Below are 227,704 nucleotides of genomic sequence, written 5' to 3'. Positions count from 1 at the left end.
AGGCCCCGCCTCCCGAGGCCGCAGGAAACGAGACGGCGGGGGGAGGCCGTGTGCTGACGCAGCCAATGGGGAGAAGGCGTGGCGAGGGCGGAGGCGATTGTGATGCGCCGGGCCGACGGACGGCGGCCAATCAGCGGCGAGAGCGAGGGCGGGCTATGACGCGGACAGCGCTCCTCGTGCGGCGGCAGTATAGGAGCGAGCGCTACGGCCAGTAGGACCAGCCGAGCGCCGCCGCTACCCGCCGCTTGCCGCCTCCACGCCGCCGCCGCCCCGTGCCCGCCCGCCGCACCCCCAACCGCCGCCGCCCCCGGCCTGCCCGTCAGCGAGCGGGCAAGCGGCCTCCGCGCCCGCTCTCCGTGAGGGGGGCATCCAGCCGGATCCTGAGCCTCGAGCTCTCGCGTTGCGGTCGACCGCGCCTCCTCGGCCGCCTGCCCGGCATGAAGACCAAGTTCTGCAACGGGGGCGAGGCGGAGCCCTCGCCGCTCGGGCTGTTGCTGAGCTGCGGCAGCGGCAGCGCGACCCCGGCGCCCGGCGTGGGGCAGCAGCGCGACGCCGCCAGTGACCTCGAGCCCAAGCAGCTGGGCGGGCGGCAGCCGCAGCTCGCGCTGCCCCCGCCGCCGCCGCTGCCTCTGCCCCCGCCGCCGCCGGCCGACGATCAGCCCGAGCCCAGGACGCGGCGCAGGGCCTATCTGTGGTGCAAGGAGTTCCTGTCCGGCGCCTGGCGGGGCCTTCGCGAGGACCAGTTCCACATCAGTGTCATCAGGTCGGTGTCGGCGGCGCGCCGGGGTGGGCGGGAGGGAGGGCTGCGCGGACGCGGTCGGGTGACGCTGGCCGGGGGCGGAGTCTGAGGTCGGGGGCGGGGCCGGGGGGCTCTGCGGCCCGCGAAGCCACCTTTCAGGAGCCTTTGTGAAATCCAGGCCAAATCCCGTGAAACGGGCCCCCGAAGACCCTCCAGAAGGCAGGCTGTTGAAAACATGCCGCTTTCGTGGGAAAACAGGTCTCTTCTAAGGAGAACAGTACTGTTCAGTCACAAAGTACATTTTGTCCAGAAGCTTAAACTGTGTCTAGCAAGTCCCTTTGGGTTTAGGGCCTTGAATGAAGGAGGGATGTTTTGGCTGGCTTAAAAAAATCACTTGGTGACTTACTTTTAGTTCTTCAAGTCCACGATTAGGTTTTTCCCACTGAAAGAGACATTTGTTAGCGGTGAGGGGGTGACGTTTGTTAGTTCTCCACTAACCACTCAGACATGTAGGTGTGTGACCAGCCAAAGTTAGCATGTGTGGCTCAAAAGATAACTAAGAGTAAAGTAGAAAGAATTTCTCCCCCTTTTTTAAGCTTAAAAAAACTAATCATAAGTTTAAATTACGAAAAAAGTAAGTTTGTATGTATTCAGACTTAACAGCAAAACATAAACTCGGTTTTTGTCCATCCTGCTCCCCTGAGATGATCACTTAACATTTAGTGGGTTTACTTCTATTGAGACCTTTAAAAATGTGTTTTCTTTTTCTGCTAATTTTCTTGTAACTGGTTGACCAGGTTGAGTGCAGTATCTAGAAACTGGCTGGCTGGCTGCCACCGATAAGCCCCAAATCCAGTTTTAGTCATTTGATTCCTTTTCTGTGCCCAGTGCTTCGCCAGAGCCGCAAATGCAGCAAAATTAACTGAGCTTCACTTTCTTTTTGTGCCTGTGGCCTCCCTGACAGATATGCCTAGGAGCAGTGAGAATCATAAAGGTAGAAAGAGAAAAGAAAACCAAAGAATTGCTTAATGAAACCTTTTTTTTTTTTTTTTCCTGAAATGAAACTGTCTCCCAAACTATCACATTTAGTTAGGCCTGAAAATTCTCAGTGAGAAGATCATCCTAGGCCATGTGATCTTCAGGTCATCCAGCTGTAAAATGGAAAACGTAGAGGTGCAGTGACTTGCCTGAGGTCAGTGGCTCTGTGCTGACATCAGAGTGAGCTGCCAGGTCTCTTGAACCCATCTCCTACTCCAGTGCTCTTGCCTGTTGCCTATGAAAGCGTTTTGGACACCCTGGATCCAGCTGTAAGATGTTTTCGAGGTGCTTTTCTGGGGAGTGTCACTCATTAGATAAACCTTTGTGTTTTTGCTCAAACCTGACATTCTAAAAGCGTTGAGGATGCCGATGAAAAAACTAATTGATGGTCAATCTAAGAAAGAAATGGAAAATTTTATTCAAGTCAGACTGAGGATTATAACCCGGAGACAGCCTTTCAGAGAGCTCAGAGAACTGTTCTGAAGAGGTAAAGGGGGAGACCCAAATATATGTGATTGTTGCAAAGGGGGTGCGTGCAGTCAGGCACACATCTCAGCAGAAGGTCGCTGACAGTTGTGAGGAATGACTTCTTAGTTAATGCTCTTAGTGCCTTTCTAAGTGTGGGAAGGTGCAAGAATAAAATATTTCTACAGAAAATATAATATCTCTCTGAGGGTCAGTTCTGTCATTTTTCTGAGGGCACAAAGTACTTCATCCTGATCTTTGCCCTGAATTCCTTTCAGGGTGTATTGTAAGTCAGCGACTACAGTGGCTAATGATTTGATTCTTGTTGAACTGGGTAGTGGGCAGGATTCTTTATTCTACAGTCCCTTCCCTTTCTGTTGTAATTTCAACCAAGGTTTGGGAGGCATTTCGTGACCAATCTGTCCCACTGCGTTAAGGATGCTCATTCCCAGGTCAGGCGAAGATTTCGTTGATAGGCCACTCAATGTGCTGTTAGTGGACTAGGTCCTGTTAACAGTAGCGAAAAGCCTCTGGACCACCTATCTTAGTAGTCTGTTATGCTCCAGGAAAAGTTTCCTTCTTTTTAAAAAAAAAAAAAAATTTTTTTTATTATTTATTTTTGGCTGTGTTGGGTCTTTGTTGCTGTGCGCAGGCTTTCTCTAGTTGTGGTGAGCGGGGGCTACTCTTCGTTGCGGTGCACGGGCTTCTCATTGCGGTGGCTTCTCATTGCGAAGCACGGGCTCTAGGCACGCAGGCTTCAGTAGTTGTGGCACACGGACTCAGTAGTTGTGGTGAGTGGGCTCTAGAGCACAGGCTCAGTAGTTGTGGCGCATGGGCTTACTTGCTCCGCGGCATGTGGGATCTTCCCGGACCAGGGCTCGAACCGGTGTCCCCTGCATTGGCGGGTGGCTTCTTAACTACTGCGCCACCAGGGAAACCCCAAAGGTTCCTTCTTGTTGCTTCTTCCCATATCTAGAGCTATACTATTATAATCGTTGGTCTTATAGAACTCGAAGTTCGGTCAATCATTTCAACTTGGCTAATTATCATTAATTTTATTGGAGGCTTAGTCACACACTTGGTAATGCAAGAAACAGTAATCTTGTAAAATAGGCAGAATACTGGTAATATAGCTAGTGACATTAATAAGATCATAAGTAAGTATTTAAGCTAAGAACTTCCATTAGGTTTGGCCCAGTATCACCCCAGGTCGTCTGACCAGTCTGTTCTGGGCCAGTTGCTGTCTTTAAGGGAAATAATATACTGGCATTGTATGTGAAGTTCACCAAAGATGTCTTCAAGTGCAAGGTGAGTGAGTGGTGGGTCATTGTGACCCCTAACAGGATTGGGAAAGGAGTTACATGGTTGGCTCCAGAAGAAGAAAAATTGATCTTTATGGTTGAGCAGGTATTTCCGCTATCGGGGAGGTCTGGTAAACGCATAATGCAGATGCGCGATGCACAGCAGAGGGGAGGGAGGAGGCCAAATGGGCAGAGAAAAATTTTATGTTTAAATTTTTCTTGTCTTGCCTTAAAATATGAATTTTTATTTCATCAAGGATGTTTTGTTTGTTTTCTCCAGGAATCAGTGGTCTTGGAAGACACAGCTTTCCTTTTGGTTTGGTGGACCTTTTAAAATAATGTTGTATGGTGTGATACACTGCCTCTCAGTCCTGTTTTCTGGAATAAAATGTAGTTATGGAATGAGTTTAACAAGGAGAAAAGAGGTGATTTAGGATATGGGAAAGTGGGTGATGCCTAGCTTTAAAAAAAAGGCAAAAGAGGTGGTTCAAGTGGGGAAAGATATACACTTGATTGAAATTCAGTGGCCCTCCATAACCAGTCCATGTACAGGTTCTGGCTGTCACATGTTCCTGATCCGTCTCTCCAGCCCCAGCTTTTTGCTGAGTGCTGGTCCATCTGGGGTGGATGAGACCTCACTGCCTCAGCGCAGTCCATCCAGTCTGTCCCACACTTGACCCTTCTGCTCCTCCCCACCCTGGAATATGCTTCTCCTGCTTCTTTTCTTTGAGTTATTAACAGCAGCTGGCTGGTGCCTCAGGATTATTTCTCACCCTTTGCATTGGCTCAGAAAGCCCTCCTCAGCACTCGGTGGCAACTAAACCCTAGTGAACTGCTTTTGTGCCCACACCTCCGGTCTGCTCCAGGCCCGCTGTCCTTGCTTAGACCCTGTAACAGGAGGCACCTGTGGATATCCTTGTGCTTTGGGTGACCCCCCCCACTCCATTCTATATCCCATTGCCAGGGATTTCTCAAATATCCTGACTCCTTTGTTTCAAAGTTTACTGTGGCGTCCTGTAGCTGGAGAATAAAATCCAAACTTGTTTGCATGGTTTATACTTGGGCCCCAGCCTTAATTTTTCAGGGTGCTTCTTTTTTTGTTGCTGTTTTAAAATCATTCCCTTCCCCTAACCAGCAGCAACTAACAGTGAGCTAGTTACACTTGTCCTTGCACTTCTGGAATGAGCTTTGTGTTTTGTCTCCAGACTTGTCTTTGCTCCTATACTCTGCTTGGCAGCCTGGTGTCTGCCCTTTTTTTTTTTTAAAATAAATTTATTTATGTGTTTAATTTTTGGCTGCGTTGGGTCCTTGTTGCTGCACATGGGCTTTCTTTTAGTTGCAGTGACCAGGGGCTACTCTTGGTTGCAGTGTGTGGGCTTCTCATTGCGGTGGCTTCTCTTGCTGCAGAGCACGGGCTCTAGGCGCACAGGCTTCAGTAGTTGTGGCACACAGGCTTAGTTGCTCCGTGGCATGTGGGATCTTCCTGGACCAGGGCTCCAACCTGCGTCCCCTGCACCAACAGGCGGATTCTTAACCACTGCGCCACCAGGGAAACCTCCTGGTGTCTGCTTTTTTTTTTTTTTTTTTTTGCGGTACGCGGGCCTCTCAGTATTGTGGCCTGTCCCGCTGCGGAGCAAAGGCTCCGGACATGCAGGCCCAGCGGCCATGGCTCACCGGCCCAGCTGCTCCGCGGCACGTGGGATCCTTCTGGACCGGGGCACGAACCCGCGTCCCCCGCATCAGCAGGCGGACTCCCAACCACTGCGCCACCAGGGAAGCCCTGGTGTCTGCTTTTAAAATACCTCCTTCAAGGCCTAACTTAGAGAGCCAGACAGAATTAGTTTCTTCCTCGTTTAGGTTTCTTCCATAGCACTTCATGCATACACACCTTTATGTCACAGCACTTACCACATTGTGTGTGTTTATTCGTTCAAGTCTGTTAGATTGAATTCCTAGAGGGCATGTCGTGTTCATCTTTGTATCTCCAGTAGTAGAAGAGTGCCTGACTTTAGCCCCTGGATTTTAGCTTAAATTGGCTTCTTTGCTGTCCTCCTAATGTGATTACAGGGCTCTTTGTAATCAGGCTACTGGTTGCCTGAGTCCCTCCAGCTACGAGTGGTATAGGGAAAGATAAAAATTACCGTAACATGAAAATTGTCATTAATGTACTGACCACTTGGAAATTTTGTCCATGCCTGGACATCACAGCTGAACACTAGCTTCTGTCTCTGCCCATCAAATCAGCGTTTGTTATCATCACTCTTATTGCTGGTGGATAAAACAGTCACGGTGAGTTGTGAAATGAAATTGTAAATCTTGCAAAAGATGCAAGATATCATGAAGTTTGATGAAAGGTATGTTTGTGGACTATTGAAGTTTTACACACATCTCCCCACAGACCCACTACCAGTTGAGAAATGATAGGATAGATGGTACCATGGGCCCTTCAAAACCAGATCATTTAAATATCAAAAAGACAGAGAGGGCCTTGAAAAGACTGGCGAAGTCCTCAGCTGTATTTGCAAAAGTATACAGTAAAAGTCAGAGGAGGAGTGAATTGTGCTTTATGGTGCTATCTTAAAGGGTTATGAAAAAATTATGCCAAAACTCCCTACTTGATTTCCTTTATATGTACATAGTTACTTTGATAATCTAAATTATATTACATGTAAAGACATAAATAATTCTGTTTCATTTTTCTTTTTTTTTTTTTTTTTTTTTTTTTTTTGCGTTATGCGGGCCTCTCACTGTTGTGGCCTCTCCCCCCGCGGAGCGCAGGCTCCGGACGCACAGGCTCAGCGGCCATGGCTCACGGGCCCAGCCGCTCTGCGGCATGTGGGATCTTCCCAGACCGGGGCACGAACCCGTGTCCCCTGCATCGGCAGGCGGACTCTCAACCACCGCGCCACCAGGGAAGCCCTGTTTCATTTTTCAAGATAAAGTTTCATTTACACTTTGTTTTTACTACACACTGTGAAAATTTGGTCCCTTAAGGGGCCTTACTTCTTTTTTAAAAAAAGTTAATAAACTTAACTTTTTTTTAGAGCAGTTTTAGATTCACAGCCAAATTGGGCAGAAAGTACAGAGAGTTCCCATTATACCCCCCCTCCCCCCACAGCCTCTCTCACTGTTGACATCATTCTTCTCCTGCAGTGGTACATTTGTTGCAGTCCACGAACCTACCCTGACACATCATTATCACCCAAAGTCCACAGTTTACATTAGGGTTCACTCTGGGCGGTGTACCTTGTACAGGTTTGGACAAATGTATAATGGTGTATACTATAATCCACCATTGTAGGATCCTATAGAATAGCCTCATGGCCCAAAAAGTCCTCTGTCCTCTGCCGATTTATCCCTCCCTCCCCTCAATCCCTGACCTTTTTAGTGTCTCCATAGTTTTGCCTTTTCTAGAATGTCATATGGTTGGAATCATACAGTGTAGCCTTTTCAGATTGTCTTCTTTCATTTAATAATACGCATGTAAGTTTGCTCCGTGTCTTTTCATGGCTTGATAGCATATTTTGTTTTAGTGCTGAATCATATTCTGTTGTATGGGCGTACCACAGTTTATCCATTTGCCTGCTGAAGGATATCTTTTTTTTTTTAAGTCTTTATTGAATTTGTTACAATATTGCTTCTGTTTTATGTTTTGGTTTTTTGGCCCCAAGGCATGTGGGATCTTAGCTCCCTGACAATGGATCAAACACGTACCCCTTGCATTGGAAGGTGAAGTCTTAACCACTGGACCTCCAGGGAAGTCCCGGAAGGATGTCTTGATTGCTTCCAAGTTTTGACAGATACGAATACAGCTGTTACGAACATCTGTGTGCAGGTTTTTCTCTGGACATCTTTTCAGTTCATTTGGGTAAATACCAACAAGCCCAGGTGCTGGATTATATGGTAAGAGTATGTTTAGTTTGGTAAGAAACTGCCAAACCATCTTCCAAAGTGGCTGCACCATTTTGCATCGCCACCACCAATGAATGAGAGTTCCTGTTGTTCCACATCCTCACCAGCATTTGGTGTTGTCAGTATTCTGGATTTTGGCCATTCTAGTAGGTGTGTAGTGGTGGCTTGTTTTAATTTGTGATTCTCTAAAGGCAAATGATGTTGAGCATCTTTTCCTATGCTTACTTGCCATCTGTGTATCTTCCTTGCTCAGGTGGTTGCTTGGATCTTCCGCCCTTTTTTTTTTTTTTTTTCCTTGCAGTACGTGGGCCTCTCACTGTTGTGGCCTCTCCCGTTGTGGAGCACAGGCTCCGGACTCACAGGCTCAGTGGCCACGGCTCACGGGCCCAGCCGCTCTGCGGCATGTGGGATCTTCCCGGACCGGGGCACAAACCCGCGTCCCCTGCATCGGCAGGCGGACTCCCAACCACTGCGCCACCAGGGAAGCCCCCACCCATTTTTAATCAGGTTGTTTCCTTATTGTTGAATTTCAAGAGTTCTTTGAATATTTTGGATAATAGTCCTTTATCAGATGTCTGTTGCAAATATTTCCTTCCAATTTGTGGCTTGCTTTACATTCTCTTGATAGTGTCTTTTGCAGAGGAGAATTTTTTAATGTTAATGAAGTCCAGCTTATCAGTTATTTCTTTCAGGGATCATGTCTCTGGAGTTGTATCTAAAACATCATCACCATACCCAAGGTCAACTAGATTTTCTTTAATGTTATGTTCTAGTTTTATAGTTTTGCATCTTACATTTAGGTCAGTGATCCATTTTGAGTTAATTTTTGTGAAGGTGTAAGGTCTGTGTCTAGATTTCGTTTTTTTGGCTGGGGCTGTCCAGTCCTTCCAGCACCATTTGTTGAAAAGACTATCCTTTCTCCACAGTATTGTTTTTGCTCTTTGTCAAGATCAGTTGGCTGTATTGATGTGGGTCTGTTTCTGGCCTCTGCATTCTGTTCCATTGATTTATTTGTCTTTTCTTTTTCTTTTGGCCAGTATCACGCTATCTTGATTCCTGTAGCTTTATAGTAAGTCTTGAAATCTGTACGATCAGTCCTCAGACTTGGTTCTTCTTCAGTATGGAGTTGGCTATTCTAGGTCTTTTGCTTCTCCATGTAACTTCAGAATCAGTTTGTTGATATGCACAAAATAACTTGCTGGGATTTTTTATTGGGATTGCATTGAATCTATAAATCCAGTAGGGAAGAACTGACATCTTGACAATATTGAGTCTTCCTGTTCACAAACATGGAGTATCTCTCCATTTATTTAGTTCTTTGATATCTTTCGTTAGAATTTTGTAGTTTTCCTCATATAGATCTTGTACATATTTTGTTAGATTTATACCTCAGTACTTAATTTGGGGGGGGGCGCTAATGTAAATGGTAACACATCTTTAATTTCATTGTCTACTTGTTCATTGCTGGTATACAGGAAAGCAACTGATTTTTGTATATTGACCTTGTGTCGCATAACCTTGCTATAATTGCTTATTAACTCCAGGAGTTTTTTTCTTCAGTCTAGTCTCTTGGCTTGCTCATCTCTGACCCTTATGCCCACGGTCTCCTTCCTGGTTTTCCTCTCTGGCGGAGCCTGGCAGTCAGCCTAGACTCCCTCCATGATCTCACCATCCTCTGTCCACTGGCAGGGAATCTTGTACCGCCCTAGGACAGCCCTCATCTTCAGCTTTGCATTAGCCCATCTTGCATCCAAGCCAGACTGCCACCTCCCTGTAAATCAGCATTCACTCATCTCATTGTGCCTAGTACGTTTTTTGTTGAATATCACAGTAGTCCAGGGCCTGGTGATGAAACAATAAAAACATAAGGCCCAGGAGGTCCATGTGGGCTAGAAGAGCTGTGGGGCACTTTGTGGAGAAAGTGGGAGCGTCCCTGAACTCTGAAAGGTGGAAGGACCTTTCAGGTGGGAAGAGGAGGTAGAGGTGTGCTGTGTCCCTAGGATGCTAAGGTTGGTGGCTTGAAATGGGTATTTTAGAAATACTTTCTGAGGGACATTTGGTAATGTCCGGACACATTTTTGATTGTCACGATTTCGTGGTGGTTGTGGTGGTGGTGGTGGTATTACTGGCATCTAGTGGGTAGAGGGCAGGGATACTGCTCGACATCCTACAGTGCGCAGGACAGCGCTTTCCTCTCCGTGCCCTGAATGTGGACAGTGCTGAGGTTGAGCAGCCTGGAGCAGAGGACTGAAGACCGAGCTTTTCTCTGTCCCGCACACTCTTTTTTTTAAAAAATAAATTTATTTATTTTATTTATTTATTTTTGGCTGTGTTGGGTCTTCGTTGCTGCACGTGGGCTTTCTCTAGTTGTGGCGAGTGGGGGCTACTCTTTGTTGCGGTTCGCGGGCTTCTCATTGTGGGGACTTCTCTTGTTGCAGAGCACGGGCTCTAGGCACATGGGCTTCAGCAGTTGCAGCATGTGGGCTTCAGTAGTTGTGGCATGTGGGCTTCAGTAGCTGTGGCTCACAGGCTCAGTAGTTGTGGCTCACGGGCTTAGTTGCTCCGTGGCGTGTGGGGTCTTCCTGGACCAGGGCTCGAACCTGTGCCCCCTGCATTGGCAGGTGGATTCTTAACCACTGCACCACCAGGGAAGCTCTGTCCCACACACTCTTAAAGATTGATAATAAGCAACTGACATTATCTCCTGTAATCTTCACAGACCCCTAGTAGATACTCTTACACCATCTTACAGAGTAATTTGCCCAAGACCATGCAGCTGTCTGCAGAGCCAGCAGCCCACCTGGGACAAAGCCTGTTCTCATAACTGTGCCTGCAGACTTGGTGTTGAGAGAGCTGGGAGTTAAGACACCTGTTCCTGATTACTGTGTATTGCGCTGTCATTTTACTGAAGTGCTTTCTTCCCCCTGAGCTGTGGTCGTTTCAAGTTGAATTTTAGATGGTTAGAAGAAATTTTGCAAAGATCTCCTTTTTTCTTGTTTGTGCTGTAAATTCAGTAGCTCTTTTGATATTATGCTGTCTTCTATTTTCCGTGCAGGCCCTGAACCTTAGGGGGACTGAGTCCTTTGTGTGCTGGGCTTTTCGCCATGTTACTTGTGGACAGTTTGCAGAGGTTTCAGTGGCCTTTTTGGTTTTCAGCAAAGTACAGTTGGTTAGGTGCAGACGAGAAATTTCCCATCTCAGTTTAGCAGGTGAAAACCTTTGTGTTAGAGGCTTCTCTGGAGCAGGCAGTGTCTCAGGTTTCTCGTTGTCTGAGCTGACTCACCTAGATGGACTCCTTTTCCAAATGGTTAAAAATACATAGATGTTTTTGATGAATGAATGGACGAGCAGAGTGTGGCATATACCTGCAATCAGATATTATTCAGCTTTGATAAAAAGGAGATTCTGACACGTTACAACATGGCTGAACCTGGAGGACGTTCTGCTAAGTGAAGTAAGCCAGTCACAAAAAGACAAATATTGTATGATGTCACTGCTGTGAGGTCCCTAGAGAAGTCAAATTCATAGGGACACAGTATCCTGGTGGGTGCCCGGGGCTGGAGGATGGGGAACGGGGAGTTAGCGTTTAAAGGGCACAGAGTGTCAGCTTTATGGGATGAACAGTTCTGGAGGTAGAAGATGGTGATGGTTGCACAAGAATGTGAATGTACTTAATGCCACTGAACTGTACACTTACCAGTGTTTAAGATGGCAAATTGTATGTTATGTGTGTTCCACCTCAACTTAAATACTGGGAAAAAAGTAATCTAGGTGTTTGACGTGAGGAATGGCATATTTCAAGACCTTGGGCTCTTCACCAACTTGTTGTATCACTACAGCATGCATTTTCCCCACGGAGAATGCTGTAGAATAAAACAGAAATAACCTTGTTAAGACCTGGTAAGTCTACAAATAAAGGATACAAGCCATTTGTAAAGCTACTTGTATTAAATACATGTTGCTAAAATAAAAACTATGTTATACAGTAGACCACTATGTAGTGAAGTGATTTTACTCCAAAACTTAAAAACTTGTTTCTGTGGGGCAAAGAGAGTCCACACAGTAGTGCAGAGGCCCTCTCCCCTGCATTCACTTTATCACTTGTAGTTAAAATTGCCAACTACTTCCTGTCACACACTGAGTACTTGAAGCACAGGGTGTGACATTCCCAAGTGCCTGGGACCTGCCCCGTGTAGACCAGCTTCCTGCTGCCGTGTTAAAGTGACACACAACACAGCACGAATGGACCACGTCTACTGGACTGTTCGGCCTTATCATTGACTCGGATTTGACCTCCTTTCTACACATGGAGTATATTTTCAATCTATGAGAACTTTTCAGAGCAAGCAAACTTGAATGATAGCTTTTATAGCCAACACCTGCCAGTAGCATTCAGTGTTTTTCGCAAGGTGGGTGAACAGCCTGGGGAGGATTTGTGAAGCGGCCAGGAGCCAAGATGCCATCTTGCCCTGCGGCTTCGTGGCTGGAGAGGGAGTCATGAGGGAAGGGCCATGCCGTGGTCCCACCCTGAGGACTGAGCTTTAGAAGGTGGGGAGCTGGAAGGGTAGTTTTTACAGTTGCTGTGGCCCAGCCACCTTCCTTTGCTTCCCCACGTTACGACTGAGTACTCTGTGTGTTTGAGTGGGGAGCCCCCTTGCCGCCTCTGGCCTCCTGGGTAGAGTACAGCTGTGCCATAAATGGTGAGCTGATAATGGTGAGACCTTTAAGTCAGGGGTGTGTCCTCATTTGCCTCGTGGCGGGGAAATGTTCATTTTCTTCCCCCTCCTTGAAAATCTCCACTGCCATTAAGTCTGGAAATGGACTGTACTTTATCCCAAATGTGAGAGTAACCTGTTTGAATTGTAGTGACCTGTTAGCAAGTTAAGAGGATCTGGATGATTCTGTGCCTTACCGGGGTTTGGGGGTTTGTCCTGTGTTTCGGCAACATGTAAATTTCCCCGAGATGCTTCACTGTCTAACACAGTTGACTTCTGTTGGAAAGGATTGCGCTTCAGGTTCTGGAACAGTGGGGCTACCGTAGAAAAAGATGAGTTGGGGGAGGAGAGAATCAACTTGCCTAAACCTAGAACTGCCTCTAAAGTTGCAGGTTGGAAAAGTCACCAAGAAACAAATTGATCATTACTATTATAGATGGATATCAGTGAAAAACATTTTGGCTTTTTAAAGGGCTCAGTCAGGCAGTTCAGGGCTGAAAATGAGGCCCGGGCCTAAAAATCCTGAAACATACACGGGGTATTATCTGTTATGTGACTAGAGGAAAGAAATTAGCAGGAAAGATTCAATTAACTGGAGCCCAAGTTACTAAACATTTTCCTTAATTTTTTTTTAAGAGAAAGTGTGAAAATAAGAAATAGCAATATTACTTTAAGCATTAAGAACATTCCCTGGCCTGCCTTGGAAGCCGTTCACATCTGAGTTCCTCTGTGTGTGTCTTAACCTCCCTAGCACTCTGTAGTGATATTTCATGTTCAGAATATGGGCCCCAGGCCAGTGAGGGGCTTGAAACATGAACAGGTACATCACATTTGCCACCCTATATTTAAGGCGGGAACGGAGGGAGGTACAAAGAGTTTTTAGATTTTCCACAGGAGTGTTTTATGTGTTAGCCTCTAATTATCTTGTGGTTAGGATGGTACTTCATAGGGACCTGATGATTAACCAGGAAATCAGTTGACTGGGATAGCTCCCTCCTTGAGCATTCATTCCTTTTATTTGTGAAGGGATTACAGAGGACAGTTGGAAAAAAACAAGGGTTATTTTTGCTCACTTTGTTAAAGAAAAGAAATCTTTGAGTAGATAATCAGTGTACTGGCTTTAAGATTCAAACATTACGAAAGGGCGTCTTTCTCCCACCTCTGACCCCGGTGCCTCTCCCTAGAAGCAAGCACTTCCAGAGAGATGTCATGCATACATTAGTATATGTGGGTGTATTCATCTCTTCAGCAAACTCTGAGAGCTGCAATGTGCTAGGTCCTGTGCGAGGGGCTGAGAATGTGTAGCTTCCCCTTCCTCTTTAATACTTAACAGTAGATCACTTTTTTTGCACTAAAAGCAGCACTGTGTCTTGGAGGTTGTTTTGTATTGGTATTTACTGAGCTACCTTATTCTTTTGAATAGCCATATAGTGTTATATTTTAATTGAAATAGCGTTTTGATCTTTTCAGGACAGTTTGAATGCTAGAACTTCTGCTTTGTTAAGTTAATCATGGTAATAAAAGATTCCATTCATTAAGTGCTTGCTCTTGCCAGGTACTACCTGTTGTGCTTATCTCATTTAATCCGGGCAGTGAGCCTCAGGGAGAGGAATTCTTTTTTTTAAGATAAAAGTTACTTTATTTTTATTTATTTGTTTATTTTTGGCTGTGTTGGGTCTTTGTTTCTGCACGAGGGCTTTCTCTAGTTGGGGCGAGCGGGGGCCACTCTTCATTGCAGTGCGCGGGCCTTTCACTGTCGCTCCAGATGTGCAAGCTCAGTAGTTGTGGCTCACGGGCCTAGTTGTTCCGCGGCATGTGGGATCTTCCCAGACCAGGGCTTGAACCCATGTCCCCTGCATTGGCAGGCAGATTCTCAACCACTGTGCCACCAGGGAAGCCCCAAGGGAGAGGAATTCTTAACCCCAGGGGCTCAGAGAGGCTGAGTAGCTTGCCAGGAGTTAAAGTGTTAATAAGTGGTGACTTCTGTCTAGTTCTAACACAGTATGATGGTTATTTCAGCTAGTCACTCAGGTATGCATTTCAGTTTAGGCAGAGATAACATACACCTGTCTTTATTTTTGCCCAGATTTTTTGTGATAAGCAATTCTCTACAATAGTACCTATTGCTTGCGAGTTATGTGCAAAAGTATCCTGAGAGTATGATGTCTGGCAAGGACTTCAAATGACCTTGAGCGTGTTGACGAGTCCTGTATTTTAGGTGAGTAATAAAGTCAAGTGGCATATCTCCCCTGAGTTCCAGTCAGTGCTCGCATGGGTTAGAAACCTCTGCAGGCATGCATCCTGTCACAGTCCAGGGCCAAGTGACATTCATATAGACGAGTCATGTGGAGAAGGCAGGGGTCCCCCCAGGTGTCTGACCTTTTCAGGGACCCTGTTTCACTGATGAGAAGTTCAAACAGACCTGGTTTGTGAATCACCCTTTGTCTGTTTTGGACTGTGAATAAGGGTGAGTAGGATTCTGTAGGGTGTACACATGATGGCAGGTAATTAATGCCTGAAGTTACGGTTGTGGCCTTTTACTGCTTTCCCCTGCACATAGGCTACTGGAAATTTCATCTCTTCCGAGTCTTCCTCTCTTAGTTTTCCTGCGTTGCGTTTGGCCTGCCAGCACAGGGTGGAATTCAGGATGCTGCACTAAAGAGTACTGTGGAAGCCACCCGGTTCAGAGATGTTCACAACTACTGAAGCATAATTTTAAAACTTTGAAAAATCCAGAGATTATGAACAGCACTGAAGTGAGCCAGTCGGCAGGGGGAGGGCAAAGGGCACGGGAGGCCAGCGTTGGCAAACCTCCCCTCCCCAGGCTTTATTCTGGAATCTTTTCTCTTGATGGTTTTGACAGTGGCCTGGATGCCTGGATGGTGGAAGGTGCCTGGGCTGTGGAAACCAGGTAATGGGAGAGTGGAGGAGAAGGCGGTGGGCTCTGTGTGTGTGTGGGGGGGGGCCCTCCCTGACAGGCCTCAAACTGGGGGGCTGCGGGAGTAGGCCGCAGAAAGATAGGTGGGGAGGAGAAAAAGAAGTGTATGGCCAGGACCAGAGGGAAGCACCTTTGGTCGTGCTGGTGGGGGACAGGTGCCACCTCCAAATAGAGTTACAGGTAGGTGTGGGAAGCTGGAAACCTAGTGTAACCACAGAGGTTTCCTGAAACTCGGTAACTTCTCTCATTCCAAAGTCCTTAGTAATGCTTCTTCTTTTTCCAGATCCTAAAATCAGAGGCACCTTTTTAAGGGCTTGATTTCTCCTAGGGTCTAGCAGTTTCATTGGAAGTGTTCACTACTTGGGAGCAGCTTTTAATCAAATGGTGATTGCCATGGATCATACACACGGAGCTTCATATTAAGAGGACGGTCATTCATAGGTTCAAATAAATCAATGAATGGTCGATTTAATAAACTACTTAAGGCAAGTTATCACTGGTTTAGAAAGGAAAAAAACAGCATTATTGAGATGTAATTCACGTCATATAAAATTCACCCTTTTAAATGGTACAGTTCAGTGTTTTTTAGTATTTTTACAGAGTTACACAGCGATCACTGCTGTTTTTTCAGAGCACTTTCATCACCTCCGAATGAAACCCTGTACCATTAGTATTCTCTTCCCGTTCTCCCCTCTCCCTAGCTCCTGGCAACCACTGATCTACTTAATTTTTATGGATTTGTCTTTTCTGGATATTTCATATAGATGGAATCATACAACATGCATGGCCTTTTGTGACCAGTTTCTCTCACTGAGCATCATGTTTTCTAGGTTTGTCCGTGTTGTAGCGTGTATTGGTACTTCATTCCTTTCTATGGCTGAATAATATTTCATCGCTTGATCTACCACAGTTTATTTATTCATTCATTATTGATCGACATTTGGATTCTTTCCCTTTTTGGCTATTATAAACATTTGTGTTCAGTGTTTGTGAGGACATATGTTTTCATTTCTCTTGGGTATATGTCTAGGAGTGAAATTGCTGGGTCATTTGGTAACTCAACATTTAACTTTTTGAAGATGTCACTGATCTTTTGAGCCCTCTGTCAGAGGATCTCCACAGACCCCAACAAATATCCCTATTGAGTTTGAGAGGATATTGGACAAGATTATTGTTGCTTTGACCCATCGTGATCTTTTTACCAGCGCCTTTTTTCCCCCTTGCTTCCAGTGATCTTGGTTTTATACATATACTAAATTACCAACTGATTTTTGAGAAGAGTTCATTATAGTATATGCTGGTGATTGTGTATTAGATGCCATAAAGTTTTATGTGAAACAACCTCTCTTTATTAAAAATTACAAACATTTATAAAGTAGTAAAGAATAAAATTTTGAAAATAATAAAATAGCTTTATCAAATCTGAACATTTGGCTTCGGGTTCCCTTCTTTTGCCCAGAGGTAACCACCATTTTGCACTGGTGTTAAAATTCTGTTTCATTCTGAAATAAGATTCTGATCTTTAGAACAGAATTTTGAAGTCTTTTATAACCTGTGTATTTGGTCTAAGTGCTGGAACATTAGAGCATTTTTTGTGACAGGTGTACTTGTAGTAGGGTGGTTCACGTATGGGAGGTTAATAATCCTGTGAGTCATGGAGCCTTTGGTTCCTGTTTGACCGTAGGTAACCAGTTGTCATCTAGGCTTCTATTTTAAGAAGACCTTTCACACCAGGAAGGCGTGATGATATTTCCTGCCGTGAAGAGCTTTGAGAGGAAGTAGCATCAAATGCCAGATCTTAGTTTCGTGGAGTGGTTTTTGTTTTGAAATGATTTTGTGGAATTTGTCAGGGTTCTTTTAAAATTAATTGCAATCAGGCTTCCCTGGTGGCGCAGTGGTTGGGAATCCACCTGCCAATGCAGGGGACACAGGTTCGAGCCCTGGTCCGGGAGGAATCCCACATGCCACGGAGCAACTAAGCCCGTGCGCCACAGCTACTGAGCCTGGGCTCTCGAGCCTTCGAGCCACAGCTACTGAAGCCCGCGTGCCTAGAGCCCGTGCTCCGCAACAGGAGAGGCCACTGCAGTGAGAAGCCCGCGCACAGCAACGAAGACCCAGCGCAGCCATAAGTAAATAAATTAATTAATTAAAAAATAAAAAGGGAAATCTCTTTTAAAAACATAAAAATAAATAAATAAATAAATAAATAAACAAAATTAATTACAATCAATATGATGCCAACTGTGACACAGTTTCTTTGACCCGTTTCTGGATCAACTAAAATTTTAGATTATCTGCTGTTTTACATCTTCCAGTTTTCTTTTCTCCTCTTAATGATTAGTGCAGTTAATTGTATCACTTCATTTGAGGCAGGTAATGAATTGACATTTATCAGTTTGGGGGGAAGTTACTTAGCATAGAATCACTAAGGTGTATCATCAAGAAATCCATTTAAATAAAGTTGCTAACTTTCAGTATGTTTCATAGTTTATTTTCATTAACTATTTTTCCCTTATTGATGTACTTACAAATATTCTCTTTGCAATAATTTTTTAACTTTAAAATATTTCATGCCATTTGTTAACTTTATGTATATCTTGAAGCATTAAAAAATTTCATTATCTTCACTAGCAATTTAATGTTTTAAAAAATTATATTTTTGATAATATCAAGTTTTAATTGATTAAAAAACAGGTCAAACGAGATATGAGACAGGAGTTCTGACACCACTGACAGGTGAAGAGTGAACCGGTGTGGCTCTGTTTTAGGACACTTTGGCAGTAGGCATCAAGAAATTTTAAAATGGTAGTGCCCTTTGGTCCAGAAAACCCAGCTTTAAAGGATCTCCTCAGATTGTGCATAAAGATTGACATATAGGTATACATTTTGTAGAGTTGTGTGTAGAAGTAAAAAATAATGGGAAAACTCTATCTTTAGCATTAGGCAATCGGTTAAACCATGCTGTATCTTTTTTTTTTTTTTTTTTTTTTTTGCTGTACGTGGGCCTCTTACTGTTGTGGCCTCTCCCGTCACGTAGCACAGGCTCCGGATGCGCAGGCTCAGCGGCCATGGCTCACGGGCCTAGCCGCTCCACGGCATGTGGGATCCTCCCGGACTGGGGCATGAACCCATGTCCCCTGCATTGGCAGGTGCACTCTCAACCACTGCGCCACCAGGGAAGCCCCATGATCCCAATTTTAATAAAAAAAGAAATTGGGAAAAGGAGCTTAGGAAAATGACAAGAAAAAAAAATATACTACAGTGTTCAAAGTGGTTATATTTGAATAATAGAATTTGGGGAAGTAGTTGTCTTTTTTATTTTGGGGGCGTCTTTCAGATTCATGTACACTCAACTTATTGGAACCTGGCTTTTAAAATCTGAAAGTCAAACAATTTAATACACGTTAAAGCAGCCTACTTTAGTTGCTTCAACAACTGATAAACTTAATTGAATTTGAAAAAATATGCCAGGTCACCCAGGTTCTTCATCACTTGTGGTGTGTAGGTGGTCTTGAATGTGCCAAAAGCAGCACTGCACTACCAAGCAACTGCTTTGTGGCTCTGTTTTCACAAATCCATTTTCTTTAGCATATAAACCAGTTAGCCTTTTGGTTCTTCAGTTTGGAGTTGGTTCTTTGTTTTGTTTTTGCACGGTTTCTTCTCAAATATCCTTTATGTTCTATGTGTGTTGTCATTTGATGAGTCAAATTATTCTCAACTGTAAGTTAATTCTTGATAAGCTGTGTATCAAGAGAAATTGAAATTATGATTTTCGCATCTGATCAGCATCCTGTAAAAGCAGCTCTGTATTCTGCTCGTTATTCCATTGGTACTGTTTGAGGGACCTGTTGGGTGAGGATTAGGGACGCACTCTCAGCTGGATCCCTAGGGCACTGGTTAGAATTCCTGCCAGCAGTGACTTCTCTTTTCAGTGTCCTACCTGCCATGGCTTGCTTACATATGTTGAATATGAAATAAATATGTTATTCTCATCTTATTTGATATTTTGCTTATGTGAGTATCTCTGCGCCTCCTAAATTTAATTATGACATGTATGTTTATTATAAAGATCTTCTGCCACATGATAAAAAGGTTGAAGTTTCAGACTTCTTTGGAATCCTTGAGCATTCCTGGGGTTTTACTTGGAAGGATATTCTTGACAAATCCCGTGGTAAATTGGCTGTTGTATTTCTGCTGTCGTTTCTGTGGCATACCTTCCCATCGTATCTTCTTCCTAGTTGTATTATTGAGCTCATTAGTGTCTGACTTTTTTCTAGGTGTTTTCTGACAGTTTGGGTCATCTGTGACAATGACATTGTTTCATTAATTTTGCGGTACGCGGGCCTCTCACTGTTGTGGCCTCTCCCGTTGTGGAGCACGGGCTCTGGACGCGCAGGCTCAGCGGCCATGGCTCACGGGCCCAGCCGCTCCGCAGCCTGTGGGATCCTCCCGGACCGGGGCACGAACCCGTGTCCCCTGCATCGGCAGGCGGACTCTCAACCACTGCGCCACCAGGGAAGCCCTGTTTCATTTATTTTGATCGTCACTTGAAAATCATCCACGTTTTACTTCTTCCCACTAGGGCCTATTGGGTGAGCAGCTCCAGATAATACAAGAGATGAAGGATTTCCAGGTTATGGGCTTGTTTGTGGCCAAGCCGGCCTGCTTTCCTTCTTTGGGACTCTGGGAATAAACTGAATCGAGTTACACAGCTTAGAACAGTAGCTCATCTGTTTGCTCTTGCCGTGGACTGAGCTTTCGAGAGGATGTGACGGGAAGGAAAACCAGGCCTTTTAACTGATGTCACGCCTGTCCTGTTGCTTGGTAGCCGGAAGCCCGTGCTGGCTGTGCCTGGATATGGCAGGCCCTTGCGACAAGCCATGCACTGGGGGCGCGGGCCTGAGTGGAGGGGAAGGGAGAAGCCTGCCCGTCTGCCTCTGCGCCTGCTTGCCTCCCGTGTCCTCCTGAGCCGGGGTGGACAGCTAGCTTGCCTCCCGGGAAAGGAGGTCCTTATTCTTGAAGAGGTTCTCACATGCCATGATTGCTTTCCTTTAAATAAGCTGTTGAAAAATATTCTTTAAGATGACTTTTATTTACATCTGTGAAACGTTGTTTCTGTAGAAGCACATTCAAGTTTCACTGGTGAAGAAAAATGAGATTTTTTTTTCCTTTCTAAACCATTGAGATATAGTTCACGTATCACATACTTCACCTGCTTAAATTGTAGGATTCAGTGGTTTTTGGTATATGGGTGGTTTTTTTTTTTTTTTTTTTTTTGGCCGTGCAGCATGTGGGATCTTAGATCCCCCACCAGGGATTGAACCCGCATCCCCTGCATTGGAAGCTCAGGGTCTTAACCAGTGGACTGCCAGGGAAGTCCTAGCATAGGATTTTTAATATATCCACAGGTATGTGCAGCCATCACCACAATCAGTTTTAGAACAATTTCATACCTCACAAGGAAACCCTGTCCCCTTTAGCCCCCTCCTGCCCTAGCCCTAGGCACCCACTCTGCAGATTTCCTCGTTCTAGACATTTCATACGAATGGAATCATTTAATATCTGGTCTTTTGTTCTGGCTTCTTTCACTGAGCGTGTTTTTTTTTTTGTTTTTTTTTTTTCTTTTTGCGGTATGCGGGCCTCTCACTCTTGTGGCCTCTCCCGTTGCAGAGCACAGGCTCCGGATGCGCAGGCCCAGCGGCCATGGCTCACGGGCCCAGCCGCTCCGCGGCATATGGGATCCTCCCAGACCGGGGCACGAACCCGTATCCCCTGCATCGGCAGGCGGACTCTCAACCACTGCGCCACCAGGGAGGCCCACTGAGCATGTTTTTAAGGTTCATCCATGTTGTAGCATGTGTCAGGACTTCATTCCTTTTTTTAAAATTGTGGTAAAATATGCATGGCATAAAATTTACCATTTTAACCATATTTAAGTGTATAGTTTAGTGGCATTAAGTCGGTCACGTTGTTGTTCAACCATCACCACTGTTCATCGCAAGAATGTTTTCATTTTGCTAAACGGAACTTCTGTGCCCGTTAAACCGTAATTCCTCATCACTGCTGGTAACGCCTCTTTGAATTCATTAGCTCACTCCGAATCTGTTTTAGTTATTTTGTGTGTGTTTCCTGGAATGAGGTATGTCCTTTTGAAGTCTAGCCCTGCTGACAGCTTGATTTTAGTGCTGTGAGACCTGTCTAGAGGCATCTGACCTCCAGAACTGTAAGATAATAAATGTGTGTTTGTTTGTTCGTTTAAATTTATGTTTGTTTTTTTAAATTTATTTAGTTATTTATTTTTGGCTGTGCTGGGTCTTCGTTGCTTCGCGCAGGCTTTCTCTAGTTGCGGCGAGCGGGGGCTACTCTTCCTTGTGGTGCGTGGGCTTCTCATTGCCATGGCTTCTCTTGTTGCAGAGCACGGGCTCTAGGCGCGCGGGCTTCAGTAGTTGTGGCTTGTGGGCTCTAGAGCTCAGGCTCCATAGTTGTGGCGCATGGGCCTAGTTGCTCTGCGGCATGTGGGATCTTCCCGGACCAGGGCTCGAACCTGCGTCCCCCACATTGGCGGGCGGACTCTTAACCACTGCGCCACCAGGGAAGCCCTGTGTATTTAAAGCCACGAAGTTTGTGGTCGTAAGTGACAGCAGCCACAGGAACAGAGACATTTGTCTTATGCAAGTTAGCACAGACCCGTCCTGACGTCGGGCTCCTGTGATGGATGGCGGTTCCCGCAGCACCACTGTGTGTCTGGCATGGCACGTGGTGCCCTCCTGCTTGTGTCCCATCTCTCAGCATGAGGGTTAAAAGCAAGGATTCTGGAGCCAGATGCCGTCTTCCGTTGTGGCTCTGCCACTTTCTTGCTTTGTTTCCTCCTCTGTGTGGTGGAGGCAGTACTGTCACTGCCCTGTAGGTGGTCCGGAGGATGGAATGACCCCACCCTTGTTGCATCCTCAGGACGTTGCGGCCCCAGGGCTCCATGACCCTGAGGTCTTACAGTGACTAGATTTAAGTGCTGCTCCTTTACAGAGGAGTGCATTTTTCAGGGTCTCAGAGGTTTAGCACCGTGCCCAAGATTACACAGCTAGTAAGTGCAGAGCTAGGGTTTGAATTGGCTCCCTGGCTCTGAAGCCTGTGGCTTTTCTTTTACATGATGCCCTCTCCCAGGAAGAGGGGACTGTCCCTTGGGGAGCTTACAGTCTAAATTAGAGAGCCAAGGCTGACCGCCAGCCTGTTAGAGAACAATGTAAGGTGGTCAGTTACCAAATGTAACAGGGAGGAGTTTGGAGAAGGGAGATTCTGGGAGAGTGCTGTGGGTCATTGTCATTTTCAGAAAATCTCTATTGAGCATCCACCATCTGGGGCCACTGGGCCTTGAGAATTGAAGTTAGATGTGACCCCTGTCTTCTGGAGCTAGCAGGGAAGACAGCAAAAGATTCTTGAGGAGGTTGGACTTGGAACTTGGTTTTAAACAGTAGGTAGTTTTTATTGTTTTATAAACTTATTTATTTTATTCATTTATTTTTGTCTGTGTTGGGTCTTTGTTGCTGCACGCGGGCTTTCTCTAGTTGCGACGAGTGGGGGCTACTCTTCGTTGTGGTGGGTGGGCTTCTCATTGTGGTGGCTTCTCGTTGCGGAGCATGGGCTCTAGGCACACGGGCTTCAGCAGTTGTGGCACGCGGGCTTCAGTAGTTGTGGCTCGTGGGCTCTAGAGCGCAGGCTTAGTAGTTGTGGCGCACAGCCTTAGTTGCTCCGCGGCATGTGGGATCTTCCTGGACCAGGGCTCAAACCCGTGTCCCCCTGCATTGGCAGGCAGATTCTTAACCACTGTGCTACCAGGGAAGCCCAGTAGGTAGTTTTTAGATGGCAGAGAAGAGTGAGGAGTTTCCAGACTGGAAGAACAGGAGTAAGTGGATGTGGTGACGCTGTATCAGTTACTACTAGGTTTAGCTGCTTGTAACAGAGGACCCCAGAGTCATAGTGGTTAAACAACATAGAAATTTATTTCCGTTGTGCATTAAAGAGGTCCAGGAGTAGCCAGGCTGAGCAGGTGTGGTGGCTTCACAGCTTGATGGGGATGCAGACTCCTTTCAACTAACCGCTCTGCTATTTCTAGGATGTGGCCGTTAATCTTGTGATCTAAGAAGCTGTTAAAGCTCTGGCCACATGTGCTAGTTAGGATCCTAGCAAGAAAATGGAAACACCACTAGGATTTCAGCAGCCATAGAGCATTTAATATAGGGAATTGGGTGAACAGGCGGTGGAGAACCAAAAAAGCAAAAAGGGAACAGAAGTGATTAAAATAAGGAATACGAAGTGTGCAGGAAGCAGGCTCCTGGGGCTGGGGGACAAGGGAAGAGGTTGGGGTGATCAGAACCTGGAAGCTGAGAGGAGGGGCCCACAGAGTTGGGATCCCCACCTCCAAGGAGAGGGCACTGCTTGGCTATTGCTGGGGACCCTGAGGCTGGTGCTGGGGTCGCCCAAAGCAGTGAGGATGGGAACGGGCGGGTTGCTGCCACAGCACGCGGGCAGGAACGGCAGGCAGACACGTCTGCCGCCAGAACCTGATGAATGGGAGCAGCTGATAAAGGAGGTTTGTCATCAGCAGAGTCCCGGCCCAGCATCACAGCAGAACTGGAGTGGGAATTTGGAGCCCAGAGGCAGTAGCTTAGCACTGACCCACGACTGTCTCCTCGGTCCACACAGCAGGATGGATGGGGAAGAGGGGGCAAGTGCGTGAGCATGTCTGACGTTGCTTCCCCAAAGGCCACAGACACACTTCCTTGACATTTTATTTGCCAGCACTTGGTCGCACAGGCCCGGCCAGCTGTAGAGGCAGCTGGTAAATAGAGTCCTGACGCAAGGCACGTTGCTGCCTGAGCACAGCCCAGGTTCTCTAACCCAGGAGGGTGGGGAGTGTCCGCCACAGGGGTGGAACTTTGAGCATTTTTGTGGCACCGTTAACGCAGCAACGTTAACAACCTCCAGATAAAAGGTTCTCCCTGTTATCTTTCTTCCTCACACAAAGTGAACTCTGTCTTTTGGACCATTTTTTGACGGTGCTTGTCACTGCGTGCTCAGGATCCCTGTCTGACTGGGCGTGTGATGAGGCAATTTAGGTTTGTATTTAGCCTCACTTTGGGGAACGTAGCTTCGCTAAGACTGTCAGTGGATAGAACAGGGAAAGAGGCTGCTGGCTTCTGTGATTGGGGGATGTCGTTCTAGGAAGCTGTGGACCACCTTGCTGATAACTTTTTCTCCACAAGTTGCGCCTATACTGCTGTGTGATATTGATGCCTCTGACAGGCAGGTATAGACTCAGGGTTTGCTGAAGCATCTGGTTCAGACATTGTCCCATGATTTTGAATTCTGTCTTACAGTTTTATGTCTGCCTTCTTCATTAGAGCAGAAGTTTCTCAAGGGCAGGGACCAGAGCCTGTTCCAGTGTTGTGTTACCCGAGCTTCCAGTGTGGTGCTTTGCTTATGTAATAGTTCCCTGCAGTTTACTGACTGGCTATGAATAGGATTTGGGGACTCTGAAGTCTACTACAGATGAGGTGCCTCTGGTCTCGAATTCCTAACTATACAGTATTTTGTGTTCAATTAACTCCAATCCCTGCATTAACTAACCACCCTCTGCACCTAATCATTTCCAACCCAGGCAGGTGATTTGTCCCCAAGGCTATGCTTTCCGGTTTAAACGTCCCCTGTGACTTGTTGCTTGTCTTTGGTAGTCACAGTAGAAGGTTTAGGGTATTGAGAGCTCTGAGAGCTCCAGTAATTGTTAATGTTGCAAATTTTTTGAAAAGGCTGTTAGGCAAACCTGGTTGAGAAGGGGTGGATCTTTCCACTTCAAGTGGAAAGTCCTGTAGGAGATGGTTTAAGTATTGCCCCGAGAGTTTAACCTGGCAGTGATGGGTATATGATGGGAATTTGGGGTCATACATGAATGTGGGCTGGAAGGGAGGCATCCGGGATTTCCCCCCATTCCCAGGGCTGAAGAGGAGGGTCTCCTCGCTCCTTGTCACTCTCTGAGGCAGATGCCACATGCAATTATAAAAACTCCCCCCATCGCTGTCCTAGAAGAACAGATCCGGAATTTGCCTGTTTTTACTGTGACTCGTGGAATTGATCTGAGAACTGCGGAGTTAATCATTTACGTTGCTAGTATCCTGAGAGATTAAATGAAGACTTAGATGAGGACAGTTCTTGTGGGATGGAACCTGACTTCTCATCCACAAGCGATTTAGCTTGCTTTCAAAATACAGATACTTACGGTCCTCTTGTTTCTGACAGAGGTGGCCTCAGTAACATGCTGTTCCAGTGCTCCTTACCCGACACTCTGGCCACCGTTGGTGACGAGCCTCGGAAGGTGCTCCTGCGGCTGTATGGTGCGATTCTAAAGATGGTGAGTTCCTCGGCTGCTTGGGGATGGGAGGGGCCTGGTCACAGTTCTAATCCTCTTTCCTAATTACCTGGGAAGAGACTTAAAATATGTTAGTGGTGTTGTAAGAGCTACTTAAATATATTGCTTTTGCTTTAACTGGGCTGCACAACTTGGTTTTTTGTTTATATTCTAAGTAAATTCTGTCTTTACTTACTATTTGTTAGTACAAATACGTCCAGCTTTATATCCAGAGGAAGTACAATGTTGGTTAAATCTTTAATAGTGCTGGATAATGCTTGGATTTTCCACACATTGAAATTTTCAGCTCAGACTTAAGTTGTAAAATTCGAATGTGGGGAAAGCATCATCAAAAAGGGTTTACAGGATAGTCCCAGTGGAAAAGTATGAGCTCAGTGAAGCCGAATTTATTAACTACCTCCCATTGAGATCTCTTTAGAGCTTTGAATTTGTTAGATTCCTCATCTTTCTAAATTTTTATATTACTTAAATAATTGAATCTTTCAGTTAAAGTACCTTATTTGTTGAATTGTCTTAACCAGTTATAGGATATCCCAAATATCTGGATTTAAAAAATAAAACTATACCATGAATTTATCATTTTACTGACCACACATATAAATGTGTATGTTTCTGTGGTAGAATTTTGATATCCATTTAAATCTTCCTTGGAAGGGCCCATTTTGATCTTCATGAACAGAGAATAGTTTTCTGACTCAATTTTTTTTTTTTTTTAAAGACTAGTCTCTTTCAGCTCAGTCTAAAAAGCAAGTCATGTCCATATCTGTGATGATTCGATTATATGTTTAGAAATATTAAAGTTAAAATTGGCACTCTGGATATTAACTCATTTTAAAAAATGGTCATCATGTGACTGAACCTTTTCATTGGATAATTTTCCCTTAACCCTGTCCAGCTGTGAGAGTGGTCAGGGTCTGAGGTTAGGAACAAGCTAGCGTGTCTGAGGAAACCCAAGGCCACTTTGGCATTAGGTTCACGTGCTGACTGACAGCCGACCCTGCCCCGCTGACTGACAGTGTACAGGCAGAACAGGGTCTGTGCTTACCATGCAGTCCAGTTTTTTATTTAATCAAGTTGCAGTTTCAGAGCAGTTCTTGAACTATACCCAATTAATGTCCTTTTGGGACTTTTAATGAAATCAACCTTCAGCCATTTTTTTCTCTGAGGACTTCCTGTAACAATTAAGTCCCATTTCTGCCCATTCGTTTTGTGTGCTTTCATTTAAGCAACACTTTAAAAATACTTTAATAACTAGCTGCTGGGATTGCATGCGATATGAGACTACTTAAATCTGATTTATGGAGCCTTTGTTTCTATTTCAACTTAAATAGGAGCGTTTTCAGTGTGCACGGTGAGCTCCTCCTAGGCCGAGGGCAGGCCCTGTGCCCTGAGAGCAGCAGAGCCCCGTGGAGGTGAAGGGATGCTCTGATGCATGCTGTCCAGGACGCCACTCACCAGCCACGTGTGGCCCTCATATGCCTGAAAAGTGGCAAGTGCAGCCAAGGAATGGAGTTTTAAATTTTACGTAATTTTACTTATTTAAATTGCAATGGTTACATGGAGCTGGTGGCTGCTGCATTGGCTGGCATGTGTGCCCTGTTAAGGACAGGTAACTTGGTAAGAGCCGGCTGCAATGTAGGCCGTGACCTTGCAGTTTTCTTTTCCCCTAATAAAGATTCACCATCGGTAGTTAATATTTTGTCCTTTTTGAAATTTTAGCAATCTAGAATTATTACCTGATAGTACTTAAGTGCAATAGCAATGTCTGGAAATAGAATTTGTTTGAACAGAATTCCATGTCCCTATTTATTTTTAAGGGGAAAAAAAGACTATTAGGTAACTCAGCAAAATAGAGAAGAATTGAAGCCACTTAAAGTGGCCTTAACTTTTACCAAACCAACGATCAGAGTATGTTTTACATGCAGTCAATGGGGGCGGAGGGGGCAGCACTCTGGATTTAGCTCCTCGATTCTATTTTTACCAGGCTGTTAGTTTCCATTCCTGAAACTGCATCTGCTGATGAAGAGTAGAAGCTGTGCTTGAAAGCACATGGGTAGAAAGGGAAGCAAGTAGCTCACGAGATGGATAATGAGCAAACGTCTGACAGTCTCACAACTGACTCTGACAACAAACTCATTTTTGTTAGAAAAAAGCTGTTTCTTTGCTTTATAGGTGGGACTCAGTGTTTTCAATATAATTACGCAGTTGATTGGGTCCCTAGTTCAAGTACACTTTTTTGTTGAAGTTTGAACTTGGTAAAACCATGAAACCTACAGCCTCAGGTATTTTTGGTTCCCAAGTTCTTTGGGGTTTGGCAGGGGCACCCGCTGCCAGTTAGAGTTTCGGACATTAATGGCCGTTTTAAACTGCTGGCCATTTGAATACTTTGGCAACATGAGGAGGGGAAGAAATTCAGGAACTCCGAACAGGAACTTCAGTTTAAGAGAGAAGGAAAGTAAGGGCCCGAGGCTAAGCAGTCAGTAAGACTCGAGGCCGGCGGCAGTGCCGCGCGCTTTACAAGTTGAGCTCTCACGGCATGGTGCCAGGGATTGCACCAAAAATGGCCAAAATTGATAGTAACTTGCCAGGATTTGCATTAATTAAGAGATGTGGCTGAGCAACTATGGAACCCAGATAATAAGTCACATTACTTTCATAAATGCATGGATTAAAGACAGAAATATCACGCAAATCAAATGTTACGCTTTCCTTATTTTTGACTCTACTTAGAGGAAAGCACACACGCACCCCCCCATACATGCATGTCCATTTGTACACATATAACTTGGTGTTTCCTAAATTGTCCATACGAACGCAGCCGTCATATCCTTCAAGGTGGAGTAGAATGAGCTCCTTCCCTGAAACATGTTAACTGATGACTGCACATAATGATAGACTTACGTATTTCCTCAGAACGTTTAGCTGTTTTGCTTAATTACATGGTAGACTGGGTTAGTTTAGTGTGTCCCTTCTTTCCCTTTCTCCTGCTCGTTCCAGCTTTGGAAGCTTTTGCCTCTGTGAGAATCACATATCATGTAGCAGTACTTTTTTGACTTACATTTACAATCATTTACAAGTAACTTGGTTTAAAATAACGAGATGCTTCTCGACTTTCTTGTTTTTCTTCATCTTGGTGTTGCGAGATGTCGGACTTCCCTTATTTCCATGGCAGCCCTGAAATGGCTGCTCTCTGGTGCAGTTCACTAAGGCTTAAGTAGCAGAAGGCCAAGTAAAACCTCCTGGTTGGGTTTAAGGCCCACAGTTCTGCCCCACAAACAGCTATCTCTGCCACCCCCCACCCCCATTTCTGTATAAGATGAGACATAAACAGGCTTCCCAGCTGTACCCTGGATGTTTTGTTTAGGATTGGTGTTAATTTTAGGGCGTATGGAAAGTCCTGTGTTGGACAAGGGGAAAAATGGGTCCTTTTGAGGATAAAACAAGGTAAGACACACACAGCTTCGAAAAACTGCCACACCACACGATATTATTTGCAGGAGATTATTAAACATAAAAATATTGGTGTGATCTTAAAACAATGAATGTCAGTAGAATTCAGTGTCTATTTCACATAGGCCAGCTTTAACTTTAATGACAAGGAGGTTATTCTCATTAGCTGCATAGACGATGGAAACCGAATTCAACTATAAAATTACCCGTGACTGAAGCAGGTAGGATAGCTCGGTAGAAGTTTTGAGAAGTACTGGTTTAGCCTTTGCCATTGCGGAAAGAGAGATAATTGCTAGAAGAGAGCTTGAAACGATAAAATTAGCTGTCAATGTAACTTGATTTTTTTCCTTTCTGGTACTGGGAAGGAACATGAGCTCTGCATCGTCCAGTAGCAGCCTTTTCCCAGAAGCAAGTTTGGCTGATTACAAATAACCAGTTTGCTTATTTATCATGAATTGTGGAAGACACAAATGTCAGTACGTATTGTTCTTTCAATGTAACCTGTGCCAGTTGGCGGAAGTCTCAGAGGGGGCTCTGCCCTGCCTCTTGTCAGAACAGCGACTGTGTCGAGCCAGTCCCTTCTCTGCATGAATAGAGAGATTTGGCCTCACCGTTTTGAGCGGTCTCACAGGCATGAACGTTTATAATACACCAACGATCTCTCGAGTGCTGTATGGGAAAATTTTGTTTTTGTTCTTTGAGTAGTAGAAGGCTAATATTAGTGTTTGTTGAAGTACTAACTATAATTAAATGAAAGGCATCAAGGCACAACGCAGATATGTATCAGTGACTCAAAAGAGTACCGTTTGGGACACGGTCTTTTTTGAATCCAGAAAACAAAATGTCTTCTTCCCTGTTTTCTCTTAACCCCAGTTTAATTAAAAATTCAGTCACGATAAATTGCAGAGCAGCCTACAGATAGCTGGCAGTAAACTCTTGGCTACTGAGAAGCTGCCTGCTTGCAGCACATCCCTCTGGAGCTGAGACGGCATGGCTGCCACTCCTCCATGCAGAGCCCGCTCCGTCCCGAGAGGCTGAGCACATGTCCCTGCTCACTGAACACGGTGCATTCGATTTTTTTTCTCATTGTATTAGGTCATCATGACCTAATTTACTCTGCTTTTAAAAACTCCCCTTGTATGTGTTGAGCATGGTGTAATTATACCTATTTCTAAGGCAGTCAAAACCTCCCTCTCAGAAGTGAAACATGTTTCTAGTATTGCGTGTTCCCATTTGGTCTAACCTCGTATTTCTTCCATTAATACTCTCCAAAGATAGTTGCCAAATTACAACCTACAGTGGTACCACCTTCCGTACCTGCTTTGGTGCCTTCTTTTGATAACTAAATAAACCCCAAACTCTTGTGTCTAATTTTGACATATGCAAAGTGTCTTTGTCTTGCTGGTCTTAAATGTTTGGGCTTTAGAGCATGAAGCCAATACAGATTTCTGGTCCCTGGAACGCTGGCGTGACCGCAGCCCGCCCTCTTGGGAAGGAATGTCTTTGTGCTGGGTGGCGTGAAGGGCGTTGGGGGCAATGTACCACTTTAGCTGTATGTGCATGTGTTCTCTGCTGCAGGCTTGTCCATGCGATCGTGCCTGGAGCACTCTGGTTTCCAGGTGACAGACACGATTCACGGTATAGTATGAGTCCTCTGAAGTTGGAGCATTCTCTACAGCTTTCATTTCTTTCTTTTAGTTCTTGGTTTCAAGAAATGTTTTTTAAAAACAAAGTTGTAATGCTTATGTTAAGTAGCACCAGCTACAGTTTGTGCTTGCTTAAAGAGGTACAGTAGTTAAGATTTCAGAATGTTGTATATATCACTTTGGGTTTTTTGTTTTTGGGGGGGTTTTTTTGGTCCAAAGCAGATCAGACCCTTTCTTCTGTTTCCTCAGTAGAAAATGACAAACATTTCGTAATTTTAGAAATGTATGGGCCTCAACTTGAAAATTCATGTGAAGTATTTAGCTGCTTCTTCCTTCATACCACTTTCAGCCTTAAGGAAATGCTGTGCACATATTGATATGGTGGTTAGAGTTAGAAACTTCCTTCTCTGTCCTAATCATTTAGTGTCCTTCTCCCCCACCCTGTGCCTTTATGAAGCTCAGCAGTGCTGATCTGATGTGGAAGGACACAGGCTGGAGAAGCGAAGGCGCTCTTCCTGGAAATGCGTTGCTTACACGTCAGCCCTTGGGGTGCTCGTGCCGAAGGAACTCAGAAGCCTTTGGAGTCTTGGGGCCTCAGGTTACCCTGGATCAGACCTCAATCTTGAGAAGGTCCTGAAAGGCGCCTTCTTTACCTGGACTTCCACTCACCTGTCTTTCTCCTAGTTCATGTCTGCCTAGAGCCTTTTAGACATTCTAGTCTCCTCTTGATGTTCGTCAAGGCATCCGAGTTTGTGAAGCTCAGCAGGGTCACATTGTCTTAGATTGGTCCTTGGGCAGATCGAACGTACTCTAGAAGAACGTTAGGAATCATTTGTCCAGTAAAACGTTAGGAATCATTTGTCTCTTTAAATTCTCGTAATCTATATGTGTTCACTAGGTAATCACATAAGCTATACTTTAAATCATTGCATTGTCATCTCACATTTTAACGTGTTCTATAAAATATTTTCAGAAAAGGCTGTAAGAAGCCATGAAAGCAGTAAATGCAGAATGTTTTCATAGAGATCAGGAAGCAGGAAGGTTAGGGTCCGTGATATTGAGAAGAAAACTTGAGAAGAACCACATGACTGCTGTGCATTCTAGGGAGTCAGGATTCTCACCCTCTCCTGCCCCAACTCTCCTGAGAGGTGGGACACAGCCCGATCGATCGTTTACAGGGATGGTGGCAGGTGTGGCCCCTCGTTGAGAACCTCTTCTCTCGTAGAGAGTCGACATGGTCAGATAACCAGGGTGGATCTTAGAATCTTCAGAGCCACAGGCAATATAGTCAGGAGGCCCGTGTCACTCCAGGGCCAGACGAGCATCACAGCTACTGAACATTCAGGCTAGTGCAGCCCATCCTGTTACTCTCAGGATAAACACTGATAGTCTGGAGTCCCTCGGGACTCAACTCAGGAGGTTAATCTCAGGTTAGTGGAGAGATGGATGATTTTCCTAGACCAGATCTTAGATGCCCTAGAAGTTGAGTCTAGCTAACATTTGGATTATTCTTTCTTAATCACTCATTTATAGATCCCAAAGCACTTTATCAAGGCTGCAACCAACTTACTCCTGTTTTAAAAGAGGCTTTATCTCCACACAGCCACACATACACAGACTAGGGAAAATGAAGATGCTGCTTTGTTTCATCTCACAAATGTGGTTTTATTAAAGTAGTTTAATCATAAAACTAGTTCCCTCAGCATTAGCAGACTCTTTTGTTAAGAACTGGCCAAGCGATGAGACTTTATTTGGCTTAAACAAATGTAAAGAAATAAACCTGTTATATTGTGGAATACCAGGTAACTTACTTTTTGCATAGTCTTCTTTAAAGTACAGAAACCTCTAAAAGCCTCTAAATGCGACTTTGCCAGAAAAGTAACATTTGAAACCTTGTACCAAATATATTTATTGTAAAAGTAACATATACTTTTAAACACTTTTTAAAGTATAGGCGTATGTAAAGTAATAAGTCAGAATCCTCTATGCTCTCATCTTACTGCCCTAGCTCAGGGGTCCCCAACCCCCGGGCTGCAACCGGGCCGCACAGCAGGAGGTGGGCCTTGCTGCCCCGCCCCCCCCCCCCCCCCCCGTCGCTCCCTGTCGCTCCCCGTCACTCACATTACGCCTGAACCATCCCTCCCACCCCCGGTCCGTGGAAAAATCATCTTCCGTGAAACTGGTCCCTGGTACCAAAGAGGTTGGGGACCGCTGGCCCTAGCTAATAGAGTTCAGGCTTTTAGGAAGTTAGTTAGGTTTTAAGTTTACAAGTGCTTGGCCAATCACAGGTCTGTTTCCTCTTTTGAACTCTTCTATAACTTTAAAACAAAATATCAGCCACACCCCCTTTATTATTGTTACCACTTTAGCCTATTTGCTACAGCACAGCTAATGAATACGTGGGTTATAGTGAATACTTGTAGATTCTCTTGAAAACCAAGCCCAAAATAGGAAGAAAAGAATGAGGAAGATGGGAGGAAGCCAGCGGCAGTATATTTTTATTACCATTGGCTGTCTTCTTTTTTTGTTTTTATGACATCTTTGTAGCATACGATTCACTTATTTATTTAAGTGTACCATTCAGTGGTTTTTAGTATATTCACAGAGTTGGGCGTTGTCTTAAGCATGTGGGATACATTCTGACTTCTTAGGTCTTGAAGTTTCAGCGTTTATTTTTAAAAACATTTTATTATGGAGAATTTCAGATGCACACAAAAGTAGACCAGAAGAGCATAATGAACCCCAGGTACCCAGTATCCATCTTTCTCTCTGACCAGCTTTCTTTAGTCTTTACCTTCATTCATTCTCCAGGGTTATTCCAGACATTGTACTATTTCTTCCATGACGGTTTCAGTCTGTACCTATATAAGCTGCTTTAAAAAAAACATGACTACATTAGTGTTCACATTAAAATTTTTAATAATTATTTAATATTAAATAACCAGTTAGTGTCCAAATTTCTAATGTTAAAATATTTTACCTTTATGTTATAACTTATTGAAAGCTAAGTTTTATTAATGTACAAGTTAGTTGGTGAAGAATTTGGAGTCATGTTAAATACTTGTACAATATGTTTTAATATCTGCATCAAATAAATTTGTGCCTCTGAAATAAAATCCCACAGATTCCAAGTTATACTTTACCTCCTTTCTTCCTGGACAGAACAGTCCTCTGACTCTTCTTTGGCCACTCTCTCTTGTTGGCTTGTCTCTGCAGGAGGCTGCTTCTCTCACCTTTCCGTGAAGATTCAGTCCACTTGGTTTGCGGTTTCCTGGTCTTGCCCTTCTTACCTACAGGATCGAGGGAACCTGAACATTCTGTACTGAGGAAACAGAACAGAGGGCTGGGTATGGCAGAAGTGCATCTTGCCTTCCTGATGGTGCTCTGGTGGGATAAGTAGTGCATTCACTTGGGGGTGGAATGGGGTGGGCAGGGGCGGGGAAATGATTAATAGAATTTGTTTCTACCTAACAGCGCTAATATGTTAAAAAGGAATGGCCTCGGAAGCAAGCCAATTTGTAACTTGGATGAGGTGACTTGCTGGCTTTGAGAGCACCATTAGACAAGGGAAAGGGAACTTCTGCTGGCTGAATAACCCCTTAACTGTATCTCCCTAAGAAGATACAGTTCAAGTAATAACAGCATAGGAATAACCATAGTCATCTAGAATTTTGTACAGGTCAAATCCCGTTACAACAAATTTCAGTAGGATATCCAAATTCCTTGTTTGTCTTTTCCTACAAAGTATCAAAATAAGAAAATATATATACATATATATATGCAGTATATCAGATTATAGACCTTTTTTTGTTCTTAACTGTCTTTGGGGAGAAAAAGCACAAGGATTTAATATTTGGGGGACATTTCAGCCCCATCGGGCATTCTGACTGACACTGTTGCCAGTTCCCCCACTACTGGGATCACAGATGTAGGTCTGCCCATCGCCCTTGGTGGCTCCTTGAGCTTCTCAGTGCAGGAGTGTTTATTTAGTTGTGGCAGCCACAAAGTGTAGTGAGCCACCAGGATTTGCTGGGGAGACCAACAGTAAAGAAAAGATGGAGTCCCTATTCACTAGGAGCTTGTAGGCCACTGGGGGGAGGGAGCAGCTAAGGTGTAGGTCTACGCCGGCCGCGGTGTGTTCAGGAGGGTGTTCTGGAGTTAAGGAAGGAGTGGCGCTTTCATGGTACCTAGATACTCCTCCCTAGGGTTTTTATCCCACCCTACGTCAGGCCATCAGCGAAAGTCTAAAAGTATTTCTGTAGTATTTTCATTTTGTAGCTTTCATTGTAACGGGATTTAACCTGTAGCATCTTTTCATCAGAGAAATGCAGATTACACAAATGAAAATATCATATATCCCCCATTTGTACTTTCTGTACTTTGTACAAAGTGTACTTAACTGTGTGTTAAAGGTATTATTGAGTATGTATAAGTGCAGATCTTTCGCAGATAACTTCATATGAATGTGGATATTTATTTTGTTTACTTTTACATCGAGTAAACTAGAACATGTACTGTTTATACAAAACATTAAACGTCTGTGGGATGTCATTTCCGTGTATGATGGATGGGAGCTGTCGCTTTAAACCGCTGAGGTGTTTTGAATGATGCTAGAGTAGCTGGTGGTGCTTAACGTGGCATTTTTTTCCCTGTCCACACTTTCTACCCTTGGTACAGGTGTTTTTGATAAAGCTGTGGAATGGAAAGGTATGTTTTTCATGGGATGTTCAAGAATCTTTTACCTTAACATATTTAAAGAGCTTCCTTTATGGGCTTCTGTGTCTGATGTAAGCAGACTTAGTTTAATTTTAACAAATAACATTTTTGTAGGGGCAATATTTGAGTATAAAATTTTGACAGGACACATATGAAGGTTTTTAAAGCACTTGGGGTGGGGGTTGCTTTTAAAAGATAAGATCTGCCATGAAGAAAGGATGTGGCCCGAGAGTTGCTTATGGTAGTTTGTGGTTGAGGTGTGTTATTGACTGAATCCTGGTTACCAATAATTTGCAATTTCATTGAGGAAAGTGATGAAAGTATCTCTCAATACCATTAACATACGAAATAAGTTTGGGCCTTTATTAAACCGGCACAGGCCTCTCTTGGGTGGAGGAAGACTCCACGCTGAGCCAGTGGTGCCCTGATGATCAGGCTCGGCCGCGCAGACCAGGTGCCGGGCTTCCTGCCCACACAGGGCACCCTCGTCCGCCCTGTGCTGACCTCGGCGGCCGCGAGCCCATGTGCGCCCCCTGCCCTTGCAGGACAGCACCCTCCTGGGGCTGGCGTTGCCTCAAAAGACCCACCTGGCTAAACGAGATAAGCCAGCCCAGCGCTTATCTTGAGGAGGCCTGATTGGGAGAGCAGCCTCCACTGACTTTCCTCCAGCAATGAAATTGTGAAAAGGTACTCGGGATGGTGGTGAGACTCACAGCTGTGTGGTCTCGACAGCACATCCCTTTTCTAGTAAAGAAATGAAGTGCTTCCTCAGGTGTTGGTCCTAGTGGGACACTGGTGGTGCATTTAGACTGCGCTGAGAAACCCTCGCTAAAGATCTGTGATGTTTTGTAAACCCTGACTGTTCTGATGGCTGCAGAGTTAGTGTCTGCACAGTGTTCCCCATCTCACTGGAAGTGTTTGCTTTTTCTCATTCGTAGCGGTCCTGTAATAAGGAGGGATCCGAACAAGCTCAGAAAGACAATGAATTTCAAGTAAGTAATTCAGTCCGTTCTGCATTTGTGTGAGGTGTGAGCTGGTGGTGGGCAGCCTTGCCCCCCTGCTCTGGCAGCGCCCCTTCCTGCCCTGGAGTCCTGCTGTGTGTCCCAGAGGAGGGGCTCTGGGGGTACTGGGAGCTGCCACAGTGAGACCCAACGAACAGTCTGTGTTCCATTTCCTGCTGAGGGTGTAGGGAGTGGACTTGGTGCCTTTAGGGTGATCTGAACAGCATTTGGGGTGCTAGGAGATGGCGGCTTGGGGTGACCTGCGTGCGTGATACTCTGACGTGGAGGTAGTCTGTCACTGCCCAGGTGTCTCCCCGGGGCAGGCAGGAGTGTTTTTCCCTCTGCATGGTACCCAGCTCCCGAAGGCTTCTTCCTAAAATACGGGATTTCACTCAGAAATGCGTATATTCAGAAGAGCTTGAGGTCAAGAGCACCTGCCCCCTCTTTGAGGCTCAGAGGTGGGGCGTCTGGAGTAGTGATCTCCACACTCCAGGGAGTGAAAAACTTTTGAGCACACTCCCCTGGTGTGTGGAGGTTTCTGTATAACGGGGGGAGTGTGTGGGTGTGCGTGTGTAGCATACACACCACGCACCCCGTAATATCGACACATGTAAATACACTGGTTTTACTAATTGCATACGAATTATTGAAGTGATCAAGAAATAGAAATGTAAAAGAGCTGAGATCATATAAAGGAATAAAAGCGCTGCTGTTTTTTCCTCGCGGTTCCGTGGAAGTTTTGCATGGGCCCTGCTCCGGAGACTGTGGTCTAGAGGATCTGGAATGTGTGCTCTCTGACTGAGAGACGCTGACTGAGAAGCTGTCAGTGGGAAGTGACTGACGTTCTGTCTTCAGCCTCCTGGGCCCCTTGTGTATAGCCTTTCGTCCTTCCTGGGAGTTGAAACTGTTGGGTCACTAGGACCTCCGTGACGCTAAATCTGAAGTGTGTTTCCAGCTCTCGTTTTATCTGGACTTCTTAGCAGTGAAGGTGGCCAGGACACAGGGACACGAAGTAAAGGCCCCGCGTTTCCTGCACCCCTCCTTGCCTCCTTTGTGGGCTCATTCTGCGGTTGTCCTAAGTACTCAGAGTCCCCAGGCCTGAGGCCCTATTTCCACCCCGCGCCTTACCAGGCCACCTGATCCAAAGCTGGTCCTTGCATTTCTCCTAGTGGCCAAGGGTCTGCAGCTCCTCCAGCCCACAGCCCTGCTTGGAGCTAACACTAGCTGCTCCCCGTCTCCTGGGGTGTCTAACCAGGTCCAAGACTGAACCCATACTCTCCACACCCCTCCAAACAGCAAAATCTAAATCCGGCCTTTCTGGGCAGGCCAGGAAGCAGGGAGTCACTTTCTGTACCCTTGTCCCGTCACCCCCGTGTCCCATCCACAAGTCTGTTGGTGGTTTTCCTTTGAACCGTATCTTGGGTCTGTCTGCTTTCTCTCTGTCTGGGCTGTGCACCTGCCTGGTCCAAGCTGCCACCAGCTCCTCCCTGGGCTTCCACCTCTGCTCTTATTTCCTGCAGGCCATCCCCTTCGTCTTGGCCAGAGCTGGCTTCTGAACCGCTCATCCAATCGTGTCAGCCTCTTGCTTACAATCCTTCGCTGGTGGCTCTCTGCCCTCGTCCCAGTTAGGTGGGCTTTATCCTGCCAGGTCCCGGCAGCCTGACCCCCGCCGAGCTTCCCGGTCTCATCTCACAACGCCCTCCTGCTTCCCTCCTCTCCAGCCGTGTGGCCCTAAGCTGTGTGGTTTCCTTCCTGCCGCGGGGCCTTTGCAGATGCTGCTGCTGCTGGCTGGAATGCTCTGCCCTTCAGTCCGCACCGCTCCCCCCAACTGCTGCTGACCATTGGGATCTCGGCTCCCAGGTTCCTTCCACAGGGAGCCCCTCCTGCTCTCATCTAGGGTTGCTCCTCCATTCGCGCTCCTACAGCACCGAGTGCCTCTCCTTTGCACTTTCCGTGGCTGTAAGTTTCCGTATTACGTGTTAACGTCTGCCTGTTCTTGTGAGATTCTAAACCCAGGGCGGATCCCGCTGCTTGTACACACTCTTCGTCCCTTCCTCTCATTAGTCCAGCGTGCCCTCGCCGCCGGGGACCCGCGCGTCACTGCCACACCACCTCCTCCTCCTGCACTGGCTGGATCTCTGCTCGGGGCCCCGCAGGCAACGGTAGTAGGTGCTGTGATTTTGTCTTTGATCCTCTGCGTCAGAAGGTGGGCAGTTGGCTGTCAGAATGGGGAAGGTGGTTTGTGTTCTTTGAGCCTCTTTGAATGGCTGGTCTCCTCCAGCGGGAGGCCTGGCTCCATTCCCGTTTGTGGTGCTAAGCCTCAGGAGGGGGCCAGCGAGTCTCTGGCGGGCTCACCTCCGTGGCCTGTGCTGTGTGTGTCTCACCTTCTTTGCTCTTTGGCCTCCCCTCCCCACCAGAGAAACGCTGTTACGTCTTCTCAGTCCTTGCTGGACACAGATGAAGTGAGAAGTCCGTCTAACCCTCCCCCAGCCCCCCACCCCGGGCCCTCCCCCTCCTCAGCCTGCTCTGCCCAGGTCTCCATCTGACCCTGTCCCCGTTGCTCCCGGAGCCATTCTTGGTTCTGTCACCGGCAACTTCTGTGTTGGCAAATCCAGGGCCCACTTTCCTCTGGCCCTGTTCGCTGTCTCCACAGCGTCTGACACAGGACACGCTGTCGCCCGTCCTGCCAGCAGGCGTCCTCGCCTCCCGCACTGCCGGCTGCCCCGGTTCCCCTCCTGCTGCCCCGGCGACATCCGGGGTGTTCGGTTGCCCTGTAAGATGTGTTTCTTGCTGTCGGCACGGTCGGTTGGAAACATTGCTGCAGGTGCTGGGCGTCCTCAGGCTCTGTGCTGCTTCCCCCTCTGCGGCCAGTTCGTTAGCTTTCATGCTGTCCGTACGCCGAGGACTTTGTATCTGGCCCAGACCCCGCGGCGGCCCCAGCAGCTTCTCTGGGCTGATTCGGTCCTCTTCCTCGGTTCCTCTGCTCCGCGCATCGGCCCCTCCCAGGCCTTGCTTTGCCCCCATCAGGGTCACCGTGTCCGCCTGGGGGTGGCCACCCCGTCACGCTCCGTCAGGATACCCTCTGCTCCTCCTCTGCGCTGCCCCAGTCTGCCAGTGGCCCTGCTCGGTTCCAGCCGTTCCTGTCCCTGGAACGCAGGCTCTGTCCGGGCAGCAGCCACGTGTGTCTTGTTCTTATTGTTTCCCTGGGGCTTAGCACACGCCGGGTACAGAGTACATGTCCAAGTTATATTTGGGGGGTGAATATATGAATGAGTATTTCTGAAGCCATCGTGATTCGTTTCAAGTTGAGGTATTGAGCTGCTCTCCTGAGAAAGCAGGACCAGCCGTGGGTGGATGGTGGGGGCCGAGCCCGGGTGCTGCGGGCGGTGGACCGGGTCACGCCCGTGCGCCCGTCCTTCACTGAGCTCGCTTTCCTTGAGGGTTTGGAGGCCTGAGGATACCTGCTGTCCTTCGTAACCTACCCATCTTTCTTGCTTGCAACTTGGCATTTTCTTTCTTCCTCTCCAAATCCTTCCCTCCACACACCACGCCCCCTTCTCCCCACTGTGAATAAATATTGAACTGCAGTATCACAGAAGAACAAAGGTATTTCTTGTTCACAGTGTGCAGAGCAGTGCTGAAGAGAATTGGAAAGTTCTTTAAGTCTCTTTCCATCTTCTCTCCACCATCCTGGCACCGGGTGGACCCTGCTCTGGAGGATCCTGGACAGTGTGGCTTCGGCCCCAGTACCAGTGATGGTGCCACGTGTGAAGTCAGCTCCCAGCAGACTTTGCACTGCATGGGTACCACGTGCACTTCGTGAAGTCATACTGTGGACATTTCAGACGTAAAGGGCTATTTCGGATTGGCTGCACGTGAGTGTCTTACATATGCCAACCCCAGTGCCCTCCAGCTTAGTCACTCTACACAGAAAAAGGTTGAAAAACCAAATTTTAATCCCGGCAAAATCCTGGCTACGTAGGACAGAGGAGATCCCGATCCTACTCTTTGGAAACAGTCGGGGAGTGGGTTGGAGTTTTGAGGTGGGAGACTGGACAGAGGGCAAGGGGCTGCCAAGAGCCACTGCCCGCAGACGGCCTGGTCTGGGCCAAGCCCAGAACCTCCTCGTCCACGATGCCAGCCTCCGATCGCTTGGGCAGGCGGCAGCAGAGGGTTCACTTCCTGTGGGGTGTCTCTGAGGCCGGAGTTGAGGTAAATGGGGCCAGCACTGACTGTACCTCCTGCCTATGTTTGCTGTGAGGTCAGGTGAGTGAGTGAAAACATTTTGCCAGCTCAATAGAGCTGTTAGGAATTCGTTCTCATTCTCTAAGCGTTTAAGAAATAAAACCCGTCTGGTCAAAGTCCTCCTAAAATCCATTAACTAGATAGATCAGTGCTGTGTCTGGATTGTCCTTGTCTTAGTCTGCTCGGGCTGCCAGAAAAAGCTCCCTGGGTTTATTCTTCATAGTTCTGGAGGCTGGAGGTCCAAGGGCAGGGTGCCAACACGGCCAGGTTCCGGTGACGGCCCCTTCCTGGCTCGTAGATGCCGTCTCCTGCCTGTGCCCTCACGTGGCGGAGAGGGAGACAGAGACTGAGAGAGGGGGAGAGGGCAGGCTCCCTGGGGACTCCTCTTATAGGGATACTGACCCCGTCAGGGCTCTACCCTCGTGGCTTCACCTAAATCCATCACCTCCCAAAGGCCACATCTCCAAATAGCATCGCACTGGTGGTGAGGGCTTCAACCTCTGCATTTTGGGAGGACACAGTCCAGTTCATAGCAGTCATATGTACAGAACTGCAAATTAGTGAATAGAGAGATTGGGCCTCACAAGGTGATGATGGTTAGATCATAATTGTGAAGATTATACAAAGATGGTGGATGGATTACCAACAAACCCATTCTCCCCAAAATGTAAAAGTGACTGAATTACTTTTTACTTTAATGTGGCCCCATGTCCTTTGGAAGTAGCTTTTCTTTTTTCCTTTTTGTTTTCTTCTCGCCAAGTTTAGAATCATGTCCCTGCCTGATGAGTTTGTCCTGCTAAGTCTCTCCATCCATTTTGGTAAAATGAGTATATTTTAAAGAGCTCTGTTTTATTGAGCAATGTTTCTCTGAGATCCTGTCCCCACGGCCCCTTTCTGAACAAGGGGTGACCTAGAAGCACCTGAGAGTGTTTCCAGACCACACCTGGTGCCCCTCCCAACACATCGACGTAGAAGCTCCATCTGTAGAAGCTCCTTAAGACGCTTGGGTACAGGGCTCCTTCCCGCCCTTCACCCCAACCGATGGAAACTCTTAATCTGTAATTTCCTGCTTAAGGGAAGAGGACTAAGGAGTGGATTTGAATTGAGACCAAAAGGTGGATTTTGAAGGCAGAATGGCTCGAGATCCCACTTCGTTATTAGGAGTAACTGAAGGCGGAACGTAGGAACGTCAAGGAGGTGTAGACAGAAAGACAAGCATCAAATGACAGAGGAGACTGGGGATGAGAGCAGAAAACAGAAACCTTGAGCGCCCTGTGCTAGGGTGCATTTTGGCACAGACCCTGCACCCCGTGGGGGACCCCGCAGGCCAGTTTCATGGGCAGAGGGCCCTTTGAACCATTTTCTTTCCCTGGGCACTCTTGACCGAAAAACAGATCGACCGTCACCAGAATGGATGGAATTGTTGTGACCTTTGATAAGATGCCAAGGGTGAGACTCATAGGAGTTTTAAAATAAATAGAAGCGATAAAATATTGATACTGTTCTATTTTTGGAACCAGTGACCTAAATTCAACTTGAATTTTAAATCTCATCAATATAGTGTGATGTTTGCCAGCATGGCTCCTGAAGTTTACAGATCTGTTTCTTCGTATTTAAAGTGGGGACAGTGGTAATAAAAACAACAATTGGTAAAAATAATAATGATGATGATACGCAATCAGGGTTGCTGTGGGAGTGGGTGAAATGGCTCATGTGAAAGGACTGCTGATGCCTGGCACGTGGTCCACACTCAGTAACCGGTTGATGTGTTGCCATCTGTTTCAGGGCGCCGAGGCCATGGTTCTGGAGAGCGTTATGTTTGCCATCCTCGCAGAGAGGTCGCTGGGGCCAAAGCTCTTTGGCATCTTCCCCCAAGGCCGCCTGGAGCAGTTTATCCCGGTAAGATGTGCGGAAGGCTGGTCAGGTGCTGGGAGCCACAGCGAGAAGACGGAGTCTGTCTCGTCACCGTCACTGCAGGAGCCCGAGGTGCTGTGGTCCAAAATAGTAAATGTGGCCTATGTTAGCACAGAAGTAAAGAAAATCAAAATTTCTCTTGAATTTACATCAAAACCTCTGTCTTTCCTGCAAAGATACGTTCATCCATTCAGAAACATGCAGGCAGACCTTGTTTAACTGAGCTTCGCAGATGCTGGGTTTTTACAAATAGAAGGTCTGTGGTGGCCCTGCATTGTCAGACAATGGTTAGCATTTCTGAACAATAAGATATTTTTTAATTAAGGTATGTACTTTTTTTTTTTTTTTTTTTTTTTTTTTTTTTGCGGTACGCGGGCCTCTCACTGCTGCGGCCTCTCCCGTTGCGGAGCACAGGCTCTGGATGCGGAGGCCCGGCGGCCATGGCTCACGGGCCCAGCCACTCCGCAGCATGTGGGATCCTCCCGGACCGGGGCACGAACCCGTGTCCCCTGCATCGGCAGGCGGACTCTCCACCACTGCGCCACCAGGGAAGCCCCTGTACATTGTTTTTTGAGACATAATGTTATTGCCACTTAATAGACTCCAGTATAGTGTAAACATTACTTTTGTACACGCTGGGAAACCAAAAAATTCACATGACTCGCTTTGTTGCGGTTGCTTTACTGTGCCAGTCTGGGACCGAACCCCCAGAATCTCCGAGGAGGCCTGTTTGTGAAACCTAACAACTTCCAGGCCTTGGTTATAGAACTCGCTGCAGGACGTGGCCCTGCCCACACTGTGCCACGTGTCTGGTCTTTGCCCTGCGGGTGCCACCACTGTTCTTTCCCTTGTCTCCCACTGCCCCCCCTCACTTTAGGGTCTCCCCTGCCCTCATGTGCCTGTCAAGTTCCTTCACATTTCAAGGCCTTGCTCAGATCCTCTTGTTTGCAGGAGTCAGGACTGTTTTCCCTTCCCTGCTGTCCTGAGGCATTGCTAGTGTTGCCCTAGCATCCGCCAGTGTGCCTCATTTAGAGTTCTGTGTGCATAGCCCCCGCCCTGTGCCCCGTGCCCTGAGCCCCGAGCCCCGAAGAGGGCTTTGAGCCTTAAGAGCTCCCTATAAAGTTGAGTGTGGGGCAACTCTGGGCCTGGTGACCGGCTCGTTTGGGTGGAGATGCCGAGCCTTGCTGGCCTGTGTTCCCGCTCGTGGAAGGGCTCCCCTTCTTGAGCTGTGTGAGCTTCCTAAGGGCTAGGGGCTGCTGCCTTCATGTCTTGCCTCATGTGATGTCTTGGCCACGAGAGGCTTCGGTGTGCGGGGCCGCCCGGTGCAGTTGTGCAGGCGGTGCAGGGCACAAGGACACCTGGCCAACAGGGTTCTCTGCTCGCCAGGCCTGCGTCCAGCGGGGGCTGCGGGGGGGGTGCCCTCTTCTCGTTCACATGTGGTGCCGTGTGTGCCAGCTGCCAGCCTGGGGTGTGTTTGAAGGAATGGATGTACCTCCCTATATGGAAGAGTCCTTTCAGTCTCTTCCCTGGCGCCTGGCTGTAGGTTTTTTTTTTTTTTTTAAATATAAATTTATTGGGCTTCCCTGGTGGCGCAGTGGTTGAGAGTCTGCCTGCCGATGCAGGGGACGCGGGTTCGTGCCCCCGGTCTGGGAGGATCCCACATGCCGCGGAGCGGCTGGGCCCGTGAGCCATGGCCGCTGAGCCTGCGCGTCCGGAGCCTGTGCTCCGCAAGGGGAGAGGCCACAACAGTGAGAGGCCCGCCTACCGCAAAAAAAAAAAAAATATATATATATATATATATATAAATTTATTTATTTATTTTTGGCTGCGTTAGGTCTTCATTGCTGCGCACGGGCTTTCTCTAGTCACGGTGAGCAGGGGCTACTCTTGGTTGTGGTGCGTGGGCTTCTCATTGCGGTGGCTTCTCTTGTTGTGGAGCATGGGCTCTAGGTGCATGGGCTTCAGTAGTTGTGGCACACGGGCTCAGCAGTTGTGGCTCGTGGGCTCAAGAGTGCAGGCTCAGTAGTTGTGGCGCGCAGGCTTAGTTGCTCCGCGGCATGTGGGATCTTCCCGGACCAGGGCTCCAACCCGTGTCTCCTGCATTGGCAGGTGGATTCTTAACCACTGCACCACCAGGGAAATCCCTGTAGTTTATTTATAATTTTATTTATAGTTTTCCCATTAAAGACAGTAACATCTGTCTAGCATGAGAATCAAATGAGATAGCAAAGTATTAGAAAGAATTTTAGAAATACAAAACACTTCGTATGGTTATAAGTGCCAACGTGGATCCATCTTAAAAAACATAACGTTGATAAAACCAAATTGCAGAAGACTACAAATGGTATCATACCATTCGTATAAAGCCCAATAAAAAGCAAGATACAAATTGTTTAATAAATATACATGTGATAAAATTTCCCTTTTTAGAAAAGGTAGAGGACCAGGGAACACAACTTAGAATAATGGAAATGTCTCAAGGGGAAACACAGCTCCTTGAGATCAGGGCATGTAGGTGGTTATGTCTGTGGAATAGTTACTGTTCTCCTGTTCTTTTTGTGGGTATTTTTGTTATTTATTTAGTTATTAAAAAAAAAATGTGTGTGTGTGTGTGGTATGCGGGCCTCTCACTGTTGTGGCCTCTCCCGTTGGCGGAGCACAGGCTCCGGGCGCACAGGCTCAGCAGCCATGGCTCACGGGCCTAGCTGCTCCGCAGCATGTGGGATCCTCCTGGACTGGGGCACGAACCCGTGTCCCCTGCATCGGCAGGCGGACTCTCCACCACTGCGCCACCAGGGAAGCCCCTAAACTTTTTTTTTTTTTTTTAATCTTTCTTAAATTCGTTACAATATTGCTTCTGTTTTATGTTTTGGTTTTTTGGCCCCCTATCTCCCCCACCAGGATTGAACCCACACCCCCTGCATTGGAAGGTGAAGTTTTAACCATTGGACCACCAGGGAAGTCCCTGTTCTCCTTTTAAAGTTCTGTACTCGTGTACACGTTTACTACATAACATAGTAAAGATTTTTTTTTAAATTATTTTAAAATGCTAGGTTGAACCATATGAAACTGCCAGCGTTCAACTGTTCCTGCCCGCCACAAACCGCGATTCCATTTGGCTCAGCCTGATAGCGTATGTTATTTCCAGGTTTACCCTTGACCGCTGAATGGGGTGAGATGAAGTCCATCTCACCTGTTCCCGTGGCTGTCCTCCAGCGGACACATGAGAGCAGTGACCTCTGAGAATGGTAGTCAGTCTCATATTTCTTTGTGCTGGGAAAAGAGCTTGGATTCCAAGATTTGTTCACCTTTGAGCACGTTAGCTTTAAATTATCCCTGTTGCCAGACCAGTTACGGGCATTTTTTAACAGAGCCGAATGAAAGCTGGCCAGCTGCCTCGAGGAGTCCTTGGTGTCCTGCCACTAGACACCGAGTTCCCTGTCCTTGTCGCGACTTGATAACTTGGGTGAATCTGGGGTTGAGGGGAGGATTGAGCCTGATGCTTTCGGGGAGCTCTCAGCTCCAATCACAAGGCACCTGCCATCTTTTGAGGCTTCCCTGGCTGGGTGCTGGCCCGGGGCCTTGGCCTGCAGCGTCTGCTTCAGTTCAGAGCACCCTGTCGGGGACTTGATGTCCTGGTTCCCATTTTATGGAGCCCGGAAAACGAGGCACAGAGGTATAAAAGTACACCCTTGGCCACGTAGCATTGAAATGAGTGTTAAACCCAGAATTTGAGCTGGGATTTCTCTAACTTGGGGACACTCATTCTTAACTCCTGTGCTGTATGGCTTCGGATTCTCAGAAAAATCTCTTTGGGTTTCGGTAGGGAAGTGGTTGGTTTGGAAAAGATAAGAGGTGCTCCCGTGGGTAGCCGTGAAAGCGCAGCCAGGACGAGTGTGGCCTCAGGCTGCACTAACAGAAGATGGAGGAAGCCCCCCGCCACACCTGTCCCTGGTCGGCTTTGCCCTGAGAGCCTGCTCTGGGCCAGGCTGGGTGCCGGGCTGCCCCAAGGGCAGGAGTGGGAAACCCTCGCCCCGAGCGCCTGGCGCCCCTTCTGGGAAGCTGCTCTGAGCACCACACCGCCTGCCTTGTGTCTTGGAGGAGGGCCAAGCCGATGGGGGAGCTGGACGTGGGCCACGGCATAAACGGCTGACGACCCGGCGCTTTGAGCCTGGGGAGGAGCCCCCGCAGTGTGGGGTAGAGTGACGGGAGCGCAAGACCATAGGTGCGTGAGAAGGACTTTGCCACAGCGAAATGGACCTTTGTGGCTGGCCTGCCCCTCCCTGAGAAGTGCTGTCTGCAGGTCACAGTGCCCATTCTGAAGGAATTTTGTGCCCTGGATGAGACTTAGATGCCCTGCAAAGATGCTTCTAGCCCTAGGGTTGTGTGATCTCATGCTTCAAGGTTACCTGGATGAATGCCATTTTCTAACCCCCCTTTTTAATTCCAGAGCCGGCGATTAGACACTGAAGAATTAAGTTTGCCAGATATTTCTGCAGAAATAGCTGAGAAAATGGCCAGATTTCATGGTATGAAAATGCCATTCAATAAGGAACCAAAATGGCTTTTTGGAACAATGGAAAAGTAAGTGATCAGCCGCTGGGCTCTCACCTAGCTTCCCGCCTGTGGCTCCCAGAGGCTCTGGAGCAGCTCTTGCTTGCCGTGTGGGTCGGAGGCCTTTCCCGGTCCGCCAGCGCACAGGCTGTCCGCTGGTGATGATTGTCTCATGAATAAATTGTTCTTGCATGTAAAAATCAGTTCCTGAACCAGGAAGGACTGTTTGCAGAAATGCTCCTGGACAGGCTGGATGGGCAGAAAATCCACATCCTAGAGTGTGCTGAACCCCAGGCCCTTTTCCCTCCTCTCCGTCTGGGGTCAGGGGCCCTGCGGGTTTTGCATGGTTACATTGAACTAGAGCCCCAAAAGCAAGCTAGGTGAACTGAGCACTGATCCTTTGTTCCCCTCTTTTGCAAGATACCTGAATCAAGTGCTGAGAATTAAATTTACCGGGGAATCCAAAGTTAAGCAGCTCCACAAATTCCTCAGTTACAACCTGCCTTTGGAACTAGAAAACCTGAGGTGAGTGCTTCCATTTCCTAACTTAGTAAGTACATTGGTCCAGAAATGTAAATGTTCTTAGTCACCACATCTGCTTTCAGTGAATGTTAGGAAGCATCACCTGAGGCTTGGTGTTTTACGTTGGTTTTGTGGGATGAGTTTAAACAGATTAATTCTGTCATCTGGAGTTACAGTTTTATATGAGTGGCTTCACGAAGGAAGTAAAATTCCAGAATTCTAGTCCTGGTCAGTGACTAGGGTGGTAGGTTTTTTCTGAAACAAAAACAAAAGACAAGAACCATGGGGGCAGGCCAGCGAGTGTCAGCCGATGAGGGGAACAGATCAGCCCAAGCTAGCGGGGGATGGAGTAAGAAGCTTGACACTAGTTTCTGAGTAGAGGCTACGCTGGTGTCTCCAGGGCGCGGGGGGCACGCAGGCTTCTAGCCTTCATCTGTCGCCTGAATGTCAGCATTTCCACCTTTTACTACTCACATATTTGAGTGTCTGCTGAGCCAGTATCAGCATTGGTTCTGAGGAGATGTGACCAAGACAGTCTGCAAGGAGCTTCTCCTTTGTTAGAAGAGAGAGAAAATAAGTAAATTTAAAAAGTCAGGTTGTGATGAGAGCTATGAAGGAAACCAGAGGTCAAAACAGACTGACACAGAGGGCTCTGCCTGGGGTCCGAGGTCAGAGGGCTCTGAGGAGGGCCCCCCGGAGGGGGGAGAGCGTGTGCAGAGGTCCTGCCACGGGAGGGAGCTGAAAAGGTGAGAAGTAACAGCAAAACCTTCGTTTTCCAGATCGTTACTTGAATCCACTCCATCTCCAGTCGTGTTTTGTCACAATGACTGTCAGGAAGGTAAGAATTGCTGCCTGTTATGCTGAAGATGGGGCTCGTGTGTCTACTGAGAAGATTCCTCCAGTGTGTGTGAGAAATGCCAGGTGCCCATGAAGAGAGGGTTAGGTACATGGAATTATGGCACAGCCATGCACGAAGTGTTGTGTGACTATTAAAAAGAGTGAGGTCGGGCTTCCCTGGTGGCGCAGTGGTTGAGAGTCCACCTGCCGATACAGGGGACACGGGTTCGTGCCCCGGTCCGGGAGGATCCCACATGCCGCGGAGCGGCTGGGCCTGTGAGCCATGGCTTCTGAGCCTGCGCATCCGGAGCCTGTGCTCCGCAACGGGAGAGGCCCCAACAGTGAGAGGCCCGCGTAGCGCAAAAAAAAAAAAAAAAAAAAGGTCGAGTTTTATACAAACCAACAGAAAAATCTCTGGGATACATCAAGAGGAGAAAAAGCAAGTTTTAGAAAAACGTGTAGGGTATCATCCCATTTCTGTAAGAAAAAATGTGAGGATATCCACTAAACCGAGAGCTGGGATAAACGAAGTCACATATTTGTTCAGTGTTTAACTCCTTTCGGCAAACATGTCATTTGGCTTTGTCAATCTGAAAGGCATTAAAGAGTAAGATGGCCTCCTCGACCAGTCTGGGGGCCCTTGCCTTCTGCACCCTGCAGCCCACCACACTGGCCAGAGCCCCCTTCTCTCTCAGCATTGGCTCACATGCTTCTAATGACTTCGGGTTTCTCTCCTTTAAAAAATTGCACTCCCATGTACCCCTTACTGTAAGCAGACTCTACCCAGTGTTATTTCAAACATAACAGTTTCATCAGAGGCCCCATCCGGCCGGGCACCTCCCCGTGATACTGCCGTGGCGCCTGCCTTTGCCTTACTGTCCTCTTCCTGCCCAGCGCAGCTGGCTGAGGTCCACCCTCGGGCCCTTTCCAGGCTCTACGGCTTGTTTTTAATTTTGAGAACAATTCCTGGTGAAGACTTGTCATCAGTGAGATGTTAGTTTGAGCCAGAACACCTGTTACTAATTAGCTGATGGTTGCTGGGCAAGTCAGGTCAAGCAGGGTGTCGCCAAGTCAGCTGCAGCCTCGTGTGTGTAGCGGGTGATGGTGAACGGCCCAGACGTCACCGACGGGCTGAGGGAGGCCCCTACCGGCCACAGCAACACGGGGAGAGCGTGGAGGGGGCAGGAGCTGGACACTGGGTCTGGCCCCGGTTCTCCTATTAATGGCTCCCGGAAACGGACGATGTGTGCTGAAAAGCCTTGAACCTGGCTCAGCAGAGCCCACCCACCAGCGCCACCGTGAGAGATGCAGCACGTTGGGTAGAGCGTGGGGCTCTCCGAGCATGTGCCTGGGGGGCCAGTCTGGCAGCCAAGCCCCTTCTGCCCAGAATTCAGCCTTAAGGGAAATACTGTCGTGGGAGCGCTGTCTGTGCTCTCCTCGTTGGGGGCAAAGCAGTGGGGCCTGTGTGGGCACCAGGACCCAGCTTCCCAGCTGGGGGCCAGAGCCCCACCCGCCTCGGGGCTGCTGGGGGTGCCAGAGCTCCGGGGTGCCGAGCAGACCTTTTCCTTCCTGCCCCCGTGTGGAAATGGGGGGGGAGCCCAGGGCCACTCTGCTCTTGGGCTGCTGGCAACAGGGCTCTCGGGCCAGGCCTCCCAGGTCAGTGCTACTCCTGGCACCCTGTCCCCCCGTCCCGTGACTCAGGGCCATGTCCGCTCACTGCGTGGTCAGGATGCCCTGACAGGATCAGACCACCCTGGGCCCTGCGGTTGGAGATCTGTGCCTTCGATGACAGAACCTGCCCAGAGCAAAGGTCGTGTCATACAAACCTTTTTGCAGGTAATATCTTATTGCTGGAAGGCAGGGAGAATTCTGAAAACCAGAAACTGATGCTCATCGACTTTGAATACAGCAGTTACAACTACAGGTAAAGTCAAATGTTTTTATTTCAGTATTCTGTTAGTATTTTAATATGTGTGCAAAACGAAGGAGAAAGTAGGTCACGGTACCATCCTGAGTTGGAAGTTTCCTCCCTGGAGGCCAGCACTTTCTGTCCCAGTGGCCACGATGGCCGCGTGGGGCAGCGCAGCCTGTTCTCAGCTGCGTCAGTGGGAGCAGGGGCCAGGTCCTCAGAATCCAGAACTTGGCCTTTCGTTGGCTTCACCAGAGCACCGACCGCAGGACGGCACTCCTGAGCGGTTGCTCCAGACGGCGGGCCAGGGTGCTTTGGTCTGTCCCGTCACTGAAGCAGTCATGCTTTGGGGACCCCGGGGTCCGGCGGGGGGGGGCCTTGCAGCGGGGCCGCTGCCTCATTTTCTGTGCCTCTCGCTCTTTTTCAGGGGATTCGACATTGGGAATCATTTCTGTGAATGGATGTACGATTATAATTACGAAAAGTACCCTTTTTTCAGAGCAAACATCCTGAAATATCCCACCAGGAAGCAACAGGTAGGAGACTCGTGCTTGTATTCAGTACACTTGCTGAGAAGTAAATCACATACCTCAGTTTTACCCAGTCAGAGATGATTACCGCTTCACTTTTAAAGATGCCCTTTTAAAACCATGGTGTTGGTTAAGCAGGTCCTTTTGCTTTAAAATGTTATTTTGTGTCAAGATACAGACTCAGTATTTGAGTCCAGCCTTTTAAAATCCCTGTGCCAGAGGTAACCTGCATCCAGTCAGAGAGGAGCACAGCCTCCTTCATAATTCCTTCTAGTGTTTTCCCAAAGCCCAGCCTCCGTTGTGCTCTCTGGCCTTCTTTTGGGGATCAGTGACTTTCCTCTGTTTGTTTCACTCTGTGCAGGCAGAAGTAGTCTTGTGGGCACCGTGGTTCAGTAGCTGTTGCAGTGTTCACAGTCCCCTTTCCTGTCCTGGGTTATGGGAGTCCAGTGATTGGAGAATCAGTCCTGTGGGAATCTCTCCCCAGGAAGCCCTCTATTCCATTCTTCAGCCTCTGCCGAAGGCTTGGGTTGAGGATAAGTACGTAGTGATGCAGAAGCTAGCAGGCTGGGGAGAGGGGCACTGCGCCCACCTCTGCCAGCCTTGCAGGGCAGCAGCTCCCCCCGTGCTGGGTGGCCCTGCTGCCCGACATCCCTTCTCCCGGGATCCCCGCCTGGTCAGAACGTTTCCCAGGGGCCGGGGGTGAGGACAGGGATGCAGTCAGTCTCTGCAGTAGCTCACTCAGGAGATGTTTCTCGAGCACCTGCCTGAGTTGGTCATGGGGAGAGTCTCCAGCAGGTGGCCACACTCAAGGGCAGCTGTTCAAATACAGACTTGCCGTGTGGCCAGACCTAGGCTGCTCTCTTCTGGCCTTATTTTCAGGCAGACCTGATGACCTTGAGTGTGTCCAGAGCAGAGTGACCGGGACGGTTTTGGACCTCAAGTTCAAGCTATGTGGGTAGGAAGGGTGGGAGAACGTGGGGTTGTTGACCCCAGGGAGGAGAACACACAGCAGGCTTCAGGTTCCTGCCATGCTGAAAAGAAATCAGACTTTTATAAACACTGGGCAGGCAGCTCCAGAGATGAGAACTCTCAAACCAGTAAGGGGAGATTTTCAGTAAGAAGACAGATTTCATTTTAGTGGAAGGCAGAGCTGTGTAACCCCCAACACTGCACAGCAATGGAAATGTAAAGAAGCTCCATTCCTGTTTTCTGAGAGGTTTTAAAATCACATACAGGTGTTGGTCTCTATCAGATACCCTGTCTGTACCTACTGAGGTAATCTCATGCTTTTCTGTCTTTAATCCATTGAAGTGTTTTAAAATGTTAAACGATACTGAAATTCCTGAAATAAACTATTTGAATGAGTTAACGTTCTTTTGTAATGCTCTGTTGGATCCAGTTAGGCAATTTCTTATTTTAGGAGTTTTACATCTATGCATACATGTGAAACAGGACTTTAATGTTCATTTTAAAAATTATTCATACCTGCTTTTGGAATAAAAATTATCCTAGTCTTACAAAATGAGTTGAGTGTCCCTTTTTATTTTCTGGAACAAATTTATCTAAGATGGTGTTGTTTGAAAGTTTGGTAGACTTTGCCCATAAAACCATCTGGGCCTAGAACTTTTGGGGGAGGGAGGGTCATTAAATACCACTTTCTTAGGGTTTCAATCTCTTCAAATTTTCTCTCTTCGTTTGCCACCTTCAACGTTTAGGGTCTCCAAGAAATTAAACCATTTAGGGTGGTGGTTCAAGCATGGGTTTTAAAAACTAATGGGCCTGAATTTGAATCCCAGGTATGCCACTGCTGGTTGTAACGTACTATTTCTGTGCCTCAGTTTTCTCATCTGCAAAAATTATTTTGTTGTTGTGGGGAGTGTGCCTGTTACACAGAATTTAATAGGTATCAGCAGTCATCTTTTTGTGCCAGGTTTAGTTCAGAATCTACGGCCCCCTCCCTAGGACAGTGCTTGTTCTTGAGTGATGCTTTCTGGTGGAGGAGGGGGCGTAGTGTAAGAAAGCCGATTTTAGAGCAGGAAGATGGAAGAGGCAACACGGAAAGGGTGGGGAGTGCCTTCCAGCTGGGTAACCAGGTAGCAAGGGTTCTTCCAGGGGAGAAAGACTGACGGCTGTTATCTTCTTTACAAAAGCAAACAAGCCGAGGTTGGCTGTGTTCTGTTGCCTTCTGATGTGGTATGAAATAGTGCAGAAGAAGGGCTCTCATAAGTCCTCATTCATGTATAGACTCAATGTGCAACCTGGTAGAACCTTAGGGTAAACTGTGTCTTCTCCAAACCAGAATCAGACGCTGCCAGTTTATGGACATAAGTGTGGAAATCATCACAGCATCTTAGGGGTGGAAGGCCCCTTCACAGTGCCTGGTCCGGCGCCTGCCCTGAGGCAGCATCTGCTGACGAACGTCAGGGTGCCCTGGTGCCTCATGCCAGCGCCGCGTGGAGCACCAGTCAGGCTGGGGAGGTGTGGAGTAGGCTGACCCTGCTTTGCGGTCAGTGGAAGACAGGAGTGTGAGTTAGAAAAAACAACTCTACCTAAATTACTTTCTGCAGAAGCAGAAAGTAGTGGTCTTGCCGACAGTACGGCATCAAGTCCATTAGCTCTCTGACTGTAACCCGGTGATCCCAGCCGGGTGGGTGAGCTCCCTGGACCGCGCCCCTGGGCAGAGCAGGGTGGCGGGCTTCACTGACGTCCGGAAGAGTCACGCTTGACGTGTGCGCTTCGTGACAGCATTGACATCATCTGTTTTTAACCATCATTGATCCTAATGTCATTGCTTTTTTTTTAAGCTCCATTTCATTTCCAATTACTTGGCTGCATTCCAAAATGAATTTGAAAGCCTCAGTAATGAAGAAAAGTCCGTTATAGAAGAAGAAATGTTGCTTGAAGTCAATAGGTAATTTTCTTTTCCTTTGTCGGTTTGTAACGATAGCTTCCCTCTTCATAGCGCATACTTGGGATGCCTCCTTGCAAACAGGAGTATTTTAGGAGCTCCCTCACGACCATACATCTCGAGGTCTTGTACGTTGTCAGAAACAGAACATTTGGTTCTTGTCCACGTGGCTGAGTGTGTTCGGATCCCCCAGATTTCAGCACATGGCCAGTGAGGAGAGCAGGGTCTGTGCACTGGGTCAGGGCGCGTGGGTGGCGTTCCGAACCGTCATCCGCGCCGCGGACTCTGCTGCAGCACGCCAGGGCCTGCTCACTCTTCTCCCTCGTGCTCCTGGAGAGCTGGGTGCCACCGAGTCACATGGTTCTCCTAGAAAAGAGTTAAAAATCTGTTTTCTCAACAGCTGTCAAAGCAGGGCTGAGAAAGCTCCAGATTCCGCAAAGGTCTAGATCACTGTGTACTCACACTCATCCCTTTGGTCAGGAGGCCTGAGTTATTCCTAATCTTTGGGGTCTTCCATGAGATTATTTGTTAACAGTGACGGTTTAAGTGACTGTGGCCCTCCTCCCTCAGCATAGAGCACCTCCTTGGTGTCCTCGGAACTGTCCACAGTCCTCTCATTGAGCTGAGGCCACCCTGGCGGCCCCTCGGCTCCGCCTGCAGAAGAGAGCTTCCCTCCCTGGTTCTTGATCGGATGGAAATAGGAAAGCGGAGGTGGAGGAGACCCAGACAGAAAGGGTAGCACCAGGGGATCTAGTGGGTCAGGGATGAAGAGAAGCAGAGTCAGGTCTGGTGAGGGCACTGAAGCCCTCGTTCCTGAATTAGAGCTTTATCTTCATTGTTTTGAGAAGAACTTGGATTGGCAGTGAAGAGGAGCACGGCATAGCCTAGAGGTGGGGACCTGGCCGCACCCTCCTCCTGATTCACTTCCGGGGGAGAGGGGGATGGGGAATGGTAGCAGGTTGTCTGGAGGCCCGCGTGTTCCTCCACCTGTTGCTGGTGGGGTAGGGGCCGCCGAGGCTGTGCGCTCACACGCGTGGCAGAGGGTTTCTCTCCCTGTGTGACCCACGCTTCACCAGCAGTGGCCACTGAGGCCTCCGGGTGGGTCCTGCGAGTGTCGTTCCGTGTGCCAGGGACAGGGAGTCGGGGTGTTCACACCCGCAAGGTCACTGGCCAGCGGTGGGGAGAGGACGGCTGTGGGCTCCCGCTGCTCTGTTGCTGTGGAATATCGTCCCACTGGGTCGGCCAAGGCAGACAGTTTGCACCCAGATGAGTTAGAACGTCCATCTGGCAGGAAATGACGTCATCGGTCCTCCAACTGGTCCCACACATCTCATGTGCATTTCCTGCTTTTGTAATTACAGGTTTGCCCTTGCGTCCCATTTCTTCTGGGGACTTTGGTCCATCGTACAGGCCAAGATTTCATCCATTGAATTTGGGTACATGGTATGTTTGGGGGGTGGTTTTTCTCTTCTGCTCCCAGGAAAGAAATGCTTCCCTGTACGTGAATCCTCGGCAGTAAATGCCTGTTCCTTCCAGGGCGTTACCTGTTCCCCTCCGAGTACCTGAACCAGGTGACCAGTACCAGGACCGCGGGCTCCCCCCGGGGAAGCTGAGGGAGAAAGGAAGGCTGCATAATTGAAGCCACTTTTGCTGTTGCTGTGTCTGCCTGTGGAAGTTGCCCTCACTCCCAGGGCCAGCAGGTCCTGCCTCCCCTGCTTCAGAGAAGTGCTCTGTGGTCCTGTGGTTCTGATGGGGGTTGTAGAAATCCAGACCCTTGAGGTCCAGCCCCGACCTCAGTCCCTTCTGACACAAGGGACACTGAGTGAAGGACTGGGGGTGGGGGTACCTACCGTGCCTTGTTTTATTCACCTGTTATCACCCCATCCTCTGGCCTACAGCACCCGACTTAAGAGTTGGAAGCTGGTGCTGATTGAGTTAGACCCCCTTTTGTACAGCAAGTTTGTACCAAACCAGGTTGTCTTTTTTTTCTAACCTAAGCGCTGTCCTTGGCATTTTACTTTGCTCCATAGTGAGTGGTGGGGGGCGTCCTGGGGCAGGGGTGCACACAGGTGTAGCAAGCACCTTGCTTTGGGACAGGTGGTGGGAAAGGACTGGTGCGTTTTCTTCTCCTCGGGGCTCAGTGAGGATGGTTTCTGCTTCTAGGCAGAAGGTTTGTTAATGCACAGAGGCTCTTAGGCAAAAGAAGGGGAAATTTGGATTTTTAAAGCAGATTTGGAGTCATGGTTAGATGTTATTGTAAGACAAAGTGGACTTCAGAGAAGGAAAACCACCGAAGGTAGAGAAGGGCGTTGCATCCTAGTGAAGGCATCACTTCATCTGCAGGACACAGAGAGACCCTCAGTGTGTGTGCCCCTGAATTCTTCCAAAGACACAGAGCAGGGACTTCCCTGGCGGTCCAGTGGTTAAGACTGCACGCTTCCACTGCAGCGGGCACGTGGTCCGTCCCTGGTCAGAGAACTAAGATCCCATATGCCGCACAGCACAGCCAAAACAAAACAGACTGAAACAAAAGACATAGAGCAAAAAGTGACAAAGCTGAAAGGAAAGGGGGGCATATTCACCAAGTAGATTGCACACCTCTAGGTAGCGGGTGGACCCAGGAAAGCGTGCCACAGACAGGGTGGGCACCGGAACGTCATCACCCCAGCCAGCTCAGCCTGACAAACACGTGTGGAGCCCAAACAGCTGCAGGACAGACATCCTTTTCAGAGAATGTGGAGTCTTCGTCAGGATAGGCCACAGGCTGGGCTGTGAAACAGGCCTCAAATTTACTGCAGAGTAAGTTCTCTGACCACAGTGCAATTTAATTGGAAATCAGTAACCAGCAACCACAAAAATATCTGGAGAATTCTCAATTATTTGGAAATTAAACTGTATACTTCTAAATAAACCCTGGATCAAATGAGAAATTACAAGGACAATTAGAAAATATTTGGAATTATAATAAAAACACAACATACCAGAATTTGTGGGATGCATCCTAAAGCAGCATTTGGAAACTTATGGCTTTGCAGCTTAAATGTTGTCTTGGATATGAAGAAAGTTCTCAAGCCAGTGATATAAGCTGCTACCTCGAGAAGCTAGAAAGAGGAAAACCAATTAAGCCCAAAGTAGATAGAAGTAGAATGAAGGTAAGAGCAGAAATCATTGAAATATAAAATGGACAAAAAAATAGAGAAAATTAATGATACCACAAAAGTATTTATAAACCTCTGGCTGTACTAAGCAAGAAAGAAAAGAGAAGATAAACATTACCAAAACCGGGTACAAAGAGAGGCCATCACTACAGACTCTATAGATGTTCAAGGAGAAGACGATGATGAACAACTCTGCCCACAGATTTGACAACCTGCCTGAAATGTGCCAATTTCCTGGAAGATACAGATGACCAAAACTGACGTAAGAAATGGCCATATAGCTACTAAATAAGTTGAACTCATAATCAGAAACCTATAGATTTGGGACTTCCCTGGTGGCGCAGTGGTTAAGAATTCGCCTGCCAATGCAGGGGACACGGGTTCGAGCCCTGGTCCGGGAAGATCCGACGTGCCATGGAGCAACTAAGCCTGTGCGCTGCAACTACTTAGCCTGCACTCAAGAGCTCTCGAGCCACAACTACTGAAGCCCGCGCACTAGAGCCCGTGCTCTGCAACAAGAGAAGCCACCACGATGAGAAGTGCACCACAATGAAGAGTAGCCCCCACTCACCGCAACTAGAGAAAGCCCACACGCAGCAGCGAAGACCCAATGCAGCCAGAAATAATTAATTAATTAATTTAAAAAAAAACATAAATGTTACTAGCCTCCTTAGCCACGCATTCAAGGCTACATACACCCTCTTAAAAAAAAAAAAACTATAAGTAAACTTCAGGTCCTGGTGAATATCATCCAATATTTAAGGAAGAAATAATAACAGCCCTACAGATCTGTAGAAAATAAAGGGAGAGGGATCACTTCTCAACTCATTCGATGAGGCTAGCATGACCCTGACACCAAAACTAGACAAGGACGTTTCAAGAAAACTGCAGATCACTGCTTTTCATGAACATTACCCAAAAACCATTATCAAAATACTGGGAAAAAGTAAATCCAACATATGTAAAAGGATAATATTTTATGACCAAGTGGCATTTATCCCTGGAATGCAAGGTTAACATCAACATTTGAAAAACCTATTAGTGTAATTCACCGTATTAGCAGAATAAAGGAGGAAAATCATACAATTATCTTAGTGAATGCAGGAGAAGCATTTGTTAGAATTCAGCACCTGTTCATGATAGGAAGTCTCAGCAAACTAGTAATAGAGGTAAAGGGCATATATACAGCTCTTGTACAGCTGCCGTGGTAATTGATCGTAAAGCACTGAATGCTCCTCCCACCTCTGCCCCAAATACAGTGCAAGGCAAGGGTGTTCGTGCTCACTTCTCCTCACAGGCTGCTGGGGTGCCTAGCCAGCATAGGAAGGCAAGAAAAAGAAAGAAAATGCAAAAGTACCAGAAAGGAAGAAGAAAAACTGCCTTTATCTTTATAGGTGACATGATCATGCATATGAAAAAATATAGAAGAATCAATAGAAAAGCTATTTAAACTACTGAGTGAGTTTATCAGGGTCGTAGGCTACAAGGTCAATATGCAAAGCCCACTTGCATTTCTACGTGCTAGACGCAACTGTAAATGAAAAAATTTTAATTGTGTTTACGATGGCGTAAAAAACTTGAAATACTTAGGGATAAAATTTTCCAAATATGTGCATGATCTGTACACTGACAACTATAAAACATTGCTAAAAAAAACCTAAATAAAGAGAGATACCACATCTGTGGATTTAGAAGACCTAATCTTAAGACGTCCATTCTCCCCAAACCATCTGTCGTCTCCGTGACCCCAGCAAAATCCCCACAGGCTTTTGGTAGAAATTGACAAGCGGATTCTAAAACGTATGTGAAAATGCAAAGGCCCTGGAATAACTAAAACACTAAAACTAACTAGAACCACGTTGGAAGACTTAGGCTACCTGATTTCAAGACTTACTAAAGCACAATAATTAAGATCATGTGGTGTTGGTAGTAAGATAGACATAAATCAGATGGAACAGACTAGCGTTCCCAGAAATAGACTCCTACACATACAGGTAACTGGTATTCCACAGAAAGGCCAAGGTAATGCATTGTGGAAAGGATTAGATTTTCCAAAAATGATGCGGGAACAACTGAATAAGCCATATGGAAAAAAATAATGAACTTTAAACTTGCGCTCTACACAAAAATTGACTTGAAACAGATAATAGACCTAAATGTAAAAGCTAAAACGGGAAGAGAAGCTTCGTAGCTGTGGCAAAGATTTCTTAGGTCACATAAAGCACTAACCCTCAAAGAAAAAAAATACAGTAAATTGGACTTAATCAAAATTTAAAACTTGTGTTATTGGAAAGACACCATTAAGAAAATGAAAAGCCCAGCCACAGACTGGGAGAAAATAAGGCAAATTTATATCTGACAAAGGACTTGTATTTAGAATATATAAAGAACTCATAACTCAGCAAGAAACCAAACAACCTACTTTATAAGTGGACAAAAGATTTGAACACTACATGGAAGGTAAACAAATGGCCAGTAAGCATCTTTTCATCTGCTTGATACAAAGTCATAAAGGAAATGCAAGTTAAAGCCCCAGTGAGATGCCTTGCACACCCATGACAATGGCTAGAACTTAAACTCACAATACCAAATATTGGCAAGACTGTAGAGCAGCTGACCTCATATACATTGCTGGTGGGAATGTAGAAGGGTGAAACCAGTGTGAAAAACAGTTGGACAGCCTCTTATAAAGTCAAACATACACTTACCGGGACCTCCCTGGTGGCACAGTGGTTAAGAATCTGCCTGCCAACGCAGGGGACACGGGTTCGATCCCTGGTCCAGGAAGATCCCATGTGCTGCGGAGCAACTAAGCCCATGCACCACAAATCCTGAACCCACATGCCACATCTACTGAAGCCCACACACCTAGAGCCCGTGCTCCGCAACAAGAGAAGCCACCGCAATGAGAAGCCCGCGTACCGCAATGAAGAGTAGCCCCCGCTCGCTGCAACTAGAGGAAGCCCGTGCGCAGCAGCGAAGACCCAAAGCAGCCCCCCAAATAAATAAATAAATTTAAATCGACTATACTTCAATAAAATTAAAAGTTAAAAAGAAAACAAAACAGAAAAAAACGTACACTTAACCATATAACCCAGCAGTCCCTCTCTTTGGTATCGATCCAAGAGAAATGAAAGCCTATTTCCACGCCAAGACTTGTATTCAAGTGCTCACAGCAGCTTTATTTTCAGTAGCCCCAAGCTGGAAACAACCTACATGCCCATCGGCAGATGAATGGGTGAACACACTATGTTGGAGGCGTATCACGGAAAAGTACTCAGCCACGAACACGGCAGCGTGGATGCGTCTCAGACACAAGCCAAACACCAGAGGGGACGTAGCGGGTGATTACATTCCCGTGGAAGCTTTCTGTCGCGATCTGGTGGGCTTGACTGCAGAGACCCAGGAGGACTTCGAGGGTGATTGTGGTGTTCGTGGTGAGCTAGGTGTTTGCATTAGCGAACACCACACATTTTAAATGAGTTAAGTTTTGTGGTATATAAATTATACCTCAACGTTAATTTTCTTTGAAGTGACATTGTAATCTTGGCAGCAGTGCAGACTTTTCGATCTGGAGTGGTCCTTAAGAGACTGTGTTCTGCACACCAGTGGGCAGACAGGGGAAGGGACCCAGGGGCCCGGTGGCTGGCCAGGTTTTCTCACTTCCCTCCTGGTGTCCTTTTAGTAATCGTGCTGCAGCAAACAGGTGGCACCTACCATCTGTCTACACTTGCTAACGCCCCAGGGACCTTGGGCTTTGACAGAGAAGCCTCTGTTGTATGCGTCAGTCCGTGTCTGTAGCGTTCAAGGTGAATGAGTCGGTGAACCATGCTGCACCAGATACATAGAAGTCCCGTCTCCCGTCTGGAATGGCAGGGCCGGGGCGGCGCAGCTGATCAAGCGGGGGACGTTGAGGGTAAAGGGAACGCGGTGACCGGGGCTGCTGCCGGCAGGAGAGAACCGTCCTGAAAGCAGCGCGGCTCCTGGCTGGCCTGCAGCACACGGAGCTGCTCTGCTCTGTGCCGGGGGGCGGGCGGGACCCTTGGTGAGGCCCCTCTTCCTTCTGTCTCCTAGGAGTATGCCCAAGCCAGGTTCGATGCCTATTTCGACCAGAAGAGGAAGCTTGGGGTGTGACTGGGGAGGCCCGCCTGCGCTGCATCCCTGGACTGCGCGGGGGCGGCCGAGCCCGAGGGTCCCTCTGTGCCCCGACTACTGTACCTGCAGCAGGAAGCCTCGGACGTCTCGCTGCCGAACACGGATGTGTATGATATGAAAGACTGTATTAAAATTGAGGAACATTTATTTCATATCTTGTTTACGATTTCACTAGGACTCTGACATGAGATCAGGAAGCAGAATTATAGTACACTAGTGCAATAGTGCAACATCTCAGACCCCCTTAATCTAGAGAAGGCATTTTCTACTTCAGTCAGGTGGGGCGAACAGCAAGAGTAAGCAGTGTCACTGCAGGTGCCTTTTTGGTTAATGTTGATCTTTAAAGGATGTTAATGACCGCGCTGGTGAACAGCGCTGACCGGGCTTTCTGTAGGTAATAGGTGTGTAGGGCGGCGAGTGGGCAGCGACACTGCCACCGCGGTCCTGGGAGACGCAGACCGCCCCCGAGGTGTGGGGTGCACAGAGGCGGGGGTGACTCTGGCTGCCCGCTGACTGCTACCTGTCATCCGGGTTTTCCTCTGCAGGTGAATCTCAGATGAATCTCACCCTAACTGGATGCAGCCCCGCCATGCCCTCTAACTGAAAGTGCTTTATTAACTCCGGCTCTGGGGCAGGCAGTGGGCCGTGGCCACAGAGGGCCAGCAGGCTGCACGGGGCGGGGACACGTGGGCACACATGCCCACCCTGGCCCCACCCAATCCACTTTCCTGGCAGGGAGCGGGCTGCTTTGTCCCACACTCTGCAGCCTTTTCCCCTCCACCTCTGCTCAGCCTGGAGCTGGGCTCTTGTGACAGGGCCGGCTGCCCGCCCCCAGGCATGGCTGTGCCCCAGGGAAGCCTCCTGCCGCCCCGGTGCTGGGGCCTCGGTGGGCTGGGTGCGGGAGGGAAACCTTGCCCTCACTGCTCCCCGGCGTACCTCACGTGGTCGTTCTGGTGGGAAACCGCAGCCCGTACGTGGAGTATGGGGGCGGGGATAGAGTATAGCTGTGAAATCCGTATGTATTAAAAGTCCTTTGGGATAAATTCTTCTTTTTTTTCACTCTGAACTCTTATTTGAATTGTTTTTTGTGCATACATTCCTGCTACCACAAAGACTGTACTATACAAACAATAAAAAAGGTAAGAGTCCATCCTCTGCGGTCACGCTCAGATGCATCCCTAGTCTCGGGGAGGTCTCCAGTGTGTCCACCCGGCTCTGGAGGCAAAGCCCTTGGGCAGGAGGGAGGGGGCTGTCCAGGAGATGACTGAACGGCTGGGCCAGGGCAGGAGGGAGATTTCCACTGCCCGGCCTTCTAGACACCGAAAGTTTTAACCAGGTGAGTGTGTTATGATATCCAAGCAATAAGACTGAGTCCTAGGGACTTCCCTGGTGGCACAGTGGTTAAGAATCCGCCTGCCAATGCAGGGGACAGGGGTTTGAGTCCTGGTCTGGGAAGATCCCACGTGCCGCAGAGCAGCTAAGCCCGTGTGCCACAACTACTGAGCCTGTGCTCTAGAGCCCGCGAGCCACAACTGCTGAGCCCGCGTGCCACAACTACTGAAGCCTGCACGCCTAGAGCCCGTGCTCCGCAACAAGAGAAGCCCCCGCAGCGAGTAGCCCACGCACGGCAACGAAGAGTAGCCCCAGCTCGCCGCAACTAGAGAAAGCCCACACGCAGTAGCGGAGACCCAGTGCAGCCAAAAATAAAGTTTTTTTAAAAAAACCAACAGCCCTAGATGCTGCTTCCCTGTGTGTGAGATGGTAGAACACAGCTCCCAGCTCCTGCCTGTGCCCACAGGGCCCGACCGGCCTTGCCCGCCCCCTGCCCCCCACCCCCAGCCTCTCTCGTCGCTAAGACACCAGGCCCTCTCGCGCTTCCCTCTGCCAGGCGGCTGTGGGGTCAGGCTGCCTCACGTCCCCTCGCTGGTTGTCACTTTCATTCTCTGTATGTGGAATTCCTGGGATGCCCATCTGTTCATTAGACCTTATGCTCACCGGAGCAGGCCTGTCCCCAGTGCAGGTGACCCCCGTCCCTGTGTCTCCTGATGTGACCACGCCCCAGGAGCGCCCCCTCCCGTGCCTTTGCGCATGGAGCCAGCCCTCTCCAGCCAGGCTGCCAGCTGTCCACGCGTCAAAGCCAGGGCAGGGCCAGCTAGTGTCTCCCTGGGGTCACACCTGCCACCCACCCCCGAAACATGCCACGTTCTCGGCGCTGGGGCCCTGCTTAGCGTTCCCCTCACCTGCCCCACCCTGCGAGTCTCTGCACAGCTCTCCTCCCCAGGAAGGTAGAGCTTGGAGTCCTGGGCTTGGGCCAGAGCTGGAGACGCACACCGCTCCCTCTGTTCCTAACCAGACACTGCTCTCAACGTTTCTTGGAGCCAAGTCTCTGCCAGGCGTGTCATACCGCAGCCAGACGGCCCCTCATACCCCAGCCCCTTATACCACCCCCCAGCGTCTGGGGGCCCTGAGCGGGGCAGCCCTGGGCTCTGGAGGGACAGGCTCCTCCCAGCAACTGGCCAGATAAGAGCCACGGTGAACGGGCCAGGTTGCAGGGCCCGGCCTTCTGGCTCGCCGCACCCAGGACGTCTCTGCTTTCAAGGCAGCCTTTGTTCCCAGGGCCTCCAGCCGGAAGAACCACTTGGCAGCTCCTCAGCAGGAGAAAACGAGGCCTCTGAGAAGCACTGGCTCTGCCACCCAGCTGGTGGTGGGACCCAGACCAGAGAGGCCCGAGGATGCCACCTCCCTCCCACCAGCGGAAGGATGGCCTGGGAGCAGGACTGCCCACCAGGGAGGGATGGGGGAAGACTGGCCTCTGGGGAGGCAGGGCCTGGAGTCCGGGTCTGCCCTTTTCTGACCTTCGGAGCCCTGGGCAATTCTCAGGGTGCCCTGGAGGAGCCTCTGCCCTTGTCTTCGGGAAGGTGGCCTTGGGTGTGACACCACTGTCCCGTGTGGCGTGCCGGGTCCGGCTCAGGTGTCCCAGGCTGCTCTCTGCTGCAGAGCATCTTGAGTGCCGGGGGCCAGCGCCAGCACAGGGACGTGAGAATATTGGCCGATTGGTGCCAGGCACCACCCTCCATACCCAGGGTAGCCCAGACATCATCATACAGCCAGTTTGCATACCCCCAAGGATGGGGAACTCACTCCCCCTGGCCCAGCCTGGGAGGACCATCTTTCTGAGCTAGAATGTACTGGAAACAGCCCTCCCTGGGCCTAGTTCTGGCCCCCTTCACCCCAAGAGTCTGGGATCATTGCAGATGTGCTCGTGGGTCCTCTCCTGACATCCTGAGGCCCCAGATCGTAGACCAGTGGCTCCCACTTCCCCCCACCCCACACCAATTTCAGCTGCAGAGACAGACATAAGGGAGACGGGCACAGAGGCTGGCATGGTGTCCATCCAACCAAAAGGCTCCCAGGGGCAGGACCAGCCCACGCCAGAGCCCAGGCTCCTCCACACCCAGCCGCCCCAGCCCCTGCCTCCCAGACAAGACCAAGACGCAGGTCCTGGGCCTTCCCCTTTATTTCTTCCCTGCTCAGCAAGGCAAGGGCAGGGCTGTGGGCACTATTCACCCTCCACGGCGAAGGTGAAGGGGTTCAGCTTGTAGCCAGTACCCGAGTAGAACTTGTTCTGGAACTCCACCCTGGAGTGAGAAGGGAGAGCTGGTGAGGGGACGCCCCCCCCGCCCTCCCACCCCGTGCTGCCCACACCAGCCGGGCGGCCACTCACCAGTGCAGCCGCAGCGCGTGCAGGAAGGCCGAGAGGCCCTCCATCACCAGCAGGATGGCTACGGTCATCACGGCGAAGGCGGCGAAGACGGGGACCAGCACCACAGCCGCCACACCCATCTCGCCGCCCAGGCTGAGGCCGGCTCGCATCACCATGGCCCACAGGACCTGCGACAGCTCTGCAGGTGGAGGAGGGAACCGTGGGGACCACCAAGGAAGCCACGCCGGGAAGCCACTTCGACGTCCCGAAGCCCACCCTCCCCGTGGGCCAGCGGGGGACCTCCTCCGACGTCCCCCCTTTACAGACAGGGATACTAAGAAGTGACCAGAGGAGGCCATCCATCCCGCAGCCGGGTGTGGGAAGGAGCCGGGACTCACGGGCGTGGGCCAGGCTCAGGGCCCAGAGGCGCAGGTAGGAGGCTGTGTTGGAGATGCAGCCCAGGCAGAACTCGATGGTGTGGATGGCTTGGTGCATGAACACCTCGGACAGGACAAACTGGGGGGACAGGCGGCAGTGAGGGGCGAGCGGGGCCGGCAGCCATCCCCCACTCAGGAAGGCACCATACCCACCTCAGCCTCCGCCTGGTCCCCTGGGCATCCTGCCTTCTCCTCATCAGAGCCCTGGCTGGCCAGGGACGTGTCATGCAGGTCCAGAAGCCTGGCCGTGTCCTTATCCTAGAGGTGGGGCAGCGGCATCACAGACCCCCAGCCCCAGATGAGGCTCACGTCCCAGACAGGACCCCACCCCCAGGCTCCCCTGCCTCTACCGGCTGTTGCCTCCTCCGAGACTGGCAGCGGCGGTGCTCCCAGTGCAGGAACAAGGGTGTGCCAAGCAGCAGGATGGGCACCATGACCAGGGCCAGGACCACCAGCGTGGGCTGCACCACCTCCTGCGGGGGAGGGGGCGACGGTCAGGGCGCCCCTGCGAGCCACCAGCCAGCTCGAGCCACGCGATTCCACAGGGGCCCAGGGAGCCCGCAGCCCACTCCAGCTCAGGGCCCCTCGCTAGGCAGGGACGTCGCCCCGTGTGGAACTCCTCTGGGCATAGAAGCCACCACCCCTGCTGGGAGCTCCCAGGGAGGCCCCTCGACCTCCCTGTCTCACAGCTTCAGGCCTGCATCCAACTTCTTGGACGAGGATCCTGCAGCTGAGAGGCCCAGCCACCAGGGCGCCCCAGGGTGGGGTGTGAGCCCCCCCCACACACCCCGCCCTGCCCCAGCCTACCTGCCCGGAGAAAAGCGGCCGGTTGGTGGGGCTGCTGGAGAAGAGGAACATGTTGATGAAGTGGATGAGGATGCTGGGGGCCGAGGCAGCACTGGCAGCCGTGACTCGCAGCCACTTGTAGGCGACCAAGAAGACGAGGTAGCCGAACAGCCCCAGCAGGAAGACCAGCTCGGGGAGGGTCTCCAGCAGCAGCCGGTGCCACTGGCCGAAGTGCCTGGGGCAGGAGGGGAGCCGGGTCACCAGGTCACCCTGGCCCTGCCCGGCCCCCCACTCCAAGGCCCCCGGTCCTCACATGTGGTTGAAGACTCCCAGGACCACCCCAAAGGTCATGTGGGTGACCCCCAGGATGACGGACATTTTCATCTTGAAGGAGTTGAGGAAGCTCAGGTGGTTGACAGCCAGGCTCCAGACCTGCGGTGGCGGGAGGGATGGGTGCCGTGAAGGGGCCTCTCCACCCGAGTCACTCCCATCGGCCTGTTTGCCCCTCCAGGGCCTCCGCACAACCCGTCACCTGCCCGACGAGGGGCAGCAGAGGGGAACAGTTAAGAGCACAGACTGGGCCGGGCAGCCTGGGCCCCAACCCCAGTTCTTCCTAGCTGGGTGACCTTGGGCATATAACCTCAGCTTCCTCACCTGTAAAATGGGGACGGTACTGACGTGCTCCCATGGAGCTGTCACGAGGACTAGACATAAAATCAATTCAACAAGGGCTCAGAACGGTGCCTGCCTGGCACAGAGGGGACTACAGAGCGCTGCCCTTATTAGGACTCGCTTCTCTGCTTTTCAAGTGGCTGCAATGCAGGCCCCCCTGCCAGGCAGGCCCTAGTCTAGGGGGGCTCCTGCCTCCTGCACCCGGAACCGGGCCTGGTGCTCGGGAGGGGCTGGGCGAGCGGGGAGCCCCGGACCCGCCCTCCCGCCTGCCACCACCTCCGACAGGCGGCCGGGACTCACCGGGTCGATGCCGAAGGGGTATGGTCCCAGGAAGACGCCGGTGACGTTGGGGTCCAGGGAGAGCAGCGGCTGCTGGGCCAGGAAGGCGTCACTGTGACAAGAGCAGGCGGGCTGGTCAGGGGCCTGGGGGCCTTGGGGCTGCGGGGAGGGTGCGGCCAGGCCTCACCTCCAGCCCGACTGATTGGCCATGGCCGCCACGCTCCAGCCAGAGGGGAAGACGGCCGTGGCGCAGCTGAAGCACTCGTTGTAGATGAAGCCGGTATAGACGGAGAACAGGCCCATGAGCAGGAGCAGGTAGCGGCCCCCAAAGAAGGTCCTCCAGATCTGGGGGTGCAGGCATGGTGAGAGCCGGCCTGGGTCCCGTGCTGTGCCCGGACCCCCCCCCCTCCCCCTGTACCACCCACCCCGTCACCCCTCACCTCGTTCTGCGCCGTCTTCACGGCTGGCCGGTTCTCGGCCAGCACCATGGCCAGGGCGAAGAGAAACATGAGCAGCCCGTGGCCCACGTCACCGAACATGACGGCGAAGAGAAAGGGGAAGGTGATGATGGTGTAGGGTGCTGCGGGCAGAGGGGCCACACGGTCAGCCAGGACCCCCATCCCTGTACAGGATGCCACAGAGGCTCCCCAAGCCAGGCTCCGGGGCCCCAGGAGACATGAAGGTGGTGTAGCCAGGCAGGTATGCCACACCGCCTGCCTGCACTCAAGATCCAGGCACTTACTAGCTGTGCAACCTTGGGCTAGTGTCTTAACCTCTCTGAACCTCCACTGCCCCATCTGCAAAATGGAGATAAAAATACCACCATTTTATAGGGCTGTTATAAATGAGTTTATCCATGGACAGTAGCTGGGAGCCCATAAATGCTCAATATAACGTTAGCAGTTCTAGCTATTATTATTTACGAGAAGAGCTTAAAGCAGAAGCACAGAGAGCCAGCCCAGTGGTAGTCCTGGCTGGCACATGGCAAGTTCCAGAAGGCCGAGTTGGTCACTTAACCTCTGGGACCTCAGCTTCCCTTTAGTAAAATGGGGAAATTTTCTCATAAGTGTTAGGATTCTAATGCACATCCCAGTTATGGGTTGAATTGTGTCCCCCACCCCAACAAAAGATATGTTGGAGTCCTAACCCCCAGTACCTTAGACAGTGACCTTATTTGGAGATACAACCTTTATAGATGTAACCCAGTGAAAATGAGGTCATTAGGGTGGGTCCTAATCAAATATAACTGGTGTCCCTACAAAAAGGGGGAAATTTAGACCTTAGACACATACACTGGGAGAATGCCACACGAACATGAAGACAGCTGTCTGCAAGCCAAGGAGAGAGGCCTGAACACATTCTCCCTCACAGCTCAGAAGGAACCAGCCCTGCCGACGACACCTTGATCTCAGACTTCCAGCCTCCAGAACTGAGTGACAATAAATACCTATCGTTTAAGCTGCCCCATCTGTGATGCTTTGTTACAGCAGCCCTGGCAAACGAACACCTCCGCAAAGCTATTGCTTTGAGAGCTGGTGGCATATTACCAACCGTGGATATCTGGTGATCAGGCCTGCTCTAACCGGACTGGCATCCGCTAACGCAGAGGGACCATGGGCAGGTGAAATGGGCTGGGGGCCCCATGTCAAGCTCCCAGACGCTGGTCCTGCAGGGTCAGCAGGCCCCAGAGGACCACGTGACCCTGGTCTCAGTCCACACGGCTGATTCCATCCTCATGTGCTGCCTGTACGGCCCCGGGGACCCCAAACCCTGCCTCTTGCCCGCTGGATGAGGCAGGACCCTTCCCTGGCCTCCCATAAGGGACCTCATCACGGTTCACCCTCACACCCATTCTTTGGGCTGACACAGAGATGCACTGCAGCCCCTACCCAGTGACACGGGGGACGCTGGGCCACTGGCCACACCACAGCCAGCCTGCTGCAGGGAGGGTGGTGTCTGGAGGGAGAGGAACCGGGCGGATGACAGGCCAGGTCCCACAGGCCTCAGGAAGGAGGAGGGGGCCAGGAAGGGAGGAAAGCCAGTGCCTGCTGCCCTCGGGACGGGTACTGGCAAACGGGAGGGGGCTGCCACCACCCAGCTCCAGCCTGTTGGAGGTGGGCCATGTCGCCAAATCTCTCACTTTTCGCCAGTCTTGAGAAAATGCAGACTTTTGCGAAAACTCCCACTTTAAACCCTGGCACCCGCAGCAGACACGGAGGCTCTGCCCACGCGGCCGCAGCTCCCTTGGCAGCTCTGTGCAACCCTCTGCCCAGTGGGCCACTTACAGAGCAGCAGCTTCGCCAGGCCAGTGAGCACCCAGGTGGACGTGCCTGGAGCTGACGGCCTCACTGCCCACCCGCCAGGGCTGGCAGACGCCTGAGGGCGCTGGGTTTGAAAGCCCCGCTCGTCAGCCTTGAGGTGGACACACCATAGTGTCCTTCGTGCTCTAGAGCTCCCTGCAGGCCCAGGCTGAGGCTGGACTTCACCTGAGACCGGCCCTACTCAGCTCTCCCCTTCCTGCCTGCTTCCCCGTCCCGAGGTCCCTTACTGGTTTCTCCCAGGAACACCTCTCTTAATAGGCCACTTGCATCAGAGACCCCATCTCAGGGTCTGCTTCTGGGAGGACCTGACCTGGGGCTGCACCCAGTTCAAACCTTTCAACGTGGGCAGACAACGTGGCCAAGCAAAACACATCCGCAGACGGATGCTGGCCTCGCGGACCGCTGGTTTGCAACCGCTGGTGATCATTAATCTTCCCAACACCGCTCAGCTATGTACCATTATCCCCATTTTATAGATGAGGAAACTGAGGCTCAGAGAAGCTAAGAAACTCATCAAAGTAAGTGAGTAGGACCTCCAACCTGGGCCATTCCTACCGCAAAGCTGCTATTCTTTGCACAACTCTGCTGGTTCCCGTTAGCTTAACAGCAGGGCAGTGGGGGTGTTTGTGGGGGATAAATGTGAAGCGCCTCCACTGGACCCCCAAGGGCATGACCGGTAGTGCGCCGCTCATCTCAGGAGGGTGGGACAGGCCCAGGTGGGGATGCAGCCCTCCCAGGCTTCCACCCAGGGCAGCAGCTGAGCCTCCCGAAGGCCGGGGCTGTGGGAAGTGACGGCTCTCACCGGGGTTGACCTCCTGGTAGCGGCCCACACCGTAGGCGTCCACGATGCCCTGGAAGCTGGCCGTGAAGCGGTTGGTACGGATGAGTGTGGGGGGCATGTCCCGGCAGGGGATGCGGTGAACCACGGCGCTCACACCCGCCTCGCTCTAGGGCACCCGGCAGGCAGGCAGACAGACAGACAATACTGATGACAGGAGCCTTCAGGGACCCTCAGACCCTCCAGCCATGGCCAGCTAGAGATGGAGAGCACTGTGGGGACTTGCTGGGTGGGAGCCAGGGGACCCAGGGCAGCCCCTCCTCTCCTTGTGAAATAGCATGACCAGCCCCACCTGCCCCAGTTCAGGGGGATTCAGGGAGGGCCAGAGATTGGCCCAGAAGTCACTTGGGAAACAGAAGCGTGCTTCTTCCCATCCAGGTGGCCCAGGAGAGGGAGCCCCATTGCCACAGGTGAGCACCTACCACGGCGACCCCTGGAAGCAGGGTCAGCAACCCCATTTCACAGATGAGCCCAAGGCTCACTCCAGTAGGCCCAAGGTCACAGGGCCAGTACCTGCAGAGCCTGGATTTGAACCCGGTTTCTAACTTAACACCCAGTGCAGCTTCCAGGGTGTGACGGCCCATCCCAGGGCCTCTGGGAAGTCAGGGCAGGGAGAGGAGGGCTTGCTGGGCCAGGGCCATCACGGTGGACTCCCTGGAGGAGGATGAGCCCCGGCAAAGGTACGGCGCTGATGGCACCAGGAATGGGAGATGTGCTGTGTGGAGGAAACCAGCCCCTGCCTGGCAGCAGGGGAGGGCGGGAGACCCCCCCGATGCTCACCGAGCTGCCCTGCAGCGCCTGCTGCACTGTGGGCAGGTCGTGCGTGGCACACCAGGCCTCGGCGATGAGGCACTTGTGCGTGGTGCTCACGCTGCACTGGTTGAGGGCCAGGTACACGGCCTTCATCTTGCGGATCTGCACCTGCCAGGGCGGCAACAGTCTCTGCACCCGGCCCAGCACCTGGCTCAGGAAGCGCTCCGTCTCACCCAGGACCTGTGGCCAGAGCAGACTGGTTAGGAGTCGGGGGAGGAGCGGGGTGGGGGTGGGGGCAGGGAGGGGAGGGGGAGGGGTGTCAGGAGGGTAGGGGTTGGGGGAGGCAGGGGTCCAGCCAGGCCACGGGCGCCCACCTCCTGCAGCTCTTGGCTCTGCTGATGCAGCTGCTGCAGGGCTGCGCGGCGGGCCCCCTCCTGCTCCTCAAATGGGAAGACGTGGCAGTGGAAGCTGGCAGGGAGGAGGGGGGAGGTGAGGTGGGCACAGGGTCCAGGGCTTGCAGAGGCTGAGTCTAAAGGGAGCCCGCAGGGCAGTGGGGCAAACAGAGCGGGCTCAGTGGAGGTGACACGCAGGGGCCCGGGCACGAGGGCAGCGGGTGGCCAGCCCCCCACCCAGTGGGGGCTCACCAGTCAGTGATCTTGCGGATCTTCTGCCCGATCTGCTCGCCCCAGTAGGAGATGAGGAAGGTCATCCACGTCTCAGGCTCACCCTGCCGGAGCGGGGCGCAGATCACCCTGCAGTCCCGGCTCCACCCAGCACGCACCCCAGCCTGTGTGCGCCCGGCCTGCTCACCGTCACGGGATCCTCCAGCTGCTGCTCCATGTCCCTGAAGCTGGCGATGAGGAAGCCGCGGCAGGCCCTCCAGAGCAGGCGCTCCAGGGCGGCGGCCTTGTGGGGCTCCACGGCACCTGCCACGAAGCTGCAGGGACGGGCGGGGCTGGGCAGGGGCTGCTCCGGCCTCCCCCCGCCTCACCCAGGCCAGGCACACCACCCCCGTCCACACAGAGGAGGCAGGAGCCCACCAGGCAGGGCCAGAAGAGACCCCGAGGGGCAAAGGGAAGTCCAGACCTGAGGGCGGCTGCAGGAGGGCCCTGGACAAGAAGTCCGAGCTGGCCTGCCTCACCCCTGCACCAACCGGAAAGAGAGCGGAGCCGCCCCTCACTTACTTGACCCTCAGGTCCTGGTGCGGACCCCCGGGGGACTGGAGCAGGGGTCTTCTTTCCAGGGGCCCATCTGTGTGGCTGGCTGCCAGCTAGGAACCGAGAGGCACCATGAGTCCCGGCCCAGGTGGGGCCTAGGGCCCCCACCCCTCCCCATGCCCTGCCCGGGCCGGAGCTGACCGGGGGGCCCTGGCCCTGGCTCTGGCCCAGTACAGCCGAGTGGAGCTGCAGCTGGTGGAGCTGGGCCCGCAGGGCCTGCTGGTTGCCCCGCACGTCCCGGAGCTCCTGTGCTAGGCGATCCGTCTCCTCCTGGATACGCAGAAGGTCGCGGGGCAGGGGCGCCAGCAGTGCCCCCTCAGGCAGAGGCAGCGGCAGCCCAGCCCGCCGTACCTCCTCCTGCAGGAAGGCTGGGTGCAGAGGGGCGGGTGTCAGGGGCGCCGGCTCAGGGGCCACCACCAGCCAATGGCCACTATTAGCCAAGGGATGGCTAACATCTAGGGAATTCCAACTGCCACCCCAAACTCCGCTGGCCACCAGTTAACTGATTCACTGAGTCTGAGACCCCGGAAAAACCTCAGGCTAAACCTCCATCCCTGCAGGTCTGCTCCGCCTCCCCCCGCCCTGGGGCTCTTCTGGGCTGCTCTCCGTCCCCAGCCCCTGGCCTGGGTCCCATAGCGGTCTTCCGGCAGGTGGCCCTAGCACTGCAGGGGGATGAGAGCTTGCATGGAGGCCCACAGGGTACCTGCTTGACGACTTAAAACCTAACAATCTAACCGTTAAACAGACATGCTCTATCCTCCCACCTTGCAGGACCCTCCTAAGAGGGGTTTCCAGGATAGAACCCAGGGCAGGGGTCCCTCTTGCCCAGGTCCAAGGAGCTGCTCCTTGGGGGCACCCGACCCAGGATCCTGGCCTCTGCCCATCCCAGTCCATCTGCAGCAGAGAGAGCTCTGTCCACGCTTCTCTCCTGCTTAGGAACCTATGGGTGGCTCCTGGCGTCCAGAGGATGAAGTCCCGAGCCCTCATTCGGTATTCAAGGCCTCTTCCAAGCCGGGCCTGGCCTGGACCCCTCTGCTCAGCTCACCCAAGAACACCCCAAAGATCCCAGGTGCCCTGTCCTGGCTCTGCAGGGCCTGGTCCGGACCTCCCTTCTTTGCCATCCGCCTGGGCAACTCGGACTCTTCCTTTCAGACCGAGCTTGACTGGCGCCTCCTCCAGGAAGTGTGCCTGGGGTGTGGGCCCAGGGCCAACTCACCAAAGGTCTTCTCCAGCTCTTCACAGCGACGAATATCTACCACGAAACGTCTCTGGAAGGCACTCACCGAGGCGTTGAGCTGTGGTTGCCAAACGGAGGGGTCAGTTTTCCAGGCAGAGGGCCAAGGAGGTCCCCCCACCAGGGCCCAGGCCTGGCTCCCCTCAGGCCATAGCTGCCTCCCCCAGAAAGGTGCTGAGTACACTGTGACCCTCCAGATGCCCAGCTGAAGACACACCAGACCCCATGTGTCCTGGGAAGGGTGAGGCAGGGCCCAGGAGGCCTGGCTGAACCCAGGCTGGGGCAGGGTGGTCTCAGTTACGAGTAAAGCCGGCCTGAGAGCAAAGTATCTATGGCAGAGGTTGCCGGGATTCAAGCAGGGCCGGGGGTCAGTCTGGGGGAGATGGTCCACCGTATGAGACACCCAAGGACGAGGCCTCCCCCCACGCCCACCCCGGCCCCACTCACGTCTCTGAACTCCACAAGGCCCAGCTCCCCAAGCTGGCTCACGCAGGCGTAGGCAGCAGCTGTGGGCAGGAAGAGCTGGACGAGCACCACCTCCTCACTCCGGAACATGGAGCCCATGGTCCTGCGGGGCCGGCAGGGGTGGGAGCTCAGGCGGGTGGGGTCCCAGGCAGTTCCCCACCAGGTGTGAATTCTGGGTTCACATGATCCTGCAAGGTACCGCTACCACCCCTATCTGACAGATGGGGAGACTGAGGCCCGGGATGGCTCAGCGGGGTGCTGAGGTCACACAGGAAGTAAGCGGCGCAGCTGACCTCACAGCCGGACCCACAGTCCAATGTCAAGCTCCTTCCCAGCTGGCTCTGCCCCGTCTGAGACCCCTGCCCCCACCCCTAGTGGCTCCTGGGGACACTGGCTCTTCTCACCCTTGGCCCCTGCTCCTGCTGTCCCCTCTCTGTGACCTGCCCTCACCCGAGATCCTACACATCCTCGGGGCCCCAGGCCAAGGGCCACCTCCAGCGCCGGCCACCTGACTGCCCTCGCCTTTCCACCCTGGGGAGCATCCTTGACAGGAACAGCAGGGCTGAGGTGCTCCCCATCCCCACAGGCAGCCAGGGCCCTCCTCCCTCCCTGCGGGTCTGTGGGCGCTGAGGGGTGGGGGCCTCCTCTGGGACTCGGGAAGGGTAGAGAGGACAGGCAGGGGGCGCTGAGGAAGCGAGACCTTCCCCTGAGGCCCAGGCTGCCTGGCAGCAGCCTAGCCGGTAGGGGCCGAGGGAGGAGCCCTCCAGGTGTCGAAACCAACAAAAGTGAAACTGTGGAAACTGAAATGGGCAGGAAGGGCCTGGCCGGGCCTTTGCTCAAACGCTGCCGGCAGGGCAGGGGGAGGGCCAGGGTGGCCTCCCTGGGCCCTGTAGACGCCCAGCCCACAAGCCAGGGCTCCATGGCCACTGCCCTTGGGGCCCAGGGCCGGCCCCTGCCCGTCTGTGGGACTCAGTTCCCTTAGCTCTCAAATTGAGCGGGGGAGGGGAGGGGACAGGAACAGGCCAGAGCCCCGCTGAGAGGGTGAACATCTGACACCCCACCTGCTGTCTGGGCTGGGGCCTGCCTAGTTGGTCACTTCCTCTCCTGGGTCTGGTTTACTTAAATGTAAATAGGAAAAGCAGCCCCTTCCCCAGCCCCGGGGAGAATAGAAGAGAGAATGCGGAGAGACAGCTGCGGGCTGTGGAAGCACCAGGCCCTGAACAGGGAAGGGTGGGCAAGAGGGCCAGGGACCAAGGCTCTGAGCCCTACCAAGCTGTGATTAGCTGTGTGTTCTCTGGGGAGTCTCTCACCCTCTCTGGGCCTCCACTTCCTCTTTGGGTGAATGGGACTTGGCCGCCCTGCCAGAGACAGGACCTAGGTGGGGAGATAAAAATAACAAGGGCCCCGTGTAACTCCCTCACCCACAATACCTCATTTAAATCTAACAGCAATCCTTGGGGGAGGGGGCATTGTAGCCCTGTTTTATAGACGGGTCAGCAGGTGACCGAGCCAGGCAGGAGCCAGGCCCTGGGGCTGCAGGTTTGGAAGTCCCAGCCCACAGTATGCACTCAGGGGAGGGCTGTTCTCTGCCCCAGGTACCCCAAAAGGCTGGGCTGGCCAAACGGGGGTCGTAGGGAGCTAGGATCCAGGCAGGGCAGCAGCCCTGGGGCCTGGGCACATCCCTTGGATGGGACAAGCCGTGGTGAGCACAGGGGTGCAGAGACCTGGGCAGATCCCTTCCCTGGCATTTCAGGCCTCCACTGTCTCATCCCCTCCCCCTCATCCTCCCTGGCCCCTTCCTGAGCCAGGGGCCACCCCAGCGACATTTACAGAACAAATGAAGGTGCCTCCGTCCTTCAGGGTCCAGACTCTAGTCACTCTGTGCCCCTCTCCTCCTGCTCCCTTAGGAGGCTGGAGGCTTAAGGCCAACTCCTCCAGAAAACCACCAGATCTCTCCTCTGAGCCCCTGGCCCGCCACGATGAGCTGGGCTGGAGGCGAGGGTCTGCGTGCGCTCTCTTGTAGCTCCGCCTCTTCCTAGTTGGGTGGGCCGCAGTTTCCTCATCTGTAGAATGGGTCCCTCCCTGCCAGGAAGATGCAGCAGAGAAAGCTCTGAGCACCACCTGGCCCGGCACAGCTGAGCTCAATACTACTTGCTTGTTACAGGCTGTTAACACCCCCATTCTCCGCTTCTTTCTCCTCTCAGTCGCCTCTGTGGCCCCCAGCAACGGCTGACACCCGCGGGCCGGACGACTGAGCTGCCTCTACTGACCCAGCTGGGTGGGGCCCCACGACCCCCCCCCCTTCCCGGGGCAGTGGGAAGCGAGGGTGGCAGGCAGAACTGGGGGCTCTGCAGCCCCCGGCTGAGGCACTTACCCCCGGGTCGGCCGCAGGCGGCGCTGCTCGGCTCTGCTCTGCTCTGCGCAGCTCTGCACTCCCAGCTCTGCGATCCCGCCGCGGCGCCCACGCAACTCACTTTCCGCGGCGGGCGGGGCCGGGAGGGGCGGGGCCAGGGAAGCTCCGCCCCTGGCCCGCCCCAAACCTCAACCCGGAGTCCTGGGAGCTGGAGCACGGGTGGGAGGCAGGCCCTGGGCTGGGATTGCCTGGCGGCCTCACTTCCTCGCTCCAGGCTGGGAGACCATTCGGAGCTGTGGGTCGCCTAATCCGGGCGAGGAAGCCCGGAGACGGGAGTAGACACTGACCAGCGCCAACCGCGCACATCTACGTGGCCGGGATGTGGGGAGATGCCCAGCCTAGGCCCAGCTCCGGGGCTACAGGGTGGGATCTCCACCATCTAGAGGGCTCACTGGGCTGATAAGACCCCAATACGCTCAGGCCTGGGGCCCAAGACCTACGTGTCCCCACCTCTAGGACCCCCTCCCCCTTGCGTGAGGCCGCAGTTACACAGGTCCTTATAGCTTCCTGCTTCTGACCATCACCTTGGACTCCAGGACCAGTGGTCTGGGCAGGCGGCTGCCCTTCTCTGGGCCTCTTTCCTCAATGGCAGCAGGACACCAAGGGCCAGGGCCTGGTGCCCGCACCCAGCAGGCACTGGGCAATGCTCTGCCCTGGCTGTCCCTCCTCCTGTGGCTGGATGTGTCCCCATGACCTTGCTGCTACTGAGTTCCGTGCAGTTTGTCCTATCGCGGCACCCACAACCTGGGGCTCACGACTGTCCAGCTGCCTGCACTTTGGACAGGCCAAGCCTGCACCCGCTGGGGCCCCTCAGCTCTGGTGATTCTTGAACCCCGACAGGGCAAGGGCCTGTGAGAGGTGGGGGGAGGGTGGGCAAACGGAGCCCCAGAGCTGGGCGCTGGCAACTGAGTCACAGCCAAGGCTAGTGTCTTCAGCAAAGTGGGAGACACTTTCTGGGGCACGGAGGGGCTACTTTCAAGGAATAACCTCAACACAACCAAACTGAGTACCAGTGGGGGCCTCGGATCAATACTTCCTGTTCAGGGCAAACTGGAACTCCATACTGTTACAAAATGGCGTTAGAGCTGCACTCTGACCCAGCAGTAAGGGAGAGAATCAAGTCAGGAGCTGGATAGACTCAACCATTTTATTTATTTATTTATTTTGGCTGTGCTGCATGGCATGTGCAATCTTAGTTCCCCAACCAGGGATCGAACCCACAGCCCCTGCACTGGAAGTGTGGAGTCTTAACCACTGCACCGCCAGGGAAGTCCCTAGACTCATCCACTTTAAATGAAAGTATTCTATTTACCTGCGTACAGATAGAGGCTCCATGTCAAGCATCTAGTGCTGGTTATGTGTGGGAAAAGCAAAATTAGAGGCAATTTAGGATTTTCAAGCCTGCCTTTTACAACCGGCCTTGTTTCTGGAGAGCTCCTGCCCCCAGCAGACAGCAGGACTAGCGGTGCTGGACTGGTGGACACTCCCCGGGCTCGTCTTCCTTCCTGGTCCTGCACTTCTCACCTCTGTGCCATTTTGTGGGTTCAAAGGGCCCCAAAACCTTGGCCAGTGGTGGGGCCCACACAAGTCCTGGGCCACTTCTGCATCAGGAGATGGCCCATCCTGGCCTGGTAAGTAGGTCCAGGTGTCAGCAGGGGATCTGAGAAGAGGGGCTCCCTGGTAATGAGCTGGATAATCTGGGTTTCTTTGCTGCAGGCCTTCTCAGAGCCTTGAACGTGCTATCACGCAATGCCTTCCCAGAGCGGAGGGGCACTTGGGGCATTTCCCACACTTACGGGTCCACAGAACACCCTTCCAAGAAGCATCTTGGGAGATCAGTGTTTTGTAAAAAGCACTTTTGGAAATAATGGAGCAAGGGAACTCCGAGATCTCTCAGGCCTGAATTCGTTTTTTCATCAGATGTGTGCTGTGTGACCCTGAGCAAGACACTTTGCCCCTCTGAGCCAGTTTCCTCACTGCTGAGAACGAATTGAAATCCTCTCACACCTCTTAGCACCAAGTTAGAGGGGGCTGTTTTTGGCTACTCTACTGCCACTGACTGGGCTTGCGTGTGGCCCTGGAAGGAACCACATCACTTGGCTGGGACTGCAAAGCAGGAAGTCCTGAGCAGCAGAAGCCAAGCCAGCAGCCTAGTCTGGGGAACCTGGAGAGAAAAGCGGATGTGGCTAGAGGAGAGGCAGAGCCAGCTCACAGGCAGCAGGGCCTGGGTCACCCCCTCGTGACTGTCACCCCACCCAGAGCAGGCTTTCCCTGCCTCCCAACAAGGATGCCCTGGCCTTTCCAAGTTCCTGCTCTTGAGGTATTTCTGCCTGCGGCCTTGGGAGAGGCTCTAGGTCCTTAGGGTTTCAGCTGTGGGTGGCCCTCAGGAGAGGACAGGCCCCAGCCCCACCCCTTGGGCACACAGGATTATGGGAACAGTGGACCTGGGCTAACCTCCAGCCTGCGGAGCCTTGGGGAATATGCCCAGGAAGATGTGTGGGCCACATGCTGCCACGGGCCTGGGCCCAGCCACGGGGAGGGCCTGGCAGGTCCCACAGAGTCGCACAGGAGGGCGACTCTGTCTGAGGACCTGGTCCAATGGAGGAAGCCACAGGCCGTGGTCAGGCCGCGGACGGTCTTGGCCTGGACGGCGGACTGATGACAGAGGCGGTGGGGAGGTCAGAGCTCTTTTATTGGGCAGAAGGGGACCTCGGGCCAGCCGGCAGGCCGGTCACCGGTAGAGGTAGTCGGCCTGGATGTTGGCGGCGATCTCGGCCTCCCACTTGTCCCCGTTGTTGAGCAGCTTCTCCTTGTTGTAGAGCAGCTCCTCGTGCGTCTCCGTGGAGAACTCGAAGTTGGGGCCCTGCGAGCGGGGGAGCAGGCGCAGCCACGTCAGGCCCCTCCGAGGAGCTTCCGCCCTGGCCTCCCCCACCGCGGGGCCCGCTCACCTCAACGATGGCGTCCACAGGGCAGGCCTCCTGGCAGAAGCCGCAGTAGATACACTTGGTCATGTCGATGTCGTAGCGTGTGGTCCGGCGGCTGCCATCGGCCCGAGGCTCAGCCTCAATGGTGATGGCCTGGGGGGTGGCACAGGGTACTGTCACCTGCCAGCCACGCTGGCCCCAGGCACAGGATCCAGGCCCCGCCACGGCTCATTCCCACTCCTGGGGGACTGGCCCGCCGGGGCCTACAGAGCGGACCCTCTGTCATCCACTCTCGGCCCTGACCCCTCTCCTAACAGGCCGCCCGGCGCGGCTGTGACGTCGGCTTCTGGGCGCTTGCCCTAAGAGCTCACATTCTCGTTTGTTAACTGCCAGCACCTCCTGCCTGAGAACGTGAGTCCCACGAGAGGGCCGTTGCCTGCCTTGTTCACCATAGCACTTGCAGCCCCAAGGGGTCCCACCCTGTAAAAAAATGCCCCATTACTGTCGGCTGTATGTTGAACAACCTTCCCAATTACATCTAGTTATCCCCATTTAATGGATGAGAAAAGTGAGGCTCAGAGAGGTTGAGGGGTTTCCCAAAGCCACACAGTAAGTGAGGGGCAGAGCCCAGACTCAAACACAGGTCCTTAACTCTCACTTCCTGGGCGCACACTTGCACCAGCTGGGGGAAGGGGTGGCCTGGGGCCTCCCACAGCTGGGAGGACCTTCAAAGGGATGTGGCAAAGGCCCTCCGATGTCCCCAGGAGTGTAATGCCCACCACTCCAGTGGGACCTTTGGCTATTAGCCTCATCTCTTTGTGCCTCAGTTTCCTCATCTATAAAAATGGGGATAATAATCTCTACCTCCTAGAGTTGTTGCAGAGATGAGTCATGAGTTGGGCTCAGTGCCTGGTCCACAGCCGGCACTCACTGTCTGGATGCCACCACTGTTATTATTTTTTCGGGGCTCTCCTATGTGCTCCAGGTCGGTGGCTAGACTGGGGACAGCAAGGCCACAACCTGTGGCCTGCAGGACCTGGGAGTGGTCCAGGAAATGAGGCAGGTCGTGGACAGGAGCCATCCTGAGTCACAGAGATGTGGCCTGGAGCAGCCGCTGGGAGGGGGTCGCTGTGTGGACAGTGAGGACCCCTGAGCCTGCTGGGCTCCTGCCAGTCACATCCACCAGCCCAAGAGCCCCAGCTGTGTCTGTCCGTTTCTGCACTAACAGTCCGTGCGGGAACCTCCGACAGAACCAGATGCCAGGGGCTCAAAGGAGCAGCAACCGGGGGCAGTGAAGGCCTTGGCTGCGGCACACGTGTCCCTGGGTCCGGTCCTGTGGCGGGCACACAGGCAGCGCTCCTGAAATGGCTGCTGCATCCGGGTAAAAGTGGAGACCCTCAGGTGCCACCTCGTGGCTCGAGGCCTGGGTTTCACGCCCCCGACCAGACCCGCAAGGGCAGGACCCACATGTGTCAGGTGGCCTGCTCAGGGCTGGAAGTTTCCCTCCCCTGACTCACTGCCTCTGAGTCAGCTCCCATTCACGGGGCGAAGTGGCTCAGAGCGGGAAAGGGACTTTCTGGGGACACCCACCCGGCATGGGGGCCAGAGTTCGGGCCCAGGGCTGCCCACTTCACTCTCTCTGCAGCAGGCTGTGGCCTCCCTCTCCCAGTGGCAGGGGCCGGGGGGCGGTCAGTTGGGGTCAGGGGCTCACCTGGGCTGGGCAGACGGCCTCGCAGAGCTTGCAAGCGATGCAGCGCTCCTCCCCGGACGGGTACCGGCGCAGCGCATGCTCGCCACGGAAGCGTGGGCTCAGTGGGCCCTTCTCAAATGGGTAGTTGATGGTGGCTGGCTCTCGGAACAGGTAGCTCAGGGTCATGCCCAGGCCTAGGGGCAGCACAGGCACGGTGGGAGGGGGCCCTCCTCCCTAACACATCTGTGCCCCCAACCAGCCGGCCTCCCCCCTCCCCCCAGGGCCCACCTCGGATGAGCTCGGTCCACAGCAGGGTCTGAGCTGCCCGGTCGGTCACCGACTTCATGTCCATTGAGGGCTCTCGCATGTTCACATATTCTGCAGGGGAGGCGGGCAGAGAGGCCGTGGCAGGAGGCCTCACACAGGCCCTCCCCAAGAACTCCAGCTCAGGGAGATGACGCCTGGCCTCCTTCTAGGTGCAACAGCTGGGCCCCCCAGGGGGTTTGTTCATTCACCAAACCTCCCCCGTCTCAGTGAGCACCCTTGAGGCCAGCCTCAGGCCCTGGGCAGTCCTCGCCTGCTTCTCCCTGTGCCTGTGTGGCCAACCAAGCCAGGAGTTGATGGGGGTTGGAAGGGGCTTGGGTGCTGGGGTCCTGATGAAGAGGCACAGCTCCCAGGGCTCACACTTGGCAGGTCCCTCCTTGTCCCACACGGGGAAGGTCTGAGATCACACAGTGTAGCCACATGGAAAGCCCTCCACCCCCTGCAATGACAGACCCTGCCCCCAAGAATCAGATTCAATCTTGATCACCATCCTCTTTTTACAGAGTGGAAACTGAGGCTCCGAGAGGGCGAGCCCCCAGCAAAGCCAGGACCAGAACCCAGGCCTTCTCCCCTGCCTCTGGCAGGACCATGATCAGAAAGCCTGAGACTTGAGGTGCCCCGGGACTCACTGTAGGTGGCTGCCACTGTGCTTCTGTGGAGGCTCCGGCCACTGGGATGCCCTGCAAGGACAGGGGTTATGCTGTGCAGATGCGACCTCAAGCTAGGAGGCTGGGCCCCTCACACCCAGGAAAGGCTCCCTTGGTCCTACCTGCACGTGCGGCCTGGGCCAGGGCACGAAGCAGCATGGGCGTGGTCAGGCAGCGCATCTGTGGGCAAGAAGACAGTGAGGCACAGGTGGATCTCAGACAGGCATGGTTCCCCACCCCCACCCCCGGGAACCCTAGCATTGCAGGAGCCTTTACCCTTGACCCCAGTGCCACTGTGTCAGCTTGTCCCTGCTCACCCCCATTCCTGTCAGAGGCACAGACGGGCTTCCTGTTCCCAGGTGCAGCCCCTCCCGGCCTCCAACCTGACCCAGGTTAACACCGCCAACTGCCACCGGCATTTATTCAGAGCTCACCGTGCCAGGCACTGTGCTAGGGGTCACGCGCACTGTCACTTTGTCCACATAAGGACCTCAGAGGGAGGCACAGATGAGAAGCCACAGCTCAGTCGTGTTAAGTGACTTGCCCAAAGTCACACACTGAGGGGGTGGGACCAGGATGTGAACCCAGGCCAGACCCCTCCCTTTACACCCCCAGCCCCCGCCTGCTGAACCTTTTAAAGGCTTAAATAACCCTCAAGATCAAATTCCTCTCCCCAGCATCAAGGCCCTTCTGGAACTGTCTCCCAGCCGGCCAAGTGACCTTGGGTTTTCTCACTTGTGAAATAGGAGGTCACGAGAATGGAGGGGGCTCGAAGATGCCAAGGGTTTAGCCCAGAGCCTGGCACTCAGCCGGAGCCCAAAACTGCCCCTCTCGTGACCTGTGACCTCTAGTGGGACCATTTCTCTTGACCGGGGACTTCAGTGCCAGGCGCCCAACCCGGCTTCTTCCCCGACCTTCCTCATGACCTCTGACCCGACGCGCGCAGGAGGTGCATATGCGCCCTGAGGGTGCCGGTTTCCCGCCCGCTGCACGCTCAAGGACACAGAGGCCGCGGGTCCTGAGCGGGCCGAGATAAAGCCCGGGAGCGGAGCCGGCGGAGCCAACGGGGGCCGCACACTCGACCCCGATGCCGCGCTGCCCAGGCTGGGTCTTAACAGCTGAGCCCCGAACACCCAGCCCGGAACACCCACCTTGAATCGCTGCCTCCCCTTCCAGTGCCGAGGGACCTGTCCGTCGAGAGGCGGAGCCTACATTCTGGGATGCTGCCATTGGGCGCGGACTCTTCATGGTGTGGTCTGATTGTCTGGTGGCGCAGCCGAAAGAGGCGGGATCGAAAAAAGCTTTTCTCCGATTGGCTAGGGGAGCAGGCAGGCGCTTGAAGTGGTGTAGAGCGCCGCCGGGTTGGGTGCGAGAAGCTAGTGAGCCGGGACTCCCGAGCTCTTGGAGGCGGGACATCCGAGGCGTGGTTTAACGTTGCTGCTCCTGTCGGACCCAGCACCCTGGGCCGGAGGACCTCCGCTCGGCTTCGGCAGGGCGTGTGTGATAACAGTGATGAGAATCGTAGCCTGTGGTGATTCCGCGCGGGAGCCATGCCTACTCTATGCTAAACCTTCATCCTGGCGTCTTCATTTAATCCTCCCGGCAGCCCTGTGGGGAGGAACGATTATTTCCGCTTTACAGATGGGGAAACTGAGGCACGGACTTGTGTAGTAACTTGGCCCAAACCTTAGATCTGCGAAGTGCGGCCGCCTGAACCACTCCTGGATCTGTATGACCCGGGAGCTCCGTCCCTCAACAGCCCCCAAACCCGTGTTTCCTCCCAGTGAATTGTGTGGCAGAGGGACCCCAGAGGCTGCGGACACTGAGAAAGCCCCTGAGGCCGCCTGTGTGTTGGGGGGAGTGGAAGGTGGTCAGAGAGGGCTTCCTGGAGGAGATGATATCCAAGCAGAGCTCAAGGAGGAGTCGAGCAGAACCAGAAGGGCCAGAGAGCATGCCCAGCTTCTGTGCGGAGGTCCACCAGAGAAGGAGGACACATCCAGTGCGTTAGAAGAGGACAAGGATGGGTTGGCGGTGGTGGTGGTGGGGGGCGTCGTGCACAGGGCTGTGCAGAGCCTCCCAAGGATTGTTATGGGTCCAGACTTGTGAGCCAGGGGAACCACTGAAGGGGTTCAGGCTGAGGGCTAGTATGGTCCAATGGGCTTTGGGAAGATCTCTGAGGAGAAGGGCTGGGCCCCGGGGGAAGAGGGTAGGTGATGGATGTCCCGGGGCACAGCGATTAGTGTGTGGATTGGGGAAGTCTGCGGTATTTTATAGAATCATCAAGAATTGCGCAAAGATGGGACTTGGGAGGTGAGAAGGGAGTGTCTAGCAGGAGGCCGGGGAGTCTGGCTTTGTGGCTGAGTGATGGGGGATCACTCCATGTCATGGGGGCCCAGGAGGATGAGCAGGTCAGGGAAGGGGATGAGTCCAGTGTGGGACATGGTGAGGGGAAGGTGCCCAGGGCCAGCCACTTGGGGGACAGGAGCTAGTTCAGAGCTCCTAAGAGCCCTGAGGTGAAGGGAAGGGAGATCTTACTGTGGGCATCGCATCAACCTGACCTGGAGGGAGAGGTGCGGAGAGAGTAGAGGGAAGCAGCCTCCCCCCTCCCAAATGAGGAGACAGGACGCCTGGAGCCTGGAGTCGGCAATTAAGCTCCAAAATTTAATCCTCACGATGATCTCAGGAGCTGTTAATCACCTCCTCTGTGCAACAGATAGGGAACCAGGCTCAGAGAGGGCAGGGACGACCCAGGTCACAGCAGGCCCGCAGTGTGTCATGGGCCGGATGCCAGGACCCCTTCTGCACCCTCCACAGAAAGGGCACCTTCTGTCCTGAGAGGTGCCCACATCTGCCCTCGTCTCCCGGAACACAGGTGGCTGGCCAGCGTGGGAAGGGGAGGGCAGGTTACTGCACTGTTTCCGATGCTCCCAAACCTTGGCCCATCCTGGCTGGGGGGCAGCTGAGGGCCTGAAAAGAGAAGCCCCAGGCGGGAGGAGGGCAAGCACTGGTCTGGGCCGTGGCCCCAGCAGGTGTTTTCCTCCTGTGTCGTGGACCCCAGGTCATGTCTCCACCAGCCTCAGGTGGCCACGGCAGCGGAGGACTCGTAGACGTGAGCTGGGAGGGACGCTCGGAGCCCCTGTGCGTAGAGTGGCTCAGAGCAGGGTGCAGCTGCAGCTGCGGGTCTCCATGGCTGTGAGCAGGACCCTCAGGTTGCGTGGAGCGTGGGGTGGGTAGCGGAGAGTGTAGACCTTCTCCAGCCCAGGGCGGCGCAGCAGGCAGGCGCGGTGGTGGGAGAAGGTGTCAAAGGAGAACTTGCCGTGGTAGCTGCCCATCCCGCTGGCACCTGTACGGTGACAGGGAACACAGCAGTCAGGCCCCCAGTGGCCAGCCGAGGAGCGTCAGACAGACCTGGGCTCTGCCAGTCACACAGTATGACTGGGGTGGGCCACTTCACCCCCCGAGCCTTGGTTTCCCCAGCTGTAAAGCAGGCTAATCATGAGATGCTGTGGGTAAAGGGCTTAGCCCTGAGCCTGGCCCCAGCACCCACTCAAATAAATACTGGGGACACCAGGTGCTGGGGCACAATGGGTAGACAGCGGTCAAGAGTGGATTCTGGGGGTGTGGGGGATGTATTGGGAATTTGGGATTAACAGACACACACTACTCTATATAAAATAGATAAACAAGGACCTGCTGTATAGCACAGGGAACTATATTCAATATCTTGTAATAACCTATAATGGAGAAGAATCTGAAAAGAAGAGTGTGTATATATATATAACTGAATCACTGCTGTACACCTGAAACTAACACAACATTGTAAATCAACATTTTCAATCAGAAAAAAAGAGAGAGGAAAGATGGAAAGTAAAAAAAAAAAAAAAAAGTGGATTCCGGGACAGCTGCCCAGGGTTGAATTCCAGCTCTGAAGTAGCCATGTCACCTTAAGCAAGTGACTTCGCCTTGGCTTCCTCTGTGACATGGGATGACAGTGGCACCCACCTCCTAGAGTTGCGGGGATTGGGCAAGTGTTCAGACCCATAGATACAGTAAGTGCTGTGTTGTTATGAGCCGCAATGTCCACGTAGGGAGGCAGTCAAGGACCCGGCAGTGGGAAGTCCAGGGGACCCAGCCTGGTGGAATCAGGGGTAATCCGGGAGGGTTTCCTTGAGTGAGTGGGGCCTGAGGGATATGACGCTGACCAGATAAAGTGGATGTGTGGGGCTAGAGGGGCCCAGGCTCGGGGACAACTCAGGGAGCCTTGGAGGTGGGTGACCATGGTGTGTTGGGACTTGGGCAGAGCTCTGTGTGTCGGGGCAGCAACCAGGGAAGCGGGGAAGGGGGTGGAAGCAGGACTCCATGGCCAGACCAGGAAGGGCGGCCTCAGGAAGCTGAGTCAGAGCCCTGGCTCTGTCTGAGGGCCTGGGAGCCGTAGAAGGCTTTGTCAGGGGAGCAGCAGGGTCAGATTCACCTGCAGACAGAGCCCCACGCTTCCCTGAGGAGGGGGTGCTGGGGAAGAGGGTTCCAGAAGCGGGGACAGCAGCGGTGCACAGCCCTGGACCTCCACCACCACAGCATCGACCTCAGCCTGCCGTGTGCTCCTGTGACACCCGCCGCTCCCCAGGGAGGGTCCAGGCCCACCAGGGCAGCCCGCCAGGACCTGCTGGTCATTTACTCTAGTGCAGGTGTGGGCAGGTGGCGGGACCGCAAGCCTCTGGCCCTCTCGTCCCCTGAGGAGGAGGTGGGCTCAGAGAGGGGAAGTGGTGGCCTCACATCACACAGCCGTCAGGCTTGCTGGGACCGCCTCAGAGGCCAGGACTTCACAGCGGTACTGGGGGCTGCTTGGGCTTGGTGGAGGAGGGGAGCCGGCAGGAGCCCCTGTCTCCTGTGCGACATGCCGAGCATCGGACAGAGGGGGCACAGGAGGGGTTAAAGGAGCAGCATGTAGCCTCACGGTGGAGTACAGAGAACGCCTGAGGCCACCCTGTGTGTGCTAAGCCCTAGCAATCACAGTGATGCTTAAAAAAGACCTAAACTGTGTATCTGTGGGTCCACCTACATATGTAAATGCAAAGACAGGTATGGAAGGTTCCACCTCAGGCTCTGCAGAGGGGAGCAGGCTGAGAGCTGACGGTAAGAGATGGCACGGCTCTGCCGGCACGTACCCACTCCTCCGAAGGGCAGGCTGGCGACAGTCATGTGCATGAAGCCGTCGTTCCCACAGAAGCCCCCACTGCTGGTCTGGGCCAGTACCCGCTTGACCACCTGGGAGAGAAGCAGCTATGAGGCTGGTGGCGGAGCTGCCGGGGCCACGGGGGCTCTGTCCGGCCCCCTCAGGGCCCTGGGACCCACTGCAGGGTCTAAGGCCACCATGAGAGTGGGAGGCGGTGGCTGTGGAGCAGCCTGCCACCCATCCGCAACTGGAGACGTGTTTCTTGAGCATCCCTTGCTTGTGGCCCATGCAGCTGACTGTGGACACAGACTCAGGCCTGATGGGGAGGCGGGAAACCCAGCATCCTCCTGGGGACGTGGAGGGTGCAGGGTGAGGGGCGGGCAGTCAAGGCAGGCATTCCCGGGAGGGATGTGAGGTGCCTGCTGAGTCTCAAGGCGGGGCAGAGATGAGTAGGAGGGCCCCCAAAGGCAGAGTGAAGGGCAGGTGGGGAGGCCAGGGGTGGGGTGGGGGGGCAGGGATGCAGCGGGGGGCCTGTGTGCAACACAGGGAGGACACTGAGGTTTGGGTTTTGGAAACATGAACTTGACCCTTGCTTGACTTAATGAAGGCCCTTCCTCTTCAGTCTGTAGGTGTATCTGAAGAATGAGGGCGGTGGGGTGGGGTAGGGGGGGTACTTCCCTGGTGGCGCAGTGGTTAAGAATCCGCCTGCCAATGCAGGCGACAGGGGTTCAAGCCCTGGTCTGGGAAGATCCCACATGCTGTGGAGCAACTAAGCCCACAACTACTGAGCCTGAGCTCTAGAGCCCGCGAGCCACAACTACTAAGCCCACTGCCACAACTACTGAAGCCCGTGCGCCTACAGCCCGTGCTCTGAAACAAGAGAAGCCACCGCAGTGAGAAGCCCACGCACTGCAACGAAGAGTAGCCCCCGTTCGCTGCAACTGAGAAAAGCCCGCGCACAGCAACGAAGATCCAACGCAGCCAAAAATAAATAAATAAATTTATAAAAAAGAAGAAGAAGGGGGGGGAATGATTAGTAGACACTAAACAGTAGTTGCACGAAAACTTGGCTATAGTTAGTTGCAACGTGTGACCCTCAGGTAACAGCTAGGTCAGGACTTGCCTGCTGGTCAGTGGAGTGGACCCCTATCCGCCGACTCAGAAATCCCACTGAGAGAAATCCCAATGGGGGGGCAGGGGACCAGGGCTCATTTGTGGGCCTGCATGTCCTGGTCATTCATCCTCCCCCAGTCGTGCCATCCCATGTCATGTGTGCCTTCCATGAGCCAGGCAGAGAAAGGGGACGCTGCCGCCACCAGGCCATGATGATGCAGAAGAATGGAGGCGGGGCTGACCTAGAGGGGACACTGGACCCTAGAGAAGACCCTGGGGAGCAGCCCACTAAAGGCCCAGGAGAATGTGGCCTAGATTGGAGGGCAGGGGGAGGCCCTGCTGCCCCGAGGAGAAAGGAGAGGGACAGAGCCAAGACAGTGCCACCGTCCCAGAGCTCCTAAGACTGTCCCCGAGGGGCCAGGATGCCCGCCCCTCCCGCCAGGCCCCTTGGTCCACTCTGGTCCTGGTGCCACCTCACCCTCTGCTGACCTCACTCCCCCCTCCACTGCTGCCACCGGCTCCCACCTCTGTCCAGCCCCACCTGGCTGCTGTTGGAGAAGGTGTACAGGGCCAGGGGCTTCTCCCGACGGCGGATGAACTCGATGGCCTCGTCCAGGCTCCTCACGTTCATGATGGGCAGGATGGGCCCGAAGATCTCCTCCTGCATCACCGGCTCCGTCTCCTGCACACCCACCAGCACCGTGGGAGCTGCCCGGGCACAGGGCATGGCTCAGCCCCCAGGGGTGGGGCCTCGGGCAGGCAGGGCCCAGGAACCCAGGGCTCCAGGCTCAGGGACGTTTTGGCGAAGGTGATCTCCCCACAGCCCCCGGGAAGTGACCTTGAGGGGCTCCCCAGCCTGACTGGAGCCCGTGGGGCCCAGAGAGCCCCTCAGCCTTGGTCTTACAGTCAGAGGGTGACCGGATCTGAGGTCCCAGGTCCCAGCCTGCTGGGGAGCAGTGTCACCCTCTAAGCCGTTCAGCCCAGGAGACTGGGGCTGCTTTGTTCACAGCATAGCGGGTGCGCAGGACGGGCTGTTGAAATTCAGAACCAGGAATCATGGGCTCATAGGACCTGGGGTCATGGCCCCGTGGAGCAGCAGATCTTGGGGCTGAAGTTTGGAACCTGAGCCCTAGAAATGTGGGGTCTGAGCTTGGAGAATCCAGAGCCTGGGCCAGAGTGCCGAGTCGTGGTGTCACAGGCTCAGACACGGCAACGCGGAACACTAGTGTCACAGAATCATGGCACCAGAGCCGTGGACCAGGCTGGGCTCTAGCAGTGGGGTCGGGGAGCCTCAGGGCCCGAGGTTACAGGCTGGGCCCAGACTCGGGGCCCAGCTGTGGCCCCCAGTGTGGAGGGGCCACAGCTGGGGTGGGCTGGGAGTGGGGCACAGTGGCAGGGAGGGCGGGACTCACCGATGTAGCGATCGCTTTCATCACTCTGGCCCCCGATGGCCACGCGGCCACAGCTCAGCAGGCCCCGGAGCCGCTGGAAATTCTTCTCACTGATGATGCGGCCCAGGTCTGGGGAGCTCTGGGGGTCTTCGCCATAGAAACGGGTGATGGCACTCTGCAGGGCGGGCAGCAGTCGAGCCTGCATTTCGGGGCTGCACAGGATATAGTCGGGGGCCACGCAGGTCTGGCCGCAGTTGAAATAGCGGAAGAAGGCCACGCGGTTGGCCACGGTCTGGGGGTCGCAGTTGTCGTCCACGTAGCAGGGGTTCTTGCCCCCCAGCTCCAGCGTGACGGGTGTCAGGTGCTTGGCGGCAGCAGCCATGACAATCTTGCCGACTTGGGGGCTCCCTGGGGTGGAAGGAACCAGAGTGGCTCTCGGTCACTTGGGCCAGGTGGGATGGCCTCAGCCCAGGGCTGGGACCCCTCAAGGGGGCTCACTCCCTGCCCTGCGGCTCCCTGGAGAGGCAGTAGAGTGGAGGGGGGTGCGGGGGAGAGTCGCCCTCACCTGGCTTTTCCTTGTCAGTTGCTGCTGCACTGGGACCTTTTTCAGGTCGTCCCCCCTCCCCTTCCTCCCCCCTCCCCCACCAGCCCCACACAGTGGAAGGTCCCCAGGAGCTCTGCCCACAGCTACAAGCCAGGCCCAGCTCCCTCTCCTGACCTGCCCAGGTAGACACCCAGGAGCCCCCGTCTCCCTGCTTCTGATCCCAGCTGGTCCACATTTGGGTCTCCCCTCCCTGACCTAATCTGGCAGCCGTGGAGCCCTCCACACCCACTGTCTGCCCCACCCCCGTTCCCCTACGTCCCCACCTCTCCTCTGGGTTGGTGTCCTGGGTCTCACAGTCCCCTCTTCCACTCAGCCACCCCCCAAACACTCCTGACAGCGCCCCCAGGCCTCGACACACTCTTGCCCATGCCTGGCCCAGGGTCCCACGCTGCCATTTCTGTCCTGATGACCCTGGCCTTTCTCGCCAGCCACAGCGGCCCGAGGGAGCCCAGGGCCCAGTCACCTCTCTGGTCTCACTTCCTCCCACTTCCCTGACCTCGTTCCCCCCCATCCGGGCCCCCGTGTCCGCTGAGCCGGCCCCAGGGGCCTCCCCCTACCACACCTCCTCCCTTAGGTCCTCCTGTCTTTGTTCAAACACCTCCCTGTCTGTCCGCTGTCCTGACCACGCCCACAACTGAATTCCCCACCTCCACCCTGATCACCTTTGCACGGGCTCCATGACAATGTAGGAGGCTTTGCCTTCCTAGCCCTGCTTTATCCCAAGGCCTCGCGGTGCCCGTCTGCGCTCTCAGTAAACATTCACTGAGTGAGTGAGTGAGTGGATGCTGCCCAGGCCACGTGCTGTGACAAGGGCTTTCATGCATTCATTTGTCCTTAAGACAGGCCTGTGACTTGGGGATGGCCCCTATCATACCAATAAGGAAACTGAGGCCTGGAGAAGTCAGGAGCTTATGGCGGAGTAGCTTCTGGCGGTCCATCGGCCTCTGCACAGACTGCCTCAGGGACCTGGCATGGAAGCTGGCCTCCGGGGGTCTGCCTGCCTTGCCTCTGCACCCTGGGTCCTGGGGGGCCAGGGCCCAGAGTCCACTGAGCTTCGGGCTGTGATGGTGGAGGGTGGTCAGGCGCCCCCCGCCACCCCGGCTTCCTTCTCCTGGTGCTTCCGCCCCCTGGGAATCTGTAGGAACAGCTGAGGGCCCTGGCCCCTCTGCTCCCACAGTCGCCCTCCCTGTCTGTTAAGGTGGCGGCGGGCAGGCCTTGTCCTGGGCTCGTGGCAGGGTCTGGGGAGGAGAAAGGCAGAGATGGCGCGTCCCCTGCTCTGATGGGGACAAGGTGTGCCACACAGGAGGCGGGTCCGCTCCTCCCTCCCCCAGGGCCTCGCCTTGTCTGTATCCTCCACCCTTTCATCTCTTCTGGTAACTCCATCCTGGTCACTTGAAGCTAGGTGGTGTCTGGACCACATGGGCACATGTCAGGGTGATGGCAGGTGACCTCTGGGAGCAAAATACAGCCTGCCCCAATCCTGGCTAGTGCAGTGGGCACTGCATCGTTTTGTCACCCGAGCCCCCAAACCCTCATCTGTCCAGCCCTCCAGAAGGGTCGTGGGCTCAGGAATAAGTGCCTGGCACAGCGGGAGCTCAGCAAGGGCAGATGCTGTGATGTGTGAGATTGTGAGTGGTGGAGAGGCCTGTTTCCGGGATGGGGCCCATCTCTCCCAAGGGTCCCCAGGGGTCCGGGGCTGCTCCCCAGCCTGCTCAGGGAGAGTGGAGCAAGCTCGTCCTGGGGCCGAGGGCACCACCTGGCACTTCCCCCAGTCTGCATCCTCCCTGGCTGGCTGTCTGCTCCTGTCCCTTGTAGCCTCTCTCAGAGTTGGGGATAAGACCCTTAAGGGTGGGGCTGGGCTCAGGCCTCTCACCTCTCCCATCCTGCACAACCCCCAAACTGGCTCCCCACCTGTGAAGAAGATGTAGTCGAACTTGTGCTCCAGTAGCTGCCCGGTCTCCTGGGGCCCACCCAGCACCACGGCAAAGCAGCTCTGCAAGGCAGAGGGGCGGAGGGCTCCCTGTGGGACCCCAGCCTGAGAGCCCAGAGGGCGCCTGCCTGCCTGCCTGCCTGGGACAGCTCCCCCCCTTGCCTGGTGCCCGGGCTCCAGGTGGGCTGGGTCGGGGGGAGCGGGGTGCGGGGAGCTTCCCAGGGGCACTGGGCACAGGCATTCCCAGCCCAACAGGTGTAAGGTTGGGGCCTGGCAGGTTGGGGGTTGGGACTGAGGCTGGGGCTGGGCCAGCAGGGCTGAACAGAGACAGACAGGGACCCCCAGGGGACAGGCCCCACCCCTCTGTTTCACTCAGAGGGAAACAGGCTGAGAGGGGCGGTGACCTGGCCAAGGCCACACAACCCAGAGGAGGCAGGAGTGAGGCTGGAGCTCAGCTCCTGTCTGAGGAGCCACGCCAAGGGCTGCCCGGCCCAGCGGGGCCTGCTCAGCCCTGCTCAGCCCCAGGGTAGCTGCTTGGTCTGTACCTGGCCCTGCTCACCTGGTCCAGGTATCGGGGCAGCACCTCGGCCAGGACCTTCTCAGTGCTCTTGCTGATTTCCGAGGGCTTCAGCACCACGCAGTTCCCTGAGGGGCAGGGCGGGGAGAGGAGGGGGCCAGTTGTAGCCACTCCCCGTCTCCATTCAGTCCTCACACCTGCAGGGCAGGTGCCGGCTCACTCCACCTTCAGGTGAAGAATATGGCTCAGAGAGGTGCCCTGCCGGCCCCAAGGCCACACAGCCTGGGGATGGTGGGCCAGATGGGAACCAGGCCTTTTTAGCCACCTGGTGCCAGCTCCCCCCTCCTCCCTGGCTCTGTGGGCGGCTGTGAGGCTGGGGGGATGGGCGGGGGATGGAGGGAGAGGGTGGTGGTTCCCTCTCACCTGCTGCGAGGGCGCCCACCAGGGGCTCTAGGCTCAGGTTCAGAGGATAGTTCCAGGGGGCGATGATGAGCACCAGGCCGAAGGGCTCCTTTCGGATGAAGGCCGAGTCCAGCTGTGTGGCCTGGGTAGGGGCCAGAGTGATGGTGAACGGTGAGGTGCCAAGACCCCAGCCCCTCAGCCCCACCTGCCACCCAGAGAGGCTGCCTGCAGCCCTGACGCCCAGGGTCACTCACCAGGTTCTTGGGCACTTTCTCATCCTTCATCCAGGCCCGCAGGTTCCTAAGGGCCAAGTTAACCTCGTTCTGGCTGATGCTGATTTCAGACACCTCTGACTCAAAGGCTGACTGCAGGGGAGGGGGAGGGGCAAGAGCAGGGCTTGGGCCAGGGTACCCAGGATCCGCAGGTGGCCGGAGCCCTGGGGTGGGCAAAGCCTCCCCAGGCACGGCCTGTCTTATTCACGCATTCATTCATTCATTCACTCCATGTTCACTGAATGGTTACAGTGCGTGGGTGCTGTTTCTGTGCTGGGGATGCAGCGGTGACTGAAACAGAAAACCTGCCCCATGGAGCTGACATTGTAGGGAGGACGGTCGACGTGATGATGAGAACACTGACTACTCCATTAGGACGTGACAAGCACAATGGGAGGATGAAACAGGATAAGAGGGATAGAGACTGCTGGAGTGTGTGTGCGTGTGTGTGAGTGCATGTGTGCATGTATGTGTGTGTGGCTTTGCTCTAATTTATATAAGATGGTCAGTGCCAGCCTCTGGGATGGGGTGACATTTGAGCAGTGAGGAAAGGGAGGGAAGGAGCCCATGGATACCTGGAGGCAGAATATTCCAGACAGATGGTATGTCCTGTGCAAAGGCCCTGGGGCGGGTTCAGGCTTGCTATGTTCCTGATTAGCAGGGAGAAGAGTGGGTGAGGTGATGAGGCCAGGCAGCTGGGGTGAGGACTGTTGAGCAGAGCAGGGACAGGATCTAACTTAAGTTTGAACAGGACTGTCTGTGTGGCCCTCTGTGGCCTGTTGTGTGGATGTCAGTCTGCAGGGAACACTGGGGACAGGTGTCTCTGGGTCACTGGGGACTGGTCACTGGGGACAGGTGTCTCTGCCATCAGTTCCCACAGCCCAGGGGCCAGGGCAGATTTCAAGGGCAGGAGTCAGAAAAAGGAGAAAATCAATAGGGCTTTTGTCCTGATCTCTGCCGGCTGGCATGCCTGCCCCACCCCCACGAGGGAGGAGGGACCCAGCCTGTGGGCTGCAGACAGCTGGAGGCCCATGGCCTAGGACACAAGAGTCAGGCTGTCCTGATGCCTGAGACTCAGCCATTATGGTGCAAGTTCCTTCCTGTCAGAGGAGAGGGCGATGGGCCCAGGAGTGCCAGAGCTGAGCCTTGGGGGGAGGGGGAGGGTACAGGGACCTTGGGGGGAGAAGTCACTCCCACCAGCGCTTCTAGGAGCTGAGCCTGCTTCAGACATGCCTTCTACTATGTCTGTGTCCACAGCCCACACTCCTGCCCAGCGAGGTCTCTCTCCTGTGACCTGACTGAGGTTTGGGCCTGTTTAAGGGATGATCTGGACCCTGCTGAATGCCAGGAGTTTGGAAGCGTAGGCTGTTTTGAGCCAGGGTTCTGTGCCCTTAGGCAAGAACATGCCCTCTCTGAGTCTCCTCTGGGGGTGACTGGGGGTGACTGGTTGTGACCACCTCTACCTGGAAGGGCTGTTGGGGGTTAAATGGGAGGATTTGTGCAGGTCAGACAGGGCAGATGCTGCCTGCTGGGAGGGTGGGGGACAGGGCTGGCTGAGCCCAGAGGGAGGGACCAGACCAGAGGCAGGGTCCAGATTGGATTTTCTGCGCTGCTGCTCCCTTTGTGGGGCGCGGGCTCCTGGAGCCTTGAGGGTTGCAGGCAGGAGGTGAAATCTGAGCCATAGGGAGAACAGGGACCAGACAGACCATCGGGTCAGGTCTCACGGAGGTGGCCAGGCCAGGCCAGCTGGTGCGCAGGGCAGAGGCTCAGCGGGGTGTCAGTCCCCAGGGAGCCCGACATGCCAGGGTAGGGGGTGTGAGCCCCCTCTGTCCTGGACCAGGTCCGGTGAATGGACACTCCCCACAGGGAGGCAAAGCCAGGCCCCTTGGGTGTCAGAGAGCCAAGGAGAGTACGACCCGGTGCCCTGGTTTCATAAATGGGGTAGTGGATGATTCCAGAAATGGCTGATGAGGGAGCCCGGGTCTCACCTGGCTACAGTCCTGGAGCGTGGTGATAAATTGAAGGTTTGAGGACCCTGAGAAAGGGAGTAGGTGTCACTAGGAGGCCACGTCCTCAGGACAAGTCTTTGTGGCCAGCTTTTGCTGCCCCCGTGAACGGGGGTGCCCTGATCCATGACCCCAGGTGCCATGAGATACTAGTCTCGAAGTCTGTGACTGCTCTGGACACCTGGCTGGGTGCCTGCAAATCAGGTGGGGCCCAAGGAGGCTGCAGACGGCCTCCCAGGCCTGCCAGTGCCGGCATCTCTTTCATGACCTGGGTGGAGCCAGCAGGCCCACCGGAAGGGCAGGGGAGGCAGGAGGGCAGAAAGGGATGACCCCAGGATTCTGCTCGTGGGCTCAGGAGGTTTGGGGAGAAGATGAGCTCAGTGCTCAGCATGAGCCAGTGTGGGACTGCTGCAGCCCCCTGGGGACAAGTGGTGACCACAGGGGCTGGCCGGCAGCCAATATGCACCATGGGCCCGTCCTGGGTGTTAAGTATCAAAACAGCACCTTACCAGCTGGTAAAGAGTCACAGCCTTGGAGAGTTTACAGGTGGTGAGGGGCCAGTGGGGCGTCAGGGGTGAGCTTGGGCACCGTGGCCTTTGTGGCAAGCTCAAGGGACATTTTGTCCAGAGAAGAAGCCCCTGGACCATTGTCCTAGAGCAGCGGCAGCCACACGGGTGGGCCCTGCTGGCTGAGATGGTGGAAGGCTACCTACAAGGAAGTGTATTTCTTGAGGTATTGCTGTGGCTGCTGCTGGAGATGGGAGGGGCTGAGCCCCCAGGCCTCCAGGGTTTGGACAGAGGCCATGATGCCCACGGTACCTAGTGAAGCAGAAGTCCTCCACATGCGGCCCTAGCGGTGTGACCCAGCTCCCTGGACCTCATCCCTTGCATACCTCTGCCTCTTCCACTCCCCTTCAGCCACTCTGGCCTCCTTGCTGCTCCTCAAGCACAAACACACCAAGCACCTCCTGCCTCAGGGCCATTGCACATTCTGTGCCCTCTGCTGTTTCCCCCCTTGTCCACGTGGGTCCTTCCCCCTCCTCCTTCAAATGCCACTGTCTCAGAGAAACCTTCCCTCACCCCCACATACAAAACAGCACCCTGACCCTGGCCCTCTCTCACCCCCTTCACCCTGGGAGTGTCTCTCCATGGCATTCATTACCATCCAACATGCTGTGTATTTATTTACTGTCTAGCTGTGTCTCTCCCCAGGAGGCCAGCTCCCTGGACACAGGGACTTTGTTTTATTTGTTGTATCCCCAGAGCCTACAACAGTACCTGGCCCATAGTAAGTGTTCAATAAATAGTAGTGGAGTGGGGGAATTCCCTGGCGGTCCAGTGGTTAGGACTCTGAGCTTTCACTGCTGAGGGCACGGGTTCAATCCCTGGTCGGGGAACTAACATCCCGCAAGCTGCACCGCACGACCAAAAAAAAGAAAAACATAGTAGTGGAGTGAATGAAGAAATGAACGAATGGGTGAATGCAGAAGAGCGGGTTACGGCACAGGAAAAGAGGTGGGGTTTGACGGCTTTTAGTTCCCCCTTCATGGAGGAGGCAGCTGTCCCCATCTCCCCTGTCTCAGCCTCCCCACCGCTGCCCTCCTCCTCCCACCCCTGCCTGTCCACCCCCAACCCACCTTGTGCAGGTCCTGCGCCAGCGCCTCCTGCAGAAGCTCCTTGTTCTCTTGCAGGAAGCGGCTCAGGCCCTTCAGCTGGGCAGCCCGGAACTCGGCCGGCCGCGTGCGCCCCGAGCCGAAGGTCTCCCGCAGCCGCTGCAGCGTGTCCGTGAAGGGGTCCATCCTGCCGGGCGGGGCAGCGTGGGCCGGGGCGCCCCACCTCCAGGCGCCCTCCACCGCCCCTGCTGCACCCGCGTGGGCCCACGGGCACCCCCCATGGGGACTCACACGTAAGCCCAGGGACCAGGGCTGCCCCACCTACACATACACACACACAAACACACACGCAAGGGGCACACTTGGACACCCACTGACAGAGCTACAGACCACACCTCTTGACCAGTAGGCAGGAGGGCTCTGGACCCCGAGGCAGTCACGGGACTGGGTGTGGGCTTGGGGACAGCTACTCCGTGGCCCCTAAGAGTGAGCAGGGAGCCAGGGGGTCACGCTTCTTCCTGCCACACGGAAATTAGCCCTGAGCCATGGCCCCCACCCTACTCCGGTGCCCCTCCTGGAGACCGGTAGCCCTAACCCCAGCAGGTCTGAGTGGAGTAACCAGGGGAAGTTTGGTAACTAGAGGCAGAGTCCACCAACCACCACTTGGGACATTCCCAACACGGAATGCTCTGTTCCCACTGTCCCCAGCCTGGGGGCCCTGCCCAGGGTGGCCAGGCTGGCTGGTGGTGGCTCAGAGGGCTGGGTGACAGGACTCTTCTCCCTGTGCCCCAGCTCCGCAGCAAGACGGGGAAAGAAGAACCCCACCTCCCAGAGGCCCTGCTGCCCATCCCAGCCCCATCGGCCACAGTGTTGGAGAAGCAGGGAATGCTGAGGGGTGAGGGGTGAGGAGGCAGTCAGGCCTCCATGCTGTCATCAGCCAGGGCTGGTAGGCAGGGTAGGGGCTCTGACATTCCCCCGGGTGCCCGCCTGCTTACTCGAAGCTCATCAGAGGAGCTCTCTGATGCACTTAGTCCTCAGCCTGGTGCCAAGGACCAGTGGGGACCCTTTCCTCCTTCTCCCTCTGACTCACTTCTCTTCTGGTCTCTGCTTGGCTAGTGCCTCCTTCAGGCAGCCCACCATGATTACTCCCTCACACATTCTCACAGTGGGCCCTTGGTTCTGCTCCCCAGCGTACTGTGTCATACCTTGTGATAAATACCTGGTTTCCTTCTGTCCATCTCCCTGCCCCGCCTCCTCATCCCTCTCTTACCCCTCCCACTGGACTGGGCAGCAGGACCCCTCTTTGCCTACTTAACTTATCATTTGGGGCTTTGTGCCCCAATCTCCTCATCTGTTAAGGTCACCCTTCCACCTACCACCTGATGGGTGTTTATCAAGGGTGAGACCATGCTGGCCAGTTCTAAGCCCAGGACAGGGCGTCAGTGCCCTCAGGGTTGCCAGCTATTGTTAAGTGACCACTGCCACCACGGCCCTAAGTTTTCTGGAGGACTCCATGAGCTGTTCCAGCCAACAGGATGGCCTGCCCTGATGGGCACTCTGTGCTGAGAGCCTGCTGGAGCCCTACGCTGTCCCCATAGGCATGATGGGGGCCAAACTGACCCCACAGTCCTCCTACTCTGATCAGGAGAAACGGGGCAGTCGTCTCGGGCACAGGGCAGGCACCACATCCCCCAGAGAGGGTGACTGTAGCAGAACAGGGACATCATCAGAGCCCCTCTCACTCCAGGTTTGTCCCCAGCTCCAACCCTCCTCCAGGGAGGAAGGCATACTGGCCAGAGACCCAAGAGCCAAGAGACTTGCTGACCCCTAAAGCCGCCACCTGAGCTCAAACCCTGACCCCGCCTCTCTGGCTATGTGACCTTGGGCAAGTCACTCATCTTCTCCCTGCCTCAGTTTCCATGTCTGTAAAAAGGGGATGTTACCGTTCCACCACATGAAGCACCAGCCATTGTGTGCATGGTAAGAGCTTAATAATGGTCAGCTGTGGTTATTGCTACCAAGTACTCAACAAATATTTATGCCTCTTCCTTCCCCCCATCCTCTCTCACCTTCAGACTTCTGCTGATGGATGCTGAGGGCAAACCACACCCGCCCCTCTCCCGCCTCCGCAAGGTTCTTTGCACTTTCCTAAGAGTCTGCAGAACCCACAAAAATGTAAGGCACGTCACTTGAATAGTGCAACTCTGAGTACAGTGTGGGGTGGGGAGCTCTGCGGGGGTGGAGGTCTGGTTGGAACATTCCAGCAGCCTCTCCTGGCAACACTGAGGCCAGCTCACACCATACTGCAGTTTGGTCAGGACCGAGGCCCCAAGGGGTGACTGCTGCAGGGCAGGGAACTGGACTCAACCCAGGTAAGCAGATGTGCAAGGCTGCCTTGGGCTTGGGGGGACCCCGGGCCCGTGACCTCACAAGGGAGCCGAGCAGCCACTGTGGACACACAAATGAGGGGGTTCCTTCATCGGGTGGTCTGGGGGCCCTAAGCCCACCTCCCTGGGAGTTGCTAAGTCACTTGACGTGACAAGGGATGGGCCTGGGTCCCCGGGCCCCAGGGCCAGCCACCTTCCCTCAAGGCCATGAGCCTGGGGATTCTGTAATAATAATAATCAGAATAGTGACTAAGCACTGACTGTGCCAGGCACTGTGGCAGCGCGGGTGCCGGGTGTGAGTGCAGCATGGCTTTTGGACGGCACCCCTGTAGGAAGCTGAGGCCCAGGTCATGTGGCGCCGAGGAGGGTGACAAGGCGGGCACTCAGCTCTGCTGCCTCCAGATCAGCATCATGAAACAGCTGCTGCCCGAGCCCCGTCCCTGGGCCCTGGCTGGTCCTGCCGATGAGCTACCTCCCAGCCCCCACCTCTGCCCACCCTCTCATCCTGTCTGCCTCGGTTTCCCTGTCTATACCACATGCCTTCTAAGAGCACCCTCCGTATGACGTGTCGGGGGCCTGAGGACCTGGGTGCAAATCCCAGCAACTCTGTTTATTAGCTAGGAGACCTTGGGCAGGTGGCTTGGCCTCTCTGTGGCTCACTCTTCCCATCTGTGCAATGGGGATGGTGTCTTGTAGGTACCCCAGAGGGCTGTGAAGTGCTTGGTGCAGGGCCGAGCCCCGTGAGTGCTCAGTGAGGACAGCCCTGAACGACGGTTATTCAGATGGCAAAGGACAGCTGTGCTGGGGGGTCTTGGGGAGGAGACCCTGGGGTGGGAACCCGAGGAGACCTTGGCCCAGTGTGGGCACCAGGGAGGCGAGGACATCAACTTGAGACCCAGGTGGGGGCAGGGATGCGGGGCTGGCAAGAGTGACAGTGGTGAACGTGGTGGCCTGAGGGCCCAGGGGACCCCCATCAGCCTGTCAGAAGGTGGACGGCACGGGGCTGCCTCGAAGGCTCTGCAGGTCCCAGTACCCTAGGGTCTCCAATCTGATCTCCCCTCTCTGCCCCGTGTAGCCTTAACCTGGATTTTTACAAGGTCTCCCAAACTCTGGGGAGCAGCCCCCTCCCTTCCATGGCGGGTGTGGGGAGCTGGGGACCAACCCTTGGCCGTGGGCCAAGCTAACCCCTGCCCCACTGCACGGAGAGGCTGTGCCACCGGCTGCCTGATGCTGGCGAAGTCTCTCCTTCCTGGACCCTGGCAGAGCCCATTCCCAAGAACAAGATCGCTCAGAACCGCTCGCTGCATAGCCCACCCTAGCAGCAGGCATGCGTGGCAGTTGCCCAGGAAATGTGTTGCCAAATGGATGCTTGACCACCCCCCCAGAGACAGGGGTGCATTCCTTCCTGGGGTGGCTGGTTCAGAGTGGGGACTCTTGGCTCCCTTGGTAACTCCAGGGAGAGGAGGGGCGCCAGTCCAGCTCAGACAAAGTAAGGGTGCTGCCTGGCCTCGGGGACTCTTGGCCTCTCTCTTTGCTCTCTTAGGCTGGGGCAAAGGGAACTCCCTTCCCCCTTCCCCTTTCCCCTCAGGCGAGCAGAGAAGCTCCGAGAAGACAAAGCTAGTCCCTGTGCGTGGCCGTGAGTGGCCAAGCTTGCCAGGACTGGCGGCAACCCAGAGTGCCCAAGCCAACCTGCCAGCGGGTCCCTGGCCCTGACTGCTCGCTGCTATATCCCCAGCCTCTGCAGAACGCCGTACCTGAGGCAGTGCCAAGCTGCTCTTCCTCCTGGTCGGCCCTGCTCTACCCAGCTGCCCTCCATTACGAGATGTCCAAGGCTGGGCCAGCCCCTGGGGCGGGGCTGTCCTGGCCTCCTGCCTGACTTTGACTCTGGGCTGGCTGGAGCCTGCAGGCTGAGATTTCCCCATCACTTCCCTCAGGGGCCTCTAGATCCTTTCCTGGACCACAGAGAAGGAGCCAGGGCGCAGAGAAGGCCAGCACCAGGCCAGGGCCACACAGCAGGTCTCCAGGGAGCTCTGAGCTGAGGGCTCCATCTCGACCCCTGATGGGAAGGATGGAGGATGAGTCCGGAGTAGTGGACCCAGGAATTACGGTGTGGGGTGCGGGCCGTGGCCTGGAGTAGCAGGGAAAGCCCTGCTCCCCACACCCCCCCACACACCCCCCAGCCCCTCTGAGCCTCAGTTTCCCATCTGCAAAATGAAGAGGTCAGATCCAAAGACAGCTGGAGTCCAGAAATCCAATCCCAGGGCCCAGGCCTGCTGCAGGCTTCCCTGTCCTCTGTGCGTCTGTGTCCAACATCACCACCTCATCCGGCACCCCGCTCACAGCACCTGTCACCCTGCAACCTGACATTTTACAATGAGGAAATGGAAGTCCAGAGAGAGGGCCCAGGGCGTGAGTGGCAGGCTGGGACCCACATGAGAAGGTTGTTGCTCCAGAGCGGAGGCTGGGTCCACCCCCGATGTCCCCTCCTGCCTCCTGGGAAAGAGCACCACCCTCTGCCCTCTAGGTGAGCCGTCATAAGTGTCGCCATGAGGTTCCTGTGTCCCTGCCCCTCAGCCTCACCCCGCCCCCACCCCAGGCACACCCGTCAGAGCCAGCACAAAGGGGGAGGATCCCCTGGCAGGTGCTGGTGTCAGACAGGCAGGCGATTAGGTTACGGGTAGGGGGACAGGACTATCCTTTGTGCTATCGCCCGGTGCCTGTCGCCCTGGGCCCGCTGCAGCCCTTCCACCTTGGTGCCCTAGGTCTTGCCTGGGATGCTGGCCCAGGGCCTCTGGGCCGACTGGGCACCTAGGAGATGCTCCTCACTGCCCCCACCCTCCCCGCTGCCCCTGCCTACCTGGGAGGGCGGGAGAGGTCTCCCGGCCCACACCTGCTCTGGTAGCCCCTGGAGGCTTCAGCCGTTTGGGACTGGGGTAAGGGGCTGCAGGGGCCCCGTCCTCTGCGTGGGATGGAACCCCAGCCTCTGCCTGTCACGTGGCTCAGCATGTGACAGCGCTGCCCTGCTGTCTGGAGCTGAGCCAGGCAGAGGCAGAGCCAGTGTCAGGCGGGGCTGGGCTGGAGCTGAGCCTGGCAGCGGTCAGCCAGGAACCAGGTCCAGAGAGGGGCAGCCACTGATCTAAGGCCACACAGCAAATCAGGGACCCACCTGGGGAGGTACTGGTGGGTGGAAGGGGTATTGCAGGATCCTGAGGGGCCCCTCCCTGACCGGGGATACCTCCTGCAGGGGTTACCCCAAACTTGTTATGAATTCAGCCTGGGAGGTCCCCAAAGAGGCCTGTCCTCCTGACACAGGGGTCCTAACCTGGTCTGGGAGTGAAGCTCCCAGGCAGTGGGAGGCAGTGGGGGGGCCGTGCCCCTTGGGGAGGGACAGGGACCGGCCCTCTCCCCTTTCTGGCTTGGATGCCTCTTGTTGATCCTCAGAGCTCCAGGAGCAGGACTTCCCTGGTGGTCCAGTGGTTAAGAATCTGCCTTCCAATGCAGGGGGCGAGGGTTCGATTCCCAGTCAGGGAACTAAGATCCCACAAGCCGTGGGGCGACTAAGCCCACGTGCCACAACTAGAGAGAAGCCCGTGCGCCGCAAAGAGCTCGTGTGCTGCAACCAAGAACAGACGCAGCCAAATTAATTAATTAAAAAAAAAAAAAAAAAAGCAGCTCCAAGGGCTCCGTGATACCTAGGGGTGACATCCTTGTCGCAGGGAACTCGGGATAAATGGGGGATGTTGCAGGGGGTACCACTAAGAGCCACTCTTAGAACCAGCTCCGGCGGGTGGCAGGCTCTGCCGAGGTCCCAGGTCAGCCGGTGGGGCGGGTGTCGGGCTGGGGCCACACAGGAGAGGGACAGGTGGGGATTCTAACCTAGCCAGCCCCAAGTCCCCAGCCCGCAGCGTCTCCAGGGTGCCCTGAACTCTTGCTTAGGAGCTGGGTGGGGGTTACCCCCACTCCCAGGAGTCTCAGCCAAAAGCAGCATCTCTCCTGGACACTTGCTGTGCCAGGAGCTGGGCAGGGTCTTTGGCACATCCCAGTTCAGGGACCTCCCGACAGCTTGTGACGACCATCAACCCCATGATTTTTAGTTTAAAAAATGGTAAAGATTAGGGCTTCCCTGGTGGCGCAGTGGTCAAGAATCTGCCTGCCAATGCAGGGCACACAGGTTCGATCCCTGGTCCGGGAAGACCCCACATGTCACAGAGCAACGAGCCCGCAAGCCACAACTACTGAGCCTGCGTGCCCCAACTGCTGAAGCCCGCGCGTCTAGAGCCTGTGCTCCACAACAAGAGAAGCCACCACAATGAGAAGCCCGCGCACCGCAATGAAGGGTAGCCCCTGCTCGCTGCAACTAGAGAAAGCCCGCGTGCAGCAACGAAGACCCAACGTAGCCAAAAATAAATAAACTAAATAAATTTATAAAAAACAAAAAACAAAAATGGTAAAGATTTGCCTCCCTGCCGGGGAAGTGGTGTTAGATGAATCAGCAGTGGACTCTGCGTGCTACTTTGGATACAATGCAGGGGTGACACTTCACAAGACCCTCGGAGCTGTCTCAGGGTGTTCAAACCAGGAGCAATATGTATCTCTCCTGTTTGCTTTTCTGCAAGGAACATCTATTATTTTTATAGTGAGAACAAAAATAGAACCTAGTATAGAGAAAACCATTTGACAACAGTGAGGGTAGATGTGACAGGGAGTGCTTGAGGTCTGGATGGGGTGGGAGGGGCCGCTGACCTTGCTCCTTCTCTGCCCTGCAGGTCACATGGGCTGTGTTTATCTGGGTCCCCTCTAGGACAGCCTCAAAGGAAGTCTGAAGGCTCCCTGACAGCAGCTTCTTAAGCCATGGAAAAATTCTTTCTGGAAACAAGGGGATTTATAAGTCAGGGTTTAGTGAACAGAAACCAACCTAGGTCTTTTGAGTAGGGAAGGTTTAGTACAGGGAATTGGGTTGGTGAGGGAGCCTGGAAAGGTCAAAGGCAGGAAGTGGTGTCACCAGACCCCAGAGGGTCAAGGTCAGCCAGGGAAAGCTAGACCATGGAAGGACTGCTCTGTGGACACTGGGACACTGGAGGAGTCAAGCCACTGTCCACGTGCTCCCCCATCCCCGCCCTAGTTATGCCCTTGCTCTCTCCTCCTCCCAAACCCAGAACCTCCCACTGGCCGAGCCTAACCAGGAAGCCTGTTGCTCAAGTATTTGTCTCTCCAGGAACAGTTTGCCAGTCACATCCAAACCCCAGTCTGGACTGATCTGGAGATGTTTTTCTTGGTAATTGACAGAGTTCCTGAGCGTCAGCAGATTCTAGGACCCCAGAGCCTGAAAGCGCCTGCTTCTCAAATTCATCCAGGGTCACTGTGTCAAAAGCTAACAAGACCAAAATTACTCCTCACTCAGCTTGGGACATTTGAATTTGCATTCTTCATGTCAGTGTTTTAAAAAATTAATCGATATTTAAAATTTAGATGTAAATATATTTCCTTTTCGTTTTTAATAAGATTAGGACAGTGTCATTAACCACTGGATGCCATAATGTCAGGTTTGGAAACAAGCTACCAGGACCCACCCCCCCAACAAATGTTCTAAAATGAATTGATTTTAATAATGCAATTCAAAATTAAAAGTTACCAACATCACAGAAGGAGTCCACATGTAACAAGGACTCCAAGGACTTAATTAACTCATTTTAGGGCCCTAAATGGTACAGTAACCTCTTTTTTAGGCATGGACCAAGACCCCACAGAAAGTAAGCAATATTGCAGAAAGCCAACATCTAAGAAGTAGCTGCCAGAGACTTCCCTGGCAGTCCAGTGGTTGACTCCAAGCTTCCACTGCAGGGGGGCGCGAGTTTGATCCCTGGTCAGGAAACTAAGATCCCACATGCTGTAGCGCGGCCGAAAAAAAGAAAAAAGAAGTAGCTGTGGGGCTCAGCACAGGGGAGGCCAGGGGGACCCACTGGTATGGGCAGACCACCCACTTCCTGGAGCAGTGTCTCTGCTCCCCTCCTACCTTCTCTTTGCTTTCTGGCTGGTTCATAAAACACACTCCACTTGATTTCGTCTTGGGGGTCCCTCCTGGTGAGAGATAAACAGCCTGTGAGTTCTGGGTCTGCCCAAGGCATCTGCTGTTCAATAAGCCTTGCCCCCTTCCCCATGAGCACACAAGCCCGCCCAGGAGGCCTTTACCCTTTCTTGGACGACACACACCCGCTCTGGGTAAATACTGGGCCACCTGAAAACCTCAAAATGCTGGATGGGGGGCTCTCGGGCGGAGGGAGCTTCAGGTGGCTGCATCTTGGAGCTTCCTGACCCCTTCAGAGGTCACGCCATCTTCCCTTTGTCCCTTTATAGGACTTTTGTGGGCTTGCCCTCTTTCCAACATAGGGACAACTAAAAATCTTCCCTGTCCTCTCTCTCTCTCTAAGAGCCATTGGGCCTGGGACACTGCCCCTCACTTTCCTTGGGTGCAATAAAAGAAATGCTCACATATTGATGTCTGGGGAAGTCATTCTGGCTTATCCATGAGTTAACTTGAATTTAATGCTAACTGGAACAGCCTGTTTGTGGCCTATCAAGCATACACTGTACATCTGCTTTAATCATTAAAGAAAAGGGCGCATTGACCAGAAGTAAAGAATGTCCATGTTAAAAATAAAGATGAAATGTGTCCCTTCCTGGGACGCCAATGCTGCTGCTCCTTTGATAATAAGACTTCTTTCCCAAGTGCCAAGGCCATACTGACTCACCGTGTTGGTGCTGATCTGTTTATTTTTTGTGAAACCTTGAAGGAATGTCTCCCTGACTTGTTTGATGTTCTTTGTTCTGACAAGACATAAAACTGTGCTGAAAACCATGCTTCTCCAGAGCAGTTCCTCAGAGTTATCTGAGAGGCTGTCTTCTGGGCTATAGTCCTCAGTTTGGCTCAAATAAAACTCTTTTCTATTCCCATTACAGATTATTTATTGATTATTTTCATTGACAGGTGTCACACTCCCCTCTCTTGACCCTAAAGGTCTGCTCTGGCCTCTAAGATGCTTCTCTTCCTCCTGGTCACTAGGCTGGGCCCCTCCATCCTGTTTTCAGTGTGCAGAAGCCTTTTTCACCTACTCCTGTTTTCCAAGGGAGGAACTATTGGGGTGAGGGAAGACGAGGTGAGGGGGCTTCCCACACTAACGCCCAGACAAAACCGGGCACCCTGGGGACCCCGCTGCATGGCAAGAGGGCCCTTCCCCCACCCTTCCTCCCTGGCTCGTCTCAGGTTCTCCGTTCTCCGTCCAAGGAGCTGGAGGAGCCAGGTGCACTTGGCTGAAGGATTTCTTTCCATAACTGCCGCAGGTGCAGAAGGTGGCAGACAGGGAGGTCATTTCCAGACCACAGATGCCAGTCTCCACCCAGGCCCAAGGGCCCCCTTTCTAATATGGTTTCAGGAGGGTGCTCTCTTAGGAGGGGCCAGGGCTCCTCCCTGGTGTCCTCCTCACCCACCCTCTGTGGTCACACCGGCCACCTCGGACAGCTACCTTCCCCTCCGGCCTGGTCTCCTGCCCGCCCGCTCAGTTCTACAGGACTGCGTCCTCCTGTGGGCGGCAAAGTCCACTGCCTGCGTGCGCCCCAGGCCCCATGACCTCCTGGACCTCATCATCCTTCCCCACCCCGTGCCATGGCCATACCCTGGACTTTGTCATCTCCCAAGGTAATGAGCCCTGCGTTCACTCTCTGACCACAGCCCCCCGGTGCTCACTGCATCCCTGCTCTCCCGCCTCCTCCTTGCCTCTGGACCACCTTGGGCCCCGCCCTCTCTCTTGCTCTTTCCATATCTCCCACTGCCAGGTCCTGCCTGCCTGACTCCACCTGTCTGCTTTACTCATATCTGCACCTGGGCATGGTCTGGAGAAAGTTCCACCACCTTGCAGCCAGAAGCCTCTGTAAATTCATACCCTCCACACGGCCAGCTCTCCACCTTCCCAGCAACCCTTCTGGGGTGGATATTTGTCATCCATTTATCCGTCCATCCGTCCAATCACATTGATTGAACACCTACTAAGCGCCTGACACAATCCTCTGCATGAGCGGTACGTGATGAAGAGTCACCCGGGGGGACAATTAAACTACAGAAAACCAGAAGGGAAATAGTTGGGGTGCGGTTTGTACCCTTCATCAGGGATGACTTCTTATTCCGAGGGTGGGAAGGACCCCTCCTGGAAGGAGCAGGGGAAGGGGCTCTCCAACCAGAAGGAACAGCTTGTGCATTGTTCTGAGTGGGGGGAGGGAGGGGAACTGGGTAATTTTTAAAAATTAATTAATTAATTTTTGGCTGCATTGGGTCTTGGTTGCTGCACGCAGGCTTCTCATTGCAGTGGCTTCTCTTGTTGCAGAGCATGGGCTCTAGGCGTGCGGGCTCAGTAGTTGCGGCACGCGGGCTCAGTAGTTGTGGCACACGGGTTTCAGTAGTTGTGGTGTGCGGGCTTAGTTGTTCCGTGGCATGTGGGATCTTTCTGGACCAGGGCTCGAACCCATGTCCCCTGCATTGGCAAGTGGATTCTTAACCACTAGCGCCACCAGGGAAGCCCCCTCTACACATTTTTACATCAGTTTTTTTTGTTGTTGTTATGAGTTGTATGAATTCCTTTATGTATTTTGGATATTAACCCCTTATTAGATGCATAGTTTGTAAATATTCTCCCACATTCCATAGGTTGCCTTTTTATTTTAATTATTTCTTTTGCAGTGTAGAAATTTTAAGTTTGATGTAGTCCCACTTGTTGATTTTTTCTTTTGTTTTTCATGCTTTTGATGTCGTGTCCGAGAAGTCATTACCAAGACCCATGTTGAGGAGTTACTGTGTTTTCTTCTAGCAGTTAGATTATTAGGTCTTATGTGTCTTTGATCCATTTCAAGTTAATTTCTGTGCATACTGTGAGACAGAGGTCCAATTGCATTCTGGGCATGTGGTTATGCAGTTTTCCTGACACCATTTGTTGAGGAGACTATCCTGAAACCAATATTTTTAAAAGCTTCCCAGAGTATTTCTAACCAGGCTGACACCCAGAGCTGTGGAGTGTCAGCTCCAGCAAAGCAGAAGTTTCATGGGCTCTCACTGCAGCCCCAGACCCAGTGCCCAGTCAGGCAGGGGCAGGAGGCTCTGGCCCCTGCTGCAGGGTGGTGTGTGTGTGTGTGGGTCACCCCCCTGCAGTCCAGCAGCCCCCACAATCTCGGCCTCCCAGGGGCTCTGCCAGAGCTCCCACTTACGGGTGCCCAAAGGAAGCTCAGGGTGAGCGGGAGGTGGGCATGGGCTGCCAAGTCCTGTGGTGGGAGCCCCCTCCCCCCGCTATGATGGCTCTTTGCTGACCTGCAAACACACCAAATGGGTCAGGGATGACAGTGGTAGGGGTAGGGCTGGAGGTGGGGTAGGGATGAGTGACAGTGGTAAGGCTGAGGGGAGTTATTATGGGCCTGGCACTTTCCTAAGGCTTTGCATTAACTCAGTAATCCCGAAAGAGCCCTTGGAAGTCGTGCTGAGTATCCCTGATTTACAGGTGAGGAAAATGAGGCACAGAGAAGTGGAGTTAATCCCCAAAGTCACAACGCCGGGAAGTGGCAGAGCGGGGATTCCGACTCGCACCTCGCATTCCGGAGGCCGGCGATGGACACATGGGCGCTCCCCTACACACACGCACATGCACACGCGCTGGGCACGCCCCCAGCGGCGCCAGGCCCTCCCCTCGTGGAGGAGGTGCGCCCCGGGGCGGGGCGAGGCAGGCCCCGGCGCCCGGAGGAAGTGGTGGTCCGCTGCCGGACGAGACCTCCGGCTGGTCCAGCCATGGAGGCGGAGCCGCCGCTCTATCCGGTGGCGGGTGCCGCGGGTGCGCAGGGCGATGAGGACCAGCTCGGGGTCCCAGACGGGCCCGAGGCCCCGGTGAGCGGGGACGGTGAAGGCATGGCGGCGCGGGGACCGGGAGGGCCGGGGTCTCCCAGCGGGAGTGGGATGCGGCCCCAGGGCTGGGGTGACGGGGGCCGGGGGCCGCCGAGGATGGACGCGGGGCTCCGGGGGTGCAGTGGCCGGGTGCGAGCGCCGTCGTGCCCCGCAGCTGGACGAGCTGGTGGGCGCGTACCCCAACTACAACGAGGAGGAGGAGGAGCGCCGCTACTACCGCCGCAAGCGGCTCGGTGTGCTCAAGAACGTGCTGGCGGCCAGCGCGGGCGTCATGCTCACCTATGGCGTCTACCTGGGTAGGTGGCCCGCTGCGCCCCGCGGGTTGGCGGGTTGGACCTCTGGCCACGCCATTCCGCCCCGGGCCAGGCGAGGTGGCACGGCCCGGCGGGTTCTGCGCTGGGACCCATGTCTTTCCCCCTTCACTCGCGTTCCCCTCCCCAGACCTGAGGTTTCTCAGGGAAAGAGAAACCTTGGGGCCAGTCGGCTCCCTTCCTCTTTCACTTCTCCGTCTGCGCCCTCACAGCTGCAGCTGCGGCCTCCGCACATGGGGGGACGGTGCAGTGTCCCCGGGGCCCAGCCACAGGCTTCGTGAGTGTGTGGGCGGGCCCTGGGCGCCCTGGGCAGGTCTGCTCCCTTCGAATCAGGGGCGCTGGGGTCCAAGTGGCTGGCGGAGGGACGGGGGGTGGGGGCAGGGCGGGGGTCTGGATTCAAGTCGCTGTCGTGGCCACTGGCAGGTAGGACTTTTGGCCCAGCCTGGGCTTCCCCTCTGTCCTCATAGGCATTGGAATCGGGGATCCCTTTGCTGCCTGGAGCTCCCTGCCAGGCTTGCATTCCAGCCTCTGCTTGGCTGCCCCCAGAGCCAGGTCGCCCCCTCCATGCCTGCTCCCTGTTCCCAGGCCTCCTGCAGATGCAGCTGATCCTGCACTACGACGAGACCTACCGGGAGGTGAAATACGGCAACATGGGGCTGCCTGACATCGACAGCAAGATGCTGATGGGCATCAACGTGACCCCCATCGTGGCCCTGCTCTACACACCTGTGCTCATCAGGTGCGACGCTGCTGTCTCTATGAGGGCTGTCTCCCTGATCTTGAAGGGGTGCAAGGGCTGTTGGACATGGGGTCTCCAGCTGCCCTGGTGTTCTTGGGGGGTGGGGTGGGGAGAGAACTTGCCTACCTGGAGGGGTGAGAGAGAAGGGGTGAAACCAGGTTTGGGGAAGAAACGAGCTTTGCAACCGAGGCACCTTGGGTTTCAAGCAACAGAAATTCACTCAGGCTCCTTCCCTCAGATTACCCGTACCCCATGTGGCATCATCTTCATGCCCTCCTTTGTGGCCTGGAGCTACAATGACCTTTTGAGATCAGGGCTGTGGAGTTTCTGGAGAGAATCTGATCAGCCAGCAAAGCCCAGGAACGCACCTCGAGCCCAGTCAGCTGTGGCAGTGTTGAGGGACATTTCTCGCTGAAAAGGGTGTGGCTGGGCAGGTGCCCCAGGGGGTCTACTCCATACCTGAGCCTTAGTGGCATCTGGTGCAGTGCAAAAAATGCTCTCCACAAGTACCCTACCGCCAGGCAGTAGATCTGTGCTCAGATGGGACCCAGAGATCAGTGGACACATTAGATGAGTTCCCCTGTCTTTCCGAAACAATAACAACCCCCTCAAACTCTTTTATCACAATCGTACAAACGACATTAGAATCATAATTGAAATCAGAAAAAAGAAAACCCCTCCCAAGCCCTCCAGGCAGTCGGCTGACTTTGTTTCCCACACATGCATGGATAACGTTTCTGTCCTTGTCACCTGGAGTACGTGTATGGGCGTGCATGTGCAATGTCACTTTTGCTTTCTTTTCACTGCACACATCTTGGCCTGCTTCACAGAGGGGACTTTCGTGATGTGAGCATCTTCTGCAGACGTGGGGGCACTGAACTGTGGCTCAGGGCTGGACATTGCGGCTCCCTCTCCTTTTTTGCATGTTCTCTTTATGCTTCTGGCTGTTTCCTCATCTTAAAATTAAAGAAAGAAAGAGAGAAAGAAAGGGAGGGAGGGAGGAAGGAAGGAAGAAGGAAAGAAAGCAAGCCTCCTAGAATAAACTCTCAGAACTGCCCTTACTAGGTCAGAAGCATATAAAAGGCTTTACGGCTCTTGAAACCTAGCAGTATTATTAATGGCAAACTCATTTCATTTCCTATGTGCTGGGCGCTTTATAAGCGTATCGCATTCCCTACAATCCAAGGTGGATGCTCTGATCTGAGACACAGGGAGACCAAGAGGTTGAACCCATTCCCACAGGCAGCAACTGGCAGATTGAAGGTCTGAACCCAGGCAGTGACTCCAAACCCCATGCTTGCCCCCCGACCCAAACTACCAGGCTGACTTTCCAAAGGGCTGTACCATCTGCGTGACCTCTGGCTGTATGTGTCATTTTTAAAACCACAGCCTCACCAGCAATGAGTGCTAGTAGTTTTACTTTTTGCTGTTGCAAAATTTACAGTGCAGTTTGGGTGCCCTTCCCCAAATAGATCAGAGGAGGCTGCCTGTCAATTTATTATATGGCAAGATAAGGATAATTAAAGAACCAGGACCCTGCAGTAGAAGAGAAAGTAATTGTATCAGAAAACCAGAGTCATTGAGCTTTGAGCTTCCTGGAAACTCAGACAAAGAAAGGAAATAATGAGCACAAATACTCAAAACAAACCCAAAGATAGCAATGGTTGTGTCTAGCCTGATCAGCCTCCAGTGCCCTGAATGGGGCCTTATCCTGTCACTCGTCAACCTGCCTCTAACACGGTGCAACATTTTCCCAGAGCCAGTGAGCCTGTTGTTCTACAAAAAACTCCCCGACTGACCACAGTGGACTGAAAGGGCAAAGTGCAGAGGGGAAGGAGCGCCAGGGTTCCTCTCTCTGGTCCTCAGTCCCAGCTTGGGACAAGTCCCTCAGCTGTTCACCTGGGTCCTGCAGTCACTGCACGTGGGTGGAGAAGGGGGGCTGGCGAGTCAGCCCAGGACACAAATGAGGGTTGCATGTGCCCAAGGGCCACTGACTCATGACACCCTCTCCCCACTTTATCTCCTCTATCCCTGCAGCGGCCGTGAGAGGCTCAAGGTTGGGGCAGAGCCCACATTACAGGTGTCTGGTTAGAGTGGCTCCCCTGAGGCCACCAGCAAGTCCATGTCTCTGAGACTCTTATCTTAGGACCCTCGACTCCAAGGCCAGGGGTCCCTCCCCACCTCATACAGCCTCGGGAGCTGGGGCCTGGAGTTGTGGCCGCACTGCTTTCGGGCTGCAGCAGTCTGGATGGGCCCGTGGTGCCAGCATCCTCATCCTCCCTACTGCTCGCAGGTTTTTTGGCACCAAGTGGATGATGTTCCTGGCTGTGGGCATCTATGCCCTCTTTGTCTCCACCAACTACTGGGAGCGCTACTACACGCTTGTGCCCTCAGCCGTGGCGCTGGGCATGGCCATTGTGCCTCTTTGGGCCTCCATGGGCAACTACATCACCAGGTGAGCCTGGTGGGCAGCAGGGTGGGAGACTGGAGACCTGGCAGAGCCTCTCCTGTGTTGCCCACCTCGTCTTGGGGACCTGGGACCAGACCCATCCGCCCTCCGGGCCTCAGTTTTCCCATTTGTGAGACATTGGCTGGCCAGTCCATAAGCCTGGGTGCAGAAAGTGGAGGCATCTGGCAGACATTGGGCTGGGGAGAGCCTTCTCTCCTTTGTGGTCCAGGATGGCCCAGAAATATTACGAGTACTCCCACTACAAAGAGCAGGATGAGCAGGGCCCCCAGCGGCGCCCGCCTCGGGGCTCCCACGCACCCTACCTCCTGGTCTTCCAGGCCATCTTCTATAGCTTCTTCCACGTGAGTGCCATGTATGGGGACACTGCGGGGGCGGGGGGTATTCCAGGCCCAGAATCACATATTGGAGCCCATTCCACAGTCTTTTCAGCCCTCTAGTCCCACTGCCCTTTCTTGGGCCGACTCCTGTTTGCTTACCTCTGGTGACGGAGACCTCATTCCCTCCCTGTCTACAGTGCTGACCAGGAGGAAGTCTTCCTGCACTGGCCCCCCCAACCAGGCTGACCCCCGAGAGGTGGGAGGGCTCCTGTTCCCCCAAGGCTGTGCCCAGACCCCCTCCCAGATTGTGCCTGTGCTCCTTGCCCGGTTTCATGCCCCAAGCCTGACCCAAGCTGCTCTCCTGCCCACAGCTGAGCTTTGCCTGCGCCCAGCTGCCCATGATCTACTTCCTGAACCATTACCTGTATGACCTGAATCACACGCTGTGCAACGTGCAGAACTGTGGTTAGTGCTCATGGGGGTGGGGTCCCTAAGGTCTGCTCACCTCCCCCACTGAGTCACCCAGCAGACACTGGGCCCTCAAGGGCAGAAAGGATGCCCTCGCTCACAGGGCTCAGAGCTGAGAGCCTGGTGTCCTACAGCTCTGATGACCGAGGCACAGGGCCTTGTCATTAGGACATCTGATCCAGCCTGGGGTGGTGGTGGGGTGCGTCAGGGAAGGCTGCCTGGAGGAGGCACCATCTGGGCTGAGGCTGCCTGTGGGATCTCTCAGGGCCAAGTATACCCTCAATGCAGGGCAAATGTATGGAGGTGGGAGGTGGACTGGCTCCCACGGCAGCCTCGGGGCAATAGGGCAGGAGGGAGGGGAGGTGCTTTCAGCCCCAGTGGCCCTCACCTCCCAAGTGCTTTCCAAAGGAACCCTGCCTTTGCCGACAGGGTCCTCACCCACCCCCGAGAGGGTCCTCACCCACCCCCTCTAACCCTCCCCTCACCCGCCTGCTTTGCTGCATTTCTTTGTGGCTCAGCTGACAGTGTGCCCTGCTCCCTGCCTCACGATGCCCCCCACCCTCCCCTTTCCCAGGCACTAACAGCCAGGGCATCCTCATCGGCTTCAACAAGACGGTTCTGCGGACGCTACCGCGGAGCCGAAACCTCATCGTGGTGGAGAGCGTGCTCATGGCCGTGGCCTTCCTGGCCATGCTGCTGGTGCGGCCCGGGATGGGGGTGTGACGGGGTCAGATCTGGGGACCGTGGCGGGGAGAGAAGAACGCGGGCTGGGAGCACGGAGGACGGGCTGGAGGCTTGTTCTGAGTCCAGAGTTAGGGCTGAGTCCTGGGGAGGGGGCCTGAGCCGAGGAGCTGGGCTTGAGGCTCGGAGATGTGGCTGGTGCCTGCGGGCTGAGAGGAATTGGAATCCCAGAGGCCAGTCAGAGGGGCTCCAGGCCTGGTCTGGGGTCGAGCTGAAGACAGGGTCCTAGAGGATTGGCTGTGACACAGGCTGGAACTAGGGCCGAGGGTCAGAAGGTGTGGCGCCAACCTGGGGGTGGGACCAGGAGGCAGCGCTAAGGCGTTGGGGGCGCGTCTTCGGGCTGGAGGCGGGGCTGAGGCTCATCTGTGGATTTGCCTGGGGGCGGGGCTGGGGCTGAGGGGCGGGGCCGGGCTGCCCGGCTGCTCGCCCCCACCCTCACCTCCTTGCCTGCAGGTGCTGGGCCTTTGCGGCGCGGCGTACCGGCCCACGGAGGAGATCGACCTGCGCAGCGTGGGCTGGGGCAACATTTTCCAGCTGCCCTTCAAGCACGTGCGCGACTTCCGCCTGCGCCACCTCGTGCCCTTCTTTATCTACAGCGGCTTCGAGGTGCTCTTTGCCTGCACTGGTCTCGCCCTGGTAAGGGCAGCCTGAAGAGCGTTGCCAGATAAAGTTACACGACGTCCGTTAAATTCGAATCACAGAATAACAACGAATAAGTTTTGAATAGATATGTATAAGTATGTACAAGTACAGTGGGTCCTCTGCATCCGCGGATCCGGAGGGCCCACCGTACTACCCCATTTTATATAAGGGACTTAAGCATCGGCAGGTTTTAGTGTCCGCGAAGCGTCCTGGAACCAATCCCCCGCAGACACCAAGGGACAATTGTAGGCCCAGATATCCCCCTCCTTCTCCTTTTCCCTCTCTCCCCCCATCCCGCCCCTACCTTGGGGAAGTTACTTTTACCTCTCTGAGCCTGTTTCCTCCTCTGTGAAGTCTCTAATGACTATGCTCACTTCCAGAGGAGTCACGCCGTTGAGATGGGATAACAGCCGTAAAGTGTTTGGCTCCATGCGGGTCTCAGCCTTGGTGTCTGGGGACACTGTCCAAGCATTTTCTCACTGTCTGTCCCCGAGGAACCTTCCCGCAAGCCTCGGAGGAAGCTGGCCCTGTGGTGGCCTAGAGAGGGCAGGACGTGGCCTGAAGTGAGACCTCGTGGGGAGGGCCAGAGCCTGGGCCGGCTGACCTCCAACCCTCACCCCTGTTCCCCCAGGGCTATGGCGTGTGCTCGGTGGGGCTGGAACGCCTGGCGTACCTCCTCGTGGCTTATAGCCTGGGCGCCTCGGCCTCCTCTGCGCTGGGCCTGCTGGGGCTGTGGCTGCCACGCCCGGCGCCCCTGTTGGCCGGCGCTGGACTGCACCTGCTGCTCACTCTTAGCCTCTTTTTCTGGGCCCCCAAGCCCCGGGTCCTGCAACACATCTGGATCCTCTATGCAGCAGCCGTGCTCTGGGGTGTGGGCAGTGCCCTCAACAAGACGGGGCTTAGCAGTGAGTATAGCCGTGGGCCCTGCATTGCTGGGCAGGGGGCCTTGGGGCTACCTCAGGGTGGTTGAGGGGAGCACAGACATCCCAGGGACAGACAGATGGGGTTGATGGGCACACTGGAGGGCTGTTATGGGGTCCCGTGCACTTGGTGGAGGTAGGTGGGGATCCCTGTGCGCACTCTAGGGGTGGCAGGAAGTCCCGTGGACACTGCAGGAACAGATGAGGAGGGCTGTGAACACCCTCGAGGCACGCCATGGACATCCTGTGGACCCCCAGGGTGGGCATGGGAGTCAGGGTGAGATCTTGTGGCTCCATGGGCTGGATATGGGGCTCTGTGGACACCTCTTAGGGACAGTGGAAAAAAACACATTGGGGATGCCTCATTTCATACTAGGGGACAGGGCGCAGCCTGGCATAGTTTTCATGACACTGGAAGCAGATGTCAGGGTCTGTGCCCCAGGGAGCATGGGACGCAGCAGGTGGCCCTGTCCACACCCCAGGGGGTAAGTGCAGATGTGGCATTTATGGAGAGGAGCTAGAAGCAGGCTGTAAAATCCCAACAGCAGTCTGCAGAGTAGCGGAGTCCAGGCCCCAAGTCTGGGCTGCTAGGGAGGAGGCACTGGGGCCTGGGGCCCTGCTTGCAGAAAGGAGGGGGTGGGACAGACTTCATCTGTGTGATGCTCTGGGCCCACAGGTGAGCCTTTGCCAGTGACATGCAGCTGGCACACATGGGTGCAGCCATTTGGGTCTCCCACATTGGCATCTGTTCTGATGGGCTGGTGCCGTTAGCAGTTTTGAGCATCACCCCTATATGGCATGGTGGAGGTCATGCCTGCTGCAGGCTGGGCAGGGGATGGTTCAGGCAACCCCAGCACCCAACATCCGAGAGAGAGAGTCAGACACTATATCTGCCATAGGGGATGGAGCCCCACACCCTGGACCACACTGTCTTGGCTGTTTTGCCTCTGGACCTTGAGCCCATGATATGTCTGGACTTGGGCCAGATCCCAGCGTCCTCTTCTGCCCAGCTCCGCTTACTCCCTCCTCTTATGCCCCACCCCCGGGGGGGGGGGCTCTGTGTCCCTTCACAGCACCCCGATGGGGTACAGTCGCACTGCAGGACCTCAGGATGGGAGTGTCAATGTCCTGAGTGGCTGGCGAGGGTACAATTCGCCAGGTGCTGTGCAGGCTTTCTCCCATTGAAACCTCACAGCACAGCATATACGTGTCATCTCATTTTACAGATGAGAAAAGTGGCTCTGGGGAGTTCACTTACCCCGAGTCACCCACAGACCCAACATCTGAATCCACATCTCTGTGCCAACTCTCTCCACCTTTCAGTCCTGAGAGTGGAATCTGAGTCTCCTGATTCCCTGTCCGATGCTCTTTCTGCCCCACCCAGGGGAGGATGCTTTGGGAAACAAATTCCTCCCTCCCAGCTTCAGGTTAGATTTGCAGAAAGCTTGTTGCTACAGCGATTTGCTCTCCCTGAGCCCTGGGTGAGGAAAAACAGCCCCTGCAGGCCTGGCACTGCGTGCCTGGGGTTTGGAAGAAGGCAGGATGTGAGTGCTCACAGAACTTCCCACTTCGGAGGCCACAGATGGGTCCCAGAGCAGGCCCATCGCATCCCAGCAGGGGGGCCCGCTGCTCCAGCCTCTGCTCAGCTCCCAGGCAGCGTGATAACCAGTGTGTACACTAGGGGGCCAGCCAGGACCGGTTTACAGCGGCTTTCTAGGCGCTCCTGCCAAGGGCTGGGACCGGCACAGGGCATGGGAGGGGGGGGGTCACTAGTGGGAGAACAGCAGCTCTGGGCCCCAGCTGGCACCTCTCACCTTTCTGCCCTGTCCTGCCCACCTGCAGCACTCCTGGGAATCCTGTACGAGGACAAGGAGAGACAAGACTTCATCTTCACCATCTACCACTGGTGGCAGGCCATGGCCATCTTCACAGTCTACTTGGGCTCAGGCCTGCCCATGAAGGTGAGTCCCCCTCCCCCACTCGACCCCCTAGACAACAGAAACTTCCTGAGTGCCCGCCCTGGCCTCACAGCCCCTGAAGGGCACCAGTGCCCCAGGCCAGGCCCTGGGCCAAGTCCACTGGGCGGCCCCACACCCATCACTGGCTTATTACTTACCGCTTCACCTCCTGCAGGCCTCAGTTTACCCATCTATGAAAGGGTTCACAGTTTGCTCTCTACTTGTGGGCACATCCCCGCCGCCTTGTGGGTAGTTTGGTAACCTGTTCTCTAGACGTTGGGCTCTGAGCTGGATGCCGAGGGTCTGTCTCCCTTCTTGGCTCTCGGGTCCTCGTCCTCTGCTCTCACCTATTGGTGGGTCAGTTTAGCAGGTCCCAACCAACTTTATAAAAAATGAAATAGAATAGGGAGTAGCAGGGAGTATGCCCGTGAATATGTGTGTACGTACTGAGTTATGATTTAAAATTATTTCTGACTGCCTGTTACAGTCAAAACCTCTAAGAAGCATTACTTATGATCCCACATGTAAGGGACAGAGTATTCTAAGCTCTGGTAAGGGAGGGCCAGGCCTCCCTTCACATCTACCCTGTGAGGCAAAGGGATTATCATTACAGTTAGGGAAACCGAGGCCCTGATGGATAGGGTGACCATAAGGGACAGGGCTGGGCAGGAGGGTGCCCAGGAAGCATGGGCGGCTCCCAGGAGGAGGGAAGAACAGCAGAGGAGCTGCGGGGCTCGAGTCCCAGATGGGAGTGGGCCTATCGGGGCGAGGGGCTGGGCGGGGAGGGCGTAGGACTGGCCGCCCGCGGGTCCCCTGCATCCCTCCCTGTGTGCCCAGGCTAAGCTCACGGTGCTGCTGGTGACGCTGGTGGCGGCCGCAGCCTCGTACCTGTGGATGGAGCAGAAGCTGCGGCGGGGAGTGGTCCCGCGCCAGCCCCGCATCCCGCGGCCCCAGCACAAGGTACGTGGCTACCGCTACCTGGAGGAGGACAACTCGGACGAGAGCGACACGGAGGGCGAGCACGGCGGCGGCTGGGGGGACTGCGCGGAGGAGGAGGCGCCGCCTGCGGGGCCAGGGCCCGGCCCCAAACCAGCCGGTCTCTGCCGCCGGCCCTGCCCCTACGAACAGGCGCTGGGAGGCGACGGGCCCGAGGAGCAGTGAGGGGCCAAGCCTGATCGCCGGCCTCGGTTTAGCGCGTCTTGGGTCGGGGCCCCTATGATTCCGCGCCAACTTCTGGAAGGACCCTTGGCGCACCCCGGGTTCAGGAACGGCCCTCCCAGAGCCCCGGGCCACCGGGAGCTTGGGATCCTCCCCGCAGCCCCCTCCAAGGGAGGGTGGGGCCTTGAGACCTCTTGGCCAGGCCCAGGGTGCGAGGGACCGACCGCACAGCCGAAACCCTCCTCCGACCCCAGGGACCGCTCTCCACGACCCCCTACCGGGCCCAGCCCCTGGTCTGGGACCCTGCCAGTCCCGTCCCAGCTCTCGGCTACAGGCCTGGGCCGTGCGCGTCGCCCGCTTTGCACATCCTATCCCCATGGTCCGCCAAGAGGTACGACTTTGAGAAAATGAGCAATAAAGAAATTTGTATATTGTCCTGATTGGGAAGTCTCCTGCCGTGGGAGGACATTGATCGCCCCGGGGTGTATGCCTGGCTGACCCTGCCCATTGGGCACTGTGGCCGTCTGCCTTGATTCGGAGTTGGGGAGGCGGGGTTGGGGGGGCGCGGTGGTCCCTTAAGCCCCACCCACCAGGCTGTCCTGGCTCCTGGAGGCACCGCCCCTCCCCACACCCGCAGGCTTTTGCCAGTCGCACCAGATCCGCTCAGGACAAAGAAGCGCTCTGGGTGGTCTGTAGGGACCTCAGCGGAGTGTGATAGGGCTGCCAGTCCCTTGTCAGTCTAGAGGATGGGACGAAGTCCAGAAAACCAGGTCCCGCTGCCCCCTTCTCAAGCGTCCCCAGCCCTCCTGCCCACCCCCATCCTTTTTTTTTTTATCCCTTGGGACGCTTCTGCCCACAGCTCCCCAAGGGACTCCTTTGGGGGCCAAGTCCACTTCTGAGCCGAGTGCAGGTCACCCGTGTCCAGTGTGGGCCTGGGGCGTAGACGTCTGAGCCCAGGTAAACTTGGCGACTGATGTCTCTGGGCTACAGCCTCAGCTGTGATGCCTGTGAGGGATGCAGAGGCTGGTGGGAGGGGCAGACCCCTACAGCCCGAGGGCGCCCCCCACCTTGGGGAGAGGGAACTGAGATCCCACTGCGAAGAGCGGGGTGAGGACAGGCAAGGGAGCCACAGGAGGGTCCTGGAGCCCCCAACTGTGCCCCAGATCCACACCACAGAAGCTGGGGGCCACACCATCCCTCACTCCTCACACGCCCTCCACCCCTGGCTGACTGCCAGACTAGTCTACACCCACTTCAGCGTCAGGTCTCCTAGGTTCTTCCACCTGTAAACGGCGGCCCCCTCTCTCCTCTGCCTCATACAGTCCTCACTTGAGTTTGGTTCCAGAAGCCTCAGCGGGGGCCCCAGAGCCAGGCTCTGCGACCTCAGGCAGGGGGTCGGCCCGTCTGAGCCACAGTTTCCTCCTCTGTAAAGTGTATCTGTGGTGGCACCAAGGTCCCCAGGCCCTGCAGGAAACTCACAAGGGCACAGAGGATATTTGAACTTTTCTAAAATTTGGACATCTACCCACTGTGAGCAAATTAATAGGTTCAGGTGGTTCACAGTTTCACTGTTAGATCACACCACGATCCTTTCATGTCTATCTTTGAGAAGCTGGGTTTCCTGTGGTTTGGGGATAAAAAGTGAAAATCACTGTGGAATAGGAAGTGATAGGCTGGGGGTCTCCAGTCTGATTCCAAGGTTTGAGAAGCTGGCCGGTGCACACAGCCAATTATTAAGTCGTGGTGGTTATTAAAGAATGAAGTAAACACCGGTTTTCTTTCTCTTGGTGTGTGTTATATTTTCTAAGTGACTACTAAGTTATTAGAACCTAAGTACTTATTGGTTGGGCCTAAAATAATTCACAAATAGAACTATTAGATATTTCTTTTGGCCTAGGAGCACCATGAAAAAATTCCTGAGACATTGAGGGTTCCATGAACAGGGCAAGTTTGGCTCTGTTAGCCCAGGGCTGGCGCAGAGTATCTTACAGTGAGTCCCTCGTTGGACCCCGTGCCTCCATCCCCACCTTGTCCAGAGAACCAGCGGGATCCTTTTTGGACCCAGCCTAGGGAAGGTGATTAAACCTATGGTCTGTGATGCCTGGGAAGGGAACCCCCAGGGTCCGCTGTGAACCAACATGAACCAGTTGCCAAGTTGTCTTTGGCAGATTTGGGGGTCTTGCAGTCATGGGGGACAGTGAGGGCCACAAGTCTCCTCTCCCCAGCCTCCCTACCAGGTGGTCTCTAGACTCAGACAGATGAAGGGCTGAAAACTGCCTGCCTCATACACAGACTTTCAATGACAAGCAGACCAAGACTGGTCATGTGGTGTGACCAGCACTCTGTGCTTCCCGTTCCCCACAGGCCTCTGGCATGGAACGGAACTTCTCTGACGGCAGATGTGGCAACATTCTCCTGGCAGTTTTCCAGCTAAATTCCGGTCAGAGATGGGCAACGAGATGCTTGGGTAATAGGCCTCTGAATGCAGGGCAGGGTGCCATTTGGAAGCGTGTGGGCCCCTGGGCATGCTGGGCAAGGTGGGGGAGGGGATGAGGATGGTTCTACAACTGGTCTCATTTCAAAGTCATTTCCGGTGATGAGCAAATAAAAGGGTGGCCCAGGCACACGGAGGGAGCATGGCTTCTGATCACATGCCTCACACCAAGGTAAGTTCCCCATCAGAAGACTCCATACCTCCTCTCGCTGCTCCTGGCACATGGACAAGACCCACAGACAGACACACATAACAGGCCACGCCCATGACAAGCAACACACACACACACACCCCCAGGACAAGCAGGGTAACTGTCACCGCAGCAAGCCCCAGCAGGCCGGTTCTTTTGGAAAGCCTAATTAAGCCATCAGATGTGAATGATGGAGCCCCTTGGCAGCTCCAGGCCTGGTTGTAAAGTATGACATTGATGTCTCTGTCACCTCTGGATAAGGTGATTGGGCAGAGGTCTGGACTCCTAAGTCGAAGATCAGACTCTGTGTCATGGTCTCAGCTTCTGTGATTTTGTCAATCTTCCCCAGGGTAATTTTATTTTATCTTTTTTTTTTTTTTTTTGCGGTACGCGGGCCTCTCACTGTTGTGGCCTCTCCCGTTGCGGAGCACAGGCTCCAGACACGCGGGCTCAGCGGCCATGGCTCACGGGCCCAGCCGCTCCGTGGCATGTGGGATCTTCCCAGACCGGGCCACGAACCTGTGTCCCCTGCATCGGCAGGCGGACTCTCAACCACTGTGCCTCCAGGGAAGCCCTCTTATCTTTTTTTTTTTTTAAGTAAACACTTTTGTGACAGTTAGTACATTCACAATGTTGGCATTGAATGTTTTTTTTTTAATATTTATTTGTTTGGTTGTGCTGGGTCTTAGTTGCAGCAGGCAGACTCCTTAGTTGTGGCATGAGAACTCTTAGTTGCGGCATGCATGTGGGATCTAGTTCCCTGACCAGGGATCGAACCCAGGACCCCTGCATTGGGAGCCTGGGGTCTTAACCACTGCGCCACCAGGGAAGTCCTTGCCCCAGGGTAATTGTAAAAGTATCTGATTCCAAGACTCTACAGTGTAAGATTTTAACTAACTTCTCAACGGCGTGTTAGAGAGCCTGAAAAGTCTCCTGCTAGAAACACCTAGAGATCCTGGATCAGAAACAAACTGATTTTCAAATACATAGCTGAGCTCTCAAGAAAGTAAGCAGTCGCCCAGGGGAGGGGCTGGGCTCTGAGACTGAAAGATGGCCCACTGAGTATTTCAGTCATGAGCAGGGTGCCCCGATGCGTGGCAGAGTCCCAGACCCAAGACGTATTGAAGGACTAGCCAGAAGGCTGAGCAGCGGTTCTTGTGTAACCGCCTCGGTTTAAAGATCGGAGGAAGTGGAAGGCCTGGACTTGGAATAGTCCTTGTTTGGGGTGTGGGGGGGGGCTTGCTTAATATCTGCATATTCAGGACTTGGGAGCACCTCCTACTGGAAGACACTTTATGATGTGCTGATTTTGATTCTCACCTGTACTGTGAGAAATTTTCATTAGAATTGTTAATTATGCATTTTATATTTTTGATAATTTTTTTTTTTTTTTTGCCACACTGCACAGCCTGTGGGATATTAGTTCCCCGGCCAGGGATCGAACCCGTGCCCCTGCAATGGAAGCTCGGACTCCTAACCACTGGACCGCCAGGGAAGTCCGTATTTTTGATAAATTCTGCAAGTTAGGTTGATCTATGTCAGCAGGATACCAAAAGTAAAAGTCGATATTTAGAGGGTCTTAGGGTTTATATTTAGAGGGTCAGTCTGGTCTCCATCCCTTACAAGATGCGGAGCAAGCTTGTAAACGTGGACATTTTCCTGAGTGTCTTGTTCAGGCTATCAGACTTTTATGAGAAGGTGAGACCTTCTGATAGTTGTTGAAGTTTCAAAATTTGGCACACAGGCAAGTCATTTTGTGTTGTATATTACGGCTTATGAGGCAACAGATGTTGTGGTTTTGCTTTTAGAGACAGCCAACCCATCAGCACAGCCCAGGAGTCAGGAAAAGTGCACATGAGGCCCCGGCTGGTCAGGGTCCTGCTCTGGTGCCAACAGTAGCACCCACTTCGTCCAGCTGAGCCGCCCCGTGTTGATCAGGGAAGGCCCACGAGAGAGGGAACTGCTGAGCCCCTCAGTGAGCCCCTTTCTTGTTTACTCACTTATTCCTAGGGGACCCCAAAGTGGTTAATGACTCTGGGACAGGGGTGGCCTCCCCCAGCATCATAGTCTCGGGCAAGGGACCAAGGGCGGGGGTGGGGATGGGGAAGGGGTGGGGAGAGACTATGCCAGATGACCCAGGTCTGGCTTTATCCTAAAGATGTTGTCTTTACTGTAGCAAGGAAGCTTCTGTGGCCCACCTTCCTGACCCGACATATGCGCAACTGTCCGAAAGGTCATCAGGTCAGAACCAGCGAGCTGTTATGACTTGCTCTATTACGATACTTGCTTCCTTGTGGGGTCTGGAACAGAATCTGCAGGGTCTCTGAGGTCTGCCTGTAGGTGATGGCATGGCTGGTCAAGCTCATACCCAAGACAAGGCCAAACCAAGGTCAACCTGACTGGTTTGGCTGGTAAAGGCCCAATGAGCCACTTTTAGATTCAAGGCATATTATTTCCATGGACAGTGAAAAGGAGAATAAGCCCTATCTTGTAGACTGGGGTTCCCACCTACCTCTTACAGTTGGTGTGAGTGTTAATGGGCTCATATGTGTCTGGGGCCCAGGGGCCCCCACCCCGGACATAGTAGAGTCCAGACTCTCATGTAAGTTAAGCCAGCATTGGGCAGAGGCCCTGGCTGCAGAGGTGCCGCTGGCCACACACACCCCAGAGCTTCCTGGGGCTCTGTCACAGTCACAGTTTTTGTGATAGCGGCCTCTGCTTGTCCAGCAATCATGGCATGCTGCTGTCCCAAGGCTTGGGGGTGGTCCCAGGGTCCCTTAGATGCTGGTTCCACTCTGGGAACAGGTCACAGTCCAGAGTGGGTCATTAAGAAAAACAACAGTATGGGGTGAGTCCTCCTCGCACCCCCACCCCAGGACACTAGGCCAGCAAGAAGGAGTGGGCAGGGTGGTCCTGGGGGGCATAAAGGAACACCTGATATGAGGGCGCTGTGAAAGGCGGACAGGAGGGGGTGAGCAGAGGCCAAAGTGGGACTCAGAACCCGGTCAGGATGGTAGAGGGTCAGGCAGGGGCTCCAAAGCCCCTGGACAGGGACTTCCCTGGAAGTCCAGTGGTTAAGACTCCATGCTTCCACTGCAAGGGGCGCAGGTTTGATCCCTGGTTGGGGAACTAAGATTCCGCATGTCGCGGCGTGGCCAAAAACAACAGCAGCAGCAACAACAAAAACCAAAGCCACTGGACAGTGGCCCTTGGGTGTGGCTCCCAGGTCACGTGGCTCTCCTGAGCCAAGACTTACAATTTTGTGGGATGTTTCAGGTTCTGACCCCTCTCTGGGCCTCAGTTCCTCAACTGCAGTGAAGAAGTTGGACCTTTGGATACTCACGATGCCTCTGCCCTCCATCAGGCCAGGGTCTGCTGTGCATGTGTCCGTTCTCCAAGCTTGCACCTGCCCCTTTGCTCCCTCACTCCTCACAGCTGCCTGGACCCAGGAGGGAGCCTTATTCCCATTTCACAGGCAGGAGCCAAGGCCCAGAGAGGGCACTGACTCCCCAAGTCACACAGCTTGTCAGGGAGGGGTGTCAGAGCCAGTGGGGGCTGGGGGTCCCCTCTACTTCCTGGGGCTCAGAGGTGTGACTCAGCAGGCCCACCTCCAGACTGTTCTCACTGCTGTGGCTCGCACACACGTTGGTACACACAGCACAGACATGAATACACAAATCCTCAGACACACAGACACCAGCGCACACACGCACGAGCTTGCACACTCAGTTGGGATTGGGGGCTGCTGTTCCTGGGAGCTCTTGCCCCGGCTCCCAGATGCCCTTCCATTCTATAAACACTTTCTGAGGGTGTGGAGAAAAGGGGAGCCTCCTATTCTTTTTGTGGGAATATAAATCAGTGCAGCCACTATGGAGAACAGTATGGAGATTACTTAAAGAAACAAAATAGAGTGACCATATGATGTAGCAATCCCACTCCTGGGCATATATCTGGAGAAAACTTTAATTCAAACTAATATATGCACCCCAATGTTTGTAGTGGTATTATTTACAATAGCCAAGACATGGAAGCAACCTAAATGTCCAACGACAGATGAATGGATAAGGAATGTACAATGTAATGTACAAATGTACAATGGAATATTACTCAGCCATAAAAAGAATGAAATAATGCCATTTGCAGCAACATGGATGGACCTAGAGATTATCACACGAAGTGAAGTAAGTCAGCGAAGACAAATATTATGATATCACTCATATATGGAATCTAAAAATTAGTACAGGGGCTTCCCTGGTGGCGCAGTGGTTGAGGGTCTGCCTGCTGATGCAGGGGACACGGGTTCGTGCCCCGGTCCGGGAAGATCCCTCATGCCGCGGAGCAGCTGGGCCCGTGAGCCATGGCCGCTGAGCCTGCGCGTCCGGAGCCTGTGCTCCGCAACGGGAGAGGCCACAACAGTGAGAGGCCCGCGTACCGCAAAAAAAAATAATAATAATAAATAAATAAAAATAAAAACTAGTACAATTGAACTTATTTACAAAACAGAAGCAGATTCACAGACATAGAAAACAAATTTATGGGAACTTCCCTGGTGGTCCAGTGTTTAAGACTCCGTGCTCCCAATGCAGAGGGCCCAGGTTCGATCCCTGGTTGGGGAACTAAATCCTGCATGTATGCCGCAACTAAGAGTTCGCATGCCGCAACTAAGACCCAGCACAGCCTAAATAAATAAATAAATTTAAAACAAAAACTAAAAAAACACACAAATTTATGGTCACCAAAGAGGAAGTGGGGGAGGGATAAATTAGGAGTATGGGATTAACATATACATACAACCATATATAAAATAAAAAACAAGGTCCTATTGTATAGCACAGGGAACTATATTCAATATCTTGTAATAACCTATAATGAAGAATTAATTTAAAAATCAAAAGAATTTAAAAAAGAATATATATTTATAACACAATATTGTATATCAACTATACTTCAATTTAAAAAAAAATAAATTAAAAAAAAAATATATATATATATATATATATATATACCTTCTAAGATGGGGACGCTGGACCCCAGCCAGGGGAAGTGAGACTTTCCAGGACCCCCTAAGGCTGTCCTCCCCAGAGCTGGGGGCCCACCACCTCCTGGCAGGAAGCATTCTGGTCTCCAGCGACCCCCCAGATAGCCAGGGCTGCTGCTCAGACCCTTCCTTCCTTCCCAAGAGGCCCAGCACCGAGAGAATCAGCAGAATCCCGGCAGCCTGGGAGGGCCTCTCAAAGACTGCGGCTTCTGCCTTAGAAAGCAGGGCCTCGAGGACCCCACCCTGAGCAGAGCGGGGGAGCAGGGACCCAGAGGGAGGCAGACACCCCACTGACTCGCTCCACCACCCCTGGCCAGGGGATCGGCCGAGTCACTCAACCTCCCAGAGCCCAGGTCCAGCCCCACGAACAGAGCGAATGACGCCAGGGCCGTTGCCCATGAAGATTCAGTGACCCCACCCCCCCCAGCTACCCTCCTGAGGTACCAGCAGGCCTGACAGGTCCCACAGCTCCACCTATGAGGGTGAGCAGGAGAGCAGGAAAGTGCAGGGTGAGCCCAGCCCTCACGAGCAGCTGCAAAGAGGGCTGGCCTGGAGGGAGCCCCAACTGCTGGGCTTGGTTCTGGAGCAGGGCTGATACCCCCTGGGAGGACTCAGCCTGGTTGTGAAGAAGGCCTGGGACAAGACGCCTGGGGGAGGCCCAGCTTCAGGGCCCCAGTGCTGGCACACAGTAGGCACTGGTGACATGACGGTCACTGCCCAGCAGTGCCTCTCTCCTCAGGGACCACTGGACCGCCCTCGGCTCCTGGGGAAAGGACAGGACTTGGGGCCACGTGCAGGGGACTTCGTCTTCATGCTTCCCCACTTGTCCCTTGAGAGCAGCAAGAGGAGAGTGCGCTCAGATTGGACACCCCCCAGGTTCCAATTCCAATTCTGCCTCTAGTGTCCTGGGTACCCTTGGACATCCTATCTGAGCCTCAGTTTCCACATCTATAAAATGGATCTGAGGGTCATTTCCAAAACAAAGCAAGTTGAATCATTTGAGTCATACCTGTCCCTGAAAACGATCAAAAACAATGAAATATTTTGAAATTCTTTAAAGCATCAAAGAGCTGTAAAGCTGGGACCCCACAGCTCATAGCCCTTTAGGGTAAAGGGTGACCCAGGAGTGACCCTGGCCCTCTGAGGGCTGCAGGGACAGAAGCATGTTGCTGAAGGGATGGAGGGAGGGGGACATTCCTCATCTGGGTGGCCACCAAGGCACCGTCTCAACAGGCAACTTGTAGTGGCCTGGACTGGTGGTGGCCCATGGCTCAGCCAGTGGTGGATTCCAGGCCTGCCCTCCCTTGGCTGGACACCTGGGCAATGAACGGCCTGCACTTGGCAGCCCTCCAGGGCGCTCTCTCGGGGAGTAGTCTTCATCCCAGGCTTTAAAGAGCCCCTACAAGCAATTTCCCAAAGCCTTGTGCAGCTCCCCAGCGGGAGGCCCAGCTGGCCCCAGGAGGCGGGGATGTTGAGATTCCCAGAAGAGGGACCAAGGGCAAGAGCAGGGGCCTGGCCGCAGGACGTGGACTCAATGGACCATGGCAGCAGCAAGCAACAGTGTGAGGTAGAGGCAGGCAGGGAGACCCCAGCACTACTGACCTCTGGGTGGACCTCAGCCCATCACCCACTCCTGCCCACTGCTCTCCACCAACTCAGCACAGACACTTCCTGCCCAGGGATCTCCTGGCCCATAAATACCCATTGTTCCAGGAGGTGCACATCCCAGCTCTGGTGGCCCAGGCAGCTGAGACCTGCGTTAACAGGTAACCACCCCTTCCCTAATGCCCCTGCACCAGCTCAGAGGAGCATGGGGGAGGGGCAGGAAGGAATGGGAGTCGCCTGGAACCTGACACTCCACAGCCAGCTCCTGTGACACTGTCCACTTCCCCTGCTGTGCCCGGTTTCCCCATCTATAAAATGGGAGCACAGCCCTCTTGCTAGAGGGAGTGTGCCTTGGTGAATCCATCTTCCCAAGTCTGGGCCCCTTTTCTCAACTTGGGAGAAAGAAACTCCTTCTCTCCAAAGGGAGCAGAGAAATGATCTCCTCAGAGAAAGGCAGGGGAGGGCAATGCTTACCCTCAAGGGAAGGGGGCCAACGGAGGGACCAACCTGGGCCACTGGAGGTGCAGGTGGGACACCGCTGAGCTAACATCCAGCTGCGGCTTTGGACAAGCAACTGCCCCGCCTGGCTTGGGCTCCTCAGACCTCAGGGAGCTCACCACCACCAGCCCAGCTCTAAGCACTGGGCGTTGTGCTGGTGCCAGGGTTGCCTAAGCGGGTCCACCCACCAGGTGCGCCACCCCACACGGCGATGTGCTGGCTGCTGGTGCCCTGAGAGACCCTGCACCACGTGGCAGTGACCAGGGCCACTCACGGCAATGAGACAGCTAGCGCCTATCTGGCCTGGCACTGGCTGCGGGTCCCAGGGGGGGTGCAGAGACTCAGCCTCTCCACCATGCCTGTGCTGCTGGCCAACCCGGTGGCCTCAGCCACCTGCTGCCGCTACGTGGGCCATGACCTCAGTCATGCCTTCACCGGGTCCTTCCTCAGGTGAGCATCCTGCCCTGCTGCTACAGCTCCCGCTGGGGAGCTGCACAGGCTTTGGGAAATTGCTTGTAGGGACTCTTTAAAGCCTGGGATGAAGACTACTCCCCCAGAGAGAGCCCTGGAGGGCTGCCAAGTGCAGGGCTGCCAAGGGCCCCCACCTGCTAAGCTGGTCCAGTCCCTCCACCCGGCAGGAGGCACCCTTCTGCCTGTGATGCCCATTCCTCCCTTTTCAGTTTAGAGAAATTCAGATTGATGTCACCTCCTCCAGGAAGCCCTTCCGGATCCCAGGCTGAGACGGGGCCTCTTCTGGGTTCCCCAGACCCCAGGCTTGCCTCAGATCAGCTCCCCACAGGCTGCGTTTACACAACCACTGTTTATACCTTCCTTCAGTGGATACTGGCCGAGCCCCATCTCTGAGCCCCATCTCAGGCCAGCTCAGGTGAGAGAATGGGGAATAGGACTGAAGCACTGTCCTCAGCTTACTAAGGACAGAGAAAGGACAGAGACAGAGAAAGGACTCAGCGAACACAAACCAGGAGGCTAAATGCAGGGGTGGGGGCTACACGAAGCATCTAACTTGGTCAAGGGCAGTCAGGGAAGGCTTCCGGAAGGAGGCGGGATCTCAGCCAAGCCCCAGAGGGTGAGTATAAGTTAACCAGGTGGAGAGGAGAGGAGTTTCAGGGAAGGGCCCAGCAGGTATGAGGCCTGAAGGCGAGACCAGCACAGTGCTTGGAGGTGTGGCCGGCTGAGAGCTGATGAGGCGGGTGGGCAGGGCCAGGCCGAGGGTTTGGGGCCGTGCAAGGGGGCCGGCATCCACATGAGCCCCTGAGCTGCTCTGTCCCTCCTGCAGGGTCTCAGGGGCTTCACTCCTGTCGGGCAGCACAAGGCTGCCCTCCCCCACACCACTCACACACTCTGACCCTCTGATCACTGACGGAGACTGTCAGGGGCTGACACTACGTTTTCGCCCCTGAAATGCCAGGGCCAACGCGGATGACCCACACGAGGTGTCAAGGGCCAGAGACCTGAACCAGCTGCTGGGGCCCAAGACCTCGGGCGGCCTTCTACTTATCCCAGACCTCCACAACACCACGGCCTTACATGGAAGGCACCTACAACGTTTATGCCATGCACCTGTGCCACCACCTACAGGTGGCCCTAGCCTCCCAGAGTACACAGCAGGGGAGGGGGGAAGGGGACAGAGGCCCTGCCCGGCCACCTCTTCTGGGCTTCAGTCCCCGGGGCCTGCGGTACTCCGGGCCCTGTGGTCCCTCTCTCCCCTCCCCACAGGAGGGCAGAGGGAGGCGAGAGCTCCCTCCAGGCTCTCCCCGCTCACCGCACTCCCACCTCATCTTCCACTCCCGAGTAGCCTGGGGCCCTGACCCGCCCCTCCCAACCCCCGGCTGCAGAGCCCTGAGCTCCCGGCCGGGTCATACGGCACCAGCGGCGGGGAGAGGAGAGTTAGAGCGAGCACACCGCGCACAAGAACGTAAAGGGTAGGTGGCGGCCTCAGAAGTGGGCGGGCCCTGGAAGGGCGGGGCCAGACGATGGGCGGGGTCGGGGCCTGAGGTCTGGAGCGCCCCCTCTCTCGGGCGTCGCCTGACCCCTCCCTTCTCGGTCCTCAGCCCTGGAGCTGCGCCCCGGCCCCAAGGGTGGTGCGGGCCAACCTTTTCACCAGGATGAGGGTCCTGGTGGCCGCAGCTGTAGACTTCATCGAGCTGTTCAAGAGACCCCCGGGGTCTTGCTGGGAAACTAAGGCCCAGAGAGGAGAGGGCGTGGCCCCGGGCCCAAGGAGCCAGGCTCCCCACTGCCCACTCTGCCCTGGGCCTGGAGGGAGGGACGGGCTCACAGACCCAGCCTCCTGCACAGGCATGGAGATGGAAGCATATGGAACCGTGAGCAGCGTGGCCTTCCCACGCACCGAGGCCGGGGACCTGGCCGGCACCGTGCATCCTCAGCTGCGGGTGTTTGAGACTCCAGGGTCACAGCCTTGGGGTGTCAGGTGAGCCTGAGGCCCAGAGGGAGGGATCACAGGTGCCTCCCTCAGGGTGGGTCATCAGCACCTCAGAATCAGGAGCAGGACAGGAGGCTGGGCCCCCCATGCCCGCCCCTACTGCCTCCCGGGGAACCCCACACGCAGGCCTGGCACTCGGGGCCACAGTGATCCTCACAGCGCCTGCGGAGAGCAGGAGGGGGCTCCTCAACATCCTGGACACGCCTCCCTGGCTGCTGAAGGCGGAGGAAGGGAGGGGATGTGGAGAGGCAGGACCCAATTCACCCGCTTAGAGGTGCAAATACAGAACCCTCTCTTTAATTAAGCCCTTCCAATTAATTCCACGAGCATCCCTATGCACGTTAGCAGGGAGTCCAGCATCTCCATCTCCAGGCCTCCGTTTCCTCGTTGTCACAGGAATGGGGTAATCCTGCTTCTACACCTAGCGAAAAGGAGGTGGGGAAGAATGGGCGGCCCACCAGCTGCTGCTCTACTTGCTGCCACATGGGGTCGCTGTTGAGCAGTGCCCATGCCCTCCAGCGGCCTTTTATGTCCTGCAGTCCCGGGCGGCAGGGTCCTAGCCTGCTTAGTACCTGTTTCCCAAGCCCCTCAACCTGGCCTTCAGAGGTGGGAGGAGCTTCAGAGAGAGCCACCAGCTCTGTTGACACCGGCCCTCCCCGACCCACCGCAAAGCCCTGACCATCCAGAGCACCCTCCTTCATAATGAGTCTTTGTGGGCTCTTATTACAGCTTCATGTTTTATTTTGAGGTGTTATTTTACTTGTAACAACATTATGGTAGAGGGGGCACCATCCTTTCAGTGTTTAGGGCTAGAGGCCCATCTTCCTCGTGGCTGCTGAATAAAGTCATTTTGAGTGATTTCTCCCACAATTTAAAAATTTATTTAATAAGCTTATATTATATTCACTATGTGTCAGGCACTGTTTTAAGCACTATTAGCTGTTTAATTTAGACTTCAGGATAATAGGAGGAGATAGAATAATCCCTATTTTACAGATGGGGAAGCTGAGGAACAGAGAGGTTAAGTGACTTGCTCAAGGTCACACAGCTAGCAAGGCTTTGGACGCAGGCTTCACTATCTGTGCCCGTAACCACTAGGGTATACTTCCACAATGACAAGTGTCTTTCTAAGGCAACTGGTGTCTCCATTTCTAGACACAGAGCCAGTTGGCATCTCAGCAGACACCCTGTTGCATTGATCGAGGAAGTGAAGGAGCAAGTGGGCAGGGCCATAAGTGAGGGGCATCTCTTAGGCAGTCCCTGCTGGGGTCGCCCGCACTGAGGCCAGGGCAGAGGTCGGCCCCAGCAACCTTGGCTCTTGGCTCTTCTTCCAGGACAGAGACTTCGAGCCACTGCGGCCCGGCGCACCCATCTTCCAGATTTCAGCGGCGAGGACGTGCTGTATGAGGGTGAGTCCCCCATGGACCCTGTGTTCATCAACGAGCTTGCCTACTATGAGGAGGGCATTGCCTTCCTCCAGACTGAGAGGCTCACGTTCTCCGTGCCTGCCCTGCCCACACTGGCCTCCCGCCGCCAGGGTTCCTGATCCAGGCCACACCTGCCCGGCCTCAGCCCTCCCTTCTGAACAGGGGGTCGTGGGGCACAATCTCGAGCCCAGTGCCCCCCCTTTGCCACCCACCGTGTACCATGTTTCTTGCCATATCCCCACACCTCCCTGCCTCAGTTTCCCATTCTATAAAATGGAAGATGTCCAGGGGTCCGTGGTTCATGTTCTCTCACCTGCATGGCCCCTCTCTGTGACCTCAGGATCTGGGGCAGGTCTGGCTCAGGGTGGTCCTGGACATTCTGTGTGTACTGGGGCCGGGGATGGCTGTCTCTGTGCCCACGCTTTTTCATCAGTGCTCAGGGGGAGGATCCCATAGTGTGTGTGTGTGTGTTGGGGGGAACTTGGAGAAATACTGTCCTGGGGCCAGCAGAGGGGCTTCCAGAGGAGGCCATGACCCAGAGGAGGGCTCCAACCCCTCTGCGTTCCCAGGGCCAGAAAGTCGATCTCTGTGTGCCCGTGTGTGTGGGTGTCCAGGCGTGTGCCTGCCCCAGGTGCTCCGTGGTTGTGTGTGTGTGTGTGTGTGTGTCTGCACACACATGTGTTTCTGAGAGCCTCAGTACCTTGGGCATTCTTCCAGGGGGATCCATATGTGGCTGGTGGCACAGCCCAGATGTGCATTTCCAGGTGTGTAATGAGCTCAGGGCTCATGGGGGCTCAGGGGGCGTCAAGGCTGGGGAGGGGGTGCAGCTCGACAAGACTCTCCCCACCCAGGACAGCCATCCAGGCACAGGGATGCAGGGAGGAAGTGCAGGTAGGGCAGGTAGGGCAGGTGGAAGTCTCCTGCGCCACCCAGGACAAGAGGTCAGCATCGGGGAGGGAGCGGGCACAGGGTCTGCGGCTGGGGTCCCCTCAGTCCTGCCCCAGGCACTCTCTGCAGGGTGTCCACAGCAGGGCTGAACTGGATGGGGTGGGATGGGGCCTGGACACAGCCTCACACTTTCCATGCTCCACCCCCCGGGCCCGCACCCCACCCCGCCCCCGTGCTGAGAGCATCGCTCCTGCCTGACAGCGGGGCTGGTGGAGCCCAGAGCTCCGTCCCCTCCAGGCATCGCTCTCTGGCCCCTCTACACGCCCGCCGCCTGGCTCATCCATCTCCCCGCGGGCACAGCTGCCACGCTGACTTCTGCTATGGAGCAGCGAGATGAGAAGGTGTGAAGGATATGGGGGCACCAGGGACAGGCTGGCAGGCAAGATGCATGAGGGGGCAGGGGGCCAGCAGGCGCCTCCGGCAGGGAGGGCAGACTGGCCGGGGAGGACGCGTGCCTGTGTGCGTGGTGTGTGTGTGTGTGTGTAAGAGGAGCTTGTGCACATGTGCACAGGAGTGGTGGCAGGTCATCAGGTCTTGAGTTCGTTTATGCATTTGGGCTGACATGTGAGTGTGCCCACGTACGCATGAGCATGTGTGTGTATAGGGGGGGTGTCCCATCACACAGACCAAAGGCATGTGCAAGCACACACACACATCAGGCGCCAGTAGAACCCCGGACCCCTGGGAGTCCGGGCTGAGGGGGAGCCACTAGGACTGGTGCAGATCCCCCAAACCCCTCCATCATCTGCCTATTTCTCACCTGCCCCACTGTGCATCTTGGGACAGGGTGGCACCTGGGAGCTGCTGGGACCCTCCATCACAGGCGCAGAGAACTCTCCCCCATCTTGCCCAGCAGCAGACCCCAGTGCTGGTGCAGCCTTCCTCCCAAAGCTGGCCGTGGGTCTATGCCAGGGGTCGGCCCATGCTCTCCCCGAGGGATTCCTCCCAGCCTGGCAGGCAGGGACTGGGGGCACAGGGGGTGGAAGCAGCAGGCCTCCCTGAGCTGAAGGGAGGAGAGGTCTGCCCCCGACATGCGACATGTGGCTCTGGGAGGGCCCAGGGTGTCACACTCGAGAGGAGCAGCCCCTCTCTGCCCCCTGTTAGGTATGGCCTCTGCCAACCCCTTGTTCCCAGTGCCAGACTCTGGAGGAGGTGCGGGGGTCCAGCCGCCTTTGGGGACCCCAGTCGAGCACGCCCAGCTCGGTGTGCGCTCACCTAGTGCTCCGGCCTGAGGGCTAGCCTGTGATGCTCCCTCCTGGAGAGGGCTAACCGGGGTCTAGCCCCATGACCCTCCTTGCACCACATGGCAGACACCAGCTTCGGGGAACCCCCCTCCTCTGCCTTCCTGACTGGAGATCTGTGTGTTCCCTGAATGCACAGCCCCAGACAGGCAGGGGCCACCTGGGGAAGGTGTCTGGTCAGGACATACGCCAGAGGCCTCTGACCTGGGCCAGTGTCCCCCCCTGTGGGGACTGTGTAGGCACTGTCAACCAGGATGGGGACAGCTTACTGCCCCCCAGGCTGGGCCAGCCCATCCCAGGCAGAAGCGATTATGCACTTAGTTCAGTTGGGGAAACTGAGGCACGGAGATGTCTTGCCAGCGTTGCATAGCTCATCGGGCCAAGCGGTCAGGAGGACCTGGCTTCCTGCCATCCAGTCCTGGAGCTCTGCCTATGCTAGTACTTGCGGCTGCTGCCCCTTTGCCTTTCCTGCTCAAGCTCCCTGGTGATTCCACTCCAGCAGCCCCAGGTCAGGTGTCTGGGTCCTGGGGAGAGAGCTTCGCCTCTGCCATTCAGCCCTCCATGCTCCTGCCACCACCGCAGCCCCCTGACCTCCCCAAGGCCCTGTCAGCCCCAGCTCCTCCAGTCAACCAGGCGAGGGCCCCTGCAGATCACCCAGCCTGTCCTCGACATGGGCCCCTGCCTTGTGCCTGGGCCCATTGATCAGGAATGGCTGGGGGGCTCCTAGCTGGGGAAGGGAGGAAGTCAGGAGCGGGGATCGGGAGAGGGAGAGGAGGCTTTGCCACGTCAGAGCCTTCCCACCTGTCCTCCTCCCCCACGGCATCGCGCCTGGAGCTGGACCAGCCCAGCCAGGGGCCTTGCACAGTCCAGTGCGAGGGTGGCTTGGAGAAGGGGCTCTGCACACCCCAGAGCCAGAGTCCTGCCTGCAGAGACCAGGTGCCTGGCTTGGGTGGAGAACCAAGACCTGGGCGATCGAGGAGGGAAGGCCAGTCCTGCCAGGAGACTGGGGACCGAGTGAGGGCCCGAGAGCTGAGCCGTGCTGCTGAATGGACCGGGAGACCGGGAGACACTGACCACAGGCGGGACAGGCAGGGACCCCAGCTGAGCCGCCCTTCTCCAGGAGCCGGAAGTCCGGGCTGTCCCCATGGCAGGTAAGGGACGGGCAGCCAAAGGAGCCCCATGGGTGGGCTCAGGCTCTGGGGTGAGTGGGGTGGGAGGTAGGGACTGGACGTGGGGACCAAGGAAAACCCACTGGACCCAGGGCCTGGGCAAGAGCATGGGGCAGGGGCACCCCAGACTGAGGCCTCAGATCCCCCAGGGCGGGGTCGATGGGCTCACAGCCACCCAAGTGCAAATATAGGGGTGCTGACAGGCAGGGAGACACAGCCATTTCTGGGAGGTGAAAGCCTTATCAGACGTGGGTGACCTTGGGCCTGGCCCCGCCCATCTCTGGGCCTCATCCCTTGAGTATCAAGGTTGGTGGGGGGGCTGGGCAAGGAGCCTCTAACTTCCCCTCCAAACCTGACTTCTTGCCGGTGGGAAAGTGTCAACTCCTGACCCCAAGAAGCGCTGGCTTTTAGAGGAGCTGCGCAGAGGACAGGCCCCTGCCCAGAGTCATGGAGGTGCTCAGGGGTGGCACATTGCCTGGGACGGGCAGGGTGTAGGCTTGTAGAAGACTTGAAAGCCAGTAGCCAGCCTGTGAAGCCCCCAGGCCCAGCAAAGCCATGAGCCTCCCCGACTTGGGACACATCACCACAGACCCTGGGGGCTGGCATCGGTTACCTGGATGGTGTACATGCTCCAGCAGGACAGCTGGGTGATGGGCAGTTGCCCATGTGATGGCCTGGTCCAGGTGGTAGGGGACATTAGCCCATCCACCTCCATGCCCCTCTCAGTGAGACCCACCCACCTCCAGACTACAGAACTCCCAGGGGCTTTAGTGAGGTGCCACTTCTCACACGTGGCTCTCAGGGCTGCTAAGGATGGGGCCATGGGCCTGGAGCCCCCCACTCTCACCAGGCACCTACTGTGCACTGACTCTGGCCAGCACATCACACGCTATACCATCCCAGGAACCTCCCTCTACCCATCTATCTATCCGTCCATGCATCCATCCATCCAACACCAAAATTCTACCTCTGCCCAGAGGATCTCATGGTTTTACCAGGTCTTCAGCCCCTTATGGGGCTGCTAGAAACTAACAGTTTGTTTTTCAGGATATTTTTCCTAGTTTTAAAATTGTAATTGTGTTAAAATATACGTAACATAAAAATGATCATTTTCACCATCTTTAAGTGTTCAGCGGCATTAAGTACATTCATACTGTTGTGCAACCACCACCGCCATCCGTCTCCAGAACTTTGTGCATCTTGCAAAACTGAAACTCTGTCCCCATTAAACATTAACTCCCCTTCCCCTCCCCCCGTCCCTAGCAACCACCATCCTACTTCTATGAATTTGACTACTTTAGGCACCTCTCATGAGTGGAATCACACAGTAGTTTTGTGACTGACTTGTTTCACTTAGCGTAACATCCTCAAGAATCATCCACGTTGTGGCCTGTGGCACAATTTCCTTCCTTTTAAAGGCTGAATAATATTCCATTGTCCGTATAGACACATTCTGTGTATCCATTCATCCATTGATGGACACCAGGGTTTCTTCCACGTTTTAGCTATTGTGAACAATGCTGCTATGAACCCCGATGTACACATATCTGATCGGGTCCCTGCTCTGGATTCTTCTGGGTTTATACCTAGGAGTGAAACTGCTGGATCCTATGGTAATTCTATCTTTAATATTTTGAAGGACTGTCAGGAGTTTTCCACAGGGTTTACACCATTTTAGATTCCACCAGCAATGCACGAGAGTTCCAATTTCTCCACATCCTCGCCAACACTTGTAATGTTTCATTTCTTGTTTTTGTTATTGTTTTGGATTTTGGTAATAGCCATCCCTGTGGCTGTAAAGTAGTATCTCGTTGTATCAATAGTTAGGATTTTTTTTTAATCAGAAGGGTGGAGCTGTGGCAAAGCTTTTGGCCAAGCCTTGTGCCAGGACTGCAGATCAAAAGGTGGGCTCCGGGCTTCCCTGGTGGCGCAGTGGTTGAGAATCTGCCTGCTAATGCAGGGGACACAGGTTCGAGCCCTGGTCTGGGCAGATCCCACATGTCGCGGAGCAACTAGGCCCATGAGCCACAACTACTGAGCCTGCGCGTCTGGAGCCTGTGCTCCGCAACAAGAGAGGCCGCGATAGTGAGAGGCCCGCGCACCGCCATGAAGAGTGGCCCCCGCTTGCCACAACTAGAGAAAGCCCTTGCACAGAAACAAAGACCCAACACAGCAAAAATAAATAAATAAATTAAAATAGGTTTAATTAAAAAAAAAAAAAAAGGTGGGCTCCTTAGAAAAAAGTGAGGAGGCCAGAGCAGAAAGATGTTAGAACCAGCTTCTGGAGGCAGGATTTGGGCCAGTTTTGGGGGTCAGAGATGGGTAAGAGTTGTTCGTGGTAATTCGGGGATCTCCTTCAGCTCAGTATTCCTTAAGCAGCACAAGGCAGCCAGGTCTCCCCAGAGCTGAGAAAGACCCCGCACCTCCATGACCCCACGTGTCACGTCATCCGTAACAGATGTCCTTTATGAAGGGCCTACTGTGTGCCAGGCTCGTGAGTGTCCTCACAAATCCTCACATCAGCCCTATAAGGCAGATATTAAGAACCGTTTGTGACATATGTGGAAGCTGAGGCTCCGGGAGGTGAAACAATTTGCTCAAGGCCACTCGGCCTCTTGATGGCTCAAAGATTCCCTAGGGAGACTGACAGGTCCTGTCTCTGGTCTCCAGGAGCTTTAAGTGAGCATTTACCTCATGAAGTGATGCCGAGTTGGGGATCCTGTGGGAAAACAGGCCTGGCAGTCAGGGAGAGCTTCCTGGAAGAAGAGGCATCTAGGTGCAGCCTGAAAGATGAAGGCTGGCTGGGTGGAGTGGGGGTGGGTGAGGTGAACAGGGGCCCACACTCCGTCCTCTCTCTCCAGCCTTCCTCTCTGCTGGCCTCGGGGTATTTGCCCCCTCGGAGACCTACCCTTTGCCCATGACGAGCTCCAGCTGGGAGCCCCAGCTGGACTCCCTGTTACCCTCAGGCCCTTCCACCAGCTCCACAGGGGCCCAAGCCATGGCTGAGCCCACAGAGCAGGGCCCTAAGAACCCACATGTGTCTGGTGTGATGGTTCAGCTGGAGATGAAGGCTGTGTGGGAGGAATTCAACCAGCTGGGCACAGAGATGATGGTCACCAAGGCGGGCAGGTATGAGCAGTGGCGGGGGGCGGGGGCGGCGGGGCGGTGGCGGGAGTTGGGGGCAGGCCGGAACCACAGTCGGGCTGCTGAGCACCCCCCCCTGCAGGAGGATGTTCCCCACCTTCCAGGTGAAGATCCTGGGCATGGACACGCTGGCTGACTACGCCCTGCTCACGGACTTCGTGCCTTTGGATGACAAGAGATACAGGTCCGGGCCTGGCTGGGGGTCACAGCTCAGACCTCAGGCACTTGGTCAGGGAAGTAGACCCCCACCAGCACCCTGAGGGAGGCAGGGGCCAGTTGGAGCAGTGTCGGGGGTGGCCCATCCTGGACAGCAGTGGGCGCACCTGGGCAGGTAGGGTGGGCTAGCCCAGGGCAGCAGATGCAGCCACGGTGAACCCAGGCCAGACAGTACTGTGGAGCCTCCGGTTCATGTGCCGACGGGGCCAGTGCATGGGCAGTAGGAGAGATGCCCTGTCAGTCTTGGCTCCGGGTGGGGGCAGCAGATGAGGTGCCATGGGCTGCAGTCAGGGCGCCCTCGTCACCTTGCTCTGTCCCCAGGTATGCCTTCCATAGCTCAGCCTGGCTGGTGGCGGGCAAGGCGGACCCAGCCACACCTGGCCGCGTGCATTTCCACCCCGACTCGCCGGCCAAGGGCACACAGTGGATGCGCCAGATTGTGTCCTTCGACAAGCTCAAGCTGACCAACAACCTGCTGGACGACAGCGGCCACGTGAGGCCCAGGCCACAGTGGGGAGGGCTTGGGCCAGGGCAGGGGACACTGGGGCCTGATTGTGACGAAGCCCGAGCCAGGGCTGGCTGGGCCTTTGGTGCCCGAGTTCACCTGGCCGGGGGTTGGAGAGCAGAGACTGCCAGGCGGGTAGGCCAGGCCCACATAGGTGCAGGAACCCGGCACCACTGACACCGTGTCAAACAGACAAAGATCCCTGCACTCATGGGGTTCCAGGCAGATGGTATGCAAAGAATCCAGATGGCAAAAGGGTGATAAATGCCAGGAGAAAAAGGAAACAGGGAGCGGGGCTGAGACGGAGGTGGCCGGTTGAGTTCAGGGGGCTCAGGAAGCAGCTGAGGCGCTATTTGAAGAGGGGTCTGATGGAAGTGGAGGAGGGAGCCTGTGCATATAGAAGGGGGAGCCGTTGCAGGCAGAGGGAACAGCAAGTGCAAAGGCCCTGAGGCTGGAGAATGCTGGGGAGTTGAGGAAGCTGTGAGGAGACTCCCGTTTGGCTGGGGTGGAGCTCAGAGGGGCAGTGGGAGGGGAAGGGATCCTAGGGTATCCAGCACTGCTCTTCAGGGCCAGTTGTCTGTGGAGAGGATTCTGGTCTTCACTCTGTGTAGCTCGGGAGCCACAGGAGGGCTCTGAGCTGACTCACTGGGGCTGCTGTGTGACGGGAGTGCAGCCAGGAAGCAGCTGAGGAAATCCAGGAGAAAGATGACGGTGGCCGGGCGGGGTGGAGCCAGTGGGGTGGGAAAGGTGGTCAGGTCCTGGATAGTTCCGAGACAGCTGGGGCGTGGGAGTGAGAGACACCAAGCAGCCTGAATGCTCCGACAAAGGGGCCTTTGATACAGAACTGCAGACTCTCAAGTTCAGACCCGGCACTGCCACTATCAGATGGGGGCAGCGGGCCCTGGAAGAAGGGCTTCAGCCTCGGAGAGGGTTTGCGGCTGCCCCACCCTTCCCGCACCCCCCGCAGATCATTCTCAGCCCCATGCACCGCTACCAGCCGCGCTTCCATGTGGTCTTCGTGGACCCACGCAGACAGCGAGCGCTACGCGCAGAACTTCAAGTCCTTCATCTTCACAGAGACCCAGTTCACGGCCGTGGCGGCATATCAGAACCGCCGGGTGGGTCAGGCCACAGCTCGTGAGGCAGCTGCCAGCCCACCTCACAGGGGGGAAACTGAGGCGCCAGGCTCTTAGGCCCCACAGGCACACAGACCCCTGCCCTTCTCTCCTTCCCGGACTCAGTGGGCATCTACCCACAGTCCTTCCCCTGCCTTCATGACCAGTGCCTCCAGATTGGGGACGGGGTGGTCCAGGGAGGAGAGGGTGGCCGAGCCTGGGGCCCACAGCCTTTCCTCAGCTCAGGGCTGGCCCATAACTACCCTTTCTTTGCAGATCACCCAGCTGAAAATTGCCAGCACCCCTTTTGCCAAGGGCTTTAGGGAGAGTGACCCGGACTCCTGGCACCGTCTGGCCCCTGACAGTCCCGCCCAGCTGCCCTAACCCACCCTCTCACCCCATCCCTATCCCCAGGCATCTCCTAAGGCCTCCGACCCTTCTTTCAGGGTCACGCCCACTGGCTTGTCCTGGGGTCCCGCTGTCTGACTCTGACCATGACCCTTGGCCTGCGTTCTCCATCTTGACCCCCTGTCCCATTCCTGCTTGCCCCACCTTCAGGCCTATATCTCCACGGCCCCTGCTCAGCGTCCCGACCCGGAGTCGCAGCAGCCTCCTCCCCTGCCTGCTGAAGGGCTTCACAGAGCAGGAGAAAGGTCAGGCCCCAGGCCCACAGACACAGTGGGACCAGAGCCTGCGTAGTGGACAGGGCCACGGCGCCCCCAGGAAGGGGCTTCAGCATGCTCAGCAAGCTCCCTGGGCATCTGTGTGGACAGAGAGGGGGAGGCAGAGATTTCTGAGACAATTTGGGACCCACGGCAGAGAGAACAGGGCCGGGACAAGGTGCTGAGAGCAGGGGCAGGGGGGTCGGGGAGACTTCCTGGAGGAGGTGGTTCCCGAGCTGGGCCTTGGAGGACTGGGAAGGGTTTGGACAGAGGGAGAAGGTGGGGAAGAAATTCCAGGCAGAGGGAAGAGCAAGCGCAAAGGCTAAGCGGCGGGCAACTTGGGGTGGGAGGGGCAGGGAAGGGGGAAGGAAGGCTGAAGGTGTGAGTGGAGGTCTGGGGCCCACTCACACCATTTCCTCCCTCAGACCCCAACAAAGCTCCAGCTTTCACCTCCAGGATCCCTGCCAGGCTCCACCATCAGCTGCTGGCTCCCCCTGAGGCTCTGCTGGCCTCAGCCACCTACGGGCCCCTCACCTACCAGGGCCTGTACCCTGGAGTCTCAAGCCCCCTCCGAATCCCAAGGGCCCGACCGACACCATACCCCCTACCCAATATCCAGGCTGACAGGGATCAGGGGGGCCTCCCCTTCCCAGCTGGGCTGGGGCTCCTCTCCCGCACTGCAGTGCGCCTGGGGCCTGGCCAGGACCCGCAGTGATGGTAGGGCCCTGTGGACAGAGTCCTCTTACCCTGGAGCCCTGCCTCTTCAGCCTCCCCTCTGCAGAGACATCCTCCCCTCACAAGGAGAGCAGGGCAGGTGGAAGCCAGAGAGGAAAGCTACCTGCCCAGAGTTCCAGCAAAGCTGGGATGGTGTCAGGCTTGGAACCAGAGCCCCTACCTCCCAACCTGCCCCCTTCTGCCTTGGAGGTGAGTCCTCCAAACCCTGCTTTACCTCTCTCTTCCCTGCAACATTAAACTGTTTGGAATGGGTGGTCAACTGCACTTCTGTCCTCGGAGGCCAAGGCAGAGGGCCTCAGGAACGCCCACACCCCAGAGTCTGGGCTGCAAACATCGCAAAGCTCTGCCCAGTGCTGCTGGCGTCCCTGGGAGCACAGAGTGATGGTAAAGGTGGCGACACATGCTGAGTGGCAGGGCTGTGAAGGAGGCTGCGTTCCTGCCCTCTGCCTCGTGTGCCCAGATGAGGACTGAAACTGCAGCTCAGGGAAGCACCCGCTCAAAGCCGAAGCAAAACATGGGACACCTGCCATTCCACGTTTAGGTGCTAAGTGCGAGGCTGGGGTGTGTGGTCCTCGAGGGGCCAGAGTCTGGCCGAGGGGTGCACAACACCACAGGCAGTGACCACAGGGATCAAGGTGAGGGTGGCGGGAGGAGTTTGAGAATCCGATCAACCCTCCAGGTAGGAGAGCTTCTAGAGAAAGTGACATTTAAACCAACACCTATAAGAGTAGAAATTGCAGAGGACGGGGGTCGGGAGGAGAGACGAGCTCCCGGCGGCGGCGGGAAAAGCAGGGAGAAGGCCGGGGACTGGAGTGGGACCCTTGGAGAGAGAGGGCGCGGCGCGTGCCACCCAGTGGAACCAGGAGAGAGGGCCCGGAGGGTGGTGAGGGCCGGGCACTCCTCCCGCGGCCCCAGGCGTCTCTGCCCCGTAGACCCCCTAAACGCCGACTCCGAACATCCTGGAGCACTTCCTTTGAGGTCCCGGACCCCCGCGGGCGCGGAGAAACGCGGGTCCCGGTGGGGCCTCAACAGCCAGACACCCCGACTCGCGAACCCCGCGGTCAGCACGGCCGAGCCCGGTCGCCGGGCCAGGCGCAACCCCAGCTGCTCTAGGCGTTCGTGAGGGACACTCTCCAGACCATCCACGCCAGCTCCGCCCCGCCCCAGACCCGCCCCAGGCCCGCCCCTCTACCGGAAGTCCAGGCTATCTAGTGACGCCCCTTCTGGCCACGCCCCACAACTCCAGAGAGGCCCCTTCCCGGCCTGGGCCCCGCCCCTCAATCGGGCCCCGCCCCTTGGGCAAGGCCGGTGCCGCTACGGAGCCCCACCCTGCGGGCAGGCTCCTCCCACGGCCCGCCCCCCAGATTCCCGAGACACCCTGGAGTGTGCGCTCTGCCCCCTTCCCTCTCGCCGCCCGGTGACCTCGGTTTCCCGGCCGCTCTGGGCCGGACATGCTGCCCGACTGCCTGTCGGCGGAGGGCGAGCGGCGCTGCCGGCGGTTGCTGGCGGGGGCCACGGCCCGGCTCCGCGCGCGACCTGCGGCGGCCGCGGTTCTCGTGCCGCTGTGCTCGGTGCGCGGGGTCCCGGCGCTGCTCTACACGCTGCGGTCCAGCCGCCTGCCCGGGAGGCACAAGGGTGACGTCAGGTACACCGGCCGGGAACTCCTCTCCCTTCTAGGAAGAGGCCGCTGAACCCGGAGACCGCAGGGTCGTGGGCAAGGCACTTAGACTTTCCGAGCCTCGGTTTCCGCCTCTGTAGAATGGGTCTGGGTCTGAGAGCCCGTCCGGCAGAGGGCTATGGCGGGAGTCAGCAACCCACGTCCCTCCGCCCCGAATCTGGCGCCGCAGGTGGTCCTGCCCGGGCGCCGCGCGGATCGCTCGACACCTCGCTCAGATCTGTGTCCCCCTCCAGAAAGGCAGGACTCCGCCCCCTTCCGGCGACTACTGGGAGATTCGTGTCCCCGAGCCTAGGAAGCGTGCGGGGCGGGGCTACCTGGCTTCCCGCCCTGGCCCCGCCCCCGGCGGGAATTGGGGACACCCTAGGGTCAATGTCAGCGCCTCTGGGACCACCATAAGCAGAGTTTGCATATCTGAGCCCCAGGGCCTCTCTCCCTTACTCCCGTTGTTCAGGGAAGTAAACCGGGCCTGGAGAGGTCGTGTGGCTTGCCTAGCCCTCTCTGCAAACTAGGGGCGGAGACGCTATTTAGGTGGGTCACTGCCACAGCCTCCACCCCCACCCCTCCACGGCCCCAGCAGCCCAAGAACCAGGCTCCCTGTGCCTGTTCAGTTTCCCAGGTGGCAAGTGTGACCCCGCTGACCGCGACGTGGTGCACACGGCCCTGAGGGAGACCCGCGAGGAGGTGGGCCTGGTTGTGCCTGAGGCCCACGTGTGGGGTGTCCTGAGGCCCGTGCACGACCAGGTAAGCCCGCCAGGCCCTGAGACCACCACCGGCCCTTGCCCCATTCAGCCCCTCTGCTTGCCCTGGGCTAGGAGCAGGGACCCCAGGGACAAGGAGGGTGGTCATGGACTGTGGCAGTCACGGAGTGCAGTGGGGCCACCTGCCTGGCAGTTGTGTTCCATCCTCACACAGCCCGTCAGGAAGGGGCCAGGGGTATTTTATCCCCTTTCACGAGGGATACTGAGGCTCAGGTCCTGGGGTGGAGGTGGCTCCAGGGTGAATCAGCTCTGCTCTGCTTGGTGGGCAAAGGTTGGGGAGGGCTTTGCAGGGTAGGCAGGGACTGAATGACCACTGGGGGATTTTAGGGTAGTAAAAGTAAGGAAAAGCGAAGGCCCAGAGGCCTGAATGGGTCTAGTGTGTTTGGGGTGCCTGAGTCAGTCAGCGTGGCTGGAGCAAGTCCAAGGGCAGGGGCCGGGTGCACCTGGCCTACACTGCTAAAGGCCCCTGGAGTCTTCCTCTCAGTCTTCCTGCCCCAGCCCCAAAGCCCCGTCGAGGGCCTGCCTCCCCTGACTGCCTGCCCTCCTCCTGCCTCAGCAAAAGGCCACTGTGGTGCCGGTGCTGGCCGGCGTGGGCCCACTGGATCCCCAGAGCCTCAGGCCCAACCCCGATGAGGTGAGTGGGGAGATGCTAGGGGTGGAGTCTGGGTCGTCCGGATGGGCGGAGGCTGCAGTGGCCAGTGCTCTGTCTACCCTCTCGCTGCCTCCTGCCCACAGGTGGATGAAGTGTTTGCACTACCCCTGGCCCATCTGCTGCAGGAACAGAACCAGGGCTATACCCACTTCTGCCATGGTGGCCACTTCCGCTACACACTGCCTGTCTTCCTGCACGGGCCACACCGGATCTGGGGGCTCACGGCCGTCATCACTGAGTTCACCCTGCAGCTGCTGGCACCTGGTGTCTACCAGCCCTGCCTGGCCAGCCCTGAGCTGCCCAGGGGCTGATGACCTGGCCCTGAGCAGCCCCTGCCTTTGCCCTGCCACGCCAGCTCCTCTCCAGGACTGAATAAAGAGCCTTTGCCAACTCTGTGGCGACTGCACCTTCTGCACTGGAGCCCTGACCTTGGGCAGACCCCATGGGACAGCTGGCCTCCTGGCTGGGGTGCCTCTGGATAATCACACTGTTACTTGCTGTGCCCACTCACTGTGTGCCAGGTGCCTGGAGTCTTTTTTCTCATTTCACTCTCACCACAACCCTGTGAGATGGGGCCAACGCTGTCCCTGGCTGGTGAGACTGAGGCTCAGGGAGGGTAGACACCTTGCCCAAGGTCACCCCAGTTTGGGATTTGAACCAGGCCCTCTCTGACTCCAGAGACCAAACTCCTAGCCACTACACTGTACGAGCTCCTTTTCCATCTTCCATGCCTGGCTGACCATGTGCTGGGCAGTAGGCATCCAGAAAGGAGCCCTGCGTGCTACTGCAAACCTCTAACATGCCAAGCTCCCACCATGTGCCAGCTGCTATGCTGGGGTCCCATCTGTGCACCAGCCAGATGCTACTCTGCCCTCTGTGGGTGCTCAGTCTGTGGGAGATCTTAGACCAGGTCACACAGATAATCATGTGATTGGACATTAATTACTCACAGATATGTAATGGAATTATATATCAATCATGTAAATCTCTGTGAGAGAGTTGAAGGGGTGGGCAGTCTAACCTTGACATGGTGGACTGGGCAGTATTAGGCAGGACAAGTGATAGAAAACCCCACCCACTAGCTGACTTTGCCAAAGGAGGAATGGTGATTACAAACTCCAGAGATATACCAGCTTCAGGCATAGCTGGATCCAGGAGCTCAGGGACTCTCTTCTTTCTGTGCTTTCCACTGTATTGGCCTCACTCTCAGGAGCATTCTCTACTCCACAGGGGTGAGAGGTGAGGAGAGGGCAACAGCTCTAGGATGGCACAGTACCAGCATCCCATCAACAGAAAACAGCTTCTCTTTCTGGGCCAGTCTATCCCAGAATTGTACTTTATTGGCCTGCTTTGGGTCACATGCTCTTCCCTGAACCTGTCACGTGGCTGCTGGATTTGGAATTCATTGATTGGCAGGGTCTGGGGCACAGGCCTGGGGAGCAGGGTGAACCTCCTAGAGTGAGAGTAGCGAAGGGGTGGCCCCCAAAGGACCCCTGGGAAAAGACAGGGAAGGTTGAGCAGGTAAAGGCAGCCACGTTCCCCTGCAGAGAGTGACCTTGAGACCATAGGTAAGCAGGAGCAGGCCAAGTCAAAGGGCAAGGGAGGAAAGTCGGGGCACAAGGAGCAGCGCGTGCACACAGCTTGGGGTGTTTTAGGAAACCGAGAGGGGCCATGGGGACGTGGGGGGAGGGGCCCAGCACTCAGGGGGCCCCAGTGAGCGGCCAAGGGGACAAGCCTCAGCGATGGGTTAGGATTTTATTCCAGGCTGGCAGAGGGGGAGAGAGGTGCCGAAGTGATCGGATTCAGGTGTTAAGAAGCTTGAGCTCCAAGGGGACCAGGTTGCGGCGGCACCCCCACCCCGTCTCCGCAGAGCCCTCCCCGCCTGCCCATCTCCCCTCCCCCCCAGCCTGCCCTCCACACCCCTCCCCGTTGCCCCACGCCTCCCCACACGCTCTCCCCCAGCCCCTCTGTCTCACCTACCCCTTCCTCCCCACACTCCTCCCACTGCCCCTCATACCCCTCGTGTCACCTCTGGCCCTCCAGCCTCACCTGGGAGCAGGGCCACGTGATAGCGGTAAAAATAACGCTCCGGCTGTGTGTGAATTGGGGAGGGGTTGGGGGAGAAGGAGGGAAGCTGGGCCCCAGCACCAGGGAAGGGGCCCTTGGGGTGGAGGGCAGGGAGATGCTGGTCTCCTGGGCCCCAGAGAAGCGTTCTGAGCCCCACCCCTTTCCCCGTCCCCAGGGCCACACTCTGGCTCTCTGGGTCACCTCCCTCAGGCGCACACCCAGCACCGGCAGCGACTCAAACCAGGTGGAGGAGCTCTCAGAGCGGTAAGTAGCCCAGCCGGCCTACCTGCCAGCCCACGGGGTCCCCCTCCAGGCTGGAGGCCCCCACCCTGCCGGCCTTGACCTTGCGCTCTGTCCTCAGGTCCCAGCTGCTGCCCAGGATGCCCCCTCGCCCCCCCGCCAACACCCTCAGTGATGCCTCCTCGCCCTGTCTGGTTGGCCTGATGCGGTGCCCTCATCTCCAGTCGTCAGGGGCTCCTCTGAGTGCCCCCTCCATGTCCGGGCCCCCATGGCGGGCACGGCGGGCCGGGGGCGGGGGAGCGTGCAGGAACACATGGCTACTGACGTGAGGCCGGGCCTCATCCGGCCCATCCACCTCGTTTCCCACTACTTCCCGCACTGCTACGCCTTCGCTGAGCCCACCCCGTGCACCCGAGACCTACACCCTCCAGTGACCCCCACCATCCGCTCTGCGTCCCAGTCCCAGCCGGACCCAGAGCCAGAGGGAGACTCGGACAACAGCAGTGAGTGGGCGCGGGGGACAAGGGGGACCCTCTGGGCCCAGCCCAGCCGGGATGGGGTCTGGGGAATCCCAGGCTTCCGACCGGGGGAGGGGCAGGGCAGGAGGCATGGTGCCGGGGCGGAGGTTGATGTAGAAGCTGACCTGCCAGCCACCTGCCCTTAGCCATCCTGGGCACCCTCGAGTTCACGCTTCTTTTTGACACGGACAATAGCACCCTGCGCTGCACAGCTCACCGTGCCAAGGTGAGGATGGGGCGGCATCCCTGGGTCCCAGGCGTGGGCCCTGGGCCTGTCCCACATCCACTGTCTCTTCCAAGGGCCTCAAGCCACCGGCCTCGGGCTCAATGGACACCTATGTCAAAGCTAACCTGCTGCCCAGGGCCAGCAAGGTGAGGGCGAGACACAGGCCCCTACTGCTGTCCCTTGGCCACACACCCAGCCTGAAGCACCCACCTGGCCTGCCATGCCCCTCTTCCCCAAGGCCTCGACCTCAGACAGGGAGCCCCCCGTTGCTGGGATGTGCAACTAGGGGCTATATGAGGGAGGGGGACCAGGCTGGGGCCCTGGGGCCCGACAAGGCTCTGACCCTCCCTGCTCGGTCCCCAGGCCAGCCAGCCGCGGACACGCACGGTTTGGGGCACAAGGGGGCCTGTCTGGGAGGAAACACTCATGGCTTCACCCTCCAGGACGCCCAGCGCAACACCCTGCGGTGAGGATAGGGCCTGGGCCACAAGGGGGCAGGGCCGAGGTGGGGGTGAGGGCTTGCCTGGCCAGGTCCGACCTGCATGGCCACCAGGCTGTGCGTCTGGGAGGACCCACGGCTGTGGCAATGGCGGCAGGCAGCGGGCACCTCCCCTGGGGGAGCTGCGGGTGCCCCTGGGGAAGCTGGTGCCCAACCAAGCCAGGATCGTCGTTGTGTGTCTGGAGAGGCGGAGGCTGGTGAGTGGGCTGGTGCACAGGGTGGGGCATGCAGGGAGGGAGACATGGGCAGTGTCCAGCCAAGGGGACCGGGCTCTCTGCTCTTTCAGACCAAGAGGCCCAAGAGCCTGGACACAGCATGTGGCATGTCTCTGTATGAAGAGGTGGGTGGGACAGCGGGGCCCAGTGAGGACTGGGGGGCCATGTCTGGGGTGGCCCAGGCTGAAGTGTGTCAGGCAGGGACTGATGTGGGCTGGACAGGGGTCCAGGCCCAGGCAGGCTTGGAGAATCTGAGGCCATCTCGCTCACCGGCCCTGTGAGCGCTCATAGTCTCAGGGAACAGCCAGGCCCCAGGGGCTGGGCAGACTTCCCCTGCCAGGGCAGCTCAGAGGAGCTGTGGGGCACTGGCACAAGCCCTCAGGGGGCAGAGACACAGGCCAGCTTGAGGCAGAGGCTGGAGCCAGTGGGATTTGTCCCTGGCCTGAGCTGGGAGGGCAGGTCAAGGTCTGGGAGAGAATGGATATGGTGGGGCTGCACGGCTGCTAGATCTGCCCGAGGCAGTGTGGGTACCACACTCCTGGGGCTGGTAGCCATAGACACAGGCCCTTGGCAGGAGGCAGTGATGGTGACCGCAGGGGATTTGCAATAGGAAACCAAAGACCTGGGCAGAACCCCTGCAGCCCAGCAGGCCCGCCCCCGGCGCCTGCAAGGCTGAGGCAGGGCCCTCCACAGCTCCTCTGGGGCTGGAGGGCCAGGTGCTGCTGCCCCGCCCCCTAGTGGAGCCGCATGTTGCTGCGACTGTCAGTCAGTTAAGGTGAAGCTGCGGAGCCCTACCGGGTCGGGCAGGGACCCGCCACGAGCACTTCCTGGCCCAGACACCGCACAGCAGCCCCTTGGCTCATGGAGCACTCCGTTACTGAGAGCTGAACGCCAGCAAGGTGGCTTGGCTTTCGGCAAATCAAATCCCTCGTTAAGTGTGGGAGAAGCACATTCTCTCCAAGGCATCCTCCCAGGTCCTTTGGAAGCAACAGGGGCCGAGTATGGCAAAGGACGTTCAGAATCTGGCCGCTTGGGCTGTGGGGTGTGAGGAGGGTGGGCTTTGTGGCTGAACAGATCTGTATGTCCTTGGGTAGAGAACAGCCTCTTGGAGCTGCTTCTGTGGCAGCAGGCTTACCCTGCGGGAGGGTGGTGACGGGTACCTAATGGCAGGCCACCTAGGAAGCTCCTAGCATGTTTGTGGCCCTTAGGGACATCAGTTCCCTTCCCCTCCACGACAAAGATGCCCTGAACTGGCCAGTCACGTGGCCTGGGCAAGCCCGTCCCCTTCTCAGGCCCCGAAGGATAGAGCTGACCTGGAAGTTTCCTTCCAGGGCACTAAGCCAGTGACTGTTTTTGTAAATTGAATCATGAAATCAAACCACTGGCCCCTGACTTCTCTGCAGCTGGTTTGCATTCTCATGTCCAGGCCAGCACTGGTGGGTGGCTGGGCGGCGGGCCACACAGGAGCTGACCCCAAGCCTACCCCCTGCCCAAGGAGGTGGAGGCTGAGGTAGCCGGGGAGGAGCGTGGGCGCCTCCTGCTGCCTCTGGGCTACAGCTCTCAGCGGGGCGGCCCGCTGGTGGATGTGCTGCGCTGTGCCCACCTTGCCCCCATGGACGCCAACGGCTACTCGGACCCCTTCGTCCGCCTGTGAGTGTGAACAGGGGTGGACAGGTGGACAGTGAGGGTTCCTCAGAGCCGCTCTGGGGCTCACCTCTCCAGGGCCACACCTAAGCTGACCCTGTTCTTCCCGATCAGTTACCTGCATCCAAATGGAGGGAAGAACTCGAAATATAAGACCAGTGTTCAGAAGAAGACCCTGAACCCTGAGTTCAACGAGGTAGGCCAGGGCTGGGGGGAGGCAGTCCTGGCTGCTGGGGGTGGGAGGAGGGGGTCAACATCCCACCTCCGAGAGCACAGGCCCCAGCTACCCTGAGCCATTCACCTGTCTGGGTCTGTTTCTGAGGCTGTGAAGGACCCAAGGCCGCCTCCCTCCTGCCTTTCTGCCCCCTTCCCTGCAGGAATTCTGCGCAGGCCCACGGGAGGAGCTGGCGCAGAAGACACTGCTGGTGTCTGTATGGGATTATGACCTGGGCACAGCTGACGACTTCACTGGTGAGTGGGAATGTCGGGGAGCTGGGGGGTGGGCCCAATGGACTCCCATACGGCTCCTGACCTGTCCCTCAACCCAGGCAGGGTGCAGCTGAGTAGCCAGGCCAGCGGGGAGCGCCAGCAGCACTGGCGCGAATGGCTGGGCCGCAATGACCACCAGCTGGAGCCGTGGCACCCGCTGGACGGCGTGCCCCTCCAGCTCAGCGACTAGCGGGGGCACCCGGCCTGGCCCTGCTCACTGCCCGTCCCCCAGAGTGACCCGCGGCTGCCTCCATGGAGCTGCGAGGACCTGGGGCTGCCTCACCCACCATGTCCACCCCTAGTCAATTGCTTCCTTCCTTCCCCCCTTTCAAACTCACCCCACTGCCAAATCATGAAGCAAGAATAAACCTCTCCTCCAAACCAGACCGGACAGCCGGTTCTTTCCCTGCCCATCGCCTCACAGAGCAGACTGGGCCCTGTCCTCTTTGCTCCCACCCTCCAGAGGCCTGCACTGGGCCAGGCCCAGGTCTGCACCCCAGGCCACAGTTTCCCCCTCCCCACCCCTGCTTCTTGCACTGAGGGGTCAATGCTCAGGATGGTCTACGACAGACTGACGCACAGGAGGCCAAGTATAAACTCACAATGAGACCTTGTGCTGACCTGTCCCTCCCAAACCTCCACCTCCGTCTGGGAAATAAGCCTCCAGGAATAATGGGCCGCAGAGGCAGAGTGAAGAGCAAGGCCACAGGGAAGACGCAACGAGTGGGCAGCACTTGCTTTACTGTCCAGCCGTCCAGGCAGGTGGGTGCCGGCCCAGCGCAGTGGGCTCAGGAAGCGGCTCGCCTGGCCTGGTGCTGCTGGGCGAACCGTTGCATCCGCTCCTCGAGCGCCGGCCGGAAGTGTCGGATCAGGCCCTGGGGGTGAGGGTCAGGGTGCTGGGTGCAGCAGGGCCTGAAAACCCCCCAACGCCCGGGCTCTCAGCACCACCCCCAGCACCACGCAGCAGGGCAGCGAGTACCTGCACAGGCCAGGCAGCTCCGTCGCCCAGGGCACAAATGGTGTGGCCCTCTATCTGCTTGCTGATCTCCCACAGGGAGTCGATCTCAGCCGGCCGGGCATCCCCCTTCACAAAGCGGGCCATCACCTTGTTCATCCAGTCCACACCTGAGCCGTGGCAGCAAGAGAGGGCCTGATGATCTCCCTAAGCCGGGGGGGCGGGGGGATGGAACTCGAGGGGTGCGGGCCACAGGGAGGGTGGGGCTCAGAGCAGCCACAGCAGGCTGGGAAGCAGCAGCTGTTTATTCAGGGTCCAGTGCCCGGCCCAGGCCTGGCGCGAGCCACAGAGAAAGCCCCCAGCCTGCCCAGCGCGCTTACCCTCGCGGCATGGGGTGCACTGGCCACAGCTCTCGTGCTTGTAGAACTCGATGAGGCGGGCGATGGCTTTCACGATATCCGTCTGGGGAGACAAGGGACAGTGAGGAGGCACCCAAGGCCTGAGCCTCAGCGCCCCCCGGCGGCACACCCTCCTGATTCCAGCGGCACCCTGGCTGTCTCCTCCCCCCGCCCTGGGCATCCCGCCCTGCCCAGGCTCCACGCGCATGTTCCCCAGAGAAGCCTTGCTCCCCGCCTCTCCCACCTCACTGTATCTCAGGTGACACGAACCGGGACCCAAGAGCTGGCAGGAGTTCTCCGAGAGGCCCCGGAAGGGTTACTAACCAGGCTGGCATAAGGCAGGGACTGGGTGGGGAGCGTGGGCCAGCCCTTACCGAGCGGTCCATGACGATCACGGCAGCCGTGCCCAGGCCTGTCTGCGCCTGTACCAGCGCGTCGAAGTCCATCAGCACCGTCTCACACACGGACTTGGGGATCAGTGGGGTGGACGAGCCGCCAGGAATCACAGCAAGGAGGTTGTCCCAGCCACCCGTGACACCCCCTGGGGCCCCAGTCAGTAGTCAGTCCCCAAAAGGATGGATGGTCAGGGCTGGGGCCGGCACACCTGCCTAGCCCTGAGCCCAGGACCTCTGCTAGCCCCAGCCCCAGCTCCTGAGGCTCTCCCACCCTGCTGGCTGGCCCCAGGCCTCACCGGCGTGCTTTTCAATCAGTTCCTTCAGCGGTATAGACATCTCCTCCTCCACCGTGCAAGGGTGGTTGACGTGGCCAGAGATGTTGAACAGCTTGGTGCCTGAGTTGCGTTCGCGGCCAAAGCTGGCAAACCACGCCCCCCCGCGGCGGCAGATGGTAGGGGACACAGCCACTGTCTCCACGTTGGCCACGGTTGTAGGGCAGCCGAACACTCCTGTGGGGGAAATGGGATGAGAAATCGGTGGCTTCCAGTGGGTGCAGACAGGTTGTGGCGGGTTTCCTGGCAATGGGGTATGTCCAGGGTCCTGCTCCAGTGGCAGAGAGCCTGGCTTTCACCCCTTTGTCATTCTCGTCCCCCACTGGACCCCAGATTCCAGCAGGAGCTCTGCTGCCTTTTCACCATCCTGCCCCGGGTTCCCGGAGGGTTGGAGAGGACTTGGGTATCTGACGTGGGAGCTGAGGCAGGATGAGGGACTGCAGGTGGCACTGGTGGAGCCTCTGTGTTGTTCCCACCCTGCTCTCTGTGTCAGGCACCCAGTGCAGAAGGGACTCAGAAATTCCCTAAGAATGACCAGCGGGGACCTGAAACCAGATCCCGGACTCCACAGGACACAGGACAAGGCCCAGGATCGGGCCAGGTGCCAAGTCTTACCCACGTCTGCAGGGAAGGGAGGCTTTAGGCGGGGCTTGCCCTGCTTGCCCTCGATGGACTCGATGAGCGCTGTCTCCTCCCCACAGATGTAGGCCCCAGCCCCGCGCACCACAAACACGTCCAAATCATAGCCGGAGCCGCAGGCATTCTTGCCAATCAGACCAGCCTCGTAGGCCTCTCGGACGGCTACCTGTGGGACAGGGGTGTGAGGACACGGTCCCCAAGGGCCCAGGAACACTGTGTGGGAGGGAGGGGCACTGGCCCAGTGAGCCCATCACCAAAGTCCAGAGCAAAAGCTCCCTTTGGACACAAGCAGAGGATGCTCTGGGAGGGGGGATGGGGATTTTTACGATGATGTGTTACTTCTGTAATAACATTTAACAAATTCTCCAACTATGTGTTTTTTTTTGTTTTTTTTTTTTGCGGTACGCGGGCCTCTCACTGTTGTGGCCTCTCCCGTGGCGGAGCACAGGCTCCGGACGCGCAGGCTCAGCGGCCATGGCTCACGGGCCCAGCCGCTCCGCGGCATGTGGGATCTTCCCAGACCGGGGCACGAACCCGTGTCCCCTGCACCGGCAGGCGGACTCTCAACCACTGCACCACCAGGGAAGTCCTATATGTATTTTTAAAGACTTTAAGAAAATAATGAAAATTTCAGCAAGTAGTTTCTCCAGGTGGTAGATCTGTGGGAGAGTTTCCTTTTGTGTGTGTGTGGTTTCCTATCTTCATAATGAGCGAGTACTGCTTCTGAGTAGAGGAAAAGACCCTGGAGGCTTATTTTTAAATATGTAATAATAATAATAATAACACGCATAATGCTACCATGTGCCAGGTTATTATTGCCACATCCTTCATCACTGTTGTGTAGCAGCCTAATAGAAAGGTGAGGCTTTGGCCCTGGACCAATTACTACAGGCGTCACTGAGCTGAGAATTACTGAAATGACCCCTTGACCCTTCAGGAAAAATGTCCATATGGGAGTTCTCCAGCCTATCCCTGCCCCAGGAGTCATGGAGCCCTGGAAAGAGTCATGGAGCCCAAGTTGAAGCTCTGGAACATAGAGAAAGAGACGGAGGCATTGGGGGCCACGTCCCATTCAGGACACAAGGCATGCAGGAGTGATCACCACTCTCCCAGTGCGACCCCAGACAGATCAGGAGTTAAAACCCAAGAACAACTCTGCCTAGGCCTGGGGCATGTAGTGCACACTGAGCGCCTTCTCCTCTGTTGACGCCCCACCTCTGCCCACCTGCAGATTGGAGGCCTCATTGTAGAATTCCCCGCGGACGTAGATGTAGGCGGCACGGGCACCCATGGCCCGGCCCCCCACTAGGCAGCCTTCCACCAGCTTGTGGGGATCGTGGCGCATGATCTCCCGGTCCTTGCAGGTGCCCGGCTCCCCCTCATCCGCGTTCACCACCAGATACTTGGGCCTGTGGGGGCCAGCAGGTCAGTCAGGCTACAGGGCCACCAGGGTTGGGCCTTCAACCACGTGCCACCCCACTCCACCCAGGGAAGCCTCCTCTGACAGCCAATCCCTCTTTGTCCTCCTGACATGTTCCCAGGGGCTCTGCTTGCTCACCACCGATGACAGGGAGCTCACTGCCTATTCTGTATTTGGGTGGCTATGACCACAGGAAAAATCTTTGTTCCGTCCACATGTCTCTCCTAGTGCTTTCCCAAGAGCCCAAATCTGCTTTTGGTCACAAAGAGCATTCCATGAACCTCCACCATATCTCTGGAGCCAAAAGGAGGCAAAATAGCTGACATTTAGCCTTTGCTTTCTATGTGCCAACCAAAGTGCAGGCCAAAAGCTGTATGAACATTCTCTCTTTCATCCCTGCACAATATAATATCCATTTACAGAACAGAAAACTGAGGTTCGGAAAGGGCCGGAGGCTGCCCAAAGCTGTATGATTAAAAGGCAGAGCTAGGAATTGATCAGTTAAGTCTGACTGAGTCAAAGTTTTGTGTTGATTCTGCTACCCCTCAAGTCTCCCCTGAGGAAGACCAGAGAGAACTGAATCCCACCTACTTGAGCTCTGGTTATGTTTTCCCACTTCATTCACTCTTAGTTTCCAAGGAAACAGCCCAAAGGCCCAGGTAAGCCACAGCCACCCCCAAGGTCTCTCCTGAAACCCCATTTCTGCCTGCCTACACACACCTGCCATCTGAGGGCTTATTCATGAAGCTCCATTTAAGGCCAGTTGGGAAGCCAGCACCTCCACGGCCCCGCAAGCCCGACGTCTTGACCTCACCCAGGATCCAGTCAGGCCCCTTCAGCAGAATCTCCTTTGTCTTGTACCAGTCACCTCGACTCTGGGCACCTTTCAGCCTGGACAGAGTGGGGAAGGCAGTAAGGGGGAGGCCCTGCCTCGGGAACCACCAGCCTAAGGGCACCATCTCACCTCCAGTCATGGCGGCCATACAGGTTGGTGAAGATCCGGTCTTCATCCTTCAGCGAGCCAAATGAGGTTTTCTTGGGTGCTGTCTGGGGACACAGAGGGTCAGCAGGCCCAGCAGAGCTCTGGGGTCATGAGGGGCCAGGCCAGAAGGTACAGAGTTTTGAGTCCCCCTGATTAGAGGGCTGGGCTGGGAGGAGGGCAGGGGCCCAAGCCTCAGAACCCTTCGTAGCATCATAGCTGCCATCACCACTTAGTAAGCACTTCCTGTTAGCAGGCACGAAACTCAGTTTTCTATATCCAAGACCCCATTTCATCCTCATGACCTTGAGACAGGAATGATTTCCTCCATTTTACAGAAGAGGAAACTGAAGCTCAGAGCAAAATGAGCTTGTGAAAGGCACACAGCCCAAAGGAGCAGATGGAATCTAAGCTCAGGTGTGTCCGTGGCCAAAGCCCACACCTGAACTGTGCACAGCACATACTATTCCCCTGAGCCCAGTGTGATGCTATGTCCATTTACTTGTCTGGCTGTGCTGCTGGACCAAAACTTGGTTAGGCCAAGGCCCTGTGTTACTAAACCCTGCTGGCGACAAAATGCACTTTCTGAAGTTAAAGAAATGCCTCACTGCGGCTGGGACACAAGATGACGGAGGGAGACCCGCTCGGGATAAAACTGTTGAGGAGAGATGGGTCTGGAATTCCACGTGACCCAGTGAGGAGCACCCCAGCTGAGGGCTAAGGGGACCTGGCTTCCAGACACCCAACCCCTTAAAAGCCAATACGGGGATCGGAGCGCTGAACGAAGAATGAGGAGGCGCACGGCCCTCTCCAAAGCTATCGTCTGCATCTGTAAAATGGGTCAGTGGCCCCTTCACGCCCTACAAAGCTGTGGCGGGAAAGGAATGAGACAAGGACGCTTTGCCACCTGCAAAATTTTTCCGCTAAGTCGCGTGGCTGTTAAATAAGGGAAGCCAAGGTGCCGGAGGGCTGGGGGCGGGGGTGAGTCAGCCTCCCGTTTGGACCCGTTCCCCTTCTACACCCAAGCCGGATCGGCAACCTTCCTGCCGGGCTGGGGAGATGTGAATGTTCTCCAGAAGGCACTACAGACCCAAGGGATGAGGCGCGCACAGGCGCGGCAGCGAGAGCCGGCCCGCGAGCACCCCTGGCCCGAGCCAGGTCAGGCCTCACCGTATCGCCGCTGAATCGCACAGACACCCGTGCGGGGAGCGACCCGCCGAGCAGCCGCCGTGCCGCCAGCATCGCGGGGGCCAAGCTGGTCAGCTCCCGCTGTCACCTTCACGGCTCTGAGGCTGAAGAACCGGAGCGACCCAGACGCTAGGCGGCGCACAGGAAGAACGTCACGCGCCCTGGCGCCGGCGGCGCGCCCAAACTTCCCGGCACGGCTCCCGTCCCGCCCTTGGCCCCGCCTCCTCGTAGGAGGGCGGAGAGGCCGGAAGTGCCCTGTCAGGCGCTGAGGCTGCTGGGAGATGCGGTCCCGGGGCCTTTCGGACCTCCTTTCTCCCTTGGCGGGATTGGTATTTACTCTCTTGCTCGCCCGTGCTGCTCCATCACATTAGCCCGTGGACCCTCAGCCTTTCAATCCCCAAGTAAACAAACCTCGCATGTCACCTTCTGCTGGTTCTGGTGTTTTCTGCAAGTTCCGCATTTCGCGTGCTCCTGTTGTATGCACAAGCGTATGGGGGAAGGAGGAGAAATCAGATCGGTGACAGCCCGACCCTCATGACCGCCTTGTAATTATTCCGTCCCCGTCCAAGCCCTCCCAGACTATGACTTTCCCCTCACCCACTACGGGCACCCCTGGGCTCAGAGAAGGATTGCTCATTAGCCGCAGGGAGCCGGGGCAGACTGGGGGTTGTTGGCGGAGGTCTCCCCAGAGGAGGTGTGTCTAGAGTCCTAGGTTGGGGTGAGGCCAAGAGGGTGGAGATAGTCAGTGGGTGGCACATCCTCTTGCTATAGTGCTGCTAAACTCTCCCAGCCATTCCTTCCTCAGCCCCTGTCAGGAGAGTTTGGCACTTGATGCTCCTGCACAAAATCCTGGAGCGGCTCCTACTGCCTCGGCAACCTGGCATTTAAGGACTCGTGCAGGTCGTCAGGCCCAGGCCACGTCATGCTCACTGTCCCCAGGACCTCTTCCTCTTGGGGCTTTAGGGCATTTCTGCCCACTCCCTCCCCACCCCGCAATGCTCCCGTGACCTGAGGAGGGCCTCTGTTCTTTGCCTTCTCTTGAAGTCTTGGAAGCCTGATTAACTCTTGTTAATCAGTTTGTCAGTTCTCTGGAACCCTTTGGCTCTGAGTCCCATGATAAGCATGTGCGTTTTGGTCTGCCCTCCCCAGCTCCTCTATTCTCTTGTCCTGTAACCATCCTTTCCTATCTCTCGAGAGATGTGCCATTTACAAGTAATATGCCCTTATTTTCTCATATATTCCCCACAGTAGCCCTGGATAGTGTTAACTCCATTTTCTACATGAAAAAATTGAGGCCTATGGAGGTTTCATCTCTTGTCCATGGGTATGAAGCTGCTGAGTGGTGCCCCAGACACAGCACACATATGACAGTCATTGCAGGATGTCAGTGGTGTTTCCAAAAGAGGCGGCAAGAGCCTGGGCACCTTGTCTGAGGGCTCACAGGTGGGTAGGGCAGTACAAGACCCAGGGCCCAGCAGTCCTGACTCCCAGCCCCAGGCCCCCTCTCCTGGGCAGGGAAAGAGATTGCCCAGACAGAGTTGGGGATTACACAGCTAATCTGGAGCTCAGACCCGAGTCCATGGATCCCGCCCTCTGGGGTGGCAGAAGGAGGGCAAGATGGAGCCAGAGGGTGGATTCTCTCCTCATCCCTATCTAACGGGGTCAAGGGAACACAAGGCCATGGGGAGAAGGCAGCCGGGGGATGCCGTGGATGGGAGATGCTGGGCATGGGCCCGTGGGAAACTAAGAGTGAGGGGCAGAAGCTCCAGTTGGTCCAGCGCCAGGCTCTGTGCCAAGCACTTGCTATGTGTTATCTTCTTAATCCTCCCACAACCCAGGGCATGGGAATGATGAGCCCCCATTTTCAGAAGAGGACAGAGTATATTAGCCATGCTGAGCTGCCTGCCCAAGACGGCACAGCTGTCAGAACTCGGCCTGAGGTCTCCTGACCCTCAGTCCCCCACTCAGTCCCCACCCATCTAGAGCACCCACTTGCCAGGCTCCACTCAGTATCACCTCCTCCAGGAAGCCCTCTTCCAAGGCATCCCAGACCCTGGCTCTCACTTGTCTCATCCTATGCCACTGTTCATGTCTGTCTTCCCTACCAGCCTCCAGGCCAGAAGCTGGGAGGCATCAGGTTGCCTCCCTGTCCCCATATCACTGCATCCTGCCAACTCTGCCTTCTGAACACACCCTGTTCCTGTGCCTTCAGGCCCCGCCCCAGGGCAGTGACCCATCAGCTTTCACCTGGAATTTTGCAAAGCCTCCTTGAGGTCCCCCAGCCTCAAGTCTCAGCCCCCACAATCACTTCTTTGCACCATGGAACGAGCAGAATTGTTGTAAACTTTGGATCCATTTTGCCCCTCTCCTGCCTGAGACCCTTCGTGGTTCCCTCGTGTCCTCAGGACAAAGCCCAAGTCCCCAGGCCTGGCACTCAAGGCCTGTGCTGACCTCTCCAGCTCCGGCTCAGATCTTCTCCAGGGGATCTCTTCCAGTTTTGTTAAAATGAGGTGTGCCCCTTTCCACCTTTTCCTATACATTGCAGGAGTTTTCTGAGGGTAAAAGTTATCGTCTCCTGAAGTGTCACTAGAACTAACTGTAAGGCCATCTGAAACTGGGGGCTCTGCTTAGGAGTGATCTGATCACCATTTCCATTTCTTTTATGGCTATTTGTTTATTTCCTTGAGCCAATTTTGGACACCTATACTTTATTTTATTTTAGTTTATTAAATATTATTTATTTATTTGGCTGCATTGGGTCTTAGGTGCGGCACGCGGGATCTTTGTTGTGGAACGCAGGATCTTTCGTTGCAGCATGTGGGCTTCTCTCTAGCTGTGGTGCGCAGGCTTAGTAGTTGCGGCGTGCGGGCTTAGTTGCTCCAAGGCTTGTGGGATCTTAGTTCCCCAACCAGGGATTGAACCCACGTCCCCTGCATTGGAAGGCAGATTTTAAACCACTGGACCACCAGGGAAGTCCCTGAACACCTGTATTTTAAAGACTGTTTTCTTGATGGATCGTTCCTTTTTCTAATATAAAATATTTCTCTGCATCTCTTTTAACAATTTTGCCTTGAGGTCTATGATCTCTGATATTACTATTGCTACACCAGCTTTCTTTTTATTAGTATTTGGGGTTTTTTTTTCTTTTTCTTTTCGATCTTTCTCTTGTTTTAGGGATGGCTTTTGAAACGTCTAATTAAATTTCATTTTGTTTTATTTTAACTCAATCAATCTCTGTCTTTTAAAAAGAGAGTCTGGCCTGTTTACATTTATTGGTATTGCCATTGGAACATATCTCTGCCATATTATATTGTGTTTTCTATTTAGCATTCTTTCCCTTTATTTCTTTTTCCTCTATTTTCCGGACTTCTACTGAATTAACTGAGTTTTCTTTGTGCTATTCCCTTCTTCCCTAGTATTGGTTTGAAAGTTATACATTTTATTTCTATTTTTAGTGGTTTTCCTTACATTTTTTTCCTTCCGTTTTGAAAAAAGTTAATTAATTTATTTATTTTTGGCTGCATTGGGTCTTTGTTGCTGCGCGCGGGCTTTCTCTAGTTGCAGCGAGCAGGGGCTACTCTTCATTGCGGTGCGCAGGCTTCTCACTGCGGTGGCTTCTCCTGTTGTGGAGCACAGGCTCTGGGCGTGCGGGCTTCGGTAGTTGTGGCGTATAGGCTTAGTTGCTCCGCGGCATGTGGGATCTTCCCGGACCAGGGCTTGAACCTGTGCCTCCTGCAGTGGCAGGCGGATTCTTAACCACTGCGCCACCAGGGAAGTCCCGTCCCTTACATTTTTAACAGTCATGACAAAATTTCTTTTTCCAGCAAAAGCTAGTTCATATGTCTATCCTCCTGCTGAATATGAAACAAAAACAGGTATACTGCTTTCCTCTGTACTTGCTTCCATCCCAAATTCTGCACTCCTGTTTTCTGAATTGGCCCTGTTTGTGACCTGGCAGGGAGGGCATTTCTGTCCCCCTACCTCATGCTCCTGGTGGAGACCTAGCCTCAGTCACTAAAGGCTCTCAGCCTTGCTCTCCAGCACTGGGTACAGACTGAGGACTTGGCCCCAAGCCTGTGCATTTGGCTTGGCTGTGTTCCTGCTTCCTGGCTAAGTCACAAGGCTTCAGCTCCCGCCCCAGGCTGTGGGTTTCTTCCTATTTCTTTCCTTCAAAGAGAGCCTTATTTCAAGTCTACCCAGAATTCCCCTTTTCATTTCTATGTGGTTGGAATGTCATTATTAACGCTTTTTTTCCTTCTCTGATTTTGATGTGTTTGAGAAGGACAGGGTGCATTTCAGGTTCTACTCTAATATCTTGAACAGGAAATCTCTCTCTCTTTTTTTTCCCATTAATTTAAATTTGAAAAAGTAAAGTCGATCAGTCATGGCTGGTGAGGTACACACAGGACAATGTGAGTGCACTTGGGGCAAGCAACACAATTAACGATGCATGTGACCCAGCCTCCTTCCCTGCTCTCCAGGGCAGGGTGCCCTCACATGCTCTGCAGACTCTCGTCCTGGCGTGAGAACCACTCCCTGTCAGGCTGCCAGTGTCTCAGGGTCTCTCTTTGGCTCATTCTGGTCCTGAAGCACTGGGCAGCATCTGCAGTCTCCAGCAGGGAGGACCTGTGAAGTCTCAGTTGGGCACAGGTCTCAGGGGCTGGTGCAGTCCGCTCAGCCCACCCACCCCGACACCTCCCTGGCAGCAGATCCACACTTGACACCCAGTAGATCAGGTCTAGGTATCTGGAGTGTCTCCACGTTGGTCCTCTGCCCATCCCTAAGTTGTCCCTTGGCATTCTGCCTACACCCCCTTTGTCCCTTAACACAAAAGCTCTAGTCTCTTCTTTGCCCCGTGTAGCCCTTGACGGCTATTTGGGAGGACAGATACCAGGAAGAGCTTACACACCCCTTGACTAATCCCAAGCTGTTAGAAATGTGAGACTCAAAGTTCAGTTTTTAGAAACACCACCCTACCTTATAAATCAGCAAAAAGAAAAACCAGTTGAGTGTTTATTAGAGACACGTTGAGCTATTCATCTTCTGGTACATGTTCTTCTTCCCGTGACCACTTTGCACCTTCCAAAGACAATTTCCTCCTGATACACAAAACTCAGAGCCACAAAGGACACATGGAGGGGCGCCACTTCTGCAGTGGGTCATGACGCCATAGCCAGTATTTACGGCTGCCTTCGTCCTTCAAGAATCCCACGTTCCCTTTGCCTCTAGCCAGTACTGAAGCTGTTGAGGGGACTTTACCAGGTGGGTGACTTAATGTCATAAAGATGTCACATCTTTCCAAGTTAATTTACAAACTCTTTGCGATTCCAATCAAAATCCCATCAAGGCTTTTCATGGAACTGGGAAAACTGATTCTAAAATGGATATAGAAGAACAAAGGGCCAAGAAGGGCCAAACCAATTTTGAAGAGGAACAAGAGGGTTGGGGGGAATCTGCCCTGCCAGATAGCAAGATTAATTATAAAGCTAGAGCTAATCGAGACAAGCAGACCAACACTTCCAATTTATGGTGCTTCTTTATCATAATTAGCTAGAAATTCTGCAATTCTGGTTTTGATTTCTTTTTTGACATGCCTTTTTTTTTTCTTTTTTTTTTTTTTTGGCCTCACGCATCACGGCATGTGGGATCTTAACTCCCCAACCAGGGATCGAACCCATGTCCCCTGAAGTGGAAGCTTGGAGTCCTAACCATTGGACAGCCAGGGAAGTCCCATGTCATTTTAAGAGAGATTTATAAATATACTTATAAATATAAATATTATAACTGTAAACATTACAGTCTTTTTGTTTCCTGGGTTTTGCTATTTTTCATTTTATTGCCTTATAATGAGAGACTGTTGTCTGTACTGTTCCTCTCTCTCCCCCTGGAATGTTCTAAAACTTTCTCTGCGCCATGACATATGGTTACTATAGTAAATGTCCCATGAGCAATTGAAAGGACAGTGCCTTCTCTGTTTTCTTATGTCAGAGTTGGACATTTGTTGTTTCCAGTTGCCTAAGCCCCTGCCTTCCCATCAGCTTTTGCTTTAGGAACGTCAGGGTATGTTATTTGGTGCATTGAAGCTCATAACTGTAATCACTTCAGATGTCTCCTACATACGTGAGAGATGGAGTGTGTGTTTGGTTTTTTATGGTCTTTGTGGCTTTGGGTTTTTTTTTTTTTTTTTTGGCTGTGTTGTGTCTTCGTTGCTGTGCGGGGCTTTCTCTAGTTGCGGCGAGCGGGGGCTACTCTATGTTGCAGTGTGCAGGCTTCTCATCGCGGTGGCTTCTCTCGTTGCGGAGCACGGGCTCTAGGCGCGCAGGCTTCAGTAGTTGCCACACGCAGGCTCAGTAGTTGAGGCGCACAGGCTTAGTTGCTCCGTGGCATGTGGGATGTTCCCGGACCAGGGCTCGAACCCCTGTCCCCTGCACTGGCAGGCGGATTCTTAACCACTGCGCCACCAGGAAGGCCCCCTTTGGGGGGGATTCTGAAAGATTAGTGGGAACACCATCTCCAACATTATAAACCACTGGTCCTCCCTCCCCCGTCAGATGTTGCAAATATATTTCCTTTGAGTTTATCATCTATCCGATAATCTGATAAATAGTAATCATCATTGTACAAGAGAAATACTCAGTTTTGATGTAGTCAAGTTCGTTCATTTGAGGGCCTTGTTTAAGGAATTCATCCCCAGTCCAAGGTCATAAAGAAATCTCTTACTTTTTTCCTGTTATTATTTTATTTTTCTCGTTCACATATAGGTGAACCGTATGGCAGGGTTTCTAAATTTTGACACTATGGACATTTGGGCCTATACAGTTCTTTGCTGTGAGTGGCTGTCCTGTGCATTGTGAGATGCTTAGCAGCATCCCTAAGTGCCAGCAGCACCCCATAAGCTGGGACAACAGAAATATCTCCAGATGTGGCCAAGCATAATCTGGGGGACAAAATCACCCCCAGCTGAGAACAACTGATCTATCTAGAGTTTATTGTTGTAAATGGCGTGAGATGAGAATCCAGTCATTTTTCTCAATAGGGTGAATCAGTTTTACTAATACTAAATAACTCTTCAAACGTATTCAGTATTTGTGATGTCACTGCTATCACGCATCAAGTGCCTGTCTATGTATAGATCTGATGTTGTATGTGGTAGGGACTGACTAGATATGACAAACTTATTTCCTCCTCCTGGGCACAGAGCCCCCTTGTATCTGGATGGGGCACAAGTGAAGAGTGTCACTTCCAGGGCTGGGCAGCTGCAAGCAGGTGCGTCTTCATCACTGCTCCTTCCCTCCCTCCCTCCCTTTTCCTCCCCATCTCTGGTCTCTCCACATGGGCTCTCTCTGTGGCAGCCTCAGGGTGGCTGGACCTTTTGCACAATGACTGAAGCAAGTGTCTTGAGAGAAACTGCAAAGCTGTGTGACCTTCTCAGACTTAGCCTGGGAAGCCCCATCGTGTGGCTTCCACTGTTTTCTGTTCACTGAAGCAGCAGCAGAGTCCTGCCCAGCTTCCACGGGAGGGCGTAGAGATGCCGGAGCGTCAGAGTACTTGTGGACGTGTTTCATCACCACCACAAGATACCTGACGCGATTTCAAATTCTTTATCCCTCGTGTGTGGTGCTTTGCTCTCTCCGGAAGGTTGCAGGGTCTTCATTTGCCTTCTGGAGGCTCTGGAATTTCAGATCTGCTTTTGTATCAGTCTTTGGTCCTTCTGCATTCAACGCGCTGGCCACTCATTGTGCCTTTCAACGTGAAAGCTCATCTTCTTCAGTCCTGAGGAAATGTATTATTCATTTGATAATCTGCTCCCTACGATTTTTTTCTACCCTCTTCTCTCGGTCTCTCTAGACTTCCTCAAATAATAATACTCTGTTTTTCTCATCTTTCCATGCTTTTATCTTTTTGTTCTATGTTCATATGTATTTTTCAACTTTATCTTCTGTGATTTTTCTTTTTTCTTTTTAAATAAATTTACTTATTTATTTATTTTTGGCTGCGTTGGGTCTTCGTTGCTGCGCGCGGGCTTTCTCTAGTTGAGGCGAGCAGGGGCTACTCTTTGTTGCGGAGCCCGGGCTCTAGGCGGGCGGGCTTCAGTAGTTGTGGCTCGCGGACGCTAGAGCACAGGCTCAGTAGTTGTGGCACACGGGCTTAGTTGCTCGTCGGCATGTGGGATCTTCCCGGACTAGGGCTCGAACCCGTGTCCTCTGCAATGGCAGGTGGATTCTTAACCACTGCACCACCAGGGAAGTCCCTGAGATTTTTCATTTCTGCTATCATATTTTTAATTTTTCCGGGAAACGCTCTTTTTAATAGCCTCCTTTTATCCTCCAGATGTAATAACTTTTCTTATCTCCCTGAAGACACTGATTAAAATTTATTTGAAGTTTTCTCATGCACAGCCTGCACAGTCTCTCTCTTCTCTGAGTTCCTTTTCCCCCTCCTGTTTATTATTGTTTCTCTCTTTTATGTTCGAGATTTCCCTCAAATATCTGGCAATTGTTTGTTGTCCGTTGATATTTGTCGTCGTGTTAGGAGCGAGCAGGAAGTTTGACGGAAGTTCTGGGTGACTGAGGGGACTGTAAACTTCGTGGCAGCTTTGCTGGCTACAGACCCTGTCATTGGATCAGTTTCCACTTCTGGCGGAGGCCTCCGCTGCTCTCCCAGCCGGGTACGGACCTCTCTGCGCATGCTCCGGAAGCTGGGCGGAGGCGCGAGTGGAGCTTGGGGACCCGCCCGCGGCTCGCAGGCTGCTGGCCCCGCCCACTGCATGTGGCCAAGGGCGGGAGGCCAGACCTGGCCTGTGCAGCGTCAGGCCTACGCCGGCCGGCCTGGATTCCTGATAGAGAGTAATGCCACCAAGTTTGTTCTGCATCAATAGGTGCCTGGAAACCCACCGGGTAGGCACTGGGTCGGCTGGGGTAGGAGGAAGCAGCGAGCCTTCTAGAGGTCAGCACCCCCGATAGTTTGGAGCCTTGTTCTGCAGCAGGGTCATCCCACTGGCCACCCTAAGGCCCTCCCTTAATCCTTTATGCCAACAACCTCAACGCCAGCTCCTACCTCCCCTGCTCCCCGCCCCGTCGCATCTTGCCCCTTCCAAGTTCCTGAGCACTGGCCTCTGCCCAGGACTTCGGATGCTGACCTTTACCTTCTCTCTTTCCTGGCAAAGTGGGCAGTGAGAGATGCCACTCAAAGTTCTTCCCTGGGGAGAACTTCCTTCTCCAGGGCCTTTCAGGGCTGCCCACCTCGGCCGGAGGCAGCAGCCCTGCACAGAGCCCTGGGGAAGCCCAGCTCCTGGTTAGCCCCCAGGGCCCTCCAGGCCAGGTGTGGCCGGTGCAGGCACATTGGCAACGTGAACCACGAACCCCTGCAGTTTCCCGAGTCCCTCACGTGTCCTGGAAGCAGTGCTGTCTGGCACACCATCTCTGACTCGCTGTTCTCATGGGCAACTCAGACTGATCCTTTGGTGCCCCCTGAGTGTTCAGTCTCCTCCAGGGCCCAGAAATGAGCCAGGGACTGTTCCTCAAAGGAGAATGTGTGGGCTCCTGCTTTCCCCCTACAGGATTTCTCCACTCAAGGTAAATGCCTGAGGAAAAGGCTTCCAGTTGCTGTAGCTGGGGTCACCTCTCTGCAAGAGGAGACTGAACACACAACGGACAATGGCCAGACCGTGTATCGGTAAAGATCTGACCCACGACCTGCAGCAACCTGCCTGGAAACCAACCTCTTATCTACAGTAACCGGACAGGAAGCCAGCCCATTATAGGTCAGACTTGTAGGAAGTCAGACTGCTATCTCCAGGAACAATCTGGGAAGCCGACGATAACCCTTGTAAATAATCACCCCAAATGTCCAGGACTTGATTAATAAGTGACAGCTTCCTTAATTTTTATCCCCTTTTCCAACTTAGGACCAACCAGAGGAAGCCAAATCTGCTCCCCTAAGCAGTGACATACAATGCCCCCACTTCCAGTCAGCCCACCTACAGCTCCCCGGGCCAACAGCCTCCATTCAGGGCACAGCTGAAGTCTCCCTTTTTCCCCATAAAGCTTCCTCACTCCTCTGCCTGCCTTTGAGCCAGCCTTTGGCAGTGGCCGATTCCCTTGCTGGAGCCAGCTCTGAGTATACAGCCTGCTGTCATTTGCTGGTCTTTATTTTCACAGAGGGCAGCTAGAACCAGCTAGGAGGGAAGTGGAGTTTCCAAGAGAGGTGAGGGAGGTGCTGAGGTCAGATGGTGGAGCGCATAAGGTCTCTATCAGTCGGTGGGGGCAGGCCTTTGGGATGCAGTGGACTAGGTGTGCAAGTGCAGTGTGCTCCCAGGCAGAAGGAGCAGGCCCGGCTCGGCTCTGAAACCATCCTTCGCGCTCCCCAGTGGCCAAAGTCACCTAGCCATCGTCTCCAGGTCCAGGTGCTGTCTCCAGGAGAATCTGTCCCACTTTGGCCCTGCAGCCAAATGTCCAGGCCAAGGAGAGGGCTGGGCCCTTTAGTCTCTCTCTGATCACCTCCCCCAGCTTGGGTGTCTTCCTCCACTCCCAGATGAAGACATTTTTTCAGTTCCCTATCACTGACAGCTCTCAGGGGCTGGTCTGGGAGAGCCAGAGGGATCTACTGTTGGAGTGGGGAGAATACCCCCGAGTCATAGCCCCCTCCCCTTCCCTGATCACCTTCAGAAGCAGGACAAAATTGGGAGGTGACTGGATTCCCTTAGCCTGAGCTGAGAATAAAGGATAGATCAGACAGGATGGGTCAGGTTATGCTGCAGTAACAAACAACTGTAAAATGCCAGCAGTGTAAAACCACAAGGCCACTGCTCAACCACACCACATGTCCTGCTCCATGTTGTCCTTGGAAGTGATTCACCCACTCTGCCCACAGTCCAGCATGACCAGAACATGTTATATGCCCCCCCAACCGCAGAGGGGTCAGCGAAGTGTCATTTTCCCAAATTTCATCGGTGAGCAATAGAAAAACGTCTCTTGCAAAGAGGGCTACACTCTGTTGGCTCAGCCCCGTGCTCCCAAAAGGCCTGATCCAGGCCTCCTTGCTCTTTTTCACAGTGCACAATCCCTTGTGTGTGTGCACCTAATGTACTTAGGCAGCCTCCTGTTGATGGACACCTGTTCTGTTTTTCAACCTGTTGTGATCACAAGCAATAACATGATGATAACCTTGCTGGTGCCTCTATTCACTCTTCAGCAAGTTAAACGTTCTGAACTCAGTTACCTCATTCATAAACAGGGATGAGAGTACCTACTCAAGGGTGGTGAGGACTAAGGAAGGTAATATACTAAAGCATTTAGCATTTAGTACCTGGCACCGAAGGTACTCCATTAGCTTTTGCAATTATTATCCTTATTTGCAAGGGCAGCTATAGGTGGTTCAGGGATACATGCCTCTTAGTTTTGATCCACACTTCCTGAAGCCAATGTCCCCCACGGGCAATGTCTGTTCCAGCCTCTAACCCGTTTCGCCAGCCACCTGCCTAATGGCACTGCTCTCAGCTGTCTTGTACTCCTGGGGTGCTCAGAGGGTGTTCAGGCACAAACTGAATCATGGCTTCCCTGGTGCTGGAGCCATGATTGCTTTGACACCATGAATGGTCCCTAAACTGGGGCTATGTGGGATGGGTGCAGGTACCCCTCTGCCAACCCACCACCCCTGCAGCATGCAGGCAGGACACCTTAGTCACTGCAGAGCTGTTTCCCTCTGAGCCCTCAAATAACATTTCCTGGAAGTCTCACCTACTTTGAGTTCTCTCAGCAATGAGAGAGGTTGACTTACTGAGAGGTTCCCCGCTTTGGGCAGGAAGCTCTGATGCTGGGCAAGGCTCCCCAGAGAAGGGTCTGCTCCTCCAGGCTGCACCAAGGGGCCCTCCTACAGGCCCTCCCCTCCAGCCATCCGTGGGAGCCCAGAGAGCCACAACCTGTTTGCACCCCGATGCCTCCCCACCGTGGACACGCCACAGCCAGCTTGCCTAGGCTGGGTCATTCTCTTCGCCCAGCTAACAAAGATGGTGAGAGGAGGCAGGAGGCGAGCCACCTGGATCGCCCCGTGTTGCTCCCGGGCCCACGATGCACAAGGAAGGAAGGAGAGCCCCATCTGAGCAGAAGTGGCTGACCCTCCCACCAACCCAGCCGGGGCTGCTCTGAGCAGCTCAGCTCCTCCCCACGCCCCTCCTCCGCCAAGGGCCCCTCAGCTCCTGCAGTCCTGGATGGAGGCCCTCTGGCAGGTGGCCTGCTGAGAGCAGAAAGCATGTTTATTTAAGTGAGCCTGTTCTCTGTAGACTATGGAGATGTCTAGAGCAGGGACCATGGTTGATTTCTCTTCCTGTTTCTTTTTTTCTTTTCTCTTTGTTTCTGGAGTTCAGTAAACACAGAGCTGGTTGAGGGCTCCAGGAAGACACTCTGTGTTTTAGGATTCAAGTATCCTGTCCAGCTGCCTGTCCCTCCCCCAAGCGTGAGAGGATCAGGGAGCCCCCTCCCCAGAAGACGCAATGCTCACAGCACTGCTTCTCTCTTGGAAACTTTATTGGTCCTATAGGGAAAGGGAAGCAGGCAGCTCCCTGCCTCTTGCTCAGAGCCCTCACTGTTTCCTGTTGCCATTGATGGGGCGGTTCACGTGCTCCGGGGAAGCCAGGAAGGCCTGGAGCTTGGGCCGGGCGCTGAGGCGGGCCACATAGGCCGAGAGCAGGGGGAAGGAGTCCAGGCAGCTGGAGGCCAGGACCTGGTGAATCCGAAGCAAGTCCAGCAGGTTGTAGTCGGCAAAGGAGATCTGCAGGGCAGAGCGGGGCAGGGACTCAGTGGGTGTGGGAAGTGTGAGGCGGGGAGCCTGAGCCGGTCCCTTGGTCTGCCCAGCGTTGCTGAACCGATGGCTCAGGTGCTCGCTCTGCACCGGTCTGCCATCTGTAAGAAGAGGGTGGTGCGGAAGGGGCAGGCCACGGCCAGCTCACCTGGTTGCCCACGATGAAGGCCTGGCCGCCCTGGTTCTGGGACAGCAGGGTCTCAAAAGGCTTCAGGTGCTGGGGCAGTGCCTTCACATAGTCCTCCTTGCCCGCCTCCTGCCAGAAAGATGCCACCGCGAATCATCCTCCTGACCCTCACACTGCTGCACGCCCTGCCTCTGCCCTGAGATGTCCCCTCCTGTCTGCCCCGTCTCAGTGAATTGCCACTCACCCAGCCCCCACCCCTCCTCTCCTCACTCCCCGCCCCAGGCTATTGCCACGTCCTGTCCATTTCAGCTGCTGGTTCTTCGCTAGGCCACTCTTGCCCCGATCGCTCCCCGGACTGTTGCAAAAGCCTTGAAGGATCTTTCCGGATCTCACAGACACCTCACAGACACAGCCGTGCTTAGACTCCCCAAAGAGAGCATCCAAGCCAGCTGGTTCAAGGCCTCCAGGACCTGGGCCCGCTGCCCCTCCAGCTCCATCTCCTGCCGCTCTCCCTCCCTCCCTCTCTCTCACACACACTGGCACACACGCCTTGCCTCTGCTAAACTGGTCCCAAGTCCCTGAACGTGCCCCGTGCCTGATACCTCGTGCACCTGACAGTGCCAGCACCCCTTCTAGAAGCTGACTGTAGACCCCCCTCCTCTGCACCTGGCTCTAGGAAGTGCTCCTGACCTCCCCCAGCTGCGGATCAGGGACCACCTCTGGATGTCTCTTGTCCTCACGCAATTCTGCCATCGCCTACTCCTTGACTGGGTCCCTCGCCCAGGCAGGGAGGCTGAGTCTTGTGTCCAGTCCATAATGGCTCTTGACACCCCCGCAGAGCCAGAAGCAGCCCAAGGGAAGGATCCGTCAGAGCTGCATGAGGGGTGCTGTGCAGGGTGAGAAGGAAGCCAGCCCCTTTCTTTCTTTGCCCTCAATGACCATCCCCGTGTCCGTGCTTACGTAGTTTGTGTAGATGAGGGTGCCGTATTTGCAGCGAAGGTCCTCCACGCCGTCATTCACCACGTCCAACAGGGCCGCCTCCCGCTGGTCCTTCCCATACAGCCCTGGGGTGGCGGGAGAGCAGACGGCATGACAGGGAGCCTGACTAGCCACTACAACCTGACCCACCGGACAGGCCACGTGGCTGCCTGTGAGCCTCGGCCAGGGAGGAGGATGTGGATGAACAAAGGACCGTCTGAGTCCATGCTCAGAATTCCGTGGGAGGTGGCCTGCTACAGGGCAAGGATTGCTAGACAGACCCGGGCCTGAGCTTAGGCAAGTTAGGTAACCTCTACTCACCTCCGCTCCACAGGGTTGCAGGACAATTCGATTTAAACGGAAGAGGCTCAGGGCGCCAACACTGAGCAGATGCTCAGTAACGCTGACTGATGCCCGCAGACCCCTACCCTGGACTGGGCCACCTGCGGCCTCAGGACTCACCGAGGGAGCGGCCCAGGTGACGCAAGATGGCATTGGACTGGTACAGGGTCAGGTCTCCATCCTGGAACTTGGGGAGCTGCCCGTACAGCTGGGGGAATGAACAGCTCTGTCAGAGGTGCTGAGCTTGGCTGCCCCCCACCCTAGTCTTGCCCCCCAGTGCCCAGCCCCTGACCCGGGATACGACAGAAGTACTCACACAGGAGGCCTTGAGTGAAGGCCAGGTCTCCATGGTCACCACCTCTTCCTTCCAGCTCTGGTCCTGGTCGGCCAGCAGCATGCGCATGGCCTCGCAGCGCCCTGGGGGAGGGGAGGACGGGGTGTGGGGATGGGCAGAGACCCCAGCCTCGCAGCGCCCTGGGAAAGAGCCAAGGAGGTGAGGACTCCCCCGATGATGTCCCAGCACACTGCGGAGGGATGGGCCAGGGCAGGGAAGTTGCGTACTCTAGCAAGGGGCAGCTCCGGGGCACAGGGAAGGCGGAGCTAGTAGCCACGTGATGGAGGGAGAAGGGAGGTTGGGGACTCCCTCAGGTGGGTGAGGGGCGTGGGATGCTGCAGCCCCCAACCTCTGCCTCCCCTCCCTCCCCGTCACAGGCCCCTACCTCGAACAGGGAAGTAGACGATGGTGTACGGCGGCACTGCAAGATGCAGAGAGGTCTGTTAGTGTCTGGGAGGGGCGTGTTACGGGGGAGAGGGCGCCCGCTCGTCCTCCCTGGGGTCGCATCCCCTGTTCTGGGCGCTGTAGGCCCCCCGAGAGCCCCACCTGCTCCCCAAAACCCTGGGAGCCCCCTCGGAATCCCCCAGGGAGCCGCAGGCGGCGGCGACTCACTGATGGCGACGCAGAACGCGGCGGCAGCAAAACTCCAACGCCCGCCGCCGCGGCCCGGAGCCTTATATGGGTGGGCGCGCCCCGCCCCCGGCCCACCCCACCGTGCTGAGTCACCGCGCTGGCCGCGAGCCGCTCCTCCGCGCCCCGCCCCACCCCGCCCCTCAACCACGCCGCGCAGCCAGTCCCAGCCGGTTGCATCCGATTGCCGAGCGTCCAGCCGGGGCTGATGGGCTCACAGCTAGGGCTGCGTTCCAGAACCTTCCAGAGGCCTGAGAGGGCGCGCAGTCCAGTCCCTTCCCCTGCTGGGGTCGCAGACCCCAGAGATACAAACCCTTGCGCGTAGACACTTGTTCCCAGATGCTGTACAAAGACGGACACACCCCCTGTGCACCTACGCGCGAACACTCAACTCACACCCCCAGTTGGGTTTTCGGACCCATCCGCCGTTTGGAGGCCACCTTCGGGTTCTTGTATGAGTCACGTACCCCGCTGCTCCCTTCTTACTTTTTTTCTCTAAATTACCTCATTTCTTCAACTCAGATACGCTTACCTTCACAGGAAACCTGTTTCACTCCCCTACGTGGAAGCGGGCACCACTTGTGGTAAGTAGGCATGGTAAAAATCACGACAGGAGAACGATATGGTTTTTGAAATCTATCTAGACAATGGGACACTGGACCCTCCCTTTTCAAAAGTATCACTGGCAAGGTTACACATTTCTGGCACGATAACACCAAGCTGATCACTGTCCTTCAGTTCCATCAGGATTGAGGGCAATTTTAAAGGATTCCAGGACGAGCACCAATGCTGTTGAACCCCATCTGTCCACCGGGAAACCCCTTTCTGGGGGTTCAGGCCCTACTCTGGGTCCCCCCATGGCAGTGATGGAGAAAGCTTCAATGAGGATTGCCCAGGTGGTATTTCGTAAAGACCCCTCTCCCTCCCCCAATGCTGGCTGAGCGGGCTGAGACTGCAGGGGAGCCAGGCCCCAGGTGGGGCCTGGGCTGGGCCCTGGACAAGTTCTCCAAACACATCCAGGTGGAAGCTTCTGGACTTGGTGACTGTGTGGGGAAGGAGGCCTCCAGGGAGACCAAGATGGGGAGCCGGGAGGAGAGGCAGCCACTGGGAGGACATCGTATGTCCCGTGTTGGACCTACTGAGTCCAGGCGTCTGTGGGATTGGCAGGGAGGAGGGGGCGTCCAGAGGCAGAAAGAAAACCCAGGCAGGAGTTCGGCGGAGTCCGGAGAACCACACTTCTGCTCAAGGACTAGCGCTCTTCTCCTTTCTTCACTTCTGACATCTCCTACACCACCCAGCCCTCCCCACCCCAGCAGTGATTCTTCAGGGGCGATGCAAAGCTTGAAAAACACCGTCAGTTGATAACTTTCTAAGTGGATAATGAAACGATCATTTCCTGACTGCACCCTCTGGGACTGGTGCAGGCAAAAGTGGTACAGGCCAGGACAGGCACTGTTCTGAGGCCAACAGTTCTGGACCCAGGGAGGGCTGGGCCAAGCCAGCAGCAAGTGCCTGGGCCTTAGAACAGGCTCCAGGTTCCTGCCCAGGGGGCCAGGACTTAGGGTCTCCGCCCTTCCCCCATTCACAACCCTCTTCCCTCAGGTCCCGCCAACACCCTTTTTATTCCTTAACACACAAAACCCTTTTCCTCTTTTTCTTCCAGAAGAGCTTCCTTTGCTTCTTTGACCTGAGCTAAAAGCAACCTGAAATTTGCCTTCCCCAGTTCTGAACGTCTGGTATTCAATGAGCTACAAAGAGCAAAGAAAAAAATAAAGCAAAGAAACAGTTGCAATTTTGTATCAAAAAATAACCTGAACAGTTCCCTTCCTGCTACATTCTCTTTTTGCAGCAAATTCCACAGCCCTAACAAAAACAACACGCCCTCATCTCCAAAGACACACTCACACAACCCTTTCACACAATGTCACACACATTCAAACACACCTGCACACACACACGCAAAATGATAGGAACTGAAGTCTCACCAGCCAGCACTGAGGCCTCCTCCTCTGAGCTCTCCAGGGCCTAACAGGGACAGCCAGACCTCAGGGTCTTCCTGTGTAGGCAGGGTGCTAGGTCTGGGCAATTGAAGGGGAGGGGAGGGGAGGGGGGGAAGTGGAGGAGGGGGCGGTGGCTCTGGCTGGTGTTCCCCTCCCCCACCCGTCCTGCTGTGGCCGCAGCTCCAGGTCTCTGTCCCTTTCCCATCACTCTGAGTAGACATTAGCCCAACTCAACCTCCCTGATGGCCCTGGGTGTGCAGGAGCATTTGCCTACTCCCACCCTCCATCCCTGTGCCCTGTGGACCATCAGAGACCTCCAGGGTTCATCTTAGCTTGTCCTGTCCCTCTCTCCTCCCACAGCAAGGTTTCAGGGCAGTCCTGGACTGTTCCTGCATGCTGGACCACGGCACAGGGCTGTGTGTGTGTGTGTGTGTGTGTGTGTGTGTGTGTGTGTGTGTGTGTGTGTGTGTGTGTGTGTGTGTGTGTGTGTGTGTGTGTGTGTGTGTGTGTGTGTGTGTGTGTGTGTGTGTAGCACGCATGCTCCTCAGATTCTAGTCCATTGTCATTGCTAGTCCGTGCTCGTCCTGCCATTTGTTTAGTTAGTTAGTTAATGTTCCCTTTATCCCCACATTCCATTCTCACTTCCTGTGGGAATAGTGGGACTGCTGTGTCCCAGGTATGTGAACACTTGAGTTGCATAAGTAGCACCAGGTTGCCTTCCCCAACGGCTGCACCAGCCCACCCCACAGCCCAGCTACTCTTCCAACTCACTCCAGCCCCACATGCCCCCAAGACGTGGCATTAGCAGCTTTGGAATGTTCGCCAGTCGAATTGGTATAAAGTTGTTCTAAATGGCGTCTCTCATTACTAAGATTTTGCATCAGCTCTTCATGTGCTCCTTGGATTTTGTTTTCCTCTTCTGGGAATTGCCTCTTCATATCTTGACCATTTTCTAGTTGATTTGCTGCCTACTTCCTGTTGATTTGCAGGAGTTCTTCATTTATTCGAGATTTTAATGTTTTGGCTTCAAACATTACAAACACCTTCTCTGATTCTGTCCACCCTCTCTCTTTACTTTGTCCTAGGTGTCTTTCATCAAACAGTGTCGTCAAATTCATAAGGAGGTCTTTTTGGGGGGAGGGGGGCGGTGGAGTGGTTGTGTTTTGGGCTTTCAAAACTTTGTTTAAAAGTCTTTTTTTTTTTTTTTTTTTTGCGGTACGCCGGCCTCTCACTGTTGTGGCCTCTCCCATTGCAGAGCACAGGCTCTGGAAGCGCAGGCTCAGCGGCCATGGCTCACGGGCCTAGCCACTCCGCGGCATGTGGGATCTTCCCGGACCGGGGCACGAACCCGTGTCCCGTGCATCGGCAGGCGGACTCTCAACCACTGCGCCACCAGGGAAGCCCTAAAAGTCTTTTATTACTGCGGACTTCCCTGGTGGCGCAGTGGTTAAGAATCCGCCTGCCAATGCAGGGTACACGGGTTTGAGCCCTGGTCTGGGAAGATCCCACATGCCACGGGCAACTAAGCCCGTGTGCCACAACTACTGAGCCTACACCCTAGAGCCCGCGAGCCACAACTACTGAGCCCACATGCCACAGCTACTGAAGCCCACGCACCTAGAGCCCGTGCTCCACAACAAGAGAAGCCACCGCAATGAGAAGCTCACGCAGCACAACTAGAGAAAAGCCTAGCCTGTGCACAGCGATGAAGACCCAACGCAGCTAAAAAAAAGTCTTTTATTACTGCATGTTTTTTTTTTTTTTTGCGGTACACAGGCCTCTCACTGTTGTGGCCTCTCCCGTTGCGGAGCACAGGCTCCGGACGTGCAGGCTCAGCGGCCATGGCTCACGGGCCCAGCCACTCCGCGGCATGTGGGATCTTCCTGGACCAGGGCACGAACTTATGTCCCCTGCATCGGCAGGCGGACTATCAACCACTGCGCCACCAGGGAAGCCCCTATTACTGCATGTTTTAATTATAGGAGAGACTATATGGAACATTTATACCTATGAAACTTATAAGAGGCAATATTTTCTACTTAGGTAGCATCGCTTGGGGATTAATAATAAAAACAAAATCAAAAAGTCTTCAATTACTGCCCTGAATCACAACAAATGGCTCCTATGTTGTCTTTCATTAACTTTTTCAGGTCACTTTCACATTCACACCATTAATCCATCTAGAGGCCACCTTGCACGTGCTGTCAGGTACGAATCTACCTCCCCAACACCATCTACGGAACATTTTGACCTACGTGTTAATCTCCTGAAGGTATTGGGTCTCTCTCAGTTCTCTATTCTCTTCCGTGTGTCTGTTCCTGCGCCAGTACCATAATTTTTTTTTAGTACTACGGTCTTATAAATGTGGTTGGGAAAAATCACACCCTCCTTCCTCCTCCCCCCTCCCCTTCCCCCTCCCCCTCTCCCTCCTCCTCCTCCTCTTCCTCTTCCTCCTTCTTTGAAGTTTTTCTGAGCTGTTTATGGATCTTTATTCATCGCTAAAAATGCTACTGTGAATTTATCAAATTTCTCCAAAAACTCCAACTGGAATTTTGATTAGGACTGCATCACATTTAGAGAAGAATTTGGAGAGAACTCACATCTTTATAACTTTGTCATCTTACCCTACATTATGATCTATTTGTCTGCTTATTCAGATTCTCTTCTATATCCTTCATTAAAATTTTCTACCAAGAGGTTTTACATATTCTTGTATGTTACAGATACTTTGTATCTAGCCACGTATCTAAGATCCATTTTTTAATTGGTTATTAGAGATGCAGAGAAATTCTAGAAATACTATTGCTTTTGTAGGTTTCTATCTAGCAATGTTGCTGAAATCTTATTGATTCTAACAGTGTGTTGATTCCAAAGGGCCTTCTAAATGAATGCTCACATCATATGCAAATAGTGAGAATTCTGCTTCTGATCTTAAAGAGATACGTGAGCATGAATGAAGAAGGGAATGCCTTAACCAAACCCCATTTCTCTCATGGCTTGGGGTGGCCTCTCCCCTGGTCAGGGTGTCTGGCCTGGGGGTTAAGGGCCATTATGTATAATGTTTGCTGTGAATTTCTGGCATGGAAGCTGCATGAGTTCAAGAAGTTCCGTTCTATTCCTAGTTTAGTAAGAATTTGTATCATAGGGGGCTGCCCTGGTGGCGCAGTGGTTGAGAGTCTGCCTGCCCATGCAGGGGACGTGGGTTCGTGCCCCTGTCTGGGGGGATCCCACATGTGGCAGAGCGGCTGGGCCTGTGAGCCATGGCCGCTGAGCCTGCGCGTCCGGAGCTTGTTCTCCGCAATGGGAGAGGCCACAACAGTGAGAGGCCCGCGTACCGCAAAAAAAAAAAAAAAAAAAAAAAAAAAAGAATTTGTATCATAAATAACAAATCTTTTTTTTAAAAGAGACATTTTTATTATTATTTGGCTGCGTCGTGTCTTAGTTGCAGCACGTGGGATCTTCATTGAGGCGTGCGGGCTTTTCTCTAGTTGCTCAACAGTTGTGGCACAGGGGCTTATTTGCCCCATGGCACGTGGGATCTTAGTTCCCCGGCTAGGATCGAACCCGCATCCCCTGCACTGGAAGGCAGATTTTTTAACCGCTGGACCACCAGGGAAGTCCCAGTAACAAATCTTATAAAATGCTTTTCCTACATTGCTTGATGTTGTCACATTGTGTTTCTCCTTTATTTTTATTAGTGTAGAGAATTATAGTGATCCATTTTCTAATGAATTCCTAGAATACTTGATCATGATGTAGTATTTTTAATACAATATTGTGTATTTCATTTAGGACTTTTAACATCTATGTTCACAAATGAAATGAGTGTGTAATTTTTTTGTTTTGTCCTTATCTGGTTTTAGGAATTAAAACATCACTATCCTCATAACATTTTCTGGGAAACTTTCCCTGGTTTTCTATTATCTGGAATAACTTGTAAAAAAAATAGAAATTATTCACATCTTCTCTTTATCCTTGATTAGTTTTGTAAAAAAAAAATCTGCTGTCTTATGCAGAAACGGCTTTTGTTTTTATTAATGTTCTCTATTTTCCTTTGGGTTTTATTTGCTATTTTTCTCTTTATTATTTCTGAGATTTAAAATCTTCTTTTGTTATGCTTTCCCAACTTTGTGAGTTCAATGATTTGCTCATTTATTTTCAGCTTTTTTTATTTCCTGATAAATATATTTGAAGTTATATTTTTTCCTGAATGTACTCTTTAGCTGTGTTCCACCACTTTCAACATGTAATGTTTCTGTTCATTCAATGATACATATTTCTTCATTCTTGCCATGATTTCCTAATTAACTCAAGGATTATTTAATGATATATTATTTAATTTCTAAACATAAAGAACTTTTAAGCTATCTTTGAGTACTGATTCTTAGATAATTTTTATCAATTTCAGTTGGGAGAAGCTTCTCTCCATTTTGTTTTTAATTTCTAATTTTATTACATTATGGTCAGAGAACATAATGAGTCTCATATTTATCCACTGTAACTTACTGAAGTTTTATTTATGGTCTAGACCATAGCTTGTTTTTGTAAATGTTCGGAGGTACTCCCCCCAGAATCCATTTTCTGTTGGGTGTAGATAATTGTTCATCCCTGTGACGTTAGTGTTTATTCTTTTTGTACGTTCTATCAATATACGAGAGCCATACAGTATTATTGTTGTTTTATCTATAGCTCCCTGCAGTTCTATCAGTTTTCACTTGATATCGTGTGAAGCTTTATTGTTAAGCATATATATCTTCTTTGTCTATTGTACCTTTTATGAGTTTATAACATCCGTATTTGTCCATTGTGATTTTCAGCCTTGAATTAAATGTTAAGATTCCCACCCTGGCTTTCTTTTTAGGTATGTTCATGTGGTAGATCTTTTTCTATTCTTTTACTTTTTAATATTTCTGTACCTAGAAATTAACACAACATTGTAAATCAACTTCAATTTTTTTTTTTTTTTTTTTTTTTTTTTTTTTTTTGCGGTACGCAGGCCTCTCACTGTTGTGGCCTCTCCCGTTGCGGAGCACAGGCTCCGGACGCGCAGGCTCAGCGGTCATGGCTCACGGGCCCAGCCGCTCCGCGGCATGTGGGATCCTCCCGGACCGGGGCACGAACCCGCGTCCCCTGCATTGGCAGGCGGACTCTCAACCACTGCGCCACCAGGGAAGCCCAAATACTTCAATTTTTAAAAGTAAATAAATATAATGGAATGTTATTCAGCCTTAAAAAATTTCCTGTACCTTTAAAAAATTGAAGCAATTTATATTCAGTAAAATGCTCAGGTTTTTAACTGTACAATATGATGCTTTTTCTTTTTTTTTGCGGTACGCGAGCCTCTCACTGTTGTGGCCTCTCCCGTTGCGGAGCACGGGCTCCGGACGCGCAGGCTCAGTGGCCATGACTCACGGGCCCAGCCGCTCCACAACATGTGAAATCTTCCCGGATCGGGGTACGAACCCGTGTCCCCTGCAGTGGTAGGCGGACTCTCAACCACTGCGCCACCAGGGAAGCCCTCAATATGATGCATTTTGATAAATACATGTACTCATGTAACCACCAGCCAATCAAGTTACAGAACATGCCCACCACCTTGGGAGTCCCCTGGGCCCCTTCCACTTCACCCTCACACTCTGTAGACAACGGTGCTTTGCTTTCTGTCACCATAGATTAGTTTTGGTTCTTCTTGAACTTCACCTAAATGCAGTCCATCAGTAAGTATCCAGTTTCTTTCACACAACATAACATTTAAAAACTTTTTATGTGAAGGGATGCTTTACACTTAGTTAAGTTTATCCTTTTGAGTACACAGTTTTATGAATTGGACAAAAGCCATCATTACAATGAAGATATAGAACATTTTTATCATCCAGAAAGTTCCCTTGTGTTCCTTTGTGGTCAGCCCCTCCCCCTACCTTTAGCCCCTGGCAACCACTGATCTGCTTTCTTTCCCTATAGTTTTGTCCTTTTTCAGAGCGCCATAGAACTGGAATCATACAGTATATAGCATTTTGAGTCTGGCTTTTTTCACATGGCATGAGACATTTGAGATTCATTCATGCTCTGTGTGTATCCGTGGTTCTCTTCTTTTTATTGCTGAAGAATATTTCGTTGTATGGCTGTACCGTAGTTTATCCAGTCACCACTCAAAGGGCATTGGGTTCTTGATGATTAAGAATAAAGCTGCTTTAAACACTTGCTTGCAGGTTGTTATATGAACATAAGTTTTCATTTGTCTTGGGTAAATATCTAGGAGAAGGATTGCTGAGTCATATGGTAAGTGTATGTTTAACCTTGTAACACATCGCCACAGCGTTTTCCAGCATGGCTGTGCCATTTACACTCCCACAAACAGAGTACGTAAGAAATGGACCTAGAGTCTGTCATACAGAGTGAAGTAAGTCAGAAAGAGAAAGACAAATACCGTATGGTAACACATATATATGGAATTTAAGAAAAAAAAATGTCATGAAGAACCTAGGGGTAAGAGGAATAAAGACACAGACCTACTAGAGAATGGACTTGAGGATATGGGGAGGGGGAAGGGTAAGCTGTGACAAGGCGGGAGGGTGACATGGACGTATGTGCACTGCCAAACGTAAAATAGATAGCTAGTGGGTAGCAGCCGCATAGCACAGGGAGATCAGCTCGGTGCTTTGTGACCACCTAGAGGGGTGGGATAGGGAGGGTGGGAGCGAGACACAGAGGGAGGAGATGTGGGAACATATGTATATGTATAACTGATTCACTTTGTTATAAAGCAGAAACTAACACACCATTGTAAAGCAATTATACTCCAATAAAGATGTTAAAAAAAAAAAAGTTCTCATCACAAGAAAAAAAAAAGAAAAAGAAATCCGATTGCTCTCAATCCTCACTAGCACTTAGCGTTGTCAGCTTTTCCCCTAGATGTTCTAATAGGTTTGTAATGTTATTCATTGTGGTTTTTAATTGGAATTCTTCTAATGACTAATGATGTTGAACGTCTTTTCATGTACTTATTTGCCATCCATACATCTTTGTTGAAGTGTCTGTTCAAATCTTTTGCTCATTTTTACTTGGATTGTTTGTTTTCTTATTACTGAGTTTTGAGAATTCTCATATACTCTGGATATGAGTCCTTATCAGGTATAGGTTTGCAGATATTTTCTCCCCATTTATGGTTTGCCTTTTCATTTTCTTAACAGAGGCTTTTTTTAAATTTTGAAGTTTTTTATTTTGATGAAGTAAAATTTAGCAATTTTTTTCTTTTATGGATCATGTTTTTTGGTGTTGTATCTTAGGAATCTTTGCCTAACACAAAAAGATTTATGTTATGCTTTCTTCAAGAAATTTTATAGTTTGAGGTTTTATACTTATGTCTGTGATCCACTTTGAATTTTATAAATGATGTAAAGTATAGGTTGAAGTTCATTTTTTTTTACATATGTACAATTGTTGATGTCCAGTTGTTCCAGCACCATTTGTTGAAAAGACTATCCTTTCTTCATTGACTTGCCTTTGTAACTTTATCAAAAATTACTTGACCATATATGTGTGGGTCCACTTCTGGACCCTCTATTCTGTTCTGTTAATCTATATATCAGTCTTTTCACCAATACCACACTATATTTATTTCTGTAGTTTTATAACTGCTTGAAATCAGGTAACGTGAGTCCTCTAACTTTGTTTTTTTTCAAAATTGTTCAGGCTATTCTAGTTCCTTTGCTTTTCCATATAAATTTTAGAATCATTTTGGGATTATTGTTGAGATTATGTTTAATCTCTAATTCAATTTAGGGAAAGCTGACATTTTAACAATATTGGTACATCACTTCATTTATTTAGATCTTGTTTAATTTCTCTCAGCAATGTTTTGTAGTTTCATAGCACATGTCCTGTATAAAATTTGTTAAATTTATCTCTATTTAATGTTTTTGGATGCTACTGTGAATGATATATTTCAAATTTTATTTTCCAATTTTTTTGCTAGTATATACAAACAATAAATTTTTTTATATTGACTTTGTATTATGTTACATTGTAAAATTCACTTTTAAATTAGTAGTTTAAAAAAATAAATTTATTTATTTTATTTATTTTTACTTTTGGCTACGTTGGGTCTTCATTGCTGCGCGCAGGCTTTCTCTAGTTGTGGCAAGTGGGGGCTACTCTTCATTGCAGTGCGCAGGCTTCTCATTGTTGCAGAGCACAGGCTCTAGGTGCGCAGGCTTCAGTAGTTGTGGCACACGGGCTCAGTAGTTGTGGTTCGCGGGCTTAGTTGCTCTGTGGCATGTGGGATCTTCCCGGACCAGGGCTTGAACCCATGTCCCCTGCATTGGCAGGTGGATTCTTCACCACTCCACCACCAAGGAAGCCCTAAAATTAGTAGCTTTCTTAAGCTTTTTTAAAATTTGGAATTTTTAAAATTTCCTTTTATAATCTTAGTTACTAGCATATAGACTTACAATTGTTTTTTGTATATAAACCCTATAATCTGTGATCTTGCTATACTCATTTATTAGTTCAGGTTGTTTTATAGATGCTGTAGGGTTTTCCATATTGTGTCATCTGTGAATGAAAACAGCTTTACTTTTTATTTTAAATGTGTATAGAATAAACTACATATATATACACCAATCTCCTTTCTTTTTCCTGGGTATTCTGAAAAACTACATTTCCCAGACTCCATTGCGGTTAGGTTGAGGCCATGTGACTGGGTTCTGGATAATAGAATGTGGGCAAAAGTGATGTATGCCACTTTAGGCATGGCTATAAATTGTCCCACACAATCATTCTTTTTTTGCCCACACAATCATTCTTGTTACTTGTCACTTTCTTTATTCTTTGGTTTGGTGATTGATAGGACTCCAAGAAAGCCCTCCAAAAACAGTAGGACCACAGATGGAAAAAGCTTGGATCCCTGAGTCACTGCCTGGAGAAGAACACCCCAGAATTGCAGCTCAATCTACATTAGAGTGTGATGTGAGGGAGAAAGAAATGTTTATTTTGTTAAGCCAAAAACATTTCAGTGTTTGTTTGTTACCATCGATTAGCTTACCTTGACAAATACTGAGAGCACCTTTAGACAACTATTATTAAATATTTAAAAGAAAATCTAACTTGATGTTATGTTTCAATTGGTGAATATAACCTATTTACATTTATTGTAATTCCTGTTGAGTTAGGATTTAGTTTTGCAATCTTATTTTCTTTTCCTTGATATTTTAAAACACATTTTCCTTTTGTTCTTATGATAGTTGCTCTTAACCTAAGAGACTTGGTAGGAGGAAGATATAAATATTGATCAGTTTAGGAAATCAATAAGGGTATATAAAAGTATCAACATCTATACCTTCCCTACACCAAGACTCTTAGTCCTCCTTTCCTCCATAATGTTGATATTACCTAGAACTTTAATTCTGGGTTATAATGGATATATGGCCTCTTTTTTTTCCTTTGTCCCTAGCTTGTAAAAGACGACAAAAAAACTTTATAAAGTTATTTGATCATCCTCCGTTCCACATGCCCTGCAACATCTCTTGTATGTTTCTTTTCTTACTTGAGCACTTCCTCCCAAAGCATTTTCACTATGAATCTTCATATAGCAAACCCTCTGAGGCCTTGCATGCCTGAGCATGTTGCCATTACACCCTCATATTTACATACTAATTTGGCTGGATATAAAACTCCAAGTTCAATTTTTTTCCTTTAACATTAAAAAAATTTGTTATTTAGTCTACCTGCATCCATTGTTTCTACTGAGAAGTCTATGTCAAATGGAATCAAGTTCTTTTGCAAATGATCTCTTTCTTCTCTCTGGAAGCTTTTATAATTTTCTTTTTTCACCTCAGATATACTTTAATTTCACTCTAATTGTCTAGGTTTGGCACTCTTGGTTTCCAAACTAGCTCTCTGGTTTGGCATACTCAGCTTTTTTAGCCTGAGGTTGATCAGCTTTCTTTTCTTTAATTCTGAGAAATGTATCTTCATGATTTCTTCCAAGATTTCCTCCTCTCCTTCTGTTTTTTTTTTTCCTTGGCTGCACTGTGTGGTATGAAGGATCTTAGTTCCCCAACCAGGGATCGATCTCTCAAACCCATGCTCCCTGCAGTGGGAGCGCGAAGTCTTAACCACTGGGCCACCAGGGAAGTCCCTCCTCCTCCTCATCTTTATTTTTCTCTCCCTCTGGGACTTGTACTTTCTGGATAATTGTCCTTCTATTCTATCCTCTGTATTCCTTCACTGTCATTTATATTTTTTCCTTTTTAGCTTTCCAGAGAGAATGCTCTACCTGATCTCTCCCTCATCATTTCATCCTTCATCATATGATTCACCCCCTCTTTTATGGCTTTTCTCAATGATTGTTTTTATATATAATAATATTTCTCTTTGTTTCTTTTTGCCATTTCCTGTTTCGTAATGTCAGTAACTTTTCTTATATCCTTGTATATTTTTATTACGTGTATTCTCTGTCTGCATGGTCCACTAATTCTGCTTCAGATGATCTAGTTGTCTTCTGGGATGTCTCCTCCAGGGCCTGTGAGATCATGTCCCCTGGTGGAATTTGTCATTTTGTCTGGTAATACACCAGCCTATGGTTTCAAGGAGAGCAAAGGAGATGAGCCCCAGGCACCACCAGACCACAGCCAACTTCCCTTCCTTTGCTATCATCTGAGGTCAGAGCTTCCCTTCAGATCCTTGGGGAAGCATATTGATAGGGGTGGCTTCCAGGTTCTAATGAGCACCCCCACCGGGGGCTTGTGGGGAAGCATGGAAGGGAGAAAGTCCAAGGCCGGAGGGGTCCACTCTTCTCCCCAAAGCCTCACCCAGCAAGAGTTTTGCAGCCCTGATATAACCCTGGTGAAGCCTGCACTAAAGTTGGGATAGAGCACTGACAGCCCTGATAACTCCAGGAGTGGTGAGAACCAAGTGCACACAGCTCCCCTTGGATATCTTTTTATTGCCCCTCCAGCCACACTCAGCCCCTGCCCCCACCCTACACATGCACACACACTTACACACATGCACACACGCGAATACACACTCACACACATGCATCTATATGAATATACACACCTGCACACACGCACAGGCACACATGCACACACACGCCCTGTACACAGACACACACAAGTTCAAAACAGCTATAATTCTCCTGAAGGGGGTACGGCTCACTTGTTTTGTTTAATTTTGTTTTTTCCTGAAATTCTCACTCCTCTTTGAAGTTTCTTCAGGATTTGTATCAGAGAGGGAGTGCACAGCATGTGCTCCTTCACCATCTAAACCAAAGTTTGGCCCACAATGGACCTCAGGTCATCACCTGCTTTTATGAATACATGTTTTATTGGAAGCCAGTCACTCATTGATTTATATAGTATCTACATCTGCTTTTGTGCTACCAGGACAGAAACAAATAATTGCAGCAGAGACTATGTGGTCCTCAAAGCTTAAGATACTTGCTATTTGCCCTTTGCAGAAAAGTCTTGCCAACCCCTGCAGTAGACCAAGATCCTAAGCCCCAGCTTCCTGGAGAAGCTAGACTTCCAGTGTCATCAATTTTACCTTCACCACGAGAGTTGCCATGGAGTCCACCATAGCAACGCCCTATCATCCCCTTTCAATGCCCAGCACCTCCCTGCCATCCTGGCACTATCAGTGATTCCAGTCCAGGGTGGGAGCCACTGAGAGCTCCTGGAACATCTCCCAAGCCTGAGCTGGGCACCCCTCGCAGTTCTCTCATCACCTCAGAGCATATGCCCGGTTTCTGAGTTAGCTGCACACCTCTGGGTGCCAGCAGACAGAGCTTTCTTTCTTCCCACCCTTATTGAACGTGTTCCATTGAAGGAGTCCTTCTCTCTCCCTGGAAGAAATCAAGGGCACATCCATAACTTAACTCAAGTCATAAAAGCTCTTCCAGACACCTTGGGGTCATTGAATGGTCTGGTCCAGTGTCATCTTCAAAGTCCTGAACTCATCCAACTTGGAGCTTCACTGAACCCCAGCTTGGGTCAGACCCTGACTTGGAAGCTGGAGGTGGGAGGGAGTAGCCTCCTCTACCAAATTCTAGCTTCTCTTCGCTCACCACCTCCAAGAGTAAGGTTTAGGGGCCGGGGACATACTCCAAAGAATTTCTCACTCTCTGTCTCTTTCCCCGCAACAATTTTATGGGCTTGAGATGAATGATGAGTGGTCCAGCACGTCACACATATGTGGGGATACTTGGCAAGCATCATATTGTTCCCAACATTTGGACCAGCCGCAGCTGAGACAAGAAACTGGTTTTACTGTCTTGTAATTCAGAACTCCAAGAACAGCCAGGGCTCCTCCTAAAAATCAAGGATTCCTTGCTGTGTTCCAAATGCCTGGGTGGGTCCCACTGAAGGTTCCATTCAGGAGATTGGGGTCAGGTCTGCCCTTCATCAGTGAATCTGGGTCTGAAAACTGGTTCAGGTCTGCAAACTGGACAAGGGGTGTGACCTTTGGGGGGCCAACTGTCCACAGCACCCATCACCTACACCTGATTTCTTTGGTTGGTCCAGACTGGGCAATAATCATATTGGCTGACCATTTGTTTTGCCCCTAGAAGCACTGAGTACTAATAACCATCAAAATATTTCTCTATATAGAAAACAAACTTATGGTTACCAAAGGAGACGGGGGGTAGGAGGGATACTGGAAAATAATCTGGAAAAGGACATATATTTTGGGTTGGCCAAAAAGTTCGTTCAGTTTCAAGTAAAAATAAAAGACACATTTTTCATTTTCACCAAGAACTTTATTTTATTTTTATTTTGGCTGCTTTGGGTCTTCATTGCTCCATGCGGGCTTTCTCTAGTGGCGGCGAGCATGGACTACTCTTCGTTGCGGTGTGAGGGCTTCTCATTGCAGTGGCTTCTTTTGTTGCGGAGTATGGGCTCTAGACATGGCTCGCAGACTCAGTAGTTGTGGCTCGCGGGCTCTAGAGTGCAGGTTCAGTAGTTGTGGCACACAGCCTTAGTTGCTCCGCGGCATGTGTGACCTTCCCGGACCAGGGATCGAACCCGTGTCCCCTGCATTGGCAGGCGAATTCTTAACCACTGCGCCACCAGGGAAATCCCTTACCAAGAACTTTATTGAACGATGTATTCACTAACTGAACGAACTTTTTGGTGAACCCTATATATATATATATATATATATATATAATATTTGCTGTACACCTGAAGTGTACACAATATTGTAAATCAGCTATAGTTCAATTTAAAAAAAAGAAATAGTAAGAGATCAGATGTTACCAAAAAATAAAATAAAATCAGACCACTTTGGTTTTTGTTTCTTGGTCATTTTTTTCTTCCACAGAAGGAAAGCAATGAGATTTAACATTTCCATGGAAGGAAATTAGTGATCATGTTGGTAGATTCCTGGATTCCTGTAAGAACTATGTGTTTCCTGCAGTTTAGATCCAATAGTTTGATTGTAAGATTTGTTCGGAGCATAACCTATTGTGTACGTGAGGCAGGGAGAGAAAATCCCACTTCTTTCCAGACTTTTGAGACCCTGGGCCTTAGATTCATCACGTACAATGAGAGGGTTGGTCTAAAATGGAGCTCTTCAAATGTGACTATGGACATTGTGGGCTGGATAATCCTTTGTTGTGAAGGACTGCCCTGTATATTGCAGTTTGCTTATCAGCATCGCTGTCTTCTACCCGTGACGAGCCAGTAGCCTCCCTGGGATAATCTAGAGTGTCTCCAGACAGCGCTAAATGTCCCCTGGGGGCGCACAATCTCCAACAATTGAAAACCACAGGTCCAGAAGGACTTCTTCTTGCACTTAAATTTGAAATGCATCAGAAGCTCCAGCAATAGTCAGAGCCATGGTTGCACTTTTGATATTTTATGTTTATTTAGGGAGACATTGTCTACCGAGAAATGCTAAGATAGTTTCCCTCTTATCCCTCTTTATCACCATGACACCAAATTACTGCTCTGAAGTGAAAAAACAAACAAACAAACATATCTCTCTATGGTTAGGACCTGGGCTGCCATTCTGATTCTGCCTTTTTTTTACAATAATTGCTCCCACTTCCTTCTGGTGGGTAAGCGCCCACCTGGCTACATTGTTTCAGGGTCCTGGCATCCCCATTGCCACAGGGAGTCCAGTTCTGTACAGCTTCTCCTACCATCAGCCCTGATCTGCAGAGAGGCATCGCCATTGAGCTTCTCAGGGATGGTGAGGCACTCCTGACAGCGCATGCCTTACAGCTTTGGTAAATGTGGGGTTTCCAGCCTTACATACAATATCCAGGCTTGCGTGCCTACTTCTTTTTTTTTTTGGCCGCACCATGCGGCATGAGGGATCTTAGTCTCCCCAGCCAGGGATGGAACCCACACCCCTTGCAGTGGAAGCAGGGAGTCTTAACCACTGGACCACCAGGGAAGTCCTGCGTGCCTACTTTTCTGAGCCTTATACCTGTACCTCCCACCGTCTACCATGGCAATCCTGGCATTTCTACCTCACTTACTGTGGACACTGCTACTAAGAGCCACACTAACAGCTTAATTGCCCCATTTCATGGTGTCCCTGCCAGAAATTAAGTCCTATAACCCTGGGAACTGTTCCCAGGTCAATGAACTCTCCTTGGTTCAATGGTGTGTCCTGCCCTCCTTTGATCACTGTCCAGTCCCTGGCACGTGCTCCTGGTACATGCTGGCTGGGTTCCCAGATCCTTTCAGTGTGGTCTCTTTCCTCCCTTCTCAGCCCAGCCTGTCCCCACAAGGTTGTATCGTGACTTAGCCTAGTTATTTGCACAGTGGTCAGGACAGGCTGGCGGGCTGCATGTTGTCCTGCTTGCATCTTCTTCAAGCAAGTGGGGTAGGGGTGGGGGTGAGCATTAGCCCTTAACAGGGAGGGATGGGCCACTTCTGGCTTGAGGGTTCAGGGGAAGCTGGGGATTCAAGAGTCTGCAGGGCAGGGGGTGTCAGCCCAGATGTTGCCATGTCGTATGGCAGAGTCTCCTGACCTGGGCACGGCAGATCTGCCTAATTGGAAACTGTACCCTCTTTAGAGCTGAGCTGCTCTCAGGATTCAGTCCCAGGCCTGGCATCCTGCCCTCCAGCTCTGCAGGGAGGTGGAAGCCTAGCTATCTTCCTTCACACCCCTTAGCTTCTCACGCTGATTCATCACTCTCAGCCTTTCACTGTCTTTCTCCCAAAGCGTTGATCAAGCTTAGCAATGGAGGGCTTCCCTGGTGGCGCACTGGTTGAGAGTCCGCCTGCCGATGCAGGGGACACGGGCTTGTGCCCCGGTCCGGGAGGATCCCACATGCCGCGGAGTGGCTGGGCCCGTGACCCATGGCCGCTGGGCCTACGAGTCCGGAGCCTGTGCTCTGCAACGGGAGAGGCCACAACAGTGAGAGGCCCGCGTACCGCAAAAAAAACACAACAACAACAACAACTTAGCAATGGACACCTAATTCCGCCGTCCTAGTAGGTACAATTTCCTTCCTATTTCTCACATGCCTGATCCACCTCACCAGCCTGTGCATTCCCTTCCTTTCCACTGCTTCCCTCTTCCCCCAGTTAAAGTACAGCAGTCATTCTGCTACCTGGGCCAGGCTCTCTCTGCCACCAGTGTGATGCATCTTCATTGCCAGTTGGGTGATGGGTGACCCTGCTCCAAACTCCCCTGAGTGTCGCTTTCTCGGGCCACTTTTGGTACCAGCTGTTATAGGTTGGGATGCCCAGGAAGCAGAGCTTGGCATGGAGGAGGTTTATTAGGGAGAGCTCTTGGGGTCAACACCCACGGGAGAGAGAGGAAGCAAACAGGATTGGATGGAGGGATAAATCGGGCGTCAGTGGGGTATCAGTGAAGGTCTGAACCAATCCCATGGGAAGCATGGAAGCTGGGTGGTTCTGGAAGATTGTCCTGAGGTGTGACAAAGGTTGGGTGTTTATACTCGTTTGTCAACCAGTCACTGGATGTGGGCAGGGAAGGAGGTGTGAACTCAGGCAGGGGAATGTGTCCCTAAGCAATTCCAAAGAGGGCTGACGCCCAGGGCATTTCGCCACCACCCTGCACAGGGCTGGGGAGTAAGTCCTTCGGTTCAGAAGGGAACACTTCATCTCCCCAGAGAGGAAAACTGAAAACCAGAGCTAGAAAGAATTCTTGGAAGTTCAAAATGGTTGCCAAAACCAAAGTCTAACTGAAGGGTTGCAATATAAAGAGACATTTTATGACATTTTAAAAAGAGGTAAAAGTAAGAAAAAGATGAGACCTGGAAAACGAAACCAAGTGTTTAGACATCCAACCAACAGAGAGAACAGAGAAAATGACATCATCGCACAAGTGAGATGAGAGAATTTTGTGAGCTAATGGACATGCCTCTCTAGATTGAAAGACCTCAAGGATCCAGGAAAATGAAGAGAAAAAGGGCCCACGCCTACAAGCATGGCTGAGGAGTTTTACGACACCCAGAATGAAAAGAAGATCTAAAAGCTTCCCTGGAGACAAAAAAAAAAAAAAAACAACCCCAGGCTGCCCACAAAGGAGTGAAATCAGACTGACCTTGGGCTTCCCCTGCCCCTTGAGGGTGGAGGTGAGAAGACCACACAGCCATGGCCTTCCAGGTAGTGGTGGGGAAGACTCCCAGCTGTGAATGTACGCTCGGCCAACCACCAGTGATGGGTCAAGTGGGAAGGTAGACTTTTTAGATAGGAAGGTCTCAGAAAAGCTACCTTCCAGTGGGAGGGAGGGAGGGAGACGCAAGAAGGAAGAGATATGGGAACATATGTATATGTATAACTGATTCACTTTGTTATAAAGCAGAAACTAACACACCATTGTAAAGCAATTATACTCCAATAAAGATGTAAAAAAAAAAAAAAGAAAAGAAAAGCTACCTTCCACACCTTTCTTCCACACCTTTTATTCCCTGTCAGCCCAGGGAATAAAGCAAGGAAGTAGAAGTTCTGGGACCCAGGAGCACCTCTCTGCTCCCACAACCCTGACAGCACCTAGCACCCTGGGCTGACACCTCGGTGGGCCAGGCCCCAGGAGGAAGCTCGGGATGGGAGTGGCAGCCCCAGATGGCCCTGGACCCCTCCCTTGGTGGGTTCAGCCGCCCCCGCATGGGGAAAGGAGCCCAGTAGCCCGGCTGAGCACTGGCCTGTCACTGTGACTGCCTAGCATCTGGTGGGCCTTGGGTGCGAGCTTTGCTGAAAGTGGCCAACAAGGCCCGTTTCAAGGCCGGGAGCCCCACTTTGCATGGGGGTGCCGGGGCCCAGGAGCAGGCTGATGCTGGGGAAAGCCGTTGGCCTCTTTTCCCTTCTTGGGCTGATCCAGTGCCACTCTGTGCCTACCAACCTGCCGTGTGAGGCATGACCAAGGGCTCAGGCCAGCAAAGACCAAGACAGGGACTTGAACCCCCACTCACCAGGGCATGAAGGGAAGGTGGCTCTACCCCAATGCTCCCCAGAGGGTTGAGAGGTGCTGGGACTGGATTCCTGGTGCTCCGGGGCCCTGCTCACATCATTTGTAGCGTCCCAGCACAACCTGATAACCTGGGTGAGCTCCTTTAGCGGTTATTGCATTCAGAATACTTCCCTCCAGGAGCAACTGGAAACCCCAGAAGGGCTTTCATCTCTAGCCTTGCGGAAGCAGGGCCAGTTTGTGGCAGTGAGGCTCTTGCAGGGTCTGTGTCCCCTCAGCGCCAGGATACTGGTATCCACCGTACTCTGGGGCAGGTGAGGGCGAAGGCACATTCCTTTAGAAAGCAGCAAAAATAGCCCTGGAACTTGCCTGATGGTCCAGTGGTTAGGACTACGCGCTTCCACTGCAGGGGGCATGGATTTGATCCCTGGTCGGGGAACTAAGATCCCACATGCTGAGTGGCATGGCCAAAAAATAATAATAGTCCCGGGGCTTTCCTGGTGGCGCAGTGGTTAAGAATCCGCCTGCCCATCCAGAAGACACGAGTTCGAGCCCTGGTCCGGGAAGATCCCACATGCCGCGGAGCAACTAAGCCCGCGAGCCACAAGTACTGAGCCCGCGCACCACAAGTACTGAAGCCTATGAGCCTAGAGCCTGTGTTCTGCAACAAAAGAAGCCACTGCAATGAGAAGCCTGTGCACTGCAACGAAGAGTAGCCCCCGCTCGTCGCAACTAGAGAAAGCCCTCGTGCAGCAACGAAGACCCAGTGCAGCCGAAAATAAATAAATAAAATAAATAAATTTATTTTTAAAATTAATAATAATAGCCCTGCCACCAGACAGACCACGCCTCGCTTCTGCGCGGCTCTCCAGGGCCGTCCCGTGTCTGGCCTGCTTTGCTAAAAGCCTGGAGAGACACAGTTAGGGTCCAGAGCCAAATTGGCCTCCACAAACTGAGCAATCAAGAAGACAAGTCCCCTGCCCTCGTGGCACTCACATGATAGTTCCCCATCTGGGGCTTCAGGGGCAAGAGCGCAGTGTTGGGGCCAGGCGGCCTGCGTTCAAGTCCTAGCTCCCCGGCACTCTCAGGGACCTCGGCCTTGTTCCTTAGAACTTTGTACCTCACTTTGCTCACCTGCAAAGTGAGGACAAGCTGTGGGGATTAAATGAGATGATACTTGGCACATAGCAAGCCCTCAGTCCAGGCCAGCGGTCATTCATACTTGGCCTGTGTAGTCCTGGGGCTGCGGAGAACCCCGAGCCCTTCCCAACACGCCCCTCCACCCCAGGCAGAGCCGCAGCCTCTTCTCCCCGCATCTGACCAGCTTAGCAGAGGAAAGGTGGTAAGAGCCCACTGGGCCAGCTCAGGATCCAGACCTCTGCCCCTCCCCATCTATCCTGGGATATTCCCAGATGCCTTTTCTGCTCCCAGGATCTCTGCTCCCTAAGGCTGACGCCAGGAAGTGCACACCACCCAAGAGCCATCCCTACACCTGCCGGGGACCGATGAGCTCCAGCCCAGTGTGGGAGAAGCTGGGGTCAGGACTCAGGCCCAGGCAAGGTTTTTCCCTGCCCCTTCCCGACACACACCCTGAGACCCGCAGCCAGGCACCGTCAGGTGCGGGTCCTGGGCAGCGGGGAGCACCCTGCTTCTCTAGACGCCAAGGTTCTGGCACCCTCCTGAGGCACAACCAGGGAGTGCAGTGGCCAGGAGGAAGGCTCGCCCCAGGAAGAAACTTAGCTCAGAGAGACAGGACCAGAGGACACCGCCAAGAGCCACAGGACCGCCCTCCCCCCACTCCTTCAACAGCTACTTCCTGAGCACCTACTAAGTGCCAGGCACTGTTCAAGGCACTGAGAACTCAGCAGGGGATGAGACAGAGTCCCTAAGCCCATGGAACCTGCCTTATAGCTTCCTCCCTGTGCATTGAAAGATTGTGTCAATAAATGCCCACAGGAGTAAACATATCAGTCACCCCCAACACTGGAAAAACTCACACAATACTATAACTAGCCCCTGCTGTCTTAGGCTGGGTCTCCCCAGAAGGCAGAGCCCGAGACCAGGACTTGTAGGTGGCAGCTGATTTGGGGGACTGGTCCAGGGAGCAGGTGTGGGGGGCCAGGGGGAGTGGGACAGATCTCAGATGAGCCAGCATGCCTAAGTCAGAAGCATCCACCACCTCCCAGCGGGCGAGTCAAGACTTTCGCCTTTGTCTGAGTGGGGCTTCTGTGGCTTGTAGTCAAAGTCGTCCTAGCACGAATGGGAGGAGACACCCCTGTGGTGGGTGGCACATCTGCGGTCTTCATGAGATGCTTGGTCGAGTGGAGGAGAGACTGTGCTGTCAAACCAGGGACTTGTCACCACAGTCAGAGCAGGGCTTAGGCGGAGGCCACCAGGAGTTTCCCCAGAGGCCATTATATAAAACAGAACAGGAGTAAACCAGCTATAGAGCAACCAGTATACTCCCCACCTTGATTCCTTAAATAACTGGTTAAATGTGAATTGGCCCACTCCCTGAAGCGCTGAAAAAGGAGAAAAAAAGAACTTCTTGAGAGCGTCGCCTCCCTTTGCTGAGTATGTTTGCAAGGCGTATTCGCTAGAAGTCATTGTCAGTTGAAAGTCAGAAATTCCAAACCGAATGCTGCATGGGGTTGTGCTGGGTGTTGGCTGCAAGTAACTTACTTGAGCGTCTACATTGTAAACCCTAGAATGTGCCTGCCTAGCAGGTGTGGTTCAGAGAACTCCCTCCCCCCGGCTGGAACTCAGAGGAGACAGGACAGCAGCCGTAGCGTGACAGAGTCAGCAGGAAGGAGCCTGGGTCCCCAACACCTCGGACAGCGGATACCAGGCCCGTGCAGGCAGATGACGCTGGACTTTTAGCGGAGTGAGAAAAAACTTCTAGCCTGTTCCAGCTGCTGTTTTTTGAAGGCTTTGTAACTTCAGTTGAACTTATATCCAATTAATACACAACGTGAAGCAAGAATGAGAACTACAGAGAAGTAGGAAATGGTTACGAGGGGTTTTTTTTCAGCCCCTGAAAGTGAATCTGTTTCTATAAACAATGCGGTTTTCTTTTCTTTTTTTTTAAGCAGCTTCTATATGGCCCAAACTAAATACATGATGACTAAATATTTAAAAACTGGTTTGAAGGGGGAGCAGATTACTAGCCACGTGTGTCCATATTTCACAGTCCAACCCTCAATGTTAACAAAAAAGTTTTTGCTATATATATAGGATGGATAAACAACAAGGTCCTACTGTGTAGCATAGGGAACTATAATCAATATCCTGTGATAAACCATAAGGGAAAAGAATATATGTATGTATAACTGAATCACTTTGCTGTACAGCAGAAATTAACACAACATTGTAAATCAACTATTCTTCAATAAAATTAAGGCAAAAAAGTGTTTGCTGTCTTGACATATTCCATGTGGCAATATTACACAACCCTCAAGCATAAGGAAACGTGCGTGACATCACTAGTCATCATGGAAATGAAAAAACCACAATACCTTTTTTCTTCGTTTTTTAAAAAAAAAATTTTATTTATTTTTGGCTGCGTTGGGTCTTCGTTGCTGCGCCTGGGTTTTCTCTAGTTGTGGAGAGCCGGGGGCTACTCTTGTTGCAGAGCACGGGCTCCAGGCACACGGGCTTCAGTAGTTGTGGCATGGGGGCTTCAGTAGTTGTGGCTCACGGACTCTAGAGTGCAGGCTCAGTAGTTGTGGCACACGGGCTTAGTTGCTCTGTGGCATGTGGGATCTTCCTGGACCAGGGTTCGAACCCGCGTCCCCTGCATTGGCAGGCGGATTCTCAACCACTGTGCCTCCAGGGAAGTCCCCACAATACCTTTAGATTACCACTACACACCCATTAGAAAAATGTGAAGCACTGACAAGTCCAAGTGTTAGCAGGGGTACAGAGCAACTGGAATTCTCGTGCTTTCCTGGTGGGAGTGTTAAAATGACTCAACCGCTCTGAAAAATTGTTTGTGTTAACTCCTAAAGCTCCACTCCTAGGTATATATTTGTGATGGCTGATTTTATGTGTCAACTTGAGTAAGCCACAGTACCCAGATATTTGGTCAAATATTATTCTAGAGGTTTCTCTGAAGGTATTGTTTTTAGATGCGATTAACATTTAAATCAGTAGATGAGGGACTTCCCTGGTGGCACAGTGGTTAAGAATCCGCCTGCCAATGCAGGGGACGCGGGTTCGAACCCTGGTCCAGGAAGATCCCACATGCCACAGAGCAACTAAGCCTGTGCGCCACAACTACTGAACCTGCGCTCCAGAGCCCGCGAGCTGCAACTACTGAGCCCGCGTGCTGCAGCTATTGAAGCCCGCACACCTAGAGCCCATGCTCCGCGACAAGAGAAGCCACTGCTCGCCGCAAGTAGAGAAAGCCCACGCGCAGCAGCGAGGACCCAAAGCAGCCAAAAATAAATAAATAAATAAATAAATAATTTTAAAACTTAAATAAATAAATAAATCAGTAGACGATGAATAAATCAGATTACTCTCAGCTTCCGAAATAGTCCCATAACAACAAAGACCCTACTTCTCCTTTTGGAATTGGTTTTTAGCTCACTTGCATTGTGCACAGGCAATGGACTCTACAATTTCAATACATTGAAAAGTGTTGACGTTTCTATACAATTGATTTTGCATATGTTGCACGTGTGCTTGAAAAGAAAGTGTATTCTGTGGTTGTTTGGCTTTTCCATATTATTCTGATTGTTTTCTCTGCCTGGTCTATCAATTACTAAGAGAAGTGTGTTAAAATATCCTACTACAGACTGGGAGAAAATATATGAAACAAGATTGGCAAACACACACACGCTCATGCATGCGCGCACACACACACACACACACACACACACATAATGATTGCAGTTTTGTCTATTTCTCATTATAATTCCATCATGTTTTGCTTTATATAGTTTGAGGCCATAATACTAGATGCATACAAATTTAGAATTTTTATAACTTCCAGATAAATATTGAGCCTTTTCATATTAACAAAATTCCCTCTATTTTTTTTTAAGTTTTACTTTATTTTACTTTTGGCTTTAAAGTGCTTCTGGCCTGATGGTAATGTAGCTGCACTAACTTTCTTTTAGTTAGTGCCTGCACAGCATATATTTTCCATCCTTTTACTTTCAACCTCTCTATATTCCTTATGCATGAAGTGTGATTCTTATAAATAGAACATAATTTAATGTTCTTTCGTTTGTCATTTTGACATCCTGTGTCTTTTAAATAGAGCCTTTTAAGTCTGTTTACTTTTTTTGACCTAAACTTTTCCTTTAGAGATAAGATAACATCTTGCAAAACTGTAGTGTGACATCACACCCAGGATATTAACATTGATACAATCTACCCATCTTGTTCAGATTGCCCTGGTTTTAGTTCGACTCATGTGTGAGTCTGTGAGTGTGTGTGTGTGTCTAGTTCTATGCAGTTTTATCACCTGTGTAGGTTCACGTACCACCACCACAGTCAGGACCCTGAACAGTTCCTCACCACGCGCTCTGTTACCTCATCTTTTATAACCACACCACTCCCCTTCCCCACCCACCTCTCCTGTCCTTAATCTCTGGCAACCACAATGTCCTCCATTTCTTTTTCTCTTTTTTTATAAATTTATTTATTTATTTATATTTTTGGCTGCACTGGGTCTTCATTGCTGTGCATGGGCTTTCTCTAGTTGCAGCAAGCGGGAGCTGCTCTTCATTGCAGTGTGCGGGCTTCTCATTGTGGTGGCTTCTCTTGTTGCAGAGCACGGGCTCTAGGGCTCTAGGCATGCGGGCTTCAGTAGCTGCAGCACGTGGGCTCAGTAGTTGCAGTTCACAGGCTCTAGAGCGCAGGCTCAGTAGTTGTGGCGCACGGGCATAGTTGCTCCATGGCATGTGGGATCTTCCCGGACCAGGGCTCAAACCCGTGTCTCCTGCATTGGCAGGCAGATTCTTAACCACTATGCCACCAGAGAAGTCCTGTCCTCCATTTCTATAATTTGGTCACAACAAGAATGTTATATAAATGGAATCAAATAGTATGCAAGCTTTTGGGATTAGCTTTTTTTTTTCATTCAGCACAATTCTCTATATTCCAGTTGTCCTGTGTATCAGTGGTTCATTCCTTTTTATTGCTGAGTCGTATTTCTTGGTATGTTTAACCACTCACCCATTGAAGGATATCTGGGTTAGTTCCACTTTGGGGCTGTTATCAATAAAGCTGCTATAAACATTCATACACAGGTGTTTTGTGTGTGACAGCAAATTTCCATTTCTTTGGGATAAATGCCTAAAAGCTCAATGGCTAGGCTGTACGATAATTTGCATGTTTAGATTTACGTGAAACTGCCAAACTGTTTCCAGTTTACGTACCAATTTACATTCCCACCAGCAATATATGAGTAATCCAGCTTCATCAAGTCTTTGCCAGGATTTGGTGTTGTCACTATTTTTTTAGCCACTCTGATAAATGTGTAGTGATATCTTTTTTTTTTTTTGATATTTATTTATTTTTTGGCTGCGTCGGGTCTTAGTTGCAGCATGCACTGACACAGGCTCTATGCTCATTGCGGTGCTCAGGCTTCTCTCTAGTCATGGCGCTGGGGCTTAGTTGCCCCGCGGCATGTGGGATCTTAGTTCCCCAACCAGAGATGGAACCGGCGTCCCCTGCATTGCAAGATGGATTCTTAACCACTGGACCACCGGGGAAGTCCTTGTAGTGATATCTCATTGCGGCTTTAATTTGCATTTGCTCAGTGGCTGATGAAGTTGAATATATTTTAATGTGCTTATCTTCTTCCATCTGTATCATCTTCAGTGAACTGTCTCTTCATGTCTTTTACCCATTTTCAAGTAGAATTGCTGGGGTTTTTTTACCTGTTGAGCTTTAAGAGTTTTTTACACATTTTAGATACTAGTTTTTAGTTGCATATATGGTTTGCAAATATTTTCTCCCACTTATAATTAGTCTTTTCGTCCTCTTAATAGGGCATTGTGCAGAGCAAACTTTTTCATTTTTATGAGGTCCAATTTATCGATTTTTCCTTTTGTGGGTCATGTTTTTAGTGTCAAGTCTAAGAACTCTTTGCCTGGCCCTAGATCCTGAACATTTTCTCCCATTTTTTGGCCTATGGCAGTCTAATCACTCCAGCACCATTTGTTGAAAAGGCTATCTTTCCTCCGTTGAATTGTTTTTGCCTCTTTGTAAAAAGTCAGTTGGGCATATTTGTGTAGATAGTCTATTTACATTCAGTTTAATTGCTAATATATATTCGTGTTTCAACCTGTCTTATTTTGTGTTATTTGCCCTGCCTGTTCTGTTCTCTTTCATTTCTTTCTTGCCTTCTTTTGGATTGGTTGAGTATTTTTTTCCATTTTTCTTTACCCTCAGTTTATATGACATACACTCTGTTTCTATTCATTTAGGGTTACCCTGAAAACTACTCACATGGTCACATCTTGGCTTGTTTGCTTTCTTGTATCTCTGTTCTTCCTGTGATCATTCACCTTCTGCCTGAAAACATTGGTGGCTGATGGCAAACTGACCCCAAGTTCTTCCCATTGTCCTGCACAAACCCCTCTGCGAGGTGAATTTGCCCCTTATCCCATAAAGAGCTAAAGAATGTCTCTACCTCCTGTGATCTGGGCTTGGCAGTGTGGTTTACTGTGGTCAATGGAATATTAACAAAAGTGACACCAGCAGGGGTCTGAAAAGCACTTACGCGTTGAGGCTTGCTCCCTCTTACTGCTGGAAAACTTCCACATTATCCAGTTCCGGGCAGGCCTCTGAGAGAATAAGGGGTCATGTGGATGGAGGTCCCAGGCATCTCACTGAGGCCCAGGTGGTAACAATGAGGGCAACCTGGACCATCCAGCCCCAGGTGACTTGGCCCAGACCAGAAGAGATATGTGACCAAGCCACAGAACTGGGAGAATAAGACATGAGAGTTGTTTCAAACCACTACGTGTTGGGGTGGTTTGTTATGTAGCAAACAACGAATATGGTTACATCCATTACTCTATATAAAATAGATAAACAACAGGGCCTACTGTATAGCACAGGGAACTATATTCGATATCTTGTAATAACCTAAATGGAAAAGAATCTGAAAAGAATATATATGTACGTATAACTGAATCACTTTGCTGTACACCTGAAATTAACACAACATTGTACATCTACTAAACTTCAACAAATAAATAAATAAATATTTTTTAAAAGAACAACAAATGTGGGAAAAGAAGACAATAATAATAATGCAGCCCCTTCTCTCCAAAGGCTCCTCATCATAGAATAGGGAAGCAGATATGTAAATGAGCATTCTAACACAAAATAAAATGTGCCCTTGAAAACTGGAGGCCCAGACAGTGCTTTGGATGCATAAAGGTGGAGCAGCAAGGGCCACCTTGAGAGCTGGTACAAACTGCTGGTTTACAAAGTGACACTGTCAATCCGTGCATCTCACGCCTTGGCCAGAGTGAATGCTGAACAGCTGCATTGGTCACTTGAAAACAGCTCAGGCCAGTGCCAGGCTGCTGGGATCAGCCCTTGTAGGAAGACGAAGTGGTGTTCTAGGTCAGAGGGCATCGGGGTAGTCACGGAAGAACTTCGCTATGTGAGAAAAGATGTACAGGTGTAGGAATGCCATGTGTGGGGAAGGACAGATGTTCCAGCAGATGGTTCTTCCCAAAGTGGGTGGGCTTCATCTAATCCATTGAGGGCCTCCATAGTACAAAAAGTCAGAGGAAGGTTGAATTCACTTCCTGCCTGATGGCTTCAGGTGGACATCAATCTCCTGCCCTCAGCACTCCTGGTTCTCATGCCTTCTGACCTGGACTGGAATCTATAATATTGGGGTTGGGCAAAAAAATCAACATATTACGGAAAACCCCAAATGAACTTTTTGGCCAACGCAATGCATCAGCCCTCAGCTCTCAAACCTTCAAACCACACCACTGGCTTTCCTGGGCCTCAGCCTGCAGACGGCGGACTGTGGGACTTCTCAGCCTCCATAATCATGTACTAAATCTTATCTATGTATATCTTCCCTACTGGTTGTTTCTCCGGAGAACACTGACTAATACACCATTTAAACAGAAGAATCACCTATCGAGGGCTGTCTATGAGAAGATAGCTTTTCAACCTGTTGTGATTAGAACAATGCATTTGGTTTTCATTCTTAAATAACGTGTTGATCTTAAAAACTGAATAATAAAAAACTCGATTGAAAAATCTTTACTTGGAGAGAAAATCGCAACGGAGTAATATTCCTTTGTTTCGGTCTACACACAAGTGCAGAACGATGACTGGCTGAAAATGTCAAACTTCAAGTTTTGCTAGAAGTCAACTGACCATCAGTTTTTTTTTTCCTGTTGCTCAGTTGCTTATTTGCACAAAATATATGGTGAAAGAGGACATGCCGCTTTCTCAAGACGTTGAGATAGCCTGAAGCTAAGGGTGGCAATAATATCTGCAGAGCTGGGTTCTTACAAAAATTGTGTTCAGCCATTTATTGAGCACTTATTATGGGCCAGGCACTGAGCTAAATGTTTTAGATGTATTTTCTTGTTGGGGTATCAAGATCTGGATGACACAGCAAGTAAGGGACAAGTCGAGCTCATCAGCTGCTCTTCAACATGAATGAGCTGCGTGGAAAAACTAATCATTGGAACGTGCATGGGGGTGTTTGGCCACGCTGGGTTTGCAGTCAGGAATTGGGGTCATCAAAGGAAAGATTCCTGTTTGAAGGATGTGCCTTTGTCCCAAGCACTAATCAACACTTCTGCTGAGTGGCCTCAGAGAAGACACCAAACCTCAACCAAAGGAACCAGAAAACCTCTGGAAAGTAGCTCATTAAACCTCAGAGCACCTGCCTTGCTTTGTGAAGCTTAAAATCTGCTCCACGTTCATCCCACACTGCGGCTGGATGGTGCTGGCCTGGTACCAACTCTGTATTAGTTATTTATTGCTGCCTAACAAATGACCTCAAAATGTAGCTACTTAAAACAGTAAGCCTTTATTATCTCCATTTCTGAGTCCAAAATTTGGGACTGGTTTGGCTGGGCAGTTGCTGCCCAGGGTCTCTGTTTTAAATATAGGTTTTATTATTATTTAGGTATGGCAAGGCCAAAAGATCAAGAGGCAGCTGCCATCAAAAAGATAGTTTGTTTCTCACAGATCCCAAGAGAACGAGGCATGCCATGCTGGGGTTGGGGGTTGGTGGCCTGAAGATGCACCAGGGTCGGTCAAGAGGCAGAGAAAGATGGGGAACTGTGGGCAGAAGTCTTTATTGTGGTTACCATGGAGAGAAACGGGTGAGACAGGGTAAGGGGTCCCTTCTAGACAGCTTGCTCACATGGATGGTGACTTAGTGCTGGCTTTGGCCGGAAGCCTCAGTTCCTTATCACCAGGGCTGCTTGAGTGTCTTCATGATGGGTGGCTGGTGACCCAAGAGCGGGAGTCAGGAGCAAAAGCCACAGAGCCTTCCACGACCTCATCCTGCACATCCCGCAACCATCTCTTCCACACATGTGATTAGAAACAAGTCACTAAGTCCAGTCACACTCAAGGGGTAGGAGATTGGTCCCAAATTCTGAGGGGAAAATTGACAAAGTGTTTGTGTACATATTTGGAAACTATCACAGTCTCTTTCAGCTGAAGTCACAGAAACTCAACTCCAAAAGAGAGCCACGTCTGGGGCCACATAAACAAACCAGGGGAAGGACAGAGTGGATCTGGCCTCTCGGGGACTGGAATTGGGCCTAAAAAAACTCATTCTCTCTCTCTCTCTCTCTCACACACACACACACACACACACACACACACACACACACGCTCCACTCTCTCAGCTGTAACCAACCCCACAGTCTGCTCCAACGTCACATCCTCACAGACTCTTGTACAGAAAAGAAAGCTCTGGTCACAGAGGGAGCTCCTGGCGCCTGGCCAGCGCTGTCCAGGCTGGGTCATGGGGGGGGGACTCTGATGGGCCCAGCTCCCTGCGAGGGCTCACACCTTGGACCACGCACTGTGCCTGGGGCTGGGGCTTGGTGACTAGCTGGGCTTGAGGGATCCTGGGCTATTGACCTTCCGGAAAATCCCATCTGGAGACGCAAAGGCACCCCCGGTCCAAACAAAGTCTTCCAATGGGAAGATTTGGAGTTCACGTCTTGTTGCCAAAAGCACGTCCTGGACAAACCCTCAGCAGTCCTGGGGGGTAAACGTCTCCATAGGGTCAGCGAGTGGAGCCTCCCAGCTATTCATGCTCACCCTGGTTTCATCTCCACATATTTGCAGAGCTGGTTTCCAGCCTCTCAGCCATGAAAGCAAACAGCAAAGCAGGCCAGCGGTTGGACGTGACCTGTACTCTTGCTTCTAAAATTCCTATGGCTTTGACTTGATTGCAATCAGGACATTTAACATGGTATTAACATTAACATTTTATGTTATTTTATTATTATTATTTTTTTGCGGTACGCGGGCCTCTCACTGTTGTGGCCTCTCCCGTTGCGGAGCACAGGCTCCAGACGCGCAGGCTCAGCGGCCATGGCTCACAGGCCCAGGCGCTCCGCGGCATGTGGGATCTTCCCGGACCAGGGCACAATCCCGTGTCCCCTGCATCGGCAGGCGGACTCTCAACCACTGCGCCACCAGGGAAGCCCCTTCATTAACATTTTAAATAACCACTGCGTTGATGACTAGATTTGTCCAGAGCACATTTGAGAGCATTTTCTGGGGCTCTTAGGGAAAAATGTAGGCTTGGCAGGCAGCCTGCCTGGGTGCAAATTCCAGTTCTGACCTCAGTTTTCTCACCTGTAAAATGAATATTTGGGGCTTCCCTGGTGGCGCAGTGGTTGAGAATCTGCCTGCTGATGCAGGGGATACGGGTTCAAACCCTGGTCTGGGAGGATCCCACTTGCCGTGGAGCAACAAGGCCCGTGAGCCATGGCCGCTGAGCCTGCGGGTCTGGAGCCTGTGCTCTGCAACAAGAGAGGCCGCGATAGTGAGAGGCCCGTGCACTGTGATGAAGAGTGGTCCCCGCTTGCCACAACTAGAGAAAGCCCTCGCACAGAAACGAAGACCCAACACAGCAAAAAAATAAAAATATATTAAAATCAAGTATGCTTTATCCATTTTCAAAAAAAAAAAAAATGGAAGTTTTAAGAGCCGCTAAGTGTCTGGCACATAGAAGGTGCTTGGTAAACAGTGTGGCACTTTGTGACTATCCGGAATGTCAGAAGAGGAAACGGGCCCAGAGAGGTTGTACATCTGGGGAAGGGCAGCCAGGGGTTCCGACCTCCAGGGCAGGGAAGAGAGCCCGCTGGCAGCTCACCAAGTGGGCTGGAGAGGGGGAATGGAGCCCAAACCAGAGCCAGCCGGGACCTTGACAGAGCCAGGAGAAGGTGGTGGAGGCCAGAGGCAAGGCTAAGAAGGACTGAGCTAACATTCCCGCAGCTTCTGGCATGGCTGGGGAGCGAGGTCCACAGGCCAAGACCCGGACTCTAGGCCTCAAAGCAGCCCCGGTTCTACCCCTGAGGTCTGGGGTGACTCCCTGCACCCCTCATCCCCACCCTCCCCAGGCTGGTACCCCATGGGAGACAACTTGAGTCCCAGAGCTGCCACGAAAGGGCAAACCCTTGCAGGAACTGATGCCAGCACCCTAGATTCCGCCTCTTCTGACCCAGCAGCAGCCAGTTAAGGACCAGGAGCTCCCAGGAGGACCGGCGTTTTGAGTCTGTAACTGCCACGTCCCTTCTCCCAAGCTGGGGAGCAAACCCAGTCACCAGTCTTTAAATGTTCCTGCCTTTATACTGGAACCTGTCCCACCTCCACCCTGAGAGGGTGGAAGCCTAACCTTTCTCTTAGGGTTCCTGTCCCCCTATAATTAGGGTGGGGTCACCAGAGTTACCAGCTGCCTGCTGGTAACTGCAGCCACTCTGGACCAGGATATAAAAAAATAGGAGTTCAAGCTGGGAGAGTTGTTACAAGCACAGGCTCTGAGGTCAGAGAGCCTGGGTTCGAAAACTGGCTTGGCCTCCTAACCAGCTGCATGTCCTTGAGGAGGTTACTTCACCTCTCCCTGCCTCGATTTCCTCATCTGTAAAATGGGGATATTAATAGCATCCACTAGGTGGATTCTTTTGTGAGGATTAAATGAATAAATATATGTAAAATGCTTGGGGCATTGCTTGGAGGAAACTCAGTCCCAGGGTCACTTGTCACCTCTCCAGCTGGAGGGGCTCCCAGTCTCTCCCCCACCTGGTGATCTCATCACCCCCATCCTTGCTGCACCAGCTTACACCAGACGCCCAAACTGGGGCCCTGCCAGTCCCCTGAGTCCCTCCTCTCAGCGGCAGGGGCCTCTTCTAGCCACCTTCTTGGGGTCACGGAGCCGCACAATCAAAAACACTCAGCCCAGGGGTGGGGAATTAAAAAAAAAAAGCACTCAGCCCAATCACCCCAAAGAATGTGGAAGCAGTTGGCTGCAGGAAGTTTTTTTTCTTTCTTTTTAAATTTATTTTTGGGCCGCACTGCACTGCACGTGGGACTTTAGTTCCCTGACCAAAGAGTGAACCCACGCCCCCTGCAGTGGAAGTGCGGAGTCCTAACCACTGGACCACCAAGGAAGCCCCAGGAAGTTTTCAAAAGAGTAACTTTCCTCCCACTGTCCTGAGACCTGCAGGACGCCCACGTGTCCCCCAAACCTGCTCTGTGGCCTCGCTTGGCCACTGTCCCCTCTACCTGTGCCGTGAACCCCCGTGGCCCAATCTCTGCCTCCAGGGCAATGGGGGCTCAGGTTCTATGCTGTCCTCTCTGAGACCAGTGGGCCTTCCTGGGGGTTTCCCACCCAAAGAAACCAAAACTGCCCACCAGCCCCCAAAATCTAATGCACAAAAGACCCTCTTCACCAGGCTTCTGCTGGAGTCTCTCAGGCAGAGGCTCCTTTAAAGGGCAGCCAGGCATCCAGACCAGGAGCATCAGGCCCAGGACATCCCCACGGCCCACCCACTCACCTGCGCATGAACCTGGGAAGTCATTCCGCTCTCCAGGCCTCTGTTTCCCTTTCTGTAAGATGAGTGTGTAGACTTAGGTGATGCCTGAGGCTCCCTGAGCACTTACAGGCTCAGATTTCTAAAAGTCCTCCTTTCTGCTCAAAAGCCTGCGGTGACCCCTGTGCCCCGGGGTGAACTCCAAGTCCTTGGCCTGGCAGGCAAGGCCTCCACAGTGGCCACCAGTGCCCCTGCCCACCTGCCGGAGCCTCTGGCACCTGCCTGGGCCTAAGTCACTCCTGCTCCTGAAACTGGCCTCCTGCCCACTCCTTCGGCCCCAGCCCCCTCCCTTCTTCCCTTTCCGAGGACCACCTAGGAGTTCCTCAGCCCTGGGTTTGAATTCCAGCTCTCCCGTTGATAAGCTGTGTGGCCTTGGACAAGTTGCCTTCCCTCTCTGAGTTTGGGTTTCCTCCCTTGAGGGGGTTAAGTGCAGGAAGTCCCCAGTATGGGGCCAGAATGGAGCGGGGCCACCAGGTCCGTGAACTGGGACAGGCCTGTGATAGGAGACCCTTATGAAACAGGCTCGGTCGATGGGGGTGAGCGGGGCACTACTGAGGCCCTGCGGCCTCCCCCATGGAGATAGAGTGTCCCAGACACAAAGAGGCAGCTCTTGCTGGTGTTTGCACACCCATTTCCTGACCGGTAAAGGTGAGTCAGCACCTTACCTGGGGGCGGGGGAGACAGAAATTAACCTGATCGGCTCTCTGACCTCAAAGGCGGAGGGTTGGAGGCGAGACCACTGGGCAGGCCAGACCCCACAGGGTGGAGCTACGGGAGAGGGGGAAGTGCCCAGGGCACCTGGCCACAGCGGAGGGGCAGCGAGCTGAGGGCTGAAGGGGCGTGGCCATGGGGGTGGCGGGGCCGGGGCCGGGGGTGGGGGTGGGGGGCCGGAGGAGACCACAGGAACAAAGGCTGGGAGGGGCCGGAGGGCTGGGCTGTCCGGAGAGCTGAGGGCAGCTCTAAGGGTGAACCAGGCAGGGGCTGGGGAATGTTCTGGAGACAGGAGAGCTCATTTCTAGGAGGGCCTGGCAGGCTCCTCAGGCTGCGGACTTTGCCTGGAGGGCAGCCAGAAGCCATGAGAGCTCTGCACCGGGAGTGCCAGGCATTCTGGAATTATCTGACTCCACGTTGTCCAAAGAGCCAGCGGGAGGGGCCGGACAGGCTGAGGGTGCCACAGGAGGCAGGAGGTGGTCACAGTCTTTCGGGAGGGGAGGGATGGGCTGGGACGGGGCAGGTGGCAGGGTGCTCCAGCCGAGGGCTGACAGAGGCTCCGGGAGCTGGAGGAGACCCTTGACCATGCCCCCACCCACCCACCCCCGCCCCCGGCTTCCCAAGCAGCATAATGCGCCCAGAGCTCCCAGGTCTGCCTTCAGCCATACACCTGGGCCCTGCCTGTGGGTGACTGTGGGGGACACAAGAGAATGGACAACAACAACACTCACTCGGGTGAAACACCCGAGCAAGCGTGTCACTTCCAAGCGGCACGTGCGCACAGCACCTGAGTGTGCAGACACCAACCGCCCTGCCTGTGCCGGACGACAGAACTCATCACACAGACGTCAGGGACTGTCTGTTCCCTACACGGCGGCCCTTCTCCCAGATGGAGATGGTTCCCAGGTTGCCATAACCATGAGTACCCCTGGGGAGGTCAACCCCCTCCTGCAGGAAGTTGTCCAGGGTAGATCTTTGGGGTTTGAGATCTCATCTTCCTCTCTGGACTTGGAACTCCTCTTTGTCTCCCGGCAGCTCTGGGGACCTACGGCTTTTCCAGGGCCCAGCCCAGCCCTCATCTTCCGAGACGCAGCCTGGGAAGGGTCAGAGGGCCCCCTGTGGCCACCCGGTCCCTCAGTGACCACAGCACAGCGTTCCTCTCACCGTATTTATTGGTCCCAAGGGCAGCCCGTCTGCCAGGGGAGGCCAAGCGGGCTCATATCTTGCGGCTTCCAAAGACAGGGCGGTTCACATGCTCTGGGGAGGCCAGGAAGGCCTGGAGCTTGGGCCGGGTGCTGAGGCGGGCCACGTAGGCCGAGAGCAGGGGGAAGGAGTCCAGGCAGCCGGGGACCAGGACCTGGTGACTCAGCAGCAGGTCCAGCAGGTTGTAGTCTGCGAAGGAGATCTGCAGGACAGGGGGTGGGAGGGGGTTTGAATGGGGTCAAGACAGAGGGGGGCTACTGGGGGCCAGAACTCTGGCTACTCCAGTGAACCAGTCATGGCCCTGCTCTGGTCTCGGTTTGCCCTTCTGAGAAATGGACCTACAATGGGCTGGACCCAGCACTCACCTGGTCGCCCACGATGAAGGCCTGGCCCCCTTGGTTCTGGGACAGCAGGGTCTCAAAAGGCTTCAGGTGTCCCGGCAGCTCCAAAACATACTGGGTCTTGTCTGCCTGTTGTGAAAGGGAGCGATGCCCGTGGCAGCCCGTGGCATGTCTGGCCCGGGCGGCCTCCCAGCCCCGGCCCTTAGTGCAAGCCCGGCCTGCTCACATGGCCGTGATGGATAATGTGGCTGCAGTGCCTGCGGAGGTCCTCCACACCGTCATTCACCATGTCCACCAGCGCCGCCTCTCGCTGGTCTTTGCCATAGAGCCCTGGATCAGCGGCCAGGCAGAGGGTCAGGTTCTGTCCAGGCTGATACCCTGCTGCTCCCCTCTCCCCCAGAAGCCTGCAGGCCTCAGGGCTGCAAAACCAGGTCCCCTGCGTTGGAGGGTCCTCTTTGCCCAACTCTGCTGCTCCCATCTCCACGAGCCCAAGGAACATACCCAGCAGAAGCCCACGCTTGTCTTTGAGACCACACCCTGGGTCCCTGGGAGTCGGAAATTCCCTGCCCACATCGCCCCAAGCCCTTCCTCCAGGTTGTCCCCCTGCAAGTGTGGGCCAAGCCTCTGATCATGCTTCCCTAGGCCAGAGGAGTGGCCGTTTGCGGGCCCTGGATGGAACTTGGCTCTGCAGACTGGTGTGTCCCTCTGAGTGCAGGAGAGCGTGGGGCGGGAGACGGGGAAGCGGGCCGCGGCTGGAGGCCTCTGTCCTCTCACCCTGGGGCGCAGAAGTTAGGGTGGGCCTGGGCCTGGCTGATCCCACTGCTCTTCTGGCCTCCTGGGACACCCCCCCCCTTCCCCACCAAGATAGCCAATGAAGAGGCAGCCACCTCCCTAAGCCACATTCCCGCCACCCTTGAAACAGGCCACAGGCCTGCTCACTGTGTGCATGGGTTTTCCAGATTCAGGTGAGGCCAGAGCAGGAAGAAACGGGCAGGCGGTCTACTCTGAAGCTCCTGGGCACACCCACAGTGGCTCTAGCCTACAGCAGCACGCACGTGGCGGCTATTGACTGCCTCTGAGCTGTCATCCAGGAAACAGGCACAGTGAACCCATGTGGACTGGCTGGAGGGTAGCCAGACCTGTATGGCCCCTTCCCCGGGGGGACCGGCAGCCCCAGCCCTATTAACCCAGAACCCTCCTAACCCAGGCCCTGCCCCTTCCTCTAGGGCCATGTGGCCTGCCCTCCAGCCACAGGACCGGTGGCAGCAACTCAGGCCCCAGGACATCTTGGCGCGACCCTTCAGGTGCTTTTCTGGACGGGGCTGTCTTCGACCTCAAGACTCACCAAAGGAGCGGCCCAGGTGTCGCAGGATGGCATTGGACTGGTACAGAATGAGGTCTCCATCCTGGAATTTGGGCAGCTGCCCGTACAGCTGGGAGGGGGAAGAGCTCAGTGAGGGACGCTGAGCTCAGCTGCGCCGCACCCTCGTGCTGCCCCGTAAAGGCCCCACTGCTGCCGCAGCACAGTCACTCACACAGGAGGCCTTGAGTGGGCCCTGCAACCAGGACTCCTTGGTCACCACCTCTTCCTTCCAGCTCTGGCCCTGGTCGGCCAGCAGCATGCGCATGGCCTCGCAGCGCCCTGGGGGAGGGGAGGATGGGGTGTGGGGATGGGCAGAGACCCCAGCCTCACAGCGCTCTGGGGAAGTCGGGAGTATGGGAACTGGACTCGGGGACAGGACAAACTCTAGCTTCCGAGCCTGCTGCGGAGCAGATGGACCGTGGAGAAAGGGTGGAGCCCCCCGCGTGTCTTGCGGGGGGCGGGGGACAGGACAGGGAGGCAGCCCCAGCCCACAGCGCCCCAGGAAGCGACCAGAGACAGATGGATAGAGCGCACCGCCCTTGGCCCCAGAGAGGATGAGGCCCGGCCCGAGATCCCGGCCCCGCCCCCCGGGGGGTCCCGCCTCCGCCTCCGCCTCCGCCTCCGCCTCGGGCTGTCCAGACTGGGAGTCCTGCTGGGGCCCCTGTCTGTGCCCTTCGCCCTCCTCTAGGAGCAGGGGCCGCACCTCGGGCCGGGAAGTAGACGATGGTGTAGGGCGGCACTAGGAGAGACACAGACAGGACGATGAAGGGGGACCCCCGCAGGCAGGCAGTCTGGGGGTCGGACTGCTAGGATAGGGGGTGGCTCAGCCGGCCCCTCCCCCCCCCCCACCCCCGGTCCAGACCGTACTCACTGACGGCGGCGGAGTGCAAGTGCGGCAGGAAGTGGGGAGGACCCGCAGGCCTCATATTTAAGGTCCTGCTCCACCCCGCGCCCCACCCCAGGAATCCGCCAAGTCACCGAGCGGATCTTGATCTCGGTCGGGGCGAGGTGTGGCTGTGGTGAAGCAGGGCCGGAGGAGCGCACCTGCCCTCTGCAGGGGTGCACCCTGCCTGATGCGCAGTGGCTTTACAAGAGGCACCCACACTTAGCAGCACCCAGTCGCTACACCTGCTCACCGCCCCCGAACACACAGCATCCTCAGGGCCCCCAGAGGGCCGGGACTGAGCACCCCAGCACCAGCACACAGTAGGTGCTCCATAAATGCTTTTTGCTTGAATGGATGCTATTTCAATAAACACCCATTTCCGCATCCTCTCTCCTTGATAATAATAGCAAACCCTTAGGGACTGAGGGCTGCCTTGAGAACTTTACACATATTACAACCCTAAGACCTGGTCCTGTTCAGATCCCATTTTACAGAGGGTGGAACTGAAGCACAGAGCGACTTTCCCAAGGTCACACAGCTAGTAAACAGGTCTGGTTGGCTTCAGGGGCCTCACTTTTAACCCTCATTCTTTCTTCTGCAAGGCCTTGTAGTCTCCAAACCGTTTTTGGACTGAGTCGAAGTACTCTGTACTCTTCAAATACAGACCGAGCCTGGGGATACGGCGGATGGAAAGACAGACTGGAATGAGCAGGACCTCCTGGACCTGGCAGGGCTGCGTCCTTCCAGGCAGAGCCCGTCCCCGTCTCCCTGCGGGCCCCTCTGCACCCACAGCCCTGTTCTCCTGGCTGCCCCTTCCTGGTACTGGGGTGGGGGCAGGGGGCGGTCCTCCTTGGGAACTGGGACCTGACTGAGCCTGGCCCCTCTCAGCCTGGTTTTCCCGTCAGAGCCACGAGGAAAGAGGAAGGTGTACAGGTGTAGAAGTATCCACCGCAGTCAAGGGAAAACACCAAACGCAGTTTATCAGGAACACTTCTTAGCCTCATTGGAGCCCACAGCTGCCTGGGGCTGGGAGGGGATGGGGGAGGTGGCCCAAGAGCCAGGATCTATCCCTGACTCACAGCTGGAGTAACATCTGCCCAGCACTTAGCAGCTTACAAAGAGCTTTTGTATAAATGGTTTCATGTCATCTCCATCACATCCTGGGAGGGAGGGAGGAAGGGAGGGAGTCCTGTTCCCATTATGCAGAAGAGGACCCCAAGGTTCAGAAAGTTTCCGCCACCTGCTCTGGCCTGGAGCACACACGCGCTCCTTTTGTGCACAAGCATCACAGACCTGGGAGCGTGGGAGACACCCTGCCATCCAGCAGGCCAGCCTCCTGCCAGCTCACACACCCTCCAGCCATCATGCTTGGGTCCCCTGGAGAAGCTGTCCCCCAGGCTGGCTTGACCGTCTGCTGTGGTGTTTCAGTGGCTGCTTTTACCCATAGCCCTCTGGCTCCACCGGCCCAGCCTGTGGTCTAGCTCTGTGGCCACCCTACGGCCTCCTCCTCTGGGGCCCAGAAGCACAGCTTGAGAAGCCAAATGTGGCAGGCACCTCCCTGTGTCCATCCCCCACCTCCAGTCCATGTGTATATCAGCACCTGTCTTTGGTGGGTTTTAAAATATATATAAGTGCTTTATTGCTACATAAAATTCACCCTTATAAAGGGTACATTCTGTGGTTTTTAGTATATTCAGTGCTGTATAATCATCACCACTAATTTCAGAACGTTTCCATCACCCTGAAAAGAAACCCTGTACCCATTAGCCATCACTCCTCATCCCCACTCCCCCATCCCTTGACAACCACTAACCTGTTTTGTCACTATGGATTTGCCTCTTCTGGATATTTCATGTAAATGGAATCATACACTATGTGGCCTTTCGTGTCTGGCTGCTTTCACTTAGTAGAGTGTCTGCAAGCTTCATCTGTGTTGTAGCACGTGTCAGTACCTCATTCGTTTTTATGGCCAAATAATATTCCATTGGTTGGATATACACATTTTTCTTACCCATTTAAACACTGATGAACATTTGAATTGTTTCATTTTTTGACCATGAGTAACACTGCTATATACATTTGCGTACAAATTTTTGTGTGAACTGATGTTTTCAATTCCCTTGGGTATATACCGAGGACTGAAGTTGCTGAGTCATATGGTAACTCATTTTGAGGAACTGCCAAACTCTTTTCCAAAGTGGCTGCACCATTTTATAAACCCAACAGCAGCACATGAAGGTTCCAACTTCTCCCCATCCTCACCAATTGTTATTGTCTGTCTTTTTTCACTTTAGCTATCCTAGTGAGCGTGAAGTGGTGTCTCAATATGGATCTGTGTATGGTGCTTACCAGGTGCCAAGCCTGGGTTTGGCTTGTAGGGAACGGAGTAGAGAAGGAGACATCGTTTGCCATCAGAGGAATCACAGCTCAGCTCAGAGCAGGAGGAGATAAATAGACACATCTTTTTTTATTTTATTTATTTTAGAAATTCTTATTGGGCTTTATTTTTATTTTTATTTTATTTTATTTTTATTTTTATTTTTATTTTTTTGCAGTATGTGGGCCTCTCACTGTTGTGGCCTCTCCCGTTGCGGAGCACAGGCTCCGGACGCACAGGCTCAGCGGCCATGGCTCACGGGCCTAGCCGCTCCGCGGCATGTGGGATCTTCCCGGACCGGGGCACAAACCCCTGTCCCCTGCATCGGCAGGCGGACTCTCAACCACTGCACCACCAGGGAAGCCCTGTTTTTATTTTTATTTATTTGGCTGTGCTGTGCAGCATGTGGGATCTTAGTTTCCCGACCAGGGATCAAACCCGAGCCCCCTGCATTGGAAGCGCAGAGTCTTAACCACTGGACCGCCAGGGAAGTCCCCACTTCCTGGGTGGATAGGTGAATAAAGAAAAAGTCTTTATTCACACATTAATTAGTGTGTCTCAGCAATGAGTGGGCTGGACATCATGAGAGACACTGAAATAGATAAGATATGGTCTCCACCCTAATGGACTCTTTGAATGAAGACTATAAAGACCTACACCAGCAGTCCATCCACCCAGCCATCTATCCACCTCCACCTATCTATCTGTCCATCCATACACCCATCTACCCGATCATTCAGTCATCCAACAACCAAACATTAGACCAGCAGTCCATCAAAACATCCACCTCTCGGGACTTCCCTGGTGGCGCAATGGTTAAGCATCCGCCTGCCAGTGCAGGGGACACAAGTTTGAGCCCTGGTCCGGGAAGATCCCACATGCCGCAGAGCAACTAAGCCCGTGCGCCACAACTACTGAGCCTGCGCTCTAGAGCCCGCAAGCCACAACTGTTGAAGCCCGCGTGCCACAACTACTGAAGCCCACATGCCTAGAGCCCATGCTCTGCAGCAAGAGAAGCCACTGCAAGGAGAAGCCCGCACACTGCAACAAAGACTAGCCCCCGCTCACTGCAACTAGAGAAAGCCCATGCGCAGCAATGAAGACTCAACGCAGCCATAAATAAATAAAAAAATTTTTTTAAATGAACAAAAGGCATCCACCTCTCCATTTACTCACCTACTACTCATTTACCTACCGAATCATCCTCGACTTGTCTATCCATCCATCTTTTCATTCACCCGCCTATCCATCCAGCCAACTGTCCATCTGTCTATGCAACCGTTTAACCACTAGCCCATCACATCACCTACCTATCCTTCCATCCAGTCATCAACCCACCTGTCCATCCATTCATCCATCCATCCATCCATCCATCTGTCCATCTATCCATCCAGCTACTCAATCATCCATCCTTCCAAGCACCAACCATTTAAACACCAATCCATCAAGTCATCCTCCCACCCATCCAACCACCCACCTATCCACCCAACCATCCATCCATTCATTTGTCCACCACTGATCCACCTGGTCATCCTGGACACTGGAGCTGGACACGAAGGCTTTGCTCCTTCACTGAAAATACTTCTACCCACTATACCCTGACCAGTTATAGTCCCCACTCCTTTGGCTTATACTTTGGGACACACATTTCTCAACACTTCCCACCTTCTTAGCTGGTTATTTAGACGTGGAATCTTTCATCACATGTGACATCCACCATTTTTTGAACGCTTCTTATGTGCTGGGAACCTGCTAGGCCTTTTATCATTTAATTTTCACAAAGGCACCATGAGACAGATACTAGGTCCACCTCCACTTTCCAGATAAGGAAACTAAGGCTCAGAGAGGTGAAATACCTTGCCTAGGGTCACACAGCAAATGCATGGGGGAACCCAGGCCTGCAGGCCCTTTCTATGACCTTGCAGAAAACAGGAGCATTCCTGTCTCTGAGGGATGTTTGCGGTGCTTCCGGGGATGCAGTGCACTCCTGGCCTCGGGGAGGAGATGTGACCCGGGGTGCAGAGGGGCTGCAGGACGCTGAAGCTGAGCCTCCAGATGATCAACGTGAATGGTCACAATGAGTCCTTCCCACCCCCGACCACCGGCCGGCGTCCACTCGCCTCTCAACCCTGGCCTTTCCTTAGGCCCTCAGACCTGCCCAGGGCTTTGTGGAGGATGTTCCCTCTGCCCGCATGGCCACCCCTTCTTCACGTGGTCATTCCCTTCATCCCCCTGACCTTGGCTCACAGGTCACTGCCTCAGCCCCCGGTCACCGCAGGGTCCCCACGCTCCTCCTCTGACTGCCTGTCGGGCCCTCCCCTGCCCTTGCTCCTCCACAGCCAGTCTGAGGCAGGGACTGGTTCCCAGCACCCGGGAAGGCACACAGCAGGGGCTTCACCAACATTTGCTGAAGACAGTCTCTGAAGTTTCCTCCAGCCTCTTGCCACCATCACCCTTTCCAGGGACTACCACCCCTGCCTCCCTCCTGAGGGCCTCCACCCACAGACCCTGCTGGATGCCAGCGCCCGGAACACTCCACGTTCACAGCTGATCCCTGCCGGGGATGCTGGCACTTGCCCAGGGCCAAGTTAAACATTGGTGAGCGATGCCTAGAAGGCCGCCCCATTCCCCCTTCTCCCCCAGGAAGCCTTCCTGATTCCTGGGTCTATGCCCCCAAGACTTGGAGGCTGTCTCTTGGTCCTTTTCTGAATTAGATGTGCCTGAGAGCAGGGCCTTCAGGGCAGACTGGGTCGTTCATGTGGCCCCAGCAGCCGGCCCGGGGCTGGATCCCGGCAGACTTCGGATGTTTGCAAAAGAAATACGTGAATGGATGGCCGTGAGTGGCCGAAAGAGGCCAGAGCCACCAGCTCAGGTGGCAGGTGCCTGGTGGGATCTGGTTCCCTTGGACAAAGGTTGATGCGGGGGGCAGGTGAATAAATCATGAGGGGCCTGGAGCAGGGCCGGGGCAGGACGACTGACCTCATTCGGGGAGGTGAGGGGCAGGCAGCTGCGCGGTAAGTGGGCTGGGGCATAACAAGGGGGCACAAGAGGCCACTGCAGGCTGCCTGGCCTACGAGGTCGGCAGAAGCTAAGTGGGAGGTGCTGGCAGGAGGTGGGGAGGTGCAGAGGTACCCCGGGGCTCTGGGTGGGGAGAAGGGGGGAGGTCTGGGGCAGGGCTTGGGAGGGATGGTCTTTCCAGAATCCAGGAGCCATCCTGGGAAGGGGGATGGTGGGGAGAACAGGAAGGGCAAGGATGGACAGACAGAAAGACAGACCAGTGTGAGAAATAGTCTCACGCAACAGAGGGAGGGAAGTGACAAAGAAATGGGGCATGAGTGGGCAGAGAGACCCACAGAGACACAGCTGGACAGATTGTCAGCAGAGGGCAGGGGGTGGAGAGGGGAGGGCAGGTGAGACGGACAAAGAGAGACACCCACGGAGCAGAGGGGGCAGAGCGGGGCAGAGAACAACACAGAATCAGGGGTGGAAGAGGATGTGGGGAGACGCAGAGCCCATGAACCAGAGAGGCTGGTGTGATGCGGAGGGTCCCGGGGTGCGCAGTCTGTGGCCAGCATGAGGGCGGCAGCTCAGGGGAAGGCTAGGATTTCAGGGAGGGGCTGTGCGAGGGGCCTGGGGAGCTAGGAAAGACAGGAGCCTTGGAGGACCTGGGGGCCATCAGCCCGCGGAGCGAGGAACAGGGAGAAGAGTAGCAGGGGCCCTGTGGGGACCACGTCCACAGCTGCCCACTAAGCTGTCCTTCCGCAGGACCCTGGAGAGTGGAGTGGGGCAGTGCCCCACAGCCGGCAGGAGGTGCCAAGCCCTTGTCTCCATGGCCTTTCCCCAGGGCCCGGCAGATGGCAGCCTCCCCACGGGGGACCCCAGCCCCTCCGAGGGCACTCCAGGGCCTAGCCGGGCCCCTGCCAGCCCAGCAGCCACCAGACGGCGGGCTCTCCTCCAGGAGCTGGAGACCCAGGTGCAGGCCGCCTATGGGCAGGTAAAGGGGGCCGGGCTATGGGGCCGTCCTCAACAGGGGGCCCGTGAGGGAACAGTGGGGATGCCACACCCCAACCGGGGTCCGCTGGACCAACCCAGGGCTGAGCCCAGGGAGGGGACCTCGGACGTGCACAGTGACGGAGGGGTCAGCAGTCACTCAGCTGCCCAGGAGGGAGGCTGGCATCCCTCCCCCACCTCTGCCTTCACTGAGGCCCGCTTCCAGCCCACAGAGCCCAAAGTCAGCTGCCCTCGGCTCCTTGCCCAAGTACAAGGGGCAGGGGGCAGGTCCAGGCAGGTGTGCCGAGGGCAGGCTGGCTGGGTGGATGCTCTGAGGTGAGAGCAAGGGTCCGGCAGGGAGGGCCAGGGGCTTCCTGGGTCTGCTGTTCTGGGGAGAGATGACCCAGCCTGCTCTAGCACAGAAGCCACCTGGTTTCCTCCTCCCAGGTCCGGGCCCTGCTTCTGAAGACATTAAATCCCTCCTGATTAGAAGAGATTAGGGGTGGTGGTGGAGGGAGAGGGTCCTGGAGAGGGGGTGTCTGGAAGACCCTGAGGAGTGAGCATGGGGAGGCTGTGCCTTCCAGGGGGGCCTTATGCCCCGAGTGGTCCCCCTCACCAGCAGGGATGCTCAGAGATAATCCCAGATTAGGACCCAAACCCCTGTGCCCAGGGGTCCCCGCCTGCCCACCCACGCCCGATCTCCCCCACAAAACCCTAGGAAAGTCCGCTGCAGTGCTCCCAGACTCTCACTGGGAGCGGCTGGGGGCTGGTGGGAGCCCACAGCATCTGCTGAGGCCCAGCCCTGGGCTACCCCGGGACTCCAGGCCTGGCATGGTTCAAGGGCCCATGGGAAACTGTGCCAAGTGGCCCCGACACTGGGGGCCTAAGGTAGGAGGGTCAAGGGGGAAAGCGAAGGCCAGGAGGCTGGCTGGACCCTGAAAGGCTCTGGTGGGGGGTGGGGGCAGAGCCCTGTGTGAGGCTGAGCTGGGGTTACAGCGCAGCTGGGGCATAGAGGGCTGGGTTCCCACCACCCTAGCCTGAGATTTTCCCTGGCAGCCCCCAGACTCTGGCCCATCCTGGTCTTGGCTCCTGCAGGCCACTGGGCCTCCCCTGCCAAAGCTCGTCAGGCCCCGCAGCTGCCCACTCAACTGCCCCATCCCTGCTGCTACCCTTGCCGTCTGCTCGTCAGTCCTGGCCTGGGAGACTCAGCACATGAGCTCAGGGTCTCACCCTGCTATTGGCTCTCTGAGTGACCGTGGCCAAGTCTCTTGCCTTTTCTGGGCCTCGGTTTGCCCAACTGAACAGTGAGTGGGTGGACCCTTCCAGCCTAGAGTGTTGCTGACGGTGAGGGTCCACTGTTCTGTGCTGGGTTCTAACGACGGGAGAGGCTGGTGAGGGAGGGGGGAGAGGGGTCACTGTCCCAGCTCATGGCCGGCTCTGCTGCAGGACTGCTGGCAGTGGCCTGGCTCCCCGCCAAGGGGGTCCCACCATGGCCTGGGCCCCAGCTCGGAGGAGCAGGGGAGCCCTGGGCCAGGTGTTCAGGGCCGCTACTCCGTGCTCAGTAGCCTGGTGGGGCCTGCCTGCGTCTTCCTGCGGCCCAGCGTCGCCGCCACCCAGCTCGTATGTACGGTTACCACCTTCCTGCCGCCTGTGCCCACCTTCTCCTTGAGTGGAGGGAGAAGATTGAGTGGGGATCTCAGAGCAAAGCACACAGATCCAGGGGTGTAAGGGGCAGACAGGAGTGGAGAAACAGACATGGGATCAAACACAGGGGAGACCCAGGGAAACATGCCAGGAAAGAAAGAAGAGGAGGCAGAGAGCAATCCAGAGAAATGGCAGAGACAGCCACCAAGACGATGGTCAGGGAGGGGACAGGGCTCCCAGGAGAGGGACAGAGAGAACAAGAGAGACGTATGCTGACACTGAGGCCCCCATGGCCAAGCCCAGGGTTCTGGCCAACTCCAGATCCATCTCTGGCTAATGGAGCTCCGGCCCTAGAGGAGGGTGGGCACAGGGGACAGGGAAGAGGGGCCAGGTGCCCCGGCCCATCAACAGGAATGGTGGGAGGAATGGGTCGGAGCAGCGTCACTGCTGGCCCTGTGGCTGCATGTTGTAGGGGGCCCCAAAGGACAAGAAGGGAGGGATGCAGGTGCCTGGGGGGTCCAGGGAATTCTTAACCCCTCTGTGTCCCCTCAGGACCGGGAGCTGCGGCCAGAGGAGATTGAAGGTAAAGGGTTGGGGAAAGAACTAGAGTTTCCGGAGTGTGGGGCATTGGGTGGGGGTCTGAGCAGGCTCCAGGAGGAGCAAGAAGGCCGCGGGGGATCCGTGTGAGAATATGGGGACAAGACTGAGCAGGGAGGGGTTGAGAGAACCCCCAGCTGTCAGTTCCCTGGTCCCACTTGCCAGGTGGGTCACAGTCCCCTTTTTTTATTTGTTCATTCAGCGAACACTTCCTGGGTGCCCACTGTGTGCCTGGCCCAGTGCTGAGCACTGGGAAACGTGGCAAACTGGACAGATACGGCCTGTGTCCTCTGGAGTCAGATGTCAATAAGTCAACTACAAGTACAAATGGTGCTAAGTGCTCTCAAGGAAGTGAACAAATGGGCCAGAGGGGACTGAACTGAGAGGGAGGACCTCCTTGAGTAGGTGACTTAAGGACCAAAGAGGAGGGGAGTGTTCCAGAATGTGAGCTCCATGAGGTCAAGGATTTGTTTCTCCCTCTCCCTTGCTTCCTTCCTCTTTCCTTCCTTCCTTCCTTTCTTTTTCATTCTTTTCTTTCTCTTTCTTTCTTTCTTTCTTTCTTCTTTCCTTCCTTCCTTCCTTCCTCCTTTCTTTCTTTCTTTCTTTCTTTCTTTCTTTCCTTTTTCTTTCCTTCTTTCTTTTTCTTTCTTCATTGCCATATTCCCAGTACCTAGAGCAGAGCTTGGCACATAGCAGATGTTCCTTAAATATTTGCAGAATGAATTAAAGGAATAGCATGTACAAAGGCCCTGAGGCAGCAAAGAGAAATGGGTGTTTAGAAAGAGGAAATGATTGGACCAAGGGGAGAAGGTCCAATCCAGGATGGGGTCCAAGGGGACGTGGGGGAAGGACTGACTCTTCCCTGCCTGGCAGAGCTGCAGGCCGCCTTCCAGGAGTTTGACCGAGACCGGGACGGCTATATCGGCTGCCAGGAGCTGGGAGCCTGCATGCGGACACTGGGCTACATGCCCACGGAGATGGAGCTCATCGAGATTTCACAGCAAATCAGTATGTGCCTGAGACCTGCCCCATCCCCAGTTCTCCAGAGGCCATGCCCATGGCCAGGGCAGCTGGGCAGCCCAGGGAACAGAGGTGTCTACACAGGTTGGCCCCCAGAGCTCAGGACCTTGGTCATTCTCAAGGCAAGCTCTCTGCCTCCAGAGAATCTCACCATCCCCTAGGATGTGGGTGAGTCAAGGACCATCATGCCCACTTTTAGGATGAGGGCAGAACTCTTATTATCCCCATGAGGAGAAGGAAGTCAGTTCTTAGGGAAGCGTGGGTGCTTAGCAAAGGAAGTGGATGGAGCCAAGATCTGAATGCGGGCAGCCTACCCAGAACCCAGCTCTTTCTCTATGCTTCATTCCCAACAGAGGGAAAACAGGATTAAATAAGAATAGAAAGCCAAGGAAAATCAGTGTGTAGAAATTCTCCACACTGAGGCTCTGAAAGGTTAAGTGACTTGCTTAAGGTCACAGAGTTAGATCATTGGAGCCAGGACTTGAGCCCAACTGAACTCTTCAGAAAAATTAAGAAAAGCCCTCAGGAGACACAGATGACCCCGCCTGTGAGACCCAGAGGGAGGGAAAGGCCCATTTAGTGGGGCAGGGGAGAGGGACACAGGCCAGAAGGGGAGGACAAAAGGCAGAGGACGCCAGGGCTGGGCAGGGGTCTCTGATGGTCCCAGGTCTCTGATGGGCGTGGCCCCCAGGTGGCGGGAAGGTGGACTTTGACGACTTTGTGGAGCTGATGGGCCCCAAGGTGCTGGCGGAGACTGCGGACATGATTGGCGTCCGGGAGCTGCGGGACGCCTTCCGGGAGGTGGGGTCACCGGGGCTGGAGGGGGCGGGGCCTGCTTGTCTGCTGTGAGTGAGGGGCTGCGCGAATGAACGGTTTGGTCTGTGACCTGATGCCGCAACCAACGCCGCCACAGTTCGACACCAACGGGGACGGCTGCATCAGCTTGGGTGAACTCCGGGCGGCCCTGAAGGCCCTGCTGGGAGAGCGGCTCAGCCAACGGGAGGTGGACGAGATCCTCCATGACATTGACCTCAACGGGGACGGCCTGATCGACTTTGAAGGTACCGTCCACCGCTCACCAAGCTCAGCACCGCTCGCCCTGGGAGGGTTTTAACGGAGGAAGAGCCTTAATCCGTGTGTGCCAGGCGCTGTGCTAAGCACGCCTATGTCCTCTCCTAGGTAATCATCACGGAAACCCAGGAGGAAGGAACTCTTATTATCCCCATAAGCAGGAAAAGAAAGTCGGTTCTTAGGGAAGCGTGAGTGCTTAGCGAAAGAAGTGGATGGAGCCAAGATCTGAATGCGGGCAGCCTACCCAGAACCCAGCTCTTTCTCTATGCTTCATTCCCAACAGAGGGAAAACAGGATTAAATAAGAATAGGAAGCCAAGGAAAATCAGTGTGTAGAAATTCTCCAAGGTAGGCCCCAAAGTGTTCCTGGCTTCCTAGCAGCCAAAGCAAAGAGGAAAATAGGTTCAGTTACAAGATTTGGTTTTTCTCCCTGTAAGATGAAGCCCCTCTTCCTGGCCTATTCCCTACCAGATTCAGGGGACTCCCTTGCACGCCCTGCCTTGACCACACCTCCTCCCACCTCAAGGCCAGTATATTAGCCCCACTCCTGGGGAGTCCAGAAAACATTGGCTTTGTCCTGGCAGAGTTTGTGCGAATGATGTCTCGCTGAGCCTGTACAGAAGCTGGAGGCAGCAGACAGGACTTGGCACCAGAGCCACTGCCTGCCAGTGTGTTCCCGGAGGCCCCCGCCTCCAGCTGGGACCCTCATCCTCTTCTCCCTGCCCCCGCCTGTGTGCAATGCCCTTGCCTACCCTCACCTCCACCCCCACTCGTCCACCAAGCCCCCTTGCCCGTCTCTGTTTCTCTGACAATAAAGCATCTTTGAGCAGCTTTCACCACTCGTTCACCCTGCAGGTATTTGGCCCCCAAAAGTGAAGTCCCCTCGACTGTGAACTTTGGGTGGGTAGGGGCCCTCCCCGGATCCTGCACCCAGCCCAGAGCAAGTGTTGGGAAACGTCCCCAGATGAGTAAACCCAACCTGCTTCTCCCAGAGCTGGGTGCACGGTGGCCCCTCATCCTGTGAAGGGCTCCTGCCAGACCCAGGATGACATGGGAGGAGCACGTGCCTGAGGGCTTTTCCCAAGCTCCATCCCATTTCCTCCTAGAGGGGTGCTGCTCGGTGCTCCCTCTGAGAAAGAACTTGCTGGTCGGCTGGGAGGGGTGAGTGAGCTGACAGGCCTCTTCAGGACACACCTCAGCTTTGGGGCTGATGCCTCGCTCTTCCCGGGAGCCCCCAGCCACTGACCGAGCACATAGGTGGTCTCCGCTCCGAGCTCCCCTCCAGGTTAGCCGAGGTGTGGTCAGGTCAGCCTCGAATCAGAAGCTGTCTGCCCAATCCTGCTTCACCGTGCGTCCTCTTTTTTGCGTCCCTAACTTCAGCTTAGTGTCTGCCTCCTGGGGAGACCAAATGACACATCTCCTCACTCCAACCCTGCCACAGTCTTCGTAACCCCATGTGCCATATTGAGGAACCCCAGAGGCCGGGTGTCAGCGACTTGCTAGAGGTCACGCAGCTCCACTGCCATCTCTCCCCTCCAGGCCATGCAGCGCGTGCTGCCCGATTTTTCTTCCTGAAATGCCATTTGCGTGTTGTCACACTCTATACAGAAAATGGCCATGATCCCTCATTGCCCCCAGGCTGATCTGGCCTCTTTGCCTGGCACCAGAAGGCTCCGGGAGGATGAGGAACTGGCATACAGTCACACAGCTTAGGATGAAGCAGAGGTGGGACTTCACCCAGGCCTGGGGACTCTAAAATCACAGTACCAACCAGAGCAGGCTCAAGGTCACCCTCCCATGGGTGGCCCCAGCTTGTCAGGCCTTGTGCCTGGAGTAAGGGAGGGGGGATGGTTGGGGGGGATGACCTTAATTGGCTGCCATGTGTCTGCTGGCATCAGAAGTGCCCACAGTTCCCCCAAATCTCACACTTGCCCTCCCACCCCAGAAAGGCTGTTAGCTCAGAAGTTCCAAACAGACACAGCTGGAGCAGGCAGCAGGGCTGGGAGGAACAGGAAGCAGGCAGCGACTGTGCAAGCCAAGAGCCCCTTCCCTGCCTAAAGTGGGCACCTGACACCCAACTCCACTGACTGTTGCCAGCTGGAGCAGGCCAGAGCTACGGGGTCTTCTGGTTTTCCAAGAGAAGCTGTCAATTTTGATTTTTACCTTAAGTCCACTTTAAATAGTTGGAATATAATATACATTCAGTAACATGTACGAATGTAAAGCTCAGTGGATTTTTACATGTATATGTACCCGGGTAACCATCACCCAGATAAAGATATTACATCCACTTATTTTATTTTAGAGTAGTTCTAGGTTTACAGAATTATTTTGAAGATTGGACAGGGAGCTCCTAAATACCCCACATCGAGCTTCTCCTATGTGTTGGTCAAGGTTCTCCAGAGAAACAGAACCAATAGGAGGGGTGTGTGCGTGTGTGTGTGTGTGTGTGTGTGTGTGTGTGTGTGTGTGAAGATACTTATTGTAAGGAATTGGCTTGGGTAATTATGGGCACAGAGCAGTCCCCAGATCTGCATTCAGCAAGCTGGTGACACAGGAGACCTAGTGATACAGTTCCAGCCCAAGTCCGAAGGCCCAAGAACCAGAAAAATCAATGTTGTAAGTTCCAGCCTGAGAGCAGAAGAAGACTGATGACCCTGCTCAAAGGTCAGGCAGGCAAAATTCCCTCTCACTCAGCCTTTTTTTTTTCCATTCAGTTCTTCAACCCACGTTGGGAAGAGCCATCTGCTTTACTTAGTCCACAGATTCAATGGATGTTAATCTCATCCAGATACACCTTCACAGACACACCCAGAATAATGTTTGACCAAAGGTCTGGGCACCCCATGACTCAGTCAGGTTGACACACAAAATTAACCATGACACTCTATTAACATCTTACGTCAGAATGGTACCTTTGTCACTGCTGATGAACTAATACTGGCACATTAACTGAAGTCCACATTTTATGCAGATTTTATCACTTTTTCCCTTGTTCTGTTCCAGAGTGCCATCCAGGACACCACGTTACATTAGGCATCACGTCTCCTTAGGCTTCTCTTGGTCATGATGGTTTTACAGAATTTCCTTGTTTTTTTAAATTATCTTGACAGTTTTTAAAATTTTTTTTATTTGTTTGTTTATTTATTTATGGCCGCATTAGGTCTTCGTTACTGCGCACGGGCTTTTTCTAGTTGCGGCGAGCGGGGGCTACTCTTCGATGCGGTGCGCGGGCTTCTCATTGCCATGGCTTCTCTTGTTGCAGAGCATGGGCTCTAGGTGCGCGGGCTTCAGTAGTTGTGGCACGCGGGCTCGGTAGTTGTGGCTCGCAGGCTCTAGAGAGTAGGCTCAGTAGTTGTGGCGCATGGCTTAGTTGCTCTGCGGCATGTGGGATCTTCCCGGACCAGGGCTCAAACTTGTGTCCCCTGCACTGGCAGATGGATTCTTAAGCACTGCACCACCAGGGATGTCCCACTTGACAGTTTTGAGGAGGACCAGTCAGGTATTTTATAGAATGTCCCTAAATTGGGATTTTTCTGATGTTTTTCTCACGATTAGAATGGGGTTCTCATCCCAACATATGAAGGGTGCATACTATCAACATGACATCACTGATGATGCTGACCTTGATCACCTGGCTTAAGGTAGTGTTTGTCATGTTTCTGTACTGTAAAATTACTCTTTTTCTTTCTCCTGTTACATACTATACTCTGGAAGGAAGTCACTATACACAGCCCGCGCTTAAGCGGGGGGGGGAGGTGGAGCATTATAATTCACCTCATTAAGGGCTGAGTTTCTACATAAATTACTTGAAATTCTTCTGTCCAGGAAGTTTGTCTCTTCTCCATTTATTTATTTGTGCAATCATTTTTTTTTTTTTTTTTTTTTTTTTTGCGGTAGGCGGGCCTCTCACTGTTGTGGCCTCTCCCCTTGCAGAGCACAGGCTCCGGACGCGCAGGCTCAGCAGCCATGGCTCACGGGCCTAGCCGCTCCGCGGCATGTGGGATCTTCCCAGACCGGGGCACGAACCCGTGTCCCCTGCATCGGCAGGCGGACTCTCAACCACTACGCCACCAGGGAAGCCCTGTGCAATCATTTTTACATCAATATGGACTCATTTATTTTATACAAGTTATATAATCTAGTACTATTTTTTTTATTTTCTTGCTCAAATTGCTCTACCTTTAGCCATTGGGAGCTCTTTCAGTTGGCTCCTGTGTCCCTCTGACATACCACCATTACTGTGGGTGTTTGGGTTTGGGGGGTTTTATTTCATTTTAGCATTTTCTTACTTTCTGGCAATACTAGATGCTTCAGAATCATCTTGTATATTTCCTGCCCCAGTCTTAGAATCTGCCATTTCTCCAAGGAACCCTGCTTCATCTTATTGGAGAATGGTATTCGAAACCAAGATCTGGGTGCAAGCTTGCTTCTAGGCCCTCTCAGCTGATAGAGTGATGAGATATATATGTACACTAACCTGTGAACATAGAAATTTAAAAATATTTCTGTATGTAACCAACTGTATTTATATCAAGCTAAACATGAGTTCCTATTGATACCTCCAACTCTAATCCATTACCACATGGATCATTCTAGCCTCCTCCTCCTCACTTATCTGTAACTTCTCATTCCAACAGTGAGAAATCGCCCATTCTACACTGACATAATTTTTGATTCCAGGGTACACGTGTAGTGGTTTCCGAATTGTTAACCCACACCCCCATGGAAACCACGTCATCAACTAGGGTCCAGTGCTTATGTGCAGTGCTTTTTGTCTTTTTCTTACAAACACCACTCATTTTCAGACTAGCACCTTATTCCCCCACTCCCTTCACTGAAGCTGTTTCATACATTTGTGATACAGTTTGATTCTTTTGTCATATTCTGCATTCCATCTTGGGATCCCCTGACCTCCTAAATGATTTTTTAAATCATTAAAAAGTGTTTGTGGGCTTCCCTGGTGGCGCAGTGGTTGAGAGTCCGCTTGCCGATGCAGGGGATACGGGTTCGTGCCCCGGTCCGGGAGGATCCCACATGCCGCGGAGCGGCTGGGCCCGTGAGCCATGGCCGCTGAGCCTGCGCGTCCGGAGCCTGTGCTCCGCATCGGGAGAGGCCACAACAGTGAGAGGCCCGCGTACCACAAAAAAAAAAAAAAAAAAAAAATTCGTGATTGAAGCTCACTCTTTGACAAATGCTTAACGTCTTGTATTTACCATAACAGTATCATACAGAACCATTTTACTGCCCTAAAAAAAATCCCCTATGCTTCACCTATCCAGTTTTACCCCTCACCAGCCCCTGGCAACCAGTACTTTGTTTGTACCTTCTGTATAAGTTTTCCTTTTCCAGGATGTCGTACCATTGGCATCATACGGTATGTGGCTTTTTCAGATTGGCTTCTTTCACTTAGCAATATGCCTGTGTCTTTTCATGGCTAAACATTTCCTTTTATTGCTGAATAATAGTGCATTTTATGGAAACATCACAGTTTATTTGTCCATTCACCTATTGAATACCACCTCCTCTGGGAAAATTTCTGTGATGTCACAAGGAAGGCCCCTTACTCTAATTTCCAGTGCGCCCTGTCCCAGTCTCCACATTGTCTTACTCTATTGTGTGGCTTTGCTTCCCTGTCTGCCTCTCCTTGAGACTAGGAGCTCCTTGAGGACAGAAGCCATGGCCAGTTCATTTCCATATCAGTGTCCAGCACAAGGCCTGAGATGGAGGATGGAGTCAGAAAATGTTTGTTGGGTGAATGAATAAATAAATGTCCTGGGGATGAGGAAAATCTACAGACCTGGGGGCATGATAGATATACAAGGCCAGAGAGGTTTTGAGAAGTAGCCTGGGAAAAAGGGTTAGTGTTTGGCGGACAGTCTAAGGTCTAGAGTTGTGAGGAATGAGATTTGAGGTGAGGGGTCTGGGTGGAGAAATGGATAGGAAAGAGGAGAATGAAACACTAAGCACTTTATGAATATTCATTTAATCCACACAACAACCCTAAGAGATAGTTATTATTAGCGTCCCCATTTTACAGACGGGGAAGCTGAGGCCTATTGAGGTAACTTGCCCAAGGGCAAATCGCTAGCTGAGGTGGTGTGACATTCGAACAGTCAGTCTGACTCCAGATGGTGCTGTAGTCCATGATCCAGGACGGCGCATGGTACAGGGCCTGGCATGCAGTTAAGTATTCAAGGTTAGCTGTTCCTGCTATTGTCATTATGAGGCACCGGCGTGGGGCCTTGGGTG

General features: G+C 53.6%; 12 protein-coding genes and 1 pseudogene across 26 annotated transcripts; 7 read left to right on the top strand and 6 right to left on the bottom strand.

Moving 5' to 3' along the window:
* Window positions 1–285: 285 nt before the first annotated feature.
* On the top strand, window positions 286–62,223 carry CHKA (choline kinase alpha). Of its 3 annotated transcripts, XM_081238594.1 has the most exons (13): window positions 286–763; window positions 25,399–25,510; window positions 35,302–35,331; window positions 36,279–36,332; window positions 42,372–42,485; window positions 46,951–47,084; window positions 47,475–47,579; window positions 48,356–48,414; window positions 50,250–50,337; window positions 50,750–50,858; window positions 53,657–53,763; window positions 55,122–55,203; window positions 60,993–62,223. In XM_081238594.1, exons 1-13 carry the CDS (start codon window positions 438–440, stop codon window positions 61,050–61,052), a joined length of 1,380 nt encoding a protein of 459 aa, XP_081094720.1. In that variant the 5' UTR covers window positions 286–437; the 3' UTR covers window positions 61,053–62,223. The 3 variants fall into 3 exon arrangements, with proteins under 3 accessions (XP_081094720.1, XP_081094721.1, XP_081094722.1); XM_081238595.1 differs by lacking the exon at window positions 35,302–35,331 and having other exon boundaries at window positions 287–763; XM_081238596.1 differs by lacking the exons at window positions 35,302–35,331; window positions 36,279–36,332 and having other exon boundaries at window positions 287–763.
* A 2,331-nt stretch (window positions 62,224–64,554) lies between these two features.
* TCIRG1 (T cell immune regulator 1, ATPase H+ transporting V0 subunit a3) lies at window positions 64,555–76,423 on the bottom strand. Of its 3 annotated transcripts, none has more exons than XM_081241204.1 (21): window positions 76,153–76,423; window positions 75,048–75,152; window positions 73,761–73,881; window positions 73,296–73,374; window positions 72,221–72,447; window positions 72,047–72,132; window positions 71,673–71,799; window positions 71,507–71,589; window positions 71,237–71,330; window positions 70,890–71,102; window positions 70,074–70,218; window positions 67,391–67,530; window positions 67,138–67,295; window positions 66,972–67,062; window positions 66,313–66,431; window positions 66,021–66,234; window positions 65,564–65,686; window positions 65,367–65,471; window positions 65,175–65,292; window positions 64,798–64,975; window positions 64,555–64,711 (listed from the first exon to the last, which is right to left on the bottom strand). In XM_081241204.1, exons 3-21 carry the CDS (start codon window positions 73,875–73,877, stop codon window positions 64,633–64,635), a joined length of 2,496 nt encoding a protein of 831 aa, XP_081097330.1. In that variant the 5' UTR covers window positions 73,878–73,881; window positions 75,048–75,152; window positions 76,153–76,423; the 3' UTR covers window positions 64,555–64,632. The 3 variants fall into 3 exon arrangements, with proteins under 3 accessions (XP_081097330.1, XP_081097331.1, XP_081097329.1); XM_081241205.1 differs by having other exon boundaries at window positions 75,089–75,152; window positions 76,153–76,375; XM_081241203.1 differs by lacking the exon at window positions 75,048–75,152.
* Window positions 76,424–78,865: 2,442 nt separating this feature from the next.
* Window positions 78,866–83,031, bottom strand: NDUFS8 (NADH:ubiquinone oxidoreductase core subunit S8). 2 transcript variants are annotated; one of them, XM_081239831.1, is made up of 7 exons: window positions 82,928–83,031; window positions 81,899–81,956; window positions 81,759–81,809; window positions 81,094–81,183; window positions 80,827–80,999; window positions 79,140–79,268; window positions 78,866–79,054 (listed from the first exon to the last, which is right to left on the bottom strand). In XM_081239831.1, exons 2-7 carry the CDS (start codon window positions 81,954–81,956, stop codon window positions 78,923–78,925), a joined length of 633 nt encoding a protein of 210 aa, XP_081095957.1. In that variant the 5' UTR covers window positions 82,928–83,031; the 3' UTR covers window positions 78,866–78,922. The 2 variants fall into 2 exon arrangements, with proteins under 2 accessions (XP_081095957.1, XP_081095958.1); XM_081239832.1 differs by lacking the exon at window positions 82,928–83,031 and adding an exon at window positions 82,211–82,881.
* Window positions 83,032–84,785: 1,754 nt separating this feature from the next.
* Window positions 84,786–103,647, bottom strand: ALDH3B1 (aldehyde dehydrogenase 3 family member B1). 4 transcript variants are annotated; one of them, XM_081239827.1, is made up of 10 exons: window positions 102,041–103,647; window positions 96,821–96,983; window positions 93,161–93,271; window positions 92,928–93,048; window positions 92,547–92,632; window positions 91,969–92,050; window positions 89,475–89,861; window positions 88,604–88,770; window positions 86,942–87,041; window positions 84,786–85,119 (listed from the first exon to the last, which is right to left on the bottom strand). In XM_081239827.1, the coding sequence occupies exons 1-10, from the start codon at window positions 102,187–102,189 to the stop codon at window positions 84,929–84,931; spliced, it is 1,557 nt and encodes a 518-aa protein (XP_081095953.1). In that variant the 5' UTR covers window positions 102,190–103,647; the 3' UTR covers window positions 84,786–84,928. The 4 variants fall into 4 exon arrangements, with proteins under 4 accessions (XP_081095953.1, XP_081095956.1, XP_081095955.1 ...); XM_081239830.1 differs by lacking the exon at window positions 102,041–103,647 and adding an exon at window positions 100,938–101,036; XM_081239829.1 differs by lacking the exons at window positions 91,969–92,050; window positions 92,928–93,048; window positions 93,161–93,271; window positions 96,821–96,983; window positions 102,041–103,647 and having other exon boundaries at window positions 92,547–92,626.
* A 5,268-nt stretch (window positions 103,648–108,915) lies between these two features.
* Window positions 108,916–119,275, top strand: UNC93B1 (unc-93 homolog B1, TLR signaling regulator). Of its 2 annotated transcripts, XM_081238814.1 has the most exons (11): window positions 108,917–109,099; window positions 109,272–109,413; window positions 110,014–110,167; window positions 112,461–112,622; window positions 112,846–112,978; window positions 113,326–113,419; window positions 113,997–114,121; window positions 114,617–114,799; window positions 115,437–115,710; window positions 117,568–117,686; window positions 118,521–119,275. In XM_081238814.1, the coding sequence occupies exons 1-11, from the start codon at window positions 109,004–109,006 to the stop codon at window positions 118,842–118,844; spliced, it is 1,806 nt and encodes a 601-aa protein (XP_081094940.1). In that variant the 5' UTR covers window positions 108,917–109,003; the 3' UTR covers window positions 118,845–119,275. The 2 variants fall into 2 exon arrangements, with proteins under 2 accessions (XP_081094941.1, XP_081094940.1); XM_081238815.1 differs by lacking the exon at window positions 115,437–115,710 and having other exon boundaries at window positions 108,916–109,099; window positions 118,521–118,648.
* A 7,991-nt stretch (window positions 119,276–127,266) lies between these two features.
* On the top strand, window positions 127,267–142,329 carry TBX10 (T-box transcription factor 10; the record flags this gene model as incomplete). Its single annotated transcript, XM_081240750.1, is given in 17 exon segments — window positions 127,267–127,413; window positions 128,277–128,329; window positions 128,858–128,892; window positions 128,993–129,116; window positions 130,096–130,221; window positions 130,523–130,602; window positions 130,739–130,768; window positions 131,017–131,115; window positions 132,462–132,536; window positions 138,774–139,041; window positions 139,139–139,240; window positions 139,594–139,765; window positions 140,745–140,806; window positions 140,808–140,895; window positions 141,169–141,252; window positions 141,254–141,545; window positions 141,980–142,329. Coding segments are annotated over 17 exon segments (2,127 nt in total). The 3' UTR covers window positions 142,270–142,329.
* A 1,326-nt stretch (window positions 142,330–143,655) lies between these two features.
* On the top strand, window positions 143,656–147,952 carry NUDT8 (nudix hydrolase 8). 2 transcript variants are annotated; one of them, XM_081240603.1, is made up of 6 exons: window positions 143,656–143,934; window positions 144,576–144,708; window positions 145,282–145,359; window positions 145,461–145,898; window positions 147,620–147,708; window positions 147,806–147,952. In XM_081240603.1, the coding sequence occupies exons 1-4, from the start codon at window positions 143,741–143,743 to the stop codon at window positions 145,686–145,688; spliced, it is 633 nt and encodes a 210-aa protein (XP_081096729.1). In that variant the 5' UTR covers window positions 143,656–143,740; the 3' UTR covers window positions 145,689–145,898; window positions 147,620–147,708; window positions 147,806–147,952. The 2 variants fall into 2 exon arrangements, with proteins under 2 accessions (XP_081096729.1, XP_081096730.1); XM_081240604.1 differs by having other exon boundaries at window positions 145,461–145,971.
* LOC308620860 lies at window positions 147,049–149,405 on the top strand (annotated as a pseudogene). The gene is made up of 9 exons: window positions 147,049–147,090; window positions 147,284–147,451; window positions 147,620–147,708; window positions 147,806–147,855; window positions 147,909–148,187; window positions 148,349–148,428; window positions 148,503–148,574; window positions 148,792–148,894; window positions 148,982–149,405. The product of its transcript is annotated as an uncharacterized misc_RNA (transcript).
* A 738-nt stretch (window positions 149,406–150,143) lies between these two features.
* On the top strand, window positions 150,144–151,849 carry LOC308620859 (double C2-like domain-containing protein gamma; the record flags this gene model as incomplete). Its single annotated transcript, XM_081240749.1, has 5 exons — window positions 150,144–150,179; window positions 150,638–150,792; window positions 150,901–150,982; window positions 151,164–151,257; window positions 151,335–151,849. 5 exons carry the CDS (start codon window positions 150,144–150,146, stop codon window positions 151,463–151,465), a joined length of 498 nt encoding a protein of 165 aa, XP_081096875.1. The 3' UTR covers window positions 151,466–151,849.
* Window positions 151,850–151,996: 147 nt separating this feature from the next.
* Window positions 151,997–157,713, bottom strand: NDUFV1 (NADH:ubiquinone oxidoreductase core subunit V1). The gene is made up of 10 exons (XM_081240602.1): window positions 157,564–157,713; window positions 156,379–156,461; window positions 156,135–156,305; window positions 155,220–155,403; window positions 153,971–154,160; window positions 153,320–153,532; window positions 153,003–153,169; window positions 152,611–152,692; window positions 152,255–152,400; window positions 151,997–152,150 (listed from the first exon to the last, which is right to left on the bottom strand). Exons 1-10 carry the CDS (start codon window positions 157,633–157,635, stop codon window positions 152,064–152,066), a joined length of 1,395 nt encoding a protein of 464 aa, XP_081096728.1. The 5' UTR covers window positions 157,636–157,713; the 3' UTR covers window positions 151,997–152,063.
* Window positions 157,714–170,072: 12,359 nt separating this feature from the next.
* On the bottom strand, window positions 170,073–172,822 carry LOC308621234 (glutathione S-transferase P). The gene is made up of 7 exons (XM_081241525.1): window positions 172,773–172,822; window positions 172,546–172,581; window positions 172,143–172,243; window positions 171,947–172,034; window positions 171,467–171,570; window positions 170,528–170,635; window positions 170,073–170,349 (listed from the first exon to the last, which is right to left on the bottom strand). Coding segments are annotated over exons 1-7 (627 nt in total). The 5' UTR covers window positions 172,774–172,822; the 3' UTR covers window positions 170,073–170,160.
* Window positions 172,823–208,115: 35,293 nt separating this feature from the next.
* GSTP1 (glutathione S-transferase pi 1) lies at window positions 208,116–210,601 on the bottom strand. Of its 2 annotated transcripts, XM_081241526.1 has the most exons (6): window positions 210,572–210,601; window positions 210,041–210,147; window positions 209,851–209,938; window positions 208,732–208,835; window positions 208,530–208,634; window positions 208,116–208,366 (listed from the first exon to the last, which is right to left on the bottom strand). In XM_081241526.1, the coding sequence occupies exons 2-6, from the start codon at window positions 210,131–210,133 to the stop codon at window positions 208,178–208,180; spliced, it is 579 nt and encodes a 192-aa protein (XP_081097652.1). In that variant the 5' UTR covers window positions 210,134–210,147; window positions 210,572–210,601; the 3' UTR covers window positions 208,116–208,177. The 2 variants fall into 2 exon arrangements, with proteins under 2 accessions (XP_081097652.1, XP_081097653.1); XM_081241527.1 differs by lacking the exons at window positions 208,732–208,835; window positions 210,572–210,601 and having other exon boundaries at window positions 208,530–208,630; window positions 210,041–210,245.
* A 6,359-nt stretch (window positions 210,602–216,960) lies between these two features.
* Window positions 216,961–222,062, top strand: CABP2 (calcium binding protein 2; the record flags this gene model as incomplete). 3 transcript variants are annotated; one of them, XM_081240821.1, is made up of 7 exons in its annotated part: window positions 217,953–218,009; window positions 218,568–218,741; window positions 219,318–219,348; window positions 220,236–220,370; window positions 221,074–221,183; window positions 221,296–221,443; window positions 222,037–222,062. In XM_081240821.1, 7 exons carry the CDS (start codon window positions 217,953–217,955, stop codon window positions 222,060–222,062), a joined length of 681 nt encoding a protein of 226 aa, XP_081096947.1. The 3 variants fall into 3 exon arrangements, with proteins under 3 accessions (XP_081096948.1, XP_081096947.1, XP_081096949.1); XM_081240822.1 differs by lacking the exons at window positions 217,953–218,009; window positions 218,568–218,741 and adding an exon at window positions 216,961–217,125; XM_081240823.1 differs by lacking the exon at window positions 218,568–218,741.
* Window positions 222,063–227,704: the final 5,642 nt, after the last annotated feature.

The sequence above is a fragment of the Mesoplodon bidens genome (genome assembly GCF_964165515.1).
Source record: "Mesoplodon bidens genome assembly, chromosome: 7".
Classification (NCBI taxonomy): Eukaryota; Metazoa; Chordata; class Mammalia; order Artiodactyla; family Ziphiidae; genus Mesoplodon; species Mesoplodon bidens.
The sequence above is the reverse complement of the archived record's forward strand: the minus strand, read 5'-3'. Positions and strand labels throughout refer to the sequence as shown.

Excerpts from the sequence above, each read along its gene's own strand:
- CHKA (XM_081238594.1), top strand. The coding sequence starts at position 438 with ATGAAGACCAAGTTCTGCAACGGGGGCGAGGCGGAGCCCTCGCCGCTC. Across the intron at positions 36,333-42,371 it reads AGAAAGACAATGAATTTCAA|GGCGCCGAGGCCATGGTTCT; the intron begins GTAAGTAATTCA and ends CATCTGTTTCAG. Across the intron at positions 48,415-50,249 it reads TCACAATGACTGTCAGGAAG|GTAATATCTTATTGCTGGAA; the intron begins GTAAGAATTGCT and ends ACCTTTTTGCAG.
- TCIRG1 (XM_081241204.1), bottom strand. The coding sequence starts at position 73,877 with ATGGGCTCCATGTTCCGGAGTGAGGAGGTGGTGCTCGTCCAGCTCTTC. Across the intron at positions 71,590-71,672 it reads AGCTGGAGGATCCCGTGACG|GGTGAGCCTGAGACGTGGAT; the intron begins GTGAGCAGGCCG and ends CCGCTCCGGCAG. Across the intron at positions 66,432-66,971 it reads ACCCCTTCGGCATCGACCCG|GTCTGGAGCCTGGCTGTCAA; the intron begins GTGAGTCCCGGC and ends CCGCCACCGCAG.
- NDUFS8 (XM_081239831.1), bottom strand. The coding sequence starts at position 81,956 with ATGCGCTGCCTGACCACGCCCATGCTGCTTCGTGCCCTGGCCCAGGCC. Across the intron at positions 81,810-81,898 it reads GGCCCAGGCCGCACGTGCAG|GGCATCCCAGTGGCCGGAGC; the intron begins GTAGGACCAAGG and ends CTGTCCTTGCAG. Across the intron at positions 79,055-79,139 it reads CTGTGGACGCCATCGTTGAG|GGCCCCAACTTCGAGTTCTC; the intron begins GTGAGCGGGCCC and ends CCCCGCTCGCAG.
- ALDH3B1 (XM_081239827.1), bottom strand. The coding sequence starts at position 102,189 with ATGCTGAGCCACGTGACAGGCAGAGGCTGGGGTTCCATCCCACGCAGA. Across the intron at positions 96,984-102,040 it reads GACCTCTCCCGCCCTCCCAG|GATGGACCCCTTCACGGACA; the intron begins GTAGGCAGGGGC and ends CCCGCCCGGCAG. Across the intron at positions 89,862-91,968 it reads CGACTACATCTTCTTCACAG|GGAGCCCCCAAGTCGGCAAG; the intron begins GTGGGGAGCCAG and ends CTTCCACCCCAG.
- UNC93B1 (XM_081238814.1), top strand. The coding sequence starts at position 109,004 with ATGGAGGCGGAGCCGCCGCTCTATCCGGTGGCGGGTGCCGCGGGTGCG. Across the intron at positions 112,623-112,845 it reads ATGGGCAACTACATCACCAG|GATGGCCCAGAAATATTACG; the intron begins GTGAGCCTGGTG and ends TTTGTGGTCCAG. Across the intron at positions 112,979-113,325 it reads TCTTCTATAGCTTCTTCCAC|CTGAGCTTTGCCTGCGCCCA; the intron begins GTGAGTGCCATG and ends TCCTGCCCACAG.
- NUDT8 (XM_081240603.1), top strand. The coding sequence starts at position 143,741 with ATGCTGCCCGACTGCCTGTCGGCGGAGGGCGAGCGGCGCTGCCGGCGG. Across the intron at positions 144,709-145,281 it reads TGAGGCCCGTGCACGACCAG|CAAAAGGCCACTGTGGTGCC; the intron begins GTAAGCCCGCCA and ends CTCCTGCCTCAG. Across the intron at positions 145,360-145,460 it reads TCAGGCCCAACCCCGATGAG|GTGGATGAAGTGTTTGCACT; the intron begins GTGAGTGGGGAG and ends TCCTGCCCACAG.
- NDUFV1 (XM_081240602.1), bottom strand. The coding sequence starts at position 157,635 with ATGCTGGCGGCACGGCGGCTGCTCGGCGGGTCGCTCCCCGCACGGGTG. Across the intron at positions 155,404-156,134 it reads AATAAGCCCTCAGATGGCAG|GCCCAAGTATCTGGTGGTGA; the intron begins GTGTGTGTAGGC and ends TGGCCCCCACAG. Across the intron at positions 152,151-152,254 it reads GAGCTGCCTGGCCTGTGCAG|GGCCTGATCCGACACTTCCG; the intron begins GTACTCGCTGCC and ends CCTCACCCCCAG.
- LOC308621234 (XM_081241525.1), bottom strand. Across the intron at positions 170,636-171,466 it reads CCCTCATCTACACAAACTAC|GAGGCGGGCAAGGAGGACTA; the intron begins GTAAGCACGGAC and ends TCTTTCTGGCAG. Across the intron at positions 170,350-170,527 it reads CCTTCATCGTGGGCAACCAG|ATCTCCTTTGCCGACTACAA; the intron begins GTGAGCTGGCCG and ends TCTGCCCTGCAG.
- GSTP1 (XM_081241526.1), bottom strand. The coding sequence starts at position 210,133 with ATGCGCATGCTGCTGGCCGACCAGGGCCAGAGCTGGAAGGAAGAGGTG. Across the intron at positions 208,836-209,850 it reads ACACCTGGGCCGCTCCTTTG|GGCTCTATGGCAAAGACCAG; the intron begins GTGAGTCTTGAG and ends CCGCTGATCCAG. Across the intron at positions 208,367-208,529 it reads CCTTCATCGTGGGCGACCAG|ATCTCCTTCGCAGACTACAA; the intron begins GTGAGTGCTGGG and ends CCTGTCCTGCAG.